General features: G+C 49.5%; 2 protein-coding genes across 2 annotated transcripts; one reads left to right on the top strand and one right to left on the bottom strand.

Moving 5' to 3' along the window:
- The first annotated feature begins 104606 nt into the window (after positions 1-104606).
- APCDD1L (APC down-regulated 1 like) lies at positions 104607-155287 on the top strand. Its single transcript, XM_074347495.1, has 4 exons — positions 104607-104964; positions 143851-143989; positions 147499-148036; positions 152731-155287. Exons 1-4 carry the CDS (start codon positions 104916-104918, stop codon positions 153499-153501), a joined length of 1497 nt encoding a protein of 498 aa, XP_074203596.1. The 5' UTR covers positions 104607-104915; the 3' UTR covers positions 153502-155287.
- Positions 155288-168424: 13137 nt separating this feature from the next.
- Positions 168425-213829, bottom strand: VAPB (VAMP associated protein B and C). Its single transcript, XM_074347494.1, has 6 exons — positions 213529-213829; positions 189620-189772; positions 176927-177030; positions 173375-173455; positions 171281-171457; positions 168425-168860 (listed from the first exon to the last, which is right to left on the bottom strand). Exons 1-6 carry the CDS (start codon positions 213584-213586, stop codon positions 168702-168704), a joined length of 732 nt encoding a protein of 243 aa, XP_074203595.1. The 5' UTR covers positions 213587-213829; the 3' UTR covers positions 168425-168701.
- Positions 213830-227634: the final 13805 nt, after the last annotated feature.

Genomic DNA, 227634 nt, shown 5'->3' with positions numbered 1-227634 from the left:
GTAGTTGATTTACAGCGTTAGTTTTAGGTGACAGCAGTGATTCAGTTACACATACACACACACATGCATATTCTCCTTTCAGATCCTTTTCCATTATAGGTTACTACAAGAAGTTGAATACAGTTCCCTCTGCTCTACAGTAGGTCCTTGTTGTTTATCTGTTTTATATACAGTGATGTGTATCTGTTGGTACATCAATTCTTGACCTATAGGAGTCTGGAGAGACAGAAGGAGGAGTGTTCACATGGCAGCAAGCATCCAAACGAAGGGAGGCGGCAGGAGAGAAATCTCTCTAGACCAGTCCTCCAACCTGGCAGCCAGATTGCCCTCTGCTGTGGGGCTGTCCTATGCGCTGTGGGGTAGGCCTCCCTGCTCTGCACCCACAAGATGCCAGATGCAGACCCAGAACTGTGACAACCACACATGTCCTCAGACCCTGCCAGGCATCCCCAGTTGAGATCCAGTGCTCTTCATGTCCCAAGGTCCTAGATGGTGTCCCCAAGGCTGGTCCCCGGACGGTGCCCTTCAAGGGGAGAGGCTCTTGGTGACTCGCAGACTGGAGCACATCAACCTTGTGGGAAATGCGGGAGAGATTTGGGCCCCAAGCCGGTGCGAGGTGGCCCCTCACCTATACCCAAACGCCTCACCACCCAGGAGGCCCCTCTCTTGGGAGAAGGTGTTGCCTCCTGTGAATGCTCAGAAAGGCAGGCGGGATGCAGAGATGCTTTCTGAAGCCCTTGTGGCCCTGCTGTTCCGTGTCCTACAGGAGTACCAGCCCCTTCGGGGAGAGGTGTGTTCCCCTGGGCGCCAGACATTCAGGGAGAGAGGGGTCGATGTATTTCCAGCACATCCATCCCCCAGGAGTGTGAGGTCCCGAGGACGCCCCTGGTGGCACTTTGAGACCCTCCCTCACACGGCTCCCCACACTGGGGTGGCAATGGCCTGGGCTTGACTTTTCTTACACTTCCATTTTTAAATTTTTTTTCTCCTGGTTCTTGGCTCTGGGAAAAGTGGAAAAACGTATACAGGGACCACACTGTTGATGTCTTGGTCAGAGAGGGGGAAAGATTTCACAGCTACTTAGAGAAAACACCGGGTGACGTGCAGGTTCATAAATCACGCCCACATTTATGCACGCGCGGGTGTGGGTCTGGGCGGCATTTTCCCTTTCTCAAGAAAATGTAAGCTCCAGACTCTGACAACTGCCCCATTAAATAGGGCCTTTCTCCCGCCCGCTGAGGGCTGCTTTTATAAGAGTGTTTGTCAAACAGAGCCTGAATCCCCTTTCTCCCTCTGGAGGGACTGGGGCCAGCATCTCAGCTCCGAAGGCCTGGCCTGGCATAAAGTTCATGAGATCAGAAACAGGCAGGTGCCTTCCTGAGCCGGGACCCTGGCACCTCCAGCATCTAGGGCAGCGTCCCGACTTGGTAGGCATAGAAAAATGATCCTTTACCCAGAATGGCAAGATCTCTGTCTTTGGCACCTCTCCTGTCTCCCATGTGGCAGACAGACTCTTCTACCCCCCCCACCCCCCCACGCTCTTATGCGCCCCCACCCCACTTAATCTAGCTTGTGGTCACTAGGCTAGAAAATGACTGCTGACTAAACTATCGATCAAGTAACAAATATTTTCAACATCCATCATGTAGATGCCACTGGGTTAAGACTCAGAAAATGTATGGGGCTTTGGGGAGGGAGGTGCGAGCTTCTCAGTGATGAGAGATGGCAAATACATGGTCTGCCTGCCCCACTCTTCCCTCCCGTGCTCCTAGCAGACATTGCTAATCAATCACCGCATGTGGCGCTCCCGAATTCTGTTTGCCATAGAGCTCTGGGCGGCTCCTCCTTAGGCAGGCCTTTCTGCCTGCCCACGGAGTCCCTCACATGACCAGCCAGATGTATCACATCAATCCTGGTGACCAGTGGAATAACAGACATTTTGTCGCCCTATTCTGGGCATCTTGGGAGGATCAGAAACCCACCCCTCGTAAAACAAAGAACCTCAAGAAGCAGAGCCACAGGTGATGGCAGCCAGATGAGGCCACGGCAGGAGGCCTAGGCTTGCTGCGGTGCCAGCCTGAAAGACCTCCTGGAGGAGGCGGCATGCCAGTGTGTTGGCTGTCTCATTTCTCCCAGGGTGTTTGTCTTTGATCAAATGGCAATAATCTTGCATCCTTGCTCCTCCACCATGCTGTCCCAGCCATGGGAGCCTTGGACACATTCCTAGAAGTGGCCAGGCCTTCCCCTCCTCGGGGCCTTGAGCTGTTCCCTCTGCCGGAAATTCTCCTGCCCTGCGTCCTCCCATGGCGGGCTCCTTCCTAGCCTCCAGTCCCAGTTTGACTGACTCCTCGGAGAAGCCCTCCAGGTGCACTCTCCCACCAGGCCTGCCCATCAGTCTCTACTCAGCCCCCTGGGTCTTCCACGAGGTGGGAGCTGGTCTGGCCAGCTCACCACTGACCAATGATCAGGCACACTGTAAGGACTCGTAAATATTTGTCCAAAGAACGAAGAAGGAACGACACTCAAATGGTTTCATGGAGGGCACAGAGGATAAGGTAGCCTTTGCAAGCCCTCTCCAGAAAGCAACGAACTGTGTCGCCTGCTTCATGGAGCCCTGGAGTTGCCACAACTCTTCTCCTGCAGAAACCCAGACAGCACCCTGTGTCCCCTGCAGTGAGCTCACTGGTCCTTCTACCCATCCTTCCCACCTGAACGCGGGGACGGGGGCCAGCTTCCCCCAGGTGAGCCCTAAGTCCAATGACCGGTGTCCTCATAAGAAGAGGACGGAGATGGGGGAAGAGGGGGATGCGAAGGTGGAGGCAGAAGTTGGAGGGATGCGGCCACCAGCCAAGGACCACCTGGAACCACCAGAAGCCAAAAGAAACCAGGGAGGGTCCTCCCCAGAGCCTTCAGAGGAAGGGTGGGCCTGCCCACACTTTGGCTTCAGATGTCTGGACACGGCAACTGTGGGAGAATAAACTGTGGTTTTAAGCTGCCGGATTTGTGGCACTTTGTTACAGCAGCCCCAGGAAACTGACACAAGCCAAAGGAGCTTGAACGGGAGCCTGGGTGGGAGACAGCCGCAGGAGTCAAAGATATCCCAGCGGAAGCCACACAGCAGGGTGGGCTGGGCCATGGAGGGGCTGTTCCAGGCTGTGCTGGGCTTAGAGCCAGAAACGCTGGGAGGAAGTGGAGGGCCTACAGACCATCCAAGGTGGCTGGCGAGGGCCCTCCAAGCTTCCAGATGGGGGCTGGGCTCTGGGTGTGCCCAGCTTTGCTTACTGCTTGGCACCAGATGGCCGTGGCATGGCCGTGGCCACGAGCAGCAACAGACCATCTTGGGGGCAGCGGGGGAGTCCTCCTGACCAAAGGAGAGCCCCTCAGCTCTAAGCCCACGAGTGGGGTGAACACATTGACTCTGGCCAGGCGCCACCTACCTCCCCTTCTGGGACCCGTTGCTGGAGGGACCTTGAATGAAGCTGGCCTAAGAGGGTCACGCAGGATATAATTATCTTTTTTGGAGTGTATGTTTCACCTGTTTTGTTTCTTAAAAAGGCACGTCCAGGCCATGAAAGAGCCTTCAGGTCCTTGTGACGTTCACCACAGGCTGACAGAGGCTCCACTGTCCTCAGGGCCAGGGGCTCTCCAGGGAGATGTAGGTCTCCCTCCTTCTGGGGCCCGGGCTGGTCTCAGCTGTCCCCACATACTGCTTTTGCTGGAAAGTGGGCTGCAGAATGGACCCTGGGAGAGCCATAAACCCCAGGCAGGAATGAAGCATGGCTGCAAATGCCAGGATTGGAATTGAATAATATACAGCTTGGGAGGTAAGCCTCCTCTCATTCCAGGGCCTGGGTTGCTAGAACAAAGCCTGCAGATGGATTTCCGGGAAGAGATGAACCAGGAAGGAGACCTAAGGAACTTCTGTGCCTGCCCGCCTGCCTTCCAGCGTTCAGAGGCAGTCAAGCCAGAGGCTTTGCCCTCACAGAATCCCCTATTCATGGGGGAGACTGATGCACAAGCAGGGCGTCGGAGTCTGGAAGAAGCTGGGAAGGGGGCAGGAACCCAGTGCGGGAGGTCTGGAAGGCGGGCTTTGGAACGTACCAGCTTCTCCACATCTCTCCCATCCTGGTCCCCCACTGCCTCCCTGGTCCATGACACCATGACAGCCTCCCTCACTGGGCTGCCAGGTTTCCCCCCCCCTGCACCCCCAGACATTCTCCACACAGGAACCAGAGGGACTTTTAAAAATCAGACGGGGGGTGGCCATAGGTAGAGCTCTACCCGATCGTCCTGTGATAACTGCTCTATTGAAAGTGTCAGGGACACGGTTGCTATAGATGCACACACGGTCCCCTGGCCTCCTGTGCTGCTTCGCCCTCCCCCTGGGCCGGGACATGGATGAAGGCCTCTCTGGACCCCACCCCCCGACCAGCGACGCGCCCACCCTCTTCGGAGCACTTCCCCCGTTCGTTCCGGCCGCCCCTGACTTCTTCGGGGGAGAAGCTGAGGAGGATCCCTGCCTCCAAACCCTCTGTTCTCTGAAGGTCACACACAGCTCTCGAGACCAAAACAACCAACTTTGCCCAGACTTCAAGAGTCCTTGACACTGACCAAGGGCCTTTGGAGAAAAACAAGTTCTCGCCGAAGGGCTAAGTGCGTCCTCTCCGTAGGGACTAGCACCTACAGTTTCCAACTGGATTCCAGGAGATGGCAGGGAAGTCCCCAGGCACCGTTTCCAGGTGGTTCTAGAAGCACCTAGCACATGGTAGATGCCCGACGCATCTCGGAGTAAGCCAAGTAACAGTGACATTAATAAGAATGTTAGGCTCAGAGGCTCTTTCCTGGCCACTTAGGAGGAACTGGTCTCTGTGTGAAGTACTTGACTCTTAAAAGGAGGCACAGCCCTTCCCCTGGTGGCGATGGGTTGGGGGAGGCGGACGCCGGCGCAGCCCTCTGGAAGCCCACGTCTAGCTAGAAAGACAAGATACCAAAACTTCACCGCTGATAAGGGTTAAACAGCCGTTCGATGCAATAATAGAAGAGATATTCAAGGCAGTACATGATGAATTGCCCCGTGAGTCGTAGGGATGATAAATGTTTTAGGAACTCAGAGAAGGGAGCCATTTGTCCAAGGCAGGCAGAAGAGACAGACACCACGCGGGGCAGGGGGGCTGCGCATTTTTAAAGGGGGTCCCCGGGGCTGTGGTCTGAGAGGGTCATTGTCTGAGGGACCCATGATGGTGTGATTTGGGGAGGCAGTCCCTTCCTTCCTCCCTTCCTTCCCTTTTTCTTCCTTCCTCCCTCCCTTTTCTTTCCTTCCTTCCTTCCTTCCCTTCCCTCCTTCCTTTTCTTTCCTCCCCTCCTTCCTTTTCTTTCCTCCCTTCCTTTTCCCTCCTTCCTTCCTTCCCTTTCTTTTCTTCCTTCCTCCCTCCCTTTTCTTTCCTTCCCTCCTTCCTTCCTTCTTCTTTTCTTTCCTTCCCTCCTTCCTTCCTTCCTTCCTTCCTTTCTTTCCTTCCCTTCTTGCTTTCCTTCCTGTCCGGGACTAGGTCTGATAATCAGTTGCCCACTAGCTCCAGTCTCCCCGTTTCTAGAGTGTTTAGAAAACCAGCTGGTTCAAGGAAACTGGGAACCAGTGAAAGCTTGATATTTATTCCCCGTCCAGCTGTTTAAACTTCTCTAGGACAAGCCATCCATCTAAAATCTTTCCTCTAGAAACTGGTAGTGGAATTCAGTGTTTGCATGATGTGAAAAAAAGGGTGAAGATGCTGGCTTTGAGCCCTGAAAGCAGCTGGGGCGCCTCTTCCTTGGCAAATGGGGTCCACACACTATTAGGAAAATATACCATTCCCGTGGTGGTGGTAAGACTGACAAGTGTGGATTTTGCCTGAGATTGTAAGAAGCTGGAGCTGAGAGTTTCTCTGAAGTTCTCGGGGCTCTGGACGATGTTCAGTTTGGGTATCTGTTAGGAAAGCAGCCATTCCATCGTGGCTGGTCCCGTAAATTGATTCGTGAATGCCCAAGACTTTCTCTCATTAAATCGTGTCACCATCTAGAAATGGCGTTCAGGCTGTTTCTCTGGGAGCAAGGTTATCTGACTGTTTAGAAACTCCCACCAGGCTGGTGAGGTGCTGCTCTCCGTGGACTTGGGCAAGACGAGCAACATCTCCCAACACACAAACAGCCCAGGGACCGCGTTCGGTCAGGGTGCAGCTGCCTCCCAGCCGAGCGGGCCCCCTCTGGGCTCCGGCTGTCCCCAGCAGCGAGAAAGCAGATGGCTGACAATGAATCACAGGCTGTCACCTGCAGAGGCTGGCTGGTGACGTCACAGCTGGGGAGGGGGCTTCTGGAGCCTGGAGAGGCCCAGAAGGAAGTGTGCTGGGCACTAAATTAGCCACAGCGCCCCCAGCCCCCAGCCCCCAGCCTTCTCTCTCTCCTCTCTCCCCCACCCCAAAACCTAACTGACCTAACTGAAAAACGAATACCTGCAAAAACCCATCGTTGTCACTGGGGTTAGGTCACGGGAGCAGCTCCTCCCCCAGCTATGTCTCAAAAGGCAGCCCCAATGGAAAGAGAGGGGAGCAGGTCCCCGGGGGAGTTAGGAGGCTAGCTTTGGGGTCAGAGTTAGGGTCAAGTCCCCACTGGGCCACTCTCTTTGGGGGCAGGCCACTTAGCCTTGCTGAGTCTCAGCTTTCTCACCTGCAAAATGGGCTTTTGATGAGGACAACATCAAACGATGCTTTCCAGCGCTTAGAAAATGGCCGGCATGGTGAAGAGTCCAGGACTTCCCCCACGGGGTGGCTCCCTTGCTAGGGAGGGCCCGTCCCCAAGAGGCCAAGTCCCCTGAGGCTTTTTGTGCAAACCCTCAAAGGCTCAGGCCACTGTTTTCCTGCTCAGACACTCTCCTGAGGGTAGGGAGAGGGGAGATGTTCCGGGTTTGCTTGACCAGAAGTCAAGGGGTGAGCAAGGGGAGATGGGACGGGTCAGGTGTGTCTGTAGCGTTTTCCTGGTCCCGCCAAGGCCTCGGTGTGGCCCCGGAGCACGGGAAAATTTGGCCAAGTCAAGGAAGGGGGACAAGACTTTCCAGGCTGGGCACAGTAACACAGCCCCAGAGGCAGCTGTTTCCGGGACAGTCGGGAGCAGGGGCAGGAGGCGGGGGAGGGGGAGGGAGAGGGAAGTCTGCTGCTCTTTTCAGTTAAAAATAATTTCTACACATTGATGGTCCCCGAGAAAGGCGGCCCCTGCAGGGAAGGCCTGGTAGTGGTTGGAAGACAGGCTCCCTGGGGCACAGGCCTTAGAGCCTGCCACCAAATATTTCATCAGTTATTTTGGAGGAAGACAGTATTCCGTGAGCACCCCAGCCCCGGCACACGATGCTGTCAGGACATCGGGCTGGAAGGAAGAGTGGAACCTTCCAGAGACAGACCCTAGACAGGACGCTCCCAGCAATGAGGCTGGTGAGAGAGGTTTCCAGAAACAGGAACAAGAGCGGCCACTCCACAGCCTCCGAGGTCCTTCAGCCCCACCAGCCACGAGGATGATGCTGCCCCTGGCCCAGCACAGACACTTCCAGGTGCCGCCGTCCCTTCCGCCACCCTGCCAGGGAGAGTCCAAGCCCATAGCTGGGCCTCCGAAGCCCTCAGCGAGGAGGCAGGAAGCATGGCAGGAAGAGCGAGGCCCGAAAGCCGGAGGCCCAGCAGGCCCCGTGCCGGCTCCTCCTGCCGCCCAGTGGAAGTCACGTGGAGACTGTCTGCTTAGCCCGCGTCACGAGGACCAAGCCTCACCACACGTCGCGTGTGCCAAGCACTCAACAAATGTCTCATGTCGCCCCCTCACAGGGCACGCACCGGGTCTCCCTTTCATTGGTCAGGAAACGGGATCCCAGAGGGCAAGGGGCTTGACCAAGACCTCCTGAAGCCACACTTCAAACCTGGGGCTAGATCTCACCCCTTCGCCTTTTCGTCTCCTCCTAGGCCGCCCTTCTCTGCCCCACGCCTCTGTGACATCCATGGGTGCCCCAGCCGCCCGCCGCCCAGGCCGCCCTCCCCCCGCCTCCCCCCAGTGCCGCCTTGGGCCCCCTGCCTGGGTCGGGGCTCTTCTCCTTGCCCACTCTGCCGGCCTCGCCCCCCGCCTCGTGCCCAGGCCGGCTGGGGTTGTGCCCGGCTCCCTCCCAAGAAGAGAGCCGTGGCCGGCAGCTGGCACCCAACCCATGTGTGGTAAGGGGAACCGGGAACTGAATTAGCCTCCTGCCCCTGGGTGGGCGCCACCCACCGCCGTGCACATCTGCCCCCCAGACTCCTCCAGAAAAGCAGCTTCAGCAGGTGCGGCAGGCCTTCTGAGGAACCCAGTTCTCAGTATGAGACGGGTTATCAAGATGGGGCACCTGATAAGAAATGGGCCACAGTGAAGCTCCTGCCACCACTGCATGACTTCTTTCTCTATCATCAGGGGAGACAAGCTGATCTCTGCAGGGTTTTAAAACTACAAATGGCTCCTCCAGTCCCCAGAGTCAAGCTCACCGGGGAAACAGTGGGCCGCATCGCTCCCTACGCATCTCTGTGTTTGGATGCGGTTCACAGACTGAGCTCCCCGCGGCGGCACCCAGGGCCAGTGGGCACCTCCAGGAGCGGGGTGAATTGAGAGCCGGGTGGGGGGTTCCTTGGGGCCACCTGGCCGGCCCTCCGTCCCCACTGTCCCCAATCCCCGCTCCCTCCTCCTCCCCCTCTGAGTGGACCGAGGGTGAGGCAGGCCAGGCATGAAACGAAGAGATGGTGCAGGCATGGAGTCCTCCCTGGCCCAGGGGTTTGTGCTCAGGACACAAATAAATGCAGACGATGTCTCAGGTCCTAACAGCTATGGAGGAGCGGTGCGCAGCCCTCTCACCCTCTGGCCTGTTTCTTGGTACCATCTATCTGTCTGTCTGTCTCTCTGTCTGTTTGCTGTCCGTCCCTCCCACTGGACAGGGCTTTGGAGAGGGTGCTTTGGATGGCGCAGCTGCCTGCCCTCTGCCCCCTGGAGTCTGGCTGGGGAGAGCAGTCACCGTCTCTGAGGCCGTCACCCTCCCATCCCGCCTCACCAAGTGGCATTTTCAAGACAACAAGGGCCACAGGCGTGGGCGGCCCTGCGGGGGTGCAGGCTGAGAACAGGAGGCTGGTGGGGACTCGGGGCTGAGCGCGGCCCCCCTCCTGCGGCTCCACTGGGGAGTGACTCACCCTGCGAGCGGCGTGAGTCAGCCCGGCCGGGGACGCGCTCCGCACACTGATGAGCCCCAGCATCAAAATGCACATTGTAACGGGCGAGTGGGCAGAGAGCACGGGAGGACACGCACACGCACACGCACCCTCAGAGGCACACACTCACACCCACCTGTACACACTCACACAAGCATCCCCACCACACACAAATTCACAGCCACATTCACTCACACCTTTTACACATGTCCACAGACCCACACACACGTGCACACTCGTGTATATAACGCTCACACCACACACGCACACTCATGCTCTCATGCACACGCGCGCGCGCGCACCCACAAACCTTCCTTCCCTCCTTTCCCACCCCTTCTTTTCTTTCTCCTTCTCCCCCTCCCTCCTGCCCTTCCTGTTAAGATGTGGACTTCTTACCACCTTCTTACCTACCCCCACCTACCGCAGACCAGCTACATGTGACCCTGGACAAGTTACTCACAGCCCTGTCCCTGGCGTTCTCACCTACAAGACACGAAGATGGTTACTGCCACTTCCTGGGATTCAAGTCCACGTGGCATGCTGGGGATGAAGCCTGGCACATCACAGGTGCTCTGGGTTGGTTTGGGTCCTTGAGGCAGGGATCAGCCGTCAATCTCTGTGTCTAACAAGCATCTAGCAAGCAGACGCGGCACCTGGTCAGCCGCACAACCCCCATCTCTGCAGCCCAAGATTTAGGAGCGGAGACGACAGGCCAACAACCCAGACGTCCGCTTATACATACTCATAATTATGCACAAAGCAGCAAGTGAGTTACAGAGCTGGGAACCAACAGGGGTAGGGTGTGGGGACGGCACAGGAGCCCGGGTTTTTATAAAGAAAGTTGTAGCAACAATTTGGAGGGAGGACTGAAAACAGTGCAGTTCGTTTTAGTTACTCCTGCAAAGAGTGTGGGGAGAGGGTCAGTGGGAACTCAGGAGCCTGGGAAGTGGCCTCTGGCCTGAGGAACGGAAGGATGATCAGGGCTGGCGGGAAGAGCACACTGTCCCTGTGCCCCTTGCTTTTGTTCATCTCTGGGTAGACGTGCAGGATGTTTTCTTGTGTCAACAATACTCCTTTGATTGAGAAGAGCAGAAACTCAGTTCAGTGTGGCTCAAGGCAAAACATGGGACTTCACTGTCTCATGAGAATGCCTATCTGGAGGGACAGGGTGGATTTCAGGCATGGTGGGATCCAGGACATCAAATTTACTGTAAGTATCTTGCTCCACTCAGCTCTGGTTTCCTCCACGTTGGTTTCATTTCTAGGCAGTTTCCCCCCACATAGTGGCTCACAGTGGATCCCAGTTTACAGCCTCCCAGATCAGCTACTCCACAGGGAAGTCTTGCTTCCCTACCGTCCCACCCAAAGCCCCCTGATTGCATCTCCTTGACCCACCAGTCACATGTCCATCTCTAAATGAGCTCTAGTGGCCAAAGAGTGGACTACTCTGATTAACCAGCCCTGGGTCATGGGCTCCATGAAGACCCCGTGGGTTGAAAATAGGAGAGGGGCCGCCCCCTCAAAGGAAAGCCAAGGCGCCATTACCTAAAGGAGGGGGAACAGATGCTAGGCTGTCAAAGCAATGACGTCCACTTTCTCCAGCAGCAGAGCGGGGAAGTCTGCTCTCTAAAGAACCATAGGGGGCGGAGAGAAAGTGGTGAGGAGGCCAAGAGATGGTCTCAATTTGTGAGTGGGTGCAACTGGGGAGACAGGGACAGGCCACAAGCCCAGCTGGAGACTGGATTTCAAGGCATATGAGTCGGGGAGGTTCACGGTGTGGTGATGGAGCTTCTTGGGGTGGCTACTGGATCTGCTAAGGCAGGTGCATTAGTTTCTTAGAGCTGCCCTAACCGACCCCAAGCTGGGAGATTCCAAACAACAGGAAATGTATTCTCTCCTGGTCCTGGAGGCCAGAAGTTCACAGTCTAGGTGCTGTTGGCAGCCATGTTCCCTCTGAAGGTTGTGGAGAAGGATTTGTCCCAGGGCTCTCTCCCTGCTTCTGATGGCTTCCAGCAGTCCCTGGAGATCCTTGGCTTAAAGACACATCCCTCCCATCCCGGGGCATGCGCAGGTTAGGAGGAGACAATGTGTCCCTCAGTGGGTGGGATGGAGTTCTCTGATGGGGTTCCGGGATTCGGACGGTGATGAATGAGCTGGAGGAGGTGGAGTGAGAGCCAAGGTGGGAGGCTGGCGTCCAGAGGTGTGATTTCCGTGGCAGCTGTAAGCATTGTGCTCAGTCTCAGACCCTGGCCAGAGCCCCCAGAGTTTCAGAAAGTGTTTATCATGGTGCATCTGAGCCAACAGAATGAAACTCGACACTGAGGTCAGACCCTCATGGGGCCCCATTCTTCATTTTTTTGGGCTCCAACCCGGTGGGTCTAGTCAGCAGTCCAAGACCACCGCATGAAACCAGAAGGCGTGACAGAGGCTTCCTGTAGGGTTCTGGGAAGCCCTGGATCTCTGCCCCAAGCACCACCCATCTGGCCTCCCTGGGACGAGGCGGGGAGGTGGGAAGGGGGACCCAACAAGGAGGAGAGGCCCCCAGCAGGGAGGTCTCAGAGCCCCAAAGCCACCCCTGCTAGAAGGCGCGCCCAGGCAGACTCGTGCAGGGATTGCTCTCGCTCAGGAACACTCTGGGGCTTGAGGGATGGCCTCTGGGACCACCCAGAAGCGGGCCAGGTTTAGATGCTAAACTTACTAAACAGAACAACGCACACACACTCACTGAACACAATTCCTACTCACAGAAGAAAGACAGTAAGAGGTGAGAAAAGCAGGAGGGGATGGGAGAGGAAAGGAAGGAGGAAAAGAGAAAAGAGGGGAGGGAGTGGAGAGGGGAGGGAAGGGGGAAGTTGCCAAACCTTCAGGTTCACCAGGAGCCCGCCTCTCTGGGTGGAGTTTCCGCTGTTTTCAGCATCCCACTGCTCATCTTTGCCCACTGACCCATCTCAACCTTCCCAATCCCGACGGACGGAAGACTGCCTTCGAGAGTCCTGGAGAGAGTGGGTCCATCCATGCCCAACAACTGACCCAGAGACACTTCTTTCCCCTCCTGGAGGCTCACAGTGAACAGGACCCCCCCCCCCGCGCTCCCCCCTCACAGCCAACTCCATAGCAAAACCAAAGGAGCAGTCTTCCCAGCAGGGGCTGCCTTGGGCCGGGACCAAGGTCCAGCCAGCACCGTGGGCTGAATTCTTCCTCCTCATCAGACGTGGGACATGGAAGTGCCTGCACATAACCCAGTAAATAGGACTTGAGTGAATGAACTACCTTATGAGGTCGGTAGACATTTTAGAAATAAGGAAATCGAGGTGAGAAAGGTGAGACTCGGCCAGAGGGTCGCAGATCCTATGTGCTGGAGCCAAGATGCAGACGCCGTTCTCTTAACTCTGAAGCCAGGTGTGTGAGTTTCCTGTTGCTGCTATAACAAATGACCACCAACTTGGTCACTTAAAATGACACAGATCTACACAAATCTTAGATCTGGATGCCCCTTGATGCCAGAAGTCCTACATGGGTTTCATGGGGCTAAAGTTAAGGTGTGGGCAGAGCAGGTTCCTTCTGGAGGCTCCCAAGGAACAATCTGTTTCCTTGCCCTTTCAGAGTCTAGCCGCCTCCCATATTCCTCGATGTGGGGCCCCCTTTCCTAGCTTCAAACTCACCCAGGCACATCTCTGACCCTGCTCCTCTGGTCACATTTCTGTCAGACTCCAGCCTGGAAATGTTCTCTGGTTTAAGGCCCCGTGAGATTAGATTGGACAGGAGCTGATAACTCAGGAAAGACTGCACATCTCAAGGTCCCTAACTTAGTCACATATGCAAAGTCTGCTTCCATAGTTTCCAGGAACCAGGATGTGAATTCTGTTCATTACACAGTGCTCTGAGCTGCTCCCCAGCCAGCTGGGGCCTCTGGGAAGCTCCCAGTAGAGCCCAGCTCTATTTGCTGGCCTCATTGCCTAAAGATCCAGGTGGGTCAGGCATGAGTAGATCCAACTGCACCACTGAAACATTCCCAGCAACCCTGGGGGCAGACAGGCAAGTCTAGGATGCACGGGGGCGAGCGGGTAAGGAGAAGAGCACCTGGGGCAGGTAGCAGATCAGCGTGGCTGAGGAGAAGGATGCAGGGTTGGGTGCGAGATGTGAGGGGGGCAGCTGGCGAGGTCAGCAGGGGCTGGACCACGAAGAGCCCTGTGGAGTTCTCAGCGGGGAAAGGAGTGTTCCACACTATTCCAGAAGCCTTGCAAGGCTGAAATTGGAGGGTGTGAGCCTGAAGCTAGGATTCCTCTGGGGTAGTCAGGAGGTGATGGTGGCGACATGTAGGTGGTGATGGTAGAGGTGGAGATAGATGAATGTCTTCAAGAGCTATAAAGGGGGAGAGCTGACAGAGCTCAGTGATTAATTGAGTGAAAAGGTGGTCTGGGAGAGAGAGGTCAAGGACTCAGATGGGGGCTGCCTAACAAGAATTGATTCGGGGATAGCATGAATGCCTCTCCCTTTGATGAGTCAATGAGACGCAACTCTGCCTCCCTCAGCCCCCCAGACTCAGCTCCCAGAACTAGGCCTGGGGACCCCGCTCCTTGTTCCCTGGTCACCCCTCCTACATCTCTGGGCTGCACTCCATGGAGGAGAGTTACGGGGATACACTCTGTCACTATGTTCTCAAAACTCACTTGAATTAGTGCTCTGCTAGGTGGAAAAGTCCGCTCGTCTTGGCTCTGAATGTCCCACCGAGTGACCCGGTCATGCCCAGAGGCAAAAATAGATATTTTGTTCCCCAAACTGACCCTAGCTCAGTCTGAACCCTAAACTAACATCAATTTTGATCTCAGCCCCACTGGAAACCAAACTCAAACTCCAACCACAATATAACCCAACCAGTCCACCTCAACCTCAACCCCACCTCTAACCCCAGCCCAACCCAACCAGCCCAACTCAACCTCAGCCCACTCTAACTCCAGCCCTAAACCAAATCCAACTCCACCTCAACCCCAGCTCTAAACCCAACTCAACCCAACTCTAATCCCAGCCCAACCCAACCAACCCAACTCAACTTTACTCTTAATTCTAAACCCACTCTCGAGCCCAACCCAAGCCAACTCTAATCCAAACTCTACTCCTAACCCTAAATCTAACTGCATTCCAATCCCAGCCAAACTCAAACTCAACCTGACTCTAACTCCAAGAGCTTTGCCCCTGGTGACTTCCTAGAAAGCCCTTATAGGCCTAGAAACAGATTCCTACAATTTGAGGTGGAGCAGATAGGCACTGCTTGGCCCATTGTCCCAGTGGATAAACAGAAACAAAGTGGTAGTGAGTCCCAGGAGCACCAGCAGAACCAAGAGTTAAGTTCTGGTCCTCAAGACCAACAGCACAGCCACGCCCAGGTCTCCCCGCAGAGCTGGGATATGGGGGGCACAGGGGCCTGTGTTTCCCTGGATGGCCCGCAGGGCTCTCTCTGTGTTCACCATCTTGCAGAGCCTTCCTGGCCAGCGCAGTTCGAAGAGCACATCACCAGGCTGCCTGGGGGAAATGAGATGGCCTTGGACCTGCCTTTGTGGTTTAGGTAAGCGTGAGGATGTTGGAAAGGGAGGCAGCAAAGGAGGAGCTCCGGGGAAGAGGGAGCTAGGAGTGAGTAGACATGAGATTGCTTCCAAAAGGAAGAAAATTGGGCTGCCACCAAGACGCTATTACCCCACTTCCTCCAATCTGTTTGAGTGGGGAACTGGGGGGAGAGGAACCTATCCAAAAAGCAGACACCCACACCCAGCATACTTCCCCACTGAGAGGGGCAGATGGCAGGGCCCCAGATGCCCTCCTGGCTGCCTCCCAGGCCTGCAGCTCTTTCCTAATCTTGGTTGCCAAGTGCACCCTGGTACCTGCCCTTCCAGCCATCTCTTTTGCGGGCCACCTCCCAGCTTGCCTGCCCAGGAGCGCCGGTGAGGCTGGGCAGGGAGCCGCTGCACCCACTCAGGGGCAGGATTTCTCCCTGGGGTAGGGGTAGGGTTAGGGGTCTGGGCTCCAGGATTCAAGGGGCCCCCATCTGCTTGCAGTCAGTAGCCCTGACATATTTTATCGTCCCCAACCGAGGGGAAGCAGGCCCTTGAGGAAATGCTAATCCTATTTCCACTCCTCTCTCGGCCCTTCCTACCAGCCCTGAGACCAGGGCAGGTCCCCGGGCCTTCTCAGGCCTCAGTTTACTCATCTACGGAATGGAGCTAACAGTGTGTTACTTACTCATATAATTGCTGCTGTCGTGAAAGAAGTCAATACGTACAAAGACGATACAATAGCCTGCTTACCATCCTACCCATTAATCACTCAAAAAATTACTGATTATTATTATTATTATTACTCATCCTTTAGAGCTCGGTACCAACGCGGCATCTCCCACCGCCTGGGCTCCAACGTGCCGGCTTTGTTATTATCTCTCATCACGTTCTTTTCTTCTCCTTCATGGCATGTTGCACATTTGTAATTATATGTTTACGCGCGTGGTTCTTCTGCTTCCTGTGTTTCTTCCACCAGACTGGGATCCTCGAGGGGGCGGGACCGGGCTCTGATGCCCTCCGCACATCAGGGGTCCCGCGCAGCCCGAGTGAGTGGCAGGAGTCAATAAACATTGACTGAAAATAGTCACTGGATGATTGAACAGCAGATCCAGTTTAGTAGGTGGGGCAGGATGCCAAGCCAGCTCTGCCTCACTGCACAGGGACGGCCCCCGGCCACCTGCTGCGTGGTGGACCCTCCGAGGGAGGCCCAGGCGGGGGAGCTGTGAGCCCGTGACCCAGCCAGCCTCTGGGCTGAGGGATGGGGGAGCCGGAGCACCGGGAGGTGCAGGAAGGGCCCGGAGCTGAGCACACTTGCTTCCGGCACTCAGGACGGAGCCGGGTTCTGGGCACCGAAGGAAGATGTTTGTCACCTCCCCTGCCTGTCTGCCTTCCTAGGGGAGACTGGGCGGTGTGCACTCATATGGGAGCTGAGGTCTGGTGGCTTCCAAAGCTGGTCCTGCCCTGGGGGTCTGCTGACCTCTGGGAGGCACCCCATCCTTGCCCTGGAACTTCACACTCTTCAGGGCCTCTCTCCCTGGTTTCCTCTGCTCCTGGTACCCCCCCCGCCCCCCGCAGTGATACCCTGGCGCTGGGCAGACAGACAGGCCCTGTGGCGGCTCTGGCCGTGAGCTCCAGCCCTCGGGGAAGCCTGTCTGAAGCCCAGAGGGGACGCCCCGTGCAGGGTGGCGGGGGAAGAGCTGCTCGGCCAACAGCCATGTGCCCGGGGCTCCGGGGCGGAGGGGCTCCGGGGCGGCCTGGGAAGCGCTGGGCGCGGGCACCGCGGCGGCGTGTCGGAGCCAGGGGGCGCGAAGTGTCGTTGGCCAGCCGAGCCCGCACCCTCCTCCTCCTGAGGCCTCTGAACCAGCTCAAGGCCCCCCAGGACGGCCTCCCTCTCACAGCGCCCGACGGCCAGGGCTGCCTCCCTTGCTGACCGGTTCAAGGCGCCATTTTCTACAAATCGTCGTCTCAGCAAAAAGGAAAAAAGAAAGGGCCCCTCACATCCCCAACGCAAAGTAAACAGACCCACTTTTCACTGAGAGGTCCTGACAGAAGCAGGGTATGCTGAATATCCGGAAAACATATAAATCACAAGCTGAGGCCTGAAAGACAGCCAGCAGATGACCGGAGACACGTGTGCAGTTTTTACAGAAAGACTTTATGTGAAGCCCGGGTCCTTGGCAGGAATCCAAAGGGTGACCTTCGATGGGGGATGGGCTTTGCACAAAGCCCTGAGCCTCCCAAGGGCAGGACTTGCCCCTCAAAGTTCTCCGCCCTGGCCCTAAATTGGAGTGAAGTATTGAACCCTGGTACGAAATCACTGCCCTGTCCAAGACTGTTTGTCGTCAGAAGTCTGGAAACCCATCAAATAAAAATCTAACCCTGGGCGGGGGGGCTTCTGTGCGTGGCCCTGCTCTTATCAGCGGAGGACCTTAAATCACCAAGATGGAGGCATCAAGACCTTGACTTTCTCCAGAACTCGGAGCTGCCTGGCTGTGTCCGGAAGGGGACTTTCCGCATGAGCGAGCACAGGCGTGGTCAGAGGCCCACTGCCCGGACCCTTGTGTTTAATGGTTACAAAGGTGCCGGTGGCTGCTTAAGTGTGTTCCGTTGGTCACAAATGTCAGCTGTTCCCCTGTGATTTTCATGAAATCAGCGTAGACCCAAGCTGGCCTGCAACATGGGGACCGCTCACATAGCTACAGAGAGCCCATCAAACTGGAAAATAAGCTTGCCTTCCCCGGGTCCCCCTTCCTGGGGGAAGGGCAGAGAGTGCAGTGCGCCTGGTCCCACCGCTGCGCCTTTGGCTTAGGTGTACACTGCCCAACACACAGTCGGTGATCAATAAATACTTATTAAAAGCAGGAAGGAGAAAGTGCTGAGTCTCTTATTCTCCATCCCCTCACCCCTCTTCCTATAAAATTCCTCTTGTCCTTCAGGGCCCTCCTCAAAGGACACGACACCATGTTGGGGGGGGGGGTTGTGCCTCTCCCTGCACGCACCCTGCTTCATCTCAGAACCCAGCATCTGCTCTCACCTTCAACCCCCGCTACCTGAGGCCGGGCCAGGCACACCCGTCCAAGACCTGTCGATAGGCCATTAACAAGGAGAAAGGAGACTCAGTCTGATCTACTTGGACATCCTACTGAAACCTCACCACTGCCACCGAGCAGGGGATCCAACGATGCTGACGCAGAGAGAGGACTTGGAGAAGCAGAGGAAGGAAAACCACTTCACTCGTTTGGCAGAGGAGGAAGCACTATGTTAAAAGTGATAAATAAATGCAAATCAAACCCTTAATAAGATACCACATCACACCCCCTAGAATGGCTAGAATCCAAAAGACAGACAATAACAAGTGTTGGCCAGGTTGTGGAGAAACTGGAACCCCCACGTGCTGCTGCTGGAACAGTAACACGGTGCACCTGCTTTGGAAAACAGCTTGACAGTGCCTCAGAAAGGTAAACATGGAACTGCCATACGATCCAGTAAGTCCACTCCTAGGTATACACCCAAGAGAAATACAGAACCCGTGTCCATGCCGAAACTTGCACACCAATGTTCATAGCAGCACTACCGACAAGAACTAAAACGTGGAGACAAGCCAACGGATGAACTGATAAATGAAACGCGCTGTATCGATTTAATGGAATATTGTTCAGTCGCAACAGAAGATGAAGTTCTGATGCCTGCTGTGATGTGGATGAACCTTGAAAGCATGATCCTAAGTGAAAGCAGCCAGGAGCCCACGTACTGTCGGGTTCCATTTACACGAGATGGGCAGGACAGTCGAATCTGTAGAGAGAGAAAGTTGATACTTGTGTGCTTAGGGCTGGAGGGGGCATGGAAAAGCAACGGGGGTGGTGACTGCCAATGGATGGGGGCTTCTGGGGGTGATTAAATGTTCTAAAATTTAGACTGTGGTGATGGTTCCACAACTCTGTAAATACAGCGAAAGCTATGGAGTTGTGCGCTGCGTGAGTGAATAGTGTGGTCTGTGAACTGTATCTCAGTAAAGCTGTTAAGAAAACAAAGGACGTGGGTTCGTGTCCTGACTTGGCCACTTCCTCGTTGCCTGACCTCAGGCTCCTTTCGGACCTTGAGCTCTGCATGGCACCACCCCGATGCCTCTCCTCTGGGGCCGTTGGCCTCTCCGCTTCCCTGGCTCCCTTGGTCATGGAGACGGTTCCAGGCTGGCTGCTCTGAGAATGGGGTCGTGGTTGGGCCCTGGTGCCCACCTTGCTGTGCTGTTCATTGTCAGAGGAAACCCATTAAAGGGAGGAAAAGCGTGCGGACAGCTCCTGATTACCGTTTCCTGGCCGCCCAGCAAACGCGTGCCTCGAACCCAGCCTGGCCCCAGCGATGTCTGCGGCGTGTGGGGCCTAGGAGCTTCCTATATCCTACACACAGGGGCATCTCCAGGCGGGGATTCATTTCTGCTGCCTTCTCGGAGTCCAGTGGAAGCGTGTGTGGTGTCCAGGGCCCCCAGGGGAGCACGCCACCATCGGCAGGGGCTGGGGGGGTGCTGGGAGGGGGACACTCTGGGAACTGAAACTGCCTGTGAGATGCTGGGTGAGTCATGGGACCACTCTGAACCTCCATTTCCTCATCTGTGAAATGGGTATGGCTGTTATGAGGTCACAGTGAGAAAAGGTGTGTAGAGCAGCTTGCCCAGTGCCCAACACCCAGAGGGTGCCCCGTGACAGGTGGCACACTGCCAAGTTGGACACACCAACCACCAGGTGGGGCTGGGGTGTCTGAGTCTCCCATTTCAAAACAAACACAAGCACACACGGGGCCCAGCACTGGGCAACCGCACCTGGGCAGCAAGAGACAGGCACCCGGGGCCCGAGGAGAGATATGGAGACAAACAAGCAGGCGCTGCTCTAAGGCTTTCTGTGTATCAATCCCCACACCTGCCGGGCTCCGCAAGGCAGAGGCAGCCTGCCGTCGTGAGTCCCGTCTCACAGTTGAGGCAACTGAGGCTCAGAGAGGCTGAGTCACTTGCCCAAAGACGCACAGCCAGGAATTGGCAGAGTAACAGATATTGTCCTCAGACAGAAAGCAACCCTAGTGACACAGCTCAAGCCCAGGTGGGTGGACAAACCTGCTGGTTTTGAGGGTGTCACTTGTCCTCACGTGCCTTGGTCTCCGCACCCCTGCAGCCCCACACCTTACTTCTTATTGGGGCTCCAAGTGGAGGCCGTAAAGGGCTGCAGGGGCACGGGGCACACTACAAAGTTCGTGGGTGTCCACACATCCAGGGATGCACAAGCGGGAGGGGTGGGCAGCCTGGGCAACCTCACCTGCTGCAGGAGAGGGGCCCGGAGGGCGTGTGGGCCCACATGGGAGCAGCAGGCGGTGCATGAGCAGAAGGTGACCTCAGGGCCGGACGCTTGGGCCCAATGACTCAGGCTAGCCCCATGTGGCACGGAGAGGCCAGGCAGGCCGGCTTTGAAGAAAGGGCAGCCTTGCCAGGTGACCCTGGGGCCCTGAGGAGGCCTCTGTGCACAGCTGTCAGGACGCAGCTGGTGGAGTCCAGCATCTCTCTCTCTCCAGGCTGGCTGAGTCTCAGAAGCTCCGCTGTGTGTGTACGTTCAGGGATGTGTGGGTCTGGGGGACTCAAGATGGCTCTCCCCAAGGCCCCTTGCTGTGAGCAGCAGCTCCCATGCCGTCCCCACTGCACCTGCCTCACCCCTGCCTGTCCTCCCTCCAGCACCCAGAGACCTCCTGTCCCCCTGATGATCGTAGGCACCCCGTTCTTTGTATCCCCCGGGGCACAGCACTCTCTCAGAGCTCAGAGCCCCTGGGAAGGCCTGGTCCCCATCGCTCCCCCCGACCAGACTGTGAGCTTAGGAGAACAAAGCGTTGCGTGTCCCCATCTCCACTAGACCCCCAACATTCCACATTCAGGGACTAATCTCGGACAAGCAGGAGGCAGGGAGGAAGAGTTCCTCTCATGGGGCCGAGCGAGCATCAATCAAGGAGTCCTCCTTGGAGGAGGGAGCAACAAGGTCGAGTCCCAGAACCTATTCTCTGCTGCTATTGCCGAGCAAACCCAAATAAACCCAGAGGCCATGGCACAGCCTCTGGCTGTTGTGACCCAGGAGAATCCGGCTGGCTTTCGCATCACACCTCACCCACCCCACCAGGGCATTTGTGAAAGAACAAGTTCCCAGTGTCTCGGGCCGTGGGCTGCTGGCAGCCGTGCGGCCCGGTCTGCCCAGGGGCATAGCATCCAATTTGGGGATCGTGATGTCGGTGGCGGGGCCACGTAATTGGCATGAGGTGGTGGCGGTGGCCACCACACCCAGGGACGGGCCTGCCAGGCTCCCATGTACCTGAAGCCCAGGGCTTATTTAATTTTGTCCTCTTCAATTAAATCAGCCCTCTCGCCCTTCTGTGGGGCAGACAGCTCGGACAAACACGGAGCAGAATTCATTCCAAGTCGTTTTTTTCCCTTCTCTTTCCTGACCACATATTTCAAACTTTCCTCCTGAGAACGTTAGGGTCATCGCTCCAGGAAGCCCCCACCTCCCCTTCCCTTTGTCCCTCTCTTCCTTTTTTCTTTTTATTTATTTTTTTTCTAGGAAGTGACCAGTGACTGCATTATCCTCAGAGGGTAGGAAGGGGGAAGACAGTCCTGAACATGATTAATACAACTTCATATATTTGCAGTTGCGGGAAACCAGCGCCATCCAAATGATGTCTCTTGTTAAAGTGACAGAGGAAAACTGAAAAGGAAAAAACAGAATCTTTCCACCTCTGTCTCCCTCCCTCCAGCCCCAGCTTTAAAGGAAAACAGAAAGATTTCTATCCACTCAGATCTCACAGTGATATGATACAAGTTTTTAAAACAACACAAACGTTTACCTTGGCAGATGACCCCATGGAAAGAATAGGCATTATCAACACAACGCGATGGCTTAAAAAAGGCAAGGGGCCCTCCCCAAGGAAGCCCAGAGGGGGGCATCTCCGCAAGTCTATTCCCGAGATGCCGGAGTAAACCAGTCCCGGGCCGTGGGGCTCCTGCCGTCCCCGCGGCCACTTCCCTGCGCCTGTCCGCCGGAGTCCCCATCTGTCTGTTGTCCAGGTCACAGGTGGCAGGCTGTGCGAGGCAGGCCCCTGCCAGGCCTCAGTGCTGGCTGCACTGGGTCCTCTGCCCCCCACCCCCCACCCCAGCCTAGGGGAACGTGAGGAAGCAGGTGGAAGATGTTAGCTGACTGACTGAGAAGGGGGCTGGGGGGAGGACTCCTGGAAGCAGGGGTGAAGGGACCACAGGATGGGGCAGGATGAGTGAAGAAAGGAAGAAAGAGGGATGGAAGGAGGGAGCGAAGGAGGTTCCCCTCCAGACTCCTGAGTGTTTCAAGCACAGAAGTCTGAAGTCCAGACCCTGAGGTCCACGTGGGTCTGTATCCCAGCCCTGCCGTGACCTTGGAGGCACCTCCTAACCTGGCTGGGCCTCTGTGTCCACATCTGTAAAACCTGAGCCAAGGACAGTGCCTGGTTTCTGGGACTGATCAGAGGGAGGAGCCGGGACCTGGGAATGCTGGCAGGAGGACTTCCCTGGGCTGCAGCTTGCCTGGGAGACCCTGGGAGGGCCCCACCCCCGGCTCCCACCCCCGGGCTCCCCACCTGCTCTGTCCTTGCTGCCCAGGGCTGAGACCAGGCTGGGCTAGAGCACGGGCCAGAGATGGAGAAATCGGGACCCAGGGACATTTAAATCACCTTCCTAGAGCAAGCTCATTACCCCTACACTGGCCAGAGGCAAGGCCACCAACGCCAGTGTGGCCTCACTTTCCTTCTTGGTACCCCCACCGGGGGCCCAGGAGCACCCAGGGGGTGGTCTCTGTGGCCCACGTGTGTCCTCCCACCCCGACAGCTCCCCGGCGGGCGGCTGTCCTTCCCATCCGTCTGGGGCGGGGAAGGAGGACGTTTCCACGCAGGCGTTCCGAGCCCACAGAGCCCGGGCCCCCAGGCCCCAGCGGAGCGTCGGCTTTGATTAGTGCCACCTGTCCTGTCTGTCCGGCTCTTTCCGCCTAATCGAATTCTGGGTCCCTCCAGAGCCCTGCTCGTGTGTCCTGAGGGTACAGGAAAGTTTTAGGAAAATACTCCTTTAGGAGAAATAGAAACACAGGGGCTTGGATCCAATTTTTGTAGCCTCTGAAGCCGCCCTTCCAGCCCGTCCTTTCCCTGGGTCCTGGGTGAGGGTTCTGGAATCTTCCCTGAGATATCTCTCACTCACACACACACACACACACACACACACACGAGGCCCTGCTCTCAGTGTTCACCTTTGTAAAACGGGACGGCAACTGGAGCTCACCACCACGACAGTGAAAGGCCTTGGCTGGTCCCCTGCCCACACCAAGCAGGCCTGGAGGGCCTCCCGGGCCCAGCCCCGGACTGAGTGCTGGGGTGAGGAGAAAGCCCCTGCCCAGTGGAGTTTGTCGTCTCACACAGGGAGAGGACCAAGAAACAGGTACACAAATAAACAGAATTGTTGTTCATGATTGAAACAACAAAAAAACTGAAGTCAAAAAGGACTGTGGGGCAGGTAGGGTGGGGTGTCCACTTCAGACCAGGTGGTCTAAGAAGGTCTGTCTTTCTGGGGGATGTTGGAGCTGTGACTTGCAGGCTAGGAAGGACCCAGACACGGGAAGAGACTTCAGGCAGTGGAATACCATGTGCAAAAGCCCTGGGGCAGGATGGACTTGACAGGTTCAGGAGCAGCAAGTGGCCGGTGGGCTGGGCCCGCTTGAGGAGGGCAGTGAAAGAGGAGGTGGGAGAGGAAGGCAGGCCGGACCACATGGGGCCTTGGGAGACTTTCCTGGTATCCTAAGACAGAGGGTCTCCACCCAGCTCTGGGGGTCCAGGTCAGGAAAGTGAGGGCTCACCATCTCTCTGGGAAGTCCTGCTCCCTCCTCAGCCAGGCCAAAGAGTGGAGAGGGTAAGGGGGTGGGTGGGTACAGGGGCCAGAAGGTTGAGGACAGTGACCCCTGGCTTCTGCATGTGACAGCTAGTTTATGCACCCAGGACCCCTTGCTCCGAGGCAGACACAGCCGTTCCCTGCACAGCTGTGGACACCAGGAATGCGCACCACGGTGCAGAGGGCTTCACCTTATTCAAATCAGAGTGGGCTGCTGGGTTACAGCTCCCCTCCCCCTGCCAATCAGCCCCCTCCTCAGTGTCCAGGACGGACCCTGGTAACTGAGGCTGGAACCAGATGCCCAGGAGAAGTGACAAGCTCTCTGGGGACTAAAGAAGCTCATCACCCCTTACGGTTTCCCCTCGCTTAGAACCACTGGCCCTTTATGTCCTTGTGCACGTGATAATACTTTCAATAATAAATAATAGTAATAGCTCACACGTATTGAGCGGTTACAGTGCACCAGGCACTGAACTGCATACATGACGCAAATCAACCCATTCAATCTACACAATAACCCTATGAAAGAGGTCTGGAAACCGAGGCACAGAGAAGTCAAGTGACTCGCCCAGTGTCACACAGCTGGAAAGTGGTGGAACTCCCAACGACTCCTCTCCGACCCCTGCAGGCAGTAACAGTCATTACAAAGCAGCTGAGGTTGACTGAGCACCTTCTTTTCCAGGCACCTCCCTTCTTTCTCCACATCTGCACATCCTAAGCCTTGATCATTATCATCCCCATAAGGGGCATTTTTAGACAATTTTTCCTCATCACCTCTTCTCATGAAACTTTAATACCCCTGATAAACCAAGCGTCTCTTTACAGATCTGTGCTGAGAAGACGCGCTCCACCTGGACCTCGTGGCTCCTCACGACCCCTCCACGGCGGGTGTGATTGATGTGCCTGTTTTTCAGAGTCTGAGGCTCAGAGAGGTCCAGGACCTGGTCCCGGGTCACACGCGGGGGAAGCCAGGGTCCAAGTTGGTCTGTGCGGATGACGACAATGAAGTCATTTGCGAGACTGCAAACATACACTAGAATGGTCTGCTCTGGCCCCGTGACCTCCTGAAACCAAACGCCGGTGTGAGTTTGCACGTGCCTCTTCCTGGAGGGAGTGACCTCGTCAGTCCCTGACCCCAAGCACGAACTCTGGAAAGAGCACTTGACTGCGAGTTGAGAGCTGAATTTGGGGTGCCAGGAACCCCATCGCCAGGCTCTGTGTCCCGGGCTCTGCTCCCAGCCCAGGAACTTTGAGTCTGGGGTTTCTGTATTCGCAGGGGCTCACAACGCGGGCCCCTGAAATTGCAGAGATGTCACAGGCGTGACAGGCGCTTCTGGGAACAGTGGAGGCCCCCGTGGTGGCCCTGAGGGCGGAAAGTTAAGTCACCCGGAGCACCCCCGCCCCACCTCCTGGCCTGGCCTTGCCTCGCCGTGGGAAAACAGGCCAATGGGACGGGTTTACCTCCCAGGCTAGGCCCACTGACCTTCCTCCTGAGAAAAATGCTCACAGCCAGCAAATCCAGGCCTTCACCCGGCACCCAAAATAGCCGGCACCTCCGGCCTGGGCCTCCACGTCCTGAGGAAGCTCCTCGGAGCAGCGGGACAATGGTGCATTGTGTGCCGGGCCCCCAGACAGGAAGCCGGGTCCCGCAGAGCCATCAGCAGTGACCCCACTGCTCTGGGCACGCACGTGCACCCAGATACCAGGTGTGGGCCGGCTTCCTTCAGCTGGAGCAGGGGAAGGAGGGGGAGGGCAGGAAGCACCAGATGGCCTGCTCACCCATGCAGCGCAGGGTGGGCGATAAGTTTGGAGGGCCACTGAGTGAGTGGAGGAATGGATAGACGGACGGACAGGCAGGCAGACAGGGAATCATGCCAAACCTTCCCTGTACCCTGGCTGGGATGACCCCTTAGGAAGCAACCCCATGATGACAACGCTCATCCTAAAAGCCAACAGTTCACAAGCGTTTCCTCTGTGTGAAAGACCCTGTGTCTTTGGGGCAGGCACGGCGTCACTCCCCAGGCCCCACTCCCCTCCCTCTCACCCCCTCCCACCTTGCTCCAGTTGCCCTTGTCATTCTTCGAATACAGAGTGCACACTTGTGCCCCAGGGCCTTTGCACTCGCTGTTCCACCCCCTGGATGCTCTTCTTCCAGCTCTGATTATGTTCAGCCCCATGTCACCTCCCCAGAGAGACTTCCCTGACCAGCCTGTCTCGGGGAAGCATCTTGTTGGTGCATGTTTGCTGGTTGATTTCAGCTTCCCATACCCCAGCGTCAGCTCAGGCAGGGCAGCCAGTGTCTGCCCCTTGGAGGGGCTCAGCTGACATTTGTCGAATGAACAGATTTGATACAATGGTCACATCTGCCTCCTTTTACAGGTGAACAGGCTTCTGCCATCCTACAAATAAATCATTGCAGCTTGGAGTGTAGGGAGCTGGTGTTGGCGATGCTGGCAAGGAGGGGGAAATTGTAAGCCTGCACAGTGAAGATGCAAACCCAGGGACCAAGCCCAGCTGGGCAACTACTGAGATACAACACGCAAGAGATGAAGGTGGCCTGGCAGGGGGAGTGGCAGGGCCATGGACAGAAATGGACAGATGGCAAGGACATCCAGCACCACCCAGGACCTCCTTAGAGCCTCCCAGCTCAAGGAATGATTCTTGGAGCTATTGCTGTGTGACCTCCAGTGAGAAACTTTACCTCTCTGAAACCCACAGTGGTGGTGGGAACAATTATGCTGGCTGATGCCACTGAGAGTTCCTGCCTCTGTGATCAGAGCTCTGGAACTGTTAGCCATTACTGGTTGAACCAGGAGAAACTGCTATTTCATATGGATCAAAAAAGTCAACTATTGGTGATTTCCTGTGGTTCAACCTAATAGTATTAACTGTCTGAGATAGTAGCTGTGATTTAAAGTAAGATGCACTTTATATACAAAAATGCCTCCAGGGTACCCAAGAGAACACTATGGAATCACGTATGAAAAGAGCTAGCATGATGCAACGTTATTTACAAAGATAAATAGGGAATTCTCTTTGAAATAAAGCCCAGCTTGGTCCCTAAAGTCACAAAGGGTGAGGGTTTGGCCAACAAAAGAGAGCCCCCAAAGGAAGACCATACTTTTTCAAGCATAGAAATTAAGCTCTCACAGATGCTCTAAATTTTAATCAGTCTTTGTGATGGATTCACATCAACCAAATTCACAAGAGACTGATGTATAACCCCTCCCATGCCTGCTTATCCATTTGAAAGGACAATGGTGACTTTGGCCAGATTGGGGTCCTTGAGTCTGCTCCCCAAGGCTTGTGCTAGTGGTTGTGAAGGACACTGGGGAGTCAAATCGGTTCTCAAAAGACCAAGGGGAGCAAGAGGGTCAAAGAAACACAGCCAGAAAATGGAAATGCCTGCGAGGCAATCCACCAGCCCCGGAGGAGTCTGATGAACAATTTCATTAGCGACAGAACCCACCAGAAATCATGGCCCGAGACTTAGCAACTCTCTCGGATGGTGTTGGCCAAATCCTAACACATGCTTGCCCTCTGACCCCTCCCTCCTTCTCTAGGTTCCCCGTGAGCCCCTCCCCCACCCTCCTGTTAGGGCATTAGAGCTCCCAGACCCACTGATGGGAGAAGGAATGGTGGTTGGCATGTAGCCAGGTATTTTTCATTTTGCTACTTAGACTCTCAGAAGGGATCAGACAAAAGGAGGCAGAAGCAAAGGTTAGGGTTTGGCATGGAACTCAGGCCTGGTACTGAGCGCCCTGCCATGCCCTGCCCCCTCCCCTCCAGCCCGCCACCCACCCCCTGACATGTTTATTTTAATGTGAAATGAGCAGACCAAACCAAAGAGCACCGGTTCTGGGTTTTCCTTAAACTTTTGTTCTTGGGAGCCTTGTTTGAACCAAATGTCGGGTAGGAGTGGGGGTAGGGGTAGGGAAACATAAGAGATGCAGAGGCGGCAAATTTGCGAGCTCACTGTAGAGTTGGGGGTGACTTTTCCCCATGCCTGTCCCTTCTGCCTCCTGGTGATGTGCTCATGTCCTTGGGGCCTGGGACACCAGGCTGGAGCAGGATGTGGCAGGGAGGCCAGTGGGGCGGGATGGGATGGGGATGGATGGGGACTCCCCTTTTCCTGCCGCTTAGCAGACTCCTGCGCCAGCCCCCATAGGTCTGGTGCGTGTGGGCAGCCCATCCTGGCAAGCTGGCCGCTCTTGGTTGGCGGGAACACACTGACTGCTGTGTGGCCTAAGCGAAACCAGAGTGGGGGCACCAGCTTGTCGCAGGGCAGAGGGCTTCGCTGTGGCCAGGGAGGGGAGAGGCAGGAGACTGAGGAGTGTGTCTATTTTGGCAGTAGCCAGCCTCAGAAAAGCCACAGAGAACATTTCACCACAAACTAGCAAGCCCCAGGCAGCAAACCACCTCCTTGGCTTCTCTGATTTGGAATCTCTTGGGCATCTGGGGAAGGGACCGGGACACAGGAAGCAGAGCTAACATGTAGGGCCAACTCGGGATTCCTGGGCCTCCATCCTTCTGCCCCCTCCATCTCACCCTCCTCCTCCCCAGGGGCTGCTGCGGACCATGCGGTGATGAGCAAACACAAACAGGGCCCTGCCCTCTCAGAGCTCAGGGACCAGCGGGGAGGGGATTAAGGAATTGCTCCAGTGTGGTGTCAAGCCACAGCTCCAACAAGTTCAATGTAGGCGAGGCACAGGGTGCCACCAGCAATTAAAGCAGAGGGGACAGGCGGGGTCAGTGAGCTCAGGGGAGAGAAGAGCATCCTAAGCAGAGGAAACAGCTCATGCAAAGGCCCTGGGGCAGGAGGGCATGTGGTAAGAGAAGAAAGGGGACCATGACTTGTTTTTGAATCATCCCCAGGTCATCATAGAGAACTGACTGGAGGGGGCCAGAGAGGAAACAGGCAGCCCCCAGATGAAGGATGATGTCACCCCATCACCCCCTCAGCCAGCCCTCTGCAGCAGACCAAGTTCTTTACTAGGTAGACGCTGCTTCTGTTCTAATACTCACTACAGCCCTGTGAGGTGGGTTTTAAGATCCCCAGTCGTCACGGGAGTAAGATGAGAATCAGAGGGGATGTGCTTTTGGCTCAGGGTCTCAGAGCTGGTTTGTGCGGATGCCAGGACTCTAGGACAGGATAGACAGATGCCGGCATCCCCACCTCCCCTTTCCATGGGCCCACGGAGTGGGCGAGGGCTTTCCGGGCTCCTAGGCACTACCACCACATTGAGTTTAGGGTATTCACATCTCCTTAATCTTTTAAAAGCACACGAATGGGGGTCTGGCTGGCCCACTCTCTTAACAGGCCCCCCAACAGGTCTATCCTATATGCCCCTCCCCCGCCCCCAGAACTGTCTGTTAAGAGAAAGGCCTGCTGGTCTCCCTCCTGGGCTGGGTGTCTCTTCATCTCCCATGAACCACAGGCCAGAGAAGCTAGACCTTTCCGTTTGGATCCTGGGCTCATCTCAGACTCCTACTGTCATTTTCCTAGATTTATTCTGTGGTTTGTGGTCCCTATGTCCTCCATGTGTCTCACTCCTGATTCTAACAGCCACTATGTCCTGAACATTTCATGTTATGGTGAACTGTGTGGCCTCAGGGCCATTCTCCTGCCAACCAGCCTGGCACTCACCGGGGCTGTGGCCTTGAATGAGCATACTGCACGTAGGACTGACACAGAGCCAACCCCTAGGGCTGCCATGTACAGCTGTTCAGGTTGTGCACTGCACAACCCCACGCACTATGCCTTGTAGCGAGCCTAGTAGGGATGAGGATTCTCTGAGCTAATGGAAGCAGGTACCTATAACAATGCCAAGCATAGGGTGATGCTCAATGTGTATAGCTCAGTGGTTAGAGTACATGCTTAGCATGCACAAGGTCCTGGGTTCAATCCCCAGTACCTCCATTAAAAAATAAAAAGCTAGTAGGTTAAAAAAAATGTGTATTAGCAAGGATCGGTATTATTACTGTCTTCCCATTGTTAAGCGCTGTTATGTTTAGGTGCTGGTTGGTGCTCAGGGCTTTCCACGCAGGATCTCATTTCATCTATCTGACAACCTGTGAAATGTTGCTGTCATCTCTTTATGAGAAACTGGAGGCCAGAGAGGTTAAGTGACTTGCTCAAAGTCACAGAGTGAGTAAAGGAGTTGGGATTTGAACCCAGGACCACCTGACTCTACACTCCAGGGCTTTAAGCCAGGGTAACAAGCTGCTCCTTGAAGCTGCCCCCTCCTAGTGTCTCCCCATGGCTCTGGGGGAAAATCGTATTAACAGAGGAGGTGAAGGGAAGGCCATCCACTCTCAGCTCCTGAACTTGGCCCTCAGGAGACACTGCATGTTTTTCAAAGTGTGCATGAAGGACCCTGTGCATCGGGATGGCCAGCAAAGGAGATCAAAATGCAGATCCTGGGGTCTTGCCCCATGTGCACTGGCCCTAAATCTCTTGAGTGGCTGATACCTTGCCAGGTAGGGATGCAGCAAATGGGAGGCAGATGCCCAGTTAAATCTGGATTTCAGATGAACAGCGAATAACTTTTGAGCCCAAGTATGTCCCAAATCTTCCATGGGACATACTTATACTAAGTATGAGGACAGGAGCTCTGTTTCGTTCCCCACTGGAGCGCGAGCACCTGGCCTCTCGAGCAGCTGCAGGCTCATGCGGGCTTTCAGGAGGTAAATGAATGAGAGAATGAATGTCCCAGGGTCTGGGAGAACAACAAATACTAAGAGATTATTTGTTGTTTATCTGAAATCCAGATTTAACTGGTGGCCCGCATTTATCCTACCCTCCTTTCCCCAGGTGATACAGGTGCCCAGATTGGGCAGGTCTGCATGGCATCCACAGCTGTGTGCCCACGCTGGTACAAGTTCACGGCTGCAGCACGAGTAACATGGGAGAGGTCCCTGCTCTCAGGAAACTCACATTCCAGCTGCACCACCCACGGTCGCCCCTAACTTGCACAAGTGGGGAGATAGAGGCTCAGAGAGGGCAGGCTTGTCGGGGCCCCTCCAAAGGCTGGTGGAGGAGGCCCAGAGGCAGGTGGGACCCCCAGCAGAGCTCACCCTCCTCCAGGCAGAACTTCCCAGTAGTCAGGGGCCATCTGGGCCCAGACTCAAACACCTGCCATCCCCCACCCCGCCGCCCTGAGGTGAGTTCCTGCCCGTGGCAGCCAGATGGCCGGGAAGAGCAGGGGTGGCTGGGCGGCTGGGAAGGGGATTGGAGATCACGCACTGGAGGCAGCCCAGATGCCTTCCCGGGGCAAGGAGTAGCAGTCGGCTCTGTTTCCATGCCAGCCTCAGAGATTGGTCCTGCTTCTGAGAAGGGGAAAACACACACACGTACACTCAAACACCCAACAGCCCTCTGGCTGTTGCATCTCAAAGAAACCCAAGGCTTAGAAAGAGTCTAATTAAGAATCTCTTCTGTGTCTTACCTTGCATGGACTGTAATTGCTTATGAAACTTGGCTCATCCTTGCCCAGGTGCCAAGGGGTCAGTGATGCAGCTGGAGTCTATCTGTGCATGGGGTGGGGTGGCGGGTTATGGGGTGCCAAGGGGCTTCTCTTGAGCAATTCTGTAACCCTGGAGACAGTCCTCCTCTCCCTTTGGGTCCAGCCCCCACCTCACTCCATCCCAAACACCCTGGAGGGTGCTTTGGGAGTTTAGGAGCTAACTCTCCCCCAGGTCCTGAGAGCCAGGTGGCACTGGGTTTGAATCCTCTTGTCTGGCTGGCTGACTTTGGGCAAGTCGCTTCATCTTTCTGAGCTTTTATCAAATCCTTAAGAGGGAGCTGATCATCATTTCATCCTAGGATTGTCGTAGGAGTGCGTGAAACAGGGTCTCTCACATCAGCGGTGCCCCGCGAGGCGCAGGTGCTCTGCTGGTTAGTTCTGATCTCCTCGGAGTGTTGGTTTACCGTCCATCGCCCCCAGCGAGAAGCTCTGTGAGGACAGGAGCTTTGTTTCGTTCCCCGCTGGAGCGCGAGCACCTGGCCTCTCGAGCAGCTGCAGGCTCATGCGGGCTTTCAGGAGGTAAATGAATGAGAGAATGAATGCCCCAGGGTCTGGGAGAAGCTGGCATTGAGCTTCAAGGAGCTGAAAGGCCACCTCGAAGGAGACTGCGGTTATAATAGGAAAGAACCAGTTAACCACCAAGGGGATGTTGCCTATAAGCTTTAATTATACGTAGAGGCCCGTCTCTGCCTCCCAGGAAGTGAGCATTAAGCTAAAATCCCGTTGTTTCACTCACAGACACCACCTTGACCAGGCCCACCCGTGAACGGCTGCAGACGGGAAGACATGAACACATCTCCTGGGGAGCCCCGCTGGAACCAGGGCTTCACCCCGCTCCCCTTTTCGTATAAAGACGCCAGAATTCTCATTCAGGGAAGAGGGTTCTTTGGGACAGTAGTCCACCATCTTCCCAGTCTACTGGCTTTCCAAATAAAGTCGCTGTTCCTTGCCCCGGCAACTTGTCTCTCAATATATTGGTCTGCTGTGTGGCGGCGGGCAGTACAAGCTTGGACCCGGCCACAGGGCTGAGGCAGGATGAAGGTCCGCACAGGGCCACAGAGCACTTTCAGAGATGCTTTCCAAGTGGAATTATTAGCCCCATTTTCAGATGAGAAAACTGAGACTCAGAAGGGCCAACCGAATTCCTCAGGCTGCTAAAAAATGAAAATAAGAACACAGTTGCCAGTCACCAGGGTGGTCCCCAAAGACTCACCTCTTGCTGTTCATTTGTGTCCTTATATAATCTCTTCTTTAATGAATACGGCTGACAAGACCTAGGTAGACAAAGACCTAACATCCCTAAAATATAAAGTGCATTTCCACAAATAAGAAAAAAAAGGCAATAAAAAGTAAAGGATACGAATGGCTAATTCACCAAAAAGGAAACGTAAATGGATCTTAAGTATATTAAAAAGTTGTGCGATCTCACTCATAATATAAGGAATACAGATTAAAACCACACTGAATTGCTCACTTTACCCATCAGATGAATCAAAAGCCAAAAGCTTGATAATATTCTGTGTTGATTAAACTTTGGAAAAATAGGCGCTCTCATGCGCTGCTGGTGGGGTCATAATTCGGTAGGAGGCTTCATGGGATGCAGTGGGACCACATCTACAAGAACGACAAATTCATAGTGTACCTTTGAAATTAGCAATTCCAATTCTGAAGTCGTAGCCTACAGAAGTACTCACACACATGTAAGCGGGTATACACACACGGTTATTCACTGAAGTTTTTCTTTTTTTTTGTAATAGCAGAAAATTGGAAACAATCCAATAAAATACCACGCAGCTTTGAAAAGAGAAAGGAAGGAATTTACCCTTGTCTGCTCAGGCCCCCTTGAAAATCTCAAAAGTTACTCTTTGGCATTTTGGAAACCTCTCAAGAATCACATCCAAGTATTAATGGCCAGAAGCATAGATAGGTTTTTAAACTTGATTTTCAGATAAATCCTCTTGCGGGGGCAGGGGGAAGCTGGTTTTGCTTACTACAATCTGTTATATATGTAAATTTGTAAAATAATTACAGTTAGATTAAAAAGTCACTGACTACTCACATCTGTTTTAAAGTTAGGAAATAAAAAAGATCTCCACCTCTTGACAAGAGTGCCAAAATTATCCAGTGGGAAAAGAGTAGTCTTTTCAACAAATGGTGCTGGGAAAACTGGATTTCCACATGCACAAGGATGCTGCTGGATTCCTACCTCACACCAGATACACAAATTAATTCAAAGTGGATCAGAGATCTAAATGTAAGAGCTAAAACTATAGAGCTCTTAGAAGAACACATAGGGGCAAATCTCCTTGAACTTGGCTTGGCTTGGTTCTTAGATATGACAGTAGAAGTAAGAGCAATAAAAGAGAAAAATAGATAATTTGGACTTCTTCAAAACTAAGAACTTTTGTGCCTCAAAGAGCTCTATCAAGAAAGTGAAAACACAGACACAGGATGGGAGAAAAGATTTGCAAATCTAATAAGGGACTTGTATCCAGAATAAAGAATGCTTACAACTCAACAGTAAAAAGACAAATACCCATTTTTTAAAAGGAGCAAAGGACACTTCTCCAAGGAAAACATACAAATGGCCAGTATGCTCACAAAAAGATGCTCACCATCATGCAAATTAAAAGCACAAGCAGACACCACCCTGCAACCACAAGGATGGCTAGAATCAGAAAGTCCAATGCACTCGTTGGCAAGGATGTGGATAAATCAGAGCCCTCCTATACTGCAGGTGGGGATTTAAAATGGTTCAGCTGCTTGGGAAACAGCATAGCCATTTCTCAAATGATTAAACATAGGCTTATACAGGACCCAGCAATTCCTGTCCTAGGAACACACTCAAGAGAAATGAAAACACACGTCCACACAAAAACGTGTCCACGCACGTCTATAATAGCTAAAAACAATCCGAATTCTTATCACCTGAATAATGGATACACAATATGTGTTTTATCCAAACAATGGAATATTATTATGTACCCATGAAAAGGAATAAAGTACTGATATGTGCTACAACTTGGATGAACCTTGAAAACATGATGCTAAGTGAAAAAAAAGCCAGTCACAGAAGACAGTACAGGATTCTATAGATATGGAAGTCCAGAACAGGGAGACCTACAGAGACAAGAAGTAGATTAGTGGTTGTTTAGGCCTGGGACTGGGGGTTGACAGAGGGATGGTAGCTAATGGTTATGGGGTTGTTTTCTGTTTTTTTTTTGAGGTGGCAAAAATGTTCTAAAATTGACTAGTTGGGCATAAAATACTAAAATCCACTGGATTGTACACTTAAAATGGGTGAATTATTTGGCAAATGAATTGTATCTCCATAAAGTGCTAAGAAGGAAGGAAGGAAGGAGGGAGGGAGGGAGGGAGGGAGGAAGGGAAGAGGGAGGGAGGGAAGGAAGGAACCCCAGGCTGTGTTGGGTGGAAGACCGAAATCTCCCAGCAAAAGCTCCAGGTAAGTCTCCAGTGCTCAGTGGGAAAGCCTCAATGTTACCATCTGTCTTTCTGGCTAAAAATCCATCTTAATAGTGGTATTTTCAAGATACTCCCTTTGCATATTTTTTTTTCCTTTGTGGAACACTTAGCCTAGAAATCAGAAATCCTATTTTGGGAGTGAGTCTTGGAGCGCCCTTGGCCTCTGTAACAACCCCTAGGTGCGGCCCCTGAGGTGTGATTTGAGAGACTCCGGGAAGACCCCAACCGTGCACACCCCGCCTTCCCCATCTGCTGGGGGAGGCCCTCACTTTGGCTTCTGCCCCGCCTCCTCCAGGGAGCTGATCTAACTGCGGTTACTCCCAGGCAGCTTGTAAGGTACCGGACTCTTTGGAGAAGAATCAGGAGATAAGAGCGCTTTTCCTGCTCGACAGAGAAGAACCAGGGACAGCTGGGAGACGCTGGAGGCCTGTAAGCACTTGGAGGGGAAAACGAAGTTTGAATCACAACTCAGACCCTGCTGGCAGCTGGATGGAAGGACAGATTACCTACAGCAGGGTGCGCAAGGTGTGGTCCTCCCCCAGGTGTTGCCCCCCCACCCCCACCCCAGGTGTCCTCCCCTAGGATGCAACATCACCTGGAAACAAATCAGCAATGCAAATTCTCAGGCCTAACTCCAGACCTGCTGGGTCAGAAACTCTGAGAGCAGGCCCAGCCATCTGGGGTTCAAGAAGTCCCCCAGGTGATTCTATGGTGAGCTCACTTTGGTAACAATTAAACTACTGGGTGAGCTGCTTATTCATTCATTCATTCATTCAACGAATTCCTACTGAGTGCTCCCAGATACACCTGGAATTGCTGGAGGCCCGAGGGTTAAACACAGCAGTGAACAAGACGTGGAGGGGCTGGACAGTGGCCCTGAAAAGACATCCCCCCAGAATCTGTTCATTGTGACCTTATTTGGAAAAAGGGTCTTTACAGACATCATTACGCTAAAGAGTCTGAGATGAGTCTGGATTACCCAAGGGGGCCCCAAGCCCAATGACAAGTGTCCTTAAAAGAGACAGAAGAGGAGAAGACACGAACGAGGCCGTGTGAAGACGGAGGCAGAGACTGGGGTGGTGTGGCCACAAGTCAAGGCCCTTCTGGACCCCCAGAGCTGGACCCAGAGCTGGGAGAGGGGAGGGGGGCCTCTTCCCTGGAGCCTCTGGAGAGAACATGGATCCCCTGCCAGCTTGATTTCAGCACTTCTGTCCTCCAGGACTTTGAGAGAATAAATTTCTGTTATTTTAAGCCACTCCGTTTGTGTAATTTGTTGCAGCAGCCACAGGAACTAATATACAAGACAAACAAGGGTCAGGTCATGACCTTACAGAGCTTATATTCTAGTGGGGAAGACGGGTGAGATGATAGATGATTGACTGACAGATGGATGGGATAGAGCGATAGATATGGAGGACAGAGAAATGTAATAAATCGATGATAAATTTGAGAAATAGATGAATGCGAGAACAGATAAGACGGGTGATTGATAGATAAGCATGAAAATAAGTGACCAGGATAACCTCGCATGGTGAACTCGCTATCGTGGCTACGAAACAAAGCAATGGGCTAGAGGAAAACTGAGTTGGGGACAGAGTCGAGACCTGGAGAGTGAGAAGGAGCCGGCCACTCACTCGTCTAGGGGAAGCTATTATGGACCGAGGGGCTCACAAACACAAGGTGCCTAAGGCTTGGCACATGTGGGTAACAGAAGGAAGGCCTGGAGTGGGTGCGTCTGGAGGGGAGCGGACCAGGTTGGGGAGAAACAGGGGCCACGGGAGGAGCTGGATTCCCCCAGGGCAGGGGGGGAGTCCTTGGAGGGTCGGGAGCAGGGGAGTTGGTGGGGAGTGGATGGGGCAGGCAGAGTAGGAGGAGACCCAGGGGCCTACCACGGGTACCAGAGAGAGAAAGGCAGCTCCGGGGACAGGGGCGAAAAGGAGGAGAATGGACCAGGGACCTGCTCTGGAGCGAGAGCCAGTCGTTCCCGCTGATGGGTCAGACGTGGAAAGGTTTGAGGTAGACAGTGCGCCGCTCGCTGACATGGGAAAATGGAGTGTGTAAGTTCTCTATTGTGTAACAAGCCAGTCCAAAACGCAGTGATGAAAACAGCACACACGTGTCATCTCCCAGCGTCCACGGCTTGTCTGGGTGCTTCTGGCTCAGGGTCTCTCAAGACAATGTATCAACAGAAACTGTGGTCGCCCCAAGGCGCACCTGGAGAAGGATGCCTTCCAAGACCACTCACTCAGCTGGTGAATGGAGGGCCCCTGGGCCTCCCTGGCTGTTGGCCAAAGACATCAGGTCCCTGCCACGTGGGCCCCTCCATAGAGCAGCTCACAAGGTGGCAGCTGGCTTCATCAGAGCAAGCTCATATGAGGAGGCGGAGGAGGGGCAAGACAGAGGGTGTGGGTGTTGGCGCCCTACCTCAGAAGTGACCTCCCGTCACCTTGGCCACTTTCCATGCCTCAGCAGAGAATCATGAGGTTGTGCCCGCACTCAGGGAGGGGACTACACGAAGAGTGTGACACCACGATCGCTGGGAGCCTTTTTAGAAGCTGCCTACTACACCGGGAGGTCAGGGAGGACCAAAAGGTTTATCTGGAATATGACAAGTTTTAGATGCTTCAGTTAAGACTGTAGCATGGTTTATGGTAGATATGTAGTTGAAAGATGGATGAATGAATGAATGAAAAGATGAGTAGGTGGACAGACGAACAGAGGGATAACTGGTCCATTGCTGAAGGCTGGTCCTACCAAAATCATTCAAAGACCCTGCCCCCATCCCCCAAGAAGACAAACTCTTTCATAACACTTGGTGGATCACAGACCCTCCCTGCCTCCCTCTCCCATGCCTGCACGGGACAGGCTCTTGGGAAGATGAACTCAGAGGTGGTTCTCCACCCAGCCAGATGGAAACAACGGCTTGCATCCTGCTAGAGAAACATTGCAGCATGCTGGGTCCACAGAGGGAACCACAGGCTGCCTTGGAAGAAGTGTAGATCTTGGAATTCCACTGGCCAAGCCATCATCTTCAGGCCAACAAGCTTGAATTATGACAGAAGGATTAGGAGCCGGTGGAAACTTGGAGGTCACCCACGAAGACATTTGAACATTTGTTTTCTATCTGCAGCCTCATTTTCCAGCTGTGTGGTACACTGAATCCAACATGAAGTATTGCATATTAAACTTTCTCCCTGATTATGGTCCTCATTCTTGAATGATCTTTGGTACCTGGTGGGCACTTCCTTTGATTTCTCTTGGTGGGTGTGGACGTGCGGGGTTGAGCCAAGCCTTTGGTACACAGTACTGTTTTCTCTTGCTGGGGGTGGTCCTGTGCTGGGCTGCTGGCTGGAATGGCAGTGGGAGAGCCTGAAGCATGCACGATGCCTGTCAATGAAACAGCGGGGCAGGCTCCTGGAGATGGGTCCAAAGATCAGGGATGCCGGAGATAACTGGTGTGGTCCGGGCAAGACAGAGGCTCTTCCAGATTAACTGGGCTACTGGGGGTAGAGATTCTCAGCTTCAAACGAAGCCTACCAAACTTAAAGCTATTAAGTTATTACGGCTGATTACATTCAGAGAGGCCTCGGCTGGCAGGCTTTTCGTTGGCAGTACTCCTGTGATTTTATGGGATGGGGCAGGGATGGGGAAAGCTGAGATCACTGAGAAGAAAGCCGCCCCACCCAGCAGAGCCAGGGACTTGAATCTTTCTTCTGACATCGTCACAGCCATTTGCAACCCCTTACAGTCTTTTGTTCCCAGCAGCCCCTCGGCACAGCTGACGCTGGGTTCTTCGAGAACTACCCCCATTCACAGGGCAGGGGAAGGGTCCAAGATGAAGGTCAGGGGACTGCTGAGGACTAGGAGTCTCCATTGGCCTTAGCTGCCTTGGTACCCCCTGCCCTTTACCTTTCCACACTTCCTCCAACCAGAAATCCACGTTGAGACCTGGCAGTGGGGAGGGAGCTGGCAGCTGGCTCATAGTCAGAGGAGGGGAGCTGTCTGCTTATGCAGAGGCGAGAGCTGAGCAGTAGCAATGGGGCCCCAGAATTTCCAAGTGGAAGAAGCTTCAGAGCTTCATTTGCATGGTGAACCTATGGTTTTGATTTAATTGTATGTTTATTTAGAATGCCTTGGAAGTATCATATTAGAGGTTTGGCTGTTATAACAGAGACACCCAAAATAGTAATGACTTAACACAGAAATTGATTTCTCTCTCCACTGAAGGCTTAAGGTCATAGTCTTGAGTTGGTGGAGCAGGTCTAGCCATCAGAGACCCAGGTGCTTTCCACCTCATTTCTCTGTATCTTGCATCCATACCTTCCGTTTCAAGATACAAAATGGCTGCCCCAGTTCCTGCCATTACTTCTGCATTCCAGCAGACGGGAAGGAATAAAAGGGCAAGGAGTGGGCCTGCTCCTTCCCTTTAAGATCATGATTTGAAATGGCTATTCTACCTCCACTCAAGGCACAATGGCCAAATCTACCACATGGCTTCATCTAGCTGCAAAGGAGGTCTTTATAGTGATCGCGTGCCCAGCTATACTCTGTTACTGCAGAAGAAGAAAAATCAGCAGTAGGTTCCACAGAGAAGTGCGAGGAAGGCAGGGTGAGAGCCAAAGCCGCCAGCCTGGGCCTCTCTTGGGTCCCTGGGCCACAGGGCTGACTGCCCTCCCTTCTCCCTGCAACCAAGGCAGTATACAAAAGCCACCTCCTCCAGGCAGGCTTCTGGGATTAATCACTCCCATTGCTGGCCAACTGGCCAACCTTATGTCAGGCCCACTCTTCCTCTTGTCAGGTGCCTTTGGCTATTTTGGAACCTGGGCACTTCCTCGCATCCCTGAAAGACTCTGTTTCCTGAGCCAGGGATTACATTTCGTCTTTAATATGTACCCAATCCACCACCTTCAGCCCCAGATCCGTACCCTCAGGCAGTGAGCACCCAGGGCTGAGTGCTCTGGGCATTTTTCAGAAGAAAATACACTCTACCATCTCAACATAGAGACCTCTGTCAGGGCAGAGACCTTGTCTCGGTCACTATTTTATCCCCGGAGCTCAACACATGCCTGCTAGGCAGCAGGTGTTTGCTACACAACCAAAGACCTTCCCGGATAATCACAGTCATAGTCACCATCACACCTGACGTTCACTGAGGACTCCTGTTAGCTAAGCGGGTACTACACAGCAGCCATCCAAAACGGAAGTCGGCAAGCTTGTTCTGCAAAGAGCCAGCTAGTAACTACTGTTGGCTTTGCGGGACACAAAGTCTGGGCTGCACCTCCTTAGCTCCATCATGGTATCTGGAAAGGAGCCATAAACAATATGTAAATGAATGGGTGTGGCCATGTGCCAATAAAACTTCATTTACGAAAGGAAATGCAGGCCAGATTTGGCCAGCGGGCCATAGTTTACTCACTCCTTCTTCAAGATAAAAAAGAAGGTCCCGAGTTGGGGGTGGAGACCCACAGGGCTAACACTGGGGTAGGTGGTAGGGTGGGCAGGGGAGAAGGTGCTGGAAAACATCTAATGTCCAGGCCTGAAGTAGATCCATTTTGGGGGAGCTGGTCTGGCTCAGTCCTCCGATCTCCCATTCAGGAAAAGGGGGCCCAGCACAACCATGGTTACACAACGCAGAGTCACCCTCTGACCACGGACAATTGGACCAGGGTGTATGTCTGCCTTGAGGGGGCATTTGGAATTGGGACACAGCCCCTCTGGTCCATCTCACATTGAGGACTCAACAGATTTGGGGGGCTGGGGCAGCAGAAGAGGCAAAGAAGCAGTCAAGAGACTCCTGGTACCCCTGCTCCCAGGTCCTATGACAACCCCTGTTCCCCTGACTGAATGTCTGCCTCCCCCGGAGGTGTGTCCTATAGGTTTTCATTACCTCCCAGCATGGGGCTTAGGTGAGGCAGCTGCCTTCACCTCCCTTGGCGGGCAGTGACACCTCCTGGGGGGCCAGCAACCCCGCTGCCCTCCTTTCTCCTGCCAGGGCTCCTCTCTTGCTACTCAAGGGCCGATGTTTCCAGAGCTCAAGATCTTACTCCGCTAAATGAAGAATGTGGAATACTTGAAATTCCCACTCACACTCTCCTGGAAAAAACACATTAACCTTTAAGAAGGGAATAATGACTTCGTCTGCGAGTGACCTTGTGGACTAACACGCGACAAGCACTTTCTGGAGAGAACTGTGGCCAGTGGCCAGGACCCAGTAGGTGCAGAAGATGAATCCCTTTGACAGCCGAAAAGAGAGGTAGTGATTGTTGACTGACAACAACAAAGACACGTCCCTGGCTCCTGCGGGGTACCAATTCTGACAGGAGGTCACTGCTGCTTCGGGACAAGACCAAGGCTGTCCTGGAAGGCACAGCATGGTCCACCCGCCCCGGGGATATTTGCAAAGCATGATCGCCTAGTAAAGGCTCTGAGAAGTCCTGCCAGGAAGAAACCTTTTTAACTTTGTGGAACACCGGTGTTTTCCAAACTATTCTGACCACAGGATGCCCTCTCCCCTTTTTGTATTTTTTGGATAACACCGTGAGTGTTTGGCAGAGCTGAGTACCCGGGGAGCGTGCCTTAGAAAATGCAGCCCAGACAGTGTACCTTCTGAGAGACCATTTGAGCTCCAGAAAAGACCAGCGCTCCCCCTTCATTCTCCAGCCCATCCGTTCATTTATCACGCGGGCACACTCCCCTCGTCCATCCATCATTCACTCATCCACGCAGGTGTCCGTAGCCAGGAGCCTCCAAGGAGCAGAGGCAAACCCGAGTGCTCGTCTGCTTTTGCCAGGTTGCCCAGATGGCAGAGGAGAAAGCAAAGCCCAGGGGTACGGAGAATAAGACAGGCACTCACATCGCGTCCCGGACATCAAAGGCCCAACTTCCAAAGCCGCTCTTTTGAAAATAAAGGAGCAGACCATTGAAAAACTGTCTCTCCTCCCAAAATGGGTCAAAATGTAGGCTGTGCAGAAGCAGCTTGAAGGAGAGGGCTGGAGGGAGGGAGAGAGACAGAGCTCCAGGACTGAAGGGGGAATGGGACGTGGCTGGCATCAGTCACAGCCCGGCTCTGGCCAGGAGCCGCCCTGTGCCTGCACCGCCGCGCTCACAGCTGTGTGCCCCTGTGCCTCATTCACTCAACAAACATCTAGAAGGTGTTTCTCAAGAGCCAGGTGCTGCGGACACCACGGTGAACACTCCGGGGCTCACGTCCACATGAGCAGGGGAGACAGAATCGCCCCAGTAACCCACAAGGAGTGGTCCGGCTGCCACAGGCGAGTGTCAGAGGCTTATTCAAAGCCACAAAGCTAGAGAAAGCCAGAGACGAGAGTCCAGTGCAGGACCCCCGACCCCCAGGCCCAGTCTCTCTGCAGAACCAGTGGGCAAAAACAACAATTTTAAAACAGTCAGTCCCATCAAAGGATCAGTGACATGCCCGAGGAAGAGCGATGTTGGCAGGGGGCAAGCTGGATGCCCATGATGGATGGAACGTGGAAAGCGGGGCAGCCAGGAGGACACAGCAGACCTGGCGACGTGGGCTCTGCCTGTGACAGCAGCGTCTACCCGGGGCCAGCTAATCACATCACGGCCCAACCTTTCCCAGCAAGCTGCCCATTGAGGAGCACGGTTCCCACCACCAGCTCCTTCTGCCCTCACCTCTTTTCAAAGGGCAGCTTTGAGCAGCTCTGGGCAAGCCCCTGTTCTCTGCTGGTTTCTCTCCTCCTTTTCCAAAAGCCTCTGTGTCTTTGTCCCTGGAAGAGCACAGGATGTGGGAAGACCGCTGGGGGCAGAGCTCCCAGTGGTGCCATGACACCAGGGGACCATGTGGCCAAGTACAGTGCAGATGGCCACTCAGGTGTGGCCCCAGAAAGGACAGCTCTGCCCGCGGGCCGCAGTCTGTGCCTACGTGCCTCCTGGTTTCTCCAGCACTCCCAGAACCCGAAAGAAAACCCACCACGCGATGCCGTGGTTTGGACATCATCTTACCAGAGACAGTCTGTATGAGTTTCTGATGGCTGCTGTAACAAATTCCACAAACCTAGTGCCTCAAACAACACAAATTCTTCATCCTACTGTTCTAGGAGTCAGAAGTCCTAAATTCAAAGTGTCAGCAGGTCTGTCTTTCTCCAGGAGGTTCTGAAAGAGAATCTCTTTGTCTTTTCCAGTTTCACAGCCAGCATGTGGCATCTTCCCATCAGTCTCGGCCTCTGACCTTCATGCCTTCCTCTGGTTTTTTTGTTTGTTTGTTTGTTTTGTTTTTTAGTGGAGGTACTGGGGATTGAACCCAGGACTTCATGCATGCTAAGTGCTCACTCTACCACTCAGCTATACCCTCCCCACTTCTACCTCCCTCTTACAGGGATCCTGGGATGACACTGGGCCCCTCCAGATAACCCAGGGTAATCTCCCATCTCAATGTCCCTCATCACATCTGAGGTCTCTTTGGCATATAAGACAACATGGTCACTGGGTTTTAGGATGGGGCTAACCGCAGTGTCTCTGCCTCAGGCCTCTGGACTTGCCTAGGGGCTCTGTCCTCTTGCTGTGGGCGTGAGCCAGGGCCTGGGCATCTGAAGGGCTGCGGGCAATGGCTGGATGCCTCAGAGAGCAAGAGGGGAAACTGCACCTTGCCTCCAGGCTCCCCCAGAATGCAGGGGAGCCACTCTGGCCGCGTAGTGCCGAGTGAGGCCATCGGGTGCCTCCTGCCTTGGACTCACTTTCCGGTCTACAAGCTGGGTCCACAGGAAGCCCCGCCCTGGATAGCTCCCAGGAGGAAGGACTGACCCCAGCACGCCTCCTGGGGTACCCTAGACACACAGTCAACGTTGGCCAAGTGAACAGATCACTCTGTGCCGAGTGGTCGATGGAATCTGGAGCGAGGCCCCCCCACGGGGGTGTTCACCCAGCTCCTCCTCCCAGGCCTGCTGTGGGACCACTGACCCCAAAGAGGCGAGGAAAAGACCAGAACAGCACCGGAGGGTTCAAGGCTGGTTATCGTAACGCAGCCTGAAAAGCAGTCTTCTTCGTGCCCGCAAGCCAGCACGCACCCTTGCCCCACAGCGGAACAGGGGCTGGTGGGCGAACAGGTGTGCAGCGACCCGGCACCCAGCACTCCGCTCAGCGTGCTACAAAGGGTCCCGTTCGCTTCTCCACCTCGCCTGCGAGTCGAGGGTCTCAGAGGGTGAAGTGGGGCCTGCCTGGGATTGGATTCACACTGCTTTGCTTTCAAGCCTTTGTTTCAATGCACATCTAGTGCTCTGGCCTGGCGTGACCTGCAGCTGTCTGGCCCGGGTCCAGGTTTGCGGGACCCAAACCTTGAGTGATGGGCATCTGTTTCCAGGCAGCGAGAGGATGAGGCGGCTGCAACTCATTCGTTCATCCATTCACGCATTCGTGCCACACATATTTCTTGAAAGCCTACTATGCATTCGAATGAGGCAAGGGGCAGTGTCTCCACGGTAGGCGACAGCCATGGCAGGGGACAGGGAAGAAGGTGCAACAATTAAAATCTACAAAGGGCCTACTAAGTGCTGGCATTGAGACACCACACGCTTCAGGAGCTGGGGTCACACTGCTCTGTGGTGAGCACGCTCCACGCGGGGTCTGCGTTGCCGGGACCTGACCCTCACCGCCACCCTCACAGCCACTCCTGTTTTCACAGCCATTTTCTCAAACAGAACTCAAGGTAAAAATAATCCGGGGGTGGGGGCCACTTTTTATTGATGAAGGTCACCATCCATCATTAAGATCCGATCAAAAATGTTTTTGTTTTTAAATACTAAAACTACTTTTTCAATGTGCACCCTCTTTGAGCCAGCCCTTCCCCTTCCAAGAACTGGTTCTAAAGAAACCACTGTGGAGGTTCCCATGGCCCATAAACGGGGATATTCACGACAGCATCGTTTATGGTAATGAAAAATTGGACATAACCTGAACGTCCCCAAGAATCAAACACATGACCATACATACACGCACCACAGTCCTGCATAGGCAGTAGGAATGGCGGTGCCCGTGTTCACTGACGTGGACCAGCGGTCGTAACAAATTACTAAGGGAAAGCAGGAAGTCACAAAATAGTATGTTTAGAAGGATCTCATTTCCATGTAAAATTCATGTGTAGATAAATGGGTGATAGATATGATTGATAGATAAACGGACAGAAAGACGGGCGGAAGGATGGACGGATGGATGGATGGACAGGTAGATAGAACGCACGTTCTCCAATCACTGGTTAAGAGCTGTCCCCCAGGTAGGGTGTGTGAATGCTTAGACACTCCCTGCTCGCCATGTTGGCGGACCAAGGGGGCGCTGGAGCCTGGGAGGGAAAGTTCCCAGGAACCAAAACTGGGGATGTGAGTAGATACTTCATGCTGTTGAGTAACAGCATGAAGGCTCTGACAAGTCCTGCAGGCGAAGCAGCTTCCTCGCTTTGCTTCATCCACACGTATCTGGCCACGAGCCCTCTTTCCTACTCAGCTTCCATGAGCAGATTCAAGAAGGAATAGTCTACGGTCCACAGACGTGTAGTTTCTGCCAGTGAGTCAAACTTTGCTCTGTGCTTTTTAACTTTTCGGCTTATGCTACTAAAACCACTCCTCCACCAGTTCCTTGAGGGCAGAGATGATGACCTCTTCCTTCTTCCGTGTCCTCCAGGCCTGACATCCCCCAGGAGGACACAAATCTCTCCAATAATAAAGCAATTCACCATTTCTTTAAGCTGCAAAATTCTGTGGCTGGCTGGGGGCAGGTGGGAAAAGAACCATTCTCCCCTTGGAAAATGTGAGGCATCTGTATATTTAATAAAGTACAAACTTTCCACACAGATGGAACATAAACCAATGATGTCGGTAGAGCCCCCGGCCTTGTAAGAGGAGCCTGGAGGCCACAGCACCAAAACACTGAGTACCGGGAGGCTTGGGCTCTGCAGTTCTGGTGCGACCACAACCAGTGACAGGCCAAGCAGGTGAGGCCACCAAGGGCCTCCGACCATGGCCATCCCTCCCAAGTCTGACCTCCACAAGTTCATCATGATGGTCAGCTGGTCTGAGAGTCTTCATATAAAGGCAGGGGGTGGCCAGAGAAGAAGGAGCTGGAGTCCTGTTTCTCAGCTCTAACCACTTAGAATACAATCCCACCTCCTTACCGAGGCCCCCAGGCCCCATGGGATCCAGCCCCTGCCTGCATCTGCCTCCTCCCCACCCTCCATCCACCCAGATTCAAGCTCCTCTAGTCCCACCAGCCTTCTTTCTGTGCCTTGAAGCCACCACGCTCGTTCCTGCCTCAGGGCCTTTGCACCTGCGGCTCCCTCTGCCTGGAAAGCTCTGCCCCACAGCTTCCGCTTGCTGGCTTCTTCTCGTCCTTCAGGTCTCAGCTTCCAGGTCCCCTCCTCGGGAGTCCCAGCCGGGAGCCCCCACCCTGCACAACCTAGCCTCTAAGCACTTTGACTTTCTGCACAGCACTTTCATTTTCTAAAATTCTTTTTGTTCCTTTGTTTTCTTAAGTATTGCCCAGAAGGTGGCCTCCAGGACAGGGACCACGTCTGTCTTCGCTTCTTACTGTGCCCTTGTGAATCTAGAATGAAGTTAAGTGCTCAACACACACCTGAGATGATGAAAGAAAGGAGGGAGGGAGGGAGGGAAGGAAGGAAGGGCGATCAGATGGGTGGATGGTGCATATGACTTGCCTCTGTGACACGATGTGGGTTTTCTGGGTGAGGCCAGGTGCAGGAGCGTGAAAACTGTGGAAGTAATCTACAGCAGGTGTGTGTTATGTGTATGTGTTTTCCCCCAAAACCAAAGTACAGAACAGTAGCAAAGTTCAAGTTAAGTCCTGAGCACTTCAGACATATTTTAATAACTCGAATCACCATCCCAACAACTTTCTGAAATAGTTCCTGTGACTGTATCTGCTTTATAGACGAGAAAGCTGAGACTCAGAGAGTCTGGATATTTTACCCAAGGTCACACAGCCTGACCCCTTGGGCTGCCTCCCACCAGCCCCACCACCGCCCCTCCGCAGGGACATGTCGCAGCCCCGCCTGGCTGCTGGAACAAGGCCTGCAGTTATAGTTTAGTGACCAGGACAACACATTTTACAGGACACTGGGGACCTGTGAAAGACAAGCAGGCCCCGAGGGCGCTCTGAGAGGCTGAGGCCGCGCCTTCGCTCCCATTCTTTCTCCTGGATTTTATGACCTGGTTTGTGGTCTGCCTTTGCTGTGCTGGTAGGTGTGAGGCCCAAGGCTAGCAAAAAACAGGGGAGGCCAGCTCCAGAGAGTGTGCTGAAATGGGACCCTGGGGTCAACTGCAGGAAAGGATGGATGCCCTGGAGGGGAGAGCTCCGTCCAGTGCATGGGTCACCCCATTGTCTGCAACAGCTCCACTCCTCTGAACCGCGGTCTCCAGCCTGTGCCAGGGCCAAGCCCCCGAGACACAGCACCCCAAGGGTTAAGCCCCTTCCCAGCAGCTCTGCCTGCCCCCTCCCCGCTGCCGCCGGGGTAACGAGGGGATGTCAGCAGAAGCAATTGCTAGGAGCCCTACAGAGAAACTGCCCTATTGAGTTTTTTAAATTAAATCTATTTATAATTTATACCTTGCCTGCTTCCAAAAAGGATTTGAGACAGTTTACGATAAACGACACATAAAATGGAAAGGCTGTTAACTAGAAAGAGAAAAATCAAGAATGTCACAGGAGGAGGGGTCAGGAAATCTCCCACTCAGCTGCAGGGAAACGGTGACACAGGGAGATATTCTAGCGTGGCTCCCGCGTCCTGGCAGCTGAGGTGACGAGGGAAATCATTGCATAGGTGCACTTGACTCTGCCTGAATGACTCAGGGAAAGCCACTGATGTGTTAGCAGGGCCACTCGCTCCCTGTCCTCTCAAACCCCTGCCCTGATCCTCAGTCATTCCTAATAAACCGACTCCACCCTCCAGGACCGGCTGGCACCAGCCTCTCCTCCCCTCTGTTGGTACCATCCAGACAGTGGAATACTATTCAGCCATAAAAAGGAATGAAGGACTGACACGTGGATGAACGTCAAAAACTTTATGCTAAGTGGAAAAAAGCCAGGCACACAAGGCCACTTCTGGTCAGGTTCCGTTCGTATGAAATACCCAGAAGAGGCAAATCCACAGAGACAGAAGGTGAATGTGTGGCTGCCGGGGGCTGGGGAGGGGGCTAGGGAGTGAGCACCCACAGGGATGAGGGCTCCATTTCGTGGTGATGACTGCGACCTCGATAGTGATGTGGCTCCAACTTCCTGCCATTGGGTCGTGTGCTTTAAAGGGAGACGATGGTCAATTTTATATTACACGTGTCCCACCACGATTTAGAAATGACAAAGAACGGAGTTAAAAATAATCTGTGTGATTTGTTTTAAAAAATAATTGGGGGGTGGGGGCTTGTCAGTAGAACTACGGGGAGGGCTCCGAGACATGCTAAGTGGGAAAGACAAGTGGTGGGGAGACGGCTGTGGTCCGTGTGACGGGAGAGACGGCTCCCAGGCACTAAATGCCAGGCATTCACACTTGGCAAGTGGACCACCTTTCGGGGAGGGGAAGGGACACTCCACTTTGAATCCCCTGGCAGAGGTTTGGGGACAAGAGCTGACCCTTGCATCCTTCACATGTGTGCTGTTTCTCTCTCTGCTTTTGCTCCCAGCAAATCCCTCTTCTGCACTTCCTGGCCTTTTCTGGGACCATTCAGGGTTCTTTCTAGGGACCCTTTTCACTGCCCCTCCCATTTTCTCTCCCTTCCTTCATGCACTCAATCAACCTTCTCTGAGGCTTGTTCTGGGTATGCCAGGGCAAGATGCCCAGCCCCAGCCCCTCAAGAACTCCCATCCAGCAGGGAGGCCCCTTGCAGAGGTCAGCAAGCAGCAGTGGAAATATCAATCATCTGCTCCCTGGAGCATCAGATTCGGTGGTGCTCTCTGGCGAGAAGATTCTGGAAGAGCCTCCTGAAGTTCTGAAGCCGAGGACACCCACCGTCACCTGGGAGGCTTGTGAAAACCCCGCAACTTGAGGCCTGACCCCAGATCTGCTGAGCCCAGGGGTTCCTCCAGCCAGGAGAGTTTGGGGAGCGTGGCCACCACCGCAGCAGCCACCTCCCCTCCTGCTGCCCACAGGGCCTCTCTCCTCTCTGTTCCAGGCAAGACGCTGGGCCTGCTCACCCACAGCCCTCCTGCCATCCCGCCAGGGCCCTGGGGTTACAGCAACGCACGCCTGACATCAGATTTCCTGGCCCCTGGTCCCACAGAGGCACCAAAGAAACATGAGTGCCCCAAATTGGAAAATTTTTGAGCCAGACAAGGGACCTCTGCCTCTCAACACTCCTCAGCAAGATCAATAACCTGTAGCTGGAAATGATCTGGGTTTGGGAAACGAGCAGGAAGTTGGATCTGGGCTGTCAATTAGCCCTGGGCCCCGGGCCCTGCCGGAGGGCCTGTTTGCTCAAGGTAATGGTCTGCTTATGGAGGTTACGAGCTTTTTAATGCGCCGGCCTGCACCCTCCCGGCCCCTTTGCAGGCCCATTTGACTGTCTAAATCAAGACATCTCCGTCCACAGTGACCGTTAGGCATTCACGCACTGGGCCGCCTTCCTCCCCTAGCAATCTAAATCTAATTTATTGGCCCAGGGATGCAGGGAGCAGCGTACGCACATGGCTGGTGTGCACTGAAGAGTGTAATATACAGCATTCCCGTGTAATAAGGCTCTTTATAGAAGGCATTAAGTAGGGTCTGGCTTGGAGCGCCGACCAAAACCGTGATTAATTCCTGCCTGGAAAATACCTACGGTGCAGACCTGGGAAGCCTCTGTGGGGACAGAACAAGGGGGGTGGCGGGGGGGCCCGGCGCCTCTGCATTCTCACGCTGGTTTTCCACCTGGGTGGTTTATAAGATTAGATGTGCTTAAGCTCCCTGAGGGCAGCGGTGGTGTTTTACGGCCCCCTCTCCCCTGTCTAGCCGGGATGAAAGGGGTACAGTAAACTCTCGCTGAGTTAATCTGGATGGAATTGAAGTGAAAAGTTATTCTCGTGCACTTGCTGTGACTTTGGGGTTGGCTTCCTTGGCTGATGAGGAACTGCTCCGATCCTGCCTCCAGAGGCCCGTTGGCCCAGGTGGCTCTTAAGCTGGGAAGCCTGGCTTCTGCCGGGACCCTGTGGCCAGCTGCTATGAGCAAATTCTGGATTTCCTGGGCCCCCGATCTCCCCTTAGGCACTGTGGGACAGTGGTGGTCCCCTGGGGAGAGCACAGGCTTCTTGGAGGACATTCATAGAACTCACTGCTGCAGGGTTCGAACCTTCCCTGCTAAATCCTCAGGGACACACCCCCGAATGGATCACGTCCTCTCATTCGCTCAACAAGTATCAAATCTCCTTGACGCAAACACAGGTTTTCACATAATAATTTCTCTGAAGCCAGGATGCTTGTTATCACCGGCATCTTTAATTCAACAACATATAGCAGGAGGCCACAGACGAAGGCCCACAGCTCAAATCTAGTCCACCACTTGTGTTTGTGAATAAAGTTTTACTGGAACACAAACAGGCCCATTCGCAAACATGTTTTGGGCTGCTTTTTGTGCTTTGCCAGTTAAGTCGAGTCACTGGAATGGAGTCAGTGCTGCCCACAAAGACAAAAGCGTACGCACCCAGCCCTTTACGGAACAAGGCTGCTGGCCTCTTTCGTCTGGTATTTACGACGTGCCTGCGGTGGGATCTGTCAGCATAATGGTTAGAGGCTGATACGGTGGCTTCAGGGATAGCCAGCGCTGGGTTTGAATCCTATCTTCCACCTCTGGCCACCAGTGCAGCCTCCAGCAAGCTACTCTCTGCATCCCAGGTTCCTGTTCTGTAAAACAGGAACCTGATGAAGATTAAAATAAAACCTCAGTGCCTGGCACATGGTAGTCACTCATTAATGAGAGTTCTCTCCTTTTTTGAGAATTATCAGGATGGCTATTACTAACACATGCCAGGCCCTGGGCTAGAAGGGTTTGGGAATTGAATCATGGACAAAATTAGCTCTTTGCCCTCAAGGTGGAATTTACAACCCGGTACAAGAAAGGGGAAACAGGAAGATGTATTACAGAGAGAGAAATCCTGCGTAGAGGATCCCAGGGACCTGTGGAGCCCAGAGACAGTAACTAATCCAGCTGGTGGGGAAGTCAGGGAGGGCTTCCTGGAGGAGGTGAGGTCTCTGCTCAAATCTAAGGGATGTCTAGGAATGAGCCAGTGTTCAAGCTAAGAGCAGGGCTCTTGAGAATCCATCAGTCCTGGGTTTGAGTCCCCGCTCTAATAATTCTTGGCTGTGTAACCTTAACTATGTGTCTTAACCCCTCTGCTCTGGGGGATAAGGTAGGAAACAGACACAAACCCAGTCTCGGGAACAGGGGGAAACAGCAAATAAACACTTAAATCAGTGTACAATCATAAATTAGGATAAATGCTCTAAAAAAACCGTGAAGGATGAGGGTGCCTGGGGGGTGGGGTCAGGGACAACAGACATGGTGTGAACACTCAGAACGGTGCCGGGGCCACAGTTCACAGAGGCAGCTATAGCTCAGCCCTCAACCTCGGGAGGACACCCCCTGACCACCCCACCTCAAGCCCTTTCTGGCCAGGAGAGTGAGTCCAGCTTGGTGTCCCACGATTGTCCATCTCATGGTCCCCACTGCCCGGAAGTCCCAAACCAGACAGTCAGGAGTGAGAGCCAGCTCACAGACAAATTACATTTGTCCTGCCTGCAAAGTTTTCTTTCCCAAAATGGGACTACCCTACTAAAATTTCAAATCAAGAGATAGCTCCAAAAAAAAAAAAAAAAAAAAAAAAAAAAAAAAAAACCAGTTTCCAGTCTCTACCAAAAAACTGGAAGGTCCGGCCACCCTGGGCCACTTTCCCTCTGGAGTGAACAAGCTAGTCTGCCACACTCTCCAGCTCTTCCTTATCTCACACACCTGCTGGCTCCCTTCATTTACATCACCTACCTACCCAGGCCCTGGAGGCCCCTGTGTGTGCAACTCCTGAACCAGGTGCTAAAAATCCCCCAAGAGGCAGCCTGCCCTATGTTCTGATGGGCCCTCGGAGCCACGCCTGCCCTCGCCACCTTGCCCCGGGCCCCAGGAGGCTGCTCCCATGGGCCGATCAACAGGCCCATGCCCTCTGGCTTCCGGGTTGTTTGGAGGAGAGTCACCCACAGGAGACCCGGGGAATTCAATCTTCTGGTTCTCGCCTGGACAGGTAGCAAGGTGCTGGTCCCTTTTCTAAAGGCCACAGCTCCTGGGCCACCCTCCCTGGGCTCTGGGCACCGCTCCATCCCCTCTGCCCCCAGGCCTGGGTAGAGAACGGCTCCCTGCTGTTCCCAGTCCTCCAGGACCACACCACACCACCTTTCCTAAATCCTGCCCACACCACACTCCTTTCAAGAGTCAGTTTATCAAATCTGAAATGACCTCACTTGGGCCGACTCTGATCCACAGGTTTGGCACATGGTGGCTGCTCCATCGGTGCAGAGACGCTGAATGAACAGATGAATTGTTGCCCCCGCATTCTCTGGGCTTCTCCCTGAGACCAGGAGACCCTGACAAAGGAGCCGATCACCTGGAGCCCCCACCCCACTCTGCACTGGTTACCCCTCCATCTTATCAGACTCGGGGCCACCCCCAGAAACGTCTCCATCCCAGAAACTGCACCTCCTCCCTTCCAGGATTCGCCAACCGCTCTGCATGCAAGTCTCGTCTGCTCGCAAGAGCATAAACAAAGCGTGTTTTAAATCACGTCGCCGATGCGGGGCAGGCGCTCATTCCCAGGTCTCTGGGGGGGGGAGCTGCAGCTGCCAGCAGGTATTTTCACACAGCCACAGAGAGCCACGGGCAGGCGCGGGCGATGCCTGGCCTTTCTCGGGGTGACAAGCGGAGGCTGTCACAGAAGCAGTGAGGCCCAGACCCCTGGCCCGGCTGAGCGATTCCCGCCACCTCCAAGGACAGAGCCAGAGACAGAGCACCCCTCCCCTGCCCCCCGCCGTGGGCGCCCAGCGAGGGCCTTGCTCCGAAGCACTGCAAGGCCTCCGGAGCTTCACCGTCAATCAACGCCCAGCGGCCATAAATCTTGCTCCGGTGCGTGGAGCGCAGACTCCATGGGGCACGATGGTGTTATCTCCCGTTTACAGAAGAATTAACTGAGGCCTGGGGATGACAGGGCTCTCTCCCAGAACTGCAGGGCTAGCTGGCGGAGGAAGAAAGCCTGCAGCGAGATCCCTGCTTGTCACGATGGCCCTGATATGGGAGGGTGCCGGCCCAGCAACGGCAAGACATGGCCTCTGGGGGCTGCGGCTGGGGTGAGGATGCTGCTCGGAGACCCCGCCGGGCCCACTGCTGCTGCTGACGGAAGACGCCAGACTGCGAGGCAGCGAGGCGTGAGGCTCGCGCCACCCATCTGCGGGTCACACGAGCCGTCTGCAGACATCTGCTTTCACTAGGCTCCTTGGACAGCCTTGGAGAATTGATGGAGGCAGAGCTGAGGCCAGCCTGGCGTGGGGAAGATGGAACTCTGGCATTAAATGACCTGAGGGGAGCAGCTGGTCCGTTTCTGCAGGAGCAGGATGGGAAATGAAGCGTAAGCCCGGAGAGCTGTTCCTCCAGGGCAGCTCGGGGAGGGTGATTGCTCTTCGGGGATCCGAATCCTCCCCACGCTGAACATTTCCTGAGCACATACTTAGTGCCAGCCCCGTGCTGGGCGCTGGGGCTAGACACAAGCAGAGCCCCTGCTCGCAAAAACTGCACAGTTAAGTGACTTTCTCAAACACACGCATCTCAAACTGCCACGCTTATTAAAGAAATTTTAAAAAGAATCCCACTCTTAAACTTGCCTCTTTTGATAGAACAACAGTAAAAATGGCACCAAAGGAAGCCTCTATTCACAGCTCAAAGAAGCTTTTTTGGGGGGTGGGAGGAGGAGTTTGGATCCTCCTGTGTTTGGATCAAGGGGGAATTATCATGGCAGCATGGAGGAGGAACTTGGGTTTGAAATTCCTAAGAAGTTAGTATGTCCATAAGAAATTGCAGGTAAGACGGATACACATGAAGGGAGGATCAGACCCCTTTTCTTTGCCAAGAGAACACAGATGATTTTGGTGAGTGTTTGGAAGGGAAATGCCTTTTGGCACCCTGCTGACCAGCACAGAGCAATCCTGTTGGACTGGTATTTAAATGGTCTAAGTGATTCACCCTAAACCAAAAGACAGTGGCATCAGTGAGCGCTTGCTGGCCCTTGACAATCCGAGAAACACGTCTTACAGCCTATTTCCTCTCCCACTGAATTCCGCCCCTCTCCAACTCTCATTCACTTAATCTTCCCAGAACTCACTCCTGCCCCGACACCGCACACACTGCCTTTCCTTTCCCATTTCCTTTCTCTCCTAGTTCTTTTCTTATGTGTTTGCAGCCTCTGTCACCAAGGAAAAGGAGTCCCTTCTCTCCTTCTTGCCCGAACTTCCTCCGCCCCTCCTCTGAGCCCCAGCACTCTGGATGACCGTGCCTGGTCTCCTGGGGCCAGTCCTGGTTTGTGCCTGGTGCCCCAGAATAACCTTTAATAGCTCCCCTCACCCTCAGAAACGTCCCTGTTTGAACCACAAACTATATGGTCTTTCTGCCAATAAATCATCCCCCCATAACCCCCTCCATGTAGCCCCCCAGCACCCTTCCACAGCTCAGCTGGGGGAGCGGAGGACCACAGAGCTGGTAAGCAGCCCCCCGTGCAGTTCTCTTTCCAGACAGCCTGCTCTTCCCCCTCATGGAGCATCTTACTTTGAAACTTACTATTTGGTTTGGGAGCAGGCCATCTGTTTTGTTCTCTACCTACACTAGGACCTACACAGTCCTTGGGACATAGTAGCTACTAAATACACGTGATGGATGGACGGACGGACGGACGGATGGGTGGATGGATGGACGGACGGACGGATGGGTGGGTGGGTGGATGGATGGGTGGACAGATGGGTGCACGGATGGTGGGATGATGGAAAAAAATGGTAGGAGGGATAGATGAATGCATGGGTTTTAGGGAAACCAGTCAGGAGCCACTTCAATCACCCAAGTGAGAGCAGTGGTGACCTGGAAGGAGGGGATGACAGAAAGAAGTAGGCAATTCGGAGACTTATTTAGGTCCCAGCTTGCTGACTCCTGTTCCAGGGTGGAGAATAGAAGTTCCTCGGGTGTGCGTTTTACGTCAAATATCAGTTGTCAGATACAGATACTGGGCAGTTAGAAAATGGGCATTGAGAGCAGTCTGTACGGTGGCTCCAGGGCTTCCTGTGGAAAGATGTGTGAGAGATGGAAGACACCGAGGTGGGTTTTCGGGCTGGATGCTAAGGCTCCAGGTTGCTGTGTCCGTGGAAAGCTTTCCTTCCTTCCCTCCGCCAGCACCTTGTAGGAGGAACAAGCCCCTCTTGCTCAGTGGGTGAGGAGGAAAGGCAGCGACGGCCCGAGGGAGGCGAGAGGAGATGACCCGCTGCCCCACCAGCTGCCATCTCGAAACCGCGCGTCTCCTGGGAAGGCAGTGGTTATGTGACTAAATGTGCTTTTTGGTGGGGAAAAAGTTCAGACGTGTTCCACAGGCGAGCACAGCACTCCTGGACACTAACACTGAGGCTTCTTGGAAACCTTTTCCGGAGTGCAGGGCTGGGGGTGGTGAAGCCACTCTACAACTAAACCTTAGATCTCTGCCCTCTTTCCACTGAGCCGGTGGCTTCCAAAGTCATCACTGCGAAGCAGCAGGAAGGGACAAGGTTGGGGAGGGAGCACAGAAAATGGATTTTTCCGGAACTGCCACCGGCACATTTATAACAGAATGGTAACTGTATAATGTTATTGTATCGTATAACTGACACGTCTACTTTGGAATGTTTATAACTACCGTAAATCAAGAGGCCGCCAAGCCAGGGCAGTGGCCACACGAAGACATTCCAAGGAAAACGTATAAAATAAATAAAACAATCACACAGTATCAACATTCCATTCCCGGCTGGAAAATGGAAAATCTAATGGCTCCAGCACAGATGCAAGTGCCCCAAAATGAGTTTGCAGGGAGCCAAGGCAGCTGGGGCCTCCTTGCTAGCTCTCAGGAAAGATGTCAAGTGAGAAAAGAGTTACCCAGGTATCAAGAACAAAATGCCTGGCCGAGGGGAGCAGCGGCCACCTCGCTCTCCAGGGAACACACTGACTTCTAGATTGAAGGCTTGTGACCTTCTGCGCTGGGGGCGGGGGTGGGCAATCACGACCGTTTTGCTATTTCCCCATTTAGGACTTCTGTCCAATTTACATTCCCCAAAGAACATAAAAGGTTGGCTATCCCCCAGGCATCAGATGCTGTGGCTTGACAAATCACTTGATTTCTGACCTTAGTGATTGTTTTGGGGCTTAAACTACTTCTATGTTTTAACCAGCAGCTTAGAAAATACACATCTAAATGGATCCTGGCCAGATAAACATCTGGTTATTTAAACGACTTGGGCCCTGGCTTTGAAGTCAGGAGCTGCATAATTCTGGATTCTTCCGCACTTTTAGGACACCTGGAGCTTTCCTCATTCACTGGGACCTGTAACTGCACAGTCGGAGCAATGAATCCTAAAACTGCAGGGTTTTGTGGGGTTTTCAAAGTGTTTATGAAATCCTTTTGGGCCATCTTTCCTGTCTCAGGGCCTTGGAGGTCTGCTGTACAAGCCTGGGGAATAGAAGCTATTAAAAGTTAAAAATTAATAACCATGAGGAATTAATCACCTCTTGGAGGACTTTGAAGCTGGTTTTTCTTTCTCCCTGGAGAGGGTCTCTGCTTTCTGACAGCGCTAGAAGAAAATGCTTGTCGTATTTTTAGACGTTCAGTTTTCATTGGGTCATTGAATCAGGGAAATGGACAGACTTTGGATTTTCCAGAGCTTGGGGTCTGAAAGGAGAAAAGGGTGGGGCGGAGAGGCGTGCATTTTCCACCCCCAATCTCTTCAATGGCCTGGAAAAGGTTTAAAAGTTTAGAATAAAAAGAGGTCCCAAATGCGTAGCAAAGAAAATTTGCAGAGGGTCCTAGTGCTGATTACAGAGACACTGGACACAACACAGGCAATCCAGCCTCTTGGTGGGCAAAAGGCATCTTCTTCCCCGGACCTTAACTTCAGAAGGAAAAAAAAACAAAACAAAAAACTCTTCAAACTCCTGGTCTAGAATCCATGTTTTTAGCCCAGGACAGAGACACACAGGACAAATACAAAGATTTGATCAAGTCTGGCTTCTTTCTTGGTGCTTTTCAAACCAGGTTGACTCTGAGCATGTTGTTCCCAGGCCTCTGCTGGGTTGGGTTTCTTTGGACTGTCAGTCAGCGAGGGCAGGGCTGACGGACGGCCCGGGACCCTTGGAGCTTCTCGAATGACAAACCAGCTAAGAGATCCGCTCTCTCCCTGAACCAGGCCTTCCCCAAACTCCTCGCTCTCGGCCGCGAACAGGAGAGAAGGTGGGCCTGATCAGCATTCCATCTCCAGACAGAACGGACAGGGAGTTAGACCGCAGAATTCCACATGTTGATATTTGTATTATTGGATCATAATCACATTTCCAAAAAATTAGAAAGAACAAAGCAAAAAAGAAAAAGAACAAAAAACAAACCCAGCCTACTTCCTAAGAAGTTAAAGCTGTTTTCCCTTCTTTGTCCTTCATCTGCCTCCTTGAGCAGCCCTCTGGTGATTTATTATTTCGGGAACCCCTGAGGGGACACAGTATTGCCTCTCTGGAAAGGTCACGCGGTGAGCGCAGACTTTATCCGGGTCAGAAGTTGCCCCTGGACACAGAGGGGAAACTCCGGGGGAAGTTAATAAGCAGCCAGCTCCGAGCAGGTCACTGATCAGGCGCCGGTTCCGGGAGGGGCACTCGCCCCCGTGGTGATTTCTCCACGAGCAGATTTCCTGCACCACCTACCACCCCCAGGTGAAGAAATCCATGTTTTCCTAACACGTGCAGCTCTGAAACTCTCCCCACTCGCAGGTCACCTCCTGCAAATTCATTCTCCATGGATGATGTCTTTTAAAAAAATCTATTCACTTGGGCCTTGGGTTTTTTCCCCATAGATGGTAGGAGTTGGGGAAACCAAGCATCTCCACAGCTGGCCCTTGGTCAGCAAGCTCAGGTCCCAGGGCTGCCCAAGGTGGAGTTCAGGGTCTGTTCAGTTATGACCAGCCAAGCGGATGTGTGAGGTAAAAGGAAAAGCCAACAGGTAAACTCCAAGTTGACCCCCAGAGTTTCAGGCTAGAGGCAGGTCCTCCGGGGGTGACGCTTCTCGGCGTCAGCAGTATTTAAACGCACTGCCACCCTGTCCCAGCGAGAGGCTACTGCGTGGCCTTGGAGGAGGGAGTCTCGCGCGCCCTGACCCAGGCCAAGACCCACAGCTTAGACAATTCCTTCTAACCAGCAGGCAGCACCGCACAGAGCATCTGGGGGAGTACTTCGAGTCTGAGAAGGCCGGGGGTCCCCTCGGGCCCCCACATTTCCTTTCCATGGAACGTTTCTCTGGTCAAAGGGACACAGCCGGGGAGGTGGAAGAGCCTGCTTGGGGTGCTAGCGCTTAAGTAGGTGTCAGAAGGGCAGCAGTGTGACAGGTCAGTGGTTTCTGGTGATCATCCTTCATTCCATTAAAAAAAAAAATGCCCAGAAACACCCAACACAGCGCCTGGCCCTGCCTCCCGGCTCAGGAAGAGCGAGTAAGAACAGCGGCTCAGCTCCCCCAGCCTCCCGGGGGCGGCGAGGAGGGGTCCCTGGAGCTCGCGGCTGGCAGGCTTTCCTGTAACTAAGCTGGTCTTACCAGCCGCGGGCACACACCGGACGGAGCTCTCCCACGGCTTCGAGGACCGAGACAATGTGGGCAGAGAAACCAAGCCGGGATTAGGGCGTCATGGGGACTGGCTGTCTCCAGCTCTCTATTAATCTTTCAAAAAGGCTTCACTCTGGAGGCGAGGTATTAGATGGCTCAGCCAACTTCTTAAAAAGTTCCTCTTTCTTCACAGAATGTCAAGTGAGATTTCAAGGGGGCATACTTCATAGAGCAAGTATGTTTTCCTTAGGGCAGTAAACCACGGTGAAATTTACCTTCCCCACCTCCCCATCCCCAACCCACTCCAACCCTCCCAGACTTCTAGCCAAAACCTGCATCTGTTTTTCAGGGAGACAACAAAAACCCCGTAGCTGTTTTCTTCAAGTACAGCGAAGGTCCCTCCTGGGTTGCAGAATGAACGTTGGGCAAACTTTATAAATCTAGAGGGAAAGCTGTTTTGGGCAGTGGTAAGGAGCTGAGTGGGGTTTTCTGCTGGCATTTTTTAAGACAGTACCAGGAGGAGCCCCGCCACCCTCCGCATGCCCGTCCCTGTGTGCGGAGGGGTGGCCACAGAGTCAAAAGTCAGGCTCCCCTGATTCCTGGGTGACCACCCACCCCACCAAGAAGTGCAAAGATCGGGAGAGAGGAGAGGTGGGTGGGCAAAGCGGGTTAGAGAGAAACCAAGAATCCGTCAACCACGTGATTGTCCTCAACTGTGGGACCCAAAGAGCCAGACCCAGAAGTATTTTTCACCAACTGAGTAAGAGATGTATTTTTCACCAAGAAAGAGCGGCTGCCCTGGGGAGATACTGTGTTGAGATGTATGTGTGTTCTCTGTGCATCCATCGCAGAGAAACCACAAGGATGACCACAAAGGAATGCCCCACACTCAGTGGAAAGAGGACCCGTCTCCTGTAGCCGTGTGAGGCCAAGGGGACATCTCACGGGCCGTGGAGGTTGGCGGGCAGGGGAGCGGCGGAATGCTGTGGGGGCTGGAGCTCTGTGTCCGGGAAGGGCGGGTTTCCCTGCTTCCAGCAGAGCAGCCAGCACTCGCCCAAGGTCACAAAGTGAGTTAGGCAGAAACAATCAGCTCCTGGCTTTGTCCCTAACAAGCAGAATCCTATAAAAAGAGAAGAAAATTACTCTGGGGACTTGAACAAAGAAGCCGGGCTATAAATCCACTCTCTGCACAGCTGCCGGTGATCTTCCAAAAATGCAAATCGGACGCCACCACGCAGCCATGCGATGCCCTTCAGAGGCGTCCCAGCACCCTCAGGAGAAAGACCTGAATCCTTAGCCCTGGCTGCAGGGCCAGATGGTCTGAGGCCCGAAGTCACCTGGCCACCCCCTGCCGTCCACTCCTGCTGTCTACACCCAGGCACAAGGGCCTTCCTGGAGCTCACTCTCTCTCGGTCTCTGTCTCTCTCATCCAGAAACTCATTTACTCATGCAACCCAGATTTCTGCAGCCTTTGCACCTGGCCCCGTGCTCTGCGCCGTGGACACATCAGTGATCGACTGGTATGGCCCTGTCCCCTCGGAACTCCCGGTCAGATGGGGCAGACTGGCGTTAACCAAAGGCACACAAATAGTTAATACATAAAACAACATACATCTAGATTCTTAAAACACCAGTGCAGGAAAGCACAGAGGACCGCAGGGCATTCGAGAGGCCCTGCTTTAGAAAGGGTAGCGGACACTTCCCTGGGAAAGGCAGCTGTGGGGACTGAAGCGTGACCAGGACCGGAGGCAGGAGGGCGGGTGTGTTCCCGAGTGAGCTGGGGCCCCAGAGGGAGGAGCCATGATCCGAGGGGACAAGAAGAGCGGTTCTGGATGGATGGAGCCTCAGGGAAGGGGGCGGTCGGGGGTCCTGGTCTGGGGGTTGAGCGCTAGCTCTGACCCTCATGTGGGGAGTGCAAGCCTGGCTCCTTAACTGCGACTCGTGGTTACCAAGCCCTTAGCATCAGGAGTTCGCTCCACCGCTGCCCTGCCCCCCGTCACCCCCAACAGCCCCGACAGTAAGCACCGGGGAGACTGAGAACACGGGAGTCTCCAAAACCTGCTCAGTTACAAATCTAGTGGGTGGGAGAGCTGGGATTCGAACCCGAGGCCCAGAGACTGCTTTCCCGTCCCTCCTCCTGCTTCCTCCCAGGCCTCCCCAGCCCCTGGAGCACCCCAGAGGCCCACAGTGACCGTGAGTGACTGAGCAAAGCAAGCTGCAACCTGCTGGGGCTCAGCCGCTCGGGGTGACGGCTGGCCTTTGTTCGTGGGCCGCGGCGTCCCCGGGCCGAGAGCTGGAGACAGGCTTAGGGAGGGGAGGGGAGTTAGCGCATGTCAACGCCTTGGGAGGCCCTGGAAGAAGCAGTCCAGTTCAACTAATTGCCTGCCCTGCTGTGGAGCCCACAGTTTGAAGGAGTGTGGACCAGCTCGCGGGGATATGAAAGGATGCGCTGAAACCAATCGACGCAGCGTGCAGACTAGTATTGATCAGAAGGAAATCTGTTGTTTTGGAGGAGGACTTTGTCGGGGGAAGACAGTATGTTAACACTGCAAATTTGGGGAGCCGGGGTGGGGACCAGACAAATAGGAAGAGAAGTTGGGGTCGGAGGACAATCAAGAACAAATACCCTCGCCCCCCTACCCCCAGCCCCACCCAGAGCAAGGTGAGCTGGAACCCAGCTGGGTTTGGCCAAACAAGCAGGGGACCGAGGCACCGTGCCCGGGTGTCCCCTCGTGTGGACGACACCACCCACAAGTGTAGGGAATGTAACTAGAGACCTTGCTCCACGGGGGACATGCCGCTTCTCTTGCAGGAGAGAGCAAGGCGGGGCTGGGGGACAGGGCGTGTGACCCAGGCAGCCACACAGAGCCCCCTGCCTAGAAGGTCCCATCCTCCGTTCAATGTTCTGTGGTCACAGCCTTGAAATGCTTAATATTTTTCTGAACGAGCATCTCACATCTTCATTTTGCACTGAGTCCTGTAAATCCTGCAGTGGGTCGTGCTGGGGAGGGACGGGCAGTGGACGAAGGAGGACCGCTCCAGCCTGGCTGCTGACAGTGCGCTCAGACACCTCAGGCCCCGCCATTGGCTCAGAGCGGCTGTGGGAGGCGTGGGCTCACCCGGCGGGGGGGATCCACCTCTGCCTCGGGGACGTGCTCGGGAAGTGGTGGGGCACATTTACCCAAGACTTTTGCCACCTACCTAAAATTCACGCTCACTGCGGCCACTTACTTCCACAGAGGGAGGGAGGGAGGGAGGCAAAGAGAAGCCTTCATCTCCTGACAAAGGCAAAGAGCCCTGGAAACAGCAGCAGGAAAGCTTGAGGGGTGCCTTGTCTGTGCAGTGCCTGGCCCCGGAGCCCCCTCCTCCCTCCTCCAGGGAAGGGGGCTGGGTGTCTTGGGGAGCTGCCTCTAGCTAGCAGGTCTTCTACTTGCATGGGCTGTCTGCACCCCCATAACACTGACGGTAGGGGCCCCACAGCGGCACTCTTGGGTATGATGCTTTAGGTCATCCCAGCACCTTGGTCTGGCATTCAATGCCCTGCACAATCCCACATCGAATTCCTTGTACAGAGGTTCTCCATCTTGTCAGGTGACCGCTGGGCTGGCCCCGTGGAGAAGCTTTAACTGAGCTCGTGGCTTTCCTCTGCTGCCCAGAACCTTCTGGGTCGAGATCCGTTCTGCCTAACTCTGGGAAGCCCACCTGCCCACGCAGCCCTTCCCCAACCTCCCCCCATTCGTGTCGATCTGTGCACAATATGGTGCTGACTGCTGAGCTGATGGTTCACAACGTCAGCTTGGTGCTTGTGAACACTGTGGAGCCAGATCCACTTGGATCTGAATCCCAACACTGTGCCAGAGGCGGGGACCCAGCAGTAAAAGAGAGAGACGGTCCCAGTACCCGCAGATGAGGTGAGATAATAATGCATGAGTAGGGCACAAAGAATGGACATCAGGAAACAGTAATAACAACTGTATCCTTGTTTCCGATAAGAACACAGCGGATTGAAGGCACAGTTAGAGAAATTCTGCTACAGATACGAATATTGACAAAAAGTCACTCTGACAGCCCGATAGCAGCAGACCAGCTAGAAAAACAATCACACGACACAAGCACATAAAAAGACACAGCAGTCAGAGACTGAGCAGGGCACCGAGAGTGATCGCTGCAGACCTGCACGGTCAGTGGAGCTCAGGACCAGCAGCTCCCCAGCTGTCACCCGCCAGGACCAGTAGCACATACACAAAGCGGGGTGCATTTCACTGCTTCAGAACCAGCCAAACGTCCTCTCCAACCGGCCGTGTAGGAAAAGTCTTCTTTCACGTCCTCACCAACACTTGGTGTCACCTGTCTCTTTAACTTTAGCCCTTCGGTGAGCGCAGTGGTATTGCACTGTGGTTTTCATTTTCATTTTCCTGGTGATGAATGAACATCTTTCCACGGGCTAATCAGTCATTCGTACGTCTTCTTTTACGAAGTGTCTTTTCAAATTCTTTGCCTATTTTAAAAATGGTTGGTGTGTCCTTGTGTTATTGAAGATGAAGAGATATTTATATATTGTAGATACAAATCCTTGGTCAGATACGTGTGTTCAGTATTCTCTCCTAGTCTCCTATGTCTTGTCTTTTCATTTTATTGATCGTGTCAGTTATCTTTTTTACACGTCAGAAAGTTCCTTCACGCTCCTTTTTCATCAGTCCCCTCTGTCCACCCTACAGATTTCCTTTTTGCAGACTGTGAATGTCATATAAGTGGAATCATACATTACATGTCTCTTGAGCCCAGTCATTCACTCATAATAATACCTTTCATCTGCACCCAATTCTTGTGTGTTTCAGTCCTTTGTTCCTCTTGGTTGCTGAGCAGCTCCACTGTATGAATTGCCTGTGTATGGATGTACCACAGCTTGAGTAGATTCCTATTAGGTGACAGATTTTTGGGTTGTTTGGGGGCAATTATGAACACATACACTCTAAACATCCATGTATGTGTTTTTACGTGCATATGTTTTTATTTTCTTTGGGTAAATACCTAGAAGTGGGATTGCTTTATCTTCTAGTAAATGTATACGTAACTTTGTAAGAAACTGTCAAACTATTTGCCAAAGTGGCTGGGCTGTTGGCATCCCTGTCAGCAAAGGATCAGGGTCCAGTTGTTCTGGAAACTCACCAGCACTTGATAATGTCCGCATGTTTGGTTTCCATTTTTAAGCTGTGATCCATCTTGGTGACTGTTCCACATGGATTTAAAAGGAAGTGTATTCTGCTGTTGGGGGGGGGGGGGCTCTATATTAAAAATACCAATTAGGCCAAGTTGTTCAGGTCTTCTCCTCACCAACTTTCTTTCTACTTCTACTAATTCAGGGACATTGAAACGTCCAACTCTACTTTTGGGTTGGTCTATTTCTCCCTCTGGTTCAAGTGTTTTTATTTCGAGTATCTTGAATCTCTCTTACTTCCATATGTGTATTTAGGATAATCATGCCTTCTTGTGAATCGACTCCTTAGCCATTAAAGAATGTCTCTCTTTAGCTCTGGTAATATTTCTTGTTCTGAATTCTACTTACTGGGGCCGGTCAGCCTGCCTTGGCTTGGTCTTTGTGTAGTATGTCTTCCTCCATCACATTAACACGCCTGTTTTCATCGAGTGCCTTCTTGACGACAGCTTGTAGTTTAGTCTTGCTTTTATATCCAATCTGATCATCTCTGTCTTTTAACTGGGGTATTTTGATCATTTGCATTTAATACTAATTGAATGCTATTATTAATATGGCTGGGTTTACATTCACCATCTTGCTAATGTAAGTATTTTAATGATTCCATTTTATTGCCACTGTTGGCTCATAAGCTAAACTTCTTGGTCTTACTTTTATAAATCTGCATCTTTAACTTATCCCAGTCTTCCTGCAAACACGCCACTCACATGAAATGTGATACCTGTATAAATACATCTCCATTGTCTCCCTCTCATTTGTGCTTTTGCAGTCATATATGTGACTTTCACACGTTATAAACGCCACTACACATTGTTATTGCTTATGTTTTAAACAGTCAACTATCTCTTAAAATAAATTTTAAATGAGAAGTAAGTATCTTTTATATTTACTCACATCTTTGCCGATCATTCCTGTTTGTAAATCTAAGTTTCTGTCTGACGTTGTCTTCTTTCTGCTCTAAGAACTTCCTTTGGGGCTTCTTTAGTGCAGATCTGCTGCTGATGGGTTCTTTCAGCTTGCTTTGTTTTGTTGTTGTTGTTGTTGTTGTTGTTGTTGTTGTTGTTGTTGTTTCAGTCCAAAAATGTCTTTGTTTTGCTATCATTTTGCGTGGTATTTTTGCTGGCTATAGAATTCCATTGTTGTTGTCGAATGTTTGAGAGATGTTCTTTCAGAACTTTAAAGACGTCACTCCGTCATTGTTCTCTGGCTTAGATACATAGTTTAGTGGATTTCTTGCTCCTCAGTACATAATATGTCATTTTCCCCTGGATGTTCCCCCATTTTTTCTCTTCATTATTGTTCTTCAGTAATTTGATTATGATGCACATGGACGTGGTTTGTGTGTGTGTTTACCCTCTTTGTGGCTAGTTGAGCTTCTTGGAGCTGAGAATTTATAGGATTCATCAAATTTGGAAAATATTCAGCCATTATTTCCTCCGGTTTTTTTTTCACCTTCTCCCCACACCTCCCCAGTTCCGCGTGCTTGGTACCGTCCTGCGGGCCACTCAAAGGCCGCTCCATGTTTTCCAGTCTTTTTCCTTCCTGTCTCATTTTGGATTGTTTCTGTTTTCAGGTTCACAACTCTTTTGTTGCGTTTTCTGATCTTCTGTTCATGCCATACAGTCAGTTTTACATCTCTGATACTGCATTTTTCATTTCCAGAAATGCCATTTGGCTCTTTTTCTCTCTTAAATTTCCTTCCCCGCCGTATTTGTGTCCTCCTTAAATACTGAATATACACTTTCTAGTTCTTCGATGTCCTTGTTTGCTAATCCACTGTCCCCATCATTTCAGGGACTATGCCTCTCATCTGCCCCCTTGTCTCCATCCCTTACCTTAATTTAGTCTCTCTCCCTGTTTTTCTTGGACCATACAGCATCTCCTAACTGACCACACCCTGGGGACAGCTTCACCCTTCCACACAGCAGCCAGGGTGAGACTTCAAACACATAAGACCGACCGTTTCCCTCCCCTGATTAAAACCCTTAAAGGGATTCCCGTCACCTCCAGCGGGAGAAGAGGAGATACAATATCTGCCCTTCACAAACTCTCTGACCCACCCTTTCACATCCTGTCCCATACCTGACCCTCCAACGACACCAGCCAGTTCTCAGCCCCCGCACAGCAGCGTGGCCGCAGGTCCCCAAGCCTGTGCCCGGGGGGGGCCTTGCTGCCTGACAAGACACAGCTGGGTCGCTGAGGGGGCGGCACAGGGGCTGGCCGTTATGGAAACATCGCCAGTTTGAGTCAAGAGATCAGATAAGTGGTGGGGGTTGGAAATGTCAACCTGGGAGCCCAGGACATCTCCACTGCCCCTGAGCCAAGCCCCAGCTCTCGCAGCTCCTGAGCTGTCTGGCCGTCACTGGAGAGAACCTTGGACCATCAGCAACACACCCTCGGACCCTCACTTGGCCCCTGATGGTACGTCATCTAGAGAATTCTGACCCCTGGGTCTGGCGGGAGGGCCCGGGACGCGGCACTTTCAACAAGCACCTGTGAGTCTGGTGTGCACCGAAGTGAGAGCACGACCACCTTCTCTGTCATGAACAAGGGCTCTGAGGCCGGACCAGCGGCTGGAGCTTCTGGGTCACACGGCTCTCGTGGGCTTGGAAACACCTCCCTCAGAAGGCAGTGAAAGAGGATCCCCACGCCAGCAGGCTTCCCACCCAGCCCCCCGCCTCCGTCTCTCCCTTTGTTTTAACTCTTCCTGATGGACTGGCGGTTCTGGCATCCGTGGCCATCCCTTTCCCCCTGCGGGGCTGGCAGGGGGCTGCCTCGGCGGGCTACCGGGGAGCATTCGGCAGCCACCACGCACACACTCCTGGCGGATCCCATGGGGTGGATGGAGGTGTCTAGCTTTGCAGCAACAGATACCGGGCTCTCGCAGCAACTTGGGGAAGCTGGGTTGACTCAGCCCCTCTCTGATAGTACGGGGTAGGGGGGTGATCGAGGGGGAATTCAATACTCAAGGGGGGAGGAGGAGAGCCATTTAAAATGCAGCAGCAAGACAGTGTGCTCACAGGGAGAACTGGAACCCCCCTCCGCACTGGCCCTGCTGCTGTTGGACTGCTTTGGAAGAAGCCATCCAATACAATCAATGTGACCAGTGGTGGTGGCTGCGTTTCCCAGCCCCAGGGAAGGTCCTGGATGGCCAAACAGGTTCCTGACAAGTAGGAACTTCTCCTGCACTCGGGGAGAGCGGGTTTGGAGGTAATAAAGCCATAAACCACTGCGGCGCCTTCAAAGAATGAGACGATGCACTCAACCGGCACCGGCACCGGCACCAGGCGGACAGGGAACAGCTGAAATGCCATTTCCTAGGAAGGAACCACATGGCCCGAGCTCTGGGGCTGGGGGTGCCCCAGGCAGCAAGGAAGTTACGGGAGTGGGGGCGATGGGGGGCAGAAATCATAGCCGCCTGGACTCTGGGAACTTCTCCTCGAAGCAAATGATAACTTAATGGGGCAAAAAACTTGGGCTGTTTTGAAATTCAAGCACAAAAATTCTTCCCCCCTCCCGCCTACCCCCCCGATGGAGCCAAGGGCACAGTACGGCCGCTGTCGCTGATGCTCACGGCAGCCCGTGGTCCAGTCCCGACAGCTGGGGTTAGGGGCTGGCCATGGAGGGCCGTGGAGAACAGCGACAGACGTGGCTTTAACCAGAATGACGGCAGTGGCCAGCCACGTGGCTGTGACTCAGGTCCAATTTCTCACTCTCTGCCTCTTGCCTTGGATAAACTCCACGGAGGTGACACCAGACTGATTGCCTGGCTGCCATTTGGAGGCGCCATGACATATAATAAGCCACTCAAACCATAAGTCAACATTTATCTGTAGGGAGCCACATTCTGCACATCCAGAAAAGGCGCATTTTCCAGATGAGAAGGACCTTGAAGATTTTCTACTTCAGTGGTTTCCAACCTCCTCGCCGCCTAGCATCACTTTTGTTCTTTTCCCCACCAGACCTCGTGTTTTCAAAGATTGTGTCGCCTAAACTGCTTTCGTTAAGTAATAATTAATTTGTTTCCCAATTGTTTAATTAATCAAAGGCATAAATAACTGCCAACCTGAGCTTTTAATCAGTGTGTGGGGGGGGAGGGGGGAGAGGGAGAGGGCCAAAACACTGACACTTATTAAGCACCTGCCATGCACCAGTTGCTGGCCAGACGCGCTGTTTTCCTTCATCTTGTCCTTACACAACCCTTTCACACGACATGTGAGGATGTGGACACGGAGGGGCAGAGAAGCCAGTCTCTTTGTCCAAGGTCCCAAAGCCAGCCGGGGCCAAGCCGGGACCGGTTCCTGGGTCCACCTGATGTCCAAGGGTCCACTTGTTCTAACAGCCTGTTCTTACCTCTCTGCTCACCACCCTGGGGTCACGCAGATCCAGCCGAAGGCAGAGGGGGAGCATCTTAGTCGGCCTGAAACCCTGAAATTGCCTCCTGTGTTGCGTTAAGACTCTTTCCACAGCCAGTGACAGAATCCTGACTCAAACTGATGCAGGGAAAAAGGAGGGTGGTGGGCACATATGACTGGAGACCAAGGTGATCAAACTTCAGGCATGGCTAGATCCAGGCGATCAAACAAAGTTGTGCACTCTCCCCTCCACCCTACCATCTCCTGACTCTAGTGTGTTCTGCTTCTCCTTGCCCCTGGTTCCCATCTTCTCCTGCCCCAAACTTCCACACTAAACCCAGACTTGTACCTGCAACTTCCTCCTTGATGTCTAAAGTTCATCTCTCATTCAACAGGGCCACGTGGAAGTTTTTGACTCTCCTGTCCCCAAACCTGTGTCTCCCCCACCTTCCCACAGCCCAGGAAACAGGGCCACATCTACCCGGCTGCACAGGCCCTGTCTGGAGTGGTCCTTCAGTCTCCTCTCTGTCACCTCCTCTGCCCTCCAGCTCCCCTGATAATCCTCCACCCCACCCTGGTCCCAGTCACCTGGTCCCTCCAGCCCCCGGCTTCCACCCCCAACACCCATTCTTAACTCTGCAGCCAAAGCAAGGATTTCAAAATCAAAAAGAGGTATCCACCGAAACCCTCCTATAGCTTTTTCCTACATTTAGAATCAAAACTCCTTCCTGCAGTCAGCGGGGTCCTATGCATATCACATGCCCACCTTTCCAGCGACTTTCTGTGGCGCTCCGCGCCTTGCTGGAGAAACTCTAGCCACACTGAGACTTCTGTTTCTCAAAGTGCCGCTGCTCCCACCCACTGCAGGGCCTCGGCACTGGCTGCCCCCTACTCTAGCTCTTCCCTGGGCAGGCTCCGTTCATATCTTGGCTTCAATGTCACTGGCTTGGGAAGCCTTCCCTGACCACCCCATCTAAAATTGCCCTCCCCTGAAGGTACTCTCGAGTATAGCCCTCGAGCGTTCATCACAACATGTATTTATCTTATTGAATTATTTGGTGGCTCACTGTGTGTCCTCTTCCCTTATTAGAATGTAACCTCCAGGAATCAGGAGGCCTGGCTGTCTGGTCAACCTCTGCACCCTATGCTCAAGACCTGGCTCCTGCTACCCACTCAACTCTGTTGAATGCTGAGGGAATCGTTCTGTGGGCAAATATGTGATTTCTCTGTGGAGTACCAAGGATCTTATCTCCTCCCAGATGTATTTATGGGCATCTTGCCAATGGCAGAAAGTTCTGGAAAGTCACAGCATCTGCAGGTCCAGGTGAAAGGTGCCTAGTGCTGGGCACCAGATGGAGGTACACAGAACGTACCCCAGTGCAGCTGCAGGTGGAGGCTGGGGGCACTGTGATGACACACACATTTCAGCCTCTGGTTCTCAGTGGAACTGTGTGTTTCTGAAGCTAGCACTCAAGAGAAGGGATGCCGACTGAAGAATTAGGCCTCATTAGAGACACTCTGGTCAGTAACGAGGCGTCTGGGTAGCAGCTTTTTATTAATGCTGCAGGCACAACTTAGCCAAGCAGAGACTCAGGGAAAGAGGGGTGGGCAAGGTGCCCCCCACCACCAGCCCACCCTTGCTGCAGTCTAGTCCTCTCCTCACACGGGTTTCAACTGCAGGAATCTTTGCCCAGCTTCTATCTCATGTCCAAATCTCTCCTCCAACTAAAAATGCCACCTCCTCCATGAAGCCCTCAAGGATTCTCCTGAGGAGCAAGCTTCTAACGCTTCATTTCCCCAAGGACAAAAATCACTTCCAACCCACTAGTCTGGTTATTCATACATGGAATATAGTCTTGTATTAGACTGGAAGCTCCCCAAAGACACCTAAATCTACCAAGGTCCTAGTATTGTGCCCAGAGTGTAGAAAGACCCATTTAGAAAATGTTTGTTAGCTGGATGCTGCTTGCTTGGATGTACAAGTGATGACTGAATGGATGGGTAGGTATATGGATGGATGGATGGATAGATGGATGGGTGGATAACTGGGTGAATAAATGGAAAGATTCATGGCTGATTGGATGAATGGACAGATGGCTGGATGAATGAGTCACTGAGTGAATGAATGGATGGTTGCTTGCTGCCATTTTTTAAAGTCATTCTTGATGACAACAGTGGTAACAGGGTAATAGTATCAGATTAAAGCAGTGAATCCCAAAGTGACTTCCATGAAATCCCCAGCCCATAAAATATACCTCAAAATAAATATTAATACTTAAATAAGTTTGAGAAACCCCACACCCTAGAACCCCCTATGGCACTGTCATGATGCCTATTTGCATGTAACAGCCCTGAGAAGTCCTGTGGCGAGGGACCCGTTTAGCTCAGCACACTTTGTTAAATGTTGGCTTAATTAACATTCCAAGCAGGTGGATGAGATGCTGAAGACCCCAGGCTCAAGGACCGGGGCCAGGCACCTGGACGTCTGCTAGATGAAGAATATGTTTGGGGACTAGGAAGACATTTGCTCCTGCCAGCCTTCCCTCTTCCTGCACCCCGGCTGGGGGAGGGGGGGCTGTTGTCTCGCTTTCCTGAGCTCTCACAACCCAAAACTGAGTCATCCCACTTTATCTTCCCTTTGTTACACTGGCAAGCATTCAGATGGTTTTAGCTGTAGCTTGAATACAATGCCGCAATGATAAAATACCGTCTATTCTCCTTGGAACAAGAGGTCGTGAGGATTCTGATCATTTTTCCTGAAGAAATCATCTTACATTTCAAACTAAAGACTCTCCAACCTCTTCAGTGGATACAGAATACAAAAACTTAAGATGCAAAGGCTTAGAAACCTCAAGAGAAATCTATCTGCCTCCCCTTTCCCGGCACCCCATGAGGGGAGGGGAGCCGTCTGAATGGACCCTGTCTGCAGGGGCTGGGAGGGAGGGTCCTCTTTGGGCCCCTGGTGAAAAAGTGAAACTGGACACCCACCTCTCCCTTCCCTGCTTCGGTCCCTCCAGCCACAGGATCCTTATGCCGATTTCTGAAATGCCCAGGTGGTCTTTGCGTGTGCCACCGTTTCTGTCTGAATCACCCTCCTTCCACTCAGCAGAGCATCCTTTGGTCAGCTCAGCTGTCTCTTCCAATGCATGGTCACTCTTCACCACCACCCTCTACTTCCTCTTTTTTTTTTTCACAGAGTTTGTCCCAGTTTGGAGTTATTATATTTATTTGTCCATATCTTTGTCCTTGCAGACCACGCTCATGATGGCCAGATCTGTGTTGTACTGCAACCCACCTACTACCTGTCCTTGGGATAGTGCCTGGCCCACAACAGATGCTAAGTAAAGATTTGCCAAAGTAGCTGCTACCTAAAAGTGGCATATCCAGGCATAATGGGAGGGTGATACTTTCAAGATGGTGTTACCCATCACTTTTCAAATATCTACCTGGCCCATTGTACCACCCCTCCCATCAAGGTCACTCAAGGGGCCGGATGAAGTTGTTGGAATGATAACCTCTTTCTATCCTTCTGGTCAACCATGGAGCAGGTGGATCTGACCATCTATTTCAGAAAGAATTTCACTTTTATCCTGAAAAAGACCGCCCCTTGTCAAGACTCAAGATGAGAGGCTGGAGCAGAGGACCTGACACCGGGGCTCCTCCTGCAACGTCCCTGCACAGACACATGGATTTTCAGTGAAAATGTCCGGAATCCATGGTAATTACCCCAGAAGGAGAAAGTGCTTGCCAAGTCGTGGCCTTTGGGTCTGTGGTTGCAGATATTTCAGTCCTGGTGATTTCAATGCTGAAGCCACTCCACGCGTCCCGTCCCACCCGCTGCCCACTGAGTAACCTCATACTCAGAGAATGCTGCTCTGTAATTAGACCCCTCTAGCAGGACCCGGCTGGAGCCATTTCAAAATTCTCTCTTGGTACTTCAAAGCCTTGGGGTTCCCCCCACCCCTTCCTTAATTAGATAATGACACAGGCAGGCAGTTACACAATTTCACCAGCAGAATCCATTTCTGCCTGTGGCTTTGCTCTCACTCCTTGGAGAATCCATTTTTAGCTTCCAAAAGGGTTCTGGGCACAAAGCACAAAAATCATCAAAGCAATTCCCAGTTCCCTGACCCTAATGAAATCCCACCTGGCGAGGCCGGGCCGAATGAGCGGCTGGGTACCGTGATGCGCCTCCAGCGCCCCTTCTTCTTCTCCCACCAGCCCCACATCCTACACATCAGCTGCTCTGCAAGTCCTAGCATTCCCAGGATACAGGATCCTCAGTCTCAGCTTGGAGCTGTTGCATATACAGCTTCCACTCCCAGTATGAGTTTCCCCCTTTACTGAACCCAAGAACTCCTATGCATCCATCAAAACCCAGGCTCAACATTCTCCCTTCCAAAGAGCCATCCCTGACTGCCCCAGCAGATTTGAGTGACTTTTCCTGGGCCCAGCACACATGGTCCAAATTGTCCTCCAGCCCAGCAGTGTGGCAAGACTGGTTTTGTACAATCCCTGTGCCAGCCCACACCTTAGGGCTTCTGGGGAAACAAGGCACACAGTGGGCACCACTAGGTCCTACTCTGCTCCTGGCTAAGCACTGCCCTTGGAGTCCCTGATCCTTGATTTAAGTCCTGGATTTGGCACTGATCACCCGTGTGACTTCAGGCAACACTCTTTACTTCTTGGCCCCCCCCCCCAATTTCTCGCCTCGCAGGATTGTGGTGATGGTTGAGAAGAAGGATGACTGTGGATGGCCTATGAAGGAAATGAGCACCTTCCCCTTTTAGTAACTGATGGAACAGAGGCATTGTGATGTCTGCTCTCTCTCTCTCTCTCTCTTCCTTTCCTCCTCTCCTCTTCCCTGGACCTCCCTGCTTCCTGCATTCTACAAATGGGGTCTTTGAAAAAATTCCCCCTAGTCCACAAAGAAAAACACCAGCTGGAAACCCGCAGGGCTCTGGGGCGAGCTCCCGCTCTGGGTGAAGCCCTGCTGGATCCAGCCATGGAGACGCTGCACCGTTTCACCACTCTGTTAAGACTCGATCGATCTCTCCAGCAAAACCTCCTGCAACAGCAAAACTGCGGCCAACAGATTACAGGAGGATTAATCACCCCCGCCCCCACGCTCCCATGATGCTTTGTACCTACCTCCTCTGACTACAGTTAATCAAAGAATGGACAGAGGGCCTCCCCCTACCTGCCTCGGTGACTTCATTTTGTGCCTTAAGACATGACTCAGACTCTACCTCCTGGGGGAGACTTTTTTGAGCCCCCTCCCCAATCAAGCACCTGCTCGGAGCCCACCAAGCCCCACCTCCACTCCTGCCCATAGCCCACTGTCATATCACCTCACTGGCCTGGACTGTTGATTTCTCTGTGTCCACAAGAGCCCTGAACCTTCATGGCCCATGCAGGGCTCAGAGACCAGCCTCCCAGCATCCCTGGATCTCCTGAGACCCGTACAAGAGGAGTGTACTTTGAAAATCCAAATCTAGGCAAACCCCATTTCTTAAGCCCCAAAACATTTAGTAAGAATTAAGATTTCTACCGAAGACCCAGAATGTTTCATTTACCCTCTCTGAGCCTCAGTTTCCTCATCTGCTAAATGGGGGAGGGGGTCATGATTCGCTTGCCTCTCGGGGTTGACGCGAGCCTTTGTCAGTAGAGCCTAAGCCTGAGGCTTGGACCCCCCGAGAGCTTGATAAACATGAGCAAATTGTGTTACTGTTACTAACAAGACAAATGCAGATGGAGCCTGGGCACAGGGAGAAAAGGGATCACTTTATTGTGACGGAGAAAATGCCTCTGACTTCAGCCATTATCATGACTTTACAGGTTTCAGTGGGGGGTGTGATAGGGATGAACGGAGGGACAAAGCAGCAGTTGCATCCTTGGGGAAATGTTCTTAGCTCCATCTCCCACCGACACTTCTCGGCGTTTCAGGCCAGTAAGGGACTAGCAGGGAAGCACAAACAGCACCCCCAGAGTGGTCCTGCAGTGGCAGCCTTCGACCCATTTAACCGACAAGGCATCTGAAGACCAGAAGGGGTCAGCCACCAAGGGGGGCAAAGTGCTGTTACAATTTGAGAGGTGATGCTCAGTGAGAGAAGCCAGACACGAAAGGACCGAGATGGTGGAACTTCATTTACAAAAATAAACATAATATGTAAGATGTCCAGAATAAGCAACTCTGGAGAGTTGGAAAGCAGATCAGAGGTTGCGTAGGGCTGGACGTGATGGTGGGGGTGGGGGGGTGGCTAAAAGGTATAGTTTCTTTTTGAGATGATAAAAACATTGCAAAACAGACTGTGGAGATGGTTGTAACACATCTGTGAACATATTAAAATCCAGTGAATTCTAATTCCTTAAATGGGTGAATTGTGTGGCATGTGAATTGTCTTAATAAAGCTGCTCCAAAAGAAGGAAGAGACAAGGCGAGACATCAGGTGGAGGCGAGACATCAGGTGGAGGCCACACAGCCAGAAACTGTGGAGCCCAGACGCCATCCAGGTCTGCTCCCCTCAGGAAACATCATTCAAGCCCCCGGCGCTACCTCTGCAGCCCCCGGCGTCACAAACAACCCCTAGGTCTCAGAACTTGGAGAGTGTCTCCCCGAGAGCAGAGCCCCCCTACCCTCATCTCCCACCCTCCTCCAGAGCCCTGTTTTTAAAAGTGTGAGCCAATGATCTGTTTCCCGGTCACATAAACAGTCTGAGGATGGTACTTTCTGGAAGCCCCCCCACTTCCATGAGCCCCGGCTTATCTGATCTGGCGCAGACAACTATAAATAAACAGTTACAGACTGCCCTGTCTGGATGAGCCATTTTCCGAGATCATATGAACCGGCTTTTAAGTAGCAGCTTTTCACAGATGGGTTGCTATGAGGCACTTTATTAAAAACCACCCATTTGCAGCTAAAATCCAGCTCCGACCAAATCCAATTTTCGTATCTCCTGCTTTTTAAGACATAATGATCAGAACATCGTTTCTGTTTCTATGGGGAAGAATGGATTCAAAGGGCTGTTTTTCTGTGTTTTCTCTTTCTTAACAGGCAGGTGGACTGTGCATGTTTAAGGCTGCTGTTTACCATGGTGCTGGAGGCCTTCCACAGAGAACAAACATTTATGCTTTGTTACCGCACAGACATCCTCCGCGATGTTGATTAGTGCTTGGGGCTGTTCCAACCAAGGTCAGGGGCTCATACCCGCCCCTCTCCGCCCCAAACTGGGCCCATTAGCTTCTCTTAAGAGGTAAAGTCCCTGCTTCAGCCGCTACACTGGCCTTTCTCCGGTGAACATATATTACCGACCACGTGGGAGACAATCAATACGTTGATGGATAGGAAACACTCCGCACCAGAACAGAAACAAAGAACACACCTTTTTCATAAGAATGGTCCTGGACAGAACGTGTGCATCACCCCAGGGTTTTAGAAGCCTGGGGACCACGTGCACGGGGGTGGGAGGGGCTTCAAGTCCACCAGCACGGACTTGATGGCTGAGCTCAGGGGTCTCCTGGCTGTGTGACGGTGGCTCATGATTTCTGACCATCCATTGCCTGACCTCCAACGAAGGGCAGGGCAGGACCTGCTTCAGTGGATCGTACGAGGTCAAAATAAGCGAATGTGTGCAAAGCTCTCAACATGGAGTTTGGCAGAAACTCAGACCACAGGAGCCACGACGACAATAATGTTTAATCCGTTCCCAAGGGGGGCTGTGTATATCGAGTGCCTTTTTTTCTTTTCACTTGCAGGACTACGTAGATTTCTCTAATAGTTCTTTTCTTTTTTCAATTGAAGTATAGTCAGTTTACAATGTTGTGTCAATTTCTGGTGTACAGCATAATGTTTCACTCATACGCATATATATATATACATATATTTGTTTTCATATTCTTTTTCATTATAGGTTATTACAAGATATTGAAAATAGTTCCCTGTGCTGTATAGTAGGTCCTTTTTATTTACCTATTTTATACATAGTAGTTAGTATCTGCAAATCTTGAACTCCCAATTTATCCCTTCCCATCCCCTTTCCCCCACTGGTAACCATAAGTTTGTTTTTTATGTCTAAGAGTCTGTTTCTGTTTTGTAAATGAATTCATTTGTGCCACTTTTTTAGATTCCACATATCAGTGATATCGTAGGTCTTTTTCTTTGTCTTTCCGGCTGACTTCACTTAGAATGACGATCTCCAAGTCCACCCACATTGCTGCAAATGGCATTTTTGTATTCTTTTTTATGGCTAAGTAGTATTGCGTCGTATACATACACCACAACTTCTTCATCCAGTCACCTGTCCATGGACAGGTTGTTTCCATGTCTTGGCTACTGTAAACAGTGCTGCTATTCGAGTGTCTTTTTTTGTAAATCGTCATTTGGTTTAATCATTTGCCATGAAATAGATCAGGACTGATCTGAGTGGGAAGCCATTTCTTTGCCTTCTGTTTATCAAATCCTCCTTCTGATCTTTCTTCTCCTTCTGCTGGATTTGAATACATGTGCATTCATTCAAGAAGTGTTTTCAGAGACTTACTGTGTGCCAAGCCCTTGCAGGGAAATTCAGATGAGCAGAAGCAGACCATGCTGCAGTGCACGTGTATCTCCTTGATGAAACAGAACAAATCCAGAAAATAAAGACAATGATCAAGTGGGTACCAAGTCCGGCAGGAAGGTGTAGTGTGTCTGCACTCAGGGGAGGGATTCAGGGAAGGGTCCATAGAAGTGACCCCCGGAACAAGGTTTCAAAACACAGAGGAGAGATGTCTTGGGGACAAGGATGGGGAAAGACACATGGTAGAAGGAACGTCCAAACAGGACGTCCTGTGAGTGGGTCTGGAGCTCAGAAGACAGATGAGCGCTGGCATTAGAGACCCGGTGGCCCTCGAGGTCAGCAAACCATGGGAGGGGGCGTGCCGGGAAGAGCCAGGTTAAGAGCATCAGGAGGGCTGCCAGGGAGGGCGGTGCTTCATGGGAGGAAAGTAAGGTTTCCTTCCAGAAACGACAGGGCATTCTCCCCGTAGGTTTTCCACCACTCACCAAGCGCATCACTGGCTCACTTCGAATTCTGAAAGGTGACTTGTGCCAGCCCTGGCGCTCCCCTTCAAGGGGCCCTAGGGCCCTCCCTGCCCCACCTGCACCAACCCATCAGCAGCACCTGCGCGCCCACCTGCAATGGTTTCTCCTAAGCTGGGCTCCATTCAGAGAGCGGCCTCTGGACCTCAGCCTATTGGAGGATAACAGCGCACTCCTTAAAAAAAAATTAAAACGCTCAGTCATCAGGCTGAAATAAACTCTCGCCTCCGCCAACAACTTCAAAGTAGAGATTAAAGGCTGATCTTAAGACTCAAAGGCACCTGGCTGATGGCTTTGGGTGGGAGCCTGTTTCTGCAGAATTAATAGCAATAGCAATTCTAAACAGGTTCTAGTAACAGCTCTCACCAGAGACACACTGTGTCCTGAGGTCTTTGGATGATCAAGTGAATGGAAACAGCTTATTTCCGTCCCCAAATTCACCAACAGAGAGCTGTTAGCCAGGGCAGATCATGGGGAATGATGCTCGGCTGTCTATGAATTAATTTCTGGACAGCACTGCCAGGAGCTAATGCATTTTTCAGTGAAGAGGAGCGTCAAGAAATCTTGATGCTAGTGTGGATTGGTTAATCATTATATTTACATCGTCTCAGTGGGGTGAGGGGCCAGCTGGAATGTCCTCTGGGGTTAATGGACATTTTGGAGAATGTGAGAATGCAGGCTTGGCAGGGCAAAACACTTAAGCCATCTCTTCCGAGCCCGGGAGCTGAGATGCTCTGCCTGTTGTCAGGACCGCTGAATTGCTGCTCAGTCATCTCGGAATTAAACATGCATCTCCTTTCTGATTAGCAGGGTTCAGCTTCTTTTGTGAAACTTCTCAGACAGCTTTATACCCTGGCTCCTTCCACATTTATTCTCAACTCTCTCCTCTGAGGAGAGGTTGGTGTCAGGGCAGGATTGATTTGGCAGCTTACTGTTAACCTGATTTATGGATAATGATGTGAGATGGTATACAAATTTGGCTTATCGTTTTGATGTATTGGCCATACCTGATGATAAGGTATGCATTACTATAAAAATAAACTCATCGCGGCTCCTGAATGCCTGTTTTCTTTTCTTTTCTTTTTTTTTTTTCTTCTTGGCTGCACAGCATTCCCAGGAAATGATTAATAAGTTGTTTCATTTAAGTACCAAGCAATCCAGAAACTGAGCAGGAGCACAGGCACCTGGATGCAGGAAAGCCTGGAATTAACAGGCAGCCATAGAAAGTGTAAGATTAATTTCATTTTCTTATCTCGTGCTCTCTTTTATGTTTCCCTATGGAAAGGGGAGATCAATTAATCCAGGAAAGATCTTTTTGTTGGCGATTTTATATTATGTTTGACTACTTAATAGAAATCTGGATCGTAGCAGGGCGCGAGGCAGAAAGCATATCCCACAGGACAGAGGGAGAAGTCATTTTCGAGCAGAGGCGGCAGATTTCATGGCTGCTGTCAAAAGCCAGGAGCTGAGAGAATAAAGCAAATGCCACCTGGCATTCATTCATCCACAGAGTCATTCCTTCCAAGACATTTCTTGACACCTGTAGTGGAGCCTCCCTGACTCTCCTTGAGAAACCCTTTGAGCCACTCCCGACCAAGTTTTTAGGGTGATCTGGAACCGATCTGAAACTCAATTCCATTCAGTAAATATTTATTGAACATCGGCCATGTTCCCTACCATCCTGGCTGTGTGGGGAACAGCAAAAGGGGTGAGACATGGTGGCTGTCACAGAGGATCTCGCCTCTAATTGGGGAGATGAGATATACACACACAATACAAGGCAATTATGGTAATAGCATGCATTTAAATATCACTCTCCTGTTTACCCACATTTTCATGTCACTCTCTCATACATTGTTGGAACCTCTCAACAACTCAGGGAGGGGAGGCAGGGCAGACATGATAAGTCTCATTTTGCAAATGAGGGATCGGAGGCTCAGCGGGGTGGCGAGGCTGGCCTCAAATCACCCACCATAAACGACAGCGGTGGGCCACCAGCCAGGGTTCTCGACCATTCTGCGGTGTGTTTCAACTAATCAACGACCCTGATTAAGTGCCCTAAGAAGGGCACAGAAGGCGAGCTGGAGGACAGCGGGTGCCCCTTGGCTGCCCCAGTGGGAGAAGCTGGCCTCTGTCGGGAGGCGAGCTCTCAGCCTGGTTCTGGGAGGGAGTGGGCGACGTGGATCTTGCTGTCAAAGCCTACCCTGGTTTTCCAGTAAGGACCCCCTTCTCTGTAGCGCCCCGCTCCTGGAAGAGTCCAGCCCAGCCCAGCAGGAGAGCAGGCAGCGAGGAAACGCAGGCCTTCATGAAGCCGGCCCAGGGAGCCAGCGCTGGCCCAAGAGCCCTGGATGTGGAAGAGTGGCGCTCAGCCCTGCAGACCCCTCTTTCCATCGGCGGCAGGCATCAACAAGGACACAGGAGAAACCAGGACTCAGGTCGCTCCGGGACCCAGTATGCAGTGCGGCAAGGGGGACACCCAGCAGGCTCTTTTGGACTCGTGCCTGGATGAAGGAGTCTGGCCACCTTTGCTCTTAGAAGGGTGGCTTTCAGATGCACGGCCCATCTTTGCTCAGCCACCCCTTCTGCCTCTCATTCTGAGTTAGAAAGACAGATTAAATCATTCCTACTCAGCCCCATGAACCACACGGATCGATAGTAAAAGATAAAACTTGGATTTTGCAAAAATCTCTGCAGCAAGCGGCCCCAGGAGACCAATTGTAGGCTAAAATATGACAAGATTCCTAATTAAATATCATTAAAAAAGCATTAAGAGAGAGACTGTCGCTCCCCTCCCCACATTTCACAGCGAAGGACCAAAGAGCACCAAACTGAGAATGTCATTCTCTGCGGAAAAGCCACAAAGATCGTACAGCCCGATCGCCTGGCGACCCAGGTGGGGAAACTGAGGACAGAGTTATGGTTATGACTTCAACCAGGGTCTGCAGGGATGTAGGGTCAATGACAAAAAGCTGGCCAAGAAAAGCAAATCCATGGACAAGTGCCTGTCTTGGGGTCAGGTTGTTAGCATCTAAAAGGCCCTGCCACTAGCATGCTGTGTGACCTTGGGCAAGTTACTTAGCCTCTCTGTGCCTCTTGTCTTGCTTGAGATCAGCACCAGTGTAATAGAAATGTGATGCAAGCCACATCTGTAATTTTTCTTTTTTATTTTCTGGCAGCCAAACATTTCTACAGTAGCCACAAAGCATAAAGTGAAAAGAGTATCATTTTGTATGTCTCATGTGTCAAAATTGTATTATTTCAGTACGGGTCATCGATATAGAAAGTTATTCATTAAAGCGTTCACCTTCTTCTTCTCTCTTTTTGGGCCCTAAGTCTGAGATCCAGTGTGTGTTTTTCTCCTCTGGCTCCTCTGGTCCAGAGGGTGGGCCCTAGAATGCAGTCTAACTTGTGTTTTGCATTTGAAAGCAAACAAGACATGGAAGCTTTTACCAGCGCCCTGAGTGCCACCAGCACCCAGTAAACTTAAGTCAGTAAAAACGTAGTTATTATCAGAAAAACCCACGTCAAACAGTTCATCCAGAAAGAACTGAGATCCACGGCTCCGATTTACGAAATTTTCTCTCTCAAATCCCTTCCACAAAAACCACCCTAGACAGGGCCACGACAAGGGATTTCTCTCGGCTCTGGGTAAAGCTACTGAAAGCCAATGGTGGTTTCTGGAGCTCGCCCTTAAAGCAGTCGGTGGATCCCAAGATTAAAATTCAACTGCGGCCAAATTCTGTTATAAATGGCTTCCCTCCACCTGGGGTTTGGGCACTGGGCAGTTCCGATCCCCTCTCCTGGGCAAACCCCGCCTCCCTGCATCGCCCGTGGCTTTAAATCAGCCCTTATTTCTGGGCCTGACATTAGAGTCACTACAAGGCTTTACACCCCCTCTGTAAGGCTCTCAGTTCTGCGGCCGGAGCTTCCTAAGGCTCCTTCTTACCCAGCCACCCAAATAAAGACAGCGCTATTGACCACAAAGACTTCAATAATGTCAGCCCTGAAGCTACGTGTGCACATTTTTAATTGTCCTGTCCCTTTTTATATCTTTAAATATGACCGCACGCTTCTAGGAGACACACTACCCATCGTTGGGGGGGTGTGGGGGGAGGAAGGACATTGCCCTCCCAGCTCCATCCCGCGCCTCAGAGAGTGGCGGGGAGGGTCGCTCACAGGCTATTAATAATCGTGAGGTCCCTGTTTGTGAAAAAAAGGAAATAAAACACTGGCTAATCCCATTTTGGGGCTCGGTGTTATAACTCGTCAGGAAATGCTGCCCAATTACGCCTAATTTCTCCTCGTTTTTCCGACTGGTCTGCATCCCAGCAATTACGCATCATTTGCTGTAACAGAGAAAAGTAAAATCCCCAGCTGGCAGGCAATTTCCCCGTGATTAAAGCCGCAGGCTGATCAGAGAGCTGACGTCCAATAAATTAATCAAGAAATAAGGAATGAACGCCCGTGTTTGATGTTTGTGGGCGGCACATGTGGCGCTCCAGATGTTCCAACTTAATTTTTACCGCCATAAAAACGAAGCAGGAGAAAACTGGGCGTGACTCCAGCAGCCAGGCGCGGCCCCGCCCCGCCCCCCGCAGCACCACCCGGCTTAGCAGCCTCTCTGGAATCTTCTCCTCACCTTCCGGAGGAGCAAGGCTGCTCCTTGGAGCCCGAAGCACAGCCCCTTTCTGGGGCCCGTGCAAGTGTGTGCCACGTGGAGAAGAATCATCGGCTCCAAAATTTGACAAGAAAACAACAAAATCGAAGTTAATAAGGGCTTCATTAAATGCCTGCCAAAGGCAGCACAGAGGCCTCCTCACCACTTGTTGGACGCAGTATTCATGATGTAGTAGTCATAAAAGCTTCACAACATTTGAGAAAACAGTTCCAAGAATTCCTCACGATGCGACTGGTTTTGGGGGGTGGGGTGGAAATCGCAGGTAATTGCAACGTTGATGAATTACCAGCCACCAGATAATTTAAGAAGCAAAATCATTAAACTTCATTCAAATATTTTTCCTGCAAATAAATTATAGTTAAAGTAAAGTGTGGGCACGTTTTAATTTGTTTGAGAGGATGAGGAGTGAGGCCTCCGAAGGAAAGGCTGCCTGGAGCTCACCAAGGGCTTGCATCCTTCCAATGTGACCCAAGGTCTGGGGACCCTGCTCCCTGACTCCTGGAAAGGTCAGGTAGTGCTGTCCACCTGCGAGGACCCAGGGGCCGTGTGTCAATAAAGGTTCTGTCTCTGCCAGCTTTGACCTTCTTGTCGTGCATCAAAGGTTACTTCCTCCCACTCACTCCCCTCCTGCGATGAGCCACCCATGTCTGTCATGGTTCCCCTGCTTGCCCATGGCTGAGGGTGCAAGCTGGTAATTACATGCTCGCTTAGGCAGTGACACTTCCAAACAGCTCTGCAGAGCTGATTAACCACCTGGTTTGCAGACACAATTCAAAGGGGGCACCTAGGAGGCAGGCCACAGTGACTGGTAGCAGGGTGGTCCCTGGAGATGTGGTACACGAGGCTAAAAGATGCTCCCTGAGTCAAAACAGCTCTGCTCTCTGCCACCACAGTTCTTGCTCACCCAGCTGGAGGTCCTGAGACTTTCAACCTCCCCCATGGCATGAGGGACATCCAGGGGTAGCCTGGAAAGAGCTCACAGGACTGCACAGCTCCACAAATTGCGACCAGGGCGAATTCACCTCCCAGAGCCATGTGGCGCTGTCTGGAGACACTTCGGGTTGTCAAAACTGGTGGGAAAGGGGCGGCTAACAGCAACAAGTGGGTGGAGACCAGGGATGCTTCAAAACACCCCACAAGACACAGGATGACCTCACAACACCAGTGGCCCAGACTCAAATACCAGTAGCACTTGTGGTTGAGAGGATCTTCCCTAGAGAACCATCCAGACCAAAGCAGCCTGCCTCTTGAAGAGTCTTTCTTGCAAACTGTTTATGACTCAGGAGGGTAGGAAAACTCACGCTGAGGGACCCCACAATTCACTGCAGACAGCACACCCAGGTCTCAGGCTGGAGGAGAAACTGCATGGGGTCCCACAGGCCACAGAAAACCCCCTTTTGGGGGCAGCTCTTGCAACGAGACACATTTTTGGTGGAGGCAGACCCCAGATGAGGTCATGAGTCATCTTCAAGACGAAAGAGCTCTCCATTTCTTAGTCATAAATTAAGGCACCAGGCCTCTCAGTGTCCTCGGAGCCTCCAAAATTCCCCTTGTGTGTTCATGCCTTTTCTTCGCCATGAACAACATTCTCTTTTTTCACGTAGATTTCCCTTTTCAGGAGATTTGGTTTTGTCTGGGGCCGGTTTTAGATTATTTTTTCAAATAAAATAACATCAGGAGAGATTAATCATGGCCTGAAATTGAGAGAGACGAAGCCACATCCCACTGTGACCTTGTAATCTCCACTGTGACCGCCTGCCCAGCCTCAGATGGCGGCCGCTCTGGGTGGGTGGTGGTTCTCTCCCAAGCAGCCCTCACAGCTCTGAACCCCGCTCACTGCGGCGACCGTGACAGCTTCTTGGATTTCTTTGTGAATTAAGTAGCCACCTCATAAGTACTAGTTTGGAGCCTCACAATGGAAAATAGTGATATTACTGCTCACCAGCAACTATCCCATCAGACGGAATTTGGGGGCTGTTGGTGGAACACAGGCTTCTGCTGGCAAAGGTGGGAGATTAGCTCTCTGAGAAACTGGCTGACTCCTGTGCTACTGTGGGCAGGGTTGACGTTAACTCTATTTTCCAGGAGACGGAACTAACACAGAAAGGCTAGGCAAAGCTTGCCCTGCTCCACGGGGAACCGATCCTGAGGTGGAAATTAGAACCCAGTGTCATGCGCACCAAACAAGAGATAAAACCTTCACCCATGTAATAAATTACAGTTTGAAAATTCCAAGCATCCGTGTTCAGGCTTCAGAGCACAACACAACCAGTGATTCTGAGAAAAATCAGGGGGAAGGGAATGGCAGGGGGGCTGCTGCTCCAGAAAGAGGGCAGGGGTGCCGGGGCTCTCCTTCCCCAGAGAGCATGGAAACCCTTCACCTTTATCGTGAGAATTTCCCCACCCAGCCACACGCCAGCTTCTTCCGTAATTCCAAACCCCTTCCTTGTGGATAGGAGAATCCAAGAAGCATCATGGAAGCAAAGCCCAGTCAGCTAATTCCAGGACTCCCAGCTCGGCTGCAAGATGCATGAAAGACCCGAGACTGATGATGATTAATCGTGAGGAGCGGAGTTCTGAAAAATGACCCCTCGCTTGCTTTCATAACTTCTCAGGAAACGCGGCCCAATTATCCTTTCTCTTCCCTCGCTTAAAAGTTGCACTGAAATTAATTTTTTTTTAAACAAGCCGGTTATAAAAGAAAACCGTAATGCCTTGCCACTGGGTAATTCCTTCTTGATTAAAGACGGGGGCTGTGGTAAAACTGACGCCCACAGAACTCATAACAGAAGAAGACCAGTGTGTGACGCTCACTTACAACCAGACGGGTTTTCCAGGCAGAGAATGAACATTTTGGGGAGTGAGTTTTCTTGTAAGGAAGTGGAGCAAAGCAAATTCAAGCAGGGTAACTGGGAGTGGGGAGATTCCATGGATGGGGGCAAGGAAAAGGAATGGGAAAAGCTGGTGGGTTTTTTCCTGCCCAGAACTCATTCTCTCATTTTCTAGTAATAACCCTTGATTCTACTTTGAAGGCTCTCAATCCAAGAGGTCCCTATGAGGTGGCCCTGCAGCAACCCCTTCCGCCCTCCCTTCCTCAAGGGCAGGACACACATCCCAGCCTGGCCATTCACTTGCAAATCATTTCCCTCTCCAGTATCTTCGAGGGGGTTACAAAACTGGCAGGATGTAAGCCTGGTACCGCTGAAGGTCACTGTTGACACCAAAAGGGAGAGGCTTCTGAGAATAGAGCCACTCTGGAGATGCATAAGACCTGAGAACAAGCAGGGGCCACTGTACAGCTGAGCAGGGTGCACACTTCACAAGGTCTTTCTGCTGAAGGAGCAAGCAGGGTCGAAAGCTCACCCACACTCGACCCCCTGAGCCACATACCAGGGGGTGGCACTTTCTAACTTGCTCACAGACGTGGGTACCTGCAGGGCTCTGTCTGGTCAGAGAGGGTGCTTCCTTCAAATTCATACAAAAACATCATATAGACTAGTGTTGGCCTGAAGACAAATGGATTTGTATTCTGACCCTAAGCTCCCCAGTTAAAGAAGCCAAGACACTGTTGGATCAGTTGTTCAGTATCACCACGTGCACCAGAACAGGGGAGCCAGGAAGGAGTGGTGAGCACCAGGACCACCTTCAAAAGAAAGGGAAGAAATGGGCTGGGAGGAGAGGGGAGTCACCACTGATGAGACTGGCCAGAGTCTCTCAGCACAGCACTGAGATGCTGTCAAAAGGGCATCCAGAGAAGCTAGACTTTTCCAAATGTACCTTGTTTTACAGTTTTGGCTTCAAAACCTTGAAAACGTTTAGATAATTATAAAACCAAGGAAATTTTAAATGACAATGCAAACAATGTAAATGAAAATAGTTGCAAATAAAGAGAAAGTGTGTGAGCCTGCACACCGGGTTGGTGGTTTACAACCACAGGGTTCAGCAAACTCTGCCCTGCATACTGGCAAAAGCCAGCTTGCTACCTGTTTTTGTAAATAAAGTTTTATTGGAACACGGCCGAGTCTGCTCATTTACACTTTGTCTATGCAGCTGACTGTGTGCTGTGATGGCAGAGTAGTTGCAACAGAGACAAGAGACTTACAAACCTGAGAATACTTACCCTTTGGCTGTATACCCTGGTGGGACAAAAAGGACGACAAAGAAATCTTAACACTGTTTTTAGTAACAATGATATTGTTAGTAATACATTGGTGTTGAAACACATACATAAACACACACACACACATATATATGTGTAAAGCCAATATGCAATTATTTTCATTATTGTCAGTGTAAGAGAAAATGGAAATATAAAATCAAAGCAATCAAGTAAAATCCCTGTCATTCATCCTAAAGTTGAAACGAAAATATTAGTATGAACACACGGTATCTTTTTCTCTTATCCATTTTCTAGTTCTGACCACTGAAAAGCCCAGAAGCAATGATCAGTCCAATAGCACTGAGCACCCACATTGCCCAGACTGTGGATTCTAAGTACTAATTCCAACTAACAAGAGCCAGGGCTCTTTGGAGAAATGTCTGATTCCAAGTCTGGAACAAGAAATGTGTATCATGGGTCTGGAACACCTTGTCACCCCAGAAAGCAAGGAATTCATCAAAGACTCCTGATGGGGTGAGGAGAGGGTGTCAAAGGACACAGAAAACAACTTGAAGAAGCTACCAGTGGCCAAGGATGGAACAATTTAAACATCAAGAAGAATAATTTTGCAATTAATTAAAATACATCAAATATGTTAAAAATCCATGAGCATCATCATCATCTTCACCATCACCACCATCATCACCACCATCACCACCATCATCATCACCATTAGCATGATCGTCATCACCATCATCATCATGACCATCATCACCACTTTAAACATAAGGAATGAAACCCAGCCGGTCTGTCTCCAGAGTCTGTACCCTTAGCTTCCAAGTTATTCTCCCTTTTGTCAAACTCCAGGGTGAGCAGAGAGCAGAATATTCAAGAGGCTCCAGCGTGGCTGAAGGAGAGAAGGAAAAGAACAGGTGGGCCAAGGGGAGGCTGGAGGAGGGACTGGGCCAGAACACACAGGTATAAAGAAGGAGGCGCCATGAGAGTGACACGGTCAGATTTCTCTTTTGATCAGATTTGCTTTGCCCATTGACCTCCATACAAATGGCCAAGGAGCCCTACCTAGATTATATCAAGAACTACTACAAGTCAAAGAGAAAATGCAAGTAGACCGATGCAAAAATGGACCAAAGACTTGAACGAGCACTTCATGAAAAAGACATCCAATGGCCGATAAACACAGGAAAAGAGGCTTAACCTAACCAGCCAGCAGGGAAGCGCAGACTGAAAGCACAGGGAGGTGAAAGCAACCTCAATGCCCATCGATGGGTGAACGGGGTAAAAGAAAAAGTGGTCATCCATACAATGGAGTATTACTCAGCCTTGGAGAGGGAGGAAATTCTGACACCTGCTACAACATGGGCGAACCTTGGGGACATGATGCTCAGTGAAATGAGCCAGTCACAAAAGGACAAATACAGACTGATACCACTTACACTATCTAAAACAGTCAAACTCATAGAAACAGAGAGTAGGATGCGGTTACCAGGGGTTACCAGGGAGAGGTGGAAATGGGGAGTTATTGCTTAATGGGGACCGAGCTTCAGTTCTGCAAGATATAAGAAGTCCTAGCGCTCTGCTGCAAGGCAAAATGCACAGTCAGCACTATGGCACTGTGCGCTTAAATACGGTTGAAGAGGTAAAAAGTTGAATAAAGAAAATCAAAGCACCGTAAGATACTCCCCACCCAGAGAATAGCAAACTAAAGAGACAAATATAAAACAAACGCAGAACCGCCGGACAACAGTGAGTATTTCAAGGGTGCAGACCGCGAGGGCCCTCGCCCCCCGGCGGGAGCCGAGACCAGGAGAGTCTGGAAACCCACCTGGCAGCGTCTATAAAACCCGAGCGTGCGCCCTGTAGCGGGACGTCACCTGCCCAACAGGAGCAGGTCAGCACGAGGCTGCTCACGGAAGTGCCGTCTGTAGATGCCCCCAGATGGAAACGACCCAAACACCCATCAATTGCAAAATGGGTGAACGAGTTACAGCACGTTCGCCAACAGAACCCCACACAGCGGAGCCACGGACGTGCTCCGCCCGCATACGACGGCGCGCTGGAGCTTCACGCGGTAAAGGTTGTGCAAAAGGAGCCAGGTATAAAACACACGATCGAAATTACTTGGTTTAAGGAAAATTCAAAAGCAGGCAAAGTAAAACAATAGCGTTAGATGTCAGACTCTTCGGGGAGTAAGGAGGGGCCATTTCTGAGACCGGGCAAAGAGGCGACTTCGGGCTCTGGGCTGAGGGGCCACAGAGCGGCACTGCTGGTTATCCTTTCATCCTTTTTTCTAAATGATGTTACATTTCAACTGGAAGTCACTTTGGCTGCTCTGGAAGATAGGATGCAGGTGAGCAGGGGGCCGGAATGGGAGCAGGGAGATCATCTCAGAAGCTGTGGCACTTGTCAGGAGAGAGAGGAGGATGGGTGGGCCCACGGCGGCGGCTGGGAAGCAGTGAGGTGCACTAGTGAGGTGGACTGGGCGACACTGACCTGCGGTCGGGGTGCCAGCCAAGGGGCCAAGCGTGGTCCCCAGGCCAAACAATTCTGCTCTCCTTGTATCCTGCAAGGAGGGGCCCATTTTGCCCCTGGGCTATTTGGCCTTTAAGAAAACATTGCCAACTCCTGGTTTAACCAATTAGAGAAGAATCACATCAGGTGATTAAAAAATACACTGATGTGGATGTGTATCATAGTTGGACCAAAAAAAAAAAAAAACTACAATGAGATCTTAAACCTTTTTTAGGAATAATGACATTGTTTGTAATAATATTGGTATTATTATTTTGGAATATCTAGGTACAGCCGGTAAACAATTATTTTCATTATTTGTAGCCTAAGAAAGAGAAGAAATACAAATATAAAATCAAAGCAGTCACATGTACATAGTCAGGATTCACGAATTGGCTGGGAACCTGCCCACAGAGCTTGGACCCTGTGTGGGGGCCTGAGTTTGTGCCGGTCCTGCTCTCCAAGATGTACTTCTGTAGCTCCGCCCCCTGCACCCCACCACCCACGTGTGGGATCCCCCCAACTCATCCTCCAAACCTCAGCTCCAAACTCCCACTCTCAAGGAAGCCTCTGCAAGCCCCCAGACTCACCATGACAAGCTCTCCTGTCACCCTCCAAAGTCACCACTTGTCATCAGCTGGGTGTGGGGGGGCATGTGTGCAATTACTTGTGCCCATAGGCCTCAGTGCCCATGCCATTGTATCTGCAACCCAATCATGGCTGGCCCGTGGCAGCAGCTCAATACAGTATTGAGTGAAACTTTAAAGACGTTGTAATAGCTAACACTTACTGAGCACTTGCTACGTGCTGGGCTATTGTGAGCAGGCGCTCACCTGACCCCCTCAGCAATAATCATCTAACACTTACGGGGAGCACACGCTTTGCCAGGCCGCATCCTAAACATGTCACAGCTTATCTTAAGTTAAAAAAATATTTTAAATTTCTTATTAAAGTATAGTCGACTTACATTGTCTTAAGTTTCTGGTGTGCAGCACAGTGATTCAGTTACACGCACGTATATTCCTTTTCATATTCTTTTCCACTATAGGTTATTATATGATACTGAATACAGTTCCCTGTGCTGTATAGCAGGACCTTGTTGTTTCTCTATGTTATGTATAGTAGTTAGTATCTACAAATCCCAAACTCCCAATTTATCCCTCCACCTCCCCTCTTTCCCCTCTGGCAACCATAAGTTAGTTTTCTATGTCTGTGAGTCTGTTTCTGTTTTGTAAATAAGTTCATTTGTGCCATTTTTTTAGATTCAACATGGAAGTGTTTGGCTTTCTCATGCTGGCTGACTTCACTTAGGGTGACGATTCTCCTCCTCCTCTCTTCCTGTCAATCCTATGCCATCTTGGATGGTCCGAGTCACGTGTCAGCTTGGCTGGGCTATTATTCCTCGTTACCCACCAAACACTAATCCAGGTGTTGCTGTGAAGGTATTCTGTAGATGGCTTCACATTGACAGATGACTTCAAATAAAGGAGATGATCTTTAATAATGGGGGGTGGGGTGCTCCACACAGTCAGTTGAAAAGCAGAACTGACGTTTCCCTGAGAAAGAAATTCTGCCTGTGGACAGCAGCCTCAGCTCCTGCCTGAAGGTGCCCAGCCTGCCATGCAAATTTCAACTTACCTAGTCAGACCCCCGATCCCGTAAGACAATTCTTTAAAGTGCATCTCTTAATATAAATATCCTACTGGTTCTGTTTCTCTAGTATAACCCTGACTGATACACCATCCAAATTTATCAACAGGGAAACTGAGGCAGGGGCAGGTCTCCATAGCTTGCCCGGGCCACCCAGTTAGCATCTGCTGGAGCGGAGATTCAACCCCAGGCAGTCAGGCTTTGGAGCCAGAACACAACCACCAGGGCTCAGCCTCCAGCAACAAAAGCCTCCTTCCCCGCCTGCCCTCCTTTTGACTAAAGGCAGGTACGGGCCAAGGAGGAACAGGGGAGGGCGGTGGTTGTGGTGGAGAGCGCCAAGTTCTACTGGAACAGAAGTTGAGTTAGAAATTGCTGCCGCAGTTGGAGATGGGTTGAGCTGGGTCAAGGGTGACCATCAGTAAGATTAATAAAGCATAACTTGAGTTTTTATTCCCCCTGTCGTGATGGACGAGGCCTTTGAAGGAGCTGGCGGAGGACTCACCCTGAGCGTCCAGGAAAGATTTGTGGACACATTTATACGAAAGATCTCCTTCCAGCTCCCACGAGTGTTTAAGTTGACTTGCTTCAAACCAAGATCAAAGAACAGACCGGAGATATTGTTTCACCGATTTGTATAAATCAACCAGACAAACTGTGGCCTCGACAACTACTGATGTTTCTCCAGTTGGAGGTAACTTGTTAAGAAACATGTCAGGCAGCCGCACAAATCCGAATGCCTCCTTGGGAGAGCAACTTCAAAAAGAATTGATCACTCACCGCCTGACTCTACCTTAACTGCTGCTGAAACCAACAACGGAGAAGGCTCCAAGGTCCACTTTTCACGTATCCCTTCAACCTTTCGGAATGGGTTTGAGTGATCATTTTTAACACTAATGCTTTATATGTTTGGAGAGTTTTCAGATGGTCACAGACATCGTCCTGCTTTGACCTCGTAACAATCAGAAGAGGTAAGTGAGGGCAGCAAAGATTTCTGCCATCTTACTGGGGAAAAATCGAGGCTTAGAGAAGTCAAGGGTCTTGTCCAAGGTCACCCAGACACGTGACCGACAAAAGTGAGACAAAGCTGGGAGTCTAGCCCCAGCCCCAGCCTCTCTCCATCTGACAGATTACTTTCTCTCATTTTGCCAATGTTTACTGAGTGCTTTCTAGATGCCCAGCCTGGGCTTGGAATATGACGTCACGGTGGTAATAGTAACAGAAGCTACTCTAGAGAATTTCATCAAAGTCTCGCACAAACACACCGCGCACATCTCACACTCTCTCTCTCTCTCTCTCTCTCTCTCTCTCTCTCTCTCTCACACACACACACACACACACACATACATACATACCAGCTGAGTCCAGGAGCCTTGGAATCATAAAGAAAATAACCAACTAATTTCTCATCTGTGTACATGCAGAAGTGCCTCCCACACTGTGAAAATGGTCTTCATTGAAAGATTCTATGAAATTGAATTTCGCATATTTTATGAAAACGGATAACCACCCTATATTAAGCAATTAACCTGAAGCAAGCCCCCTACCAAGCACTTTTTATAAATTAGCTCTTGTAATCCTCTGGAGTAGATCACATTTGATTTCCATTGTACAAAAGAGGAAACGGAAACTGAGACTCAAGGAAGTCAAGTCCCTCACCCAAGGTCACACAGACAGCATGACGCTCACCCCAAAGCTCTTGTCCTGAACCCAGTGCTTCCCCACATCACACCTTCACCTACCACCTCCCCCTTTTTTTGCCATTTCATCTACCCCCTGGGCTACCCTTTGCTGCAAGTTATGAACTTATGATTTAAAGGAAACATTATTTTTACTGAACAACTTGATCTTTAAGAGAAATCAGACAGCTTCAGATATAGAAAGGTATAAAGAGCATCTCTCCCGTCGGTACCACTACATCAAGACCACAAGCCTGACAATTTGAAATTCTGCAACTTTTCTTTAATCCAGCAGAGATCTGAGGTTGCCAGGAAACCCACTAACCTGAAATCTGAGGAAACATAGGTGTCTCCAAGGAGAGATGGAACTGGGGCACTTGCTTACCTGGGGTGATGCCATTGGACACCAATGGGGGATGGGAGGAAGCTAAAATATTTAACAAATTGCTAAAGGTTGAGTGTGGACTAGTGAGACAATGTAAGACTTCTGGGAGCTGTGGACACAAGAGGAATTCATTCTATACACATGTTCATTTCCACAGCGGGACTGGGGCTCACGTAAATATAGGAGAAGGGAGCCTGGGAGTTCTGAGAAAGGTCCCTCAAGCCTGAAGGGGGGGACAGCAGCCACCACAGGAAAGCACACAGCCTCACCTGCTCCGCCTCCCCACCTCCTAAAACTTCTAAGGGAAGGGCAGTAAAACCTGGTACCCTTAGGACACTGCTGGAAACCAGTGAAGCTGACTGGAGGAAACAACAACAAAGACCCTCTACTCCTGGGGTGGGGTGGGGTGGGATGGACAGGCAGACATCCGACACCCAGACATCTACCTGGGGTCGGACAGGTCACACAGTGCCTGGCTGAGAGTACTCCATATGCAGAACAGAGAGCATTCCCCACGCGCCGCCGCCAAGCAAGTCAGCAGGAAGTAACAAGCGAGGGCCCCTGCTGCCGGGAGAGGGGCCAGAGTCTGCAGAGAGACCCTCTCTTGGCAAAGTGCAAAGGAAGACTTAAAATTGAGAGTGGAGCAGACGTTAAGATAAAGGCTCTCACAAACCAGCTCCCAACATAAACACAAGCTAACAAAAGAGGACTTTGAAGCTATCAGCGCCTTGAGGGTAACTATAGCAACAATGAAACCGAAGCCCAGCTGAACTCCTGAGTAGGCTGACTTATCTCCCCCTACTACAGGGCTCACAGAAATAAAGACAGGCTCCATTTCCAGACATAAAAGCGGCTTACTTCCGCCTCTGTTGTCCTACGCAAGATGTCTGGCCTTCCATAAAAAATTCTGAGACATTCAGAGAGGTGAGAAAAGCAACAAACTGTCAAGAGATAAAAGAATCAACAGAATCAGACTCAGATATGGTACAGATGTTGGAATTAACAGACAGGAATTTAGAATAACTATGATTATCATGTTAAAGGCTCTGGTGAAATTGAAATCACCACGAATCATCCCAGGGGTAATTTCAACAGAGAAATAGAAACTATAATGAAAAAAATATCAAATGGCAATATTGGAAATAAAAACCAGCAGAAACCACAAAAATAAAGGATGACTTTGACAGACTCATTAGTAAACTTAACAGGTAATAACAAACGTGAAGACAGTTCAATAGAAATTATTCAAACCAAAACTCAGAGAAAAAGAGTTCTAAAAAAGCAGAGCACCCAACAGTTGTGGGACCGTAACAAGTATCCAACAGAAGCGTCTTTGAAATCCCTGGAGGAGAAGAGTGAATGAGGCAGGAGAAAATAACTGAAGAAATAATTATCTAATTGACACTCATAGAAAATGCCACCTAAGTACACAAGAAACATTCAGCAACACAAACCATATTCTGGGCCGTGAAACCAGTGTTAGTGCTTTAAAACGGATCATTGAAATTTCTGACAAAACTAATAGCAGACATCAAAGGACAGATCCGAGAAGCTCAGAGAACACCAGCCAGGATCAGTTAAACAAAAACAAACGCCAAGGTCAGTGCACCAGATGCAAATAGCTAAAGGCTAAGGACAAGGAGAAGACCAAAGGCAGGCAGAAGAAAAACAAATGCACTACGTGCAGAAGAACGAAGATAACAATCACAACAGACATCTCATCAGAAACTAAGCAAGGCTAAAGACAACGGAAACATGTTGAGAGTGCTGCAGGAAAAACACGACCCACCCCGATTTACTCCCAGCCTGTGGGCCATGTACCACCCCCTGCCTGTTTTTGTAAATAAACTTATATCAAATTTATAAAACTCACCCATATATTGCCTACAGCTGCTTTTGTTGTGGAAAAACGTGTTACAGCTCGGTGTTACAGCTGAGTTGCGACAGCAACCTGGATTCCGGCAAGAGACCAAGCACTCGGAGAGTTGGAGAACTCGATAGGACCAGAAAAGGTAACACTTCAAACTCTGGACCACGTCTGTAGGTTTACACAGGCCTTTTATAGGCTGCCAGTTTTACACTTTGCAACATCGTATGCAAATAAAGTATAACAGAAGTTGACCAACCAGGAACAAGCTTTGTAGAAATAGCCCAATCAGGAGTGAGCTCCATGCAAATGAAGTACTACAAATGGACCAATCAGAAGTTAGGGAAGTCGACCAATCAGAAGTGAAAGTAATAACTAATCAGCAGTGAGTGTAATAACCAATCAAGAGTGAAGGAAATAACCAATCAGAAGTGAGCTCAGGGAACCAATAGAATTCTAGGTGTAAGTTAGCCGCTTTAGAGGCAGAAAGTGAGATAGAGGCTCTGGGCCAGGGAACCCGACGGTGCTAAGAGGAGAGCAGCGGCCCTGCCTAGGGGTCCTGCCGGTCTTTTTATGGGGCTTCCCGCCTCACTTTCACACTCTAATGGTAGAGTCGAGGCATTGTGACAAAAACCATAAGGCCTGCAAAACCTAAAATATTTACTCTCTGACTCTTAACAGAAAATGTTTGCCAACTCCTGCTCTGAAACATAGATGATTTTCAAAAGAGTCGTAGCCAAAGGCAAAGCGGCGGCGAGCTGTGTGTGTCCGTGCCACACGCAAAAGGTAAATACTTGACATCAATGGCAGAAAGCATTTGAAGGAAGAATTGATTAGCATGTTGGTGTGAGATTCCTCGACCAGACATAAAGCAGTATCATTTTATTTGAAGTTAGGATTTTTAATTAAAGATTTCTATTCTAAAACCTAGGGCAATCCCTAAAAATTCATTTAAAGATATAAATAATAGACCAATAGTGAAGATAAAATAGAATCATAAACAGAAGGATGGAAATAATAGGAAACAGAAACTACTGAAATTGAGAACAGAGAAATAATAGAGAAAATAAATGAAACCCAAAGGTGCTTCTTTGAAAAAAAATAAAGCTGATAAACCTCTAACCAGAATAATCAATAGCAAAATAGAATAATACAGATTATCAATACCAGGAATGAAAGACTGGACATCACATTGCAAAGATCAAAAGATAATAAGGGAATATTACAAATCTGACCACTTAGATGAAATTGAGGAATTCCTTGAAAGACACAAACTTCCAAAGCTCATTCAGAAAAAAAAAAAAAAAAACAATAACCTGAATAGCCCTTTATCTATGAAATAAATGAAACATTCAGTTAAAACCTTTTATAAAAGAAAACCCCAGGCCCAGATGGCTTCCAGTGTGAATTCTACCAAATATTTAAGAAAGAGATAATAACCTCCTGGAATACAAAACAAGCAGGAACACTTCCCAACTCGTTTTATGAAACCAGCGTTACTCGGATACCAAAATCAGGCGAAGACGTTACAACAAAAGAAAACTACAGACGAATAACTGCCATGAATATAGATTATAATCTTCAACAAAATACAAGTAAATCCAACAACATATAAGAAGGATAATTCATCACAGTCAAGTGGAGTTTATTCCAGGAATGAAGGCTGGTTCAATATTCCAAAATCAGTCAATGAAACTCACCATATCAGCAGGTTAGAGAAAAAAAAAATCATACGATCATCACAAAAGATGCAGAAAAAGCACTTTATAAACATACATCCATGATTTAAAAAAAAAAAAAAACTCTTAGAAAACAAGGACTAGAAAAGCATCTAAACTGATAAAGGGAAGCCACAAACAACCTGCAGCTAACACCATGCATCAGAGTGAAAGACTAAATGCCTTACCCCCAAGATCAAGAACCAGGCAGGGGTATTGGCCATCGTCATTCCTGCTCAGTACCGTGCTGTGCAGTAAGTCAGTCCAGGGGAAAGGGTGTCCTCACTGAAAAGGAAGAAATAAAAGTGTCTGTATGTAACTATCACATAAAAAATTCCGAAGAATCTATTTTAAATGTTACAAAAACTAGAAAACGAGTTTTAGTGAGGTCCTAGGATACAAGGTCCATGTACAAGAATTAGTTGTATTTGTAAACACTTTCAATGAACAATTGGAAATTGAAACATTTTAAGGTATCATTTACAACAGCACCCAATCCATGAATAATTAGGTATGAATCTTACAAAATACACATAAACTCTTAATGCTGACAATCAAAAAATGGTAACAAAGGAAATCAAAGACCTCAGTTAATGGAGACATACGCCATGTCAATGGATGGGAAGACAAGACGTCAGCTCTTATAAAACCAATTTACAGTGTCAACACAATCCAGTCAAATAATTCTATGCATTTTAGAATCGACTCATCGATGTCTATGCAAAAGCCCAAGTCTTGGTTCCATCCCCACCACAGGCTCTTCCCCCACATCCCACCCCCAGCAAGGGCCTGTTGAATGAATGACTGAAGGATGAGCAGACACTCTGGTCTTCCTGGGGATGCCTCTCTGCTTCTAACAGTTTTCTGTAATAGGAATGTATTTTATGTTGGAATTAGAGGAAAAAAAAAAAAAAGAGAGGAAAGAAACTTGCAACCAAGGGAGACCAGAAGTTGTGGGGTATCACTATCTCAAGATCAAGAGCCACACTTTACCCGTCTCACCTCCCTCCCATGCACGTTGGATGCTTTATTGGTGAATAATCCAAGTCCGAGGGGAGACAGGAACTGACCTAGGTCTCACCGGTGGTGAGCCCTTTGGCTGGGCTGGAGCCAGAACTGTCCCCTCCTCATGTCCTGCCTCCTCCTGCTCATTGTCATCATCCTCATCATTGGCATCACAAGCCAACGCCATCCGACACTCACTTTGGGCCAAGCACCAGGACTGCAGCTATGCACACATCTTCTCACTCAGCACGGCCACTGGAGACCCAGCAGTGTGGTCCGGCAAAACATGCACCTTAAGCACCAAAATCGCCCTCGTGAGGTTGCACAGCCCCCACCAGCAGAGGCCCGTGGGACCTGCGTTCCACCATGTCCACGCTGGGGCAGAGGTCCCCCTGTTAACATTTTTAGTACAGTTGAAACTCACTACACACTCTACTTCCCAAAAAACCACACAGCCTAGAGACATAGCAGGAACATGCGGATTTAAGTGGGGCAGGAGTAGGCCCCCCTGCGCTGTTGGAGACCAGCTTCCAAGGAAAGGCCCGCTATGGGGAGGAGGGGGGGGTCAGTGACGGCAAGCAGATGCCCCCCAGCTTCCCCTGCTTTCCATTCCCTGGCACATCCTCCGCTTCCCTCAGCATCCAGAATGTTGAGGACCAGAATCACTACTGGGGTCTCATCCAGATCCTAGGTCTTTGGTGGGAGATCTGGTTTGAGTTGGCTTAAATTGTGTGCTAAAACCCATGGCATGTTTCTTAATTTCCTGGAGCTTTGGGGAAATGGGCCAGAAAGAAAAAAAAAAGGGGGCTTCTGATTCATTTTCTCTCCACCTTCTGCAAATGAAAGAGAAAACAGAATGAACGGTGTGGTTGATAAATGAGAGCGGCTTAAATCAAAGCCCCGCTCCCCCCACGGCGAGGTAGGACGGCACAGCTCCCAGGAGACTCGGAAGCCAGCACCTCTCAGCAGGTTTCAGTGTGAGACCCCGCCAGCCACAAGGCAGGGACAATCTCAGCTGCGTCAGACCCAAGTGCTTGCCACCTGGAGACCCAATGGGAAGACTCTAGGGGTGGGGGGAGAGGAAGGAACACTACCTTGTTAACCGTTTTCCTTAGGGGCATTTTGCACCCTCACCCCAAGTCACGTTTACCTTGGCGCTGCAGAACTGAGACATTCTGCAGTACACTCTGTAGAGTCTTTTTTTAAGCTGGCTTGAGCCAAATATAACAGGTAGCTGTCCAGACCTGTTTAAAAAGGATAAACCCCACCTAAGCGCATAAGTAACACCCCACTGCCTTTATCATATAAACACGGCCAGAGAGCCAAGTGCATTAAGGAGGCGAGACGCAGGCCCTCTTTGCTATCTCATTAAGCCCATTTAATATTAGGAAAGAAAATACCTTCACATCTTGGGTCTGGTTTAAACTATCAGGGAACAGATTAGAGTTAATTAATGCCGTGAACTCTGAAACCGCCAGCCAGGAGGCTCCCAGCGGAATCCACACCTGTCACACACGCGATTTCAGAAAATCTAAGTGGATGCTGACATGCCTCCCCCGCCCCCCTCATCCCCAACGCTGGAACCCTAGGTACCTAACCGGTAACTCTCGAATCTGGATCAAGAGATAAACCCCACCCCTGAGACCAAAAGTCGGTGGACTCCAAGCAGAAACCGGGCGAAGGGCTCTCGCCGCTGCTCCGGAAATTGCCAGGGGTTCCAGGCCTCAAGGCGAGGCTGCGAAGTTGCTTCTGGCAGGTTGGAAAGAGCTTATCAATTATTCATGCAACTGGATAAATAGGGATTTTATCTCGTAGCATGAATCAAGAGATAAAAATTCCATTTCAAGAGGAAGGGTGGAGACTAAACTGTGAATGTTAATTGTAAACTGAAAAAAAAAAAGGAAAGAAAGAGTAAGCTCTCCTCGGGCTGTTCCCTGAGCGCTTGCGTGCTCCCCCCACCCCACCCCCAAGTGTCTGTGCACCTGGACTGCAGCTCACCTGCTCCCCTGGCGATGCACCAAAGCTCTTCTACTGATGTAATGAACTAGCCATAAAACCCCAACTTGGCAGTTGATGAGGGGGGGCACCTTTGAATGGATTTTTCAACCCCCAAACAACACCAGCCTCAACGTATTTCTATTTAAAATCAGTTTGCTGCTTCCAGGCTGAAATCAGAAGCAGGGTAAAGTTTACAAACAGCTGCCTAACATGTGGAAAGGCTCAAACAAAACAAAACAAACAAAACAAAACAAGAGAAAATTCAACATCCAGGACACTTGGGCTGAAAAAGAATATGACTTGGCTTTCTGTCCTCTTGTCTCCCTTCCCACCGTGGCGTTGCATCTGACAGTTCCTTAAAGGCTGGAAAATTAAGCCCAAAGATGAAGTTGGGGAATGAGTGGTTTATTTAGACTTTCACATTATTAAATTTGACCCCCGATGGGAAAATCTGTATATAAACGGAGCAGAAAGTCGTACATCCCAGGGTCAGCCAGGCTGGTCCCTGCGTGGTCAGACTCCAAAGGACTCTCATTTTTATTCTACTTTGTATTTTTCAAAAAATATATTAGGAACACTATTAACATTATAATGGGAGAGAAATAAACTGTGCTTTTTAAATGCTACGTTAGGAGCGTATATTGATTTTTCTAATTGGGACATAACCATAAACTTTACTATTAAAAAAAATCAACAAGGGAGGAGGGTACAGCTCAAGTGGTAGAGCGCATGCTTAGCATGCAGAGGTCCTGGGTTCAATCCCCAGTACCTCCTCTAAACATAAATAAGTAAACCTGATTACTCCCTCCCCACAAAACAATCAACAGTCTGAAGCTATGCACGTCCCCCAACTTTTCTTTCTCCATTTTCTTCCTCTGACAAAAGCGCCTCAAAACAGAGGAATCATCACACTAAGTTTGCCTTCTCACCGCCCATTTGGGGGCTGGGAAGGGGGGCCGATGGCCATGGAAGGGGGAGACCCCGGTCTGGGCAGCTCTTCTGCCAGCACTTGGAGGTAAGAGGAGATGGACCCCACACAGCGTGCTGGGGTCTAGACAGAGATGCTGCGGGAAGAACCACCTTAGGGGTCCCTGCGCCCCTCGCTGTGACTCAGGAGCCCCATGTTCAGGAAGGGGAGTCAGGGGTGTCCGCCCTCTCTTGCTGATCTTAGTTTTTGGACTCAAAGCAGAAAGTTGCGATAACATTACTGAGTTCATGACGCACCGATAACCTGGGTCAGTGTAAGGACTGTCATGTGCTGTCTTTTATCCATTTTTCCCTCCCGCCCCATCTCCATGCCCTGTTCCCTCTTCTCCCCCTAAAGCAGCCCCTCCCTCGAGTCTGTCTGATGTATTGCGTTGGAAAACCTATGCGTGCAGGTCCGCTGTTTGGAGCTTACATGCATAAACCCGTCCGCTGCCCACTTCTTTCCTGAGACACTACACTTTCTAGATCTCTGTGTATCCTCGTGTGTGTATCTCGTTTGTCTCCCCGACAGCATCAAGGACCCCTGCTTGCAGTCCCCACGTTTGACAGACACCTAGCTGGCCGCCACTCCCCTCCTGGACAAAGACACTAGGATGAAGGCAAGACAGGCTGGGCCAGGGTGGCGGGAGAGCTCAGAGCCCTGAGCCTGCCTCCTTCCCGTCTCCTCCTCACAAGCAGGCCTCCAGGGAACCATTGGAAAATGAGTGAACTAGCTGATCTCCTGAGGCTCTCCCAGCTCCAACGCCCTGAGGACTGAGCCCAACACAGGGTCTTGGGCACATGGGAGTCACAAATCTCCGTGTTCGGGGGACTCATTCACAAATGGAAACGGCCGCCATCTTACCAAGGACCAAGGACCCACCAGGCCCACGCTGACAGCTTTACTGGTATCACCTCTCAGGATCCTCCCCAAACCCTCTGAGGATTGTCTCCTGAATCTTACAGGGTAGCGTGGGTACTCTCCCCATTTTACAGAGGAGGAAACTGAGACGGACTGAGTTGCAGGGCTGGGACTGGAGGGAGCCCAGTGACGCACCCCAGGCTCAAAATATGAGGAGGAGCTCACTTGCGGGCACCCACCCTGCACCTGCAGGGCCTGAGAGTGAGCGCCCCTCTGGTTTTCGGCCCCAGCTTCCTCGTCCTGGCCCCGGCCCTGCTGAGCGGCTGAGTGGGAGCGTTAAGCTTGCGATCAAGTCTTCTGACGTGAACCCAGTGCTCCTTCTGTGATAGTCTATTTGACCATTCATTCATTCAGTAGAATGTAGCGAGCCCCCCGACACACATGGCGTGTGCTGGGCACAGCAGGCAGAGCGGCGCACCAGCGCAGTGGCGGGGGAGACTGACGCCGTGGCAATTACCAGAGGGGACAAGGGGCGTCAGTTACCCCGTGACGCTGGGCTCTCCCGGAGGGGCAGGAACATGAGTTCCCTGCCTCCTTCTCTCCATCTGAAACATAGGGGTGGCAGTGAGGGTCTGGGTGACTCCAGGGCCAGCCAATGAGATCCTCTGTAGGCAGGAGTGGTCACCACGGGGAGGGTGGGGGTCCTGCCTGCTCTGATCCGTCCCTCACTTCATCCAGAATAGCCTCCGCTTGCCTCACCCAGCTAGGGAAGCCGACCTGGATGTCTATTTGGTTACTAGATAACCAGGCCCCGGCACCGCGTCTTTGATCAGACGCCCCTAATAACATACAGAGGAAACAGACCGTTTTATAGCAAGACTTTGTGGGGTGATCTTATCCTCCCGTGGTGTTCTTAACAGGGACAAGGATGAGGAGGTAGGTGCTTGCTGGAGAGGGAAGAAAGAGGCCTAGTCTGCAACACTCTCCTTTCGGTCCACCCCGACTTTGATTTGGCGGGAGGGTCGGGTGGGAGATAAACACTCACCGGCTGCCCACTTCCACCCGGGACATCTGGCTCCTGGCCACCTCCCTCACTCAGCTGTGCACGGCTCCCCAAAAGCCCACCCTGTGTCCACCACACCCCCTGCAGCTCTGATCACTTGGGGAGGGCCCTGCAATTAACAACCCAGAAAAGCCCAGCTGCGGAGGCCAAAACACCATGCTGCCCATGGCTGCGCCTCGTGGCCAGCAGAGCTGGGGCTCAAGAAATAATTGGCTTGTCCCCCAAACAACCTAATAATCACCACCATTTCCACGTTCTCGGGTGATGGCTCTGTAGATAAGGAAGGGTCAGGAATCAAGGACCCTCCTTCCAGCAAAATGCAAGGACTGGACAACATAAAAAAAAATTTTTTTTTTGTTTAAAAATAAATATCTATGTTTGAAGTCAAATCAAGTTTTAGCTTTGGTTCTTTGTCTCTCTTTTGTTTGACCTCCTGGTGACCGAAGGGAGTCTTGCTCAAACACTATTTATTCATTTCCTTTGCTTTTTTTTTTTTTTGGAAAAAAATCTGCATTGAACAGGTAGCCTATCGGCCCCGTGCATCCACCTGTGAAGCCCGGAGAGCAGCCCCAGTTGGCCTTGAATGCCCTTTCCCGCTTCTCCCGCCGTCCTGGGCACCACCCACCCTTAGTGTGTGGATGGGCGGGGATGGGCGGGCGAGGGTCCCACCTGTCACTCTCAGTCTCAACAGAGGGGACTTAGGCGGCACTTGGGAACAGTGTTTCCCTGTCATTCCTAAGCCTCTCCAAGAAAGGCTGTTACTATAGAACAGGCTTTTTCATCCAGGAGCTTCAGATTCAGGATGGGGCCAACAGCACAGTGAAAGAGGGCACCCCAGGGAAACGCAGAGCATCACAGACATGAGCAGGGACTCGGGAGTTCTGCCATCCTTCCAGCTGTGTGGCGTTGGGACAGTGGCCTGACCTCTCTGAACTCAGTTTCCCTGTTCTGTGAAATGTGGCCAATGAGACTTCCTACTTCTCATCAGGTTGTCCAGATATAAAGCATATATACATCAAAAGCACCCGGCCCACACCAAGTTCTCCATTATTGTCAGACATTCCTCTCTTCTTTATAAATCAGCCAACACAGCAACGAACACAGGAGCGCCATGCCCTGCGGGGAGGCTCCATTTCCAGTTGGTTCTGAAAGGACCGAGTCACGACCCCACCCGAGACAGCGACGTAATGCCCTCCCCACAGCCACACCGTGAATGCTCAGGCCCCCATCGGCGGCCTGGGATGGAAAAATACCCACACACAGGAAGCCCGGAGAGCACAGCCTCGAAGAGTCATGGACAGAATTGCGTGCAGTTTTCAAAACTATCCAGAATTGTAAATTTTGAAAATTTAAAGGCACATAATTGCCACAAATAATCACAATTATGCAATTATAAATCACCCTCCTCGCAACTCTCCTCTGCCCATAAGTCAACCCTTCCATGGAAACTTAATATGTGGCACACGGCCGCTGTCTGCCGCGGCGGAGCTGGTGGCTTCAGCAAGGCCACCTCGAGTCTCAAGCTGTTCTCAGCAATCCATAGAGACCAAAAAAAAAAAAAAAAAGTCATTTTCAGGAAGGGAATTGATCGTTTCTCTCGCATTTCCATTTGTGTAAGATCACGCTGTGGCCTCATTCTGCACTTTCTGCTGTTCTGTTGCCTCTGGAGAAGAGGACAGCTGAGGACTGCCCAGGGTGGGGGGTTGGGGGTCCCAGTTGGGGGTCCTTGGGTTGAAGTTGCATTTGAAAGGCTCCAGAGGCCCCCTGGGAGCCTCACCCCAGCTGGTGAGGAATCAAAAATTGGGGTGCTGTCTACTGACCCCCAGGGCCACACAGCCCACAAATGTGGATGGGCGGGTCTGCAAGCCCTTCAGAGGGCAGGTCAACTGCCTGGACGTGCACCCTGGGCACAGCCCAGTCCCCATGTCCCAAGTCCTCCCAGGGGACAATCTCCATCTCTCTTATTCCCCCTCCTCTTTCTCATGCTCTTACGATCCCGCCTTTTCACCCTTTCTGCCTGTCCCCCTCCTCCGTAGTTCTTTGTCTCTGCCTTTCTCTTTCCCTTTGTTTCTCCCCTTTTCTCTTTCTTTTCTTTCTCTTCCACTTCTTTTACTTTCTCTCCTTTCTCTCCTCAGTTCTGTGTCCTCTCTCTCTGTCCCTCTGTCACACAGTTAAGGATGACAATGCGGACACCTTGATCTACAGTCCTCAGGCCCCCACCCCGCCCCCCACAGCTGTACTTCCGTTATCCAGAGAATCCCCGCAGGTAGGAGCAATCCAGTTAGATGTTTCCAATCCAAGTGATTCTCTCTCTCATCTTCATTCCTAAATCCAATAACTTGGGAGATCCTCCTTCCCAGATGCTTGCCTGCCGCTCGGGAGCTGCCTGGGGAGGGCCAGGGCCTGGGGTGGGGGCACCCCGTCTGCCCTCCTCCTCGTCTTTCCAGCCGCCTTGCCTCTGAGCTGTCACCCTAAACTGACTGACTCAGATGGGAGTGGGGGTGGGTGGCAGGAGGAGGAGCTGGGGGTAGGGGTGGGGGGACCGCCCTGGTCGGCTCCACACTGTTTGTGCCCATGCTCTTTGGAGCTAATTACAGGGAGCGGCTGCGGGCAGCCGGGTGCCCCAGGTTGGCCACTCTCACTGCGCTCCTGCACTCCCCCAGCTCCTAGTTGACGCAGCTTTTCCAAGAGTCTCTGGAAGGCCTGAATAGAAGCCCTGGGTGTCTGAGGACCCAGCGGGGCATGGAAGAGCTTCCCCTGACCCTCCTGCCCTTCCAGGGACCGGCCTGGATAGGCGTGCGCTTTGGTGGGAGGAGCGCACAGCGCCTTCTGGCTTGGCCCGGACAAGAATTTGAGGGAGAGTTTGCTCGCTGCAAAGATTTGAGGGGAGGCAAGAACCAGGGGGCGGAGGGGGGTCGACTAGGGGTTCTGAATGGCAGGAGGAGCCGCGCCAGAGGGCTGGGAGCGCTGCGCTGGTGTGCGCGCAACGCTGGGAGCTGTCTCCACCTCTTCTGGAAAGTTGGACCTATGAGTGCGCAGCTCGACTTAGAACTATCAACAGCCCGCGAGGGTGAGCGCGTGTGAGCGCCGAGGGGGGCGCAGGGCCCTTGCAACTTCTTCCCAGGACCCCAGCCGGGCCGCCGGCATCCGCTGCTGCCGGAGAGACCCGCGCCCGCATCAGGGAGGCCCCCGGGGGCCGTCCTGCTAGCCCCGACGGGATGCCCGCAGCCATGCTCCCCTACGCTTGCGTCCTGGTGCTTTTGGGAGGTAGGTACCACCCTTCCCCCACCGGCTGGCCTCCTGAGGTCGGAAGGGAGGGAGCTGCCGTCTGACGTTCCTTGGGGCTTCTTGGGGACTGCTGTAAGGGTCTGGGCATTAGGCCGGCAAGTCCGCGCCTTGCGTGTCCTTTTCCAGCCTCACCTGGCCGGCACCTGCCGTGACTCCAGGTTCCTCTTGGGTCCTATGCAGGGGTGCCGGTCACCATGCCCTGCACCACACACTCAATGCAGTCTGACCTCCAGGTACTCGAAGCAGCTCCTGGTGCCAGACCCCGAGGGGCTGGGACCTCCAAAAAGATGCAGGAGGCTCCCAGGCCCACTGAGCCCCCGTGACATGGTACAAGCCCCAGGTCACTCAGACCAGTGCTGCGGAATCTGGTCTTGCCCACTGAACCCTAGGTCTGTTGGTCCTCAGAGCTTCTGTCTTGCTGCAGAGCTGGGGAAGAAGTTAGGAGAGGGTACGATGACCCTGGGCTGCGGCTAGTGCCCAGCAGGCCTGGGGTGGGGAGGCAAGGGACCACAGGACCCCTGGTAGAGGTGACAGTGCCTTTTCCAGGACCAACTGCTCTCCTCCTGGCTCTTCTCAGGGGGTGGGAGTGAACAAAACTCTTTCCAAATGCCAGCTGACCACAGTGTGCCACCACTGGCAAAAATGACAATAAGAACCATAGTCGTGGAAGTGTTCCCAGCCCCAGGCTCACCCACAGGCAGCCTCACATTGTGAAGGGTTAGGAATTCTGGCCTTGAAGTCAGACTACCTGGCTCAGAAGCCCAGCTCAGCTTCGTATCAACCTGTGTGGCCTTGGACAGGCATCTCCATCTGCTCTCTGAACCTCAGCTTTCTCATCTGCCAAATGGGCTCAGCAAATCCTCTTCTCTGCCTGGGATTATTGTGAGGATTACAAGAAGGAGGGCAGGAGAAGCACCCAGCGCACGGCCCCACACCGAGGCGCCAGGTCCCGCCGGGCACGCTTTACTCCATTTGCGGACGAGAAGCAAAGTCAGGTCTGCCTCGGGGCCCTTTAATCACCGTCGTCTTTCCAACTGCGAATTTCTAAGCAAGGTATTTGGAGAAGAGATGAAAGGGGTCTGAAGGAAGGTCTGAGGGAGGGTATGTTAGCAGTTTGAAGAGTTGGAGATACATCCACTGAAAGGGGACATTTATCACAGGGCTGGGGTGACAGGTCACACAGCTAGCCACCACCACGGAGTCCTCCATCGATGCAAAACTCAGCCTTGGCAGCCCTGTGCATGGGTGAGGGAGGGCCAGGAAAGGGAGTGGGTGTGTGGAGGGGTGCTGAGAAAAGACTCCGTAAACTTTCCCTTTGGGCACGGAGCTGGGACAGGGAGAAGGAGGAACAGAACGTGTGTCTTCGCCAGTCCTCCACCTCCTCCCCGGGCTCTTCCCTCCCGTGGGAACTGGACAGTCCAGAGCGGAGGGACCGATTACCCCAGAAACCTGCAGCCTTGGTCACAGCACAGGGCTGTTGTCCTTGGCAGGCCCCGAGCTTCTGTCATGCCAATAAAATCACTGCAAGTGTAGCCTCGCGGCTCTCCCTCCGGAGTCCCGCTGCTTCGCTCCTTGCTGACCTTTCGCCACCGCCAGTCAGACAGATTCCACCGGAGAGAAGCCAAGAGCGCCCGGCGGGCCCAGGCACGCGGAGGCGGCCACCGCGGAGCCCGCCGGCCCTTGAGTCAGACACAGACGTTAGCAAGGGCGACAGTCCCCCTGGGGCTGCCTTCAAAGTTCCCTGCTCTAAGCCAGGCACCATTTTCCACTGAGCCTTTTCTCAAAAGTCCTTTTCACCACGGGCTGCATCACCAGGCGACAAGATCCTTTTGCTTGAGTGAAAGGAAACAGAACCCCGTTAATCCTTCAGATACTTGAATAATTTCAGTCCCCACACTGAGGCAAGCCTGGACTTCACAGCTTCAGGCTCAGGAGACCTTAGTGTGGCGTGGCCCCCCCACGCGGGTTCACATTAAGACACACACGCACACACACACAACCTCAGCATTCGTGATGCTGTGGTCCAGGTCCCCCTCTGCCAAGAGACAGCTGTCCTGGGCCCTGCAACACGCCCAGCAGCATCTCCGGCCTCTGCCTACCACATGCCTGTAGCAACACCTCCCAGATGTGACAACCAAAAACATCTCCAGATGCAGTCAAATGTCCCCTGGGGACCAAAACTGTCCCCGATTGAGACCCACTGGGATGGATACATCACATTCAACTGGTAGCCTTTTCAGTTGAATCTGTCAAAGAGCACCGCCTCGGATGGATTTTGTTATTCTTGCTCCGAGCAATCAGGAAATCAAAGGCACAGCAGGGCCCCAAGAAAAACAGAACCATTTAGGTCATTTCTAATTTGGACGTTGATTTTTTCCCATTTGTTCTCCCTCCGTCTCATGTCTGCAAAGGTCCTCTTTGGGGCTGACCAGAGCCAGGCTGTGGGTGAGCATGGTTAGTTACCCACGGCAGCAAACCTGCCTCAAACCCAGGCCACGCCAGATGTGTTCCGTGCCAGTGCTTGGCCTCCAGCTGTGGTCTGCTCCACAGAAACTTCTGGCTTTTAAAAATCTCCTTACTCAACAATTTATGCTGGAGGGGGAAAAAGAGAAACCACAGCCTCTTTTTTTTTTTTTCTCTCGTTTGTATTTTTTTTTTCTCATTTCAGTCCTGCTTTTATCTCTAGACATATACTTTGCAATGGCAAGTTATCATTTAGAGACAGATTAACTAGGACAAAATCACAGGCTACTCCATAATGAATTGGTGGTTGGCGTGGGGCTCTGTTTCCAAACTGAGAATAAAAGTGGTGAGGAAATTAACTTAAGCACGCTCGTCCAAAAATCAAATGTGAATGGAGATCAATAATTGTGTTAGTTACTCAAAACAAAGGAAAATCCTGAACGGAGACTTCCTCTCGCCACTTTGCGGGGCACACGCTGTAGACGGATCATCATGGCCAGCCGTTTCACTCCTGACCGAGGCTGCAATCTCCAAATGCAAAATCACCAGCTCAAGGCAAATGCAGCGGCTTCCTCGATTCCAAAACCGTCTGGATGGCAAACTAGCGAACAGCGACACGTGAAGAAGTACTTGGGCAGTATATTGAAAGCTCACTATGTTCATGAAAGCTTGAAGCCAGAAGGAGCTTCCAAGCTTGGCAGTTGGATCAGGAATGAGCTTCCTGATCAAACTTCCAAGATACAGCACTTGGCTGCCAAGGCCAGTCTGGAAAATGAGGATCAACAGCCCAGTGCAAAAGCAGGCAGGCGGCTGAGATCAATTTGAACTTGAGGGCAGCGAAGCTGCGCTAGGGGGACTCCAGGGAAGGAGCTAAGTTCTGAAGTTGGCGCTGGGGGTGGCCTTGAGTTGTGGCCGGGAGGAGCAGGGGCTGGTGTGATTGTTCTTCCAGCCAGAATGGCTTTCTGAAGCCCTTTGTACAGAGCCAGTGCCCTGGCCCCTTGGGTATTCAGGAAGTTTCTGAAAGACCCAGATGCAGGAAACACACAAGACCTGTGAACACACAGCAGGAGTGGGCCGTGAAGGCGTCACAGAGAGCAGAATGTCCCGGAGGACGCCAGATCTCCTGGCGGGGAGGGCAACCAGGGGTCCTGCGGGCACTGGGGCACTGCAGAGGCAGGGCTGGTGCCCTCCCGGGACCTCCACCAGGGCTCTGGGAGGTCAGCTGGGCATGGCTGAGTCTAACACGTGTTTTGCCTGCTATGGAGAGCTTGAGAGCAACGGCGTGGGATCCTCAGACCTGGGTCCCACCCAAGCTTTATCACCTTCCTGTTCTGTCCCCTATGTCCCCATCAGTGAGCTGGAAACAGTGGTGGCTCCGCGCTCAAGGGCTGCTAGGAGCAGCAAAGGAGATGAGGTGGGGTCAGACCTTGACACCAAGAACCTATCGAAGCCTTCCCGCCGTTACTGCCAAGAGCGGGACCCTGCACTCAACTCTCCAGACCTGGGGAAGAAAGGGGCAAGTCCCTGCTCTCCCCTGAGCCTGGGCCAGTCACTTCCTGGCTGTCTCCTTTGGGCGGGTGCTGCATTTTCTTCTCACTCTGAGGTTCTGTGTGTCCTCAAGATCGCCGACAACAGCAACAACATTAGTCATTGTTCCTGTTTTGCGAGCCAGCGTCGGCCCTCGTGGTACACCGTCTCCTATAACCCTCCTCCAGCCCCAGCGGTCCTCCTCCGTCTCCCGATCTATGAAGTGGGAGGGTGGCCGCCCTCACTGCTGGGGTCGGTGAGCTTGGTAACGGGGAGAATTGTCTAGCAGACAGGGCCCAAGTGAGTTTCTGATCCGTGAGTGACATATTCAATGAGCAGATAATTACAAGAGTGACGAACACTCCACAGAACGCGTCTGGAGCCGCTGGCCTGAGCCGGGGGCGGGGAAGGAAGGCCTGCCTGCAAAGGGGACGTAAGCTGAACCTTCACAAAGGATGGAGGAGGAGGAGGGACAGCCAGGGAGAGGGACCAGCGTGCAAAGGCCTGGGTGCGAAAGAAAACAGTGATGTGTTCAGGGACCTGGGAGAAGGCCAGTGAGACTGGTGAGGGGAGAGTGAGAGAGTGAGGGAGTGAGGGGTGGATGAGGGCAGAGGTTCGCAGGGGCTCAGTCATGGAGGGCCACAGGGCCTCAGGAGGAGTCAGACTTTATGTCAAGGGCGATGGAGGGTCCACTGAAGGGTTTTCAGGGGGCAGGACCAGGATGCTTCTAGAAGTAGTGAACTCCCCACCACTGGAGGCAACTAAGAACAAACTGGATGATGGTGGGTAGCACTAGCGAGGGAGTTCCCTGGATTGGCTTCCAGCCCTGAAAGTTTCTGATTCTGAGGAGTCGCGCCTACCTCCCGACACCAGGACACATGCAGTCACCTGTCATTTTGGCCCCCACATCCCCCTCAAATTCAATGCCCAGGAGGAATGCTGGTAATAGTGTCAGGCCACACTCAGCAGCGTCCAAGGGGTCTGACAGGCTCGGGCTCAGTGCCGCCCCGGCCGCAGCCCTTGAGGCAGGCTCTGCCCTTGTCCCCACCTTACAGCAGCCCTGGGAGGGGGAGCAGGGTGGGACCTGCCGCCTCGCCCCTGCCCCCCCTCCAGGAAGCTACTCTGGCTCCTTTCACCTCTTCTCTTCTCTCAGTATCACCCTTCACATCTAATCAAGGCCATCAGCCACTTTCAAGGGGCATTTTGAGATTTAAAACACTTACATGCTGTCAAGATGCAGAATGTAAGAAAGTCCACCAACTGGACTGGACTCACTTATGATTCACGGGGCTCAGTCCCAGCCAGACTCTCCGTCCAGCTTGACCATGTTCATACCCTCTCTCCCTCCTTCTTGCTCCTTCTTCCTTCTCTTCCACCCTTGCCAGTACCCCTCGGTTCCCATCAGACCCTCCTCCCCACACACTTCACAGATAAGCCTTCTTCCTCCTCAGAGAAGGTGTCACCAGCCACCACCAGGTAACAGTCACACGAAATTCTGTCCACCTGTCCACCATGCCTTCTCCAGTACAGCCTCCACACACATACATGCTGTTCCTTCTGCTTAAAACACTGTTCCATGCCCCTATCTTCTCCTTCACCTGCAGATTTGGGTGTAAATTCCAAGCAGTGGAATTGCTGCAGCAAAATGTGTGTGTTGAGGATTCTTTCACTGGCCTTCCTTCCAAATAGGGTGCACCACTCGACACGCCCATGGATGGCCAATGACAGTGCCCGTTTTCCACATCTTCACCGACCCTCATCATTGTCGTTCTTTAAAAATCTTGCCAGTGGTGCTGCTTGGTTGTTTAAAAGCGCATTCCTCTAATTATGAGCAAAAAGGAATGTCTATTCGTAGTATCTCTTTTATTGATTTTCCTTTGAGCTATGAGGTCATATTGTTTGCCCATTTTTACATCAGTCTTAAAAAAATCTTTTCTTATTGATTTGTTAGTGCTCTTTATATATAGAAAAGTAGCTGTCCCCGGGATATTTCCCCAGCTTGCTGTGTGTTCACCTAGGCTTCCTAAAAGAGAATCTACTGTCCTCATCTCTTTCACACTTACTCCAGTGAAACCCGTGCTCTGGCACGTGGGTTTTAAGCTAAATGTGCATTTTTACCCAAGAGGGGAAGAGATGGCCAGATCTCCTTCCCATAAATGACCACATGTGGGGGATGTAAGCAAGAGAGAGGCTGACATTCCTCTGAGAGAGACACACAGCCCAAGAACAGTGCTAAGTGCATCGTACACGGTACCCCGTTTGACTCTGTGACCTCCTATGTGATCAGGGCACCGCTTTGTATAGAATACGGAAGCAAGACCACAAGCCCACGGTCATCCAGCCGGCAAGTGCAGGGGCTGAGATTTGTGGGCCACTGAGTTTCATGCCTCAACCATCCCCTTCTGGGGCTGTTCAGCTCAAAGTTCAGGCAAGGATCACCCTGCCTTGCTGCCTGTTTGAAAGAACCAGGGTTTAGGGCAAAGTCTGGGTACTGGGAGACACGCAGGCTCTGAGGCGTCTGGGCCGACAGTTTACATAACACGACCTAACGGGAAAGATCGCAGTGCAGAGACCACAGGCATGCTAACAAGAACAGTTTTTAAATCCCCAATTAAACATTAATCTGAGGGTTGTTGAAGAGGGAAGGATCCTAACTGCCCATCTGCACAGATGGCAGCGCTGGCTGGGCTCTGGAACTCAACTGCCCACATTCAAATTCCAGTGGCCGCACTGACTTGAGAATTACTTAGTCCCTCTGAGACTCAGTCTCCTCCTTTGTGGATTGACGCCTGCCCGAGGGGCTGCTGTGAGAAGTAGGTGTTAGCGTCCACGTGAGAAGCTTGGCACAGTGTCAGGCGTAGAACAAGGGCTTGGTGATGTCCCCCCGTCACTATTAACGTGACAGGACACTGCCTTGCAGGTCCCAGTCCTGGGACTATGCCGCATTGCTTCTTAGGGGTGGCTGCAGGGCATTTTGGGACTTCAGGGGTCCAGGGGGAGGAAGGGTCAGAAAAGGTGGTTGGACAGAATCAGAGGAGGACGGGGGTGCAGAGTAAGGGACGGGAGTCAGATGCCCAGATTCCCGCTTCCTATGTGAAGGAGCTTGTGTTGCCTTCGCCTGGTGATGTACCCCAAGTGCCCATCTGGTGGGTTGGGATGGTGCCGTGGGCTTCAGGAAGGAGGGATTTGGAAAGCCTGTTTATGTCCGGGGGCTACTGTACATGGAAACCTGAAATCCAGGTGTCAACAGGCCACGCTTTCTCTGAAACATGCAAGGGAGACCTGCTCCTTGCCTCTCGTGGCTTCTGGTGTTTGCAGGCAGTCCTCGGCGCGCCCTGAGTTTAAATGCGTCACTCCCACCTCCGCCTCTGGCCTCACATGGCTGTCTTCTCCCTGTGTGTCTGCGCCTCTCCTCCTCTTCCTGTAAGGAGACCAGGCATCTTAGATTGGGGCCCATTCTTCTCCAATATGACCTCATCTGAACGATTTGCATCTGTAACGGCGCTGTTTCTAGAAATTAAAAAAAGCCGCATTCTCCGGTGCTGGAGGTGAGGACCTGAACATGGCTTTGGGGGGATGCGGTTAGCCCATAACATCTCGTGTTGCATCTGAAGGGCCCGCTCTGGTGGGTGGGTTGGCACCAGGCATTTCTGGGAAGAGGAGGTTCAAGAAGTCATGGGATCAGCCTACAATTGAGAGGTGGGTGGGACAGGACTGAGCCAGACCCAGGGACCTGGGAGGGGCGAGGCCAGGAGACCAAAGCCTAAATATTCGACATTAGGCAATGACTTAAATAAACTTTGAGACAATTATGCATCCATAAAAAATTCTATATCCAAAAAATGTTGGATGATGGGAAGGTACTTCTGGCATAATGTTGAAACAGAAACCCAGTGTATGTAAATTTGATCTCAATTATGTTTTCATGGTGGAGAGAGGCATTCTTTTATATATATATAAACTGTATTCTATGCAGTTTTCTGCGAATTGTTTTTTTTTCACTTAGTATTATGCTGAGGAATTCACCTATGCTGTTGTTTGTACTCGAGTTCATTTTTTTTTAATTTGTTCATTTTTTTGAGGTGGGGTAATTAGGTTTACTTATTTATTTATTCTTAGAAGGGGTGCTGGGGATTGAACCCAGGACCTTGTGCATGGTAAGCATGTGCTCTACCATTTGAGCCATGCCCTCCCCCGAGAGAGGCATTCTTATTTAAAAAAAAAAAGAAGAAGAAAACATATGAATGAGTGGTTATCTCCGAGAGGTGGGATTGTGGCTGATTTCTCTCTTTGTCTTTATGTATCTTTTTCTTTCCCTTCTACGTACAAATCCTTTGTACTTCCTATAGGATCAATTCCATCTGGGGCTGGGAGTTCCAAGGAAAGGGGCTGGGTCTGCAGTCTCCCAGACTTGCACTCCCCCAGGTTTGCTAGGATCTCAAGAAGAGGCTGGTCAGAGAAGTGATGGAGGCTGGCTGAGGCTTGTGAAATCTGACCTGGCTGCAGGGTTGGGTCCTGGTGTCAGAAGTGGGCTCAGCCCCAAACGGCACCAGCTCTCCTGGGCGGTAGAGACAGTCCTAGGCAGGCTGGTGTTCCTGGGTATTGATTCGAGGAACAGCAGTGTCCCAACCATTCACGCATTTAGACAGGATCCTGCACCCTCCCTGCTGCAAGGAGAGGGGGTTGCCAAAGATGCCCTGTCTCCAGTCAAGTAGACAGGACTTCAGAAGAGGGAACTGGAGTCCCAGATGGATGACTAAGGCCAGACCACAGCTATGGATGGCTCAGTGTCAGCAGTAGCCAACGTCCACTGGGCACCTGCTTTTGTTAAGCACTGAGGGAGCACTCTATTATTTCTTTACAACTGCCTTGTGATTTGGGTATTGCTGTTATCACCATTCCACACCTGAGAGGATGGAGGCCACTGGACCAGGATGCTCCTGAAGAGGCAGAGACCTGGGAAGACGGCAGCCTGGTGGGCTCTCGGTCGCTCAGGACTCGTTCACAGCAGGTGGGGTACCAGACCCAGTAAGCCCAGGACGCACTGCTCCCTGGGGGCCTTGGGATACGAACAGTCTCAACACAGTGAGCCCAGGGGCCGGGAGACCCACGGTCCACCACACAGAGGAGCCAGGGACGGTGAGGTGCTGCCTGCTGCTCCCATTAGCAGTGGAGGCTTTGCCCTGAGGACTCCTTGTTCCCCCGCCCCCTTCTCAAGTCCTGTCCTGCTTGAAGCAAACCTGCAGTGGACAAGTGCCGTGTTTGCCTGCCTCGGGTCCACGCTCCCATTTCCTGCTCACAGCAGTTTCCCTTCCTGACTGTAACCCTGGAGGACTTGTGAACCCCGGTGCCTCCCCTCCGCCTGGGGCATGAGTCTGGGGCCCGGCAAAGAGCTGTCCCCAGAGCTCTGCGGCCATTACAAAATCTGAGCTGCCCTCCCCAAGCCTCAATATTAAATTATACAGAAAAGGGGAAGCAAATCTATAGCTCACACCCGACCGTACTCTTTCCCAAAAATGTGCATAAAAACAGTGCACAAGACATAGATGTATTTAGCTTGGAATTACCGGTGACCACAGTAAAACAAAATTACTTGTTCTTTGAAATGTACAATTACAGTTGTTTTAACATGTGTTTTTGGTGGTGGGGTGTGGTTTCTAGATAGTTTGAAACTGAAGTCTACTGTTTGGCTCATCAGCCTTAACCAAATTCTGACGGGCTCCACTTCCTCAACAGCACCCCGCGGTCGCTGACATGAAAACTGACTTGCCGAGGAGGGAGAGAGTCTGGGCTTTTAAAACTGATGTGTGGACGTACTCTTTCTTCTACGGTCTTCTAAGTCTTACAAGACTTTTGCACTTCAACTGTCTTTTGCAGGGGGCCGACTTAAGGTAACCATGGAGACCTCAGAGAGGGTGCTAACCTTGGGACTGAGTGACCAGTTGCCTTTTCCTAGCAAAGCCTACCCCAAGCTTTCAGGGGTTGCCAGTGCCTGTTTGGGGCCGTTCAGAGATGTACCTCTTTGCGCCGCAGGCGGGGGGCAGCCTGGCTGCCTGAAAAGTCGGAGTTCCAGGTTACACGTGCAGAGCTAAGCCCAGCCCCACCCTGGGCATCCATTACTGCTGCGGACGGGCACAGGGAAGAGAAGTTAGGACCTTGAGACTCCAGAATCCTGTAAGGGCTTCAACGAGAACGTGGAATCCCTTGGAATTTGCATATTCATCACCAGAGAGCTTCTCAGACTGTTTGAGGCCAGAGCTGCTGGAGTTCATTATAAGAGGGCAAAACATATTCCCTGTTTACATAGATAATTTGCTCAGAAAGTTCTTTTCTTTTTTTTTTTATCCCACTTAAGTACAAAGACAAACTTCTTTCTCTCTCCTCCAAATTCTAATTTAGAAGAACCAAATGAATGAGCATGCATTTACTGTGTTTTTAGATAACTTCCTATAGCTTCAACTCAATGATGGAAATATTTCTTCATTCAAGTACTCAGTTCTTCAAGGGGCATTCACTGGGTGCCGACGATGTGCCAGGTACTGCTCTACACCCTGGGACAGGATAATGAACAAAATAAGCCTGGTGGGGCCCTCGTGGGGCTTTCATTCTCACTGGGTGGTGGGCTTGGGGGTGGGGGAGCACAGACAATAAATAAGAAAACAAATAAATAAATGAGAAAATGACTGACGGCAATGACACTATGAGATGAAGAAAAGATAGTGCCTGGGGAGGTGGGGCTGCCAGAGGAGGTGTCCCCGGAAGGCCCCTCCAAGGAGCTGACACGGAAGCTCACACGTAAAAGATGAAAAGGGGGCCGCCTCGCGAAGATCCGGGACGGGAGGAAACTGAACAGGGCACTCAGCAGGTGCGGAGGCTGGTGCTTGAGAAACCAAATCACCGAGGTCAAGGCTGCAGCACAAGAGACGGACAAACCAAAGGGCCAGGGCTGTTGCAGGAGAAAAATCCTTCCTGACAGTGGCAGGCACAGCCCGGGGCGCGGCCAGTCAGGGGGGCCTCTCCCAATACCCACGGCCCCTCCTTTCTGCTCTAGGACCCCCGTCTCCCACCGGGCGCGTGGCCATTCACAGATGGCGCAGCTTCTCTCCAGCAGCTGGCGTGACCGCCGGCTTGGGAGCAGGAGTGATGTGTGACTAACAGGATGGGCACACCTACCCCTTCCCTCCTTCCTCTGGTAGAAATGCAGGCCTGCTCATGGGACCGTGCAGCCAAAAGGGGTCCTGATGAGTAAAGGAGGTGGGGGAAGTGAGGAACTGGGGGGCTCTGAGGCCAAAGTGGGACCAGCCTCCCAGGGGAACACATGATGGAGATGTCCCCAAAGAGGGGACAGAGATGCGGGAGTGGGGCCCACGGCCTCAATGAGGCAAGAGCAGCAGCCGGTGTCTGGAGATGACATCCACCAGGAGGTGACAAGCGTGGGGGGAGCCTCCAAGGACAAGGGGCTTTTGCCCCAGGGAGGAGGAGACATGATCTAAAAGCACCACCAGCTTAGGGCCTGCCACCAGGGAGGCTGACATTCGGGTGGAGTTTGAGGTTATCAGGGTTGGAGGTGTAGGTCTGGCTGATTTCCTTGTCCAAACAGAACTCGGGGGCCAGTTCGGATGGGCACCCTTCAAACCCTTCCTTCACTCCTGCCGGCCCCTGAAACCCTCTTCCTGGTCCTATCAGCTTCTTTCCTCTTGCACAAGGGCCGATTCAGGGTAACAGAGGATATTAATGGAATCATTTTTCCCTTCAAGAAAGTATATCCTTGTTAATCAGGAAATGCAATCTCTGAAACTACACTTAAGCATCCTTTAATAGGTCCCCAGTCACTGGAGGGGTTCATTTCGGAGGCTAGGGTTTCAGCAGCGCCACAGCTGCCCCCCCGCCCCAGGCCCACTGATCGTGCTGCCCCCAGAACAAATTTCATTATTGAGCAATACACTCTCCAGGCTGGTTTACATTGTCTTTGCTTGGCTGACCTTGTACACTATTGAATTGGAAAATGTGGTTTGTATTGTAAGGCCTCTTAATAATGTATTTTTTTTTTTTGAAACAAGGGACTCTTCCACTGCAAATGAGACAAAAACATTGTATGTAGCACAAAGAATGCCTCAGTCTATTTTGAAACATAATTTTCATTAGCTGGGCTTTTCACTGTAAAAGGGATTTAAATTTTACTTTAAAAACAGGCTGAGCACCCCCCCAGCCACATATATTTATGTATGCTCCTCCATGAAAAAGGTCTGGAAAGATACACAGGCTAATAAGAATAGTTGCTGCTGGGAAGAGGGAAGGATGCTGAGGGGTGGGCTAAATGGAACTCTGCCTCTTTGCACTGGATTCTTTTTTAATAATGAGAATATATTTGTAGAGCCTGGCTAGGGTCCTGCCTCCACCACCAGTGTGAGCTTGGGCAAGTGTTAGGGGTCAAACTGCATCCCCTACCCTACCCCCAAAATTCATCTGATGAAGTCCTAACCCCCAGTAGCTCAGAACGTGACCTTGTTTGAGGAAAGGGTCTGCACAGAGTGGTGAGGTAAAACGAGGTCATGAAGGGGGACCCTAATCCGATATGCCTGGTGTCCGCATTAAACGGGGGGGACGTGGACGAAGCCTTGCTCACAGGGAGGGCGGACGAGGTGAAGGTGCAGGGAGGAGATGGCCGTCTGCGAGCCGAGGGGAGAGGCCTCAGGAAGAACTGAACCTGCCTGCAGCTCCATCTGGGTCCTCTAGCCTCCAGCACGGTGAGGGAACTCGTCTCTATTGTTTGAGCCCCTGGGGTGCAGTGCTGGGCGGCGGCCGCCCCAGGAACCTGACAGAGTGAGTCAGGGCAGCTCCAGCCCCATCGTCATGGAGCAGGGCACACAGCTGCTGCCCGTGCTGGGCACCACACCCAGCCCCCCACCTGCCTACTCCGGCCTCCACCCAAGCCTCTCTTACCCCCGCCCCACAACCCGTCCCAGATCAATCCAGCTGTCCACACGGGATGTGAAGTGATTTTGGAGGGATTACGACCATCGGATCGCACTTAAACTGCCCCCTACCTGCCTCCTTCGCCACAGAGGACCTCCAGGCTTCTGTGGGGCTCCTCTGAGCCAGACGTCTCCCTCCCTGCCCACTTCCCAAAGGCCCAGGGAACCCAGCCTCCAACACCAGGTCCCACCCACCCACCCTCCCCTCGTCTGACACCCCTCCTTCCTCTCCCAGTATCCCTCCTCTGTCTTCTCCAAGGCTTCTGCCCCTCAGATCAGCACTGGCCAATGGAAGCTGAATGCTGGTCAAAAATGTGATTTTAAATTTTCTAGTGGCCACACTTTTAGAAGGTACAAAGAATGGGGTGAAATTATATAATAATATATTTTGATGAATGTTTAATTATATACTTACCTAACCCAAGAGAGCCAAACTATCATTATTTCAACACACCGTCCATATTTTAAAATCAGGGTAGTTCACATTACTTTTGAAATAACATGAGATACTATTTGAAATCTGGTGTGTATTTTACACACACCGCACATCTCATTTTGGACACAAAATTTCCATCAGAAATACTCAATCTGTATTTAGGTTTTATAGAATGTACAGTTGAAAAAGACTTGCACATAACCAAGCTGTTCCAAAATGTAAAAGGTTCTCTAATAACCAAATTGAACTTTGGTTTTTAAATTTAAATTACATTTAATTTAAAATCCTACTTCTCAGAAAAAGGACATTTGGTAAAAATGAAGAAAATCTGAATCAAGTATGGACTTCAGTGAATAACACTGTACCAAGATTGGGTCACTAATTGTAATAAGCGTACGGCACTCATGTAAAATGCTGATCATGGGGGAAATGGGGACGGTGTAGATGAGGACTCTCTGTACTATCTTCTGAATTTTTCTATAAATCTGAAACTCTCCTCAACTCCCCTCAAACCTGCTCCCGCAATCTCGCTCCCCAGAGAGACCCCCGTGACCAGGTCTGTGAGTTTAGACCTTGTAATACACACGTGCAAATTCACAGTGACTTTTCTTTTTCAGAGTTTACGTAGCCTACATGTTTTTTCACTCCACAGGAGATCAGAGTCTTACTAATGGCACCTCCTCAGCGCTGCATAAGCAGCCCATTCTCCCCTCCCTGGCCCCCAACCCCATGCACGACTCAGGCCTCACCCATCCTTGCCTGGCCCTCCAGGAAGCTGCCTGAGCAGTCTCCTGCTCCTCCACCTCCTCTCCCCTGCAAGCCCCACGCTCTCTCAGCTGCATCTGCTTGTAGCATCATCTAAGGGCTCCTGTGCCTCAGGATATGGTCCCAGTGCCCCACCTGCCCGAGCCCCAGGGTTGGCCCTCCTCTCCCTGCAGGAAGACCTCCAGCCACAGCAGCTGTTCATCTTTATCCAACTCAGTCCACCCTCAGGGCCTTTGCACAAGCCGTTCCCTCAGCCTCAACTTATTTCCCACATGTCCCTTCCCAAAACTTCCCTGGACCTCCGGCCATGGGGAACCTTCCTCACTAGTCCTCTTTACCCTACGTGGTGTCAGCATTTGTTGTGGCATTTCATCCCTGAGATTACGTGGACACCATCTGTCCCCCTCGACATCAGGCCACGCTGTCGGGCGGCACCCGGCACGTGAGAAGCAGACCCAGGCCTGCCCGCCCCCACGCAGGCACCCACCTTCCTCCCCTGCCCCCCAGTGACGATCTGTCTGGGGTCTGGCTCGCAGGCAGGGCTGTGAAGCCCTCCGGGACACAATAGGTTTCATTCCTCTCCGCGTCTCTCCCACGCCTGACCTGGGGTTTGGCGGAGATTATTGCTAAATAAAAGCAGTAACTGCAGACACTAATATTTCCTTTCAGGATTCAGAAAACCAACCTGAACTCATTAACCTTCGGGCAGCAGGATTGAATAGAAATGCCCCTTGTGCTCATCTGCTCATAAAAATATTCATAAAGCGGGTGCGTGGCTGCAGCCCGCCGCGTGGCAGGCCCCGTGCGCAGCTCCCGCCACCCCGCCCGCCCTCGCTTCCCGCGCCGGGGGGACAGCGGTGTGCACATGGGAGCCCCGCGCCCACTGAGGAATCAGGGGTGCCCACAGTTACGTGTGCCCTAGGAGACTGGGGTGTCCGGGGACCCTCAGCCAGTGCGTCACATCACAGCCCGGCGTCCCTGCTTCTGTGCTGCAACAGGACTCACACACACGGCCTGAGCTTTTCCTCCGTGTCAGATGCGTGAAGCCCTTTCCCCGTGTCACCTTTTTGCCCAGGGAGCCTCTGAACCCACTGTACTGAAGTGAAGCCTCCGCATCTCACCCAGAGCCGCCTAACCTGGGTTCCAGCCTGCATCTGTCTGGTCCAGCCTGGGCTCCCGCCACAGAGCACAAGGGTCCCAGTTCCCGCCCTCAAGGAGCCCCAGCACGGTGAGGGGAGTGGGTAACGAAGAAGAGAGGGGTGTGTGCTGGGAGTTGGGGAAGCACAGAGCCCTTGCCTGCCTCCCCGGAGAAGCACACCTTCTGCAGGGAAGCTGACACGCGTGTGGGGTTGGGTCACACGAGGCGATAATGAGGCCTGGTGGTGTCTGTATAAGGCCACAGCTCTTTGACACACTGATCTGCATGAGGGTAGCTATGAGCACACGGGCTAAACATTCACACTGGGCCCCATGCTCAGAAAGGCACCACACAGGGTGCAATGCTCTGCTCTCATTGCCTTGCAATTCCTAATGCGTTCCAAGCAAAGGCCCTGCTTTTTCAACATGCACGGGGCTCTGCAATTTCCGTAGCTCATCCTGGTGGCCAGTCTTGGTGTGTGGCTCTGGCAGCTATGGTACGAGGCTCGGCAGAATAAATTGAGCAAGACAGAGGCATTCTGGCCCTTCCTGAGCTCACAGTCTGCTGAGAAGGCATGTGATCCACAGGTACCCTGATCTGCACTAATAGTGCTTGGAGCTGGGAAGGTGACCCAAATGCCCCTTGTTCCGTGGGAGGCAGTGAACGGGGACAGCAGTCTAGGCTCTAGGAGGCGCGGGCAGGCCCAATGTGAGACAGGGTCATGGGGAAGTTCTCACTAAAGATGTGGACACTTGAGCTGAAAGATGGAAATGAGCCTGAAGTTCCAAGAAGAGCATTCCTGGGACAGGGAATGGCCAGTACAAAGGCCCTGGGGTGAGTACAAGCCAGGTGTCCATCATTTTAGGCAGGAAATACCCCAGACTGGGCAGCTTAAGCAACAGACATGTGTTTCTCACTGTTCTGGAGCCTGGGAGGCCCAAGATCATGGTGGCAGCACATCTCATGTCAGCTGAGGGCCTGCTTCCTGGTTTGCTTTCTGGCTGTATCCTCACATCACTGAGAGAGAGGGCTCGGGGCTTTCCTTCTTAAAAGGGCACCAATCCCATCCTAGGGGCTCCACCTTCATGACCTCATCTAAACCTGCTGTCTCCAGGGACCCCACCCCAAATGCCATTGCACTGGGGATGAGGGCTTCCACCTAGGAGCTGGGGAGGGCACAGGCACTCAGTGCACAGTGCTGGATGTGATCGTTCAGCCCACAGTCATCAAATTGACAAAAATTAAAGATAAGGAGAAAATATTAAAATCAGCAAGAGAAAAGCAACAAATAACATACAAGGGAACTCCCATAAGGTTATCAGCTGATTTTTCAGCAGAAACTCTACAGGCCAGAAGGGAGTGGTACAATATATTTAAAGTGATGAAAGGGGAAAATCTTACAACCAAGAATACTCTACCCAGCAAGGCTCTCATTCAGATTTGATGGAGAATTCAAGTTTCACAGATAAACAAAAGCTAAAAGAGTTCAGCACCACCAAGCCAGCTTTACAACAAAGTTAAAGGAACTTATCTAGTCATTAAACCACAAGAAAGGAGAACAAAGAGAAGAAAGAGAAAAAAAAAAAAACACCTACAAAAACAAACCCAAAACAATTAACAAAATGTCAGTAAGAACATACATATCAATAGTTACCTTAAATGTAAATGGTTTAAATGCTCCAACTGAAAGCCACAGACTGGCTGAATGGATACAAAAAAAGACCCATACATGTGCTGTCCATGAGAGACCCACTTCAGAGCTACAGGCACACACAGGCTGAAAGTCAGGGGATGGAAAAAGATATTCCATGCAAATTGAAACCAAAAGAAAGCTGGAGCAGATACTTACACCAGACAAAATAGATTTTAGAGCAAAGACTGTTACAAGAGACAAAGAAGGACACTGCGCAACGCTCAAGGGATCGAGCCAAGAAGAAGATGTAACAATTGCAGATATATATGCACCCGACATGGGAGCACCTCAGCAGAAAGGCAACTGTTAACAGACATAAAAAGAGGAATCAACAACAGCACAGTAAGAGTGGGGGCTTCAACACCCCACTTACATCAGTAGACAGGGCATCCACACAGAAATTCAATAAGGAAATACAGGCCCTAAATAACACGTTAGACCAGATGGACTTCATTGATCATCTACAGAGCATTCCATTCAAAAGCACGTTCTTCCCAAGTGCACACTGACCAGGCTCCAGAACTGACCACACGCTGGCCCGCAAAGCAAGCCTCAGTAAGCTGAAGAAAACTGAAATCGTATCGAGCATACAGGAACTACACCACGATGAAGGTGTTAAAAAAAGTAAGTCTGAGGGTTTTTAAAGTGCATTTTAAAACCTCCCACAAAACTTGTTAGCACTGCTCTTATTCCACAAAACAGCACCAGCGGGAAGCACCTGAATGACTTACAGTGAGAACCGGTGCTGTTTGCCGACACCTCTGTCCCCATCATTATTTGCATGCGTGCGTGTTGACGTAAGACAGGTTTCTCACTGTGAGTCACCGAAAGTGTTTGTAAGCCCCTGGTCTCGTGTTGTAAGTTTTTAGAAAGTCCATTTAGGAGAATCGTTTTACAAAGCCTTATCCCAGTTGACGTTCCCACTGGCAGGGTTCCCACTAATTTTCACCTACATTTGCTATTTTGGGAATTCATATTTTTTGCTAATATAATGAGGGTAAAATTTTAACTCATTGGGCCTTACTTTGCACAGCCCTGATGATTCAAGGGCCTGAGTGTCTCTGCGTAACTTTATTTCCCGTTCCGTTTCCGCTTCTGTAAGATACTGGCTTGTGCCTTAATGCCTATTTTTCTACTGTGTCGTCTTTTCCTTAAGATCTGTGGGACTTCTTGACGTGTGCTGACATTAGCCCCGCGCTGGTTCCATGAGTTGTGAATATCGCCTCCTGGTTTGTGGTTTTCCTTTTCATTCCCTTCATGGTGGCTTAGTAACAGAAGCGATAGAATTAGGAACAGAAGTTCCTAATTTTAACGGATTTATCAGCCTGTCTTGCAGTGGTAATGCTTTTTGCATCTTGTTTAAGAAATCCTGCCCTACCCTGAGGTCATAAAAATATTCTCCCACATTTCCTTCTAAAAGTTCCAGTACTTTGCAATTTCCATTTGTGTTCCAATATCCATTGGAAATTGACTTGGGGGTTGGAATGGGGAAGGGGTAGAATTTCTTCTTATTTTCCCCGTGGAAAACCAATTGTCTTGGCCCTACTTACTGGATAGCCTTCCCTTCCTCACTGATTATACATTGAGCTTATAAATCCACAAGACATTATCTGAGCTTTCTATTCTGTTCTTTTGGTCAATTTGTTTATCTCTTCATGGAATACACAATGTTACAATTACTCTAGTTTTCAATAAATCTTCTAGTACAACACGCCCCCATCTCTTTATTTTTCTTCCATTTCTGACACTTTTGCTCTTTCGTACAAATTTTGTAACCATCCTGTAAAGTCTCAAAAAAATAAAAGAAAATAAAATCACCTGTTGGGATTCTGGCTGGAATCCACTGTGTTTACTAAACAGTCTCTTGATATTTCCTACCCATGAACATATCACTTCATTTATTTATGTCTCCTTTAATGTCTTTCAGCACATTTTTATAATTTTCTCCAAATATATCTTGCTTATATTGATGAGATTTATTTCTAGGTACCTTATACTTTTTACTACTATTGTAAATGGTATCTTTCCCCCCATTTATTTGTTGCTGTAATAGAATATAATCAGTTTTTATATTGATTTCTTTTATCGAGCCATCTTGCTAAACACTCTTACTGTTTCCAATGATTTTTCTGCAGATTTTGAATTCTGTCCAAAGATAATCAGATCATCTACAAATAGTGCTCATTTTATTTCTTTCCTAGTCCTTAAACCTTTCATTTCTTTTTCTTATCTTACAGCTAGGACCTTCAGTAAATGATCAAAGTAAGTGGCATCCATTGTGAAGGCAGCATCTTTTATTTCTGATTTCAACAGTTCAGTATTTCACCATCGAGAAACACCAGTTAGTCAATTACACTTCAAACTCACAGGAAAAGAGTCAGATTTGAAGGCACCAGAGGCAAGGGTGGAGGGAGAGGCAAAAGGTACAAATTTCCAGTTAAGAGAGAAATGAGCACTACAACATGATAAATACAGTCGACTCTGCCGTATGTTCCATCTGACAGTTGTTAAGAGAATAAATCCTAAGAACTAGCAAAAAATAAATAAATAAATAAATAAATAAATAAATAAATAAATAAACAAACAAACAAACAAACAAACAAACAAACAAAAAAAGAAATATTACTTAATGAAATGATATTGGTAATGCCCTTAATCAGCATAAGGATATTTCGAACAATTTCTCTTTTGATAAGATTTTTTTTAAATTGTGAATGGGTTTAGAATTTAATCAAATGCTTTTTCTGCTCTTATGAGTGGACATCACATGGTGTTTCTCACCATATGGGAATGCAGTGAATGACACAGATTTTTCTGACATTAAATGCTTTTGCATTATTGTGACAGACCCAACATGGGCATAATGCGTGATTGTTTATGCACTACGGCATTCCACTGCTAATATCTTTCTTTTTTCTTATTTTAAAACCTTCATTCAAAATATACAACTACTAATATTTTATTCAGGACTTTTGCAACCACGTGCATAAATGAGGTTGTCTTGTAAGTAAGTTTTCTTTCTCACACTGTCCTCAAAAGGCTTCAGGGTCTCTCTCTTGTGAGGGTCCTTTCCAAAACCTCACCAGGGGGCAGGAACCCTAGCCACGTCTTCATGTGGACACCAATTCCTGCAGACGTTGAGATGTGAAATACACTAACAGTCATTTGGGAGACGGTCTCTTCCCTTTCTTTTGCTGGCCTGTTCCACTCTGACTGCCCTCCAACACTACCGCCTGCTGTCAGGTGCTGGAGTGGCCAGGGGCATTCGGGGATCCGGCTTAAGAAGAAGCCAAGTTGGAGAGGCTTTTACTTAGTGAGGTGCCGTCCGTGTGTTTCACAACCACTTCCCTGTGTAGCTAAGTGAGCACTGGCTGAGCAGGTGTGGGACTGGCTTCCAGGAAGGCTCTCGCCTCTCTCTGAACTCCCTTCCCACTGTCAGGACACGCAGGTGCACTTGAATTTGTCCTCTGGCACCAGTCACCAAAACCCTGAGGGTGGAGGAGAGACACGCATGAGCCAGTCTAGGGAACGCTGTCTCACATCTTGGCTTGTACGTGAAAGAAACTTGACAGAGGTTTTCCAGAGTTTGATTCCAACCCAAAAAATGTATGCCATTCTAAGGAGTTGTGAAGCTAAAAAGAAACATTTCTAAATTACTGAGAACTGCAAATATACTCGCTCAACAAAGGCAAAGGAAAGGCAGACTGGCCTTGGTACTCTTGCCATAGAAAATGAAACTACAAAATCTTCGTCAGATAAGGAGCCATCAAAGACGGCACCACCCAGAAGGTGCAGGAAGGAACCGCAGTAGGAAATTCAAGCAGTTATTAATAAAAAGAGTATTTTCCTGATTTTTGTAATGTGTGTAATATTTGTCAACTTTCTACAAGTTGTTGATTTCGTATGATTTTTTCCCTCATTCTAAATCAGTATTTACTTTGATGCCATTTTGGGATTTTTGTATAAATTTGCACCCTGTTCTTAGGAGGGTCTCCCAACTTGAGTAAACCTCAGGCTCCACAAAACCTGGCTCTGCCCTTGGTAACAAACGACCCACAGAGACGCCAGGGCGGGGGCGCCCCCCTCCTCCTGCCCCCAGGAGGAATTTTTGTGAAACTGGAATGGTCCGTTTCTTCAGAGGGTAGTGGGACTCATCTGTAAAAGCACCCTAGCCTGGGTTTTTTTGCTTGTTTGTTTGGTTTTTGTTGTTGTTTATTTTAGGGGTGGAGGCGATAAATTACAGCTCAGTTTTTCATTATAGAACTACTCATATATACATGCCAGTAGGGTTATATACTGGACCATAAATTTCTTTTTTTTTTTTTTAAATATTGCTGCTGGATCTATAGTTTTGTCTCCTTTTCATTCCCAATATTATTCTCTCTCTTCTCTTCCTTCCTTTCTTTTTCTGATCAGTCTCAGCAGAGGTGTATCCAAGCCATTAAGGATTTCAGAACCAGCCTGGGCCTTGCTGGTTCTCTTATAGCTTTGTTTTCTACTTTATTAATGTCTCCTTTTTTTTTTCTTATTATCTCTTTCCTTTTACTTTCTTTGGGCTTACTCTATTTTTCTTGTTCTAACATTTTAAGCTGGATAACTATCTTTAAATTTCAGACTTCCTTCTCTTAAATGTAAGCCCATAAGGTTACCTCGAAGTCTTGCTTGCTCCGCATTTCACGTGTTTTTGTATGTTCTTTTCCCACTTTTTGCTTAGCTCTAAGTTCTGGGTTTTTCATTTTTTTTAATTTTGATTTCTTCATTGATGCCTGAGTGCTTCCAAAGTATTTAAAATTTCCAAATACATCCAATTTTTTCAATTGCTTTTGTTTGTGACTTTTAGTTGTACTGTGGTCAAAAGTGTGGCCTGTGTGGTACCAGTCCTTTGAATTCGTGGAGACTCATTCTGTGGCCTAGTAGAGGGTCAGCTTTTGTTATTGTTGAACATGTGCTTGAAAAAAAATGTGCATTATCTCATGGTTGAGCACAGTCATCTATTTATACATAACTGTGTATACATACTTACACAACACACATGCAGGTGCACACACACAATGCATGTGTGCACACACGTGTATAAAATCAATTACATTTGTTCACTGTGTGTTTAAATTTTCCGCATCATTACGAATCTTTTGCCTGCTTGACCTATAAATAATTGAAAGTTGTGCTAAAATCTCTCATGATGATGGATTTGCCAGTATCTGGCTACACCTGTAGCAATTCCTGCTTTGCGTATTTTGATGTAACTTTATGGCCTTATCTTCCTGGCAGACTGGATCTTTTATGGAGTGACTGCTGTCCTTAAGAATGCTTTTTATAGTACATCCTATTTCATCCGATAGCACTTTCCTTTTACTTAGTGTTTGATAAGGATTTTTGAACCTCTTACTTTCAACCTTTCTGTGCCTTTATGCTTCAAGTGTGTGAATAGTATCTAGCAGAAGTTTCAAAAATCCAAATTAATAATGTCTGCTAACCAGCAAATAAACTGGATTTGTTTTTATCATCTTTTTATTTTCTACAAATTGTGCTTTTTATGCTTTTTTCCTGCTTCCTTGTCTTTGTTTTCAGTGTAAGAGGTCAGCTGAGCCGTGCTTATCCCTGCTGCTTTTTCTCCCCTCTTCCGGCTGAGACGTTATCTGACACCTCTATTATTTTTAGTGGACACGTCTGAAATTATAACATCTCAGCATGTTAATCTTTTCCCTGATAACGCAGTGAATTTAGAACACTAACTTAATCATCCCGTCCCAAATTACATAGTGTTGTTTTTCCAGTATTTTAGTTAATGTCTTTTTTTAAAACTCCACAAAATTAGACATCATCAGCTTATTCAACTTTTTTTAAAAGATTTACAACATTTTTCAAAGTCTTTGCTTGTTATATTTTATATTAAGGATCAGGCCTTCCTTCATCATAAACTCCTTCGCATAGAAGGGCGTTTAGTATAGCGGTGAACACTCAGTATTGTTTATCTAAAAAGGTCTTTGTTTCACCCTTGACCTTCATCCAGTTATTTGGTGGGTGCACAAATCTGGGCTGGTGGCTCTTTTCTCTTGTTTTCCCCTTTGGTTCTGCAGGTTCAAGGGTTGATTCATCTTCACTAGTCTGGCTTGGTATTCATCATCCTTCTTGGCACCAAAGGTTTGGTGTCTTTCATCACTTCCAGAAAATGATCAGACATTTTTCTCTTCATCTGCTGCTTCTCCGATACCTTTCTTTCCTCTCTCTCTGGGAGACATTACTTAGGGTTCTCATTATAGTTGCTGTGTCTCAAATCCTTTTCCTTAGTTTTCAGCCCCCTCTCTTTCTTTCCTGACTTTTGGTAATTTCTTCACATCTATTTTCCAGTTCACTAATTCCCTTTTCAGTGGTATCTAATCTGCCTCGTGACCTAAACACTAAATTTTTATATCAACAATTATATTTTTTTATTTCTTAAAGTTCCATTAGATTCCTTTTCACATCTGCTTGGTCATGTTTATAACTCATGTTTATTGTTCATTTTTTTAAAACTCTCTGTTTTATTTCATTAAACATTTTTTACATACTTTTCTTTATTCCATGATAGTAATTCCAATATCTGATGCTCCTGGGATGTAAGCTTTTTCCTTCTGCTAACTCTTATTCCATAGTGGCTGGTTTAGCTGTGTATTTGGTGATCTTTAACTGGGAATTCATGGACAATTTTGGAACTAAAAATGATCATGTTTTCCTCAAGAGAGCATTCATATTTGCCCAGGAGTCAAGGGAAACCAATATCTTGGGACCCCCCCCCCCAATCCCTGGTTACCCCAGTCTCTGACCACAGAGGATGCTGACACTGACTTCTGCCCTCAGGAGGGTCCACACAGGCCCCACTGCAGCTCACTTTGGGAGCAGTGGCTCAGGGGCTTCCCTGATTTCTGACCAATCATGCTTTACATCAGATCCAGCTGTGCATGGGGAGGATGTCCCTCAGAATATTCAGAGTCACGGTGCAGAATCAGGGGGCCAAGTTACATTCTTTAAAGACCACACTTGCTGCTCCATGGAGAATGGATTACAGGGGGCAGAGTGGATTCTGGAGAAATGGTGAGAGGCCACAGTCAGTTTTTCAGGTGGGAAATGATGATGGTTTGACCCAGAGTGATGACAGTGAAAATAAGCAGGAGGGTATCAATCCAAGTCAGTGGAGCATCTGCTTATGAATTTGTGCCCCTTTAATTTAGGTATTTTACAATCACACACAAAAATGTGTGTTTAGCCACAGACTTTCATTAACTTGTAATTGCTCTTCTATTGTTCATACATTAGATTTGCAAAAAGTGAAAAGTTTGATCATATCGATGTGGCCAAATGTGTAAGTACATAGATACTCCCATCCCCCATCGGTAGAAGATAAGTTGAAACAGCATTTTTGGAGAGCAATTTGGTCAAATCGACCAACATGTTAAATGCACATACAATTTCTTTGTTAGGAATTTCTCTAAAGGACACACAAAAAATTTATACCAAGATACATTAAAAGGATGTCCAACGTATTGCTGTAGGCATTAATAGCAAAAGAAAAGAAAAAGACTGACCACAATCTACATGACCATCTACAGAAGATTGGTTAATTAAACCAAGACTCATCTGTATCATGGAATGCTGTTTTGTCTTTTCCACAAAGAGATAAATCGAAGGTGGAAAGATAGCCCTGATAATCGAAGTGTAAAAAGCAAAATGCAGAATGATGTTATAGAAAGATTGCATTCATAAAAAAAATTAATAGCCAAATAAAAACATATACATTTATATGCAGAGACCAGCATGAAACGTTCCCTGGGAGGGCACACACGGGGCTGCGACAATGATTCACTTCGGAGGGGGCAACCAGGGCTGGAGGGTAGAAAGACACTTTCACTTTCCATTTTACCACATTTTTTTTAATACATTTTGAAAATTCCACTGCAAGCCACATATTGCTTTTGTTTGAAGAGTTTAGCCTGTTTTTATTGGACTCGCCTTGATTAGGGCATCTGCTTCCCCTGCTTATCACATCTCCTGTTTGTACCACTTCATCATTTCCTCTGGTTCTTCCTTCAAAGACTGTGTCTTAGTCCCTCTGGCTCTAAAAAGCCAACCTTCCTCAAAGATTTCCAAAATCCGTTATTAAGTTAAAAAACATAGATTCCAAATAATCTACATAGGATGACCCCATTTTTGTAAAACTAATAATCATAATAGTAGTTGAATAAATGCACATGGGCGTGTGTGAAAAGAAAAAAAGTCTGGAAAGATCTATTCACTCCTGCAACTAAAATGTACCGTGTGCCTGCCGTGGGCCAGATGCTGTGGTGGGGATGGAAGTTCAAAGGGGACCGGGGCCCCTGTGCTCAGGCTCCTGGCAGCCGGGACTCTGGAATGCAGAGGGTAATGTGCACCAGCAGGTCAAGGGCAACGGACTCTGAGTGAGGCGATGAGGGTGAGCTTTACATCACCTTCATGCCTCTCTGTATCTTCTGATTCATTTTTTGCCCTGTGTATGGAGTACAAGAACATATATGAAAATAATAATTAAGCCATAAAACACTTAATCGCTCTAGCCCTCTGGTTTTGTCTCTCCTCCAGACTCCTACACTCGTCTGTGCCATAGCGGAGACTCACTGATACTAAAACAATTTACGTCGTGTGTCTGGATATCAGATTTAGGTGGGATCTTGTGTTGTCTCTGCAATCCTACCTACACACAACCTGCCCCCAGCATGTCTGCATCTCCCTGAGTGTCCGTCCTGCCTCAGCCTCTGCCGGTCCCTTCCCGAGGGGCTGCTTTCCTTGAAATTCTGCCTCTGGGTGACTTCACCCTCCATCCTCACCCCATGTGTGCTTTCTGGATCGATGTTTAGCCCTGGCCAGCTCCTCAGCACCGGGATGCCCCATCAGCTCCTCCAATCACACCCCCCCCCCAAACAGAACTCTTCCCACCTCTTCATCTCAGGAGTGGCACCCCAGCCCTGCAGCCCCTCGGCTGAGAGCCCCACAGCCACACCACCCTTCCTGCCTGACTTCACCCCACGTCTCAGCAGCCCCAGGGTGCTTTCCCACCTCCTGCCCCTACCCCTCGACATCCCACTTCTCCAGCCTTGCCTCCGCACCCGGGGTTGGAGGTGGCCTCCCAGGGGTCACCATGAGCCCCTCCTTCCCCCTCACACACTTGATAAGCCTTAACACACATACACCTGATAATCCTTAATATAAGCCAATAGGGCCTTAGAGCCTTTGTCCCCAGCTGCCTGTCACTGTGTGCCACCAACGGCAATTTGGCCACAGCTGATGGCTACTATCCTAGAATTGGGTCACCGTTTCTATCCAAGTCAACTAATTCACTTTCACTTATTTTCAAAAAATAACCTATCCAGGGAGAGGGTATAGCTCAGTGGTAAAGCACATGCCTAGCATGCACGAGGTCCTGGGTTCAATCCCCAGTCCCTCCATGAAAATAAATAAATAAACTTAATAACCCCCCAGAATAAAAATAATAATAACTTTAAAATTAAAAAAAACTTTTAAAAATAGCCTATACCTGTATGCTTTAGCCTCATGCTAACAAAATCCCAGGCTGGCTATGTCAGTTATCCACCTGAGTTGAAACAGACATGTAACTATCGAATGTAAACTGTCCACCATGTGCCCCTGGACTCATGGCCAGTGCCCCCCTGGCAGGCGCAGCACTCCTCCCAAAGCACTGCCTTTCAAAATGCCCACCTGCTCACACCCCACCCCGCCCGGCCTGCCTCTCCCTGCTTGAGGAACACTCCATACACCGCAAGTGGCTAACGGGGCGTCCCGTGCAGCCCTTGCTGCTGTCGCCTCTCCATCTCTCCCCTCGACAAGTCCTCACCCCGCCCCCGCCCGTCACAGGGACTAATTACTCCGTCAGCTGTCCGCGCTTTCACACCTCCCTGCCGCCTTCGCAGCCTCTGCCTGAGTGCCCATTACGGCTGTCGTCCGCCTGTCGAGCAGCTCCTCTCCTGTAAGATGCTGAAGGAGCACGTAGCGGCGAGGCTCCTCCTGGCAGCCCCCTCCTTGAACCTCCCTCCCGCAAACCCCACCAGCATCGGGAAGAACATCTCCAAGGTTCTGTTCAGAGTATCAGCCCCTGAGCCCCCGTAGGAGCATCTTAGCCACCAGGCACACAGCAGGTGCTCAATAAACGTCAAGCAGACACCAGGGGCTGTGTGTGCATTTGGAAGGACAGTTTACAGGTAACAGAACTGGTTTAGAGTTTGGGTCTTTTTTGACCCGCTTGGGCAACAGAGACTAGCCACTCTAAGACTCTCCCCTTCGGAGCCTCTGTTTCCTTGCCCGTGAGGTGGGGCAATCACTCCTGCCCCTTGGCTTGTGAGGAGGACCCAGCAGATAAGCACACATGGGCTTTACAGACTCAAGAGCTTCACAGAAATGTAGGGCTTACTCATGGGATGGTAACGAGATGCTGGATGAGTAATCCACTGTGGTCATCCAATTAGCGCTGCTCCCGTCCCCTCGGTCCCCTAGGAGAGCTGTGCGCGCTCCCCGGGAGGGATAGGAACACCCCGATCCAGGGTCTTGAAGGAAGGCAAGAATTGCAAGCCTGTTTATTTAACATTTAGGAAGCCAGCGCATTTTCCTGTACCTTGTCTGCAACACTTAAGCCAATATTTGCGTCTTTGGGATTCTATTTGTATGGTAATTTAAAAATAGGGTTCGGACTTCCAGCTGGCCTTTCTCCCAAAACTCCAAAAGCCCATTCGTTTTCTAGACAGTAAAATAATGCTGTGATTAAATATTACCATTTCTTTTCAAATAAAATCCGGTAACTTCTAACAAAATGGGTTTTTTGAAACATGATGTAGGCTTTCCCACAAAATTGCACTCTAGGGAAATTCCTTATTTTGAATGTATGGAAGAGACCACGAACTTAATCTCAACACAATGTAAGAAAAATTGACTTGTTAAATTACAGTAATTTTCTTGCATTTAAAATCTCCATGCTTCCTGTCCTGGAGGACCCAAAGGCCCCCCGATATGCCTCTTTGGGGTAGAGACCGAGGAGCCAAGATGTTTTGTTCAATTGTTCATGAAGCTTCCCAGATCCCCTTTCTTGTGGTTCCAATTGGAGCGTTCCTCCTGCGTTGCAAACTTCTTCCAAAGGAGGCAAGGGTCGGCGACCCCATGACCCTTGCTCTTTGGTCTCCCAGTTCATTCTCTGTGCGTGTGGAAACCCAGATCTCCCACGTGGAAGAAAGCCTGGCCCCCAGAGCAGGTCTTCATGGGCTCCCTCTTCGCCCAAGTCAGGATGGACCGAGGGAGCCCGATGGCCCCAGGCTGGAGGCGGAGGCTGGAGGAGGTGGTGCCGGGTTTCACCCGGGGCCGCCCAACCGCCCCAACCACAGCTCAAGAGGGCCCCCTTGTGGAGACTCCCAAGAACAGCCCCTAAGTGGTGTGCTTCCCCCAGCGCTGGGGCAGCTCCCCGTGCCCTCCCCCCCCCCCCCCCCCCCGCCGCTCCGGGCAGTTCTCAGACCCAAAGGCACTCAACGGAGACCAACGGTCTCCATCCTTCTCTCCTGGAAACCTAAATACTTCTGTGAGACAAGGGGATTCTTGGCCCCTCCGGGGAAGACTGGGTAGAGAACCAGCTCCCAAGGCCCCACGAAGAGTTAAGCTCCCCAAGGCGCCGCCCTTTTCCGGAAGTCTTCGCCGCGATCACACAGACGTCTTCTTTCTTGTTGAACGTGACAACCCCTTGCGATTATCTTGCCAAATTTCTGTTCTATGGAACAATGGAAGCTTCAGTCTTCTGCCAAGAGAGCGAACAAGGATTCAGTCCACTGGAGACTTCTAGACACATGTTCTGTTTAGCAAACACTGACTTTTAGCTACACCCCTTAGGGCAGGCGCCGCAGTGTTCGGGGCGCCCCGGGCTCGTTCATAGGCGCGGGGAGGCCTCGCGCTCCAGGCCCGCACTCCCCTCCCTCCGCCCCCCGGAGCGCAGGGCCGGTGGCTGGCGTCCGTGGAAAGCCTTGACCAAACCCGGGAAGAATTATGAATATCCGAGGGACCAACGTGCAGACCCGGGAACACAGGCGCTGAAGTCGGGCTCGGGAGGCAAGTCTCCAAGACACCAGAACATCTGGGTGAAAAGGGAGGAACTCCCATCCATCACCCTGATGCCGTGGCTATTTGGAAACAGCTGGGCTTTGGCTGGAATGTTCTAGTTTTCATCTGGGTGGGAGCCCCAGCCAGAGTGAGGAGCAATTAGCATTATCCTGGGGCTCAGGGAGTTTGGATGTGAACAGTTTTTGTACTGGAACATTCCTAAACAAACAAACCAAAAAAAACCGGCCAGTGAGCCGGGCCTGGTGGGCCAGACTTTGTCTCCCAAAGCCCCCATTCCTCTCCCGTCCCAGGAGCTCTACGTTTGCTCTTCCCTGAGCAGGAAGTGCTCAGCACCAGCCGTGGGGAGACATCTGTGTGGTCAGCCACTCCCCTTGACAAAATGATTTTCAGTCTTGCAAATATAGACATAAAACCATCGCCTTCTCCGCGGGCCACCAACAAGGTCCACCTCCACCAACTCCTCGGCCCAGCCCACCCAGGGACTTTTCATGGAGAACTAGGGGAACAGTGACAAGCCAAACAGCGTCCCTTCACTGACCTTTCAACACAGTGACATCCGAATCGGATGTCCTCCTGAATCTCTCCAGCTCAGAATCTCCTTTTCCCAGATACCCAGTCCCTCAAGAAGTCCTCAGGGCGACTTTGAACTTTCTGACTGCACCACGCAAAGGAGGGCAAGTTCCGAAGCCCTGGAGTGCTGCAGGGCTGTACTTTTTTTAGATACACAATTTCTGAGTCTCTCAAGATCGCCAAGTCCATCCTGTCCAGCGGCCCAGGCCTTGTATGCGAACAGGTAACCCCCATCCCCACCCCACCCCCAGCCTTGAATGCAAAGACCCTCAGATTAGATGAATACTGAGATTCAGTTACGGCCAAATGAGGGACATACGCAGAATCGGAAGGCCAGCCAGCCACACCAAAGGGAACTTTAGGCTCCTTAGAATTCAAAGTTTGTCTTCATATTTCTGTGGTTTGCTGGTACTGTCATAGCATGCCAATCTGTAACCTTCTCAGGGGAGTTTAAATGGAAACTCTGCGTGCCTTTTGTGCAGTGACTTCACTGGAAAGCACATCTTTTGCTGTAGCGACACAATGACAGCTGCCATTTCAACAGCCAGTTTCTGAAGCTGGTTGTTGAAACATCGTCTGCGTACCATTGCGCGCCAGCACATCTGCACTTGTGAACGGCGGCCTCCTCTAATCAAGACAGGTTATTTTGGGGCGGGGGTATTTTTATTTAACACGTGCGTAAGCTTCCAAGTACAAACGTTGTAGGTGAATTACCTCACGCTGAGGGTTTTGAAATAAACCAGAGGGTTTCGGACCTCTTTTTTCTTTTTTTTTTTTTTTTTAAGCAAGAGAACACTTTTTTTCAAAGCAAATCTTAATTAGCATCCTAGGATATAAATCAGAGCAAACAGTGGGGGCCATGTGGGCTAAAGGTGGGGGGTGGGAGCTCAGTGTCTCCCCTTCTCTCCCGAAAATAACACCTGTGGTCTTCTGAAACCGGCTTGAAAACCTCTGATATAGAAAAATTTGACACACACATCCCATTCTTGAGCTGGAGCCATGCTGTCCAAAACAGCCACCACCAGCCACATGCAGCCCCTGAGCCCTGGTACGTGATCCATCTACACTGAGTTGTGCTGTGAGTGTAAATACATACTTGATTTCAAAGGTGTATTTTAAAAAAATATATAAAAAAACTCACTAATAGTTTTCATATTTGCTCCATGTTGGAATATAATATTGGTTGCTGACTAAACTGTCTTCAGAACTCATTTCACCTGCTACTTTTTAGCTTTTCTAATGTGGCAACCAGAAAATGTAACACTATGTAGATGGCTTACACATGTGACTCACATTCTGTGTCTATTGAACGGTGCCGTGGAGTAACATGGAGCCTTCTCTGGGGACGCAGAACCACATCAGGGTCCTGGCTTGGCTGGGGCAGTTCCCAAGGGTCAACAAAGGCTTTAAAGCCAAGCATTTGGCATCACATTGTTACGCTAGGTCCAGCCGGTCCTCAGAACTCTTGGCGGGACACACGTAAACCTCCTTTTGCCTACTTCTCATTTCTCTCTGCCTGCTTGGATCAGCGAGGGTCTCCAGGCTGCTGGGAACTCCCTTACTGACCACCCTTTTGCATTTAGCCAGATTCTTAGTTTTCCCAACAGCTGCAAACCTTCTTTTCCCCCACTTCCATTTTCAGCCTGACCCTAATAGCCACACACATGATGGAAATTACCAGACAATCTTTAGGAGGGGAAACCCCAAGGGTTGGGAGATATGACAACAATGAATGCATGTGCATCATTCTTATGGAGCACAAGCCATTCATTCATCCATTCAACTAGAAGTAGCAATCATAACCAGCATTTATTGAGTGCTTACTATGTGAAGGGATTGTTCTAGTGCTGTCCATGTCTTGATACAACAAATATTTATTTAGCATTCATTGGGCACTGTGCTAGAGGCTGAGGAATCAGCAGTGAGCAAGAGAGATAAGGGTCTGTCCTCATGGAAGGTAAAGGAAAAGAAAAGAAAGGAGGAAAGAAGAAAAGAGAGAGAGAAAGGAGGGGAGGAAGGAAGGAAGAAAGAAGGAAATAGGGAAAAAGAGAAGAGAGAAAAGAAGTAAGAAAGGAAGGGAAAGAGACAGAGAAAGAAAAGAGGGAGGGAGGGAGGGAAAAAGAGAAGGGAGGAAGGAAGAAAGAAAAAAGTTGAGGAACCTAGAGTGACACCTCAGTGGCAATGAGCACCCAGCACTCAGATCTTGGTTTCTAAACACAATTTTCCAATAAAAGGACCCAGAACTCCTTAGAGAAATGGCTGATTCCAGGGTTGGGGGCAAGAAAATACAAAATAAGCCTGGAAGATCTTCCAGTGCCAGAAAATGAGGAAGTGCTCCCAAAAAAAAGAAAGAAAGAAAGAAAAGAAAAAAGAGAAGAAAGAAGAGAGAAGTGTATGTAGAAAGGACACAGGAGCTAAGTTGAATTATAACTGAGCAGGACCCTGTGGGGCCTTCCCAAGACAGACACCCCCACACCTACATCTTCCCCCTGCCTCTTGTTTAGAGAAAAACTTTAGCCTCCTAGGCCTTCCTCAAATTCCAAAGAATAAATTTAATCAGAGAAGTGAGAAAATGCAAGAACAAAGGGAAACAGTCAAGCAAGACAAAACAGTGACAGTTTAGTCACCAAACAAAGCCAAAGACCTTCAGTGCCTTCTCAAGGGCTACGGATGACATTCTGAGCCATGTCATTCGCGCAGTCCTGCAGATGCTGAAACTCCCACCTGGTGGAAGAAGTCAACTACATGCTGCCCACAAGCATGGAGACCCCAGGCCAGCTGGAACCAGAAGGTTGGTGATGATGTTGACTTCCAGTCACCCCACCAGCAGCCAATCAGAAGAAGGTCCATGAGCTGATCACACAGCCTACTAAAACCCCCTCCTTTGCCCTGTGTTTTAAAACCTTTCCTTGAAAGCCACCTGGGAGTTTGGGTCTTTTGAGCGCTAGCTGCCTGGACTCCTTGCTTGGCACCTGCAATAAACGCTATACTTTCCTTCACCACGACCTGGTGTCAGAAGGAGCTCTCGATGGCCGAACCAAGGACAATTTGAGCAACACACCAAATCGTGATGGCAATGGATTGTAACCTATAAAATAAAGATCCCTGAGTTCATACTAATACAAATAATAATTAAGTAAAGAGATAAACAGAAGGGAGAGTGCTTCCTTGTAGCACAATTCCAATCAATAAATTCAGAAAGAATGGCAGAACTCGAGAATGACCTTCTGGAAAACACCACAGAAAAAACTGTTGTAAGGATCATCAATGGTCATCAACTGATGTTAAAATCATTGGAGGGAAGTAGGATGAAAAACAAGATATTCGCAGGATCTCTAAGTGTATATAAGATTATTACTGATTAGAAAGAGAAAAATAGTAATTTAACGATGGAGAAACCTGGCAGACGCCGCCTTCAGGAAGTGATCACCAGTGGGAGACAGGCTGACACCCGCATGCCTCTGGAGCTGATGCAGAGGGAGGCACGACCTCATTTCTTTGCAATTCTTACCGAATCTGCGGAAGTTGAATTTAGTCACGAGGAAACATCAGAAAACCCCAAATCGAGGAACACACTTCAAAATAATTGGCTAGTACTCTTGTAAAGCGTGAAGGTCATGAAAGACTGAGACCAAAGAAGCATCTCTGACGGAAGGGAACGAAAGAGACATGACAACTAAGTGTGATGTGTGATCCTGGGTCAGATCCTAGACCAGAAAGGAGACTGACTGGGACATCTGGTGAAATTTGCACAGGATTTGTAGATTGCTTCATCACATTGGATCATTGTTCATTTCCTGGTTGTGATCATCCTGCTGTGTCTCTGCCAGATGTTAACCTTTGGGGAAGCGGGGTATACGGCAGCTCTTCCTGCTGCTTTGGCAACATTTTTTAGGTCTGAAATGACCTCAACTTGAAATGTCAAAAAACAGAAGTAAATAAAAAAAAAACAGGCAGCAGGTAAATAACCGAGGGATGTGATGAGTGCTGCACAGGTTAGGAGGGGAAAAGAGCAGAAGGGGAGTGTCGGATGTCAGCCTGCCACGATTGTGTTGAGAGCCCGGTGACGGGCGAGCACCCTGTGCAAAGCAGAGGGAAGGGTACTCTTGCCGAGGAACAGCATTGCAATGGCCTCGAGGCAGGAAGGAGTTGGCCTGTTCATCCCTAGGAACTCGCAGTAGGGAAACATGGTAGGATCCGACGGACGGCCCTGGAGAGACAGGAAGACAGCCGATTTTGAAGTCCCTGTAGGTCATAAGGGAAAGCGTGGTATGTTACTCCAAGTGTGTTAGGAAGTTCTTGGCCATTGTGTACATTTACTTTGAGACACTTACGATTCTTCAAAATTATAATCCTTTGTGATGAATGCCAGCCTCTCCAGGAGACCAGGGACTCTGGCCAGCGTGTGCAGCTTTACAAAGACATAGAACAGCCATGCGATGTTGGTGTGGGGTGGAGGGATGAGTGCATCAAGGTCAGGATGCCGGGAGCCCTGGGCTTTGGATGGGACCTTGGTATCGCTTGTGAGTTGAATGGTGTTCTCAGAAGGATATGTTCAAATCCGAACCCCTGGTACCTGTGAATGTGCCCTTATTTGAAAGTAAGGTCTTTGCAGATGTAATCAAGTCAAGATGAAGTCATATTGGACCAGGGTGGGCGCTACCCCAGTGATGGGAGACGGAGACACACAGAGGAAAGATGGTCACATGAAGGTGGGAGACATTGGAGTGATGTGTCTGGAAGCCCTGAACGCCGGGAGCCTCAGGGGCCGGAAGAGGCAGGAGGGACCCTCCCCTAGAGCCTCGGGAGAGAGAGCAGCCCTGCCCACACCTTGATTTCAGACTTCTGGTCTCCAACTGCGAGAGAATAAAAGTCTGCTGTTAAGCCCCCTAGTTTGCTGGCCTGTGTTTCGGAGGCTCCAGGACACACAGCCGGGGGGTGGGGGGGTGGGGGGGGGAAGTGATGAGTTAACCTCAGTCTCTCCCTCTGGGGACTGGGCACCCACCACGTTTACTTATTAAATATTATTTAAAGTACGACATGATATTTTAAGATCAAGTTCGGACCAAGCTCCTTTTAAAACTCCGTCCTGCCCTTGGCCATGAGGGCTGTGAAAGCAGTCTTGCTCCGGGAAGTTCCGCGGCTTTTTAACACCCTCTAAAATCAACGCCGAACCACTGGAATACGCAATGCTCACCTACATGCTGCACCTAAAGGCACCGGGCACGCCTCCCGGAACCTCGGAGTAAGCCAGTTAGGGTAGGGGGAAAACCAGTGCTTTGCTTTTGCTTTTTGCCCCCCAGAGAAAACTATCTGAAGACCTAGTATTTCTCCATCTGCTCTGGCTACAAACCCCATGTCTTTTCTACACGTCTCCCCAGCCCCTCCCACCCCATTGATTCAGACCTACTCTTTTCATAATCTGGGAAGAAATCACGGATTGTGAAGCTGGGTGTAAAACTTCTCCAAGTCTCCAATTTTCATCTGGAAAATGAGAATAATCACGTCCACCTAATAGAAGCGTTGTGAAGAGCAGATAAGAAAAGGGCACGAAATACCCAGAATAGGCAAATCCATAGAGACAGAAAGCAGATCACCGGTTGCTAGGGTGTGAGAGGAGAGAGGCATGCTATGACTGCTAATGCGTACGGGGTGTCCTTTTGGGGTGATGGAAATGTTCTGGAACTAGACGGTGCTGACGGTGGCACAGCCTGATGAATATCTTAAATGCCACTGAATTTTAATTGTATGCTTTAAAATGGTTAAGATGGTGAATTTTACATGAGGTGTATTTGATGAGATTTTTTTTTAATTGGGTAAGAAGCACCTGCCTAGGGTAGAATGATACAGGCCGAGCCTCTCCGCCCCTCAGAACTGCAATTTCCTCATCTGCAAAGCGGGGGCATGGACAGAACCTCTGCCGTGGGCGGCTGTGTGGATCCCACCTGCTGGAGTGGCCGGCACATGGAAGCACTCCATCCCCACACTGACAGGCTGCCTTCCCCAGGATTACTGGGCAGACTCGCCACCATCACGCAGACCCGCTGATCGCAACACGATGTCCGCCCAGGGCCCGGGCTCAAGAGAGGCTTAGCAAGTGTCCTTCCCCGTTAAGGTCCCAGACAGGTTTCACGTGGTGTTGGCTGTGTGGTCCTCTCCTGGCATTCTGACTCATGCTCACACATCAGGCTGGACCAGATCATATTTTAAACCCCAGTAGCCTGGTCTGAGCAATTGGACACTCTAGATTTAATTCTGCAGGTAATTTGAACGATGCTATTTAATTTCAAATGTTCTGCTCTTATGAGTGCAAAAGCAGCATAATTTTTAATTAGTGGGTAAACAGTAAATAATGGACGGCGGTAAGTGGACACCACTGTTAATTAAAAATCCGTGGCTGATAAAAATCAATTTGGCCCATGCATTTAACTCTGTCTATCAGGTCTCTGCAAAAAGTTATGCAACCTGGCCCATGGCACCATCTGCTTTCAGCCATGGTTCCCTGAGTTCAGACTCTTCTAGGGGAGAAAAGAGGGAGAGAAAGAAAAGCTACCTCCAGCGCTGCCACTGGAGACGTTTCATGTGCTCATTTCTAATCGGTTGGTTTCTTGTTTGCAACCTTGACGTTGAGAACCACCAAGAGGCAACATTCTGCTCCGCCACGGGGGTTTTCCAAAGAAGGGCTCTGGTTGTGTTTTGTGTTTCGTGTGTGCGTGTTCTGAATACGGTGAGATGGCACCATATCCCGTCTCCTGACTTAATTAAATCCCAATTTCTCGCAGAAAAACAAGGCAAACAAAAGCACGCCTGGCGGGACCCCGCTATCTGAGGATTCAAGTCAAAATAGAACTTCATGGAGGCAGCACCTCTTCGCGGTGCCTTCAGAGAGGGGACCAGGGTTGGGGGTGGGTATCATTCCCTTTTGAACAAAAACACATTTTCTCAAGGAACTAAACTTTGTGGAAAGTGTCAGTGTCATTTTGGGGGGCCACTCACTGTCTTGCTCTGAGACATCAGCCGGATATTCCTACCGGGAAAGCAACACCCACCCCTTTTGGATTTTTTCTTCCCTCTGCTCCCGTCCGTCCCCCAGATCAACACATTTCATTGATGAGCACTGATGTTCACATTAACCTGCAGTACTGGACCCAGGAGACCCAGTGTCTCCGGGTCACGCCAGTTGCAGGAGCACAAGACAGTGTGAGGTGTGGACGCCGATGTGTGTGTCCCAGCTCAGGATTGCTGCCTGGGCGATGCTGGGAGTTTGGCCCAATTCGAATGCCACTCATCCACTGCAGCATCCTGGGCTCTGGTCCCCGGAAAACTAGCTGTGCCCAGGTAAACCCATTTCCCGGGCTCCCCCTGGCGTGGCCTCATGTGCTGAGCGGCCGACAGCCCTTGGGGCAGCCCGTGTGCCCACCGTCCGCTCGGGGACACCACCGCCCTGGGGCACTGGTTGTTTACTTTCATTTCTCCTGTTTGGTTGATTAAGACCTATAAGTCAGGAGCAGGATGCGCCAGGAACATGCAGGGACGTGGAGCCGCGCCGGCAAGCCGACTTGTGCGCGCATTCCTGCGCTCAGCCTCGCATCCCACTGTGCCTTGAAAACAACCCCACCCACCCCCGGCCTGGGACCGAGAGTCGCCCACCCGGCCACACCTCGGCTGTGTCGCGCTGGGCAGGTGTGCCCCAGGCCAGCCTTGCGGAGCCTGTCGCTCTGCCCCTAAGAGGAAGCCGACGGGAACATGTCTCCTAGGGCCGTTGCCGAGGTGAGACAACGCATACAAACGTATAATAACATCCCAGAAACGCAGAGTCAGGAGTCAGCCCGCTGCTGCCGTCAGCACCATCACCATCAGCATCACACAAGCTTCCTCAGCTGGTCCCTGGAGACCCCAAAAGTCTCCCAGTGAGACCTCAGACTTCTAGGAAGGGGGGCAAATCCACTCTGAGAGGCCACTGGGGAGCTGAGAGTTTGGGGGCCATGTGCCCCATCAGACAGCTGCGAGGGGGCAGGGCGGGGACCCCAGGCCTGCCCAGGCCATCCCTGACCGAGCTCCTTTCCTGAACTTGACCGCAGAAGACGTGAGTGTGCGATGGGGAAGGGGACAGAATGGATCATGCGTTCACTCCCCTACGCCGCCCACAAGCCTGCCTGGGCCTCCTGGGGCCACCCAACATCTCCACCAGGCCCCCGTGCCCCAACCCACGACGGCCACAGGCCAGGTGGGAAGACGTGCCCTTGGAAAGGCCTGTGGCAGGAGCTGAGCCAGCGGGTCAAGGCCGGCCACCCTGCGAGCACAGCCTGCTGCTGTGACATTTGGACACTGCTCGCCACCAAGCTTCCCACCGCACCCTGCCATCTGGGCCGTGTGGAGCCCGACTCTGAGCGGGGCTGACAGTTTCTAGGGGAACTGCTGTTCTCGAGCAGCTGAGGGCCCGGTGTTTTCACCTCCGAGCAGCTCCTAGATGTGCAGATCCCACAGCAGGCCTGGCTTGTCTCCACACAATGAGCACATCGGGAGGGTCACTGGAGGGGGCCGGGGCCGGCCCCTGCCACTCCAGCCATCCTCCCCAAGGCCTCCAAGGCCTCCCCCCACTGCCCCACTGTTGGCCTCGAGCCTCGGCCCCAGACCCATCACACACTTACTGGGCACCACGCAGCACCTGGGACGGGCCTGGTCCCTCAGATGTGGGGAAGGACAACACACGGGCCTGGCACCAAGAAGGGACTGGGAAGTGAGTGGCCATGGAGGGGGTGGGTGCTGGTCTGGCTTGCTCCAGGAGGCAGAGGTGGAGCAGAACCTGGGCTCCTCAGGGGAGGGGGTGGAAGTTCCACTGTCCCAGCCCCTCAGTCTGAGTCCAGGTTGCCTCACATCCCAGAGCACAGGGCTCCTCAGCTACTGCCCAGCAGGGCTGGACCACAGCAGGCAAGCATATAGACAGGAGATGAGTCCAGAGGCTGATTCTAGGTGCGCCGACTTGGGGAGCCCATCACTGTCTCCGGGACTGGGGACACCCTGGGAAGAGCTGAGGTGGAGGTGAGGGTGGAGACAGGCCCCTGCCTGGCTCTCTGTTGCCTCCTGGGCTGTGGCCCAGGTTGGGTGGGGACAGCTGGGCAGGCAGAGTAGAGGCTGAGCTGGGATCGCTAACCTGGGTCTGTCTGCTTTGCAGTCCACACCACAGAGACGGCTGGGACGGCAGGGAGTGGCCGCCTGCACTGGGAACCACGCTGCCAGCAGCCCCTGCCCCCCAGAGTGCCCGTCACTGCACTGCTGCCCCCGCGCCTCGACGGGCCCTGGATCTCCACCGGGTAAGCCCCTGAGGTCACCCTAGCCATAGACCGCTGGGCTGGGAGACTTCACCCTCTCTGAGCCTCAGTGTCCACACCTATGAAATGGGCACAATTCATCCAACTGTCCAGAGGCCTGCTGCCTGCCAAGCATGTGCTTGCTTGTCCCCTTGCCCCAGAGCAAGCCTGGGAGGTTGGGACTGTGCCATGCATCCTGCCCCAGCCACAAACAGCACATTGATGAAATCCACACGTCCACGTAATGAACACCTACTGTGCAAACACTTATTGAGAAGCTGCCATGGGCTGGGCGCAGGGGGGGCCGTGGTGGGGACAAGCCCTAGACACAGAAATAAGTCGCAAAACCTTGTGCTAATCTCTGTCCTGAAGGAAATAAAATGGAGGATGTGAGAGTGAGTGGCCTGGGAGGGGTCTTCAGAGGGTGGTCAGGGAAGGCTTCTTGGAGACGAGGACACTTCACTGAGATCAGAAAAAAGAGGAGTGAGCTATCCAGGGACCGGGAGCTGGGGAAGAGCCAGGCAGTGGCTGGTGCCAAGGTCCTGGGGCCAGAAGCAGCAGGCCAGAGGGAGCCCAGAGGTCCTGCCTGACTGTCTGATTCTCCTTCTAGCCTGACTGGCTCACCTGACATTTCAGTTGCCCTGCTGCTGCTCTGGGGTGATGGGCTTTGTGCTCTGCCCTCGTTGTGGGGCACAAACTCGATGGCAGCCCGCTAAGCCCTCCCTCCCTGGGTCAGGGAGAAGGAAGGCAGCTTCCTCCTCCACACCTAGTACCCCAGCCCCGCCCTCCCCTTGGACCAGTCCCTCTCTGGGCTCAGGGCCTGGACTTTCCATGTCCTCCAGGCACCTCCTGAGGTCAAGGAAAAGTCCAACTGCCAAACACCTGCTAGCGCCCTGGGGGAGGGGAGGGACTTGAGCTCTGCAAAGCTGCTTGGGACGCCTTCCCAGGCTCTGCCTGCCCCTCAGCTGCATAGTCCAGGTGGGTCCAGGCCCCACTGGCTGGGGTCACTCAGAGACAGAACTAGGACATGGAAAGGATGGGGACTGGTTGCAGGCTGTTCCTGCCCCAAGACAACAGCATTCTAGACAATTCTAGAAACTTCTAGAAGTTTCTTCCTAGAAAGTCCCCCATGGTGCTCTTCAGACAGGCTTTGCTGCTTTCTGGGAGTAGAGCAGGGAAGGGCCACAGCTCTGGTCTGGGAACCACTGAGGTGTCCGGTGTGGCCTGCTGTGTTCCCTGGGGCAAGTCTCCCCCCCAGTTTGTGCCTGTCGGTCACCTCTCTCCACTTTTAACTTCTGCCTGCTCTGGTGTTTCCTTACAACTTCCCCTTAAGCCAGCTTGCTTTTGTTAGGGTGATTATATTCACGTATTTTTACAGCTTGACTGGGGGTATGGTGTACATGTTTATAGCACGATGATTGTTTTTAAGGAAGTGCAATATGACTATGGATACGGAGAGCTGGCCACTTGCCGTAAGTAGGAGGCAACCATGAAGAGAAAGTCAGTGAAAACAGAACAACATCAGCCCATTCTCCCTTGGCTCACTGCCCACCTCAGGCCCTGAGTATGTTCTCTTTGAGAAAAGGGTGACTGGTGTTACAGATGCATTAGCTCCAGTGCAGACATTCTCCTTCACGTAATCAGAAAGATGGAAAGAAAAGAGTGCATGAGAATGCGTCTCTCCTGCTGCAGTAGTCCTGGTATGAAAAATATTGAGAAAACAACAATGCAGGTGGTGTCTGGTTGTAGTAACATGGTGCAGGGCGTACCTGCCTGCTCCTTCCCCCTGGAACTCGTCCACCATCTACCCAGCTTCCCTTTGCCCCCAGCCCCACCCCAGGTGTGTCTTCACACCAGCAGAATAGAGCCTGGCTCATTCAAAGACCACGTGGCTCACAAAGACAGAAATATTTATTATCTGTCCCTTTATGGGAAAAGTTCACTGACCCCTGGTTTAGGTCAACAAGCCGGTTACAGACGCAGATGAAACGTGGTTGGGAGTTCAGCTCAGCCAAGGGGGAGACAGAATGTAAGCACCCATCACCCACGATTCACTCAGGGAGGACCAGAGTTGGGGGGTCCAGTGTGTGCTGGGGAGAGAACTTCCCAGAGCTCAGAGCACAGGGCTCCCCACGTGGTACAAAGGAGCCCCTGTTTCTTAATCACCTGCCAGGCGCCACCACTGCGCTGGCTGCTTCTAGAAACCCCGACTGTGGATCCGATGCCTCCATGTCCCGGAGGAAGGGGCTGAGCATCATGCAGGTTCACGTACCCTGTGAGGGATGGAGATGGGGTCTGAACCCGGGCTCTCTGGCTGCGAAGTCTGTGTGTTTCTCAGGCCAGAGGGACCCACAGGGACTCACTCCATGTCGACTGAAGAAGGCAATTAGGATTGAATGGAAGGAAAGCTTTTGTTCAGGCTACAATGCGTGAGCAAAAGGTCCCCCAGCCCCAAAATTGGGGCTGAAATGAAGACACACAAATGGCCAATAGGCACATGAAAAAATGCTCAATATCACTACTTATCAGAGAAATGCAAATCAAAACTACAATGAGGTATCTATCACCTCACACCAGTCAGAATGGCCGTCATTCAAAAGTCCACAAAATAAATGCTGGAGAGAGTGTGGAGAAAAGGGAACCCTCCTTCACTGTTGGTGGAATGTAGTTTGGTGCAGCCATTATGGAAAACAGTATGGAGAGTCCTCAAAAAACTAAAAATTGACTTACTGTGTGACCCAGCAACCCCACTCCTGGGTATATATCTAGAGGGACCTCTAACGTGAAAAGATACATACACCCCAATGTTCATAGCAGCACTATTTACAGTAGCCAAGACATGGAAGCAACCTAAATGTCCATGGACAGATGACTGGATAAAGAATTTGTGGTGTATTTATACAATGGAATACTACTCAGCTATATAAAAAAAAGAATGAAATAATGCCATTGGCAGCAACATGAATGGACCTAGAGATTTTCATATTAAGTGAAGCAAGTCAGACAGAGAAAGACAAATAACATATGTTATCACTTATATGTTAAGTCTAAAAAAATGACACAAATGAACTTGTTTACAAAACAGAAACAGACTCACAGAAACAAATTATGTTTACTAAAGGGGAAAGGAGCTGGGGAGAGGGATAAATTAGGAGTCTGGGATTTGCAGATACACACTGCTATATACAAAATACATAAACAACAAGGTCCTACTGTATAGGATCGGGAACTATATTCAGTATCTTCTAATAACCTACAATGATTAAAAAATGAAAAAAGAATATATATATATATTTATAAGTGAATCACTATGCTGTACTCCTGAAACTAACACCACATTGTAAATCAATTCTACTTCAATTTTAAAAAGAGGTGAGGGAGATCAGTTTGGGAAACTGAGGCTGCGGGCCCCCAGCCCCGAGCGGAGACCTGAAACGGAGGCTGTGGGAGAGGGGCCTGGAGCAAGGGTCGGGGGCTGGCGGGACGGGAGCTCACTGTCTGTCCCCCTCCAGCTGCGAGGTGCGCCCGGGACCCGAGTTCCTCACCCGCGCCTACACCTTCTACCCCAGCCGCCTCTTCCGCGCCTACCAGTTCTACTACCGGGACCCCTCCTGCCGGGAGCCCGCCCACTCGCTGCTCATCAAGGGCAAGGTGCGCCTGCGCCGGGCCTCCTGGGTCACCCGCGGCGCCACCGAGGCCGACTACCACCTGCACAAGGTGGGCGTGGTCTTCCACAGCCGCCGCGCCCTGCTCGACGTGGCCGGGCGCCTCAACCAGAGCCGGGCGGGCCGGGACTGCGCGCGGCGGCTGCCCCCCGCCCGGGCCTGGCTGCCCGGGGCCCTGTACGAGCTGCTGAGCGCGCGGGCCGAGCGGGACTGCACGGCCGCCCTGGGCTTCAGCATGCACGAGCTCAGCCTGGTCCGCGTGCAGCGCCACCTGGCCGGGCCCCGGCTGGTGGAGGAGCTCTACCTGGGGGACATCCACACCGACCCGGCGGAAAGGCGGCACTACCGGCCCACCGGCTACCAGCGCCCGCTGCAGAGCGCCCTGGTGAGTCCGGGGCCCCGGGAGGGTGAGCTCTGAGCCCCATAGGATCTGTCTTTGCCCAGGGCCCTCTCTGCCCTGCACGCTGGTCTGCTTGCCTCAGGACATTTGCACATGCTGTTTCTGCTGCTTGAGACATCTTGGGTCTGTACAGGACTGGCTTTTTCCGGAAGGAACTCCTAGAGAGCCCTCTGGAATCTAGTCCTCCCGACATCCTCCCCATGGACCCAGCAGGGTCCCTTCCGGTCCCTCCTGGCCACAGGCAGTTTCCCTATTTCAGTTCTCGGCTCTGATGCCTCCTCCAGTCCCTACGCTGAACAGCTCCCAGCACATCCTGAGCTGCACTACGTACTGACTCATTGCCTTCTGCCTCTAGCACCAGACCCTCCAGGAGGGTGAGGCCCTGCGCCCCTCTGTGTCCTCACCCAGAGGCCAGCACGTGGGCAAGGCCAATAAACTTTGGTGCATGAACTAGGGAGGGTAGCCTTCTCCAGGGCACTGTCAGGCGTCCACACAGCCCTCAAAGGCCCCCCTAGAAAGCTCCATGTGTACTCCATTGTTGACCTGGAGCCAGAGGCACTGAGTGCACCCCATCACACTAATGTTAGGTAGAGCAGCAGGTCCCAGACTCTGACTGTCTCAAGATGCCATCACCTGGGCATCTTCTTAGAAAGGTTCCCAGATTCCCTGGGTCTGGACTGGGATTCTGCAGTTCTAACAGGCTCCCAGGTGACCCATGGACCACCCTCTGGGCAAGAGGCTGCAGTCTAAAGGGACCCCAGCTCTGAGCTCTCTTTGAGACCCCTCCTCTCTCTTTGAGATGTCCCCCACCCTACCCGAAAGTGAATTTCACTTAGCCAATTAACATAGATTTTAAATTAAAGCTGTCACACTCATAGTGTGTGATTTGGGGAAGATCTAATGGCCTTTTTTGTCTGATGAGTACAGAGGCAGAAAGAAACTGGACTTTATGTGTGTAAGTTCCCCTGGGCACATAGCACAGAGCCTAGTGGGCACGGGGAGGACCTCGTGTCCTCTCCTGTGAGGCTGGTGAGGACCCCTCCTCAGAAAAAAATCTTTGTGAAAGCATAAAATAAAACACATCCGGTTTAAACAGAAACCAATTCTATTAACATAGTTACCGAAGTCTTAGTATTAATTTGTGACATAGACATACTAAGTAGTGAGGAGTGTAAACACTGTTTCCAGTGTCTGCAACCCTGTTAATATGAGGTCAGCCACCAAGCAGAAAGTCCCACGGAAGCCACAGGCGTTTGTTGCCTACATTCACAATTAGAAGAAACGCTCACTTTTAGACAGATAGAGGTTAATAAAAACGAAGTCAAGGTTAGGACTCCGGGTTAAGAACGTCTGTAAGAGACATCCAAGGAATATTTTTCAAAAGTAAGAATGAACGGATGGATGGAGGAATGAATGAGTTCAGGCATTCCTACCAAGTGCTCTTTGAGGCAGCCCTAACACATTCAGCACGTATTGAATGCCTGCTGTATACTAGACACTCAAAGCATTAAACCAGACGGAGCAAAATCTCACCCCTGAGAGTGGCAGCTTGTCAAAGCAGCCCCAGAGTCGGGGCAGGGTTGGGGGTGGGCACTAGGTTTGAGCCATCAGCCTTCTCTCCTTCTCCCACCTCCTTCCTTCCACCCCAGGATCTGTGCGCAGCAGCAGGTCTCATAATCAGAAAATCAGCCTGAGTTCTTTCCGTGACCTTGAAATGATCCCTATTTTGGCAGCCAATGTTCTAGGCTGGTCTGACGTTAATCCCACTTAGAGCAGAGAAGGTGCTGGCGTTGGGGTGATTACCAGTACCTACCACCTCATTGGGAGCACAAACAGCTCTGAGTGCAGAGAGGATGGACCCCGGGACCTCTCCCCAGGTGGGGCTCTGGGGCTGTGGACCCCTGCTGCCTGACCCGCCAGGGCGGCCAGTGCCACCTGCGATGTGACTGCCAAGCACAACACACAGGAATGTGAGCTTGGACCAGCAGGGCCAGCTGTACAGACATTCAATGAAATGTCCGCTCACCAACTGCCCTCCTCCCCGGAAAAAAAAAAGGGGGGGGGGATAATTTCAAAGAAGGGAACACTGCAGATAACCTCCCCACCAGTAACAAATTGGTCATTCCCTTATGCTCTCCGGGACCCAAGCCTTGCCCACGACTCAAACCAGATGATCAATAGGAACATTTTTAGAAGTTAATTTAAAACCAATTTGACCCCCAAATTCATTGCTTGGGTATAGAATCCTAATCAATCAGCCAACCCTCGACCAAAATCATCTAAGCCTGGTGTCACCTCTGGGGGCTTTTAGACACTGTTGTGTGCTGTTTGAGAAACGACTTTATGTAACAGGAAGAACTGGGCTTCGGCGCCAGTGTGAATTCCGCTGACGGAGGCCTTGTTTGTTAACACGTGCAGCTCCGGACCTGTGCGGGGTGACGCCCAGAAGGTTTCCGCTAGAGACGGTACTTTCTTCCATCCCCTTACAAAGGGTCAGAGAAGGAAATGCCTTCTCTAGTCCTTCCCACACCTCAGAGCCTTGCTAGCTCACCATTTGTTTCTGCCACACAGAAAATTGCTTGCCCCAAATTACCAACCAGCGTCTCCGGATGTCCTGTCAGCAGAAGAGATCTCTGTTGAGGGAGAAAGGCAGCCCTGAGATTATTCTGATGTGATGCATTATGTCTTGTCAATACACATTAGTGTAACAACAGTTGGAATGTGGGTTAAAATGCCTAAATAGAGGAGGCTCTTATCAGCCAGCGTTCCAATTACCCGCTGCAGCTAACCAGCCAGCCAGATTGTCCCCTCCTGTCACAGACATTTCTGAAGCCATTTATTAGCATTTCCAGGTGCCTTCCAGTCCTCTGGGTTAAAATCCCCCAAGCCAAAAATAATACAGTAGAAAACTATATCGTGGAAGTCAAGGCAAGTTTAGGTCCATCACAGAAATAAATATGCAGAGCTTATAATGCAGCAATCCGAAAAAGAAAAAAACAAAATCAAAAACACCCAGAAAAAAACACCCTGTTCTCGATCGTCCAGTATTTTCTTTCCAAACCAGAACTCCCAAATGCCCCCTTGTTTGGCATGAAACTCATCTAGCAGCAATCAATCTGTGGAAATCTTTTGGTTTTTGCAAGGGAAAACAACTTGGAGCTGATTTCCCAGCTGGGCCCTCACAATGCTTTCCCCCGGACTGTCCTGTGTGCACCCCTGGCCCTGAGTTTCCTTCTGGAACCGCAAAAGCCAGGGATGCTGGCTTGTTCCCACGTCAGCCCTGCCTTGACGGGTGCCTATTCCACTTGTACCTTTCAGAATGATGCTCTGAGCTGAATTCTGGCTATCAGCTCCCTTAAAAAAAAAAAAAAAAAAGAAGTTGTCTGTGTCTGGTTTCTTTTTGGCCTAGACTGAGCTTTTTCGCTCCAAAATGCAGACTGACTACTCCCACAGAATTTGGTTTAGCATCTGCTTCCTGTTGACATGTTTTACTGTAAACTCAGCTCTGAGGATTTATAAGGCACTGGCAACTGTAAATCAGGCCAGAGAGCGAGGAAAACAAACTCACAGCCCGGGGCAACTGAGGGCTGAGGCTGCACCTCACAGCACCAGGTGGGGCTTGGTTTCCGATGATAAATAACACAGGAGTGAACATCTTTCTGCTGAGTCTCTTTGCAACTTCTCAGCAAGTCCTTAGCCCAGACCCAAAGCCGGGATGTCCAAGGGCATGAGGATCTCAGTGGTCTTCATCCTTGCTGCCATATTCACTCTCCAAGGGAGAGGAGGGAACGATGCTCACCCTGCAAGGTGAAATTTCTGAAGACAAAATGCCTCTGGTCTCCCCCCGACAGTGGAGACTGCAGGCTGCTGTGGGCAGACAGTGGGCCAGGGGGCCAGTGGTCTCAGCTCATCTCTACCACTTCCAGGCTGGAGAGCCTTGGCAGGCCACCTGGCCCACTAGTTTTCAGCCTCAGCTTCCCAGCTCCAGTGTAACAGCACATGAGAAGGACTTAGCACAGCTCCTGGCCCTTAGGAAGCACCTAAAAGAGTGAGTTGGGGGTAGAGGGAGTAGCAGCAGGCAAGGGGAAAAGAGAGTTAATGTTAATGGTGGTCGAATTTCAGGACCACGCAGGCTGGGTGTGAGAAAGGAATTCTGCTTTCAAACCCCAGGATGTAAGTTCCATTTCCCATCCGTTCATTCACCCACTGTCCCTGCTGTGAGCAGGCTCAGCCCTGGAGATAGAACAGCCACAGAGAGACAGTCCATCCGGGCTTCCTGGAGCTTACTATCCAGGGAAAGGGGAGGGATGGAGAGAAGAGGAAAGGGGGAATGACACATCTCTGAGTGCTAGGAAGGGCTGAGGACCACTGTACAAGGGGTGGTCGGGAAAGGGCTCTCCCAGGCCTCCCTCTGAGCTGAGACTCAGAGGACAAGAAGGAGGCAGCCAGGCAACGTTCTAGGGGGAGTTCCAGGCAGGAGCGGCAGCAGGCGCCAAAGCCCAGAGGATGGAGGAGCTGACTGAGGCCCAAGAAGAGCAATGTGGCCCTCGGGGCTGGAGGCAGGAGTGAAGGAAGTGATGGGTGACCCGGGGGTGGGACCCCACTGGGACCCCGCCCAGTCCCCAGGCTGCACCCTGACTCGCCCTCGGACAGTCAGCCCTCCTCTCTGTCTTTGCCAGCACCACGCTCGCCCCTGCCCAGCCTGTGGCCTCATTGCCAGATCCGACGAGCACCACCCGCCCGTGCTGCCCCCCCGGGCGGCCCTGCCCCTGCGCCTGGACGGCCGGTGGGTCAGCGCCGGGTGCGAGGCTCGCCCCGCAGTGCTCTTCCTCACCCGGCTCTTCACCTTCCGCGGGCATGACCGCTCCTGGGAAGGCTGCTACCACCACTTCTCCGACCCCGCCTGCCGGCAGCCCACCTTCACCGTCTACGCAGCCGGCCGCTACACCCAGGGCACGCCATCTGCCAAGGTGCGCGGCGGCACCGAGCTGGTGTTCCAGGTCACGCGGGCCCGGGTGACCCCCATGGACCAGGTCACCACGGCCATGCTCAACTTCTCGGAGCCGAGCAGCTGCGGGGGGCCAGGGGCCTGGTCCCTGGGGACCGAGCGGGACGTCACAGCCACCAACGGGTGCCTGCCTCTGGGCATCCGGCTCCCCCACGTGGAGTATGAGCTCTTCACAATGGAGCAGGACCCCCTCGGGCAGAGCCTGCTCTTCATCGGACAGAGGCCCACGGATGGGTCGAGTCCCGACACCCCAGAGAAGCGTCCCACATCCTACCAGGCACCCTTGGTGCTCTGCGATGGGGCGGCCCGGGACTTCTCCAGGCCCCCGCAGCACAGGCCTCTGCTGCAGAAGCCTGTCCATGGCGGACAGCCAGGTCCCCAAGTGGCCCCTGTCCCCTTTCTGCTCCTAGTTCAAGGGCTGGCCTTCCTCCAGTGGCTATGAAATTGGTCTTTGATTTCCAGACGGTGCCTCCAGATACTCGTCCGAACCCATGGGCTCCCTCCAGGCATAGACTCCTCCACCCACGATCCTGCCCAGCACAGGTAACGCTGCCAGGCGGTGGCAGCTCAGCCCAAGTCCCAAGCGGGTCAGCCTCTGAGTGGCAACAGCCCCTGCCGAGTCTCCACCACGGCCAGTGGCTCACATCGTGACCGCGAACTTGGGCGCCTCGGCAATGTCGATAGCCCCGAGCGTCTAAAAACTCACTCCCGATTTTCCTGGGCACTTCGAGGACCGGCCCGTCTCCCTGCCCGAAGGGGCCGCAGTTCTCTCCCTGCACACTTGGGGTTCAGTGAGATGGGAGCCAGGTTCTGCACTGCTCTGCCAAGTCTCTGGGTTTTTGTTTAAAGATTATCAATTCGGATTTAGCAATAGAAACTCAAGCCGGAGCCATGAATTAAAGATGCTGCTTCGGGTTTTCAGGGCTTCCTGGCTCGCTGGCAGGGGGGTCGTCTCCCCGGGGGCAACTCGGCTTTCTTGAGTTCTGACTGCTGGTGTGTGTCTGCGCCAGCCTGTGCTTCTGCGAGTCAGGCCTCAAGCTGTCAACACCGCGTGCGGGTAGATCCAGCCCTCCTGGGCCAGAAGCGAGTGAGAGGTGCCCCGTCCCAGCCAAGAAGCACAGCCTCCTGCACTCGCACCAACACCACATGTGGGGCTGGAGGCTGGGGCAGGTCTTTGGAGAAAAGCGCACTTCCAGCCTTTGGAAAGTAATTAATACTAATGAAGCGGGAAGATTAACGTGCTCTGTAATTAGCCCCGCACAGGCGTCCTCTGTTTTCAAGACTCCTTGGGCTCAGCCGACAAGGAGGAAGAGAAACCTCTGCTGTGTCTTTGGGACCGTCCAGGGGAGAGGTCGGGGGCACCGGCCGCACCGCGACAACCGGAAGGGGAGGCAGAAAGCCCCGTGGGCCCAGCCTGCCCGCCGCGGTGCCCTGTGCCCACATCCTGCTCTGCTCGGACAGGCTGTGCCCCTGCAGGGACCCTGCGTGTGTTCCCAGGGCCTCGTCTACACACTGCGAAATTAACTGGCATCCTGGTGGGCTCAAGGGTTTCCGGGAAGCTGCGCCGATGATTCACCCCTCCCTCCTCCTCCCGAGTCCTATCTCTGGCTCTTATCACAGATCTTGAACAATTGTCTGTGAGGCTAATGATGCTTTCAGACAGAAGCCCTTGTCCTCTGTTAGACTGTGTGGGGTTCAATCAGCCCGCTGAAATTGCTCTAACTTATCTACCCATTCTTCTTTAAAAAAAAAAAAAAACCCCACCAAGTTAATATTCTCTGTAGGTCTCAGAGAGCTACGAGTGTTCCTGGCATATTTACCAAAGTACAAGAAATAATTAGATTATTTACGGTCTCAGACTGCATCGAGGTGGGGGGGGGGGTTCCTGGTGGGGATGAAGGTGGGTGGCGGGAACATGTCCATGGCTGAGCAAGTCTTGTATCTGAGGCTTGAAGGCAACCATACCACCATTTATCATCAAATTTGAATCTTTTAATAAAATTAAACAGCCTGAAAAATGTTCCTGCTGGTTATTAAAGTCAACCAAGGCGATTATGGTTCTAAAGAAAAGAAGTGAAATGTCTTGTAGAGAATGTGTGAAAGAGATTAAAGCCAGTGGAGGTAAACCCTGCTCTCTCTGTTATGCACCTTCAGTTGACCCTTCTGACCTGTGTTGCTTAGAACTCTCCAGGGCTCCCGGTGCACACAGAATAAAATCCCAGCTCCCTGGTCTCGAGGTCGGTCAGGTCCACCCACACCTCCCCTCGCCCTGGCTGCACCGCCCTTCCTTCTGTTTCTTGGTCATATCAGGCTGTTTCCTGCCTCAGGATCTTTGCATGTGCTGTTGCCACTGCCCAACACCTTTCCCCCCAGATCTCCAGAGGCTTGGCGCTTTCTTTGCATCCAAGTCTCAGACCAAATGTCACCTCCTCGGGGAAGCCCACCGTGAGTACCCCCTGACCCAAAACAGCCTCTCTTTCCCTTCTCTCCTTCCACCTGCCCATCCCATCACTCTGCTTTATGTACTTTATAATGCTTTTTGATCACTAATCTATCCAGCTTTACCCTCTGCCCCAAGGGAAGGACTGAGCCAGGCACTGTGATCTTTTCCAGCAGGTTCCGCAGTATCTGGCACACGGCAGAGCCTCAGTGAACATGGCTGGGTAAACCAGTGTTGGTGATCCCACTTACTCCTCGCCAGTGGAAGAAGTCACTGCCCTGTGCCATGCGCGGCATCCCGCAACCTGCAGAGAGCGCTCAGGGCTCAGAGCAGAGAGGGGGCCTGTCCAGGGTCACCGCAGCTGGGCCCCGGGGCCTGGAGCTGAGCCTCCATCTCGGGGTGTCTGTCCCTCGGGGGCTCCGGTCCCCTGGCAGGGAGGGATTCATGACTGCCTTGGGGGAAAGCAGTTGAGAGCTGCTCTGTGGAACACGGCCTGAGCCTCCTCTAAGCAGGAGACCTGTGCTGAGGAAGAGAGATGGTTCTGGCCCTGTTGACTGGATGGGGCGCCCTCCCCTCCCGGCTTTCTTGGTTCTGGAACAGTCGATGCTGGCAGAGAACAGCAGGCTCCTTCCTCCCGGCAAGAAGCCACGCGTCCCAGACTCCGGGCTTCAATAAGGAGGGTGGGCTTGGAGCCAAAGGACTGAGGGGCCTCCCGCAGGCCTGGGGACCCAGAAGCATTAGCATTAAGTCGGGCCCCTCCGCTGAAGACCCGAGATCGCTTTAATCAGACGCGGAGAAAGTAAAACCCACGGTTCTAGTGCAAAACAAAACAAAACAAAATTAATGTTCTCCATTGTATGTTCAGTCACGTTTAAGAGGAGGAAAGAAACAAAACAAAACAAACCCCGTGCAGTTTATAATTTCATAGCACAGGCTCCCAGGAGGGTAAATGAGCTTTTTTTTTTTTTTTAATAAAAAGTTTAAATTGTATACAGCCCTCAGAGGCCCGGTAACTAACAGACGCTGGTTATCAAAAGAAGTTATTTCTCGGCTTTCTCTAAGCGAATGTGTTTAATCTCTCAGCGGTGCCACCGGCCTGAGCGGCAGCGGCTCACAGTGACTCTGGTGGGGGGAGGGGGAGGGGCCCAGCTGCCCGTCGCTGGGGGAGGCGGGGTGCTGGGGCCCTTCGTGGAGCCGGTTCACAGTGGGGGAGTCCAGGCAGCAGAGTGTCACCCCCAGTCTGCTCCTGATGGTCTTCAGTGACGGGCAGCCAGGTCTTCCTCACACACATGACCCCCATCAGATGGATGCGACCCTGGGAGTAAATCGACTGCCAGTATTCCCGAGGACTCACCCTCTAAGCGTCCAGCCGGCCCCTCTGTTCCCGCATCACCCTCGTGCCACCTCCATCCTCCACCAGCCCCCACTAGCAGCCTCCCTGCTATTCTGAAATCACACCAACTCGGTCCCTCCCCGGGTCTGGGCCTCAGATGCCCCCTCTGCCCACCCCACCCCTACTCAGCCCTGCCCACCGGGCACCTTTTTGATTTCGCCACAGCATTTCCCCATATATAAAATACCCTATCTGTTCGACTCCTTTCTCGTCAGCCTCTCTCCTCTGGAACACGAGTTCCTTGTCTGTCTGGTTGCCCGTGCGCCCCCGTGCGTGGAAGGGAGTCTCGCCCAGAGTAAGGGGCCCCGTAAACACTGATTAAATGAATACATGCTCTGCGGACTGGTTGGAGGCTCTGAATTCAAGCATCATGATGATAACCACATACTCGAAATACCAGCTAGGAATTTTGATGTGCCCCTTTCTTTCCCCCAGTAAAATGGGCAGAGCAGAACCTTGGACGTCTGTGAACCAGCCAGGCATTCTCCAGGGAGAACACTGGGGACAACGCTGTCCCAGGTTAGGGGGACACAGGGCCCAACATGGGGGCCCCTGAGAGCCCATGTCAGCTTTCTCATACTTCCCGAGGTCAGGGAGACTGGGAGACCCTCAGCCTCATACAGGCACCTGGGACTTTTCGTCTTCTAGCTGTGGGAGCCCCACCTGCAGTTTCCTCACCAGCAAAATGAGCTGAAGCCTGATGATTCCTGGGGACTTCCAGACTCCACACCTGGGAGGACTGTAACTGGCAAGTGATTCAGGAGGAATCAGCAATGTATTCCAAGAGGAAGGGCTTTAAACCAGGAAACTCTCGGTGAGGGAGGGGCTCTCCTCAGTGAGGTCACATTTATTTCCTAAGGGTCATTAATTAATAGCCTACTACTCTTCCTCCTACTTTTTTTTTCATTCTAATCCTTCAGGAGGAGAAAAATTAACAAAAACTGATATCACTCTTGTTTCTGTTAAAATCAACCACATCAGTTTAGTAAGACCTCCACATGTTGACTTATCACCACCATGAGCTGGGTACTACACTGGGGGCCTTGGAAGGAAGCCTTCCAACCTTCTGGCTAAAGCGACCAAGTGGAACACATGCTATTACCTCCACATCCTTCTGAAGTCCCAATAAATTACGGGAAAAGAATTTAAAAAGCACAAAATCACACGGATAAACAAAAAAGGAAAAGAGAACACAGCCAGCAAGAGATGTCAGCAAAATCCTAGAATCTGGAAAACTGGTGGGTGTCTTACCATCGACAGCAGGCTACAGAAAGCAGAAAGAGAAGGGCTGGCAGGCTGGTCCAGGGGCAGAGCTCAGAAGCAAGCCCACTCATGCCTGGAAGGCTCAGGAATTGGTGGCCCACGGCCCCTCAGAGGCAGGAGAGCAGTGAGGCTGAAAACAGGAGAGCCATTTGAGAGTCTATAAAAGGAATCTTACCCCCAAATCCTCTCCCTACCCCTATAACAGCCGGCGGTTTAATCGGCATCTTTGGCTGTGGAGACGGTCTAGGGCAAGGTTATCAAGACGGAAATAGAGGCAGTAAAGACAGCTCTGCACATGAAACAGTCTCTTCTTTCTTGAGAGATGATGGCCAGGCTACCATCATCATTTAGAGAAATGAACCCAAGCTAAACCAACTAGACACTGACAGCTCGAAATTCGCTTGGGAGATGTCTGTTAGGCCCCTACCCAGTTAGTTTCCAGGGAGACTCACCGTTCAGCAAATCCCACCTACACCCACACTTCCCATCAGCTTTCTAGTGCTTCTCTAGTAAATACCCAAGGACAGTCAAGAGTCACCCGGCATTTGAGGAAAGCCTCCTAGATGATGCAGACACACACCTAGTCCAAAGAGACGAGGAGGCAGCAGGTAATGCAGGAGATGGAGCAACAACAACAAAACTGGACTAGCCTCAGTGAAAAGAACATTAACCTTTCCAAGACCACCACTATTTCTTAGTCCCTCTCGCAAAACAAAAAAAGAACTTGTAGAACAACAACCAAAGAACTGTAACATCCTCAGTGAAAATATTATCTACATCTTCCAAGAGCAAGTTGCTATAAACCAATAATAGTAACTGGAAAAGAAAGAATTCTTGAAAATTACAAATATGTTTACAGGAAAAAAAATCGAAAGGAAGTTGGAAATGAAAGTTCAAGAGTTTCCCCAGAAACAGAAAAAGGGTCCAGAATTAAAATGACCTTTGACTTCTTACAGGCAACACTGGAGACTGGCCACAGGTGAATCTTGATTTTCAGTCTGATTTTTATACCCAGGACAACTATCAACCAAGTGGGAGGGCAGAAGGGAACATTTTCACGTATGTAAAGTTCTCAGAAAAATTATCTCCCACTGACTCCTTGGTCAGAAACCTGCTAAAGGATGTGCTCCACCAAAATGAGGTAGTAAAACCAGAAAGAGAAATCTAGAGATCTAGAAAACAAGAAATCTAACCCAAAAGAGAACGAAGGGAGCTCCCAAGATGAAAGTGAACGGAGGGCCCTCCTGGGAGGACAGCTGTGCAGAAGGTCTGGGGAGCAGCCAGTCCAGAAAATGCGGTGCGCTTTCTAAGAAAAAAACATAAAAATCACAGACTGCCTGGCGTGTGAGTGCATTGAGGAGAGTTACACTTCCGTCAGAGCCTGGGGCTGAGTTTGTAACAGATCCGTGGCAAACTAAGCAAACAAAACACCGAGATTTAGTTACTCCAGGGGGGAAAAGGGTTACGGACAAAAGCAAAATGTAATCACGGAACATACCCGGCACAGCTGTGACCAATATTTTAAGTAGTCTTAATCATGCAAAAGGGGACCAACATAGCCGGAAACTGACATAACTCTGAGAGGGAGGGGCAGACACACTGTGCTTCAGGGAGGGGCGGAGAGAAAGGCTATTGGGAGCTAAATCCTTATCTTCCTTAGCAGGAAATCAATAGATAATATAGAGATGTGAAAAATCAAGAAAAAGTAATATAGGCACATTATTCAGAAATATAGAGGTTAGAACCCAGAAGACATTAGTGCTAAAACGCATGCCTGTAGGCGTGGAAGCTGGGAGTGATGGGGGTCTGCTGGGCTTCGCCACGTGCCTGTCGATACTGTTTGGTTTTTTATACCGTGCACATGAAATGCTTCAGTAGAAAATAAAATGTAAAATACCACAAAACCAAATCCAGCAACAAAACCTAGAACTTCCCCGCAAATTGCATTTAGTCCAGTAAAGGGCGGGCTGCGGTTAGTTTCACACACACTAGGGGGCACGGGGCAGGGGTGGTGGAGAAGGGAGGGTGTCTTGGAGCAGGGGATCCTGGCTGGTGGGGGCAGCTAACCTCTGAGAGTCCTCGATGTCTGAGACTGAGGGAAAACACGCAAAGTGTGACGGGGCTGTGGGGACTGGATGCAATTCTCTGATGGGTTTATTGTTGCTGATGAAACATGCACCCTATGTTTCGGAGTCACATTTAGGGATGGCAACGTGCCTGCAAGGAGGGGCTTCAAATATAACAGTGGGTCTTGGCTTGACTTTAAAAAGCCTACTGCCTTCCATACACATTTACACGTTTTAAAAAAATAATTTTTAAAGATTTATTTATCATTTTTGTTTTAGTGGAGGTACTGGGGATCGAACCCAGGATCTGAGGCATACAAGGCATGTGCTCAACCACTGAGCTGCTCCTCACCCCAATCTTGACATGTTTGAGTAGCATTAAGGGTACATTTTTCAGAAAGTCCGTAACACTGATTTTGTGTTTCTCCAGAGTTTTTCTATTTCTTTCCTTCTTTGAAGGGATCTTAGATTCCTAGTTGTCCATTCATAAATGTGTGAATCCTCAGAATCTTCACTTTTGCTGTTCTGTCATCAGCCCTCTGTGGGTATGCCTTTGTTTCTTTTGACCCTACTTCCCTGCAGACCTGGGTGTGTTCAAATGGCCTTTGCCACACGAAAAGTTGCTCAACCTCAAGCAGAGAAACCGAAATTAAAACTAGGAAAGCGAGTGTACTTTTCAGATGAGCAAAGATCAAAGAGCTGGACAATCCAACGTGCTGGTGGAGGAGCGGGGAGGTGGGCGGTGCCGGGGCCACGTGTCGCTCTGTCCTCTGGAAGACGGTGCCAGAGTCACATGACCGTGTTTTACGTGCAGGCACCCCTTCCTCTTCTGGGAACTGACTCGGGCTCTTCTTGCTCACTTTCAACGGTGTCGGCTGTAGCTGTGTGTGCAGCAGCAAGACCGTAAATGACTTCAGGGCACCTCAACAGAGGGCTAGGTGGGCAGAGCATGGGCGCGTCACAGAGGAAAACCACACAGCCACTGAGGTGTGTGCGGACACGACATGATCTCCAAGACACAGGACAGAGTCAGACAGCAACACTCAGGGCAGGCAGGGAGCACGCACTGCGGTGTGCGTGCGGGAAAGCACGAGGGCCAAGCAGACAGACCCATGGGCGGAGGGCATCCCTGGAGAGTCAGACGGGAAATGGGACACCAGGAGTCTCAGGAGCAGAGAAGTGGGTTTGGGGCCAGAGGAAAACTGACTTTTGAGTTGTCTATCCTTTGGTCTCATATGAAGTCTTAACTGTTGCATGTATAACTTTTCCAAAAGAAGTTAAACTTTTTTCATTAATGTTTTAAGAAGACATCATAAAATTGTAAGACGGGGACTGTCAGCCACTGCTTGAGGACAGAAGCCACCTCACCCTGTGGACCTGGAGGCCCTTTACAGCGGTGAGCACCCTGTCAACCTAGGACAAGTGCCTCCCCCAACAGGAAAACACATGGATGCAGGCCCAGCCCCTGTGCCGAAGGTCTGTGGGCAAAGTTCCCTCATCAGTAAAATGAGGAGGTTGACCTAAGTCATCCCGTAAGTCTGTTTTCCGGGCATAAAATATCTATGATTGTTCATTTAAACCAATTTTATGTTCCTAAGAAGCAGTGAAAGGGCTGGAGGGATGGGATCTACTGTGTTCTCTACAGCACAGCTAAATGCTCTTAAGCCATCCATCGAAAATAATTTTAGACTGAAGCATCCTTTAAATACATATTTGCACAGAATTTATTGAACATAGTATGGAGACAGCCAGTACAAGAGTTCATGCCTCGGCAAGGCGGGCTTCATCAGGCTGACATGGGAACACGTGAGTGAGAACACGCTGTGACTGGCTGGCTCTGTCGACGCGGACGCCGCAGAAACACACCTCCCTCCTTCCGGGAAATGTCAAGTCAGCCACAAACCCGCAAATTTATTACGTATCCGATAACTAGAACGCACGACGCTGGAGTCCCTTCCTGGGCCCACTTTTTAAGTGAACTCCATGTCAGAACAGGGAAGACAACTTAAGTGCATAGAAGAAAAATTACAAAAACAAAAGCACTCTGAGACATCCCTTAAAATACTCAGTTCCCAAAATGTTAACGTACACTGAGGTCAGAATAAGAACACGCATCGCAAACTGCAGGGATCTTTTCTCACGACGGGGAGTGAGGTGTGCAGCGTGGGAGGACCAGCATGTGCTGCTGCAGCCACTTCTCAAAGAGGAGAGAGGAGGTGAAGGGAACACTTAAACAAAAACAGGTCATTTTGAGTTTCTTATACGAAGTTCCAAATGACAGTTTATAAATTGTCTTAAAAAAAAAAAAAAAAAGGAAATGCCAGCAACAGAACTGAGAAGCAACTGTATTTTGCATCTTTCTCTCTAGGTAGAAACTTGAACCCCCTTACTGAGGCTGCTTACGAAAAACACAAAAACACAGTCACGCCCACTGATTCATTTCTCAGCAGCTCGTCGAGCATCTAACACGCAGAAGGTAGGCTGATGAACGTTTGCTAATTGCAGAAGTGGTGAAAACCAAGAAGTCATTCTTGTACAGGTGGTCTCAGTATCACACACAATAAACTCGGACCTTGGAAGCCAAGAAAAATTGTCGATGGAAAAAAATTTTTTTTAATGGATGCAGCATTAGAGAGTAACAACTGAATTTAGTTCATTTCTAAAATGCAAAAGAAAGATGGGAATGCAGACAGCCGGTTCATGAAAGGAAGCAGACCTTTTCGTACTACGTGGAGAACTGTTGAGCTGCTGTGAGAAGCACACCCACTAACTTATCATCTTCTTAAATCACAAAAAGCTACGTGTTCTCGTTAGCACTAAGCCTTAATGAAATTGGGCTAAGATATCTGATTTGTCTCCCCTACTTGGCAGTTGTGAAGGGAAACAAACAAACAGAAGGTAACCTGTTCTGTTCCGGCCAGGCTCGGCTTGGCGTATCAGGGAGACGAAACCCTCCGGGCCGCAGCTTCACCTGTGGAAGCCCCGGCCGTCTCAGGATGCTGTGGTGAGTGGGACAGGCAGCGAGCATCAGACCTGCACCCACATCCATTAGCCAAATGATTATACATCAACCCTGCGGTATAATAAAGTCATGGTGATAGGGCACTGTCACAGGATCAGTGTTTCCTGGTCTAAAAATAAACATTAGCATTTATCGAGCAGCAGAAAGCTGCTACCCCACGGTGCTGTTTTATTCAGCTGACGTCTTTTAATCAAAGCAATCCATATCGTGGCAACATTCCAAGGTATCGTAATTGCAAATATTCATGGCAAGTTAGATAATAGCTATATTTTTGTTGCTTTTTCTCCCTCTTCTACTGACTGGATGCAAACACTTCCTAATGAATTATTTCCATTAAGGAAACAACCTGCAGTCATTATATGAATTGAGACAACTTCTCATCCACCGCCACCAGTTTCACTTCTAACTGTTACACACAACTGCTTATGTGCGCTCACATCTTCTAAATTTTTCCAAAGGCCTCTGTCATGAAAATAGATGAATACAAAACCTTGTTTTTCAGTGGAGTAGACAAAGCTAACAGGGGAAGTTCTGGGCCCCTCGGCACGGGGGTACGTGGCCTTGTGCACCCTGACTAGTGTTAATGTTGTCAGAGTGGGATTCGGACGCAGGAGTAAAGGGTCTGTGACTCTCGCTGGAGACCCATCTTCATAGCAGCCCAAGTCTGCCTCGGCGGGCGCTCCTTATCGGGGTCTGCTGCCACCTGCTCTCTTCGGAGATTTCCTGGGCAGTCCGGTGTTAATTCGGGGAGAGGTCCGAGGCCAGCAGCCCAGGCAGGCTACTTCTGTGACAGCAGTTTTAATGAACTGCCGTCGCCTCACATTTAATTTACAAGTTATGTGAAGCCTGCACGGGACGCGTTCCCATCACCACCTCGTTGAGACAGGCTGGTCCTTTTCTACCTCAAGCCCCCAAATTCACTCCCCAGGAGCATGGGGCGGAGATCTTCAGGCAATGAGAAAATGGAAAATGCACACTTTTTCACTGTCTGAAGTGTGTTTAGTTTCAACAAAGAAAAAGAATCTGAGTGAGAGTCCTGATTCCATCTACTTCATCTTTAAAATAACCACGGAAGGGATGAAGGCAGAAGCCGCGAGATGTGAGATTGGTCACCGTGATGAACCCCTCGCCGCCTCCCTCACTGCTCCTCTGGGTGGTTCTGGCGGCAGAAACAGGGTCCTAGAGATTTAGGCCCTCACAGCAGGCTTTCCAGAGGCTGATTTCGTTCCGAACAAGAGGTTCTAGAAAGTTGCCCAATTTAACCTCTTGGAGGCTTCATTTCCTCATGAGCAAACCAGAGCCCTTACCCCCAGGTCATAGGTGTCGTGAGGGTGAAGTTCAATGAGCGAACGTATCGGAAACGCTCTGCACGTGGTTGTGACTCTGGAAGGTTACTGTCAAGCAGCTCTGCAGAAGGTTAAAAAAAAAAAAAGCCTTCTCCAAATCCAGTCAGGCTGGGAAACCCTGAGGGCCCCCACGGCCCCAAGCTGCCCTTTACAAAGGGCAGTGATCTCGGGCCTCATCAGACCTGTGCACTGGAGTCACCCCTCGACTCCGTGGGGGACGCTCTCAACACAACCCCGTTCCTGCTCGTCTTTGAAGTTGCCCACTGTCAGTGACTGCAAATGTGGCCCGAGCGCCGCTGAGGGAGGACTCCTCGGAGCGGGAACTCTGATGACTCCCCAGTGTCACCCTGGGCTCCTCCTACGTGAGCCCTGCCACTTCACTAGGTCCCGAGCCCAGTGACATGTGTCAGGTGGCAGCCGCCACCAGCAGGGGCAACGGTGGCCTCTTTGCCTGAGAGGGTCTCAGAGGTTGTTACTCACGTGTAAAGCGACTTCGAAGCCCAGTCTCAGCTCTCATTTCTTTCTTTTAAATCAAGAATTTCATAAACAAACCATAACCAGAAACGTGTAAATGGTCTAGCTCTTTAGGAAAGGAATGGAAAATGACAAATGGCATTCTGTTTTGGCATGGATTCTGAGTTCGCAAAAAGAAAGACTTGTGTGTGCAAAAAGTATTGGCACCATTTGAAAAATGTTAAGCTACTTACACACGGTACACGCGCGTGCGCGCACACACACACACAGCTCGTTCCCAAGTTAATTTGCAAGGCTACTGCGCTCTGAGCTATCGCCGCACTCGGGCCTATCTGACTCAGCACAGCCTGCGAGTCCGGCACGGACGTCTCCCGATAGCGGTTCTGCTCCTGGGATTTGTTTGGAACCGTTTAGGTTTTCACGGATCACTGGAGGCGCTTCGTTTTTCTCCCTTCTGTGTTATGCAGGTGTAAGCCGTCTCTCTAGGCGTGAACTGTCCACTGGTAAAAATCAATTTTGATTTTATCGGCACTTATTAACGCTGGTGCCAGCAGTTTAGAAGACTCGAGAGGGGAAAACATGCAAATGAGGAGAAAAAAAAATTCCAAGCCAGGTCCTCATACCTCAACAATACAGCCTGCTGCCTTTAAAAGGCATTTTGTCTAAATGATCAGTTTAAAAATGCAATCAGTAAAAAGTTACAGGACTCTCTTACTGCTCCCATCTCCTCCATCTTTGTGGGTGTGGCAGCGGGAGTGTCTAAGACAAGGGCAGCGCTCCCAAGGGGTGCTGCAGACCAGCAACCAAGGGCACCAGGGCAGCCTGGCCGTGCCTGTTCACACTGCCTGCTGGCCGGCAGCCCAACCACTCCAGCCTGGCTCGTTCTAAGCCAGTTTATTCCAATGACTCAACTCTAACCCTCTCAGGACGGAACAGACCATGTGGCGGGACCGCACGTCCACCTCTCCGCCTTACTCTCATTTCCTCCTCTTCTGTCATTCCAGGAAGGACACCTGAAATGTGCTTGCCTCTCCAGGTTCAAGATCTTGAGTGCTTGTGGCCCTTAAAATGGTCCCTGAACCTGAGCAGCGCCTGCTCCACACGTTTCCTTATCCTGACATGCATTTTGGCGACTAGAGTCACCTGTGCGACCTCTGCCACCATCACCTCCTCCTCTTCCTGGGGGTTCCTTCTGCCACGCAGTCAGAAAGCCCATGTGCTCACCCAGTCCTAACCCCTAAAACGGAAGGAGACTTTACAGCATGTGAGTTAGAAAGAAGAGACAACGTTGGACTCAAAACTTTGACTTTGCGGAACATCCTTCAGATGCACACAGAACACGAAGTCACTTTCAAAGACCGAAGACACAAGGTTCCCGGGCACTCTTGTCTGGTACAGGCACCAGCAACTCCAGCCTCCCAGGCCACCCCCTCAGCCGTTTCTGTGAGCAGTGTCACTGGCACACACCACCACATCCTTTAAGAAGTCTGCCAACCCCTGCTCCAGAGGAATGGGACTGTCTGCACTATCTCAGACCTTCCCAGTCGCTCTCCTTTCAAGGCCCTGAGGTATTGGAAGCTATTTAGAGGTTAATCTGCTGCAACTCCTACACTGAAGTAAACTTTAGTCCACTTCCAGAAAACCAGCAGCAGAAAGCACACGCTTCCCAGCCCAGGCTTTTCACTCCCTTTCCTAAGTACCTGGGTCCACACGGAACAGACACCGGAGGCTAACTCACAACCGGGTGGCCTTCTATGTCTTCAAGCTCAACGAAGTTTGAGCAACAGGTGTCTGGCCGGGAACTAGGTCTACTCAGCATTCACCCCTGGTACTTGGGATGTAAACTTCTTTTCGTGAGAGCAGAAAGTCACGCGCTGAGTGCAGCCAGAGGCTTCCACCCTCCCCGCACCAAGTCTCCGGGTCCCTGAGCAGATCACCAGCACCAGGACCTAAGGCGGCTGCGCCCCAGCCAGGCTCAGGAGGAGTGTGACTGCTAACAACTGGCTTCCTCGGGATGAATTTGTCTCCTAAAGCTGCCCACACATGGGAGCCACGCTCGGCGTAACTTTCACTAGTCTTTTCTGCACAGCTCCTTGACTCAAGAGGAGAGGTTTCTTTTTACTGAAGGGCAAAGCGACGGCATGGCAAGGGTGACCAGCGACTTAAGATTTTCAGTAGTTTTGTTTTTATACTCTCAGCTGAAGCCAACCAAAAAAGAAAAAAAATTTGTATGTTCATATCATTAAACATACATATTTCTCATTGATAGGGCTCATTTTTAAATCAAACTTCCAATGACGAAATAGTAAGGATAAAAATAATAATCCCCTCCCATATTGCAAAAGTGACAAAATGACAAAAGAACTCTTAATTCTGGGGCTTTATTTTAATTTTCCTCTTTTTAAGATGCTACATAGTCAAACAGAATTGGATTGGTCTTTTACGGCATCAACTTAATTCACAGTCAAACTCTCAATCGCTACTTGACGGATTATCTAAGTTTCTCACACCCCGTCCCCACCCCTCCCCAGCTGGTTCCCTCTCTCCGACCCCTCTGCTGCCTGGCTCGCTTGCCGTGACCCCCAGCTAGGGCCACAGGATCACACCTGGGGCGTGTGGGCTGGAAGTGTGAGTGGTGGTTACGGGGCAGAGAAAGGAGGAAGAGGAGAGGAGGGCTGCTCTCCTCCACTTACAGGAGCCACACAGAGTTGACGGCGCTACTGAGAACCCCCTGCCCCCTGGTGGCTGTCACTTACTCACAGGGAAGACCCCTTCTGGCAGCTGCTCTCCGTCACTCAGAGAAGCCACACCTCGGCCATGTGGAGCCCGGAAACTCGGGCAGCGCGGCCTGCCCCACCCAGCACTGTCAGGTAGCACAGGCGAGCTTTAGGCCACAGCATTAATTATAGTCTTGTGACGAGAAAACATGAGATGAAATACATTAAATAAGTTAAATATGCATTAAACATCTCTGAGTAACAATTCAACCTCACTACATGAACCGACAGGAATCTAGCTTGGTCCCTGAAGGAGAACAAAGCCTTGACTCGGATTTGCAGAGCACTGGGCAGTTGGCCAACGCGCGCCTCCCTCTCTGGGCGCACGCACCCGACGCGCCGTTCTTTTCGGCTTCAGACTCTGTTCGTCAGTCCCAAAGAACTGATGGCCTGGACAGACCGCGGGAAAGCAGCCTGGGTGAGTGAGCAGCACAGGGGACGACGACGACGGGGGTGCGGCCCTCCCCTCCGCGCTGGGCTGGCGCCCCGAGGACAGCACCCCCAGGCAAGGAAGAGAGTCGTGTTCTAAGAGAGGTAATCCAGCAACAGGGACCAAGGCGACAAACGTTTAGAATGACACGGACAACATGCCATTATCGTTTAATCATGGTTTCCCTTGTCATTAATAAGGATCATTCTTTTCCCCATTTACTATGCATTTTAACTTTCTAAAAGATTGTTATATTATGTTCTACCTGTGTGTTGGGGTGTGTGCGCACACGCGCGCGGGGAGGGGTAATTTAAAGGCAAGACTTGTGAGATGTCATCATACATTAATTCTGTTTACACGTGGTTATGATAAATTTAGACCCCATGACGTGGCGGATCCTCAATCCAACGAGCCGTCGCCAGCATGCTGCCCTACAAGGCGATCTTCCCTATGATCACGCCGACGATGAAGAACAGGACCACCAGCGCCAGCAGCCGGGTGCTGAGGCCCTCCTCCTTCCCAGCCGCGGCTAATGCAGGAACAGGGCTGTTGCTCTGCACTGTCTTCCTCATCCGAAGTCCATCTTCTTCCTACGGGAGCAAACATACATTTGAAAGACGGTACAAGGCACCAGAAGCAGAAGTTAACAGGGCCACTTCGCAGGGCGGGCTTTCGTACCCAGGCTCCATCACGTGATATGGCCCAACCTCCTCATTTTGCAAATGGAGAAACTGAAGCCTACCGAGGGGAAGAGACTGGCTTGGGGCCACTGAGAAGGTACTGCCAGAGCCCTTCGTCTCCCTTCTCGTCCATCCGCCCTGCACAACGCTGCTGGGCACCTTTTTATACCACACATCTCAGCAGGGCACTCCTTAGTTCCCCATGAGTTACAGAAAAAAAGCTCTTCAGAGAGAAGAATCACAGGAAACTCCCAAGTGGGAGGCCTGGGAGCTCTGCACACAGCTGACGCCTGATGGGCCACGTGCAGACTGCTGGGTTGAAGACGCTGTCTGGAATGTTAAAAAAACGGAGCTGAACTCGATACAAGCATCTCAGACAGTGTTTCCCTAATGCATGCAGTCCCTACCAGAGACGCAACAATCTCCTTCCTGCACATAAAGCTACTTGGCCACTATTTCCCCCACCGACACAGACCTGTAAGGCTGTAAGTGAAAATTTCTCTTCCTTCACTGCCCCCAAGGCCCAGCCCACATCCCGGAACAGGGCATGCATCAGGGCCCTTCTTCTCTGGATAATTGCCCTCTACTCATCCCTAACACCCCGAGCAACAGCTGCACTTTCATTTCTTCTCCTTCAGCTCCTCTGAATTCACCAAGGGCCTAGTAAGTCCTGGAGACAACAGGCAGCCAGCCCATCGGGCCAACTCTCTACAGCATCATGGCCACCTCTGCGGGACCGCACCACACTGGTTGTCAGTACTCATGTCTGGGTCTCCCCTGCCAGTCTGGTTAACAGGGAGCCATTAAGGGCAGCGGCTGCCCATGTTTGTATCCACAGTGCAGGGTACATGGTAGGGTCTTGGGAAATGTGCTGGCCAAATGAAAGAATGAAACAACACAAAACAAGAGATCAGTGTTTGGCAGGATAAAGAATCTTCTAATGTCAAGATTGGTCTAATAATATTTTAAAGATACTCTGCTCACGGGGCATGGCCAATATCGCTGCACGGTGATAAATGACTGGTGCTATTCGATTAACTTCCCCAAAAAAATGGCCGCAGCAAAATACAGCATTTATTTTATTAGGTTTATATAGAAGCTATTTCTACCTATTTATCACTATAAATGGCACAGAACTCTTTCTGAAGAGAAATACATTCAAGGAGAAGCTTTAGGCATATGTTAGATTTTAGCCAAAGAGCAGAGTGTCAGCTTCATAATTTACTCTGTGCGAAAAGAAGTTACTGCACGAGACAAATCCAGATTACTGCAGAGAAGGAAGAGGATGCCATTCCCCAACCCCGTCAGGCCTCCTACATCTGTGACAGTGTCAGAATAAACGAGGAAAAGTCAAGTGAAATGAATTTATTACATGTACCTGGTGCTATGCAGTTAAACAGTGAAAGCTTATTACACGGCTGGGGACATGATCAAGATGAAGAGAACAGACTGGCCTCAAAATTTAAGTTGTAACAAAAAGTTCCTATGATCGGATGTTCAGAAATGCTCTTTAATATCATGTAAGAAACAGACATGCTTTTGACACGGGAAGGGGCCTTGGAGGCGTTCTGCACACAGAGGCCGGAGGAACGCTGTGATTAACATAGATTCAAAGCGACTTCAAGTGTGGCCAGTTGTCTTCACAGCTCGCAGCACCCCGGGGCCAAGAGCAGCGCACCGGCCTCCCTCCACTGCCCCCTGCTGCTGCCTGACCCTCCAATGTCGGTGCCAACTGCCTGGTCACGGCCACAGGCTGGAGACCCTGGTTTCTCCCATCAGCACCCATCTACTGTGACAGCCACCTGTCTCCAGTCTCATCACAATGTTAACAGTGTGATGAGACCCTACCACCTAGACCTATTTAGAAGCCTCAAAAATCCAAATTACATCTGTGTTCAAACAGAGTACTGGTCAGTATTTACCCTCTTAAGAAAGATTCTCAACCAGTGGAGATGGGATGGGGTTTGAAAATGTGAATTCCAGAGAACTGTTGCTGTTTTTAGTCTCAGAATCGATTTTCAGTTTACACTAACGGAAGATGGGAGGGATTTTTTGTTTTGTTTTCTTTTACAAGGGGTAAGAGTTTAAATAGTTGAGAAACTTCTGCTCAAGAGACACCAGTTCTTAATCTGGGGTATGTGTGGGAGGTGGGGTGTTCAAGGACTCTTTTGAGAACCTGAGGAGAGCTATGGAAATTTCTGCCTGGAGGAAAAAAATGCACAAATAGAAAGCAGCTCTACAAATTCAGTGGCCCATCAACGTCTCCACCCAAGATGACAGCACAAAAGCCCCTGTTCTCTGCAGAGTATCAGGAAGTGAGATGCTGTTACCTTGAACTGCTTGTTCTCCTCCCGTAGCCTCTGAACTTCACCTTGCAGCCTCTTACACTCCTCCATCACCTTCTTAACTTCAGTGTCATCCAAAGAAGAACTCAGAGCTTTAGACGCCGTTGGTGTTTCTGTCTTTGATGCAGTTGTGGATATAATTTTATTTATCTCTACATCATGCTGTTCAGAGACAAACGAAAGCCCAAGTGTCACCAACTACGTATTAAAGGACTTTTTTACGCAAAGCAGTTCTCAGCAACCACCACACGTGGTAGCGTTTCATCCACACTGTAAAATGTTACATTTGTTTTAAAAATGGATCACTTTCTCTAGTATCTTAATAATCTAAAGCAACTGGGCCCCCAAACTTATGGATAAGGGCAGATGACAAAGTTCGGCTGAGACTAACAATTCAAAGGAAAAGAAAAGGGGCCGTGCACACCGCACTGCTATGCAAAGATTCGCACAGTGTAGCTGTGCAAGCTCAGGGATTATAGCCACAGTTAACGTCACCACGAAGATCTGAATGTCCCCAGGACTGGCTGAGTGGGGGTGGGAGCCGAGGGGGGAAGTGACACTGAGGGCTATTTATTTCATGAACTTAGAGCTCTGAAGATGGGATGAAGGTGCAACAAGCTTAGTGTCCACAGTATTTCAGTCTGGGGCAGCGATACACTCCCCCGTTTCCTCTGCCAAGCCTGTGCTGGGAAACCCTCTGGAGACTGGCTGGGGCCGAATCAGGACCTGGGTGCAGGGCATGGAAGCATGTTGGGGAAAATAAAATAACTGGGGAATCACTGCCCTGGGGGCTCCGTGCAGCAAACAGAAAACTACAAGTTCTACCCTTCGCTTCCCGGGTGAGAAGAGTGAGGCCCTGACAGGCAAGGCCCTGGCCCACGGAAATAATCACCTAGCAGAGAGCCAGGGCCAGAACACAGACGGCACACCGTCCACAACTGCCCTCACCAGGACAGCACGTACCCTGGGAAGAGGGAGAGGAGGGAAAAAAAGAAGAAGAACAGTGCCCACAAGAAACAGGATAATGATAGGGGCCCAGTATTGAGCAGAAGGAAAATACCAATGAGTTTTGACACAAGGCAACAGCATTCCTGGAGATCATTATGGGTAACGTTAAGAGAATGTGAGCATTTCTAGTTCCCAACCCCAGCCACTAACAGCCAGGTAGTTGAATATTCTTCATGTGTTTAAACTGTGTTTTTAATATAATTTTTCTTTTTTTTTCTTTTTTAATAGGTTGAAGGGGGTCCAAATTAGCGTTTCAGATACAGTCTGCTCTCTGGTCACAAGTGAGGGCCACAGCAGGCTCATACCTTGGTTTCACCCAAAGAAAAGTGGGCTTGACAGGCTGGAGGAAGTCACTCCTCGACCTCACCCACTCAGGCAGCAAAGGGGGTGACTCTCAATGGGGAATGATCTTGCGCCCGGGAGGGCATATCTGACAATGTCTGGAGACATTTTTGGTTGTCACAACTCGGAGTGCTACTGGTATCTAGTGGGTAGAGGTCAGGGATGCTGCCAAACGTCCTTCAAGGCACAGGACCCCCTACAGCAAAGAGCTATCCAGCCCAAAAGTTAATGGTGCTGAGGTTGAGAAATCTTAATCTAAAAGCAGACTTTGAGGACAAGGCAGATGGAGGGTCAAGGAGTAGAGAGGTGGTGCTGAGGGAAAGCGCAGACAGGCAGCACTCTGTAAAACAACAGAACCTAAGAGTTCACCAGCACCTGTCCATCAAGCATGTGGTAAATGGCAAATTATTCTGTTTTAGTCTTTCCCACTGTTTAACAGCAACTTTTAACTTTGTCAAGGCAAGGAAGCTCTTTGGAATTTATAACATTTCAATAGCCAACAGGTTGCACTTTTCAAGGGAAAAAAATGTTTCAATTAGCTTTCTGCAAATCTTTCAAAGGTAGATTTCACGAAGGCTCACTTATTTGTCGACTTCAGCTTATTTTTTTCTTCATACATCAGAAGAAGGAAAATAATTTGCCAACTTAAATCTTGGTTTTGCAGGAGATGGTATGCAAATCAGTATCAGCTTGCAACATTCAATTATTGTTAACTATAAATATACTTACTGGTTTATCATTTTCTGCTGGCAATTCAAACACACATCTAAGTTTTGAATCCATAAGGTCTTCCGGTTTTGCCTCCTTCCACTAAAACAATTTAAATTTAATAATCAGGATATTATAAAGCTGCTGGAAGAATAATTTTCTTCCTATAACTGACAATTTCAGAAAAATACTCTTAATGAGAAAGCCCTAATGTATATCAAATAAAGAACTTAAGTCTGCTGAGATTTCAATATTTTTAACATGACAAGATTAAATACACCAGCTCTCCTGAATATTTATACTTCATAAACCCCAGTCTTGCCTGACCCCTCCTGTTGCCGGCCTGCCGGAAGTCATGGGACAGAGAAGACCACCACTGAACCAAGAGGAATCTTCTAAATTGCACCTGGATGGCCAGAGGATATATTGGCTCTCCTTGAGAAAATAAAACTTACTTTGCAGGGCGCATCCTTCTTAGAGAGCGTAAGCACCTACTATCTACTCCCTGGGGGCAGTTCTAGAACAGTGCCAACTGCCAGCGGGGCACGTGAACTAGCAGCCACGCTCTGTGACTGCCATGTCTGGGCAGACAATCCCCTCCCCATCCCCGCCATCTGTTGGTAGGAATATCTTCCTGACTAAATCCATGCTCTGGGATGATGCACTCCTGGCTTACTCCTCCGTATACTCCTCACTCCTTTTGGCAGTGGAGGACAGGAATTCCAGGTGTTCTGAGCGTTATAGATCAGCATAGCAGGAAGATTACAATACAGAAAAAGGAGTGAACTCCCCCACCCCTCACCCCAGGACCATGCAGGAGGCAGTGAGAGAGCACAGGTACCAAGAGCCAAAAATGGGAAATAATCTTTATGTCGAACAATAGGGGACTCCCAAATAAATCATGGCAGATACAGTCAAGGAATAGCATGCCATTCAAGTGATATTGAAGACAATTAATTATATGGGGAAAATTCACAAGAGTATTAAGTGAAGATACCACAAACAATATTTTAAGCCTGTTCCTCTGTACAGACACACACACGAGTGTACGTGTGCCCGTGTGCGGGACGCTGAAAACCTCGAGGGGAAGACTGCTGGCAAGCAGGAAGTTCACACGGTCTCCAAGTATCTGATTACTCTGAGCATCGTAGATTACCCATTAGCCACAGGGGACAAATGTGCTTTGACACCAGAGAGAGCTGGCAGTCACCACCTTAACCAAGTAACGAAAAGTACTGTCACCAAAAGAGGGACAACCTGTCATTAAATGCCTGCTGATCTGATGCATATACGACATCACTGAGGACCACTGAGAGAATATTCTTGCCCCCAAAAAACCAAACCTGAATTTAATCATGAGGAAATAACTGGACAAATCCAGAATATGGGACATTCTCCAAGTCAGCTGGCCCAGACTCTAAAAAGGTTGAGGGCGCTCTACTAGAATCAGAACAACTAAAGGCCATTCTTGGAAGAACTGGAAAATGCTGAATATGGGTTTCTCTAGTGAACAAGACTGAGTTCATGTTACCGTCCTTAGCTGTGATGACGCAGTGTGGCTGTGAAGGGACAGTCCTTGCTCTGAGGCACTTAAGAGGGAAGTGTCACGGACTGCATCTTACAGCCAAGTGGTTCAACAAAACAGAAGGTTTGTAATAGAAATGAAGCAAATGCGGCAAAATGTTAAAAGGTGAATCTACGTAAAGGTTAGATGAGTGGTCACTGTACTGTTTTTTCAACTTTCTGTTCATCCAAATATAAAGAAAAATACTTTAAAGTGAAGTACACACACAAGGCTCTCATTAACAGTGGCCAGTCTAGTAAAGAAATTACAGGTCACTTTTAGTTTTATTTTTGCTCATTTGTATGCTTTTAACAACGTACATTTCACATAACTTTTTTTAACTGTTATAAAAATTTTCACAGAAGGCAGTGAAATTCACCTTTATTGCATCCAGAGTGCCCGGCCTGTAACAGCACTTGGATACAACAGCTGCCAGACACTGTGCCAAGTGTTCTACACACACAGCACATTTAATCGCACAGCAACCCTGTGAACTAGGCTTTTATCCCCATTTTACATGTGACCAAACCCTCAAGAGAGTTAATGCAAATTGCCCAAGGCCAAAAATGTTAGTAAAAGGCAGAACTCAGCTTCACACCCAAGACACCCAAGCTCATGCTCTTTTCAGTAAGCCATGCAGCAGAAGCCAACAGAACACACTCCTGGGTATTCCATGTTTTGCATTTGTGGCACGTTTCCTTGACCACACAAAGTAACATGAAGTGACACGCCATGTTCCCGGAAATAAAAGAGGAAGCAGTGAATGCCTCAACAATCATTCCTATTAGCCTGTTATCACTGATCTCTCTTGAAACCCCAAAATATCTGGCTCACCCTCATTTCCTGCCCCAAAGTTAAACATGCATGAGGTTGAGCAGTTAGACTTTTTCAAGATGAAAAGAAATGGCTGTGTGGTGACAGAGGGACACGAGGCAGGCTGTGCATGAGACAGCAGAGTACAGAACTGTGAAAGAGAAGAAACACAGCGCGGTGTGGATCCTGGCTCACGCAAACCTGCAGGCGCCCCTCGGATGACTTCACTCTCTTACTTTGGGTAGGCAAACTGGAAAGTGATAAAAATGCTGAGGTGATCCTGCCTTTCTTTTTCCAAACCGTGCAGACTAGACAGTCCACCCTCCCTGGTGCCGTGGGTTTTACGTTCATCAGTGTGTGTGGTTCACACTCACAGCACCAGCATGCCTCCTCATTTACTCAGATGTGGGAAAAGCTTGGGGGAGAACTGCCATTATAATCGGCTTCCAGAGAAACCAATACAGTCGTCCCTCGGTGTCCACGCAGGAGTGGCCGCAGGGCCCCAGCCCCACGGACACCAAAATCCGCGGATGCTCAAGACTTCTACCTAAAATGGTGTATACAGTCAGCTTTCCAGGTTCACGGATGTGGCGCCTACAGAGAGGAAGGGCCAACTGTAATATATCCTTTATTTATGAAAATGAAGTCATCTTATTTTTACCAAAATTAGAGATGGAGTTAGACATGTATGTAAGCAGGAGAAAAAATATGAAAGAATCTAGGGGAAAACTGCAAAAAAAAAAAAAAACCCAAGAATCATGCTTCTGGGGGAAAAGCCTAAAGCGTGGAAGGATATTTAGTATTCAACTCTCACGCCCCTTTAGGTTCTGGGGGGATGGGGAAGACACGGTAGGAAACGGTCTCCATAATGAAAAGTGCCCTTTTCAGGAGAATGGGGTGGGGGGAGACTGGAAGGGAGGTGAAGGGAGAGAATCCTCCGACCATTCAAGACACAATCCATCAGAGCAAGGAACTGAAGGAAACCAGACATACCAGTCAGAAAAGAGGAGAATCCTACAAAGTTACATAAAAATGTTAAAAATCAAAGTTCTAGAAAAACCATAAAGGCAAACCTCCTTGAAAACACCATTCCCTTTAAAATCAGTTCTGACCCATTTTGAAATGCATGCACCCACAATTCTGCGCCTCGTCATTGCTTTAATTACTGAAAAAAAGAAGAAGCATTCAGTACTTACTACCGCTTCCATATCAGAAGTGTCAGTCGGAGCAAACATAGACTGAACCATAAACTTGTGTTTGCTTTTCTCATTGGGGTCATAATCGAAAGGCTGCAACATCACTGAGAAAGAAAATATTTCATTAGGAGGGTCAGAGCTTGGTTACCAGCAGCCACTTGTTAAGTTAATACTTATATTTTGGTCGTAAAGCAGTTTACCAGGATCCCCTCATCCGAGCCTTACGAAGCCCCCGGTGAAGTGACAGCCCAAGATGACCGGCCTCTTCTCCACTCCACAGCGCTCAAGCCTGAGGTCCAGAAAAGTGAAAGGACCTGCCCAAGGTCAAACAGCAGGTGTGGCAGAGCTGGGACTGGGGCTTAGGACCCAGGTCTTCTGATTCCTAGTCCAAGGACCTTCCACGACCGTGCACCCACACACCTGAGCTACAGGCCTAACAGCACAGGCAAACCAGGGAGAACCACCTCGTGCCTGTTTTGGGAAAACACATCCAAATGGTCTCTTCAGGAACCAAGACACCTAAGGCACTGTTTCAGCTTCTCTCTGTCCCATTTCCCATGTCAAGGTCATCAAGGTAATTTTGCCAGTAGAAATGTCAGAGAATGGAGAAGACAATGGAGAGGGCACCACCCGGTTACACCCCACCTCCCCTCTGAGAATCTAGAGGAATCCCACAGAAAGGCTCCCCTGACTGAGCACACCCACTGCCCTGAGGGAGGTGCCGTCCTGCTGTGACTCGCTTCCTTAGGACCTAGCCCCCTGTGAAATGACCGCTGCTTTAAAATATGGTATTTGCCACAAGGCTTTGGCTGAACCACACTAGTTAAGTTCCCTGAAATGTAACTTCCCACATGCAGGAAGGGCCCGCTGTAGCCCTGCCTGTGATGAGAACTTCCTAGGACTCAGGGTTTCCTTTGTGCCTGAAGCTAAACTCTGTACTTCAGGTCTATTATGTCTCAGTTAATCCTTAAGAGGCAGATATTGTTGTAGAAGTTATTTTAATGCCTATTTTCAAATGAAAAATCTGAAGCACAGAAAGGTTAACTAACGTGCCCAAAGTCACACAGCAGAGGCGCGAACACCAATGCAGGTGGAGAGCCAACGCTCTCGGCCACCGTGAGGGACTGTCTCTGTCCTCTGACAGTGCAAGTCCTGTCCTTTTCCATCACCCCTTTTCTGCTGGGCACACATCAGTGTTCTCTTGCCTCTGAACCCCACTTAGGACTTCCCAGGTGCTTAAAGCCTCACAATCAACCGCCTCCTGCAGCAGGTAAAGGGCACCTGTCATGAGCCTGAACTTATAAATGAGTCTGGGACTCAACAAAGCCAAGTGACCTGCTCAAGGTCACAATGTTAGGAAGCAGCAAAACTCTGACAAAGAGCCAAGTGCAGCCCAGCGCCCCCTCTGCCAACCTGGTCACTCCGATCCGAGACAGGTTCACATCCTGCACCCCAGGCCCATCACCGCGTGTCTCAGAGACCCACACACGATGGGGAAAAGAAATACAACACCCCTTCACCCTGGGGATGCATGGGTCCATTCTGTCCTGGGGACAGAGAAAGCCTATTAAAATCAACAATGCCTCTGATGTCAATGCTCTGGTGCGCGCAGCTGCCCAGGAAGCTTTCTGCCCCCATCACCCATCTGAGTGCTCCCAGCTTCAGGGGACCTTACCTGGGAGACTTCTTCAGGACAAAAATCAATAAACATGAAAATCTTTTTTTTTTTTAATTCATGACACCAAGTCTAGTTCCCAATAAAGGTTATCAATAAAAATGTTCAGTCTAAGTACCCAAAATCCAGATTGTGACCATCAGCAGAGAGAACAAAAGGTTACTTAAAACACAGGGCCAGTCTACCAGGAGCTTTACTTCCGTGGGTGCAGAGGCATGACACCATCCTGGAAAGGCAGTCCTTGCTGGTGGTTGTGGGAGCTGGACTGCAGACGGCTCTTCCTCTGGCACCACTGAGCCAGCAGGAGCTCTCCGGCGGACAGACCCGGAGCACCACTGCACACCTGGGCCTGACACTTCACCTTGGGGACAGACAACCGGACTCGGGCAAAACCACAGACTCTTATTCTGAAAGCTAAATTCTCACTGTGCTTTTTCCACCCCCAAGATTGCAATAAGGAAGATGCATACGATAAACTAAGGAGCCGGTGTCTTCACGTGCACTGTGATCTTTCTTGGACAGGGACTGGAGTTGGGTCAAGGTCTTCAAAGTATTGTCAGATTAATGTTCATTTTAAAAAATTAAAGTGAATTAGGTTTTGAGAATTTCGGGTCTTGACTGGCTGTGACAAAATCATGCTTTAGTATTTTTTAGAATGGGAGGGAAGAGAACTTTGTCCTAGACTACACTTGGGTCTGCAGCAGGGCACAGCTGCAGAAGAAAAACGACCTCATCTTTGAGACTGCCTTCCCAGCTGTGAACGGCTCCTAGTTTTCCACCGGGGGGGGGGGGGGCCTCTGAGACTGAACCAGGATTATTTGTAGAGAACTACAATACTCAGAATATAAGAGCAATCAGAAGACATGACTAATTTTCACAGAAGTTGGCTCTTTAGCTCAAACTACACTGGATCACACAGAGAACTGACAGGTCCAGAGACCCTGAGACAAGCCCACATCAACAGCCCCAGGAAGACCCGCTGTTCCTTCCGCTCTCCCACTTCCTCCAGGGGTGCGGCCAGAGAAGGGCTTGGGCTCCAGGCATGGCGAAGGCAAAGTGACCCCTCATTTTCATCTCTCCACCTCACCCAATGTTCCCATCCCCAATACCTTCACAATTTCCCAAGAAAGAAAAGGAAAGTAACTTCTATTAGCGCCTGGTATGTACTAGGCACCAGAGAAGGCACATTTTCGTTAGTTCTCCCATTCAGTCCTCACAACAATCATCAAGATGGCCATGTATTCATTTTCTAGATGAGAAGACAAGGGCTTAGAAAGGCTGCGTGGCCTCACGCGGGCCCACAGCCAGCTAGGTACTAAAGGATGGAGCCAGAGCGCGCTACTGGCTCTGCTTCTAGTCAGACTCCCACACCAAGGGATGTCAAAACGTTCTTCACAGACTCAGAGAGGTCCCCCCCATCCATCAGGTGATCCATAAACTCAAAATCGTCGTCATGATAAGATCAAGACATTATACGTCACCTGCCTCATCAGTGGCACAGAAGCAGCGGTGCCAACGGTGCTGGTGTCTTTGAATTAGGCACCGCCACACACTGTCAGGTTTTTTTTTTTAAAGGCCGGTCTCACTTAAGAATATCCCCAATAAAGTAATAAAAGCTACTAACTTTACTAAATTCCAACCCTTGACAACGCATCTCTGCACTCTGATGAAACGGCAAGTTCACGTCAAGCGTTTCCGCTGTCCTGAGACAGGCATGTGTGCAGCTGTCTGGGGCTGAGCTGAGCCAGACACCTTCTCACGGAACCATTTACCTGAAAGAACAACCGACTTCAAAACTACATTTATTCACACCTGGGTATACAGCAGATATTTTCTTGAAAATTCCAGGCTTTCAAACAAAAATTAGAATCTTGGAAAAACCTCCATATGCCACCAAAAGCATCACAGTTTCCCAAATGGTTAAAAAGACTTTCCCAATGAGATCAGTGGGAATAGTAATGAATATACTTCTTTGATATTGTACAACAGAAAACACAGTTGTATAATGGAATATTGTCAACAGCTGGACAACCTGTATGACTCAGTTAACATAGAACTACCAAAGCCATTCAAGTGCAAGAGATGTATTTTAGTGAAACAAAGTTGAAACAGTTCACTGACATAGTGTCAGATTCCACATCATAATAAACTTCAAGACAGTGTCATTTGTCAAGTTTTAGGGCAGTACCAAAGAATAATATCTATAATTATTTGAAAGGGCTATTAAAAATACTCTTCCCTTTTCCAACTACACATCTGTGGAAAAATTGGTTTCCCACCAAAACAACACATTATGACAGACTGAATGCAAAAGCATGAGAATCCAACTTACCTTCTATTAAGCCAGAAATCAAGATTTGCAAAACACGTCAAATAATGCCAATCTTCTCACCAAATTTTTTGAAAAGTTATTTTTCATTAAAAACATTACTGTTTACATATAATTGCATTTACTAATGTTGTTATTAAAGAATTAATGCTCTTCAAATTTCTTAGTTTAATTTGTAGTATGATAAATGTTGATACAGCCCACAAACAGCAAAGCCCTGCTGGCCTTTAATTTCTCAGAGCGAAAAGGGGTCCTGAGACCAAAAGGTCTGCACACCATTCTCCGACATCAAGCTGCCTCGCAGGCCCCTCCAGGAGGAAGATGACCTGGTTAAATATTCATGTGAAGGCCCTGGTGGCTTTGTGTAGTAGCCTCCCTGGGAGAACCCACCCCTCCTGTGCACTTTAAAAGAGAAGCCTTGGGTTTCAGTGTGCACCCAGGCGCTGGGAGGGGACAGAGGCACACATGCATGTGTCCCTTACAGGGAGGGGACTGGGGCTCCCGGTGTTCCTCTAACCAAACCACCTGGCAGCCGCTTGCTCCACCTGGCAGAAGGGTGCTGTCTGAGACGCCCTGCTACCCTGGGGCCTTACAGATGTCATCAGCCCAACTGCAGGCCTAGAGCACCTGGCCTGTTGAGGCGCCACAGCACAGAGCTGGAAGAACCTCAGAGAGACGTCACTTACATTTGGCCCTCCGAGCTGACGAGAATGAAAGTGCCCAAAGAAGTGGGTCCTGGTTGTAACCAATCGCCTTAAAGGAGCGCCGGAGACGGCCCAAGGCGGCAGGACGCATGAGACACACACCGAGAACCCGAGCACTGGCGAGGCTGCCGAGCTGGGAGTCGTGGCCTGCCGGTGGCCTTCAGGAAGCGCGGGACGTGCAGGGGCGCCTGCCACACTGCAGCAGCTCCCCTTCCACCAAGAGCAGCAGGTGGGAAAGGCGTCTGCCTCCGACCAGCTCTTCTTTCCTTGGGGGCTCCCCAGTCAGCGGGCAGGAGGGAGGAGGCCAAGTGGCCACCCAGACTCTGTGAAACGACAGACTCCTGCTGAGCCTCAGTGTCTCCATCCTGCTCAGCACAGCCCCCAACTACGTCCAGAAGTTTGTATTCTCAGCTACCACCGTCTCACGTCGGATTCAGTTTGCTACTCCCTGCTAGCTGGAGCTTTATGAGAACGTGACGGAACAAATGCTGCTAGCCGCTTGCTCTTTCAGCTCCACGCATGCAAACTGCGACAGAAATGACGTACTTTTTTCATGACAGGCCATAAAAGAGCTTCCCATTAACTTAATTTATTTCACTTGAATACCCGAGACACTGATGATAAAACCCTCTTAGACGAACTATCTATCCTACTTTTAAAATGTATCGCTGATACTACATTAAAAAGAAGCCCGTCACCAGGAGACGGCCCAGAGACCAGGTCACGGCTCAGCCACACGGGCCCTCCGCGACACAGGCCTGCAGTGCTGCCCACGGCGCAGGCGGGGGCCTGTCGGCAAAGGACTCCCGGGGTCAGAGAGCACTGGAGCAGTAAGACCAGACTCTCTTCAGAGGAAATGCAGAATATACACCATTTAACGCACACACACCTCAGAGAAATGACTTGATTAAATGCAGCATAAAAGCCTCCTACGAGAAGCCAAGCAAGCCACAGATCACTTTCGTGTGCATCATAACGGCCACAAAGCAGATGAATAAAGTCTAACAAGCACCACAGCACGTGCTTTATTATTTTTCAATCTCAGAATTTTATCTTCAAAATGCCTCTCTCTCCCTTTTATTTGACCACAATCTCAGCTCAGGCCTCCCCTCATCAAAGTTTCTCCAACTAGATCTTCCTGCCCCCTCCCCCAAACAAGCTTCCCTGCCCAGCTCCTATAACCCTGCAAATTTAGTCTCCCCTGACACTCTATTCACCATAATGATGTTCCTCGGATTAAAAATCTCCTACAAAAAAAAAGTCTATTTCCCAAGTAAAAGACAATCAATTCAACTCCACAGTCTGGATCTCTCAGATTTCCTGGTATGATCCAACAACAGACCTCCCTGCTGGTCCAACAGGTGTGCACATTGTGCTGGCCAACACCCCCATGCCCAGGTGTTCCTTTGTCATTACCAAAGTCTCCTCTTATCACGTTGGCCCTAGGAGGCTGGCACATCCCTTCCGGTCCCCCAGCCCTGCTCACATCTCAGCATCCCACAACTTCCAGGGCTTAATCTGCCTCAACCTCCCACTAGTCTGACTCTGTCACGAGGGGTCTCAAGCCATAGCATGCATCAGAACCACCAGGGGTGCTTTTGTTAAACCACAGGTGGTGGAGTCCCAGCTCCAGTTTCAGATTCAACAGGTCTGGGGTGGGGCTGAGAACAAGTATTCCCAATACGGTCCTGGCTGATGGTGCTGGTCCAGGAATCACACCTGAGAACACGTGCCGCCTCGGTCTGCTAACACTGCCCGCCCCTCCCATAACGCTGTTTCACAGCCTCGGTCTTGCTGGGGTCCTTACTCTATCAGCAGGCAGTACTGATACAAAGCTCTCCCTGCATGCCTGCCTTTTCTACACAGTTAAACTGAGACTGGACTTCACGTTCTGGGAGCTTGTATTCTGGGAACTAGTTTGCAGCTCTTCACCGGTTGGAGAGTGTGCACCCTCTTCCCTTCCAGCACTCGAGGGACTCCCTCCAGGATTCTCCCCGGGGCAGCACACACAGGAGGAGCTCTCCTTAACCCTCACCCAGCTGCTTCCTCTTCTGTCCCACCTCCCAGAGCCACGCACTGTTCTCTGCGGGGCTTAAGACACTGGTTTCCAATCTCCTCATCACCACTGCCCTCTCACTGTCTCTCTCGGCTTTCATGCCTGGATGAAAAGACTGCTCCCTACTAAACTGCATTTATGGTGTAGTAATGAAGTCATTGCTCCACTTTTTTGAAAACCAGTCAAAGACAAACCAGGGCTCTGTCACCAGCTGAAGATAAGTAGCGCTACCACAAGGCAAGAGAATCCCAGCCTCAAGCAAAGCAACACGAGCATTCAGTCAGACTGCGCACCCTCAGCACAAGCAAATTTGTTATTTTCTTTAGATTCTCAAAAGGCTGAAAACACGACTACTTTCCTAGAACTCTGCCTATTCAGGGACCCATGCATGGAACTATGAGTCTAGCAGGTAAACAATTAATTTTGTCTACTTATAAATACATGAAATTGAGTTGTCTTTGCGTTCTCCACAGGATTTTCCAGTTCTTTACAGTGCAAGACGTGCCGCACCATCACCGTGAACTGAGGGATACCACACACAGGCACTGGCCAAAGAACAAGGCTCACTCACTCTTTTTCATAAACATCTTAAGAAATATACATCTTTTTTCCAAAACTCCAACATACTTTCCTGTCTCCATGAACACTTTGTAACAGAGCACCACACGGCCTTTCCCGGGTGCTTCCGTGTTCTGCTCATGAACACCCATCACGTCACACACCACCTTAAGACCTACAAGCCAGGGCTCTTGGGACAGATCAACTGAACAAGAAAGGTCTGCCCTGGGGCTTCAGTGAGTTCAGACCCCATGTCACTCCTGAGCTCTCCCATCCCTGTCCTCTGCGGTTCCCGTCCAGCCCTTCACCGCCACCTCCTCTTGCAGCCTGTTCCCTTCACTCTGGCCTGTGATGAGCTGGATACCAGGACAGGGTTAACAGGGAGTCTAAAGGGAGAGTATATACAGGGGAGTCAAGATTAGGGAGCCCGCGTGTGTGAGTGTGCAAGGAACTCTCCCGAGTGAGAAGAACATGACTGTCAGCTACTCCAAAGCTGTGCTTGGTTTTGCTCCTCAGTCCTGCTGCAGAGAGCTGAAGTTGCCTTCAGCTAAGTGAGGTGGACTGAATGTACTTGGTAAGTCCTCCTGGTCATGATCTTTGAAAATGTAAAAACAAGGAAACTGTGTTATAATCATAAAAAAATGAAACAGGATTCTTCGTAAGAAACTTAAATATTACAGTAAACTTTTTAAAAGTCTTTAAAAGCACAATTAAGCTGAATTTTTGTTGATAATGTTCCCCCCCACTTTTTTAAACCAGAATCTCATGTGGTGAAAAAAATTAAGACATCTGTTAAGTGTGAACGTTAAGTTGTTCTTATCTGAGAGTAATAAAACTGGTTCACGAAAACAATTTATAAAAAGGTTTCGTTTATCACAGACTTTCAAAGCAAATGATCAAACGAAGAAGAATGTTGCTGTTAAGATGCCCAAACCTCCCAAATTTAGCTCCCACTATCAGCGCTTGACAGATGAAGGCCTGGCTTCTTTCTCTAAGGACAGCACACTTACGCTCCGGTGCTAATCACCTAAAAGCTGGAGCCCAAGGTTGGCTGGCCCAGGGCAAGCAAGCAGCTCCACTACACTGAGTCAGCAAAATCCTAAAAGGATTAATTACCAATTCCAGTGCTACCCACTGACATTAACTGACCAATGTTTCCATCCAAGAAGAGCTGCTGATATTCATCCCCTGTCTCACGATTTTACTGGAAGAACTTTGTGCTTTACATGTGACTGAAATGCTGAAAAGGGCTGTATGTCAGGAATGAACACTGCTCCTTGATTCTTTGACTTTTAATTTAAAATACAGATTCAGACACTAGAAGATTTATATTTGTTTGTCTTTAATCCATTTTCAACTCCCAGGGTACACTTAGTTAAGAATATCTGTACCTAAATGTTGGTGTCTTTAATGATTCTTTCCAATGCCCCCCCAACACAGATATTTTGCATTTCTAATTCGCTTGGTACACAGGCAACCAATGCGCATAACTGAACTGCAAATGGAAGTGTGCTTGCTACTTCAGTCAAATTAGAATTCAGTGAAGGTTATGAAAATATTAAACTTAATAACGTATTACAGGAAGCGTCAGTATTTTTGATGGGCCCATAATTTGACCACTTCACCTGCTATATCTGCTGGCAAACATGGTTTGGAATATTAATGGAAAATTCCCTCATTATTAATCTGCAGTATTAAAAAAAAAAAAAAACACAACCGTTACCACAACAGCTTACCACAAAGACATTTTCAGAAATTATCTACCTTAAAAATATTTCCCCACCAGACAGTTCAGAAAATAGATTTGATTTTGTAAAGCTAGAACAAATGGGGAGACCCCTCACTGCTTCAAACAATTCATTAATTCAAAAAGTTCTATTTTCCTTGCATTTAAAATCTCTGGGGAAAAAAATCCAATCTCCTCTTCTCCAATCTCCATTTAAGTGTGCCTATTTTGCTGAGGTCCAGATTTGAATACTTCAAAATCATCTCTAGTAGACGGTGTGTAACTAGGAGCAAGGGGCCAAAGCCATGGCATGCTGGGCCAATTAATGCAAACACAAAGCAGCCCGCTTCACCCACTGCACTGGCTCGTCCAACAGGCACAGATCCCAGAAGGGGCTATCAGAACGAGATAAATGAGCACCTATCCAGAGGACAAAGAAAAGGACTCAGAGACCCGAGTGACCAGATCCCAAAGCACCCCTTTGGGAAGTCCACACGTTCTCACACACACAAAGTTAAGGTTACACCTGTTTCCAACTGTAACTTTACCACTTGAGTTTATAAAATGGAACTTTTTCTTTCGTGAAGGATCCAACAAGTGGTTTGCCATCTTCTGAAGAAAATGACATGACAGGTCAGAGTCTGGACTTTTGATGTATAAGGTCCTGTGAGTATCAGATTAAGCTGACAGCTGAGAAGAGCTTTACAGGGTGTGTCTGAAAGACACCTGACAGCTAGAAAGTCTCAGTCCCCCATCATAACCCTGATTTGTGTGCCTTCAAAACCTCAGTCTCTGGCCAGCTCCATGTGTAGGTACCATCCTCCTCCTCCTCTTTTCCTCCCTCCCTGCCCTTCTATCTCAAAGAATGATTTATAACCTTCTCTAATAGCTAGCACATCCCAAGGGATTTCACAAATGGGAGAACAATGTACTAGTCATGTCCTTTTCAGGTATGCTGTGACATTCACGGTGGTAGGCAGGGCAATGCTAGTATTTTAAGTTGATTTGATGGCCACCTTTTTATAGATTATACTTGAAAATTTACCAGTGACTTTTCACTATAAAACAAATGCATATTATAGAAAGAAGAAAATACAAATTTCTTTAAATGAGAATTAGAAAAATTCCATAAACTAGTAAAATGTATGGAATTAATTTGTTTCCATAAAGGCAACTGAAATATGTACAATCTACCTTTAACAAAAACTAGCCAGTTTTTGTCAATGATGGTGGAAGAAGAATGCAACCCCACTCTCGTATCATGCTTTCAGTTACAATTTCTCAGCACTGGTAAATACTCTGTGAGGGAAATACCATTCTCTCCACTTTACAGGTGAGAGAACTAGAACCCAGAGAGGTCAAGGTATCCGCCAAAGATCAGCCCACAGGTTAAACAGCAGAGTGGCTTCCTGTTTAGGTTTCTGAATCCAGTGGTTCAGAAATCCAGTGATCTCCAAGTGGGCGAAACCAAGCTCGGCCATGTGCGCAGGTGGGGAGAAGGGAAAGCTGCTGGCCTTGGAACCAGCCACACTGCCTGTGTGCTGCTCTCCTCCTCCTGAGGACAGTCTCTCTCCCGAAGGAACCTCTACATACTCACCACGATGTCATCATGTAGCTGCATTTCAAGAGGACTCTTGGAAAAGTGCACCAAGACACGAATGTCTAACAAGTGATATCATGGCCCCTGAGCACAGAAAACTGCTGCAAATGCAGGCTGGCCTCCTCTGCCAACTGGTGAGGCTGTTCTAGAAATGCAATGAAACCTGGCTTCACCCAGGTGCACCTCAAGCATTGAGACCAATACACACCAAACAAAAACAAAGGAGCCCTCTTGTAAATCCACTACACTTCAATAAAAAATAAAATTATAAAAAATCAGAAGAGTCTTTTCTCATGTGTAAACATAACCCTGTCTCATTTAGGAGGACGACCTGCAGACACATGGACATTTTATTATTCAACTGTTTTTTTCCCCAAGCACCCTACATTTTGAGAACCAAGGTATTTTGTTTTATATTCATTTGTAAGTGGGGCCATCCCCTAGCACTGTTGAGGCAGCTCAGTATCACAGAAGAACCACTGGATCAGGACAGACACATGGCTTCAAATATCAGCTCTGACACTAATCACCCACGTGACTCGATGGTCATGATCACACTCTGTACTTTACCTTCCTACCTACAAAGGAAGGCCACCACCTCAAAAATCCCAGTCCCTGTTAAGTAGACAATCATAAATCAAAACAAATGCCCAATATTAAAAAACATTCCTATGATGGGGAAAAACAGAAACCAAATGATACAATCAAGGGGCACAGAAATGCCAACAACCTGGGTCCCTTCCCTTCTCCAGCACGCTGCTGTTCAGAGTCTGGGCTTCAGAGCCAAACGAAACAACTCACGTCTCGGCTCTGTCACCTGCCAGCTTCATGAGCCTATGGCCACTGGTCTCCTCAGTACGACGGGGGCATCCCTCATAGGGCAGAGAACAGAAATTACACAAGATACTAGCAGCAGCAGTGTGGACCCTCTATACATGTTGGCTCCCACCCTCCTGATTTCTCCTGAATAGTAACTCAATTTGAGAGTCCAGACCAGGTCTTGCAGCCTCAGAGAGAGGCACACAAGGGACAGCTGGTGTGGGCACACCACAATGAGAGACCAGTGGACGGAGGGGATGAGAGTTTGCAGAAATGATCAGATAATGAAACACCTTGTATCTTCCCAAAGAGGTGAGTCATTTTCTTTTAGGTGTCAAATGAATAGCCAAATGTATCACAATCAAAATCTGTCATGAAAAAAGCCAGCCAGGTACCCATTTCAAATGAGTCGCAGCTTCTAGCGATGCAGAACCCTCAGTGGGCGACAGCATCTCCTGACCCTTAGAGGATAAGCACACACTCCCTGACTGCTCCTCCACAAATACAGAAGGCACTGCTGGATCCAGAAGTTCTAACGAGCTGAAAGTTTATTCCATTTCTAAAATACGTTTAGACTCAAACCCATCAGTTACATCTCCTTAATTCTGAAATCCAATTCTCAATTTGGGCACTTTACCAGCATCTTTTCAAAAGTTGGACTTTGGAAAATATATGCACTCTCAGACAAGAGGGGAAAAAACCCATCAGACATGCACAAAACTTGCACCCTTGAATATATTCCAATTTCCTCAGCCTTCATCTCCCTTAGCTTTTCACAATCAGTAAAGTGCAGTTACCAATCATTGGAAATGACATGAGCTTAATGTCAGAAATCATTTAGCTTAAATAAGAAAATAACTTCATTTAGCTTTCTCCCACAAAGTAAAATTAAGTTTGTTTAGCCCTGTTTTATTTATTGCCAAAGGGCAGATTTAATTTCAAGGGAGTGAAAACCAAACTCATTCCGAAGTCAAGTCTGAAGCTACCACTGTAATTTTGCTCTAACTCTTGAGGCACAACGGCTGTAAGCATTAAACCAAAGAGGCACTGATTACGGAAAAACCACAGGTGAGTGGGACCCACTAAACTTTTTAATCAGAGGGTGGAGGGTTGGGGAGAGACGTGTACCACCTTCTTGGCTCCACTGCAAAAACAAGCTGTGAGAAACCCCACTGCGTCTAGGCGCCTTTTCAGCCACCCTGTTGGCCTTCATCCTCAGGACTTACCAGACACATTGATGGAGGTTCCCGCATCGATGATCCCACTGTTGGGCCTCACACAGTACCTCCGCGGTGCCGTGGTCTTTACTTTAAAGCACACATTTCGGTCTGTCGGGTTGCCCAGCTTCAGGTTGGTGGTGACAACGTCGGTGAAGGGGCCTGTGGAATGACATGAAGACTGACTGGGACCTCATCAGGACACTGAGAAGATCGAGTCATTTATGGTCTGGGGTCAGGAGGGATGTGGAAGATGGTTAAGGGAAGATTCAAGACCCCAAACCAGCTCTGACAGAAGGAGCGATGAGCTGCAGCCGACGCAGCAGCAGGGACAGCCGAGACTCCCCGAGTTCCCCCTTGCCACCGGCACCTCCCCCAGGCAGGGTGCCAGCACACAGTGTCTCACTGAGACCTCACAGCTTCACACCTCCTGCCGGAGGAGACGACTGAGGCTCAGAAGGACACACTGCTTGTCTAGTTTTCATGCTGGTTAGTGGTAGTTAGGATCTGTAACTGGGCAGCGCGAATCCAAGGCCAGTTCTTAACCTATGCTGAACACTGATTTCCACAGTGACAAAGTGAAACCTACCAGGGAGAACGTAAAGGATGAGACCTGGGACCAAAATGATTATCAAAGGCAGAGCGTGCCAAGAGTAGCAGATGTAAGAAAGACTTTAAAGCATTAATGATCTATAAACACAACCCCCTCCCCCCAGCAATACAGTGTTGCTGCAGAAAAGTTACTATCACCTTAGGCAGCAGGTTCAGAGCCCTGCTGGGCAGCCCACACCTGAGACGTCACATTCAGTTTTAACTACACAGGCTACTGGGAAGACTGAAACAAAGCTCGGTGCCTTAAGGGTATTTTTTATTATTATTTATTCATTTTCTACTTTATTAGATTTTTTAATTAAAAAAGTAAAACATGCTTCTTAAAACAAGCCAAACAATGAAAGATGTATAAAGAGGAAGTTAATAAGCTTTCCCTGGTCCCCTGAGGTAACCAGTATTAACAGTATGGGGGATCCTCCCACACCATCTATGTGCACAAACAGTACTTACATACGTGCGTGGGGAGGAGGGATTAACATAAATGACTCATACTATTCACTCGCTCTGAAACCTGCTCTTTTTCCACTTACCAGTCTACCTCCAACCCTTGACCACGAGGGCTTATTTAAGGAGTCAGGTGGAAGGGCTGAAGTACAAGGCCTCTTAGGGTCCTTTTTAACCCCTTTCAAACGTACATCTTTTCACTAGGTAAATAGTGATATCTTTGTGCTTCCTCCAGACAAGCTCTTTACTCTTTGTATCAAAAGTAAGAGATGAGTTGGGGGGGTGTATGTGCTTGTGTGTTCACAAACTAAGAAATACAAAAAAATACCTAAAGTTGGTTCATCTGCTCCCTAAGAAGACCCAAAACAAAGACATTTAAGTCTGTGCCTTGAAAAATTTTCAATGAGATTCTAGGTTCTGTAGGACAAGGATGATACCTTACTGGTTTCTGTATCTCCGGCGCTGTGCCTGGCATCTGGTAAAAGTGTGTGTGTGTGTCCAGACAGACAGAGAGATGGAGACTGACTCAGATACATTCACCAAGGAGGAAACCACCTCGTGGGTTACCACTAGCAAAATTAAAATCTCAGGCTGCTTTCTCACCTCTGGAAGTACTCAGGGTATGAAAAATCAATTTGATATGGGCTTAACTTAAATATAAATTAAGAAATCAATAACAGTGAAAAGGAAGAAAGGAAAAGGGACTCAATTTCAAAATAAAATAAACTACAGCCAGTTCTGCTTGAAAGCTTATTTTGAAAATGTGCGTCTGTTCCAGTGTGATTGATGTGCGTATTAGGGGGACAATCTGAGCATAAAACGAATTTCACATTTGCTTATGTGTGATTTTGTCTGCAGGAAATGCTAAGCGAACAGAGAAAACCGCATCCAGCTGAACTGAGCTGCACAGAAACACACAAAACACACAACTGCGCAAGTCTCAGCCACCTAGCAGCTCCCTCAGTGCACACGCGGGGCAGGAGCGCTCCCAGCCACACCTGGAGTACAACGCCCTGTGATTTCAGGTAACCCTCCTTCCTCCACTTCAGTAACTCACAGACTGCAACTCTCCCACGGCCACTTCCACAGGCCAATGTCAGGTCTCTGTCAAGGCAAAGTGCCACATCTACGATGGTACTGATGTACTTCCTACCCATTTAACGTGTGCACAACTGTGCTGCTGCTTCCATTAGGTTCCTATCTTTGTGTGCGTGAGACCAACGAAGTCTTTTGGCGTTAATGCACCTAATCTCATTTTCTCCTGGTAAATCCTATGGTTTTATTGTGTTATTTTGTATAGGATGGTGATTTTTAGGAATGCATATGTCAAATTATAGTGGAACCGACTAGACTACTGGATTACCTATTGTTTTGTAGTTACTAATACTAAAAGCTATTCTCATTCTATGAGCAATGACACCTTCAAGAATGAAATGCCCAAGGAGGATTTCTCCACTTGCCTACCTTTCCAGTAAGCCCTGCCTCTGGCCCTCTGGCAGTCAAGCTGGAAGTCTCGACAGGGAGGCATTTTGTAGATGCAGCTGTGGCCAGATGTGGGGAGAAGCAAAGTCTCCGGTATTTCAACTCACCTACGGACTCCATCACACACAACCCCCTCTCTAAACTCTACATCATCTCCATATTGAGAACGAGAAGCTGACACAGGAGCCTGGGTACCCTATGACCCAAGAGGATTTTCAGCTACAGTGAGGGAGAGCCAGATGCTGACCACGTTCCATTCTTGTATCAAGTTTACAGCCTCAAGGGAGAAACAGGACACTCGGTGCTGAGGCAGTCTTTGTGGGATTACCCAGGCAGCAGCTCTCCATGACTACCCTCTTCCACCCTCCAACACATGCCCTTTGACTCACGGTGAAGATGAAGAAAGTCCGAGCTCCCATTAAGTCTCTGCTTGCTTAGGGCAGTGGTTAAAGAAAAATAAGAACTAAACACAACTCTGGTTTTGTGGAGTCACAGAAAGCAATTACACACACACACGCACACAAGCTCAGACAGATCTACACAGGCACAATCCCCATGTGCACACATTCCCCGAAACTCACATAAAAGGTGCCAATCACAAGAACGCCACATAAGCACAGCTCCAGCTCAAACGGCCCCACAACGCTGGGGGAAGAGAGGAGAAAACAGACAAAAAATGTGAGACACCTGAGAAGGAGTAAGCTTTCAAATGTAAAGCCCACGGGGCAACTATACTTCCATAAAAAAAAAAAAGAATCAATTAAAAGCAGAGTTTTAAAAAGTAAAAATAAATAAACAATAAAGCCTGCAGGGGAAAACAATATTCTCACGGATAATCTGACAGTGATTTATAAACTTATCAGGCCTTATAGCTTTCCAGTACGTGCTTAAAGTTATTCACTTCAACAAAATTCTGCCTCAAGAACATGGAAACATCTTCATATCAGAATGCCAAGAATTCATAATAGCCCACAAACACATGCAAAAAAACACAGATTTTCTAAGGTGGTGTGAAGCACACTGAGAGCAGAGCACACGGACACTGGCAGGGCCTCACTGTGACGGAATGAAGAGCACGTTTCCAACTCAGCTTCTCATGTCTCTTCCTCCTCACCCTGCCTCATAAAGTGAGGAGTGCGGGGGTGGAGGTAAGTTTAAGTGTGTTTATCCTTTACATCGACCTTTTCTTCTAGGTACTCCACAAAAATAAACCAAATTTAACTGTAAACACTAAGTTGTTTTTAGAAAGTCTACCAGTTAATTTATTACAAAGCAATCTAAATAGTATTTCGATCTACATGATTCACCTAAAAGGTAGCTTAAATTATTAAAAGGCAAATAATATTTGTAGTAATAAGCAAGATAAAATAAATATCCCAGAATTCTATCTACCTCAAAATGCAATCCTGAGCTTTTAAGTGTTAGAGACTTTTTTTGGACTTATGTGGGCTTTTGTTTGTAAAAAATCTGGAGGAAACCATACTAAAAATATTTGAAAGTGAACATCATTGATAAGGCAGCAAAGAGTCATGAATAAAACTCAAAAGGTATTTTATATAAACAGGCCAACCCATTTTTCCCCACCCTGGGCAATTTACTCTAATTTTACTGAAAATAAATTCTATTCAATTTGAGTACTTATAGGAAATAAACCATGTTAGTGGTCTCCTTTTCCCCTGTATTAATGAATCAGAATACACAAAAACCTCAATAAAAATGATGTAAGGGCTTATGAGCATCATTCAGATTTTTACTAGTCAGTTTTATTTCATAAAACTGCCATTTGCATTAAAGCATTATGTAAAAAGTGGGATTTTACTATACCAACATGCATATTTATCACCAACGAATTTAAACATTGCTTATGTAGTACAGAGTCAATTTCACAAATGAAATCTTCAAAAGTAGACTTTTCTCTTTGAAGAGATGAAAAAAATGATTTGGTATCTCTAGATCTGAAGCACATCCTTTTAATCATTTTTTCTTTCTAATCTTCCATTCCTTATTTCAGACATTTATATTGATACTTATTTTAGGAATAAACATCTAAAATGTGAAATAGGTCAAAAAATGAAGCAACATGAATGTGGGAGAAATTAGGAATATTCCTTAAAATTTTAATTTTTCTTCTTTTAAACAATTTGAATAATGTTCTTTATGCCCTATATTATGCATAGTCACCTGTGAAAATTCTTGTGAATTTGACAGATGTTCATGAATAGCATTAACTAATTTGAATTTGAATTCCTTGACATGCTCTAAAATGTATTTAGATAAAGCTAAGCACAGTATAAACTACTTTCTCCACCCAGGTTTGGCTTCCTGTCATTTTAAAGTGTGTATTTTAAGACAGTTAGAAGATCTAGAATTGACCTGTCTTAGAAAGCAAATAATACAATGCCAGCAGAAATACGCACAGCATTAAAAGTAAAAGCAGGAACAGTTAATTATTCAGTCTTACTGACAAAAATGGAGTCTTGGAATTAAAAAGTGCTGGTTTAAAGGTCAAGGAAAGAAGGTCACAATCCAGCAAACTTCTCAACAGTAAGACATCAGGTTCCAGATATTGAAAATTTCATAAAAAATGGCTGGATAAACGTATTAATCAACACAAGAGCATTTTGTAGAAAAAGTATTCCATTAAATGTTTAAATATTTTACCAATCTATGCATGGTTTAAGTACTTCTTTCCTGTAATTATTCATTTAGAGATCCATGCAGGAAAAGACTATAACAAAACTCTACCTTTCACAAATAACCATTTTCACAAAAGGATAACTTAAGGGTTCAGGTCCCAATGACTACAAAAGGTAACAGTGAAAACTCCAACTGAACTCAAAACTCAGTCTTGACCTTACTTATCTATGTAACCTCAAGCATATCTTATCACCCTATCTGTAAACAGCAGGACAGAACTTAAGGGGTATTATTTTATTTTTACTCGGTAGTTCAATTTAACTAGAAAATAAAGATATAGATGGGTGGATAGATAGACAGACAGACAGACAGACAGATTTAAAAAACACACAAAACTATAAAACTCCTAGAAGATAACATACGAAAGTCTAGATAACCTTGGGTTTGGCAATGACTTTTCAGATACAACACAGAAGGCACAATCCACGGAAGAAATAATTGATAAGCTGGACTTCCTTAAAACTAAAAATGCTTGCTCTGCAATGGACAGCGTTAAAGAGAACGAGAAGACAAGCAAGCTGCAGACTGGGTGAAAATGTCTGCGAAAGACACATTCAAAATACGTCATCCAAAATATACAAAAAACTTAAAAAACTCAACACTAAGAAAATGAACAACTCAGCTTAAAAAATGGGCAAAGGATCTGAACAGATGCCTCAGCAAAGAAGATACACAAGTGGAAAATAAGATCTCGCCAACTAAAAGCTGGCACTTGCCATCCACCTCTGCTTGGATTAAATCAGCAGCTGGCCTCCAACACTCCCTGAAGAGTTGAGGATGGAGATCAGGAATGAGGCTGTCTGTGCTCTGGGAAAACTGGCAGAACAGGCCTTTTGATAATTAGGTATTTTCAGAAGATTTTATGAGCCCAAATTCTTGCATCTTCTCATATCTAGAAAAGCACTAAAATCATTAACAGTGACATCTGCTCCTCGTGGCCAGCAGCAAGCCTCTGCCTAAACATGTGCTTGACAGCACGTCCCCCGCTTCACTGAAATCATATATACACTGAGTTTCCCCCCTCCTCTTTCAGAGCAGTTCCTCAGAGTTCTCTGAGATGCTGTCTCCCAGGCTATCGTCCTCATTTTGCCCCAAATAAAACTTAACCCACAACTCTCACACTGTGTGATTTTATTTCAGTCAACAATATACAGATGAAAAAAATACACAAATGAAAAATGTTCAACATACGTCATTAAGAAATTGCAAATTAAAACAACAACGAGATACTGATACACACTTAGTAGAATGGCCAAAATCTAAAACACTGACAACAGCAATAAGCTGACAAGGATGTAGAGCAAAAGGAATTCTCATTCATCGCTGGGGGGAATACAAAATGGTATGGAACTTTGGAAGACAGTTTTCTTAAAAAAACTCAACATACTCTGTCTCCTATCACATTATCCAGCAATCACATGCCTTGGTATTTACCCAAAGGAGCTGAAAACTCATGTCCACGCAAAAACCTGCACACACGTTTATAGCAACTTTATTCATACTGCCAAAACTTGAAAGAAATCAAGATGTCCTTTAGTAGGTGAATAAACTGTGGTACATACAGACAATGGAGTATCATTCAGCACGAAAATGAGCTATCACACCATGAAAATTCAGACAGAAGAATCGTAAATGCTTATTAGTAAGTTAAGGAGACGAATCTGAAAAGGCTATATCTTGTATAATTCCAATTATATAACATTCTGGAAAAGGCAAAACTAGAGAGACAGTGGTTACCAGGGGTTAAGTGGGAAGGGAGGGATAAACAGGCTGAGCACAGAGGACTGTTGAGGCAGGGAAGCTGTTCTGTATGGAGCTATAATGGCACACATCATCATACACTTATCACAACTCACAGAATGTACCACACCAAGACTGCACCCTGAGGTAGACGACAGGCTCTGGGTGATACTGATGTGTCAGTGCAGGTTTATCAGGTGTAACAAATGTACCACTCCAGTGCTGGATGTCAATAGTGGACGTGACTGTGCGTGTGTGGGGCCAGGGGTATATGGGAACTCTGTATTTTCTGCTCAGTTTTACTGTGGACCTAAAACTGCTCTAAAAAAAATAAAGCTTTTTTTTTTTAAAAAAAAAAAAAAGGAAAAAAAGTTATTTGACCTTTATATTAATTCACTTTTGGTGGAACCCCCCCCAACATTTTTGGTATTAAATATTATTGAGTTTTAAACACATTTTTATATTTATATTATATATACATATGAATAAAGATGCTTTTTTTTTTTTTTGCTTTTCTTCCTTTTTCTGGAGTTCATTAAATTCTGGTATTGCAAATACACATCCTTCCTTTGTAATATGTCTCCCAATGTAGCTACAGTACTTTGAAACTCAAACTATATGTGTTACCAAGTTATATACCAATTTGATATATAATCTATCAGGTCTCAGCTTTCCAGATATAAATTTAAAGTTATTAGCTTCACAACAGGTTTTTTTTCACTCTGCATAAAAAGGGCTATATTATTTTATACGCTTGCAAACACAATTTAGGTACATACAATATCTCTCTTTTCTTCAACCCTTCCAAAAAACAAGTTACCATATTTCACTTCAACTCTGAAAAGATTACCTTCTGGGAAGGTAATAATCTGTCTCCAGAAGCCTAGGACTGATGATAGATTTTATTAAGACAATAAAATTATGCTTGAGGTTTCAATACAGTAGACTCTGTGTATGGGAAAAGTATATTAAAATGTGAGGAAATGGACACTATAAAGTAAAAATCTGTTGGATATCTCACAGATGTCTTTAAAATTTATCCTTTGATAGTCTGTTTTCATTACAGGTATCCTATTGCCTCCTGCTTTCCCTACCCATCTGCAATGCACCAATCTTCACATTATTTTTCTTGTTTACGTTAAGTCTTCCACTTTCAGAAGGGAAACTCCATGAACACAGACACTTTTCTGACCCTCTTGTTCACTACTGAGCGTCAGCTTCCAGAACACTTTCAGACATAGTGCAGTCAGTAAATAAATCTGCTGAATGAATGAGTGGACGGCCAGGCATGCTTCTATCTGTTTTAAACAACACTTCCCCTCTTTCTGCCCGCGTTGTCCTGTGCGCACACCGGGCTCCGGATGAACGTCAAGACACCCGCTGCGCCCTCTGCAGCACTTCACCCTTCTTGTCCTCTGCATCTTAGACTTATTATAAGCTGATGGTATTTCATTTGTTCCTTTCCTGACTGCTTCCCACCTACAGCGAACCTCCACTTGATTCATCACTGGATACCCGGCGCCTAAAACAGTGCAACACACGTAGTAAAGGGACCACTGAGTGAGTGTAGTACGAATGAACACCAGGCTTCCTTAGTGGCAACTCACCTCTAATTCTGACCCATACTCCATGTAAATGGACCCATACTCCTTAACTTGGATCTGAAGTCATGATGTTTTTACTGTTCATATACAGGTTGAAGGAACTGAAAATTGTTCACTTGTGTCAATAATGCTCTCATCATTATTATTCTATGATAATATTGTTTAAAGTTGCCCCTCTAAAATATCAAAGAAAGATTTCACAGTAAAAGATATTCAAAGAGAGTTAGCTCTTGAATAACCATGAATTCAAGAGTAAGGACATCAGGACATGTTTTTTAAAAACTATTTTCATGATTTAATTCTTAGCTCACACATTAAATCAATGCTTAAGAAACAAAAATAAAGCTTTGCAACCAACGTGTCTTTAATGGCAGACGCTAGATTCCAATATTTCAGCAGAATGCCTAGTTGTGTATCTCCTCTTTTGAAATAACCACACATAAAGAACTCTACACATACACAAGACTTTCCCAAAGAAATCTCAGAATGCAATGTGTTCTAAGCTAATAAAGTAACCTTCCTGATATCCTCAGGAGACGCCAGTTACTGAGAAACATCACATCCATTATTACAGCAAGAGAAATAAAAACCAAGAATACTCACTAATGATGCCATCAAAAACACACAAGAAGCCAGCTCAACTGAAACAGACTATACCAACCTTAAGGCTGGGCTTATTCAACTCACTAGTTTCCTAGCTCCTTTGAGGCAAAGAGAGAGAAAACTCAGTCCCCCCATCAACTCCACAGGTGGGAAAACTAGACCCCAAGCCACCCTCCTCTAGTAATAAGAACTCAATAGATAAAAGTGCTATGGACGCCCACGATCAAACTCAGGAAAGCTACCTGCAGAAGACATAAAGCTAGACAGCAAGGAGCAGCCTAGGAAGCTGAAGGATATTTGCAGCTTATGTCAACAGATAAGCAATTATTATTCAGAATGCATAAAGTACTCTTATTAACGACAGACTGCTGAATTCTCATGCAGGAATACTACACAACAGTTGAAAAGAATGCACTAGACCTGTACTTCAACAAGAGACAGGTCTCGGAGACATGTTAGTGACATACACAGCGTGATACCACATTAACTAGCACAGAAAAACATGGGAACAGTTCACACTAAATTCCTCTGGACAGTAAAGAAGAGAGGAACACGAATGGACAGATGTGGGGGGCAGACATGTCTTCAAATTCTGAAGTTTATTTATTAAAGAAACATTTAAAACAAGTCTAACAAATTAACATTTAGCTATTCTGTATTTGGGTGTTTATTACATTATCTGTATTTTTCTGTATTTACATTTTCTTCCACATAAAGAAAGCTGTACTTCATGTAAGATCCAAACAACGTTTTGAGATAATTTCCTTCCCACCCAGAATGCCTCGTATGTATAAAAAATACTAGAATCCTGACTTGTGGAGTTGTTGAAAACCAACATATCTATATCAATAGGCATCCTTGTGTACTTTTTATAAAAATCAAGGTTATTATTTAAAATATGTTTAAGGTAGCAGTGCTCTCATTAATTCAAGACAAAGATCCAAACCTAAAACTTTTGACAAAATTAATTTTAAGAATTTTGAAGACCAGAAGCTGTTACCCATCTAGAGATAAATACTATGACTACTTTTTGTGAATGCAACACTTTTTTTCTAAATAGAAAAATGGCTAAAAGTTTATATGAGCGCTGAAGCTGCACACACCGTATTTATGCCCAGCACTAAGGCAGGTCATAGCACACCCATGAAGACCATTTTAAGGTAAGGGCACACCTGACTGGTATCAATTTTGTATCAGTTCTAAAAGGATCTTAGCCTATTTTAAAAACTAAATTTTTTTCAATGCACAATCTTTATTCCATTGACTAACAAACATCAAGTAATTTTTCCCTACTTAGAAGACCAAAATTTGTGATTAGAGTGATCATGAAAATAAAAAGATAAGCAATATTCTACTTCAAAAAAAAAAATCTACCTAAACAGGAGAGTAAAACATGAAGTACTGTTTTCACACAAAGCAGGAGGAAACAAGGCATACCTTATGTCCCGGTGAGGAACATGAGCAATCAGAGAGCAAGGGATCCCCACTTCTCATGGCTGGAGTTAGAATGTGACTGAGTTATAAATGAACAGTTCAGGTCAGGTGCCTAAAGTCAGTATCAGAAGAAGTAAAAACTTATCCCAAATGTTCAGTCTTTAGTGGAGATGACAGATAGCGTATGAAAAGCCTCCACACCAAAATCAACACATTTCAATTCACAGCAGACACAGAGGAGTGAAGCAAAAACACACTTAGCATTCTGCACTTCGGTGGTCCAACTTGAATTTTCAATTAGTGAACACTGAGAAGTAGCAGGATGTGTTTATCAGTTAGTATGTAATCTGCCCTGGTCTCCTTTCCAATAGAGAACCTAAGTTGCTGTACCAGTGAGGCGAGATGATCAACCAGGTCAGCAGCTTCTTAAACAAACTGAACAGGAGGCCAGGAGAAAGGCTGGGAGACTTGGATGAAAACTGTCTTCTATTTTCCCCTTTCTCTGCCTTTGGAAATCATACTCATTCTTCAAAGTTTTGCTCAAATGCCTTCTCTTTTGGAAAGGCTTACCTAATCTCTCAGTTGGAAAAAATTATTCCTTCTAATACTGTGTTCTAACGATAAGCTGATGATTGCCAAATTTATATCCACAGCCTGACCCTCTCCCCTGATCTCTACTTGCAGGTGTACCGAGCATCTCAGGTTTATCATGGCCAAACAGCAGAGTCTCCTCCCCCAAATCTACAGCTTCCCATCTCAGGAAAAGAAACCACCGTGCACCAAAACGCCTCGGCCACAGGCAGTTACCTACGTTTCCTCCCTCCCCCTCCTCCACGTTTACCCTCTCAGCCAGCTCTAGCTTCAAAACAGATCTGGAATTGAGCACTTCCCATCACATCCTCTCCACTGCGACTGCCCTGGGGTCCAAGCCACGGTCTCTCCCACACACTTGGCCTGGACTGAGGGTAACTGTATGGATTATGGATAAAACTGTAGCAGCCATATGGCTTCCACTCATACCACCACCCACACATCTCCCACAGCCTACTCTTCCCACACCAGCCCTAGTCTTTTAAAAACAGACTCCCGCTCAGAATCCACCATAACTTCCCATTTCACCACAAAATCCAAAGTCCCTCCTGTGGTCTGCCGACCAGGAAGGCTCCTTTCTCTCCCTGAGCCCCGTTCCCAGCGCAGCTCCAGCAGGCTGCTGCCAGCACAGTGCCTCCGCTGCTCCCCAAACGCACCAAACTTACCGCCACCTTGGGGCCTTGCACCCTCTGTCTGGAGTGCTCCGCCCCCTAATGAGTGCACAGCTCACACACTCATTTTATACAGGTCTCAGTTCAGAGACCACCTTCTCAGAAACATGACCTTCCCCAATTACTCCCTTTAAAACAGAACCCACCCTTTATCCCACTTAGCCCACCACCACCCCCGCTTAGCACCTACCACCGTCTGGGGCCAGATTATACATATTTCCTGTTCTTTTACTTAGTGCCCATCTCCTCACTAGAAGATGCGTTCCATAAAGCAAAAATTCTGTCAGTCTTTTCATCTTGTCTCTCAAGTACCCAGAACAGTACCTGGCAAGTTGCAGGCATGCAGTAAGTAATGGAGAATGCACAGTCCAGGTACTGTGCGAGGCCCCCAAGCCAGAGAGATGACACCGCGGCTCCTGCTCAGAACTCTGAAAAGACAGAGTGAATATACCCGGAGAACGAACCCAGGACCCTCCCAGAACTAATGAGTAAGAATCTCTGGGATTGAGGCTTTGGAATGACGTATCTTGAAAAAAAAATCATCAGATGACAGTGACACTAGTTAACATTTAACAGGTCTATTCTAAGCATTTTACATGTGTTAACTCACTTAATCCCCTAACATACCCCATGGTGAAGAATCTGAGGCACAGAGATGTTAAACACCTTATCCACCGTCATGTGACTTTTAGGTGATAGACCCAGGATTCACATCCAAGCAGTATGGCCCCAGAGTTCACACTCATAACTGCTGGGCTGTACACTGCCTCTGGATGCACTGACTACTGGCTGAAAGGTAACATATAAAGTCTCGTGTAAACACGGGAGGGCGGGGAGGGCGGGGAGTTGAACATCAAGGGGAAGTTCATCTTTGAAAAGATGAAGGAATGTACATTCTGAGCTGTAGGAAAAGCCCTGGTGTCAGCACGGTGACCACCAGGCTACAGGAGAAGGGGAACGAGGGACGAGAACGAAGCCGAGACATGAGGGGAGTCGTGTCTGCCTGTGCTTTTTAAAGCTTACAGTTTAAGTGAAAATAAACTGTAGAAACCTTAAACCTATACAAGTCTGGAAACGAGCTCTGCTTGAGGAAATGAAAGGAAGAATATGAAGAATGAAAAATGATTCTAGGAGGGTAGGTATGAGGAAGGAAATGGGGTTCCATTTTCTCCTCCTGGGCTCTGAAAAGTATTCACTGCCCCTACCCGCTTTCCAGCAGAAACCAGGTTAAGACTGGATGTCCTCACAGATGTCTGTGTGTGTGTCTGAGTGTCTGTCATCCTAAACATAAATATAAAGCTTATAAATATTGCAGTTGTTTAAAATGGAAAATAAAAGCTGAGACTGTTTTAAAAACAAAAAACTGTGGCCCGATTTTGAAAGGTTCTGATGCTGGCCTAAGAATTTTGAACACTAACCTGTAGGATTGAGGGAGTCAAGTAACGTTTTAAAATAAAGAAATAACATGATCAATTTTAATTTTTGAAAAACAACTCTGAAAACTATACCCAGGATAGCCTGGAGGGTGAGGGAAGTAGGAATTAAATTAGGGACAGAGAGCTGGGACATGGGGCAACAGTCCTGAAGAGAGAGGCCTACACTCAGGAAACAGCGGGGGGTAAAAAAGCAGAGGGTGCAGAAGATGTCGCTGATTAAAATGGACTGACAGATGTGGGGGGTGTGGCAGAAGGGACAGGGGAAGACGAATTTAGGACTCCTGGTTACCCAACTGGGTGCAAGGGGCATTCCCAAGATGTGGAAGGCACAGTCAATGGGAATGAGAGTACACATCACGAACACAGGGGGATCCGCTGAGTACGAGGTGCTTTCACGACAACCAGATAGGCAGGGAAGTCTGGTGGGCAGACAGCCTCGAGATCAAAAGATCTGCGTGGAGACAGAGACTTGAAATTTACTGCGTAGAAGTGAGAGCTGAAGGGATTACGAGTGAGAAAACATACAGAGAGTGGTTAAATGGAGAAGACTGAAGACAGACACTTGGGAAATGTCAATATTCAGTAAGAGAGACGATAAAGGGGAGGGCAATTCACCAGAAAACTCAAAGACAAATGTGGCAGAGAGAAACCTGGTGAACTGAGACAGGTTTCAGGGGAGGGGTATGGTCTGAGAATTGAAAGGAAAGTGAAGGCGTAAACAAACCAGTCATTGAGATTCACTGCTTCCAAAGCTTCAGTTGTGATGTAAGACCAGGCACTTGCCTAAGTGCGGGAAGATCTGGAGGATGTGATTTCTCTTTAGGAAGGGGAAACTTCAGCATGTCTGCAGGCACTGGGAAGGCATCAAGTGGAAGAGAAATCTGAGACGCAGAAACAGAGAGGCTGACTAGCAGAGCAAGACACCACAAGCGACGGAAAAGGAATGGGCCCGAGAGCACTGGGTGAGGAGGGGTGCTGACTCTGCGAGATCTCTCTTCCACATACTTACAAGTTTGCAGGAGAGAGAGAGGAGACCAGCACGGCATAGAACATCTTTAAATATTTTCTGAGTGAAACACATGGTGTCCACACAGATCAGCTGCACACAGCAGGGCTTTTCAATGGGTTTCACCATTTCTTACCACACAAAGCTTTCTTCTTTTTCCCCTCTCTCCTTAGACCCGGACACCATTAACCCCCTGAGAGCGTGCCATGTGCCACGCACTGTACTAAGCACTGGGCTGGGGGATAAAAGACCGTCCAAAGAAGGCAAAGGGCTTGCTGATTAATAGGGAAGAAAGTCAAGGAACCCAACACAGCTCACTGTGACAAGTGCAGGCGCACAGGGGACAGGCACAACACTGAGCGGGCAGCGTCAGGAAGACGACCTCACAGCAGTGAAGGAGGGTGCAGTGAACAGGAGGAGGAATGAACTCATCCTGTGTGATGGAAGCACACACAGCAGCTCTGTGACCAGGGGGACCCAAAGGCTGGAGCACAGGCATGAGGAAAAATGACACTGGGGAGACCAGGGGTGACAGGCACAAATGATTTCCCACGTCTTGTTAAAGAGTTTACACTTTTTTTTATTTTGGCAGTGGGCACACACTTAGAGATTTTAAGCAAGCACGAGATAAGCTCAGATCTGCATATCTGAAAGTGCTTTCAGTATGGAAAAGAAAGAGGACTCAGAGAGACCAGTTCAAAAGCTACTACAGTCATCCGGGGGGGAAATGGGGAGGCAGCCACAGAGGGGACAAGGAAGAAGGGACAGATGTGAGCCACGGGCCTTCTGAGTTCGAGTTGCCTAACCGTGTGGATGTGAATACCATTCAAGGAGATGACTGCAGGAAGAGGGCGTTAGGAGAAAAAAGGAAGAGGGAGCGGTGAAGAGTACATCTGGGGCGCGCTGCACTGGGAGTACCTGCAGCCCTACACACGGGGTGGGGCGGGCCTGGGGTCACTCGTGAGTGCTGTCAGAAGCCAAGGGTGCTGGCAGAAGAGCCCCCAGCAGGGAGGGGGGGAACTGAGAGACAGAGAGAGGAGAGGAGCAAGAAGAGGGCGAGAAGGAAAACCTGTACCCCTCAACATGACCAACAGGACTCCACGAGGAGTGGGCAAAAGTGGCCACAAGGGTGGAGAAAACCAAGAGGGTAATCAGGGTGGGGAAGGGAAGAGCATCCAGCAGCACAGTGGCGGCAGGTGTCAAACGCTACAGCAGGCACACCTGAGGGGAAGGAGACAGCGCAACAACAGGTGGGGGAATGAAGTGATAATGAGGCTCCCAGGCAATGACTTCAGGACTGAATGGGTGGTGAGAAAATGGGGACCACAGCGACTTCTAGAAGCTTGCTAGGATAAGAAGGAACGTGAAGGGAGCAGCTAGAGGGGGCAGACACACTGAGAAAGCAGCTGTTCTTTTTTAAAGATGGACAAGTCAACACTCAGATGTTTACTGAAGAGGACTAACTGCCAAGCACGGTGCTCAGGCATGCAAGGGGGAAAAAAAACCCAAAAAACGATCTTGCTTTGGAGGGCAAAGGCAACAAAGGCATTCATTGAAAAAAAAATACAAATAAAATAAAGACACCCAAATGAACTGACTAAGTCCTCTCTGCACCTCCCTAGATGACCCCTCATGTTTCTCCCACCTCTGCGTTCTCTGAGCAGGACCAGAGGTCAGCGAGGCACCCACAGGAAACTGTGATCCTCCTGTCCCCAAATTACTTGAGAAGTTTTGAATGAGTGCTTCTGCAGATTCTCTGAGGAGTGATTCATGGCTTTCCTTCATCTAATTAGTAAAGCAGTGTCTGACTTTAAAAAGGTCAAAAAGCACGGATTTAGATTTTCAGGGCAGTCCATCAGGATACATTTATATGCCAACAAATCAATTTAACCAACAGAATGAGAATTCAAATAAGCCTCCACAAGGACAAACCTTTGGTTTTTCAGCAAATTCCTCTTTTTATTCTTGTGTATGCTTCTATTTCAAATGAGCATACCAAACACTGAAAAGATGACCAAGTCCAGGGTTGTAGCCCTTCTTTGGGGTTACGAGAAGAAAACAATCGTAAGAGAAGAATATATTCTATGAGTTACTAACAGAGGAAACTAAAGAAACAAAACCTGTCGAAGCCTGCATTCTAGCACAGAAGACAAAGCAGCCAGCAAATAAAGCACACGCAGAGGAGAACATAAGCAGCATGCAAGTGACACACAACCTGTACCGTCGGAGGTGATGCAGGAAAACTAGATGAGAACATCTCCAAGAATACGCAGGGAAAGTTAACAGAATAGTAGAGCTTTTAAAAAGGAACAAGACAGCTCATTAATTAAAGACTGGAGAGCCCACTAGTGCACAGCAGGGACAGGGGCTAAGAGAAATACAAACCCCAGTTTCTGCCCTCCAGGGGTTTTCCATCTTTCCTCTTCAGCTAAAATAAACTTTAATCTCATGTTCTTAAGATCAGAGCTGGAAGGAACACCAAGGATGCCGAGTTCATGCCTCCTCATCCAACAGAAGAGGAAATCGAAGCTGGGTAGGGAGGTGAGCTGGGTGCCCAAGGACAGCAAGGTTAGGAACAGAAGCCTCCCTCTGTACAAAGCACACAGCTTCAACCCTGCATCAGTCACGTTATGTTCCTTCAGACAACAAGGGGTCATCTGTCCATGAGAGAAAACCTCAAAGACTGAGTTGTGGAAAAGGAAGAAACCCAAAATACTCCCAGTTGGACAATCATTTATTACACACACAAGCATCACATCTATGCACGCCTCTAAGCCCTCTCCCTCCTGATTCGTATCATCAGATGTCACCATCTTGGGGAATGATGGCTTCCCAAAGTACACCTTGTACAGGACAAAACAGCACTTTCGGTTATTCACCTTGAATTTATGCCTTTCAACATCTGAGAAATCTCTAGTTATATACTAACTTACCCATATTTGTTCCTCTCCCTGGTAGGAGCAGTCGGGACCACAGGCTTTGCAGCCCCACTTGTAAAGTTTAAGGTAGCACCTCTGGAGGTCATTTATTTCAGACATTCTTATCTTAATAAGCACCCTTCTGGGCCGCTCTAAATCCCCACTTTACAAATCTGCAAACCTGAGAAGTCTCTACCACTCACAAGTTTCACCCAATCTTCCAAAGACACAACAGCAGACTTGCAAATTACTTGAAAGTTAATGTGCTCTAAATACACAGAATCATTAAACACCAACAAAATCTGTTATAGAAAGTGAATATTCACAAGGTAAATCAAAGAATGCTTCAAAGTCACCAGTATAAACATAAAAAAAAAGTATGGTAAGAAATCTCTCCTAAAGTTCCACAAAGAATTATTCTTAATTTATTAATGTTCTTAAGAAATTATCCTGACAGCTCCTAACACTTCCTTAATGGTTAGAAATTCACTGCCTCTCTCCCTCCAAAATGAACCCCTTTATAAGTTCATGCTAGAGTCAACGTGGTATACTGGGAAGAAATGGGCTCTGGCGCTAGACAAACCTGGGTTCCGTCCCTGCACCACCATTCACCGCTGTGGCCTCATCGGGGGCAGGCTCCCGAACCACTGAGTAACGCATGTCACAGGGCTGGGCTGCAGGCTAAGTAGTAAGATGAGGGACAGAAAGCAGCTCCTGCAGTCCCTGGACTTTGCGGACTACCTTCTGGAAATTAAGCACTTACCTTCTAGAAATGTTCACTCTTCCCCTACCTTTTCTTTCCCCTCAAATTGCAAAATGAATATCAGTACCACTACGGCCACTGCTTTTAACTCCAGACTCAACCCACTGCGTGTGTGCAGAGGAAGTCCACCACTTCACCCCTTACTAACACGCCCTCTGGTCCCAGCTCCCTAATGTTTTCCATTCCATTCCTCTCCAATCTAAGCGCCCTCTGGCCTTTAAAGTCAACCCAAGGAACTCAGAGTCATAAAGGTTACAAGCCACATCACAAGCAATTCAAACCTAGGTCAACAGTCCAGGGGTCCATTACACTGTCTTAAAGTACAATCCAAAAGACACAACAGTCTCAAGCTCTCTCTCCCCAAAAATGCCTATTTCCCTACCCCCTTCCCAGGGGCATGTGTGCCCTCCAGCAACACTCCAGGTGACCACCTGGGCACGCACATGCACACACATGCACACACACACACACACACACACACACACACAGCCAAAGGCCTGACTGAGGACACCACCTGATACAGATGGAGAAAAATACTAACTTGTTAGTCAAAAACTGGTAACAACCCTTCTGAAAGGATGAAGGAAAATTCTAGAAGGTATTTCTAAGCTTTATAGTTTGGTGCCATTAATGCTAAAATGTGATTAAAAGAAAGCACTTCAAACACGATTTTTCCCAGGGGACCAAGGCATTTTCTCAATGTTTTTGCATGCAAGAGGGGAAAACTCAAAAGCACATTAAGGCGTTGTTTCTAGATGTCAACAGCTTTTGTTAAAAGAACATGTTTAACATTTTGAAAAATAGATATTCTAGAGATACTATTTTGCCATATTGATTTTTTTTTAAATAATCTTAAAATGACTTGCCAAGTACAGTAACTTTGTTTCCATAACAAAGCTCTTTAAACAACTCTTGTTTTTGAAAAGCCAGCAGCCTAGGTCTACTAGGTAAAAACTTCAAGAGTGCACATATCCACTGAGCAAGGGAGCAATCCTTGATATGCTATGCTGTTGACAGCCTGAAAGGGCCTAAAATGACAAAAAATGAAGAAGTGAGCCTGGAAACCACAATGCAACTTTGTTTTTAACACAATCCCCAGTGCAAAATAACTGTGCAGAGGCTTTTATTTTATTTTATTAAAGACACTCAATGGCAACCTTGTCTTGACTAATGGAACGCAGCATTCTTTGTGTCTTTCTTGTCCTCTTGCTGAAAGCTGTGCTCATATGTTCCAAATCATGGTCATCCTTCAGATGGCAAATTTTTTCAAATATAAACGGCTGATGTATGAAGCAACCTTGGAGATAATTCCTTATGTAAAAATTCAAGTTTCAGGTTCTAAAAATAGAGCTGAAGGGTAGTATTTGAGTATAACCAATACAGTTTACTCCCTTGATCCCTGCCCTAATTTTCAACTACTTAGTGGTAATATTGTAGGGTCAGGGTTCTTAGCATTTTAGCTTCAGCACTAGAAGGAAAGATGCTACATAATTTTAATAAATAAAAGATAATGTTAATAATGTTTAAGAGTTCATTTCTTTAATAAGCATCAATTCATACTAATTATTTTAATAAATCCACACTTGGATGCAAAGCTACCAGGTAATTATGAAGATAACTGTACTCATGTTACAACCACACACAACAAGGAACTATCACCATTTTCCAAATATAAGCTCACAGCCAAAACTATCCATTTCTTCCCTAAAGATTTAACTGTGAAGAAAAGAACTAATAAGGGTAAAAGTAAGTTACCTTCTAGTTCACATTTTTCTCCCAGGAACAAAAATTCAGCAGTAAATAACACAATCTATAAAGATTTAAGTTTGACTAAAGCTAGGTAAGTTTAATGCCACTTGCCTCTGATGAGCAAGCTGGTTAATAATTAAATAAATGAAGATAATCTATTCAGGATGGAGTTAAACTACTATCATAAAGAATCTTAAGCACACTGCTGACATTTTGTTGTGCTGTAAAACACAGTCTGCTCTCTGTGATCATGAAATGTTAAGGAAATCAGTGCTATACTAAAGCTAAAGAATTAATGCTGTAATTAGCATCTGAAAGATAATTACTGCATTGAACTGACTATATCTACAGGGTTTTATATTTTTTAGCTTCCTAAACAATATTAAATTACACATTAACTTAAGAGGGTGAACTAATGATTCTAAGTATGCTTTCCTTATACAAAAGAGAGTGTCCCTAACCTGTCTACCTAAGTTCCTATTTTCCCCCCAAAGTCATAACCAAGCATGCCAGTCCCACAGTGCCATCCCACCTGTGATCCATACTGACCAACAGCAGGACCATCTGAGACTTCTTGAAGGCCACTGGTCTAGTCTCAGAATAAAGCAAAGATAAATGGGCCCACGTGGGTTTAAACCTTAACTAATCAGCTTATGAGGATGGTTAACTGACCATTCTCACATGACCGTGTCATGGGGGGGGAAAGGTGCCAGAATATGAAGGATTAAAAGTGTTGGGCAATGACCAAGAAAATGCAAGACATACTGCTTACCACGGATGGGAGGAGAAAGAAGAGCTACATAACACCTGACAGTAACCCTCCTTCAGGAAGGTCTCTGAGCTGGGCAACAAGGGGACCTCAGAGTGAGGAGATGGAAAGAAAAGGATGTGGCCTTGGAAGAAGTGAGCTCAACAGAAAGAGCAATAATGCAAAGCACACATTTCACAGGTTTTAAAAACCCTTAACTGTTACAGAAAGGTCCCCCCAGTCCAAAAGAGATTCTACCATTTCACCGTGGCGAACGTTTCAGGGTCATGCTTGCAGAAGGCCAGGAGTCTTTCCCCTTCTGATACTTAACACGACGCAGCATGACATCTTCCGTAAAGCAGGTCCTGTAAGTCTGTGTTCCCAGTTTTCTTCTGTAACACCCTTAATGTTGACATAACCACACAAAATACCCAAGGCGAAAAGGAACCCAACACAGGCAATCCACACCATCTTAGGCTGCACTTAAAACATGATTAATTTTTTTTCCTTTGGATGACACAGATCATAATTATTATCTTCTCAAGCAAAATTAGCTGAGTTTGATTCCTGCAAGTGAACCACCCGAAGTCAGAGTTACTCCCCTGAGTAACCTGGAGGAGACCAGTTACACATGCCAGTTCTCATCCTGAAATGAGCGATCTCCATCCAGTAGGCCAGGGTGTTGAGATTCTATTCTAATTTTACTAACTTGGTGCTCAGATCAAAACAAACCAACAAAAAAAAATCTCATAAAGTGGTTTACACATGCCTGCCTGCAGATGCCTTTTCAGAAGCCATAAGCTAACAGCCTTCAACAATTTGACACCATGACTTTCCTGGACCACTTTCCTAGCAAAAATATCCACTGACCTTGGCCATCCTCACTTCAGCCAATCCAGGGGCAGACAGGTCACTGTTCTCTGCCATTCCTTTCAGGTAATGAAGTTGAAATGATGGAACCAGTTGTCTAAATACAACCACCAATCGCTGTGTAATACTATATATTTACAAAGCAGCTGAACGGCCAAAATACAAACAGAACTTTCTACAGGAGGAAGACAGATATGAGCACCCTTTCATGGACTGAAGAGTGATCCCAGGCTTTGGGGAGTGAAGTGGCCAGCTCAAGGTCAAACATCTTTAAGTAAAAGACCTGGGCCAAAAACTTTAATTTTCTCCAATTGGTGCCTCTTTCTAAAACATCACATTAGAGGAGAGTATGTGTACGAGGGGTGGGGTGAAGACTGCAGGGGATCAATCAACAAAGAACGAGCTGAGGAGACACACAGTGTGAACCTGGTCACTGGCTGCACCTGCGCACAGAGGCCTTGGAAGACCTGACTCCTGTCTGCTAGCCAGCCTCAGCTCCTCCTTTGCTCTGTGACCCCAACACACGCTCATTACCACTGTTATTCAGAACTACAAGCAGCATCCCACAGGAGCTCAATCACCTCAGCCTTGGTGCCTCTACAGTTGCCTCCCCCTGACATGCTCCCCACCTATTTCTTCTTTTAGCCTGCTTCCACTCAACCTTTAAACTCAGCTCACATGACACCTCCTTCAGGTCTTGACCACCTCAGTGCTCTTGGAGCACTCTGATATTAAGGTATCATTGCACTGTCCTGGCTGATTCTGTCGTCTGCCCCCTTCCCTAGGCTCGACTTCCTGGGTGGAGGTGGGGGGGAGAACAGGGGCACACACGTGATGTGACCAATCTCCTCCTAGTACCTGACACACACAGTGGGCACTCAGTAAATGTCTGCGGACCAAATGAATGAACATGCCAGTTCCCAGGAGTAGCTAAGCCAGGCTTCCAGGGTAGAGAACTTCAAACGACTCAGGTGGAAACCATCACCCTCCACATTCACTTTAGCTACATGGATTCCTTTCCTAGCCTGGCTCCTAATAAGGCAGCCATGAAAACATCACGCAAGCTAAAGAACTCTCTTGGAATTATAACCCACATTAGGTTCTTGTGGTGGTTGTGTTTGTTTCCACTGAAAAATTTTTGGTCGTTTATACATTTGGAGTCACTTCAAGTTGTGAACCTGAGGGGCAGAGTGACAGGCACAGTTCTGGAATATTTCCCAGGGATCAGACTGGGACCAACAGCCTAGTTGTTAAAGAATGTGAGTTCTGAAGTCTGGGTTCAAATGTGCCATCTGCTGACAGGTAACTCTGGGCACATGACCCTACACAACCTCCTGCTGGTACCTATGGACTGGGGTGCATGTGGCCAGCATACCTTCCAAATCCACAAATATCTACCGGGTACCTACCGTGGGCCAAATGCCCGTGATACAGTGGTGACCCGGCTGTCCAATCGAAAGCACACTCCCCTCACGCCAGCCTGTTCTGTTTCTTCACAGCACTCACCCCTGTCTGAAATACTGTGTGCTAGTGTGTCGGCCCTCGTTAGAAGGTAAGCTTTACGAGAGCCCGGGACTCGTCGGTCTTGTTCGTTCGTATCTGTCACATGCCAAGCTTACGTTCACCACAGTTACTCAACACGTTTGAACAGAAAGAATGGGCGAGTCAGACGAGGTCCCTCTTGTCCCACTGCACTTATATTTCAGTGGAGAAAGTAGTGGGGAAAAAATAAAAAAGGTACACATCACAAACACACGCGGCCCACTGGGCTTTCTCTGCCTCCAGTTCCAGGCTGCTCTGGGGAGAAAAAGGCTCTCACCGCCCTGGCAGCCCCGCCCAGCGGCACAGACCTGAGCAGTGGGCACAAGGAAGGCAGAAGGAAAGCCGGGCCACGTCACCTCAGAACTTCTGCGGAGGTTCCTTTCATTCATTGGCTCAACGTGTATTTATTAGGCTCCTAATACGTGCGGGGAATAAAGCAGAGACATGACAAGGTCCTGTCCTCATGGAGTTTCCCTTCCAGTGTAGAAACACAGTAAACCGGCGGGTGAACGGTCCTTTTCGAGCTGACCACCGACAGGGATGTGACAGGTGTCCACGGTGGGGTGGCCGGTCAGAGGGGGCCTCTCTGGGGGAGGTGACGTCTGACCTAAGACCTGACCAGGCCAAGCTTGCAGAGAGCAGGGGAAGAACCTTCTAGGCCACAGCGGCCGCCGCGCTCGCACTCAAGGGCGGAGACCGCACACTGGACGGCAACAGTTAAGCCGGCCACTGTGCGAGTGTCTCGAGGGCGAGGGCGCGGGAGGCTGTGGAGGAGCAGGCCCTGGACTCCCGCACACGGACGCCGGGGCCCTCGGGTCCCCGCGGCCCTCCGCAGCCCCGGGGGCGCGGGGCGGGCGCGCCGTCGGGCGGGGGCGGGGCGGGGGCCGCGGGCTGGTGGGGGCCGACGTCACCGCCGCGCCCGCCGGTCCCTCTGGAGCGCGGGCGGCGGCGCGGCGCGGCGCGGCCGGGCCGGGCCCGCGGCCGAAGATGGCGGGCCTCCGGGCTTACCTCGGAATTTGAGCTCGTGCTGCGGCTCGAGGCTCAGGACCTGCTCCACCTTCGCCATGTTCCTCGGCGGCAGGGCACCTCTGGCGGGGAGACCCCTGAGAGGTCACCTGGGGCGGGAGGCGTTAATGCTGCGCCCCCTTTAAATCTGGGAAAGGGGGGGCCGGCCGGGGCGCGGGCGGGGGTCGTCTACTGGGTGCGCGCGGGGGGGCGGCCTACGCGGTACAGGCGCAGGGGCGGAGGGTGAGGGCGAGGCCGCGGTGCCCGGCGAGCGCACGGCACGCACGCAAGCACGCACGCACGCAGCGACGCACGCACGCAGCGGGCTGGCCGACTCGGCCGGGCGCGCGCTCGAGCGCTGGGGAGCTGAGCGCGCGGAGCCCCTGTCGGGCACTGCGCAGGCGCGGCGCTGGCCGCGGGGGCGGGGCGTCGCGCAGGTCCGGGGGAGTGGCGGGACTGGGACGCCCATAGTTGAGGACTTTCTCTGCCAAGGTTGTTTATTCAGGGCCGTGGGGGCCGGGCTTTGTGTTGACTGCTTTATTCAATAATAGTAATTAATCAGAATGAACTTCCACTTTCCCTTGCTTATGTACTGCCAGGAAACTAAGAGACTGAATAATAATGAATGACTATTCTTACTATAAGCGTAATATTTATGGGTGAAGAACGAAAATGGTGAGCCATGTGTGCTAGGCACTGTGACGTATGGTAAGCAATAAATATAAATTCAGTCAGCTACCAATGATCGCTTGCTTATTTTGTGCCACTCTGGTGAACGCTTTGGATAACAGCATCAATTATAATAAATAAAAGCTACTCTACAGTAAACGTTTATTATGTAAGAAGCACTGTGCTGAATCCTGTAAGACTAAATGCAACAAATATTTAGAAATACAATAATCAGAAAAGTGGACCTAGTTCCTGCCCTCTCACTAGAGCTCACTGGGGAGAGAGCCTTTGATTAAGTAAGCACACACAAAAAATACATGATTAAAAATTACTGGGAACCCAGATCTGCTTGGCCTCAAAAGTGAACACTCCACCTCATTTTTGACCTTTAAATTTTATTTTATTATGCAATGTTAACTACATGAAATATGTTATTAATAGTCTCCTTTTAGTGTTTATAGGTGAAACGCAGCAAATAGCAACTTTGACTCTACATGGCAGGCATATGGGGAATTTTTGTACTATTCTTCCCACTTGTCAGTATACTTGAATTCTTCATAATAAAAAAGGTTTTTGAAGATCATCTTTGTCTTTTAACTAGAACATTTGGTCCATTTATACTTATTATATTTACGATATATCTGGATTTATTCCTACCATCTTATTTTGTGTCTTCTCTTTGTCGTGCCTGTCTTTTCTTTTTCCTCTCCTTTCATGCTGCTTCAGGGCTGATTTTTTTCCCCTCATTCCATTTTTCTTCCTCTTATATTCTTTGTTTCTATTGTTTTGGTGATTACTCTTTACCTTGCTCCCTGAAGATAAAAGGCCTTAACAGATACTTTAACTTGAATCACCCATCCCCTAACTTATATGCCTTAATTGTGGTATATTTTAAATTGAATCTTTTCCTTTTTCACCCCGTGAGTCATTACTAAAGTGTTTTATACAGTCAGTGTTAGTTTAGACTCAAGCGCACAGTTAAACCAATTTCTTTCCTCAACTTTCCTTCTTGCCTCTCAGATTTTACCACTAGGATCACTTTCCCTGTACGTGAAGTACAGGCTTTAAACTCTGTTTCAGTGAGGGTTTGTTGGAGCACACGCAGTCGGTTTTTGTTTGTTTGAAAATGACTTTATTTTGCCCTTGTTCTTGCCAGATATTTTGGCTGGTTTACTAGAGGGACAATTGTTCTCTCTCAGCGCTGTGAAGATGCCACCACTGGTTTCCAGCTCCTATTGTTACTGCTGAGGTTTCAGATGACAATCTCCTCATTATTCCTTCAAAAATATTCTGGTTTTTTTTCACATACTGAGGTTCTGCAGTCTTACCACAATGTATCTTTTTATTGTCTTAGCCTATTTAGCCGCTGTAACCAACCACCATATAGACTGGATGGCTTAAAGAACAACATTTATTTCTCACAGTTCTGGAGCCCGGGGAGTTCAAGGTCAAAGTACCAGCAAATTCCGTGCCTGGCGCCAGTCCACTTTCTGGTTCATAGTCAGCTGTTCTCTTGCTCTCTGGGGTCTCTTTTTTAAGGGCACTAATCTTATTCATGAGGGCTCCCCCACCATGACCTAATCAACCCCAAAGGCTCCAGCTCCTAATACCATCATTCAGAGACTGGCTTTCAATATATGAATTTGGGGGAGGATACCTTGGTTCAGTCTACAGAATTTATCGTGCTTAAATTCTCAAGGGTTTCTGAATGTGTTGATTGGTATCTTGCATCATTCTGGAGAATTCTCAGGCAGCATTTAAAATGTTTTTTTTATTTTTAAAAAATACACATAACATATGATTTGCTATCTTAATGATTTCAAGTGTACAGTCCAGTGATGTTGAATACCTTCTTTCATCCTATGAAACCCAAAAGACTGAGCAAATCAAAACGACTTCAGCAGTTTCCCAGGACAAAATCCAGCTCCAGGATTCGGCTTATCTCTAAGGGTTTCATCTTCTCCTTCCTTTTTGGCACCAGAGCACTCCTTGTACCAGCTCCTCGTGCTTCCGAAACAGGAGTTGTCTTGGTTGGGAGAGTCACTCAGAAGACTTGGTCCTCTGTACTGCCAGAAATAGGAGTCTCATGAAGAGAGTTAGAAACATTATCCTTGTTAAAAACATTTTCATTGCACCCAGCTCTCAGATCTTCCTTTCTTGTATCATTCCTCATAAAAGGAACCATGACTCCAGGGAAACACGGCTGATTCTAGGTCGGGAGCAGGGAATATACAAGAAATAAATGTGGAGCATCTTAGAGCACCAGGAAGTGAGGACAGGCTTGAAGACAAAACTCAGTGCTGTGTCACAGGGACACAGGACCCAGTGGGAGAGTCCCCAACTTGAGTCACAGCAATAAATAGCAATAGTACTGGATTATAACACAAAGAATAAAATAAATATCCATGAGTCCACACTCATATAAATGCCTTATTGAATAAATAGATTGTAAAATATAGAAGAATTTCAAATAGTTTATGTTAGCTATTCTTCCCTCAAGGAGGGAGGACGTAACCCCCTGCCCCCGAGCAAGGGTTATGCTTAGAGATTTCCTTCCAGAGAAATAGTAACTCTTCAAGGAGAGACAATACCTCAGACAGGTGACCAGGGACAAGTCACACTGAGAGTATGGACCTTGATACGACATTCTGAGAAGGGCACTTCACCTCTGGGGTCTTCCCCCCAGAAGCCACAATCCCAGGCTAATCATAAGAAAAACATCAGAAAAATCCAAACTGAAGGATATCCTACAAAATACCTGCGCCAGACTCTTCAAATGGTCAAGGTCATCAAAATCAAGGCAAGTCTGAGACGCCGTCACAGCCCAGATGAACCTCAGGAGACATGAAGACTGGAAGTCACGGGGTGTCCTGGGTGGGGTCTTGGAACAGAAAAAGGGCATCAGGGGCAAACCAAGGAAATCAGTATAAAATAAGGGCTTCAGTGAACAGGAGCGTATTAACCACCTGAACAGCGGTTCATTCGTTGTAACAAACGCACCAGACTAATGGAAGACAGGAACCACAGGGGAGACGGGGCTGGGCACACAGAAACTCTCTTTCCTGTCTTCACAACTTTTCTGTAACTCCAAAGCTATTCTAAATTTGAAAAGTTATTTAAAATATTTTTATTGGACTTTCAACCTCCTAAGTTGGCGTTCTCTGTAGCACATCCTGGGACTGTTGCTCTCCGGTCCTCAGATCTTTTGACAACGAGAATTCACTAGGCTGAGAACCACACTGAGAAAACGGGTGGCTTTGCTGATTGGTTGTCTCGCCCCATTTCCTGCTTTGGAAATGCCCCGATCCTGGCTGTCCAAATCCCAGCCATCCTTCATGGCCTCTCTCCCTCCCTCCCTCCCTCATTCTCTCCTTCCTTCCTTCACTCATCCAAGCAGCATTTCCCAAGAATCCACTGCCTCAGCATCCTGCAGTGGAGAGTTTTAGCCTTGGCTACGAAGGACCTCACTGTCTAGTGAGGGGAGATGAAAAAAAAAAAAAAAAAGCCCACCAAAATACTTACGATCTGTGATAAATGAGAAGTAAGCTACCAAGAGACAATGAACTTTACTCTAGGGGCTGGGAGAAAACTTAAAATCTCATAGTGTCTTAGAGAATAATCTTTGAAAAATAGAAAGATCTTGCCAGAAAAAAAGAGAAGGAAGAATTCTCCAAGTGGAGGAGCAGCACATGCAAAGGCCCTGGGGTATACGGCCTGTCCAGGCCTATTTGGGGAAAGGCAAGGAATCATATAATACTTTGGCAAAATTTTTTAAGCTCCTGCTGTGTCAGACAGTAGATTGGCATATTAGCATCCTTAAAATCACCACAAAAGCGTGGCTTAAAACAACACACATTTATTATCTTATGGTTTGGGAGGTCAGAAGTCCGAAATTGGGGCTTACAAGGCTAAAATCCATTTGCATTCCATCAGCAGGCTCCCTGCCTTCTCCTGCTTCTGAAAGTTGTCCACATTCCTTGGCTCCTTGCTCCTTCTTCCGTCTTCAAAGCCAGCAACACAGCATCTTTGATCTTCATCTCCCTTGGGCCTCTACTTGCTTCGCATTGAGTGTGTACCTGTGGGCCAGATACTGCGCCAAGTTCTTTGTGTATGTTAACTTATTCCATCCTCACCCTGTCAAAAGGGGTCATTTATCCCCACTTTACAGATGAGGAGCCTAAGGCACAGAGAAGTGTACCAGCAAGGGCCAAGGGTGGTGTTGTTCTGTTGTGCAATAGAGTCTGGATGTCACCCTTGGTTATCCTCAGCTATACCAGAGGATGTCCTATCCCAAGGAGTCACATGATCAAATGCATGGATTCTTTTTTATTTTTTAAGTTTTTTGTTTCTGTTTTGTTTTGTTGGATTGTTTTGTTTAAAAATTTTTTCCATTTTTTTAAAATGTACTGTTATTATTTATTTTTTTAAAATTGAAGTGTAGTTGATTTACAATGTTGTGTTAATTTCTGGTGTCCAGGAGTGATTCATTTATATATATATATATATATTCCTTTATTCCTTTTCATTTTCTTTTTCACTATAGGCCATTACAAGATATTGATTATAGTTCCCTGTGCAGTACAGTATAGGACCTTGTTGTTTATTTTATATATAGAAGTTACTATCTACAAATCCCAAACTCTCAATTTATCTCTTCCTATACCCTTTTTCTCCTAGTAACTGTGAGTTTGTTTTCTATGTCTGTGAGTCTGTCTCTGTTTTGTAAATAAGTTCATTTGTGTTATTTTTTTAAGATTTCACATATAAATGACATTATATGGTATATTTTTCTCTTTCTGACTTATCTCACTTAGTATGATGATCTCTAGGTCCATCCATGTTACTGCAAATGGCATTATTCTGTTCTTTTTTATGGCTGAGTAGTATTCCATTGTGTATATATACTATATCTTCTTTATCCAGTCATCTGTTGATGGACATTCAGGTTGCTTCCCTGTCTTGGCTATTGTAAATAATGTTGCTATGAACATTAGGGTGCTTGTATCTTTTCAAATTAAAGTTTTCTCCGGATATATGCCCAGGAGAGGGATTGCTGGATTGATCATAGGATAAGTATAGTTTTAGTTTTTTAAGGACTTTCCACACTGTTTTCCATAATGGCTACACCAAATAAATGTATTGTTGTAAAATAAACTTTGTATTTTGCAATAATTTTAGACCAACAGAGACGTTGCAGGGGTGGTATAGAGAGGTCTCTCTGTCCTATACCAAGTTTCCCCAGTGTTATCATTTTACATCATTTTACACAACCATGGTAACAATGTTGGAACATTATTGTTATAAACCCCAGACTGGGGGTTTTGGATGTCACCAGTGTCTCCACAAATGTCCTTTTTCTTTTCCAGGACCCGGGCCAGGCTATCACATTGCATTTAGCCGATTTATTTTTCACAGGGAAGCTCTGGAAGCTGACTAGGGGAGGGACTGACGTGAGGAATGACAGTTATCCCCACGGGCCAAGTGCCACGTGCCCGCATCATCCTGAGAATCACGTGTGTTTCTCATACATTCTCACAACAGTCAGTAATGACGTTATTTTCTCTGGTTCGAAGCTGAGGAAACCAAGGCACAGGGAGGTTTAGAAACTTGCCCAAGAGGAGTGAGATACTGGAGATGGAGGACAAGGACTTGGGTGAAAGAGACCACAGGGGCAGGGGAAGGGGTGTATTTCTCAAAAGTGGGGGCCGTGGTGAGGCATGGGGGTGGGGGCTGACCCACAGAATCCCAGTGGCCCTGCCACAGGCCTTTTGCACTGGCTGTTCCCTCTCCTATAGTGGCCTTCCCATGGCTGCCTCTTCCTTGTCAATGAAAAATTACCTATTTATTTATCTGTGATCTGTCTCCGTACTAGGATGCACACTTCACGAGTGACCCGTCTCTGATTTAAGCGCCTAGCAAAGGTCTGAAGCACAGCAGTCAATAGAGGAGTGAGTGATGAAATGATGAATGAATGAAAGAATGAATGAAGACCGGGGGTCACCAGGCGCTGGGGTTTCAGGACTAGCTTGCACAGGGGATTTGTTAAAACCCACGCAGACCCAGCAGCTCAGAACCAGCCTGGGTGGAGGTGGGGGTCATAGAGTCAGAGCCACCACACCTTTTTGCAAGCAGGGGTGCAGTCACATGGACTGATATGGCCTAACCCTTGTTCAAAGAGGGGGGCCCTCCAGGCTCAAGCAGGAGGACTTGGGAGGGGCCGCCTACTCAGTTGAGGGGCTCAGTGAAGGATGTGGACATGGGGAGGCTTGGGGGGCAGAGGAAGGAGACCCATGCTTGCCCCTCTCCCCGCAGAAGCAAGCTCTCCCCGCCACCCCAAACTCCTTTGGTTCCTCATTCCTGACTGTGAGCGACCTGGGGTTGGGGGATGGATTCGTGGTCCCCATCTCTGTGCCTGGCATGTAAAAGGTGCTCAATAAATGTCTGATGAATGATCAAAATAATGTAATTAAGAATTTGAGAGTAGGGGTAGGAGGGGGAAGAGTCTTTTCAATCCTTCAGGCCTTGTCCCCAAGCACCCAGAAGGCCACATTTGCATACAAATAATTGATATTCTAATTACAAATCATTCGTATTGATTTATTAAGCAGATCCCCAAAGGATCTCTAGAAGATAATTAGATTCCAAGCTCCGTAGGGGTAAGGAAGGCATATTTACCTTGCCGTTCCCCCCCACCCGCGGCAGCATCGTGAGGCAGAAGAGCCACAAGATAAATATTTGATGAGGCAGGAGTGAGCAGGTCCTGCTGAGGGGAGAGCCCACAGCGGCCTCGCAGACCCCTTCCAGTGTGTCTGGGGTTCGGGGACAGGGGAGGCAGCCATTCGTGTGTTTGTACGTTCATGTGCATGTAAAATCTGCAAACCTCTCTTTTGCCCAAGCCCTAGTGATTTTCCACTGTGTGAGTGTCCTTCATTCATGCAGGGGACACGCTGCCTGAGAGCTGGGGATGGAGACAGAAGACACGCAGACCCCTCTTCCTCTGTCCAGCAGGGAGAGAGAGAAAAGCGAACCAGTACCTCCAGCGGCCCAGCCGGTGGGGGCAGGGCAGGAGGCGGGGCGTTAGACCTCTCCCCAAGCCACCCCAATACAGTGACATTAGTATATTTAAGGGAAAAAAAGCAACTGGTGAAGGAAGACATCAATAGAAAACTTTGTTGTTTTCACTGATCTGATTAAAACCTGTGCTTGCTGTGTGAACGCAGCTTCGTGCCCCCCACCCCTGTCTTACCTACCCCTCGGCCATCCCCAGGGCCCCCCGAGGATAGAGACTGTGCAGCGGCAGCCACAGGACAGATGTCAGCGTCAGAAGAAGAGGAGGAATGCCTGACCTTGGAACCCAGGGGCAGAGGCACTATGTGCAGGGGCTGGGAGGGCTCAGGGAGGGAGGGAGGTGTTGGGAGGAGAGAGGGAGGGAGGCAGGCAGGCAGGGAGAAGTGATGGGCTGGAGGTGTTTTAAGGTTCAATTTCTCCATTTCCATTTTCCCGCATCCGCTCCCAGGAATGCTTAGGGCCACGGATTCTCAAGTGAGTGTCACGACTCTGCCCTTCTATCTGGGGGGAAAAACAAAAACAAGCGATTACAATATGCAAAGTGAAGGCAGTGTTCTCATGAAATCCAAATTGTTGCAGCAAACTCCATCATTTCACGCTGGGAGAGGCGTGATCCTATCTGGGCAGGGGAGCCTGCTGCCTGGCTCACATCCCAACTCAGCAGCTCTGTGATTTACTGGATGTGTTAGCTCCACAGGTTACTAAGCTGTGGGCAACGTGCTCCAGCCAAAGCCCCCCTCCCCCTCCCCGAACACACACACACACACACACACACACACACACACACACACACACACTTGCAGTTGAGAGGAGGGAACTTGCAGAGCACCTGGGGGAAGTGATTTGGGGGAAGGTTTAAGGAAGTGGGGTTCTGCTCTGGGTTAGATGCTGCCAGGACCAGGACTGAGCAGTCCTTTGATCGGGTGGGTACGCAGGGAGGGCAGACGAGGGCCAGCTGACAGCTGTAATTGACAAAGCAGCAGCCTAACCGCGGCTCAGATTAGCTGGGAGAGGTCAATTTGGGGGAAGGGGGTCTGGACAATGTTCTGGTTTTTGTCTGGGCTCACAATGACTACAAGGGGGCTTACTGTCTTGACCCATCCTGGTCATGGAGTGGCTGTGTGATGCTGGTGTCCTTTGGAATTGTTTGTTCAACAGGAGAGAGGCCCCAAGACCAGCTGAGTGCCAGGCCAGCTCCTGGCTGCCGGGAGCTGCCTTTCCCCGACCCTCTATGCCTCACCTGTAAGGAGGAGAATAAAGAAGTTTCTCTCTCTAAGGTTTGGGGAGGATTCAGTGAGTGAACCTGAGTGAAGTTCTCAGTTCCATGTGGCAGGCACACAGTGCCTGCCAATAAAACATTAGCTATTATGATGAGGGCAGCATTTCTCAGAGCTCCCCGTCTTTCGTGTTCCAGCTAGGAGACTGGCATGGTGTGTGGGCTTGGAAGCTGCAATATTCCTGGAGATTGTAGTTACTGCAGGGCGAGTTTTTTTGGTACTCTGGGAAGGAGACAAGTTCATCCCACAGATGAATCCCTCTCACCCCAAATACAGCACATCAAGGAACCAGGGCATGAAAAACTGGCTCCTCCTCATCAGCTTGTAACCTGGGGAAGACATCGCCTCTGCCCGTCTTTCCTTCAATAAAAGCAAACGCAGCGATTAGAAAAAGGGGTGTGGAGTAAATACCTTCTGTTCTTTCCTCCCATGGGAAAGGTATCACCAAGAACCAGCTCTGTCTCTCAGAAGATTAATTCCCCCCCGGGGTCCTAATGTACTTGTGCTGATAATGTATGGTGTGTGATCGGAGTCATAAAACCCTGTTGTGATTTTTCATCTGTTTATTCCTCTATGTCTGAGATGTAGGGCTTTGCTGTGGCAGGAGTGTTTTAACATTTGACGATACAGATAATAAATGATGATGGATCAGCCTCTGAAAGCAGGTACCTGGAAGGGAGGGGGTAACATCTGTCTGGCCATGGTCCTGGGCTGCAGTGCCCACGGGCACAGGCACTCCGCCTCTTCAGCTGTCCTGGTCCATCTCTACCTTCTCTGTGCTCGCTGCTCTCAGCCTCAAGAGTTCTCCTGTTCAACCCCTTCTGATCTCAGGCTACAAGAAGCCTTTTGTCTTTTTCTCATTTTACTTTGCAATTTAAGTCATTGCCTTTTCTTCATTTGGGGTTTGTGTATGTGCTCACAGGCATGTGTGGGTGTGATTTTATTTAAACTACAGCATTATGAAAAACAAAGACAAAACTGTTATCACTTTTAGGCTGTAATATAGAAACAATAAAGAAGTCCCTAAGGGAACCATGGTGAAAAAAACCAAGGCACTAAATGTGTGTGGTTTTGTAACAGGCAGTAGGATGCTAGGGCTAATAATGGAATTTGTATGTTTATCACTGATGCAATTAATAATATTGATTTATAGAGCCTGAGTGCTTGCCATCATTAGCTATTCACAGTAGCCCCATGAAGTCTGCATCATTATCATTTAGGAAATAAAATCACACACTGACTCACAGAGGAGGTAGCCCAAGTTGAAGTGCAGTCACTGAGTCGGCAAAATAGTAAATGTCTTCTGGTTGGCCTTAGAGCCCCCTTTGAAAAATGGGCCCCGAGTCATTCATTTCAAAGAATATCTCAAGTGAGCGTCATTTTATTCCCCTTCGTGAAAGGCTGTTTTCAAGATTACTGGATCACTTAAACCAGCACATCATTTTAACGCAGCCAATGCCAAAGAGCCTTTCCGTGCTGGTCTTCCCCTCAAGGTGGCCGAGGTTTTTTGTGGGGGAGGGGGTCATTCGATACACACGGCAATCATCTCCATATTTGTACTGTAAGAGGCTGTCCTTTCAGCACCACAAGGTCGTTAACCGGCCATTTATAAAAAGGGCCACTTGGCCACCCACGGTCCCATCTCCGATTACATTCAGAAGATTTGTTTCTGGAGAAGTAATTTAAGACCAGGGAAAGAAAACCCACAGGGATCCTACTTTTCTAACATGGGGTGATGACACTGGAAATAAGACATGTAAAGATAAACTTTTTAAAAATTCAAGCAAAACATTCTTGGTGCAGTGTTTTATGATTTGACAGCCCGGGTATTCGTAACTGATGATTCAGACCTCTTGTCACCCTGTTGGTAAGGCGGTCCCATGTCATTACTGTAGTGTCTGCTCAGTTTTTTGTTTTTTGTTTTTTTTTGCCTTTTTTCAAAAAACTCTTGTGTGTTCTCATTTATATGCAGAGAAGACGTGACCTGACCCCATCGCTGGAGCGGCTGATTGAAATTCTAATGTTGATGATGGTATGCCTCGGGCATGGATTCTGTGCCCTAATACTGTGCATTAGTCTCACATTTACATTCAAAACCCTACAATTTTCTTCTTAAAAATGACCTTTCTCTAATGGAGTGGAGTCTTGGTAGCTTCGCCATCACATTTCCCATATATTTTATGTAACAGAGGCCCGGAGGTAACATTCTACCCAGAGTATCCATAAAGAGGGTTCTGACCCTCTCATCCTGTTTACCGCCCCTCCAGCAGTGATACCTGTGGTTCTACCAGCTTTATGCACACTTCTTAAAAGGTGATCTCTGCATTCTTGTGTTGTTTCCTGGAAGATGCTGAAAGGTTAGGCTGAAAATAAAAACTCGAAGTGACCAGAGGTCTGATTAAAATCATTATTAACACAGTGATTCATTTTGACAAGGTGTTAGCTGTAAACTCTTTTTTTTCTTTTCTTCTCTCTTACAAGCTGCAGCAGGGGTCCCTCAGAAAGGGTATAAAGAAAGAGAAGTGAGGGAGAGGGTCCAGCTCAGTGGTAGAGCACGTGCTTAGTATGCACGAGGTCCTGGGTTCAATCCCCAGCACCTCCGTTAAATAAATAACCTAACTACCTCCCCCACCAAAAAATTAAAAATTGAAAAAAAAAATTTTAAAAACTGAAAAAAAAGGAAAGAGAAGTGACACTTGAATATTGGTAAATTCTGGAAGGCCGATGATGCTTGACTTCCCAACCAACAGTGACATTTTCAGTGGAGAATCATGTTTTTGGCTGGTATTATTGTAAGACAAACAACTGAAAATTTTAAAAGGCTTTGCATATTATTTCATAATTTACCACCTTAATGGAAATCTAGTTCTTAAATTCTAACGGGAAAAAAATCTGCAGTAAACATTAAGGTTGCTTAGAAACCTGGGTCCATGATTTAGTTCTTCTGTGCTCTAAGGCAAGCAGCCAGTTGCTTGTGGGAAAATAAAGCACAGTTGTTCCGTGCGTGCACGTGAAACACCCCTGTTTGTTTCGGCTGTGTGCTAATTTGTTTCTTCCCTTTTGGCACAGAATCTTCTCTTCTTCTTGGCATCTGTAAACCAGGCTGGCTTCCACAGTGGTACTATTTTGACAGGTTATAGACTAATATTCTTCTTCTTAACATGTATTTATTTACAGTCGTCTCACCAGCCTTTCTTCTAGGAGGATTTAGGGCCGCTTGAAAAGATGTATATCAACATCAAAATAAAATCAACGTGGACTGTAATCTTCTATACACTTTTGCTCCACATCTGGCTCTGAGCTTTTTACTGGCCAAATTGAAGGAGGGTGTGTGTGTGCGCACGTGTATTTTAAAAGGGAAAAATAAGACAAAGGCAATTTCAGTCCATCTACTGAGCCAGTGTTTGTGAAGGACCTGAAGACAAGATGAGAGTGTGGGAGTTCCTGGTTTTTTTTTTAATTAAAGTATAGTTGATTTACAATGTTGTGTTGATTTCTGGTGTATAGCAAAGAGATTCAGTTGTATATATATTTCTTTTTCACATTCTCCCTCATTATAAGTTATTATAAATTACTGAATATAGCTCCCTGTGCTATACAGTAGGACCTTACCGTTTATCTATTTTATATACAGTAGTTTGACTAATTTATCCCTCTGCCACCTCCCCTTTGGGAACCATAAATTTGTTTTCTATGTCTATGAGTCTGTCTCTGTTTTGTAAATAAATTCATTTGTGCCTGAGTTTTTCTTTTCAATAAGAGAAAATCCACACCTACACACAGTGAAAAAATTTTAAAAGTACAGAAGTACAGGTAAAGTGGAAAGTGAAGAAAAGGCGACAGTCCTGTCTGCGAGCGTCTCTCCTCAGAGGTCCACAACTGCTGCTAACAGCTCAGAGTGCGCACGTCCCGGTTCCGCAAGCAGGTGCACGTACGAGTGTGTGGATGTGCAAACTCTGTTTTGCAGAAATGGAGGCATCCGATTCTGCCCACATCCGGATCTTCCACTCCGCGGTGCGCTGGGCGCGTGCTCCACGTTACTGCGGACGTGACGGCTCGGTTCCCTTGTGCCCCTTTCCCAGAAGGTACAACCAAGGCTTCGTGTTCACGTGTGAGGTTCTCTACAGGGTCTCCGGAGGGCGGTGCTTTCAGACGGGATGGAGGAGGCGGGGAGGGGCTCGTACCCAAAGGGCTGGGTGTGCCTCCCCCACCCGCAGGCCACACACCAGCTCACCGGCCTGGCTGTGCGTCAGCGCGGCTTATCCTCTTGTAGCTGTTACTCTGCTGTCTGTGTTTTCTTTCTTGTGAACTGTCTTTTCATGGAATGGGTCCTTCTGTTTCCCTTTTGGAGGGTTGTTCTTTTTGCTTCCTATAGATGGTAGATGGTAGCCCTCTCTGTCAGAGGTGCGGCTAATGCTTCCCCCCAGCTTGTGGTTCGCTTTTCAGGTTTATGGCCTTTTCTGGTCTATCCTCTCCAGGAGCCAGATTGAGGGCCTGGGAGTTGACCCCGGGTCTGGGGCGCCCAACACCTGGCAGCGGCCTCCTTCTCCTCCCCACATACACAGCTCTCGCCGTCTGCAACACTAGAGGACGCGCACCAGAAACAGACCCCCTTTCAGGAACAATTACAAAGCCCTGCAGGGGAGGGTCCAGCTCAGCGGTAGAGCGCATGCTTAGCATGCACAAGGTCCTGGGTTCAATACCCAGTACCTCCATTAAAAATAAATAAATAAAAACCTAATTACCCCTCCCAAAGCAACCAAAAAAAAAAAAATTAAAAGTTAAAAACAAGTGGAAAATGTTACAAAACAAAACCAGATTGCATGCGAGGACTTACTCTCGTTGATGCTGTGCTGAAAGCCGGTTTATACAGGCATCTCCCCGAAGAGCCACATGTGGCTGACTCTCTGTTATCGTCCCATTTTACAAATGAAGGCAACAAAACTCAGAGAGGTGAAGAACTCTGTCCGGGGCCACACAGCCTAGAAAGGGGCTAAGCTGAAGCTCAAACTCAAGCCTGTCCTCAAGCCCTCTCCGCTCTGTCTGGTTCGCCGCTGGAAGACATCTGTCCTGTCAACACGACCACAGCACGTGG

The sequence above is a fragment of the Camelus bactrianus genome, chromosome 19 (assembly GCF_048773025.1).
Source record: "Camelus bactrianus isolate YW-2024 breed Bactrian camel chromosome 19, ASM4877302v1, whole genome shotgun sequence".
NCBI lineage: Eukaryota > Metazoa > Chordata > Mammalia > Artiodactyla > Camelidae > Camelus > Camelus bactrianus.
The sequence above is the reverse complement of the archived record's forward strand: the minus strand, read 5'-3'. Positions and strand labels throughout refer to the sequence as shown.

Bases quoted from the DNA above. Each gene is read 5' to 3' on its own strand.
- APCDD1L (XM_074347495.1), top strand. From the start codon at position 104,916: ATGCCCGCAGCCATGCTCCCCTACGCTTGCGTCCTGGTGCTTTTGGGA. The intron at 143,990-147,498 runs GTAAGCCCCTGA...GTCCCCCTCCAG, and splicing joins GGGCCCTGGATCTCCACCGG to CTGCGAGGTGCGCCCGGGAC. The intron at 148,037-152,730 runs GTGAGTCCGGGG...TGTCTTTGCCAG, and splicing joins GCCCGCTGCAGAGCGCCCTG to CACCACGCTCGCCCCTGCCC.
- VAPB (XM_074347494.1), bottom strand. From the start codon at position 213,586: ATGGCGAAGGTGGAGCAGGTCCTGAGCCTCGAGCCGCAGCACGAGCTC. The intron at 189,773-213,528 runs GTAAGCCCGGAG...GTCATTCCACAG, and splicing joins GCACGAGCTCAAATTCCGAG to GCCCCTTCACCGACGTTGTC. The intron at 168,861-171,280 runs GTAACAGCATCT...TTGCTCCCGTAG, and splicing joins AGGAGAACAAGCAGTTCAAG to GAAGAAGATGGACTTCGGAT.